This window comes from Neovison vison, chromosome 1 (assembly GCF_020171115.1).
Source record: "Neovison vison isolate M4711 chromosome 1, ASM_NN_V1, whole genome shotgun sequence".
In the NCBI taxonomy this organism is placed as follows: domain Eukaryota; kingdom Metazoa; phylum Chordata; class Mammalia; order Carnivora; family Mustelidae; genus Neogale; species Neogale vison.
Genome location: NC_058091.1, coordinates 316,059,399 through 316,337,435, shown reverse-complemented (window position 1 = coordinate 316,337,435; position 278,037 = coordinate 316,059,399). Strand labels below are relative to the sequence as shown.

Here is a 278,037-nt window from a genome sequence, read left to right as displayed (position 1 = left end):
CAACATGGGCCGGAGGGGGACAGGCTGTGGGGGCGGGAGGCACCTCCCCAGGTTCCATCAGGAATCCATTCTGTGATGTCTAGTGACACTGGGCAGCAGATGGGGACAGCCCAGCAGTCTGGGCTCCGGGGATGGGGACAGGAATAAGAGGGCAGAGTGGCGAGCAGGGTGCTGGTCGAGGTTGGCTTGGCAGAAACCGAGCCCTGCCCAGATGACCGTCTGCACGGGGAAGGGGTGTTCCAGCCGGGTAGGGTGGAAAAGGTGACCCGAGGGCCATGCTTAGAGAACCTTAATCTCATTTATTCAGCCCCGTGGGCAATGTGCGTGGCCACAGTCGTGGGAAGGAACAGTCTGCCAGGGCCACGGCTCCAGTGTTCAAGGACACAGGGAGGTCCAGGGGCTGGGCCCGTCACTCGGGAAAGCACCAGGTCCTTCCTGTGTGCGGTGCACGGGGCACGGCAGACCTTGTATGTAGCTGGGGACGGGGCCACGGAACTCAACACTTTCCACCAGGTGAGCGGCAGCCTGAGAACACCAGTGCTGTGCTGGACACCTTGGAGGGTCAGCCACCCCGCGCCGGGAAGGGAGTGGCTGGTTATGGGCACACAGGCATGCCCAGTGCGAAAGTTCTAGAAACATGCTTTGCAACGTGTCCTGTAGACTAAAGCATTCAATAGGAGGGTGGATCTCGGGCGGCCTGCTGTTTTCCCACAATTAAAACACAAAACTTACATGCCCAAGTTATTGGAAAGTTGCTCAGAGCCTCTCGGGGAACCGGAAAGGGTGTCCCCTTGGAGGCCATCACAATCCCGATCTGTGGAGACGAGTCGGGTGCACTTTAAGCCCTGCCGTGGGAGACGGAGACGGATACCCCAGGAGGTGACCCTGCTTCTGAGAGGGCTCGCCAACCTTCTCATCTAGGAGTCTCAGGTGTCTTGCGAGCTTGGGGGAGTAGATCAAATGGCAAAACCCCAGGGTCTCCCCTTGTCGCCACTCCCCACCAGGGACCGTGGTCGGTGGCTGGACCTGCATCCCCACATCTGCTCCCCGTGCGTGTCCCCAGGGCCTGCCTCAGTCCATGTAAAGCGGGCAGGAGGGGTCAGAGGTGGAGGGAGGGGCCTGGTCCTGCAGGTCGAGCAGGCACCTGCGGCCTCTGCTGCTCACCTGGGCTCCCCCGCAGCCAGGCGCAGTCCTGCACTTTCATCTTCCACATCAGCTCCTGCGGCGAGAGCTTGGCGTGCTTTCCCAGAGAGATGAACTTCTTCACGTTCCTCAAGAAGCGGCGCTGGTTGTGCCTGGAGCCCCAGAGCGCGGGGGGCACCAGCCGGCACAGGCAGGCCCGCAGGAAAGTGTACACCTGCCAGGGGCTGCTGTGCTGCCGCAGAAGCCGGACCAGGCGCCGAGGGTCCGTGTTCTCCTCGGGGGCTGCCACTGGCCTCTCCAAAGGGCAGACGCCCACTCCTCCGTGTGCCTGCTTGCTAGACGCCTCTCCAGGGGCCTGCGCCCGAAGCGGACAGTGCGTCCTGAGGAGCGCGCGGTATGGGCACCGCGCGTGGTTCCCAAGCAGCTCCTGGAACAGAGGCCTCATCCGCCAGTAGCGCGCGGGAAGGCGGCGCGTCCTGTGGGAAGCCCCTGCTCTCCAGGGTGCAGAGCCCAGAAAGACGGTCTCCACGAGTTTCCGGGCCCCGGTCAGGCTAGGCGGCAGGGCGCTGAGCAGGAAGGAGGGGCGCAGCCGCTCCCTGCCTCCCGAGCAGTAGAGGAAGTGCTTGGTTTCGGGGTGCGCTGGCTGATGGGGTACTCCCTGGGGTCCCTGAGATGGCTGTGCCGCGGTGAGACGAGTCCCAAGGGGCCCTCCCTCCCAAGAGGCGGATTCTGCAGCGACCCTGGCAGGTGTCACTGCGTGGGGTTTGCTGTCACCCCGGTGGGCCTGGGCAGGCGGCCTGTGGGTCCCCTGCTCCGGCTCCATGGTCACGCTGCGCCTGGGCCTCTTGGCTAGAGGCGGACTGCTCCCGGATTTGCCCCGCCGCCGCCGCCTTGCGCCAGACTTCCAGGCCTGGCGCGTGGGTCTGAGGTCCTTCCAGGTCCCAGGACTGTGGCCGGGGGACCCGAGGGGCCGAGCCATGGCGGCGGGGACGCAGAGGTCGTAGAGCGGAGGCCCACACACCTGGTAGGCGCAGCTCGGGGCCACCAGCACGTAGAGCGCGCAGCACGTGAGCAGGTGGGCGAGCACATCGTCGCCCACGCGGCGCAGCAGCAGCCCCCACGCGCCGCTGCCGCGCAGAGTCTCCGTCACGGTGTTGGGCAGGTAGCTGCGCACGCTGCTGGTGAAGGCCAGGGGCGGCCCGCCGCGGGCCCCGTCGAGCAGGGCGAAGCCGAAAGCCAGCACGTTCCTGGCGCCGCGCTCGCACAGCCTCTGCACCACCCGGGCCACCAGCTCCTTCAGGCAGGACACCTGCGGGGGGTGGCGGCGGGTCCTGAAGGGCTGGGACCCGGGGGCCCCGGGGCCCGAGCGCGCGGCCCTCCCCCTCCCACCCCGGCAGGCCCGAGCCGGGTTCCCGGGGCAGCCCACCTGGCGGAAGGACGGGGCGACGGGGGGTGGCCGCGCGCCCCAGGGCACGCACACCAGGCACTGGGCCACCAACGCGCGGAACGCCGCCGGGTCCCCGCGCCGCACCAGCCGCCGGCCCTGGGGCCCCAGGCGCCGCAGGAAGGAGGCCAGGGGCAGCACCTCCCGGTAACGGCTCCGCAGCAGAGCGCGCACGGCGCGGCACCGCGGCGCGCGCGGCATGGCCGGAGAGGGGCGGGTCCGCGGGAGGAAGGGGCGGGCCCGAGGGGGGAGGGGTCCGCGCGAGGAGGCGGGGCTTCGGGGAGGAAGGGGCGGGGCCTGGGCGGGGTCGCGGCGTTCTGGGGTGTTGGCGCGCAGGTGCCGCGAGACCCCTGCGGGCTTTGGCGGCGGGACCGCAGCCTCTCCACCCGCGCCCCGCGACCCCGTGCAGGGAGCCGCCGCTGCAGGAGGGGTCGCACAGCGGGGAGGGGTGGAGGCGACCGCGGCTCTGGGGTACCCGAGGGGGGACCCATCGGGGGGCACCTGGTGCGCCCTGCGCCGCCTGGGAGAGGGTCCCCTGATTTGTCCCATGGGCCGGGCCCCAGGCGCTGAGGGCTGCCGGGGAGTGCGGGTGGAAGGCGCGGGGTAGCAAATAGGCGACGAGAAGGGTCCCCTGCGCTCCGCCCACGTGGGCCTGGGGGCAACGGAGGGTCCTGGTTCTTTGTGGCCAACTGGGTCTCCTAGACCCTGGGTTGTACTTTCCACTTTCAGGTCCTTAGGCTTCTGTTGTCTGCGCCAGAAACGGAAAACCCAAATCCGTTTCCTACCAACTGGGGTCCATGAAAGACGGGGAGAAACCGGAGCCCCAGGGCCCGTGTGGCGCAGTGAGCAGGGCCCTCACACCCGCTCCAGCTCAGGGCTTACCCCCAGCCGCCCGCGGAGGGCAGGGCTGGGCAGGTGGAGGGACCTGCCTTGGCCTGGGAGCCCCTTCCAGCCCAGCCCAGCCCCAGTGTTGAGGGCGCTAGTCATGAGGCTGGAACAAGACGGTTCGGAATGGCCGTCCTAATGAGACGACACCAACGCGGCCTCCGCGGCCCGTTCAAGCTCAAATCGCTGAGCATTAAGCAAACTCATGGGTCTGGGGGGCTCCGGGGGTAACAGACCGAGCTCAGCACACTGCATGGCTGGGCGTGTGTTGACCTTGAACAATGTAAGAAACGCTTTCAGGAAATTGGTTTTATTCACAGCCTTGCATTTAAACAGGCCTCCCCATGGGCCGCGGTGTGCGGGTGGAGGGCTCTGACCGTGTCCGGCCCTGGAGGGTTCCACAGAGTCCGCGGCCTCCAGGGCTGTGTTGGAGACCCGCTGACTTCTCACTTTGCCACTAGTACGTTTGCCGCTGCAGGGGGCAATCTGTTCTTTTCCAACAAAGTTCCTCTGCTTCCCAGGGAGAAACCTGCTTAGGAGACAGATGTTTTTAGAAAAAGCAGAGTAGGAAAACCGAGGCAGAAAAGGACACGTGGGGTTGATACCTTGTTGATGGTGAGGAAGGGTGCCCCAGCCCGAATGGAGACCCTTCATCTCCGGGGTGGTGGGTGCGTTAACCTGCCCCGGAAAGCGGGTGCTGGTCTGAAATCATTGCATCGTAAATGTGAGAGTTTGTTCCAAGGAAAGCGCTGATGCTGTTGGCTTCAGGAAGAATACAACAGAAGCTTCATTCTGAGGCTTCTGGGAGGCCACGGGTGGGCTTCAACTTGACCCCCGGAAGTTTCTAAACCAAGTGCATTGGGCACCAGAAGCCAAAGAATGCCACGGTGCTGCTGGTTCAGGGCAGCAGAAGGTGTCCCCCCACTGCCCTGTGTGTGGGCCTCCATGTGGGCTGGACAGACTGACCCAAGAGATGTCTAACAGCACGTACACTGGGCGTGGGGGGCCACCCAGGCGGTTCAGGGGGCCGGATGGATGTCAACAGCCCACTTCTCCCCGGTCCACGAGGAACCACCGAAATGACAAGAGCAGATCTCAGGAAGCCCCAGCCCTGCCCGAGTGAGCTGAGCCTGGGGAGGCCATCGTTGGTGCCCAGGCAGGGCTCGCTGCCCGCGGTCACTGGGCTGCAGGCTGGCGCGGGCAGACTGCCCTGGGGGAGGGCTAGCCCTGGGTGGCATTGCGGGGAGGAGCTTGTGCGGGGATGGCATGTCCAAGGCTGGGCTGCTGGCCGGGCACCCTCCCAGGCGAACACACACCTCAGCTCCAAATAGGTGTCCCCAGCTAGGCCGCTGCCCAAACGAACACAGGGCGGTCGGCTGCACACAGGCTTCTGTCCGGGCGGAAGCTGCCCACAAAGGGAGCATGAAAAAGAAATGACATTGTCACTGTGGCCTCGCCGACAGAGGGCCCGCGCGATCCGAGCCCCCAGGGCCCCTGCTTCTGGGAAGGGCCCACCATGGGCCACCGTCCAAGCTGCGGGGACGCCAGCATCTGCCTCTGTCTGTATCTCTCTGACTCTGACCCCCTCAAATCCCAGCCACAGAGGCCCTCATGCCAGCCACGGCCGCACCCCTGGGTTCTGGGACTAGGACGTGGCCTCCTTCCCTTGATGCTCAGCATGACAGAGAATACAACTGTTGCTTTGTTCTGCCTCTGAGTGCTTCTCCTGGTGTCCCCAGCAGGTGACCTCCCGGAACGCGGGAACCCTTGGCCAGAGCCAGTCTTGTACTGAGCCTGGTCCGGGGTGTGTGCGGAGCTGGATCCCTCTCACTGCCCATGTGGATTTGTGTGACCAGCGCGGCTCTCACCATGCTGAATGGTACCACGGGCTCCAGGGTCCCCGTGCTGCCCTCCCCCTGCACTGTCCCCGGCCTCTGACCACCAGCCTCCTCAGCAGGGAAACTGTCCTTGTGAGGCTAGAAAAGGAAACACAGTATACGTGACGCACAGAGACGGGTGCTGTGCTCTGTGTCCTCCCCATGGGGCCAGCAGTCTGCTGCTTTCCATCTCAGAGCAGTGTCGGGGCTGTGGGGGCACCGGGGACGTGACCACATGCTGCTGAAGGCCGTCTGGGACTCTCCCGCTTCGGAGCTGTTACCCGTAAAGCTGTGCGGACTATTCGTAGACAGTGTTTTGTGCCTGACCACATAACTTGTCGTTATTCCTGGACAGAGGTCCAGGAGGGTGGCCGGGTCACGCTGTAAGGGGGGACGTGCCACCTCTGTTCCGCGGGCACTCTGTGGGCTCCTGCTTCCCTGGGGCCCTGCCAGCACTTGCTGGCCTCACTGGCTCTTCCTTTCGCCTCTCTGATGGTGCGGGCGGTCCGCAGGCTGCCCGGGAGAGGGCCACGATGGGGCGCCTGGGCAGCTGTGACCACAGGGTCCGCCTTGGGCCCCGTGGAAGGTTCCAGCTTAGGGAGCGTGGAAGAGTCACGGGAGGAGCCCCGTCCTTCCGACCACACATGAGGGAAGGGGGGGGTGTGGAGGGCAGGTTCAGGGACCTGGGTTTTAGGGGGTGTTTTCTGGAAGCAAAGAGGGGGCATAGGGAGACATCTGCGTCTGGCACCCCAGGGACCTGAAGGCCACCCCAGGTCCCGCTGGTAGGAGGATTGTTTTGTTTGAGGGAAACATTCTCAGAGCCCGACACCGTCTTTGCCGATAGCTGAACACAGGCTCGCTGTGGGAGTTACAACGCACAGTGACACTTCACCCGGCAAATGAGGAACGTCCTGGTGAACCAGTAAGGGCACAGCCGACCCACCAGCAGACCGGTCACTGCCGTTCCAGGCAAGGCGCGGGGCCCATGGCGTCCGACTCCCGGGGCGCACCTTCCCCTCAGGAGGCGGCAGAGCTCGCCGCGGGGCCCCCGGTGCTGGGTCGTGGGAGGAGGCTTCACGGCGGTCCTGCCGAGAGGCGCTCGGGGCAGCCCAGCCCGGCCCTGCCAGACCCAGGGCCTCACTGCGGCCCCACGGACTCTCGCTGTGAAGGGTTGACGTGGCCGCTCTTCCCCGTTCCGGCCCACACGACCCGACCATGCGGAGCGGCCGAGTGCGTGTCAGCCGCAGGCGTCAGTGGCGGCGTCCCCACGCAGCCTCCCCGGCGCAAACACTTCACCGAGCTCAGGACGCTGAAGTCCCAAACAAGCGAAATTCTAGCCGACCGCACACAGCAGGGACGGAGCAGAGGACACGGGCTGTGTCCCTGGCAGCGGGGACCATCCACGTGGACGGCAGCGGCCGGCCCATCAGGCCCTGGGACCGCCAGGCTCAGAGCCGCCGGGGTGGAGAACACCCTAGGGGTCCTCGGGGTCCGTGCCCCAGCCTCCGGGTGCTCCGGGGTCAGGGAGCTGGGGGGCCCAGCTGCCCTGCCCTCCCGGCCTGGGGGGAAAGCAGCCTCCACCTGATTTTCTGTGCCTCATTCCATTGGGCAGGTCTCGGGGGGCCGCAGGAGAGAGCGGCTGCCCGGCGCCCATGCTGCCCCCCACTGCACCCCGCAGGCTGGCTGCTGGGGCTCCGCGTGGTGATGCGACAGCGCAGTGGGAATGACGGCCCTCGTCGACGACTTTCCCCATATGAGCTCGTTGTCCCCGCGCAACCGGGAAGCAGGAGGCAGGCGTCACTCCTCTTACAGGCTCACGGGTGGGGGCTTCCTGACCGCCCCATCACCGGGGACAGAGCCGGGACACAAACCCAGGTTCTCCAGGTTCCAGGCTGGTGTCCGCGGTGAGTGGGCCTGGTGCCGGCCAGAGCAGCGCGGTCAGGAGGAAAGGCAGCAAGCCGGGGTGGGGGCCTGAGGAAACGGCCCCTCAGGTCGGGAAGGTTGGCAGGTCCGGGGAGAGTGGGTGTGCGTCCCCCTACCCCAGCGGGCGCGGCGGCCGCATTCAACCCTTCCTGCCCCGTTCCCGGCTCTCCGCGTCCTTTCCGCAGCCCAGCCACCTGTCGGAGACCGACAACCGGTGCTCAGGGTCAGAATCCCTGCGAGTGCGGGATTGGGTCCCCGCGTCGTGGCCAGCGCGGCTGGGTTCCGGTTGTGTGTGTGCCTCTGGATTCTGCGTCCTCGGACATTGTTTGACGAAATTTAAGAAAATGGTGAGATAAACTGACCCACTCGGAGGCGGAGAGGTGGAATTTACTTAGAGAATTAAGTCCTTAATCTCTCCTTCTGTGAACAGCACGTGCCCTAGGCCGATCCTGGCTCCCTGGGGCAGCAAAGGGGTGACTGGGGGTGTCTCTGGGGACGCTCAGGGCCCGGCTCCGCCGGTGGCCGTCAGCGGGAGTGGGGGCGGGGAAGGAGGTGAGGACGGCGCAGCCCGGGCGTGTGGGTCTCACAGAAGGAGCCCCTCAGCCCCAACCCCGTGCAGACACCCGGATGTGCCGGACGCTTCTCCTCTGCTGCGTGCTGGACGCTGCCCGTCACGCGCCACCTGGACCTGCTGCCCAGGCTTCCTGTCCGGCCGGCCCTGCCCCGGCGGCCCGGGGCCCACCCTGCCGACGCTCACAAAGACCGGCTCACGCCTCCAGAGTAGACTTGTCACTCTGGCCTTCATGCCTGACCGCCTCTGGCCTCTCCCAGCCCCCAGGCCGCAGACTTGTGCAGCAGGGAGGCCCCGGAAGACCAACCAGCCTCACGTCCGCAGGGACCCTGGCTCCCCACAGGTGCCGAGGGCACAAGCCCCAGGTCCTTCCGGAAGGAGGCGTCAGCACTCCGGGTTTCAGGGTTCCCGTCGTCCGCCAATTACGAACCCAAACACCTCGGAACGCAGCGCGAAGCGCCGGGACTGAGGGCAAGCAGGGAGTCAGATCCGCAACCTGCAGCTGCCGGCAAGGGTCGTGACCGAGTGCCAGTTGTGTTCCGCATCTGGGATGCACAGTGGGAGGGACGGTGTCGTCCAGAACAGACGACACAGGGGGACGCGTGAGTCCGGGGCGTGTGGCGTGGGTCTCGACGAGTCTGGAGGGCCGGCCTGCGGGGAGTCCTGCGCATCTCCCGGTGCCGACAGTAAATCCGGAGGATCAAGTTCCGGAGGGGAGAGCGATGTGCAGAGACAGACGGGGAGGCAGCGTGACTGCAGCCCAGGGACCAGGACTGAACGCGGGAGGAGGGGGAGGGGTATGGACAGACCAGACAACGCAAGGGGGATGGGGCAGCGCGGCAGACGCACTCTGGGGGAGACAGCTGCTGGACTTCCCTATTGTTGGAGGAGGACACGAGCGTCCCAGCGGGAGGGTCACAGGACCCAGCTATGGTGTGGCCACAGCGTGGCGACGCCTTACCAGCCATGTGGGGCTGGACCCCCCCAGGAAATGTGTGTCCCACAAGAATGAGGGGCACTGGGCCATTTTTATGTGGACAGGCCTGGAAGAATTTTCCAACAGCTGAATTTCTGCAGAGCAGACTCAAGAGGGAAGGTCTGTGGCCCACGAGGACCCATGGGCAGGTGCTGGAGGACAGCCCAGGAGGGGAGCTGGTGGCCCAGGGCGGAGGGTGCCTGAGGCGGGGCGGGGGGTGGCCAGAGGTGGCGTCTCTGTGGTCCTCAAGGCCGCTGTTCCCCGGCAACATCTTTGACGGCAGGGCCAGGCCGGCCGCCTGTGACCAGACGGGAGGCCCTCTGTCCTCTGCAGGGTTCTGGAAGACTCTGCGGTGTTGCTCTTTTCCCCTCCTGCAGTGTTAAGATCAGTGCACCCACCACGCCGTCCGGTCCTTCCTTCCTGGGAAGATTTTAACTATGGATTCAATGTTTTCCAGAAACAGAGGGCTGTCCGGGGCACCTGCTCCTCCGGCGTGAACGGCAGTTGGCGCATCTGTCCCGAATGCCAATGGCACTAGTGCCAAGCTGCCCGGACACGGTCATTCTGTTGGCCGTGTGGCATCTGTGCTCCTGCGTGCTCTCCTTTCTCCCACCTGGCCTGGCTACATGTTCCCTCGCTGGACCCATCTTCCCAAAGAACAGGGTTTGGTTCGTTAATTCTCTGAATCACTTCTTCCATTTCGTTGATACTTGTCACGTTCTACTTTCTCTGGGTTTAACTCGCTCTCCAGCTTACCGAAGGTGGCGGCTTCCACCTCACTCCCACAATGTCACGACCTTCGTCCTTCGTCGTCAATTGGTTCCAAATAGTCTCTAACTTCCCTCTTGCGTTCTGGAGGCCCCCCGGCCCCCAGAGTCTTTCTGCTTCTGCTGCTCACCTGGCCCCACGGAGGCTGAAGACACGGTGTGTCTGCCTAGAACCACTGCCCTTCGTTTGGGCCCATTTTGTGTCTTTCTCAGTAAACATGCTCTTTGCTCCTGGGAAGAGTGTGAGCTCTGCCGTGGGGTGGGGTGTCCCACGGGTCACCGAGGCTCACGGTGCCCGGTCTTCCATGTCCTTGCCGGTCTGCCGCTGCCATGGGGCCATCAGTCACCGGGCAAGGCAGGGGTTCCACTCCTCCTGCGCATCTGACAACGACTGCCTCACGATTAGTCTGACAACTTCAGCGTTCAGGGTTATGTCCTTTTCGTGGACTTAGTTTACCTCCATTTGGATGAAAAGACTGTATTGCCTGGTAATACCCTTCCCTGAAATCTACTTTCCCGGTACTGTCAGTCCAGCTTTCTTTTTCTGAGCATCCACATGGCGAGTCTTCGCTCAGGGCTTTCCTCTGACCCTTCCGTGTCCCACTGTTTCCAGGGGCGGCTTCTGCGCAGCGTCTGGCTGGGCCTCGCACCTGCACTCAGCCGGCGGTCCCTGCCGCTTCGTCCAGGGTCTGCCTCATTGACGTTTCGCGTGTTCGTTGCTGCGACATGAAATCCCGCTCTGCCGCTCGTTTGTTGTGCTCCTCTGCTCACGTCTTCCCGCCTTCTCTTGCATCGAATATTTCTTAATGTGTTTTGTCTCCTTCACCGCCTCAAGAGCCATAACGGTTTCCTTTGGCGGTTGCCGCAGGATGTAGAGAACCCGTGTTTGCCTCCAGCCCCCGGAGACCAACACCGGCCCCCACCCCAGCGTGAGAACCGGCGAGAGCAGCCCGCGCGCCTCCCCTCCTGATGCCGCGCTGTGGTCGCAGGTGCGCCTCACGGACCCGAAAAATATGGTCGTTATTCCAGCTTTGAGTGGCCTCTTGTCCTTTAGGATAATCTAGGATAATTCTTATGAAAACAATCTCTATCTTCACCCTCAAATTTCCCGTTTCTGGTGCTCCTCGCTCCCACGCCTAGGTCCCATTTCCACGTGCTGCAGGAACGACCCCTCCTGACCCTCGCCACAGAGCAGATGTGCTGTGACTCGCCCAGCTCAGCATGTCTGTAAAAACCCTGATCTCTAAAATATATTCTAAAATATATTTTCTTTAGAAAGGATTCACTTAGATTTTTTCTTTTTTTCCTTTATTTTTTTTTATAGGTTTAATTTGTTTATTTGAGACGGCACACAGGCAGGTGGAGGGGCAGAGGGGGAAGCAGGCTCCCTGCCGAGCAGATGAGCCCCCATTAGGGGCTCGGTCCCAAGACCCTGAGATCATGACCTGAGCCGAAGGCAGAGGCTGTAACCCACTGAGCCACCCAGGCGCCCCTTAAAGACATCTTCCAACTTGAATTGTTGCTGGTGAGAAGGCTCCTCTATCATTTTTGTTATTCGTTTGGATGTCACGCATGGTTCTTCTCTGGCTACTTTACCGATTTTTCTCTTTGCTACAAATCAGCGATATGATTCTGCACACTTTTTGGTTTTCTTCTTGTTCCTTGTGCTTGGTTCTTGTTGCACTTCTCAAATCTGTGGTTTTATATCTATTTTAAGCAAATCTGACAAGTCACCATACATTTCTTCAAAGGCCTCCCTGGCCCTGCCCCCCCACCCCCGCCAGGCTGCCCCTCCCCACCCCCCGGGCCCCTGCGGGTCCTGGATGTTTCCTTGTTTCCCTCAGTTTCAGTCACACACGCTGTCTTCCAGTCCTTACTGTTCCTCTCTCCTTCTGCAAGATCAGATCTCCCAGTGCCCCGCCCCCACGGTAGCCTCCCCTCCAACTGCTAGGACTTGGAATCCATTTGACAACTGCTTCCGCATCCTTGTCCCGTTTCTCACGGGCTCGGCCCCAGCGTGCCGGTGTCTCCGCCGCGGACTGCGTTTTCTGGCTCCCTTGTAGATCTGTAATCGGATGCAGACGCTGTGAATTTCACCTTCTTGGGGGAAGGGGATCTGTGAGCTGCTCACCGGGGAACAGAAGTCTTGGAAACTTGCTCCTTTGGGATCTTGTCTTTAAGCTTTGTTGGGGGGACCAACAGTGCTTGGTCTGTGACTGAGTTTTTCCCCAATTGTTGAGCCGGCCCCGGAACAGTGGGGCTTCCACTCTGGCTGACCGCAATGGGTATGATCACTCTTCGCGTGCAGGGTTGTCCCTTCGGATCCTTTCTGGTGGCTCCCACTTGAAAGGGTGTCGCCTCCCGACGCACAGGCACTGATCTGCAACCAGTGGGGTACTGGGGACCTGGTGCTGGTCTGCAGGCTTCTCCCTGCCCAGCTCCCTCCTCTCAGGCGCCGGCCCCTCTGCTCCCCAGAGGCCCAGCCCCATCCTGTTGCCGGGACACCGGGGGTCCAGTGTGCGCCTCCCTCTGTGCCCGGTCCTCAGCGTCTTCATGATGGACATTTCACACGTTGTGTCCAGTTGTCATCCTTTTGGACCGGAGAGCAAACCCTGCTGCGTCTCCTCGTCCAGAAGGAGAAGCTCCTAAAACAGAACTTTAAAGTCTTGTTTTTCGAGACAGGCTGAAAGTTAACGAGCCACGTAACTACCTCCAAAGTAGGAAAGAGGGTATCAAAATAGATGCACTGTGTGTAGAAAGAAACGAGCAGTGACAGACCTGAGCGGAAGTCAGTGAAGGAGAAAACAACACATAGAGAATGAGCAGAGCTGAGCAGTTTCTGAAAAGATCAAAGATGCTGAAGCTGACAAAAGCCGCTGGAGCAGGAGGAAAAGGAATTACAGGGGCCCCTGGGCGGCTCAGTCGGAGAACTGCCTGCCTTCAGCTCCAGTCTTGATCCTGGGGTCCCGGGATCGAGTCCCCACTCAGTGAGGAGCCCACTCTCCCTCTGCCTGCCGCACCCCCTGCTTGTGCGCACGCGCTTTCTCTGACAAATAAAGAAATAATATCTTTTTATTTGAAAAAAGAAGAAAGAAATTACAAGTAACTGAGCAATTGTTAGGCACTAAAAGCATTTTCCCCAGACCTCCAGGGCCGGCAGGTGGGGGCTTTTTGGAAACGGGGTCTCTGCAGAGGGTCAAGCCCAGGTGAGGTCTTTATGGGGGGTCTGGAGCCAACAGGACTGTATCCTTGTCAACGGGGGATCTGGGCATGTGAGCTCAGGGAGGAGGTCGCGTGAGGACAGCAGTGGCTGCCTCAGCCTCGGCAGGAGCCAGGCCTTGGCACCCTCAACCCCGGGACTCCGGCCTCCGGGACGGAACAAACGCTGATTTCCAGAAGACGCCCTGGCAGATCGCATTTCTGCCTAGAGGCTGCAGGCGCGCCCGCATGCTGCCCTGGGGATGCGGCCAAGAGGCCCTGAGAACCGGAGGATGCCACGGGCAGGTTTAAGCCGAATGCACCAGTTCTTTAAGCCAAACAATGGAACTTCAAGAAGCTCCATGAAAGCGACACAAATTCTGGCAGCAGCAGAAGTGAAAGTCCCGGCAATGCCCCGCTGCGCCAGAGACCACATCAGGAATGTTCTCAAGAACAGAACACAGGACAGGCTCTCCGCCCACCTTGTGTGGTTCGTCCTGTCAGCCAGGGAGCCCACACAGCTGCTACCAGAAATAGGACTACAAGGGAAATAGAGAAAAACAGGCCTGTTATCCGAATAGGAGGTCCGAATGGGCAGGAAGAACAGAAGATATCCAGGCCCGTTAGACGTCGGGGGCAAATCCAGGCCTCAGGAAGTTCCCCTGCGTGCCCACCGGATGGCAACGCAAGCATGGGGCGGGTATGACACCGGAAGGCCCTGGGGGGTCAAGGCAGGTGTGACATGGGGGCCGCGGGATGGCGCTGGACCAAGCCCGGGGACATCGGCTCCCCTGATGGCCAAGCATGCACGCGCTCCACCCGGGCGGGGCCCGAGAGCTGATCACTGCACCCACCGAAGACACACACGTGCGTGCTGGGTGACTTTATCCTGGCCCCAAACTGGACAAAACCCTGACATCTGCCCACGGTCCCCAAAGTGTGGCTGTTTCCACAGTGGGGTGCCACATAGCAGGGCAAGGGAGGGCCACGGGCGGAGAGAGAATTCTGAGCCACGGAAGCCAGACGAGTCCGGTGTGGGGCTCTGGGTGGGGAAGGACAAGCTGGGGGCCGCTGTGCATGAGGGCCACCGAGTGGTCTCTGCAGGCAGCCAGCCAGGAGGCCGAGGGGGATGCGGGAACCCGTCACTGGGAGCTGCCCACTCCGCTCCCACGGGGCTGTGTGAAAATTCCCCACGGGGGTGCTCCCCACGCGACACAAATTCGGGCTGTGGGTCGGGCTGTGTCTACACTGGCACAGAAGCCCGTCTGGACTGCAGGACGAGATAAGGTGAATGAGCAGCCTGGGGAGCTACGGAGGTACCCTGGGCCCTGGGCCTGGCAGCTGTGACTATGAGAAGGCCTCGAGAGGCGGCACGACTCTGCATCGCCCTGTGGTAGACCAGACCCCCCCCACCTCCCGCCCGGAGGCGCGCCCCCAACAGGCAGCAGGAGGCCAGAATGCGGAGCGAGAGGCAGTTATGCAGGGAGGGGCCTGGGGCCCAGGCTGCTGGCCCCCCAGCGACTGGGAGAGGCAGGGGCTCTGGCCAGGAGCATCTGGTGGGACCCACCTGCCCAGATGGAAGCTGGAGACTGGCGGAGGATGAGAAGCGTCTGTATCGTAAGCCAGTCAGCGGTGCCGGCCCGGGACCTGCAGGGGTCCCTGCCGCTGCCCCTCCCAGGGTGGAAATGAATGAGGGTTCCTTGAACAGCCCGTCCTGCTCAGCTCACACGCCCGGCTGGGAGCTGTGGGCTCCTGAGAGGCACACACATGCGGTTTCCGCTGTGAACGGACTGCGGCGACAGCGTGGTCAGCGTGCGTGGGGACAGGTTGGGGGCACGTGTGCTCCTGAGCCTGGGCGTCCTGCAGACAGCGATCGGCTTGGCCTTCTGCCCTGGGAGGAGCTCAGCATCGCCGGTGTGGACACGGCAGGACCCGAGTCCACAGCGAAAGTCGGAATTCGAAGCCAGGCCTACGGCAGATGCTGGGCACCAGCCCCGAACGGTGACAGCAGCAGTTTGCCCGTTGCCAGGGCAGAGCCTCAAGGGTAACCGCACAGAGCATGCGCCTGCCTTCGCCTCCTGCCCTGTCACAGCTCTGCTCAGCTCGCCCCGACTTGGGGCGTTCCTGAAAAACGCTACCTGTCAGGCCAGTGGCGGCCATGTGACAAATTCAACACCGGGTACATAGAAGTCTGTGATGTCAGAGCTCGAGAGGCAGCCTTCAAGTTTGCCGTGTGAACCCCACCGCACGCACGTTTCCGAGAACAGGAGTGAAGCCACTTAGATGCCCCCCACCTCCGTCATCCCAGGCCCGGCGAACGTTACAGCCAGAGAAATTTATTTTAAAGTAGAAACATACGTACATGAAGCTTTTAAAATAGTCGATTTTAAACAAAAGGAAAGCCATTTGATCCCAGTCTCTAAGGAATGGATCTGAAGAGCCACTGGAGCGCTCACAGGCCCCACGCGAGGCCCCTGGCCCCCCGGCGCTGTGCTGCCCACGGTCAGAGCCTGGTGCGGGGCGGGCGTCCCCACCGGGGCCCTTCTCCGTGACAACATGAAACGACTCGGGAGGTGACGGGAAACGTTCGGGTTTTGGCAATGCAGAAGATGGAACGTCCGGGGATTTCACCAGAAGCCTCCAAAATACTCAGCCGACAACCCAGCTCTGTCGCCCGGTGGCCGACCCCACGTGGCCTGGGCGGTGACTCATTCGGCGTGGGCCTTCCGCGAAGGCTTCTCCTCATAGGACTCCCCGAACTCGTTCACCCTGCTCTTATCCACGGGATAAAGCCTACAAGGACAAGATGCCCTCGGGCTCTGCCATCTGGAGGCGCTCAATCCCAGCAAGGAGGACCCAGTGAGCCCCGCTGCCACAGGAGGAGGATTCAGGGGTTCCCTCGCGCCCACTTGTCGTCATGTGTGCGTTTTTACAATCAGGACCAAGCTCTGTGCTCGAGGACCATCAGGGGCCCGGGGCAGCTGAGCTGAAGCAGAGACAGGTGGGGGCACTGGCCCCAGGGGAGCCGGCGCTGCCCGGCCAGGCACACAGCCCAGGGTGGCGTCCCCCTCTGTGCTCAGCCGCGCACGGCAGGCGTCCGGGAGAGGTGCCATTACGCCGTGGGACGCGCGGCCGGCCGGACCCACGTGGCGGCACGTGGACCAGCTCGTCTGAGCCCGGAAGTAAGGGTGGTCTCCGTGCGCACGCGGTCTCCTGCCCCGGGGGGCCAGCAGCACGGGCGCCCCTGCACTCACCATCGCTGGTAAAGGTACACGAGGAACACCACGTCGTCCCTGAAGCATGCCAGCCGGTGGGACGTGGGCATGGTGATGATGAAGGCAAAGACGTCGTCGATGAAGGTGTTGAAGGCCTGCAGGCCGGACGGGGAAGGAAGGAGCGCGGCCGTTGGTTGCTCCCGAAGACACCCGCCCCATGCACGGCCCCGTTCACCCCCATCAAAGACGGCAGAGCGCTGCTCTGCAGGCACCACGTGTGACCGCAGGTGTCCCAGCGACACCAAAAGGCAGAGAACGGGCAAGTGCAGGAGGACACTGGACGCCGGGGGAGCCGACCCTGTGGCCCGGGGTGCCCAGGTCTCCCCAGACGGCGAGGCCTGCAAGGGCTGCCCTGCAAACACGGGCTGGGAACGTGGCCGAGTCCCCGCTCCTCACAACTGGTTGTGGTCCTCCAGCATCTGGAGCCGCAGAGCTGAAGCCCGCCTCCCCTGAAAACCGCACGACACGCTCGGGAGGCCACATGGTTCCAAGCGCCACCGCGTGGGACGCACCCTGCCAGGACGACCCCATGGCAGCCGGATGCGTCCGGGGACAGGGCCCCTGGGGGCAGGTGGGGTCTGCACTCTGAAGCGTGTTGCCAACAGAAACGTGGCTTTGATTAGAGAAAACGGCTTCGGCTGGGTGGGCGCTCAGAGCACCACTGTCCTCGAGTCACTGCCACGGCCCACAGGCGCAAAGGACCGTCTCCCCACCCCCCCACCACTGTGAAGTGCCACCCAGCAGGACACTGACCTTGTAGGTGAAGGCCTTCCAGGGCAGGTGCGCCACTGACTTCATCTGCGGACAAGACAGACGCGGCAGGTCAGCGGCCGGCCGCACAGGAGACGCGGGGCACTCACGGGCCGCGGCTTACCTTGTAGTTCACAAACAGCTGAGGCAGCATGAACAGGAAGCCGAACGCGTACACCCCTGCGAGACAGACGCGGGCTGCGACGGCGCGGCGTCCGGGCAGGAGAGCCGATGCCCTGTGGCCCAGCCACGGTCCCCGCCCACGGGCTGTGTGCCAGCAGCCCAGCCTGCAGCCCTCCGCAGCCCGCCACAGGCCCTGCCCACAAGGCAGGAGCCCATCACAGGCTCTGTGCAGACAGGCTCCGGCCCTCAGCCGCCCACACAGAGCCCAGGCCGGGCAGGGCCGGCCCACCCACCCCTCCCAAGGTGTGGACCCAGCCCAGGCGTGGGGCTCAAGGGCCAGGCAGTGCGCTGTGCTCCGGGGCCTGGCCTCGGGCAACGGTGCACACAGGGCTGTTCCCCGCGGCCGGCAGCTGTTCTTGCGGAAGGAAACGTACGGCTTGGGGCTCTGCGGCTGGAGCAGCCCAAGTGGGGCTCCCACAAACACATCAGGGATCTGGGGGCCCCCGAACAGAGCCCGGGCGGCAGCAAAGGTCCTGCCCGCACGACCTCGAACCGCATGGGCACGTGCAGAGCCAAGAGGAGCTGCTGAAATGCCACCGGCGGGGCTGAGGCCCACGACTCACCGTTAACGAAGCTGTTGATGAGCCAAGAGTACCAGCTGGAAGGGGAGGAGCGCCATCAGTCCCCGCCCGGCCCCGCCCCGCCCCCCCTCTCGACCGAGCCCCGCCCCTGCCCCCCCCCCGCCCCTGCTCCCGCCCCCCCCTCGGCCCGAGCCCCGCCCCCACCGTGCACGCCCTGCCGGCTGGCTGCACCCGGCATGAACCGCGCAGCTAGTCCTACCCCTGGAACACAAGTACCAGGTGGCGGCCAGAGACCCGCACTGGCGGGGTTCTCTGTCAGAGCTCCCGGCAGCACGAAGACCACAGCTGGGGTCCAGCCGTCAGGCTGCGTCTGCGCTCGGGGGCCACGCTGCCTGGCCTCGCTTCCCCTTGTCCGGAGGCATCCACCCTTGTCCCAGACACCAGGGCCCCGGACACCCGGGCCCTGCACGACGGCCTCGGCGCCCTCACTGCAGACTAAGGTCCCCTGGGCGAGGCCCTGCCCACACCGCAGGGGGCGCAGGGCACAGAGGTGGCCGGGTTGGGCCAGAGGCCGAGGGGCGTCCCCAGGCAGATGTGCAGCAGCGCGGGGCTGGGCAGTGTCCTACCTCTTGTACTTGACGTTGAGCAGGGAGTAGGCGGCGCCCCCAATGCACAGAGGGTAGAGCAGGTAAGACAAGTACTTCATGGCCTGCGGGGAACAGGCCGCCCCCGTGAGCTTCCCCGTGCGACAGGGAAACACAAGCACGAAGAGCGAGCGCCCCCGGCTTCAGGCGGCGAGCGTGCACGGTGCTGGGCCGGCGGGTGCCGGGAACACACCACCAGGAGTGAGGCCGGACGGGACGCGGGCGATAGGCAGCCCACCAGCCCCCGGAGGCCAACAGAACAGCTGCCGGAGACGAAGACGCAGACCCCCCGCGAGCTGTGTAGGTGCACCCCGGGGCGCCTCCCGGGGCGTGTAAGGAGCTACACTGGGATCCCAGCAGGGCACGAGGGCAAACAGGCACCAAGGAAGCAGAGCGGGCCATGGTCCCCACGCAGGAAGCATGTTCACAGCAATGAGGGGGCCACCGGCCTCAGGACAGGGGCCCCCACGTGCAGGGCTCACCAGCGTCTCGGCGACACAACGTGGGATCACGGCCCCCACACGAACCACCGGGGACACCTCGGCACAGGTTCCCTGCCAGGCCCGGGACGCAGAGAAGCCCCAAGCCTCCCTTCCCAAGTCAGAAAGCCTAAGCCGCAGGTGTGTCCCCCTCGGGCTCCAGCGTGCCCCAGCCTCACCCTCGCTGCCTACCTGAGTGTCATACTCCTCCGTCTTCCTCTCCGACTCACTGTAAGTGCCAAACTGTCAGAAAATCCAACACGGTCCCGTCAGTCACCTGACTCCAGGCAAGCGCGAGCCGCACGGGGATGGCCGCATACAGACGGGCAGGTGCGCCCAGACGGCGACCCCCCAGCCGAACGTCTCCAGGCTCCAGTCACATGCCCCATGCCCCAGAGCCACCCAGGACCCAAAGAGGTCTCCAAGGGCCATAGCGAGTGCTATGCGTGACAGGAGCACGCCCACTGCCACGACCCTCACCAGGGGAACAGGACGGACCTCGTTCTCCTGCCTGGTTCCCCGTCCTTGATGGTTCACGCCTCAGAGAACTGGGGAGCTGTGAACCCCGAGTTCTCCTGAATGGGTCCATCATGGCAGCAAAAGCAGAGGGTGTTGAAAGACCCTCAGACCGACCCCAACCCCCAGCCCCCATCAGGCCCGTCAGGCTGTCAGTGCTGTCCGTGCTCCGTCACCAGCAGGGACGTCCACACGGGTCCAGCCCCGCCCAGGGATCTGCACGCTGCAGCCGCCCCGGCCTCCACCAGCTGCTCCACGTACTCATCTGCTGGGGGCTACCTGGAGCCACGCGCCCATAGGATCCCCGGCCCGAGGGGGGCATCTAACCGGAGCGCCGCCGGGAGACGCGGGGGAGGCGCTCTAGGCCAGGCGAGCGGCTGACCGGTGTGTGGCGGGAGGGGGCGGCCGAAGGGGTGCGGCGCGGTCCCAAAGGCAGAAGCCCCCACCTGGAATCTGGGTCTCAGGCCTCTCCAGAGCACGGTCATCTTCAAGGCCTTCTTCACCTTCCAGAGCTGACGGCGAAGAGGAGCAGACATTCAGCCTCTGGGACCAAGGAGGCCCCAGAACGTACTGCGGGAAGCTGAGGGGCCACGGTGACTGCCTGCTTGACCCCTCCAGCCCAGCCCGACGGACCTCACGGTCCGCACGCCCAACCATCAGGTCCGTCTGCCCACGCGGACACCCCCACCTCCTCTCTGCACCCAGGGAACCGGCCCTCTGCACGGCCGAGCCCCTGTCCCCGCCCACCCTGCCTGCCCCCTGCTTCCCCGGCACCTTCCTCCTGGTTAGCCCTGGGAGACCCCGAGCCTCTGCCCCAAGTCCTGCCGTTTCCGGTCTCTGGGGGACCCACCCCTTCTCACCACCTCACCGAGGGGCGACCAGCGCAGCACAGCTGCTCCTGAGCTGGGCTCCACACGGTGACAGGTGGCCACGGGAGGGTCCCCACCCTCGCTCCCTGATGGGCAGACCAAGTGCCATCTCTGAGCTGACCAGCACGTGGGCCAGCACCCGCGGGCAGGGGCACGGGAGCACAGCCGGGACAGGGCGGTACCGGAGGCCAGAGGAGGACGTCCTGGCCTGTAACGTCCCTCAGGACCACGCCCTGCTTACAACACAGGCCGTGAGAAACCACACCAGCGGGCAAGCAAGTTTCCGTAGAGCCTTAAGAAAAACAAGCGCTGGCAACAGGCCTCTGGAGGAGGGGACGGTCCGCGTCCTTGAAGCCGCCCGCCGCCTGCCGCACTGCTCCGCCGCCTCCCCTTCCCGCCAGAGCCCCGCAGGAAGGCGCGCAGCCCCGTTCAGGCTCGCTACAGGCCGCGCGCTCTGGCACACACTGCTCTTCCCTCCCAGGCGCCTACAAGACGCGTGCGTGCTCAACGCGTAACCTACTCGGGCTCCCCAGCTGGTGCTCCCCTACTTCCGACAGACACGAGACCGAGGAGCTGTCAGGGCGCTGGTCCGCTCTCCTGCCGCCCCCGCTCTCCTGTGGCGGCCGAGTCCGTGCCTCGTTCTTCTCCCGTGCGCCATCGGGAAGCGGCATGGGCCTACCACCCCCTCTGCTGACCCCATGTCCCAGCCCCATCACCGTCCTCACGGCCTGGCCCCAAGCCGCCCACCCCACAGGACCCCTCTCCTGAGCCCCACACCTCCGGGCTGCCACAGGGCGCCGCGCTCCTAGATGCCTCGTCCCACACTTGGCTTCTCCACTAGCCAGCACAGTGCAAGCCGGTGGCTCTGCACCCAACGGGGCAAACATGCCCGGCAGACGGCTGTGATGGGCAGGTGCTTTCTGGGGCCCACAGTGGCTGCTCTGCCCTGCCCCGCCCGTGGAGGGCACCCCCTCCCGCACCCCTGGGTGTCAGACTCCGTATGGAGCCGAGAGCGGGGCCAAGGCACTGCCGCACAACTCACCTCGATGGCAGCGCCGATGCCCGCGGGGACCAGCACCAGCAGGCTCGTCTGCTCGTCCAGCAGGAACAGGAAGATGACCACCGTGCTGAAGCAGCGCCAGAGCACTGCGGACGGGGGGGCAGGGCCACGCTGAGGGGCTGTCCCTGCCCCATTCACACCGCGCCTCCCAGGTTCCCGCAGTCCCCACGTCAGCCCCACGCACCCCTTACCCACACCCAACCCTGCCTACCAGCCCCCCGTGCCCTTCCCCCGCCCGAACCCAGCCGCACACCTCAAATCCCCTCCCTCCCAGGTACGACCCCCACAAGCACACAGCTGAGGCCTCACGGGACACCTCCTTCCCTCCGCTAAGCCGCAGTGGGGCGCGTGGCTGTGCAAACGTCCCGCACGCGGAACACCAGGTCCCCGCAGATACAGGAGTGTGCGCGGGGCCCTCGCAGACACCCCGACGCACAGAGCGCGCGCAGGCAGGCCGGCTCTGGGCATGGGCCCGGACTCGCTTCCTGGTGCTCTCAGGCCACCCTGCCCCACCTCTCCGCCGACTACGCGATAAACCCCTCTCTCTCGAGAACCCCGCCTTCTCCTTTTAAGACCCTGCTTTGTGCCCCACGGTGCTCACGGACAACACTCTGCAGCTTCCTCTGCGCTGCCCACCGAAGCAGCAGAGCCACGCCCGCTGGGGCGCCACCAGGGGAACGCAGGCATGACCTGGGGACCTGGGGTCCCACAGCACCTGCTGTCTGCCCCCCGCTCCCCAGGAAGGGCCAGAGGGGCAGGAGGACTCAGTGGGGGCCCCCGTCCACTGTGAGGACACCAGAGAACAGGACAGAACAATCTGAGACACGGACGACATGGGGTCCCCCAGTGGCCGAGCCCAGCCCCAGGCATGCTGTTGCTGCTGGAGAAAGGAGTTGTCTCCTGCTGGAGGCCCGTGCCCTGCCGTCACACAACAGCGCACTCTGAGACCCAGCGTCTATCACAGCCGAGGCGGGCCCAGGCGTGCAGCCTCCATCGCCCAAGGTCACAGGCCTACCAGACGCGCTGTGTGATCCCGACACGTCCCTCCCCCAGCACCGCTAGCGCGTAGGGTCCCCAGCTGGCGGCTGTCAGAGACAACCCCACACCTCACGTTCCAAGACCAGCCTTCAACGCCCGTCTTTACCAACCGCCGGACGGGCCCCGGCAGCGTCCAGAAGCCCAAGAGCACCCACCTGCTTTGGTGGACATTCCTATCATGCTCTTCTTTTTCTTCCAGAAGCTGATGTCATTTTTAAATGCCAGGAAATCAAACAGAAGCTGCAAAGAAAGGAGCACGGCAATGCGCACCTCGCCCTGCCCCCAGGCCGCCCTCTCCCAGTACTGCAGGTACGACCCAACCCGGGTCCCAAGGACACAGCCAGACGCATGCCAGGCACCACAGAAGCCCGCGGCCTCGTGTCCTGTCCAGCCTGCCAGAACTGCGGGCGTATGACCGCAATTGTGAGCCGCACGCCCGCGGGGATGTCTCCCTACTGCCCTCGCCGGGTCCCGTGGCTCTGACCTGGAGCACAGGGGTGGGCAGTGCCCACCTCGGAAGCACACGAGCGCTCCCAGACCCTGACCAGCCCAGCCGTTGGGACTGGCTGCGGTAGGGCTCCCATGCCGGCCGGCTCCGGCCTCGCCCACCCTGGCCCCGCCTGCTCTCCAGTCCAGCACTGCCGGCGCGTGGGGGTCAGCTCCCCTCCACCAGCTGGGAGGCTCCTTGCGTGAAAAGGGATTCTGTGCAAGGGTCGGCTCTCGGACGTTACAGCCACGGCCCTGGGACGATGTGACAGAGCACTCGCACCGTAGAGTCCTCCGCGAACCTCACGGACTTTGGGTTCCTTTCTGCCCAAAGTGGCTCCAAGACCAGCAGACAAAACCCAAGTCCTTCAGGGGGTCAGGGACCCGGGTCCAGACACCCGCCCCCTGGCCCCGGGCAGGGCGGCCTCAAACTCTCAGGCGCACAGGCCGCACAGAGCCTGGCCTGAGGCCGACGGCACCTGCAAAGCCACCAGCCCCGTGACCGCTCACGTGAAACGCCGCCACGAAGAAGGTCAGCGCCAGGAAGTACAAGTTGGTGTCGACGAAAATGCCTTTGACTTCATCCGCGTCTTTCTCTGAAAATCCTGAGGAAAGAGAGAACCGACGTAGGCTGAGCAAGTCGGCTGTGAAGTCAGCGACACCCCAGCCACAGGGACACGCCCCGAGCTCGAGTGCCCCGGGCAAGGCCAGTGCTCCGCCCCAGGGCCAAGCGCGCGGCGGGACGCGCCAGTGCTCTCCAAGCAGAGGGCCGCGTCGCCGGCCAGACAGAAAGGGCCCCCCCGCCCCGGGCGGCGCTCACCGAACTGCTGCAGGGAGTACACGGCGTCCTGCATGTGGATCCAGAAGCGCAGCCGCCCCAGCGAGATCTTGTCGTAGGCCACGGTGAGCGGCAGCTCCGTGCTGGAGCGGTTGATCACCTGCAGGAGCGCGGCCGTGAGGGCGCGTCCCTCCCGCCGCTGAGCCCGCCCGCCGCCGCGCACCCGTGCCATGCGGCGGAAGCCCCCGCTTCACACCCCGGCCCCCGAGCGGCAACGGTCTGCTGAGGCGGCAGCTCCCACCTCGTCCTCACTAAACGGAGCTTCTCTGAGTGACAAGCCCTCGTCCTCTGAGCTACCCAAACCCCGCGTGTGCCTCGGAACCCAGGCCTGCTCATCCCTCCGTCCCCGCCACCTCGACACAAGGGGGCATCAAGATGCACCAGGAACGCGCTCTTGCCGATGACCCGGGCACGGGCCGGCAGGGCCCCCGTGCCTCCCCACAGAGACTGGGGTGCGGGCTGCATGGCCGGGCGGGCCTGCCGGTCCAGGGGACAACAGAGCCTCAGGAAGGCGGCGCCCCGAGCCAGCAGCGTGCAGCTGTGACGAGCTGCCGGGGTGGGTGGGGCCGCCCCGGGGAGGAGAGCGCGCTCTGTCTGGAGGCGTGTGGGGTGCTCTACTGCCCCGGGGCGGGGAGGCGCCCCAGCATGCGGGGCACTGACCCCCACTCCTCCGGGGCTCTGGCGAGTATGCGAGCCCCACGAACCACAACATCAGGTGAACGCGACCCTTGCTCACTGAGCAAAGCCCTGGCGGTGAGCACGAGGTCAGCAGCCCGGGAACCAGGTGCCGGCCCACCCCACTCCGAGACAGCACCGCACGGGAGGGCAGGTGGGCACAGGCCAGGGCCAAACCCTGGGGGGCCACTGCCCAAGCCCCGGTGCGCTGGCTGTTCCGCAAAGATGGTGTTCTCTCCGGCGGGCAGCCGCGTGAGACGAAGCACTAACACCGCAGGACGGCGAAGCGAGAAGCACTGGCGTACATGTTTTCAACTCCGAGGGGCAGCTCTGCATCCCATGAGGCCACTAAGCCCCCAGGACAATGGGGATAGCGTAGATGCCCGCAAATGCTGCTGCACAGCCGCCCCCCCCTGCAACCCCGCCGCCCTCCCACCTGTCGGGATAGCACCGGGGCCTGGGCAAGCCCAGAGCACGGCAGCCCCGGAGCCAGGCAGCACCAACTGCGCGCTCCCGCGGGGCCGGCGTGGTCCCGGTTTGCACAGAGCGCACAGCACACTCCGGGAGGCACCAGGCGGGGGGGGGGGGCAATGACCGCCCGCTCTGGCCCATGGGCCCCGCAGATGCGGTCGGCCACCAGAGGGAAGTGCGGGCCCCGAGGGTCAGGGTTAACAGTGCAGAGCAAAGGCCACGTCTAAGCTCTTTGGCCAGCAAGTGGTGGTAGAGCTGGGGCAGGGGCCAGAGAGGGGGAGCCCCAGGTCAGGCGCCTCTTTTCCTGCTCCCCGCCGTGCACCCCCTGAGCACCTGAACTCTCCACGCCCCGGTCTCATCTACTAGCAAGGAGCACGGACTCCAGCGGGGCCATGCACACAGCCCCTGCTGTTGCACGTCCACAAGTAACGCTGATGTGTCCACGAGCCACAGGACAGGGTGGCCAGTCCAGCTGTGCCCATTGAGACTGGAGGCCACCTGTGACCTCAATAACCCCCAAGACACCGACAACAAACACACCTCCACAGGCCTGGGAGAAGGCGTCAGACCGTCTGTGCAGTGGTCCGCACCAAGCCTGATGCAGGTAAGTGACCTTCCATGATACCCGTCACGCGGTCACTATTGCTCCCAGTTCAGCTGTGTTTCACGGAACCCCCGATCTGCCCCGGCCGACAGGGTGTGAGTTCCCTTCTGCCCGCGAGTTCAGCCCTGCCCAGAGCTGTCCTGGGGGCCAGGGGGAGACCAAAGGCTCCACGGTGGACGGTGACAACACGTGGGCCAGCCCTGAAGGGAGCAGCTGGCTCAGGACCCACCCTAAGCCACTCTGCACCTGCGAGCTGAACAGAACCGCCACACAGAACCTTCCCAGTTCCTTTCACCGAAGGAGGGCATGGGGACCCCAGAGCAGCCCCCGCCAAGTCAGGGACACGTGGGTGAGTTCTGGCAGGGCCGGGGGGGAAGCGCTTACCATGAGGTCCTTCACCCGGTTGCTAAGCTGGTCGATGAACAGGATGGGCAGGTAGTGCACCGTCTTCCCCAGCTGGATCCTGGGGGAGCAGTTTCCAGAGTCACCGTCAGAGGAATGAGAGATAACGCAGACGCTGGATGTACCCCAGAGAAACCCCGCCACGGCTCCATGGGCCTCTGGTCACACGACCCCCAGACACAACTTCCCCATGGAAGCAGGGGGGTCTAACCAGACCTCTAACCAGAGGGAAACTGCAGGGGCCACGGAACGGGACACCACCTAGGCCGTTGGAGAGCGACAAGCCCATGTATGCCCGGACCGGGAGGGCCCAGGGATGCAGTGGGAAAATGGAAATAAAATCCAGCTGCTGTCTGCACCTGGGGGGGCAGGAGGCTTTTCATGACCCTTTTATACCTTCTACATGTCTAATAACGCAACTGTTCTGGACATTCAATAATAAAATTTAACTTTTAAAGAACAGAAAAGTCTTGTGACAACACCACAGTTACTCCTGACCCGTGAATCAGGAAAACCAGTCCCGTCACAGCTATTCCTCGGAGCCGCATGGCCATCGGTATCAGATCTTAGTTAACATGCAGAACGGTCTAAGTTGGTCAAGTGATTTCAACACTCGTGCTCACCTCGTGATGGCTCCAGAACGACCTAAAGACCGATTCTCAGTTCACAGAAACAAGTCCGGTCAAAGCAAAACACAGAGCGCTAACGAGGAGTACCAAGGACGCAGACAAAAGTCTCCAGGGGCTGTGGCGAGACCCAGCCTCATGCTCTGGTGGCCGTCTCGATCAGCAAGACTCCAAAGTGGGGGGACAGGGCCTGGGGCGCTCCAGGCAGTACTGTAGACCCCTCTGGGCTCTTATCGCGGGGTGGCTCAGGGAGGCTGGTGTGGCCCATCTGTTTCTGGGGTCTGCGGGGCCACACTCCACAGGCGTCCCCCACCCTCCGCCCCAGCCCCAGAGCGCGGCTCCCCCTCCCCGACGGGACCAGCGGCACTTACATCTTCATGTACCGATGCACATCGGCGGGCAAGGAGGCGCCGTCGAAGACGAAGTCCTCCACCATCACATTCAGGGTCAGTCTCGGTCGCCAGTGAGAAACAGGCTCGTCCAGGGCACTCGGTGGCTTCTTCTCAGCTTCCAGCTGCTGCTACGTGAAAAGAATGACTCAGCAGGAAAAACCCGGTGCTGGGGGGGTGGGGAGGGGCCATCCCTGGGCCTGGTCTGGGAGCAGGGAGCAGTGCCCGGCAGAGTGTGGGGGCCCCACAGCTGCCAGTTCCGCCAGTGACAGCCTCTCTCCCATCTCCCAACACAAGCCAAAGGGGCCCTGCTGTGCACCACCGACCCCTGCGTCAGGCCTTCAGCCTGGCCCGCTCCCCGGGGGTTCTGAGAAGGGTGAGTCCCAGGCCAGCTGCAGGAGGCACCGAGACTCTGCTCCCTGACCACGTCTGTCAAGTCGTCTGGAGGACAGATGTTGGGACTGGGCGGCAGTCCTAGACAGAGCTATATTCAGCGCAGTGGCTAGGAGTGCCAGGAGAATCTTCCAGATCTAACTGACACATTCTGTGTTCCAGGATCATCTCGTGAACCTCCCACCTCAACAGCGTGGTTCAGCTACAGTAACGTCTTTTATAAACCATTTTCAAGTAACACTAACAGCAAATGCTTATTTAGCTCTTGTACACCCCACAGACTCCTTCACACCCCTAAGATCCACCAACTCACTGATGCCCCAGGAAAGCCCTGAGAAGCCGGGCCAAACTGTCCCCCAGAGAAAGGAGCTGAAGGGGTCTTTCCAAGGGGATCCCACACGGGGCGGGCTCACAGACGCTTCCTGGAAAGCTACGTGTCCGTGTACGAATGATCCCATGTTCTGTTCCACTCAAATACCAACGTGCCTGTGCTTTACCCACAGCTTCGTAAGTCACCACCTAAGAGAATTCCAGTTTCCTCGCATGTGAACTTCTACAAAAACGAATCCCACACAAGTCCCCATTTCACGATTGTGAACAAAGTAAAGACTGAAGAGGCGTCCTGCCCTACAGCCGGGTGGGGAGCCTCCCAGCTGCAAGGGAAGCCTGTGGGTGAGCTTCACAGAAGACATGCCCCCACGCCCGGCTGGGGAGCACAGACGCTCCCCAGAGCTTGAGAGGGTCTGCGGCCTGACAAGGAACCTATCCCTCGATCACCTGAACCACATGCAACCAACTTGGGATGAAAACCGTCTGCAAAGCCATGTCGCGCCCGTTACGTCAATCTGCTTCACTTTCCAGGGGTCGCTGCAGCTCCAGATAGAAGCCACACAGGCAGCAACACATGAATGTGTGTTCCCAGGCAACAGCACAGGCTTCGGCCGGCCAGTGACGTCACGCACTCACCTGGGTAGCAGATTCCCCGGTGAGCAGATTGACCTCTTCCGGTTTGGGGACCATGTAGGTAGTCAGAGGGCTCACCAGGTGCACCTGCTTCCCGTCACGCCACGGCAGGATGCCGGCATGATGCAGGAATATGTAGGCGTACAGAGTCCCGTTGTTCCTCGTTTTCTTTGGTACAGAGACATTAACTGTCCTAAAACAAAAGATAAGACTTTTCCAACAGTGTCCACGTCAGCTTACCCACATACACGCACCGGACAGGCTACCCCAAGTGTCCTCTTAAGTTCTGCTGCTTCGAACTTCAGCTCAGAAGCACTAGAACGGAAACCCACCTGGCGCGGCTTACTGAAACCCCAAGTGCCGGCTTTCACAGGCCCGTCCCTCCAGACGCCTGCGGCTACGCAACACTGAACGCACCTGCCGTTCCTGCCTCCCTCTCCTGGCGCTCAGAGAAGTCAGTTCCTGGCCTTGGTCATGCCTAGGGCGGCCAGGCAGGCTGAGGCCGACCCCAGGCTCATCGCTTCCCCCGCCCCTTGAACGGCCTCCCAGGGCTCTTGCCCGGGCGGGCTGACCCGAGGACCTTCCCTCCAGCGCGTCCCAGAGTCCTGCTGCCCTGTCTGATGGCGCCAGACACCTCAGAAGAAGACAAGGGACTCCTGACCAGCAACTGCTTTTCAGATTACAGCTGCCCAGACCCTCACCGGAGCTGTGAGGTCAACCCGCTTCGTCACACCCCGGAGGAATGTGAACGTCCACATCACCTCACCCGCAGTTACGTTCCACTTTAATTGCCGCGAAACCGTCTTCCCCGCACAGAGGACCCCGCAGCTCGAAGGAACGCGCCGCCTGCGCTCGCCCCGCCGGCCCCACCTCAGAAGCCCCCGCTCCGGAGCCACGGCGGACTGAGGCGCAAGAGGCTTCCCTCGGGCCCGGCCGCGGCTCACCCGGGGCGCAGGCAACACCCGCCGCAGCGGGGCGCGGGGCGTCGCGGCTTCCCCGCGGCTCCGCCACGCGCGGCCCCCCCTCCGCACGCGTCCCCGCCCGCAACGGCCGCCGCGCGCCCGCGCCCACCTCTCGAACTTGGACTCCACGTCGAAGTCCTCCACGTTGAGGACCAGGTCCACGTTGTTCTCGGCCCCGAGGCTGGACCGGGTGGCGGTGTACACGCTGAGCTGCGGGGACACGCGCGGGCCGTCGGGCGGCGAAGCCCCGAAGGGAAACACGCGCCCAGCGGCGACCCCGGGGGACGCGCCCCGACCGACCCCAAACCGGGACGCTCCGCTGCCCCGCGAGCAGCCCCCACCCCCGGGTCTCCGCCCACGGCACGGGGGCTCCGGCGCCCTCCGGGGAGACGGGGACTGGGGGCGGCGCCGGCGGCGGGAGCCCCGCGCGGGCCCCCACCCGCGGGGCGCGCTGGCGGGAAGGGCCCTCCCCGCCGGGGTCGCGCCGGCCGCCCGCGCTCACCTGCAGCTTCGGCCGCCGCGCCAGGTAGGGCCGGATGCAGCCGCCGCCGCCGGCGCACGGGCGCGTGTGGACGATGCCGTACATGACCCAGCAGGTGTGCGCCACGTACACCACGAACACGCCCACCACCAGGCTGGTGAAGGAGCTGCGGCCGCTCCACATGGCGCCGCCGGCCCCCGGGCCGAGCGCGGCGCCCACCTCGGCCCCGCCCGGCCCGCCTCGCAGCCGCGGGCCCCGCCGCCCGCCCGGCGCGCTGCCGGCTGCTCCGGCCGCCGCCGCTCACGCGAGAGCCGCCGCGCGCCGCCGCCACCAGCGCCGCGGGGGAACGAACGCGCCGCGCGCCGCGGGCCGCCGGCCGCCCCGCATACTCCTGCCGCCCTCCGGCCGACCTGTCGCCCCGGGATTCGCCGTCCGGCGGCCGCTTCCGGGTCCCGTGCCGTCCGCCGGAAGCGCGCGTGCCGCGCGGCCCCCTGGGAAACGCAGTCCAGCCGACGCCAATCACGCACGCACGCACGCTCCCGTCAGGAGCGCGTCGCACGCTGCTGACGTCCCCTGCCCGCGCCGGCCTCCCGGCGTACCTCGCGGTGGTCCGGGCGCGGGGGCCTCGGCCTGTGGAGGGCGGGGTTTTCGCGAGGGGAGGGGCAAAGGGTGGGGCAGTGGCTGGTGACGCGGTCGCGAGGGGGCGGTGGGGGTCAGAGGGCGGAGCGAGGCGCGGCTTGGGGGCGGGGTGGGTCGCGGGGCGGGGCCATAGGGGGGCGGGCAGAGAGAGACACGAGTGGAGGCGGTGGAGGCCATGAGGGCGGGGACAGGAGGGGCGGTCGGGGCGGGGGGCGGGGCGAGGGCGGGGCCGTGGGGGCTGTCGGGGAGGCGCGGGGCGGGGCCGGGGGGGCGCGGGGCGGGACGAGGGCGGGGCCGTGGGGGAGCGCGGGGCGGGGCCGTGGGGCGTGGGGGCCGCTGCGGCGTTTCGGAGCGCGGCGGGAGGCGGGGCGAGGGCTGCGAGCGGCCGGGGCGCCCTCTGCTCCCCGAGCCGCGGCGGAGGGCAGGCGAAGGGGCGGGCAGCGAGCCCACGGCTGTGCGGGGCCTTCGCTGCTCGGGTGGCGGATCCGTAAACCCGCGGCGGCGAGGCTGCGGCCACAGCGTTCCCGGAATAGGGTTTCCGCGGCGGACGGGCCCGAGCTCCGCCGGTGCGCATCGCGGGGCGCGGGGCCGGCACCCAGCGTGGCGCGGCGCGGGAGCCCGCCGTGTGCTCCTCTGTGGCCGGGTCGGGAGCGCGTCCGGCGCTCACAGGAGCCGTCCACGCTGCTCCCGGCCCCGCACGCTGCGTCCGCCTCTCCGCGGGGCCGAGCCGCTTCCCGGGGCGTGGGACAGCGACTTCAGCCGGGACGGCGGAGCGTGTGCGGGAGCGAGGCTGATTGCAGGGGCCCCGCTGGGCCGCGCGCTCCCTGGGTCTGAGCCGGAGGTCTTGGGCCATTAGGGACATTCCCTGCTCCTCACACCCTTATGCGATTGGCTTTTCTGCCCCGTAGACCCCACTCCCGGCCCCGTGGGCTCAACCATTGGAAGCGTGTGTCGCAGCAGCACTGCTCCCGTTCGCCCTGTGCCTGGCAAACCTGCCTCCTGTCCCCCTGAGCGGGAACTCCAGCCTCCGCAGGGGGACCTAGAGTCACAGAGCCCTCTCTGACCCCTGAGCTGTCCTGCCTTGCGCTCCTGCCACGCCTGAGGAGCCCCCGCAGAGCCAGGCCGGCTGCGGTCTTCGCCATGCAGGGAGGAGTGCGGCAGGCCACGGGGAACGGAGACCAGCTCCCACCGCAGAACCATAAGAGGGGGTTGCAGGGTACACGGGATGGCGGTCTCCCGGAGTCCAAAGGCCAGCACACAGCCAAGCCTCGGGAAGGAGCTGCAGAGGCCTGGGAACTCTGAGGTTCACACCCCTTTCCCCCTTCTCAGACTGAGTTTCGGCCCAGCTCAAACTCTGCCCACGTGCAGAGATCTATGGGCAAGCAGGGACAAAGTCCACACCACCAAACAGGGTGTCCTGCTGCTCCTGCATCTAGAAGCTGATGCAGGCAAGTCGGGTCCAAGGATCCCGAGGGAGGCCTGCAGGACCCGCCCAGTGTGTCCCCGGGTCTGCATGGGACAGAAACGGAGCGCGGGCCAGCCGGAGATGAAAGCCGAGTTTATGGCACGAGAGAGCGCGGTTCCGGAGAGTCTGGGAGACTCAGATAGGGAAGGAGGGAGGCTCATCTTTGGGACCTGGGGTTTTTATGGGGATGGTGGTCCGGTGTAAGCTCTCTCAGACATCCAGAGGTCTTTTGTGGGTCAGTTATCCATTGGAGCCTGGGGTCATGGCATTGAGATGTTTAGTGCCCATAGCTGGGAACACACATATGATGATTTCATCTTGTCGTTCTAGAGAAATCACTAACTCCTTATCCTCTACAAGGAGGACATACACTATTTATAGTATGAGGCTTGTGTAAAGCAGGAGAGCAGGTCCTAGAAAGAGAAGAAGCAGGAAAAGGAAGGAAAACAAACAAAAATTTTTTAATGGAGTCCTTCAGTTTCCTTATCTCAAAGTTTTAGAAAGGTCTTGCATGGCATTCTGGAAGGTTGGATACAAACCCCATGCTGTGCAGGGACTTGGGACCGACCCGGCTTCTAGGCTGCTTCCGTATCTTGACCATTGTAGTGAATGCTGCTGTAAACAGAGGATGCATGCATGGATCCCTTTGCATCAGTATTTTTGTGTCCTTGGGAGTAAATACTGAGTATTGCGATTGTTGGGTTGTAGCGTAGCTCTGTTTTCAACTTCGTGAGGAGCCTCTACACTGTTCTAGAGCGGCCGCACCAGCTTGCATTCCCACCAACATGCAGAAGGGCCCCCTTTCTCCGCATCCTCGCCAGCACCTATTGCTTCCTGAGTTGCTCATTTCAACCATTCTGGCAGGTGTGGCATCTCACTGTGGTCTCCATCTGCATTTCCCTGGGGATGAGTGATGGTCAGCATCTTCTCACGTGCCTGTCGGTCATATGTATGTCTTTGCAGAAATCTCTGTTCATGTCCTCTGTCCGTTTTTTAAAAAAGATTTTGTTTATTTATTTGACAGGGAGAGGCACAACCAGAGAGGAAACACAAGCAGGGGGAGTGGGTGAGGGAGAAGCAGGCTTCCCGCTGAACAGGGAGCCCGATGCTGGGCCCGATCTCAGGCTTGGGATCGTGACCTGAGCCAAAGGCAGACGCTTAATGACTGAGCACCCAGGTGCCCCTCTTCTGCACATTTTTAATTGGATTATTTGTTTTTTGGGTGTTCAGTTTTAAGAGTTCTTTATATATTTTACATACTAACTTTTTATAGGTTACGACATTTGCAAATATCTTCTCTCCTTCATAGGTTACTTTTTAGTTTTGTTGATTATTTCCTTCCCTGTGCAGAAGTTTTTATTTTGATGAAGTCCCAACAGTTTATTTTTGCTTTGATTTCCTTTGCCTGAGGAGCTGTATCTAGGAAAAGTGCGCTATGGTAGGTTGTAACAACTGTAAACAATAAAGTTCCTTTCTGCTCTCCTATTGCTTCTTTGTAAATTGTCATATGTTTCACTTCTGTGTACGCCATCAAGTCCATGATACATAGTTACTTTTATTTTAAACAATTACATGTTGAATAAGTTAAAGGCAGGCATAAATGCACTTTGTACAGATGTTTATGCTCTTTGCTCCTCTGTACCTATCCTGGCTTCCGGCTGCAGTTTGTTCCTTTACCCTCCATTGCTTCCTTTTGTCCTTCTTATACAGATCTGGTGGTGGTGGATCCTGTCCATCACTATTTGTGCGAAAATGCTTTTAATTTGTTTTCATTTTCTTGAGAGAGATTTTTACTAATTATAGAGTCCTTGGTCGATGGGCATGTTTTCTCCAGCATGTCAAAGCACAGTGTTTTATTTTTCTTGCTTACACTGTTTCTGACGAGAAACGAGCAGTGATTCCCATTCCTGTCCCTCTGTATATGCTGTGTCTGTTTCCTCTGATTGTTTTTAGAAATTTTTTAAAAAGAAGCCATTATTTTTCAGCAATGTGTTGGTGATAGCTGGAGTGTGGTTCGTCTTGTTTGTCCTGCTAGAGGCTTAGCAAACTGATTTGTGAATTTCATCAAATTTGAAAATGTTGTAGCTAAGAAGTCTTTAAACATGGTCTGCCTTCTCTTCTGTGACTCTGGTTGTATGAGTGGCTTGCCGCTGCCCTGATGTCGGTGAGGGTCTTCTTACTTCTTCAGCTTTCCCCTGCTCCATGCTTAGGTTTGAACCCTTTCTAAGGTTGTATATTTTGGTTCACTGATTTTCTTGTTTCCCCCTGTAGTTTCCAAACTGCTGTTCAGCTCGTCTTGTGAATTTTTCATTTCAGATGTTTTAGTCTTCATTTCTAGAAGTTCCACGGGGTTTTAAAATTTTTGTGTATCCTGGAGAAAACACCATATGGTAAATGGAGATAGTCCCTCTGTCCTTGTCCAGGGGCACCTCTCTCCATGTTGTGGGTACGTCAGTGCGTTCAACTGTCTCCGTGTTTGTAGATATTTGAGTTGTTTCCAGCTTTTAGCTGTTAAATGAGGACTGTAGTGCATAACCTTGAACATATGTCTTTTCCTTCTTTCCTTTCCTTTCTTTCCTTTTCATTTTCTTTCTCCTTCTCCTCCTCCTCCCTTTCTCCCTCCCCCTCCTCCTCCTCCCCCTCCTCCTCCTCCTTTTTCTTTTTTTGCCAGCGTGTCTTTGGGATAGATCCTCAGAAGTGGAATTGTTGGCTGAAATGATAAATGCCTGTGTAGTTTTCCAGCTATCACCAAATGCCTTCCCTTGGGTGGTGTAGGGCTCACATCCAACCCGGGAAGTAGGAGGATGTCTGTTTATCCACAGGGCTGCCGTCAGAGGGCAGTGTCAGACCTCTGGGGTTTGGCCAATTTGTTAGGCGAGATGTTGTCATTTCAAGTTGTTTTCATGAAAAAGAAGGGGCCCGTGTTTGGAGCAGGAGCCGTAGATATTCTGGGCGCATTCTGAGCTGTGCCCAGGCTGTTTGATGAGCTCAAGGACTAGCCACCACCACAGTCCCTTCCTCTCAGTGCTGAGACAGGACGAGCTCTGCAGGATTCATTCAGTGAAAATAAAATCCCATTGAGTGAGTTTATGGGTTTGGGAAACTGAAAAGTACAGCTGCGGCGCAGCCAGGTCGACACACTAGAACCTGGTGGTTGCCAGAGTCAGCAGGGCTGAGCGCCCAACTCTGTGCGTCTTTTCCGCTGGAACCAAGCCAACTCCGTGTCTCAAGAGGTTGTCTCAGCAAGTGAAGGAAGCCACCACGGGCGGCCCCAGAAGCTGGACAGTGTCGTCGGATGAAGTGCGTCACCTCCTCTTTGTGCCAGCGGGATAACGTGCTGGTGGGCAGCGTGCTTGGAAGGAGGAGGGTTGGAAACCCACGGAGTGGGATTGAGAGGACCGGCTCGTGTGAGGCGTGTGAGGGCGTGTGGGCGGCCTCGGCTGGCCCCGGGCTCTGTGCAAGGCTTGCGCTTCTGTGGCCAGGTCCGTGGAGAGGCGGCTTCGCCGTCGCATGTTCTGCCCCCTTGGTTCCGGAGGCTGGAAGTCTGAGATCAGGCTCGGGCAGGCCGGTTTCTCCTGAATCTCTGTGCTTGAGATACCGACTTCTCTCTGTGTCCTCGCACAGTCGTCCCTGTGTATGTGTGTCCTGCTCCCCTCTTCCCGTGAGGACACTGGTCCTATTGGGTCAGGACGCACCTGAATGACCTCCTTTAGCTTGATCGCCTCTGTAGGGACTTCATGTCCACGCGCGGTCACGGGCCGAGGTACTGGGGGTCAGGGTTTCAGTAGATGACTTTGCAGAAGACAATTCATGCTGTAATGGTCCCTCCCTCCCCACTCGCGTTTCACTGCAAACTCTGCCAATGTGTCGCTATAATCCCTGCTGTTTCGAGGGTCGGGGGGAAGTGCCAGGGGAGCATGAGGTCCTGGGAAGGGGAGACACAGACCATTCCAGGGTATTCAGTGCTCCCCTGTGTCTCCGACACTTGGCCCACACTGGTCCCTGGAGACGTCCCCCACCTGCTGGGGAGGAAGGAGGCAGGCACCTCTTTCATTGTTTGAGGGGGCTGGTGTCGCATCAGGCGTGGGGTCACAGACAGGGAAGTTTGGCCGGTACAGGCATTGGGACTGGGTTTCTTGGGTTTCACTGCCCTCGGGAGGCGCTGATGGTCCCCCAGGGTCATGCCCTCATTGACAGCTCCATTTCCTGGGAGGAAAATCAATGAGATTACAGGTTGCAGCCTTAGAACACACAAGCCCTATTATTATCTTACAAAAAGGCAGGCTAGCCTTCCCACGGAGCTTTTATTAAGACTTGGTGTCAATACTGTGGTTTGCAGTTACCTTAGGAAACCCATTTCGAACAGATAGTAGATTCTGTCCTCTGGAACACAGGCACACACGGTTTCTGGACGCCAGCATGCGGACCGAAGCAGCTCTTCACGTGGCAGGAGGGAGTCAGCTCACGGCCACTGGGTCTGACCACGCTTCCTTGTCCTCCCCGCCAACATTTCCCCCAACTCCCAGCCCTGGGCTCTGACGGCTGACCACGAGTAGTAATGACAGCCGTGGCCCTGCCTCGTGGACGCCCGTGTGCCTAGGCCCTCCTGGGAGCACAGCCACACCGAGGTCCCCAAGCAGCCCCGACAACAGACTCCTCAGGCCCCGTCGGGCACGCGCCGACCGCGGGGGCCACGCGTGCGGCTCTGACACGAGGTGTGGCCCGTGGTGCCGACAGTCCTGTGTTGGAAAAGCACAAAGGCTGTCCATCCTGACGACAGCAGCCACCCACTCTCTCCACCATCTACCTCACACGAGCTATTTGCAGATAAGGAAACTGAGGCAGGAAGCATCTGGGGCTGGGTTCCAGGCCGCCGACCACCCCTCGGCCAGTTCTCATGCCGTGCCCAGCTGTGGGAGGGGCCGGATGGTGGACACCTGAGGGTCTGAGAGGGAGGGCCGGGGATTGGTGATGTGCGGGGCCTCCCTGGGCAGGAAAGCAGGGCTGGGGGTGCCCTGGGCCCTGCCTCTCTGGAGCCTGAGCCACCTCGATGGGGTGGATGTGCCTGTGGCTGCGGGGGCCCAGGAGCTCCAGCAGGTGGAAAGCTCCAACATGGGGCATGTTTAGACCCGGGAGCCGCAGAGGCCGGGGGAGCTGCTGGGGGGGTCAGCAGTGCCCTCCCGCACCTCCACACTCGGGATCCAGTTGGTGGGGAGGAGGGTCTCCTAGCCGTGCCCATGTGAGGGTGGCCACGCGCATGCCACAGACTGCTCACCCGGGATGAAGCCGCTGGTGCTGAGGGGAGCTTCTCCCCAGCCGACTGTGCTCACCGTGGACTGGGGGCTCTTGTTCTAGGACTGAATGCTCGTGTGCGTGAATTCCCAGGCCAAAGCCCCAGCTCCTGCTGTGATGGTGTCAGGAGGCTGGACTTTGGGGGGCCCTTAGGCTAGATGGGGTCACAGGGCTAGGGCCCACAGGGTGTGATCAACAACCTTGTAAGTAGAGATGCCAGTGCGCTTGCCCCCCCCCCGCCCCACTGTCATCTCCACGCCCCCCCTGCTGTCCCCTACTATCCCCACGCCCCCCCCGCTGCCCCTGCTGTCCCCCCACCCCCACGCCCCCTGCAATCCCCATGCCTCCTCTGCCCCTCGCCATCCCCCGCCCCACCACCTGCCGTCCCTATGCCCCTCCCTGTCTCTGTGGCTCCTTTCTCCCCAGGTGACGCCCTGCCATCCCCAGGGCCTCATGTTCGTGGGGGGCCTGCACTCAGAGCCCCCCAGCCGCCATCCTGAACGGCTTCATGAGCTTGAACAGGACTCTGGGTTCTCGTCTCGTGCCGGCCCGGCAGTCACGCAGCGGCTTTGGGCCGTCAGCAGCATGTTGGCGGCTTGCTCCGTCCTAGAATATAGACATGGTAATTTCAGGTTTGCTAACTCGCCTCTTTGGGCAAAAGAGATTTCCTAACTAGGGCACAGTGTCCAAGCACAGTTCTTTTTGTCATGTAGCAGTCACAACGCAGGCTTCCAAAGACCTGGGTCAGGCCAGGAGGGGCTGGGGGAGGCACCGAGGGACGGGGGCAGGGGAGGGACCCCCAGGCACCCAGGAGGTGGGCGGCTGCTCCCAGGGCCCTCTGGCTGCAGGGAGAGGAGCTGGCCTCAGGCGTGCCTGGGCCACGCGCGTGCGCCTGCGGACTCAGGCCGTCTGGTTTCAACTCAGCAGACCTCAGCAGACAGGCAGTGGTGGTGTGTCATCCCCGGGGAAGGAACCGCAGGGGAGGGCTGGGAGCAGGGTAAGCACAGGCTCCGCCACTCCCCACAGCACAGCAGCCTCGTCAGAGGCGGCCACCAGCCTCGGGCCAGCTTCTTGAAGAAGCCCCTCACCTCCGGGACCCGGAGCGATCCGCAGCCACTGGCCGTGGCCAGCAGCGTGGGCCAGCACGTTGCACATACATTTGCATTTCTTGTTAAAAAGTCCATTGGAGCCATAAGAAAACCCGCTTTTCTGTGCACTAGCCGTGATCAGCGACTGCCGCCATGGGGAGCCAATGAACCAGCATCCATCCCACAGCTGCCATCGGCCGCCAGATCAGCAGGTCCTGTGCCCGACCCTACCGGCTGTCAGCTCCTTCCACACTTTGGACCTTTGCTGGTCAAAGGGGGATGGGGGCGCGGTGCAGGGGAGGAGACACCCACCTCTCCACTGGGGCTTCCTCCTCCGGCCAGGACCCCCCCATGCCCAGCTGCAGGCAAATCCAGGCCCCTGAGACGGCCCCTGGCGTGGGGAAGATGGAAGCGGGCAGCATTCACGTGCCGCCTGCTGGAACAGACCTGTAAGCGACGGTCCGCTTCGCCTTCTCAGCCTTTAAAATGATCATTTGTGGTATCATAGAATGTTCTAGAATTCTAGATTTAGTTTTTCAGTGTGAAGAAGACTCAGTGGATATCACAACATTTAACAGCTGGTGGGTTGTAACCCACCTTTTAAAGTGTTTGTCACAAGGCACTCCAAATATTAGCCTGAGATCCAGATAGGGAATGAGGTCACCGTGAGGCCGTGGGAGCTTTGTGGGGCACCTGCGGCCAAGCCCGGGCTCGGCTGGGACCTTCAGCCTCTGACACAAGGAAACGTGTCTGATGGACCCTTCATCGACACAACAAATAACTTTAAGAAAGAGGAGCTTAGCTCCTGGAATAAGTGAAATGATTTTAAATTCTACATAAATACATTTGGTGCATAAGTCAATATGGGCTTGGTTTTTAAAGTTCAGCTATAGAAATGGAAGGTTTTTGCCTTCAAGCTGGAGGAGGAAGATGTCTAAGCAAATGGTGCCTTCTATTTGCGCTGTGTGCTCAGGGACCCTGGGAGGGCTGTGGCCCTCAGAGGGGCAGCCTCCCCAGAAAACACCCCCCTCCGCAAGGAGGGGGTTCTGCTGCTCGCGGTGGAATTTCCTGGTGTCACGAGGGTCTCGTGTTCATCTAAGGCCCCGGGACAGTGAGGGGGAGCTGGGCAGGGGAAGGGAAGACGGTCCTTGTCCCTTGGATGTTGGCGGAGGCCGGTAGCCAGAGTGAGTCAGCGTCTGAGCCCCTGGGGTCTCTGTATCACACCATCCTCCCAAGGGAAGACACAAGAAAGGGCCCTACCTGGGACCCTGCTTGGGACCGGGTAGGCTACAGGGCAGCCAGCTTGGGGTGGGAACGGGGGTGTTCCCGTCCCCATGTGGCTTTCTGCAGGGTGCCTGGGACCTGCATGATGGTCTCCCAGCCTCCCCTGCGGTCTCAGCTCTGGGGGTACGCAGGGGTGGTGAGGAGACCTGCCCCCAGGCCGGCTCCCCGTGTCCCCTGCACAGCCTCCCAGCCATTCCCGGGGCGTCTTGTGAGTGACCACAGGTCCTCGAGTTGGGCGGAGGTGGCCAGCAATCCTGGCACAGAGGCCTCTGCACTTGAGCGAGAGTCCGCGTTTCGGGCTCAGAGGTCCTGTCCAACACTGGGCTTCCACGTCCTTGTGACTCAGCAGTCCCATCCACAGCGGGCTGGCCTGCGCTGGTGTCTGTGACCTATGTCCCTGACCCCCGGGACACTTGATTCCTGCTGCAGAGAGGCAGACGCGTTCCAGCACTAAAGGTCGTGAGGCGTCCTGCCCTGGGACCTGCGGATAACTCAGCTCCCACCCTGTCCGCTGGGGTGCCATGGCCTCTCCCAGCCCCCTCCCAGCCCCCTCTCCTCAGGACAGGGCCCCCTCTCCCTCAGGACAGGGCCCCCTCTCAGACCTGCCTGCCCTGGGCCTCCCTTCCCCACCTGCCGGCTTAGGCAGTTGGGCAGTGCCGGCCAGCCGGAGGGACCTGCAGCCGGGGGTGACCAACCCCAGAGGGCGGGGCCCCGAGTCTGCGACCCGGCAGATGCGAGCTCCCGTCTCCCCCTCCTCTGCCTCCCCACCTCCTGCCTCCCTGCCTCCGTGGCCTCCGGGCCTCTGTCTCTCTTGCTCACACGTGCTCACGTCTGAGGCACACGTTCTACAAGATAGACCCTGCCCTTCTCAGGGGCACCTGACTCTGACATTTTCTATTTTGTTAAACTAAAAAGAAAGCAGAGCCGGCCTCACTAATGGATGTATCCTGACGTTTCCGTTCTACGTAAGGACACCAGCCAGGGCAGCGGCAGACGCGAGGGTCTCGGGTTTGGCTGAAGGGGTCTCTGGGGCCCACCCAGCAGGTGGAGGGGGAGGTCGCCACTGGCTTTTGCTTTGTTTTCCCAGCTCCGGGGTGAGACTGCCTTGAGCAGCCCGGTGAGCTGGGTTTAAGGACCGTGATCTGCTGGGCAGGGACAACGCCCCAGGCTCTGTGCTGAGTTCAGGACCTGGGACCTTTGGGAGGAGGAGGGCAGCAGGCAGTGTCTCCCGTGGGGGACAAAAGAGCATAGGACTTCACTCATAAACTCAACTCAAACAAGGCGACCTCTTGTTCTGCTGTCGGTAGTCGGGAGGCAGGTAAAGGCCATGAGGTTGCTGGTCAGATGCATCCACGAGATTAGAGGGGATTGTGGAATCAAAACAAGAAAAGCCAAGCAGGGAGAATCCACTTATCCTATAAATCACCTATTTCCCTGATGCGGAGCCTTTATTAAAATGCTTCTCTCAAAGGAAAAATCTCACGGCTTTTCTGGGCTTTAACACCCAGACTTTGCATCTAAAGGTCATTTGGCAAAGAGCGTAAATCCGATGGTAAAGTGCAGTGTGGACGGGGGACTCAGACGCGGCACATACAGAAGCAGGGGGAGAGCAGACTCTCCCCTCTCACGGACCTTGCTTTCTGCAGCGGGTTAGTGTGGAAGGAAAACAGGTCTTTAGGTGTTTCCGAAATTAGCTCCACTTGTATCAAAAGCCTGCCGTCTCTTTGGAGAATAAATATAGCACTCGTGAGTCAAGCCCCATGGGGGGATTTACCAAAACGATCGATTTCTAGGTGTAATATAGGACTTTCCGCTCATTCATGCACCATCCACTGTCTATGCTTGTCCTACTCACCCGTCTGTGTGGACATCCATCCAGATACTCCTGCACGCATCTGTGCGCATCCGTCCACCCATCCGTCCACCCATCTGTCCATCCATCCATCCATCCACATCCACATCCATCCACATCCGTCCCCCACCCATGCATCTGTCCATCCAGCGCCATCAGCCCAAGCACCATCCCTCCATGTGCCCCTCCACCCGTCCCTCTACCACCCCCCCGCCCAGCCAGCGCCCAGCCAGCACCCCGAGCGCACCAACCTTCCACCCGCGGATCCGTCCCCGTCCCTTCGCCCTCGACCACTCATCACCCGCCATCCACCCAACCACGGCCGTCCGTTCTTCTATCCTCCTTCCTTCTCCTCCTCACCTCGCCGGCTAATCACCATCTGTCCATTCACCAAACCCTCACCCGTGTTCCTGGAAACGTCCGCCCATTCACTCATTTATGTGTAAATAGATCCCAAGTGCCACGGTCAGCCATGCCGCAGGCCCACTCCAGACCCCGGCAGGAACGCAGAAGACCAGTTCAGTCTTCGCTCACAGGGGAGCCCCCAGCCCACTGAGAGGCAGACGAGGAGTATCTGCATGGGAGACATGAGACATGGGCCCCTGCTCGGGACGGCTGGAGGGGGTTCACGGAGCACTGACCAGGGCTGACCCCAGAAGCAGGGTCACAGCAAACCTCAGACGTGATGTCCAAGAGAAGCGGGGGTGGAGTAAGGAGTCAGCAGTGGGAACGTGGGGGATGGCAGCGGACAGCAGATCGCTCTGGAGAGAGGGACAGGCAGAGGGGAAGACCGCAGAGGTGTCTGGCGAGGCCGGACCCAGCGTGTGGCCTCAGGGAACCTGAATTCCCTTGCTGGGTGGACCCACCTCTGGTAGTTTCCTGGGGCCGCAGAACAAGTCCCCAAGGCTGGGTGGCCGAGCATAGCAGAAATGTGCTCTCACGTTCTGGAGTTCATGTCTGGCTTGGGGCAAGGCTGCTTCCTTCCATCCCCCCAAGACGGATGCGGTTTCCGGTGAAGTCGAGCCCAGCCTGACCCACGGGGGCCGGGGAGCGCACTTCTACCCCAGCCCGTGGTGCCCGGCGCCTGCGCGCACACATCTGTCCGCCTCTGTCAGCAGGCCGCCGCGGGCTGGGCTCGAGTCCCAGGCATCTTGGCGGGAGGCTGTCCTGGGTGTTGTCGGGGTGAGAGTCCCACCCCGGGCAGGTGGGGCACGGTCACACCCGGCGGCGGGCGGGCCTCCATGGGGGGCCCAAACCTGGGTCCGCTGCCGGACGGTCCGCTTCGCAGGCAACGCAGACCCTTTCCCAAGTGCACGCGCTAATCTCCTCTCCTACCCGAAACGTAGCCGGGTCGCGGCTCCCGTCTGCTCACTGCCGTGCGTGACGCGGCTCAGATCCGGCTGCTGGGGCAGGTGGCAGGTGGCCTCGCACCCCTCATTCCTAACGCGGCTGAGCGGCTTTTCACGCGGGCGTGCACCCCTGGGACTCGCCACTTTGCTGGGAGCCCGCCCGCTTTCCTGACGGGTTTTGTGGCGGCAGAACTCGTGATACATACACGTTTGTGTTTTGCCCACCGGGACCAGATGCGTGTCTTGTTGTTCACAAACCCCTTCACGCCACAGCCGGGTTGGTGCTCTTGGGGAGACTTTGGCAAATGCCTGAAGGAGAAGCACGGGTTGCCAAGGGAACCAGCCCTGAACTGAGGGAACTCTCGGTTCCGCCCCCTGATCTCCAGGGGAGCCCCCGGGGGAGGTTGGATGGATCAGCAGTGGCCAAGCACACCTGTGTAGAGAACCCTCCTGAAACTGCAAGGGACGGGGATCGGCGAGCGCCCAGGCCGGTGAACCAGACCGCCTCCCTGCGCCCGCACGCTGGCCCCAAACTGCAGGGGGACGGAAACTCTTTGCTACAGACCTCGCCCTGTGATCGCGTCCTCCGGAGGCTGGTCCGCACCCTTCACCGTCCTTGGGAAGAAACCAGTAATTTAGTGAGTGGACTGGTGTCCCTGAGTTCTGTGGGCCACTCCCGCAAAGTAGCCGAACCCGAGGAGGGGACTGTGGGGGCCTCTGACTCATGGCCATTTGGTCAGAAGCACAGGTGATGCCCGGACTTGTGACCGACGTCTGCAGTGGCAGCGGGGTGCTCGCATGGGACAGAGCCCTTAGCCTGTGGCATCGGACGCCGAGTCCGGGCAGACAGCGTCAGGGGTGAGTCCAAGTGCAGGACACCCTGCTGGGCTGCACAGACTTGCTTGGGGAAGGGAACCCTGTCTCGTGTCGGAACCGGATTCAGAATCAACACTGACCACAGACTGACGATGTCCCCCAGTTTTTATTGACTTGTAGGAGTTCTTTATATATTGAGATCACTTCCATATGTGGCTCAGTTCCGGGCAGTGTATGGCTGTCTGTCCGTGGGCCGCCTAGGCAGGAGCCCAGCCCAGGCCCCTGGGGCCAGGATGCCAGTGGGACTCCTGTCGCAAGCCCAGGGGTGTGGAGACAAGACCTCTCAGCCATGCAGGGTGGCCAGGCTCCACGGAAGCAGGTCTCTGGGACAGTCGGAGAAGTGCTCACACCCGAGCCGTGCCTGCCTTTCCACGAGGACCTCTACCGATTGCTGCAGACTGTGTCTGTGGGTGTCCACGTACAAGTGCCATGAGTGTCCATGTGCACATCAGTGTGTGTCCACGCGCCGTGTGTACAGGTCCACGTTCACGTACATGCGTGTCTGTGTGCACAATGTGTGTGTCAACGTGTGCATGCGTGTGCAGCCCGTGTGTCTGCGTGTTCACGTGGGGCAGATGTAGCTTGCGTGCTGTGTGCACACAAGTGTGTCCCTGTGTGTCTGGGGATATGGAGGAAGGACAACCTGACCCCCAGGAGATCGGGGGGCGTCTTTCTCAGTCCGAGATGTCTGGCCCCATGGCTCTCCCAGGTACGTGACTCCTGTGAGGCTTCCTGTGGCGCCGTGGCCACCATCAGGCTGTTGTACCAGCTTCTTCCAGGGACCGGCAGGTGCCCACGCTGCCCCTGGGGTGAGGGCACAGCTGGAACAGAGCGGGCCACGGTCCGACCTGCGCTGCAGGAGGCCACTGGCAGGAGTCTGCGTGGACCTTGTCTGCTCCTGAGGCCCCTTGGTGACTGGTGGCGGGGGGCATGAGGACGCTGTGGCCCACGTGGCTCATCCCCTTGGGGCAGGGGTCTTGTCTCCGCCCCCCTCCCCGGGTCTGTCGTGATGGCGCATCTTCCCCTTCACATCCAGGGGCGGGCAGAGGTGGAGACCCCGTGGGGACAGGGCCCTAGGGAAGCCGCGTGGGCAGCTCTGGGTGGTTGAGGCGTGGCTCACTGGCACGTGGCTGGGGATGGAGCTGACCCGAGGGCTTCGTGTGTGTCCTGTGGTCCCTGATGAAGTGACACCTGAAGGAAGCACGGCGTTCGTCGGGGGGTCCCAAAGAACAGCGATGGCGCAGGGGGCGGCACGGAGCCCTCGTGTGAGTGAGCCGTCAGGATCCTCCGAGGGGGCCAGGCTGGGGGCCAGTGTCCTAGGAGGTGGGTCATGGCCTACAGGACAGACCCGCTGCCTGAGGATTTAGGTCCTGGAGGGGCACTGGTGTCTATTCCAAACTTAGCGAGAAGCCATACACGCCTCCTATGGGCCGTGGCCAGAGCTGACTGGTATCTGGATCGACCCTTTTGGCCCCAGAGTGGACAAGAGATCCTCTGGGGGCCAAGGGTAGGGAACCATTCAGGACCCTGGTGTCCTGTCCCCAGAAGACGGGCTTGGGTGGGGTGGCGGCAGTGGTCCGAAAGGTCCGGATGCAGGGCTGGCGTGTGGCCACGTGGGGCGCCTGCGGGGGAACTGATGGCAGAGGAACGCTCGGGAGCGGAGGGCTGGGGGGCGGGGCTGGGGGGTGTGGGGGAGTCTGCAGGCTGAGGTCCCGGGCCCGGGTCAAGCCCAGCGGTGCTCCCTCCGGGTGGGGGCAGTGGGGGAACCACAGCTTGAGCCGAGAAAGGCGCCCACACAGCTACGGTCCGTTTTCCCACATGATTTATTGTTGCGGACGACTCACGCGAGGTGCCGACCACGGATACAGACAGACAGACAGACAGACAGACGCCGACACCGCTATCTACACAGAGCACTCAGGCTGCCGGCCCCCGCTGTCCACGTGCCGTCCACGAGCGGCCCCTCCTCAGCCCTGGGCACCAAGGACCCCTCACAGGCGATGGCCACACGGGGGCCACAGCACGACCTCTCGGGGCCCGGGGCACAGGCTGCATGTGGCCTCCGGGTTCTGGCGGCCAGGTCCCCTTCAGGGCGACGCCCGCGTGCAGGGAGCAGCGTGGCTGCCGTCGGTTTGTGGTGCTGCCAACGTGCGCACAAATGGCAACTGGCACGTCACGGACGGGTCTTCAGAACCAGCCCTGCCTCCTGAGGATGGGTCTCGGTTCACAGGGAGACACGATTTGAAACGGCCGTTCCCCAACATGGATGGTGCTGCTGCGGGGGGAACGCGAGCCGAGGAACGGAAGCCCCGGCGGCGGCTTCCTCCCCAGGTCCCGGGACCCCAGGCCACCCACCGCGGGCGCCTGGCAGGGTCAGGGCCTGGGGGTGAGGGGCACACACCCCTGCCTCCTGGGGCCGGGGACCTGCAGCGAGGCGGCCGTGACTGTGCGCGGCCCACGATGGGCAGGGGTGGCGGCAGCGTGCACAGGCCCCCGTTGTGTTTCTGTCCGCTAGAAGGAAGCACGGAGCGTCCCCATCACATACACTGGGACCCTGGGCAGGTTCTGCGCACACGAGGCGCATGGTGTGGGGACACGTGGTGGCCCCACTTTATTGCCTTTTGTGGTTTCCCCAGGGCACCTTCTACACAATTCGGCAACCTACGACATGTGGCTCTTCTAGCTGGAGCGAAACAAAACACCCAGAAGGTCCCGAGCCCTGGGCTGTCCGCTGCCGCGGTGGCCACTTGTCTTGTCCGCACACGGGGGACAGCAAGACCCGCACTCAGGGGCAGCCGGCGGGGGTGGCGGTGGGAGGGGGCGGGCTCGGCACAAACAGAACACGGACGGACGGCTTCTACCTGCAGGAAGGGGCACGGGTCTACGTTACGTGGTCACAGACACAAGCAGACGGCCAGTCCGCTCCTGGTGGCAAAGGAAGGGCGCACGGAGCCGGGAGGCGGAGGCTCCGTGCGGTCCTCGGAGAGCAGGAGTCCCGCGGCCGGCCGTTCTCTCCCAGCTCGGGGGGCTCTTCTCGCGGGCGTCTCTCCTGCGCTGCGGCGGCCGTCCGGGCCCCCTGCCCGCCGGCTACACCAGGAGCCAGTGGCGAAGCTAGGAAGGAAACAGGTTTCTTCAGAAGCAAAGCAGGGGGCTACCTGGCTCCAGGCGGCTCCGGCTGCCGACCCGACAAGTTCCCGGAGACGACGCGCAGCCCAGGAAGCTCAGGTCTGATGCCCTCGTGAACCTTCCAGAAACCCCCCTCACGCACACACCCTTAAGTTAAATACGTAGACGCGAACGACCTTCAGCCTGTGCAGATGCCTCGAGTAGGTCTGCGGGCCAAGAGCAGAGAGCACTGGGGCCGCGAGGGCCGGCCGGGAGCAGCAGCTACCGCGACCCGCGGGCAGGGGCACATCGGAGACGGGACAGACCGGGGGTGGGGGGGGTGGGGGTGTGGGGGGAGTGCGTGCCGGCAGACCAGGGGTGGCCCGAGGCCCCTTTCTGCCGCCTCCTGGGGGCCTCTGCTCCCACCCCAGGGCAAGGCTTGTGTCTCACTTGGCATGAGCTCCGAGGCGCGCCGGGGAGGCCAAGAGCGACCAGCGCGGGTGTGGAGGTCGCCGGCAGATGCGGCTGCCCCCATCTGCCCCCTACCGTGCGGCTCTGAGTGCGAGCCGAGCGATCACGCCAACGGCGAGAACCGAGGGTGAACGCTTCAGACCGAGCGCCACAGGCCCCGCCCCGAAACAGCTACGCCCGGGGTGGGAAGAGGCCCGACCCCCTGCGGCCGGCACACGGCTGCCCCGGTGTCCGGGAGACCCGGGGCTGGGCTCCCCAGGGGCTGCAGCGAGGCGGGCAGCCCCCGCCCAGCAGGGCCATGTAGGGCGCGCAGGTGGACGGGAGCTGTGGAGCCTTAGAGCTCCATGGGGGCGCCCCACTGCAGAACGATCGAATTTCGGGAACACAGAAGTATCTCCGGACGCAAGGAGACGAGGGGGCAGGGGGCACGCGGAAGACCCGGCCCAGAGCAGGAGACCAGAGCAGGAGAGCGTTTGCCTCGGGGGTGGGTGGGGGAGGCTCCGGCCGCTCACGGGATCAGTGTGAACTTCTGTGCGGCAGTGGGAGCGGTTTGATTTTTAGATAAAGGACTCAAAGCGGCTGTGTGTGCACTGACAAGAGGCTGCTGCACAACGGTGCCCCCGAGTCACCACATTCACCCAACTCCTGAGAGAGCGCGAGAACCCAAGGGCAGGGCAAGTGTCGCACAGCAGAGCCCGAGGGGAGCCGCGCAGGAGGCAAGGTTACGAGGCACGACTGGAACGTTCCCCAGACAGACAAAACACATGGACGTGCAGACCCCGGACACAGGCACGGTCTCCAAGCGGCAGCCAAGGAGCCAGCGAGAACGCGCGAGAACGCGGGGTCTCACGACACCGGAGACAGCGGTTGAGACCCTCCTTCCTTAGAGGGGCCAAATGAAGACGTTTCTGGAAACACAAGAGTGGGGAAGTCGATCGAGAGATCTCCTTAAAGGAAAGTCTGAAAGATGTTTGATGTTAAAGCCAGAAAATGATGCTCCAAGACGTAGATGTCAGAAAGTCGGGTGGAGAACGAAGCAGTCTCGTGCACGTTAACCCAGGGAGTGTTTCTGTACAACAGAGCATAATTGTAACAGTCCTAGTTTGTGGGTTAGAAAAGACCGAAATGGAGCACTGGGCACTAACAGCGTGATAACTAGCAGGAGGAGTCCTAAGCCCTTGTGACATTGAGGACCGGGTTGAGATACTGTGTCACTTCATGCATGCAAAGGGCGGCACGTATGTCACAATTCCAAAGATAACTGTAAAGGAGTGACGTACAGGTCTGTAAGCAAGTCTGTGAGTTCCAAACAGAGAGAAAACATTTAAAAAGGGGGGGAAGCAAATCCCCCAAAGAGCAATCCATAAAAAGGTAAAAAGAAGAAAAATACACATTAAAAATGGGGCAAACATAGTTAAAAAGCATAGAATCAAGCTGAAAATAGCAATAATCACAACAGACGTAAAGGGACTCATCTTGTCAGTACAAAGTCCCAGCTCTGCCGAAGAGGGCTGCGTTCTGAGATCGTGGCGAAGGCGAACACGGAAACACTGTAGAAGGTGCTTCTGGCAAACTCAGGGGACACCTGCTGCAAGTACCGTGTCAGACCAGAGGGCTGCCCGTGCAAAAGCAGCGCGAGGGAGAGGGGATGTGTGAGGTCCCAGGGGAGACACGGCCATCCCAGACGCGTGGTTATCCCGGAAAGCAGCCGCACCATACATAAAGCAAAAAACTGGGGGGGGTGATGGGGGGCACCTGGACAAGTTCGCGACAGCCTGCAAACCCCTCCCAGTTCTCACCGGAAGCAGAGCTGAAGTCAGTGACGCGCTGCTCCATCTGAGCGGCAAGGCCACCAGCGCAACGTGACAGGCGCAAGGAGGAGCGTGTGCCACCAACTACAGGACACACGTGCACCCACAGATGTGCATCCACAGATGTGCATCCCGTCTGCCACGGCGGGTCAGGGGCTCTGCCACTCCGAAGTCCTCATGTGCCCCCAAGAGCAGGTGACCCGATGCAATCATATCAGACACTGATCCCCCAAACATCCACGAAACATCCCCATAGATGTCGGGATTTGCAAGCAAACTTCAAGCAACTCACGGGTGGACGAAATCACATGAAAACTAAAATACCCTTAACACCAAAGCATAAGGACAAGGCTGTGCTACGTATGGCCACTGCGCCCCAGACAAGGCCTTGAGAGCTTCTACTCGGAAGAAGAGAGCTTGAGAATGAGGGACATAAGGTCTCATTGGGGCAGTTAGCGTAAGTGCAAGTGAGGAAATCCAAGGAAGGCACGGACCCAACCCTGCCACAGGCCTGGTGAGACCTCCACCCTCTCCCACTGGAGGTCCCTGGCCTCCCGGCTCTCTGCAGCCCCCACCCCAACAGTCTGCAGCAGCCTGAGTGACCCCTGGGGTCGGGGTCTGACAGAGCACCCCAGCACCCCAACCCCGTGAGGGCAAGGTGCAGAGCTGTTTCGGGCCCTTTCTCTCCTCCACTTTAAGCCTCTCCCCCCTTCTGCTTCCTCTTTCTCCCAAGCTTTCTCATTCTGCCTACTGTGTGCCCCCATCAGTTCAGGGGTCCCCGGAGGGTGGCCCCAGGCGGCCCCTGGGACAGGCGCACAAGCATTCTCCTGCCTTCCCCAGCGCAGCTCTGTGGCCCGCAGGGGCCCATGGCCTAGGGGCTTGGGTCAGGCCCGAGTCCTCCCTGCGGAGGGCGGCAGGGCGGTCCGCACTCACCCTGAACTGACGCACCTCCCCGCTGTCCACCAGCTCCCGCTCCTGCTCCGGGGTGATGGCGTAGGCCAGTTTCTGGAAGAGAAGGACAGGCCGCGGGCAGCAGTGCGCTCGCGAGGCCGGGCCCCTGCTGACTGCGGTCAGATGCTGGGGGCAGGGCTGGGCCTCCCCAGACCGTGTGGCCGAGCTCAGTGCAGGGAGGACAAGCCGCTGTCTGCGGCACGCTTGCCCCGGGCTCTGAGCAAGGGCGCCCGGCATGCAGGTCCCCGGGAGTCTCGAGGCCAGGGGACCCTGGGGCGGGGGGCTGGCTCAGACTCCGGCGCCTCGGGCTGCAGGCCGCGCCTCCCGTCCCCCCACCCCAGGGGCCTCGGCTGGGCCCTGCGGCCATGGAGAGGCGTGGGAGGGGGGTCCCCACTGCGTGGTGCGGCCTGCTTTGCGGCGGCTCCCCCCGTCCCGCCCGCCCTGGAGCCCCTGAGACCCCGCCGGCCCAGGCCCGGCCTGACCGCCGAGCACCGCGGGGTGCGCGGGGGCCGCGGGGGCCGCCCAGGACCGGGCTGCCCGCGGTCCCGGGAAACACGGGGGTGTGCGGGGCTCTCCTTCCAGGGAGGCCGGCGCGGGGGCGAGAAGCGGTGCCCTGGGGACCGGCCCCGCCGCCCCCGTCCCCGTGGCCTCGCCCGCGCCGCTGCCCGCCCGCCGCAGCCGGACGAGCGCGCGTGAGCGCAGACTCGGGACGGGCGGCCACGCACGCGCACGGCCACGCACGCGAGGACGCGCACGCACAGGAGGACGCGCACGCGCACGCAGGCCCGGGCCGGTCCTCCACCGCGGCCGCTGCCCCCGCCGGCCCTCCCCGCGGGTCCGACCCGAGTGGGCGCCCGCCCGCCCGCGCTGCGGGGTCCCGGCGGCCCGCGCACGCACCTCCCGCAGGGAGCCGGGCAGGCTGCAGAACTTGTAGGCGGCGTAGATGGGCACCATGGACATGGAGGACGTGGCGATGGCCCAGCCCAGCGCGTTGGCCCACTCGGGGAAGACGTAGGCTCCGTAGTGCGGGGGCCTGAAGGTCACGATGCTCACTACGACCACAAACTGCAACCGAGGGCGGAGGGCGGCTCTCAGCGGCGGGCAGGAGGGACCCGGCGCCCGGATCGCCCGGAGGGTCTCCCCGACGCGGCCGCTGTGGGCTCCGCGTCCTGCAGGCGGGGCCGGGGATGCCCATGGCCCACGCCCAGCCCCGTGTACGGTGCCTCGGGGGGGCTCATCCCGGGGAGACCCCGCCTGGCTTCTCCGACGTCCACACCGGCCCCTCAGCCCTCCGAGCACAGCGGGCCTGGACGTGCTGGAAGCAGGCCCCAGGCGTGGGGTGGGGCCTCGGGAGCACCGGAGTGTCCGGGCTCAGCTCGGGGAGACACTGCGGGTCATGGCAGCCGCCGGACTCCGGCTCCCCCCCTCCATGCCTGCCTGCCTCTCTGTCTCTGTGTCTGCTTCTCCGTCTGTCGCTGTCTGTCTCTCCGTCTCTCCCTGTCGTCGGTCTCCATCTCTGTCTGTCTCCACCTCTGTTTCTGTCTCTATCTCTGCCTCTCACTAGCTGGTGGGCGCAGGACAGCAAACTCCTCATCTGTTGCTGGTCCCAGACATGCTGGGGGTCAGGGAGATGTGCATCTTTGTGAGTAGCTCCTGCAGCTCTCTGCTCAGAGCAGCACAGTCCTTGAACGGCCCCTGGGGTCACCAGTCCAGACTGGGCAGGACACATCAGGCTCTATGAGCCACACAAGGACAGTGTCAGCTGACGTCGGCGGGAAGCACCTGTGGGCCATGGTAAGGGGGTCCGAGTGGCCCTGTTTTAATGAGGCCGGTGGCCAGCAGCCTTGGCCCAGGGGAGAAGCCCATAGCCCCAAGGAGAAGCGCCAGGCGGCTAGCAGACGTGCTCTCAGTAGCTGTGCTGTGACAGCATCTGAGTCACTCCTGTTTTTGTCATTCGAGTCCTCAAGCCCCCCTCCCCCCAGAAGTCTCAATTCCATGACTGTCCTCAGGGGAGGAGCCAGCCACTGGCCACTGGCCAAGCTCAGCTCTGGCCTCCCTCCGTGGCAGAGCTGTGAGCCATGGGGTAGAATCCCCGTGGGTCCCCTGTGAGGTTTCTCAGCAGGTCCAGAGGGTGGGGGCCACCTTCCCGGGACCACGGAGGATTGTAAGGGACAGCCCCCTCCCCAGCCGCACAGGAGCAGAGAGCCCGGTGTGTGTGGCCTCGGGGGACCTGGGTGGTCGGGGGGTACTTACCAGGAGGAAGCAGGGGCTGACAAACTTCCAGCACAGCCTCCAGTACAGGCTGGGCCGCTGCCCGGTCATCTGCTTGATGTCCTCGCTGAACTGCCTCACGCCTGCGGTGCACGAGCCGCGTGGCCAGTCAGGACGGTGCCCAGCCTGCCCCGGGTCCTCCCCCCACTTCCTGTAGCTCCTCCCCGCTAGACCTCCCCGGGGGCCTGCTGGCCGGGTCCCCACGCGTGTTCACTGCGGCGACACCTCAACTGTCATGTGCCCCCAGAGCCCTGCCCTCTCTTCCTCCTCCTCCTCCCACAGCCCCTCCTCTCATGCCCTGGGCTGTCCTGTCTCCCCTTGGCCGGAACTACTGCTTTTTCTCTTTAAAAAAATTCTGGTGAAATGCACGTGACATACCAAGTTACCATTTGAGCCGTTTTTACGTGTGGCGCTCAGAGGCGCCGACTCACACTGCTGTGCGACCGTCACCACCGTGGGGTGGTCCTGGCTGGAAGCGTCCCATCTCTCCGCGCAGCGCTGACTCTCCCTCCCCCGCCCCGCTGCGGCCCGGTCACACTAGCCCACCGCGCTGTCACGCTGCCACATTCTGTCTCCTGGGCGTGCAGTCCTACGGGGCTTGTCCTGCTACGACTGGCTTATCTCACTCAGTGTGCTGTTCTCAAGACTCCCCTGTGTCCTGGCAGGTGTCAGAACGTCCTTCCTTTCAAGACTGGACAATGTTCCAGGCTGTACTTGCCACTGTTACTTCTGAAGGAGAGCTACTTCTAGAAGCTCAGTGTACCGGCACTTTCTCTAGGACATCTCACCGGTGATTTCTCCCACCGCGCGTCTGGCCTGGCTTCTGCTCAGACGACCACAGCTGGTCCACTGAGCCCTGGGTGAGTCTTGCGGGTGTCACACTGGGGACCCGTCAGGAAGACCCCTCTATTCAGGATTCCCTCTGTGCACACCAACCCCATCATCGGAACCCCGGACATGGAGATGGACCAGGGCCGCACTAGAAGGGAGAAGGGTGAGCCCAAGGCCAGCCCCTGGACCCCTCTGGACTCGGCCCCACGAGCAGTCAGGGCAGTCCACGGCCCCTCTCAGTGCTGGGCTGTTGGCTCGAAGACCATCAGGGACCCTTGGTGCACAGAGAGCCTGACACACTCTGATGCATTGTGCAAGAAACACAGACTGCGTTTGGGTCAGGGATGGGAATGGCCATTTGGGGAAACAATGTGGACTCCGTCTCCCGAGGGTCTGGGGAGCGGCGGTCGCCAGCGTCTCCCACCAGTGCCAGGCTCATGACCGAGGGACACATTTGGGGCACTTCCTCTCTTTCACTGGGGGGTTTCCTTTGGGGACAGGGGAGAGAGCCCCATTCTAAAGGATCAAGTATTAATTCCAGGTGCTAATAAAAGCACAGAATGCAGTATCTCCCTTTCCTGTACAAAAGAAACTAGAATTGAAAATCTGTTCCAAAAACACGAGCTGCATATCAGGGCAGTCTCTCGAAGCTGACATGCTTCTTCAGGCCACGCTGCCCATGGCCCCGAGGCAGAGGCCGTGCATCCTGCGTGACACTAGGGTTCCCACGGGGTGGGGGACCCGGCACAGCACAGCAGGCCGTGAGCTCTGGGCCGGGGCTCCCAGCCAGGGAGGGGTGCGCCCGTTCCCAGAGCTGTCCCTGCCGACTGTCCGGAGGGGCCGGGTCGGGTGCTCTGTCCTTGCGGCGCAGCGGGTCAGCACGTGGGGAAGGAACAGGGCCTTCTCCGGCTCGGGGGCCCACGGCAGTCACAGTGACCAGGATGACTTGGGGGCCTGGCAGGGGCGGGACAGCCGTGGCGGTAGGCGGCCCCGTCTAGCCTGGGAGCCAGCCACCTGCCAGAGGAGTTCCGCGTTCTACCTCAGGAGCCAGCGGCCGGCAGGCCAGCCGTGGCGGAGATGGCAAAGGCTCTGCCCCTGTGTGGAGCTGGCGTGTGAGCCGCGGTGCCGCGCAGTGTGCCAATCCGCCCCCACCTTGTGAACTGCGTTGCTGGTCCTGGTCCCCAGTGAGGAACAGGCCTGTTTCCGGGTGGGCGGCAGGGACCGCCCCTCCACTGGCCCCCATGAGCCATTCTCCCACAGCGACCACGAGGCCGTGGGCCCGGCACCGTCGGTGGCTACATGGAGCAGTGCTGACCACGGTAAGCATCTTGGCGTGCCCTGGCTAACTGTGCTCGTCGACACGGTGAAGCAGACCCTTGCCAGCCTCCTGTCCTCGCGGGGCCGTGGCAGCCACCGCTCGGAGCTTCCCGGAGCTGACGCGGCAGGATGGAGGCAGCACAGGGACCGCGCAAGGACGCCACCGACTGGTCACAGCCACGGCACGGTGGCTGGGTCTGCTGCCTGCGGATGCACCCCGGCCCCAGAGGGGCTTCGCCCTTACCGTAGAACCAGGCTACCCCGATGGCCTCGACGAGCACGCCGAAGAGGATGGATGTGCCGGCCGCAAAGTGGTCCAGCAGCGTGAAGACGTAGATGCCGCCCTGGAAGAGGGGTGCCCGCTGGACTCGGGGTGCCGGGCACAGCACGCCTCCCTGGGACACCCAGAGAGATGCTCTCCCCAAGGAGACGCCAGGCCCAGTTGAAACTGGACCCAGTTCACAGACATAGTCTACTCACTCCCCACAGAGTCCGACAGGAGCGGCTGGAATTCGGTCCACGCACAGCCTCTCACAGATGTGCCTTCTGCACGGGAATGGGAAGGGCCTCTCCTGTCCCCCACCCACCCCGCACTCCGGCTGCAACCAGAGGTGAAAGCAATAAAAATTGGAGCGGCCAAACTTGGGAGTGACTCTGTGGGAGGGAAGGTGGCCCAGCCCCTCTCCTCATGGTCAGGGGCTGGCCCCGCAGATCCAACAGGGAGGTGCTCAGCCCAGGCTGCTTCCAAGGGGGCCGTCGGGGAGCAAGAGGTCCACGGACCACGGCTATGCCACATGTGGCCACAGCGGCTCCTGGTGACCACGGCCACCCTGTGCGACCACACAGTCCCACACGTGACCATGGCGACCCACATAGCATTAGCGTAGCATTAGCATATCATTAGCATATCATTAGCATATCACGACAGGTCACGGTCAGCCGCTCTCAGAGCTGGCCGGGCTGCCCGACCCCAAACGCTGCTGCGACCTCGCCCGGCGCAGCGAGAGCTGGTACGTACGTTGGTGACGCAGAAGAGCGAGAGGAGGAAGGTGGCCAGGACGACGAAGAGGGTGAAGAGCTCCCGGTGCCGGTGCAGCAGCTGGAACTCGTCCACCAGCCCGGTGATCACCGACTCCATCCCGCCCATCTGCAGCCAACAGAGCAGGGGCGCTGCGGGGCGGGGCGCGCTTTGTGTCCAGCCCAGGGCCCTGACAGCCTGGGCATGGGCGCGAGTGGGGGCCGCACAGCGTCTGGGGCACAGGGGCCCTGCGTGCAAGCCCTCGGCCATCGGAGCAGGGACCCGGGGTGGACACTGTCCCCGACAGGATGTGCTCAGCAGCCCACGTCGGTCGCGTGGCTCCATCCGCCGATGGCGCCACAAAACCCCGGCCCGTCCCCCCCAAACACAGCAGGGCCTTTGTCTGCTCTTGGGGAGGACCTGGCAGGGCCCTGGGCGCAGCCTTCCTGACTCTGAGTGTTGCCGTGAGGGGGTCCTCCAAGCCTCCTGCCCTGCGTGGTGACCCTCCTTGCCCTCCTCCTCTAGGACGTGCTATTCGTGAGACTCATCCCAGGCAGATGTGTGGTCCAGGGCCGTGGCCCCCCAGCAGCCGTTGACCAGGCTGCCTGGGAGATGAGAGCCAAGGACCAGGGCGTGGGATATGTGGTTCTCTACACTTTCCGGGAAGCTCCGGGGGACAGGGTACCCATGGCCACTCACGGGGACCCTGAGGTCTCAGCTGTTGGTCCTGAGCAGGCGGTGGGGACCCAGGAGTCCAAGGAAGCCCGCATTCTGCTTCCCCAGCTCACTGCCCCACAGTCAGGCAGATGCGCCGGGAGCACACGCACACCCAGAGGGCCGCACCCGGGATACTCAGTGGGCGGGGCTTGGGCTGCGGCCGGAGCCCTTGCTGGCCCGCTGTGGGTGCAGCCGTCCCTCCTGGGGGGTCTGGGGTCAAGGAAAGCCGGAGGGACTGGCCCTGGCTCTGGGTGGTCCTCACCACGTTCCCTGGGCTGCCCTCCCACGACTGGCCTGTGGCATGTCAGGGTCTGTGGTGACCTGGGCAGAGGGCACGGTGGCTGCCCCGAGGGAAGAAAGAGGGTTTGGTCCAACACCCCACCCAGGGAGGGCCCCGAGCACTCGTGGGGCCCCTCCTCCCACCATGCGGGCCCCCCCCCTTGGGGTCGCCTGCGTTTGCCTGCCCCGTGAGGGTTGTGGGGAGGGGCGAGGCCGTCCCGCGCAGGGCCCCCTGGCGTGCGAGGTGCCAAGGTCACTCACGGCGCTGTCGATCCCCAGGGTGAGCAGCATGATGAAGAAAATGACGGCCCAGGCCGAGGACAGCGGGAGCGTGGCCAGCGCCTCTGGGTAGATGATGAAGATCAGCCCGGGCCCTGCAGACGGGTCATCCTGTTACCGCCGCCCACAGCCTCCACTCCCCGCGGGGAGATGACCAGCCGCTGCCGGCGCCTGCCCCCCCGCCCTCCCGGAGGAGTCCTCTCTCCGGGGAACGCAGGGGACACCGGGCCCGGGACTCCAGTAGTGGAAAGCTGACGTCAGCTGGAGGCCCGCACCTTGTTTCTCTGGGCCCTTCTGGTCTGTGTAGGGCTGTGGGGGCCGGAGGTGGCGGGGGTGGAACCAACCCAGAGGAGGGCGGTGGGGGGGGCACCTGCCCACCGCCCTGGACAACCTCCCGCAGGCCTCCTGGTCTGTTCTCCGCACGTGATAGACACACGTGTGCGCCCACACACGTACACACGTGCACACACGCACACATCTGTGCGGACACAGGTGCGCACACGCGCACTGCGGTGCACTTAGCAATCTGTGAATAATTTTCCGTGCCAGTAATTACTCTGCGTCTGATCTCTAAGAACCATGTGAAGAACATGGACATGCTCGGCTCCGTGAGTGCGGGAAAGGGGCAGGTTTCTGGGCACGCGGCCGCTCCCTGGGACCATTCCCTGCCGGGACACGGGGAGCAGGGCCGCTGTGTGGAAGACAGGCACGCTGGAAGGTGCACCGCCCCTCGCCCTGCCGTGGGGTCTGGGTGGGCTCGGGGGCCGTGGGCCGGAGGGGGCGAGGGGGCGGGGGTGAAGGCCGTGCGGGCCTCCGCCGGACTCGCGGCCATTTGGCTGTGATGACCCCAAAGCAAAAACATTCCCATCAGAAGCTGGAATCCGTCTCAGGGTGACTTTTAAAAGATGGACCTGCGTAAGTCACTCGCACGGCCTCCCCGCACCCGTTACGCATGAGGACGGAGCTTCCCCAACCTCTCCGCCCTCAGTGGGGCCGCGGCGGGAGCCAGCCAGTGGGATCGGGCTCTGAGGGATCTTTGCAGAGAGCAGAGCAGAGCCCCAGGGCCGAGCTCAGGCCTGCGCTCTCCGCGGTTCCCGCCCACAGGCGAGGGGCACCGTCCCCGCATGGGGCGGAGGGAGGCTCTTCCAGACGGTCCGAAGCCTCCCTGCCACGAGCCGCAGACCCGGGAAGAGGCGGGTCGGCTCCCTGGAACGTGAGGTCAGTGTCCTCACCCTTCAGTTCCGTACCTGAGCTAACATTTCACCCTGTTTTCTTGAGAATTAGAGCCGTAAATGACATTTACTTTACGGGTCGCGGAAACGCACAGAAGACGCTCTCACTCCACTTCCAGGGCTAATAGAGGTTCCGTAAGCCGCTGCTATTTATCGTAAAAAAGGGCAGAAGCACGGGAAATGCATAAATGCAGCAGCGAGTAAATTTCACTGCTCTGTATTTATTTGCTTTATGTTCCCATTCTCCCGCTTTTATTGGATTTTTTTCCTGGAGGCAAGAATGCGGACTTAGGAAGCCTACGCGCCCAGCCCCTGCTTTCCCCACCAGTCCCGGGGGGCGGGACCTCTGCTTCCTACTTCCAGAGTGGGGTCCAAAGGCTCAGCGCGCAAGAGCCAAGAGTCACATGGAGGCTACGGGCAGCGCGCACGGGCGGGACGGCCCGCTCCTCCCCTCGGCCCCTCACTGAGCAGCCGGCCGGCCCCCACTTGGAAGTAAAAAGACTCAGGAGGAGATGAGTCAGTGACACCCACGTGGGCCCTCCTGAGCCTGAGGCAGCCCCAGGAGACGAGGGGCCTTTTCAGTGAGAGTGGGGGGGGGCGAGGACAGACTCCAGGGGAAGAGCCCTCCCTGCCCACCCCAGAAGGATCTGACGCAGGCCAGGGCTTGCGGTGATCCCAGGAGACCCCGGGGTCCCGGACTGACCCAGTGCCACAGCTTTCCTCCCATGCACGAGGACCGAGCAGCCCCACGAGCGCCCAGGGGGCCCCTTCCGCAGCCCACGCCTACACCTGGCCTCCTCCCGGGGCCCAGCCTTCTCGCTGGGTCTCCTGTGCCCACCACCCCCTGCCCGCTTCTGCACGCAGACAGCTGGTGTGTGCGGCTGGCTGGGCGAGCGGGCTGGGAACAAGGTCTCTGTTGTCCGCGTGCCCAAGATGCCGTGATTCCTCTGGTTATTACCCAAAGCCCACCTGCGTATGTTGGGATCACTGGGGGGTTTGGAGGGAAAAGCTTTGGCGCTGATGAAGGGCTTGGGTGCGAATCCACCGGGTTTCTCCCCGGCCTTGCTCTCCCGCCCTGCCGGCTGCGCAGCTCGGAAGTGGTCAGGGCTCCCACCCCCCGAGCCGTGTGGGCCCCCTTCCCCAGTGTAAACAAGGACAAGGCCTACCCTGAGGCCGCGAACCACAGCCTGTTCCGCAGTCCCAGGGCCTCTGCACGGAGCTGGTGGCTAGCGGGGGCAGGGGTGTGGTGTGATGGGTGTGTCGCTGCCCTGGGGGCTGAGTCCTTCTACGCACCCCCCCGCCCCGAACATGTGTGACCTGGACTCAGGGCCTGCACGTCTCCCTCCTACTGTGGGGGGAAAACACTTGGGGGGAGTAGGTGGACATGGCTGTGGGGACAGCGGCCTGCCCTGGGGGGACTCACCGTCCTTGGCCACGTCCCCGATGGGCACGCTGTGCTTCTGGGCCATGTACCCCAGGAAGGAGAAGACCACGAAGCCGGAGGAGAAGCTTGTCAGGGAGTTGACAGATGTGGTGATGACCGCGTCTCTGGGAAACAAGACACACGTCCCAGCCCCGTGCTGCAGGAGGGGTCACTCCCTCCCTTTGTCCTCGATGCACCCTGCCGGGGTCCGGCGGGCTTTGGAGGGTGCTCTTCCGGGGGCTCCCTGGCCCCTCCCGTGGGCGGCACCGCAGACAGGCCGGTGCCCAGGGTGGCCCCCATCGGAATGGCTCTAGGCTCCGGGTGTGTCCAGGCTTTGGCCCAGGCGGACCCCATGGTGGCCAGCCATGCGCGTCTGCCCAGGAGCCAAAGAGCTTCTGACATCAGGACTCGGTGCAAAGGTGAGATGGTCCGCAGCGGCAGTGTGAGGGCCCTGGGCGGGCAAACAGAAACCAACGGGGTCCCCACCCACGCTCAGCAGGGGATGTCTGGCAGGGTGTCTAGATGGCTTGTGCGGACCTGGGAGAAATGAGGTTTTGGGGATGTCTGGTGGGGCCCCGATGCTATGCGTCTGTGTGTTCCCGGCCTGGGGGACCCCGTGCGGAAGGCTGAGAACTCAGAGGGCCAGAGGGAAGTAGAGGTGGGGAGCAGGGCTGCCGGAGTGGAAGGACGTCCGCCGAGCGCCCAACCCTGGGGGTCTCAGGCAGAGGCTGCCCCCCCGTGGGGTGCCCACTCTGCTACGCATGCTTTGTATTTTTACTGCATTTTCTGTCCTCATGATGTGAAGGAAATAAACACAAGACCATAAAGGTCAGAGAAAGCGGGTCCCAGATGGACTCACTTTTGTTTTTAGATGGACTTTGGCTGCAGGTCAGCCTGCCCTGGAGCCCAGTGCTCTAGGCACCAGGACGCAGCGGCAGCTGGGGCCTGGCAGCGGATGGAGGAGGGGGCAGAGGCCGGGGCCCCTGGTGGTGACTCTGAGAGCTGGTGAACACCTTTATCTGTTCTAGTACTTTCCTTAGGGCACGTCACCTGTAGCTTCCACGGTCCGGCTCAGAGGCCCCACGAGCACAGCGCGTCCCCCCTCCCTGTCTCTGGGGACATGTCATGTCAAGTCAGTGGCCTGGCAGACCCTGCGATGGGACTTACCGGTAGCAGTTGTTGGTGAATTTATTGTAGCTGGAGAAGGCGATGAGCACCCCGAACCCAACGCCCAGCGAGAAGCACACCTGGGTGGCGGCGTCTATCCACACCTGTGTGGAGCCAGACAAGAGAGGTGACCGCGGGGTGCGCGGGGCCTGGGACACCAGCTGTCGCAGGGCCGCCGAGGGCTCCACGGGACGGAGGGGAGCTGACACACAAGATCGTCATCGACGAGCCACGCGATCGGGGCAAATGCCGTCTCGGGGATGCGCCCGCCGCGTCCCCGGCCCGAGAAAGGCTCACGGAGGGGCGCGGTCTGGGTGCCGCATGGGGACTTCTCCTGAACGGCAGCACCACTCTGCACACGGCCAGACCTGCAGGTCACGTATGATGATGCTACGGACGTGGCCGCCTTGGCCAGAGGTGCCCACAGATGTCTGCATCTTTCCCACGGCGTTTAAAGCCACGGGCTCACGGTACGCACACGGCGACACCCACGGTGGCCGTGAAGCCCAGACAGCGTGTGTGCTCGCCCGGGGCAGCGCAGCTGGGGCGCACGCCTGCTGCGTGTAAGCCGGAGGCTCCTAGTGGCACCAATGTAGTATTTTTCAAAAGCAACAACTGTTCCCGTCAGGGTGATGCAGAGACCACCCGGGGATGGGGGCACTGCCTCGCCCCTACACAGCCCCGGGTCGGGGTGGAAAGCAGCCGAACCCCCCCTCACCACCGGCATCACCCCAGGAGGACCACACCTGCTATCTGAGGGCTCTGGGAGCCAGCTGGCCCTGGGGACTGCCCCCGAGCGTCCAGACAGCCCACGGTGCAGGCCTGTGGGTGAGAACCCTCAGGCCGTGACAGCAGAGCTCGGCTGGGAAAGCCCCAGGGCGACTGGCCTCAGTAGGACCTCACGAGGGAGCCCGACAGGATGCAGCAGAGGAGGCCAGAGCCCAGGGCTGCCGGCGGTGCCACCTGCCCGCGCACCAGGGCCAGCCGAGCCTCTGTCCTTCAGGCAGCCTGCCCGGGGTCTCGGGATCACCCCGCTGTCAGGGACAGTGTGTTCCAGGCAGCGGGCTAGGACTCGGCGTGCAGCCTCGAGTCGCTGAGGGGCGAGCGGGCCAAGGGGCCTCGGCTCTGCCGTCCTGCTTGCGCTGGCCATCAGTCGGCTCGCTTGGCCACCGCAGGCAGGGGCCGTAGTCCTGGGAGAGCCCTGCCCCTGCTTTGCGCCTGGCCCTCGCCAGGTCAGTGCCCACCCCTGAGACTTTGCACATGTGACGCCCCCTCTGAGATGTGCCTCCCAGACAAGTGTCTGGGCCGTTGCTCACTGCCGCCCTGAGGACCCAGCTCTGGACCCGGTCTGGGGCCCATCCTGGAACCCACCTGGTAGCCTCTCTGGGCCCACCTGGAACCGCCTTCCTCCACCCTTGCACCCATCCTCTCCTGCTGGAACGGGAGCTCTCCAGGATGGGACTGTGTCCCACCCTGTGCGACTGCCCCAGGGGCTGCAGACGAGCGAACGAGGGTCTGGATGCCATCTAAGGAGGCTGACCCCTAGGGGGAACCCTTGTCCATACAGGGGTCCAGAAATGGATCCCCAGGATGCAGGGCAGCCTCTGTGTCAGAGCAGAGCAAGGTCCGGAGTGCCAGGAATGTGGGAAGAGACGCAGCAGATGTCCCTTCTGTCCTGTCTGCTCTGGAAGGGCCCCTGTGTGGCACCTCTGCTCCTGACCTGTCCTAGACCAGTGGGGACGCAGGCCAGGCATCCTGCCTGCGGCAGGCTCCATCAAGTCACTCCGGACTGAACCCCAAGGGATGGGTGAGGGTCAGGCCTGGGATAGGGCTGGGGAGCCCTTGATTTGATCAGGGCCAGCTCCTGCAGCTGTGTCCCTGGGGGCATCTGGGGCGCCTTCCTCCAACAGTTAAGCCCCAGAGAAGGATGCCTAGGTCCACTTGATCTCTGAATGGGGCCACCAAGAGTCTGGGGGGTGGAAGTATGGGCAGCACCTGGGCCAGGAGGAACCCCGGGAGGACACCCCAGGATGACCACCAAGCCAGTGAGGCCCCACCCCTGCCCTATCCAAAGGTCAGCCAGGACCCTGCAGCAGGACAAGGAATGGCTCCACCCTCTGGACGGGGGATCACATGGGCCTGTCCCTTTGGGACCTCAGGCTCCCTGGAGCCCAGGAGTTGTAGGCTTGCTCTGTGCTGGTCTATGCCCCGTCCTAGCCCCGAGCTGACAGGCGGTGGGAGAGGACGGGACACACTGGTTTGTCCGTCACCTGCCGCCCTTCGGCCGCGGGTTCATCAATCACCAACTGTGCACACAGTTAGCCGGCCATCTGTCGTCTGTCCATCTTCTGTCCATCTGTCGTCCACCCACCCATCCATCCATCATCTGTGTATGCAGCCATCTCTCCATCCGTCCATCAAACATCTGTCCATCCACCCATCATCCGTCTATCCATCATAATCTATGTATTCACCCATCTATCGTCCATCTGTCCATCTGTCTGTCCGTCCATCCACTATCTATCTCTGTGTACCTGTTGTCTTCCACCTTCTACCTACCCTCCATCGTCGGTCTAATTTCCAACGACCTCTCGTCTGTCATTGACTCTTCTCTGCTTCACACGTGAGCCTCTTTGCACACGCACGGGCACCGGCCTAGCTTCCTCCTGTGCGCTAGTGGTTTTCCTGCCCAAGCACTAGCTTCCTTATGTTGCCCTCCTGTTATTTTCTTTGATTTCCTCACCACGGCCTCTGGCCACTGACCCCAGAGCCACTCCCCCTGCAAGCATATCTGCGGCAGCCCTTGGCTTCCTGGTGCATGGACACTGTCTTCCCTTGCCCGTGCAGAGCATGTATCTGCTGTTCTCTTGGCCTCATTGCCTGTCCTTGCATGGACTTCCCAGTGGCTTACCCAGTGCCATTTTCCCTGCCTTTTTCCATGGGTGCCTACTTCTGCTGCTCCCCGACTCCTGGGGACTTCCTGGGGGCTACAAGCCACACCTGCCTCCCCTTCTATCTGTTCCAACTCATTTCCACTTCAGGGCGGTGCCTTCCTGCGTCCTGGTGGGTGCCACACCTGACTCCCCAACACCTAGTGGCACTGGGTAATGATCCTCCAAACACCCCCCTGACCCCAGCTTTGTGCCCCCCACACCCCAGCTACCCTTCCCCATTATGTCCCATGGCCCTGCCACAGTGAGTCCCCTGGGTAGCCCCTGGAGTCCCCACCATCCGCCAAAATCGAGGGCACCTGCGTTTTCCGTGACCTCCTGAGAATGCTTTTTCCATCATTCCTGCTGCCTCCGGCCAATGGTCACTCACAGTTCTGGGCCTGTTTCCCTAAAATGCTGTTGCCCCTTCTCTCCCCCTCTCTTGGGAGACCTCTGTCTGTCCCATGGCCTGGCCAAGCCCCCTCTCTTTCGTAGGCTGTCTCTGAGTATTGTGGTACAGAGTGATTGTTCTTTGTCGAAGCAGCGTGCGGCCCCCTGCAGACTATTTGCTGTGAGTGAGTTAACTCCCTCCCTCATGCCATGGGCGCCATGAGCGTCTCCCCAGCGAGCTTTGGCTTCCTGGGGAGGGAGCCCTGGTTCACGCAACCCCGACGAACCAGACCTGTGCTCAGACCTGCGCTCCGGGTGAGCGGCCACGCTTCCTGGCACAGGCCGGGCAGCCCAATGGCGCTCATCAGAGGAAGCTGAGAGGTTTCTCCGGGAAGAGGGATGGGTGGAGGGAAAGACGCCCACTGGAAGCAGCCTTCCAGTCTGCTCTCCTGGGAACAGAGCAAGGCCCTCCTCCCTTAACTTTCTCATTTGGTCCACTCAGCTCCTGGCTATGCCCACGTCACCCGACGGTGAGCCCTGCTCGGTGGGGTCCCGCGTGCAGCTGGTCTGGCCGGGCCACCTACATGGGCCACATCTACAGGCTGAGTCCGAAATTCCGGCCCAGCTGCTGCCTCCAGGATCTCCTGAGCCTGCCCCAGAACACAGCAGTACCCTGGCGTGGAGCCTGCCCGTGCGTGTGGGCCTGCGGGCCGCGGGCGGAGGGCACACTCACAGCAGACTCGCAGAGCCGACGGAAGTCTACGCTCAGGTACGCTCTGATGCCATCGATGGCCCCAGGGAGAGTGATTCCTCGCAGAAGCAGGGCGAAGAGGACCACGTACGGCATGGTGGCCGTGACCCACACAACCTGGGAGAGCACAGAGTCATCAGACGGCACCAGCCACCTGCTGGCAGGGCGGCGTCACGGTCACCCTGGTGGGTGGCCTTTTGCCGGGAAGCCCATCATCCCAAACATGTGCAGGGAGCTGGCTCAGCAAAGGCCCTGCAGAGGGTGTTGCTGCTCTCCATCCCCACACTTTCCCAGGGAGTGAAATGGGACAGATAATCTGGCAAAGAAGGGACATTCTTCTGCATTTGGTCTGCAGCAGTGGGCGGGGAGGGGGGGTGCTGAGCTCCTGAGGAGTGAGACGCACTGAATTTCACGGGTTGTGCAAATACACACCCATGCGGTGTGTAAACGGTGGGCCCTGGGCTGGGGCAGGGAGTAGCCTGTCCTTACCGAGGCTCTGGGTGTTGGCCCTTCACTATATAGCAAGCAAGGGGCGCATTTTGGTCAGAATTGCTTTGGGTGCCCAGATAAAAACCAAAATATTTTCATCAGTAAAACACAATTTATGTTGTGCTTGTGCTCATGCTGGAAACACCCTGCTGTGAGCGCCTTCGCTTGACACCATCATTAACCACGGCCAATGGCCGCTCCCCAGCCTACCACGGCCCAACTCTCCACTCCCAACCTACCAGGGCCCCGGTCCGCTCCGCAGCTGGCACGGCCCACAGCCTCACCTTCCCAGAAGTCTTCACTCCCTTCCACAAGCTGAAGTAGAGCAGGATGATGACCAGCACCAGGCAGGACGTGAGCTGCCACCGGGGGGGGCCCAGGTCATCGATGCCACGGCTCTCGTGGAGGTGCAGCACGCCGCGCCTGCGGAGGAGAGGGAGGGGGAGGCGGGTCTGTCAGGAGTGGCCCCCGCCCCCGCCCAGAACTGGAACCGGAGAGCTGAGTTTGCCCAGCCGCCCCCCGCCCCTGGCCAAGACACAAAGAAGTGTGTCCCAGCCTGATGGGACTGGACTGGAGACCCCCACTGCGGAGGGTCAGGCCCACCAGCCCCAGCTGACAGGCGGGGTCTGTGCACTCGAGGGGGCCCACAGCAGCCCTCACCTCCCACCCTTAGCACCCCGAACTCTGGAGCTGGCAGAGGAAGGGGTGCTTCCGATCCGAAGGAAAGGAGCTTCAGGGACCGGATGCAAGGTGCCCAGGGATGCGGGCACCGTGGGGCGGGCCGGGGTCCCATGTGCAGGGCCGAGGCTGAGCAGACTCGGAGCAATAACGCGGGACATGCAGGTGCCTCTGAGGCGAAGAGCTGACAGCGCCGGCTCCCGGCCCCCGCTGCCTCGAGGAGGGTCCGCGGGAAACAGACCCGGAGTCTGCTCTGGGCTCGCTCGAGACCCGCCGCCCAGAGGGGATCCGTCACGAAGACGAACACGAGGCCATGAAGACGGGGCGGGGCGGCGGGCTGGTGGGGCGCGGCCTGTGCACCCGTATCCCCGGAATCCCTGCGGCCCCCTGGGGGGGCCTGGGCGCCTCCCCCCACGGCGTCCCCTCGGACCCCCGACCACCTGCGGGACCATCACCTGCTGCCTCGCCTCCACAGCTGGGTTCGGAGTCGAAGCGGACGCCGCTTGTGCTGCGGCTCCAGGAGGTGGACGGGCCCCGTTATGATAGGAGCCGTCACGGCCCAGATTCGTGAGGTAAAGAAAATAATCCTGACACCCAGGTCAGGAAGCTCCAGATCCCAGAGCTCCCCACTGGCTCTAGGCGTCACGGGACCATGTTGGAGGGATTCGGGTTTTCAGACTCCAGAATCAGGTTTGTGGCAGGGGAGGCGGAGACGGGCGTGAACAGAGCCCACGGCTCTCCCAACTGCCCAGCACTGTCCGAACTGTCACATCAACCTCTCTCCTCTCTAGAGTGTGGGTCACCCCCCGAGGCGACGAGAGGCCCCGCCCCCACTAGACACGCACATGCGGTGTGAGGTCAGGGACCTGGAGCCCCCGGGGCAGGAGGACGAGGAGGCTCCTGCTGGGGCAACACTCAGGTGGCTGTGCCTTGACCGTCCTGTCCGGGGCTTCACCGCCCCGGTCCTGTCCTCCCTGGGCCTGTCCTGCCCAGATCTGTCCTGCCCGGGGGGTGTCCGCCCCACGCCTGTCCTCCCTGGGCCCTCCTCTGGCAGCAGACTTCCCAGAGCCTCTGAGCCCCGTCTCTGTGTGGGGGTCCTCCCCCTTCTACGTCCTGGTTCCCCAGCCAGACCTCGTCCCCAGCCTCCTGTCACTGACAGAAATCTCCTCAGGACGCCTGTGCTGGGTGAGGCCACATGCCCAAAGGCCCCGCCACACCTCGGCCTCCTTGCAAGGCCTCACACTCCGTGTGGGTCACACACCTCAGCCTGGGGGCAGGTGGCCATTTACTCATTTGTCCAGGAAAGGAGCCCAGTGGCCCGTGTGGCCTCCTAGCCGGGGGCTTTGCTCGGGTTCCACAACCCCACGCACCCTGGGTTCACTTGTAAACATTTCAGATCGACTCTGGAATCAACGTGTCTGTACAGGTTCAATTCCCTCCCGAAGACGAAAACTCATCTGGCTCTGAACTTACTTGAGCCTCCTCAGACAGTTTAGGGGACAGGCCCCGCAGAGGGCCACTGCTGGGGCACAGGAGCCAGCATATACCGACCCTGCCTGGGGACCGCCCCCAGGGACTACAGCCAGCCACCAGCACAGAGCGGGAACAACCCAAATTAACTCAGAATGGGCAGAGGACTTAAACTTAAAAACAGGTTCTTGGAAGAAACAGTAGGGGTAAACCTTTGTGACCTTGGGTTTCTCAATGGATTTTCTGATATGACAAAACAGGTAAATTGATTTCATCAAAATAAAAACCTTTTGTGCATCAAAGACACTATCAGCAGAGTAAAGAGGAAACTCACAGAATGAGAGAAAATATTTGCATATCGTATCTCAGACATGAGACGAATATCCAGGATAGATAAAGAGTTAAGACTCTCGAACAGAAAACCCCTCCAGAAAGCTCAGCTTGAAGACAGACAAAGCGGGTGCATCTGACCGGGAAGCTTCTGCACAGGGAGGGGAGCCACCACCCAGATGAAGTCGGCCTGCCGATGGAAGGAAACACCGGCAAGGCGCGTATTTCGTACGAGGTTAGTATATACGAGAAACACATACAACTCAACAGCAGAAAACAAACAATCTGATTAAAAAAAAGGGGGGTGGGCAGATCTGAACAGACATTTCTCCAGAGAAGACATCCAGCTGGCCAACAGACACAGGGAGAGAGGCCCAACGCCCCTCACTGCCCAGGAAACACAGCTCAAACCGCAGTGGGTTAGCATCTCACACCTGTCAGGACAGTTCTTACAAGAAAGTCAAGCAATGACACGTGTTAGCAACAAGGTGGAGACAAGAGGCCTCCATGCACAGTGGCTGGGAACGCACACTGCTGCAGCCACCCTGGAAAACAGTATGAAGTTTCCTCTAAAAATTAAAAATACAACTGCCCCATGATCCAGCAATCCCACTTCTAGGTATTTATCTGAAGAAAATGAAAACACTAATTTGGACACACATTTGTACCCCGTGCTCACTGCGGCACTGTTTACCACACCAAGATCCGAAACAGCCTGTGTCCAGGGATGGATGAACAAAATGTCCGTCCGTCCGTGGAATGTTGTTCAGCCTTAAAAGGAAGAAAACAGACCTGCTACAGCGTGGATGGGCCTGGAGGACATCAGGCTCAGTGACATAAGAAGACACAGAGGACAAAGGCTGGATGACTGCTCTTATACGAAGTCCCTAGAATTATCAAACTCATCGAGTCAGATAGTAGGACACTGGGTGCCAGGGGCCAGGCTTGGAAGGGGGGGAGAGGGAGTCAGTGCTGTACGGGAGCAGAGTTTCCATCTGGGAGCAAGAGAAAGTCCTGGAGACGGATAGTGCTGATGGCTGCAAGCACCGGGAGTGTGCTTAGTGCTGCTGAACACACGTAAAAACGGTCCAAATGATACGTTTCATGTTGTGTATAGTTTATCACAATTTAAAGAAATTCCCCCAAATGAAAGCAAAATATGTTTCAGGAAAACTAAAGCAGAGAAAATTCGTTGCCAGCAAGCCTACGCTGTAAGGCGTGTTAAAGGAAATTCTTCAGATGGAAGGAAATGAAGCCAAAATGGAAATCTGGGTCCATGTAAGGATGGGAGATCACCAGAAATAGCAACCATGCAGGTAAATACACAAGTTATTCTTGTATTTCAAATTTATTTAAAATGTACCTATTTAAAGCAAGAAGAGGAGCAACATAGCACAGAGTTTATAACATCCTGGAGGAAGAAAACCCAGCCAGGGGCGGGCTGGGAAAACGGAAGTGTGTTGCAAGGCTCTAAATTACATGAGAAGTGGGATGATGTCATCTGACAGTGGACGATGAGAAATTAAAGATGTGTGTTGTAAACCCTATAAATAACCACAAAAGTTACAATAAAGCTTATTAGCTAATAGCATAGTTAAAATGGGGGCATAAAAATTACTTAATTCAAAAGAGGGGGATACATAGAGGGATAAGAAACAAAGAGATGGGAAAAATAGAAAAAAAAATAAGGATGAAAGACTTAAACCCAACCATTGGGTTAATTATTGACTGGGAACCCCAAGAACTAGACAGACATTGTTCTGCTGAATGAAAAAGCAGGGGACAGCTCTACATGGTCTACAGGAAATGCACTCATGATACAAGCCTCATGGGTTAAAAGCACAAAGACGGGAAAGGTACCAATGCAAACACGATCCATTGGGAGACAAGGGTGATCACTCTGCTGCCAGGCAGAGCAGTTTCAGGGTGAGGAATGTGACCAGGAGTGACATTTGGAACTGTAAAGGGGTCCGTTCAAAGACGTGATATCCGTAAACACACACACACTCTGTAACACCACCCCAACATGCATGAACGAAGTCAACACTGATAGAATCGGGAAGACAGAGAGGCAGATGCACAATCACAGTTGAGAGTCAATACTCCTTCTCAGCAGTGGGGGGGACAGTGGACAGTAAGGTGCGCCCACCATCTTGCACACAGGGCAGCTGCTTCCCCTGTGTGCAGCAGAACACCTGTTCTTTGTAAGTGCGCCTGCCGTACTCCCCAGGATTAAACACAGGCCGGGCACCAAAGGTCTCAGGATGTTTTTGGGATAATGAAGCTTTACAAGTAGAGTATGTCACTCAGTCTGAATTAAATCAGAAATCAATAATAGAAAACCTCCAAAGATTTCAAAATTAAATGGGAAGCTCCCCAAGTGTCCCATGAGTCAAAGAGGGAATCACAAGGCAGATCAGAGAGTACCTTGAATTGAATGGAAGTGGAAACAGCACATGGAGCTTTGTGGAGGCAGCTAAAGCTGTCTCTTGGAGGCAAACGTGTAGCTTTCTAGTTTACCGTAGAAAGTAGGTGAAGGTGTGCTAAATGACTATAGAACTGGGGGACATTTGAATTGGTTGGCGTGACATGGCCTGTTTTGGGGTTTCCAAGCCCACAGGCCTGTCCTGACTCAGCTTCACATCCGTCCAGCAAGTTCCCTGCACCATCTCTCAGCCCTGGAGCTACAGCCACGAGGCTCTGGTTTCGGCTCTGAGCCTGCCGTGTCTCCTTGTGCATGCCCACTAGGGACTGAAGTTGGTGGTGTGGGCAGGAACTGGGGCTGAGGACAGCGCTTCTGGGGCAAACACCAAAGGCCCCACTTTCTCGGGAAAGACGTAAGGGAAGTAGCAGTGACATTGTGCTTCTCCCTGCAGTCTCGGTGGAACCCTTTCCGGACCTCCAAACAAAGACAGGTGGTCCCAGGGGTGTCACAAGGTGCCTTTCGACCTCTCTGCGATTTTCATCTCAGAATTGTGAGACGTCCTCGCTGGAAACCTGAGTCCTCATTTTGTTGGTGTAATGACGGACGGAACCCAAGCCAGCCCTGAGCACCTCTGAGTTCCCCTTGGTGCGGGGGCCCTGAGCACGGACCCCCAGGCGCTTATCTGCCACTGCGTCTGCCTCTCCACTTTCTGGGACGGAGGGTCCCCGCAGACCCCTTCCCTCTGATCACAGCCAGGCTGAGTGCAGCCGGGCACGGTCCGGCAAGGAGACGCTGTTACACCTGGTCAACAGCAGAGCAGTGTTTTCCACCAAGAAGAGCATCCGGCGTTCTCTTCTCTTCCTCCTTTCTCACCTGCTCTGCACAGCAATTCCCATCCACACCCTTGAGAGCTTCCCTGCATCTCCATTTCTCGCAGCTGCTGTCTTTCGGGCAAACCAAGAGGGACAGATGGCAGGCGGGCTCTGCTGGCCTCTGAAACCAGCCTGTCCCTCCCGAGCGCTCCGTCTGGCTCGCGGCCCCTCCTTTTCCCTTCCCTGTCCCTCGCACACGCACTCTCCTCCAGTCCCAAACCAACAACCACATCTTCCTAAACACCGCAGCACGTCCGGTGGCATGTGACCATCACCCTGCCCTGGCCACACTCTTTCTGACCACGACTCAAGGAAACCACCCGTGCTCCCGGCTGCACCTCCAGACCCGGCAAACCTGCCTCCCACGTTCCTGCCCCTTGATGCCACTTTCCACCATGGAGATACGGTGCCCACACAGGGCACAGAAACAAAGCATCGGATTCTCAGAGTCTGAAACATAGTGTCATTCCAGGTGCTGAGTGTCTACCGGTCCCGTGAACACCCACCACCCAACACCGAACCCCCTGCCGGCAGCGCATTGCCGGACGCTGTGACAGCCGGGTTCGGCATCATTTCAGGAGGGCTCCTGGGCAAGTGTCCGGATTCTGAGGGGAAACTACGCACCCAGAGGGGCATCGACAGCCCTTCTAGCCTCAGTCACCCAGATGGGGACAAGGGGAGGGGGGCAGGAGCCAGTTGTGAGAGGACCCAGAGAAGAATGGACTTGGGGAGAGCCATGCACCCGCAGGTCATGGAGGCCACGTGGTGTGGAGCGCGGGGGACAGGAGGGCACCGGGAAGGCCCCTGGATGTGGGGGCCGAGGAGGACTCGGGCAAGAACTGATGCTGGTTTGTAAAGAAAGAGGAAAAGCAATAGTGGGGGCCCCTGTAGGGCCGGTCTGTTTGGCAAGGCTGGAGGGTGTTTTCTGTGCGCAGGGCCCGGGTAGGAGGACAGGCGGCTGAGCCGGGCGCACGCGGGAGGCGGCCCTGTGGACGCCGGGCGGGCTTGTCTTCCCGCCCCGGGCAGCGCCAACAGCAGCTGGGGCTGTTCCACGTGTTGTTACAGTGGACCCACGGCAGGTCCACGGAGAAGGACGGTCCCGGTGGGACTGAGCTGCCGTGGCCTGTTCTGCCGTCCCCCGGCACTGAGACGTCCCCCTCCAAGGGCGCCTCCGGGCTGCTGGAAGCGGACTTGGGAACGCGCCTCCAAGAGCCCAGAGGACCACAGTGCGGGCGCGGGACAGGGGGACGGGGGGAGTGGGGGGACAGGGGGACGGGGGTCCTCACCGCACCCTCGTGGGGCAGCAGGGGGAGCGCGGCGCCGCCCCGTGTCCCTCCCTTCCTGGGGCCGCCGAACACGGTGAGTACCGTGGCCCCGGTCCCCCACTCACTCGAAATACTCGGTGGCGGGCGTGGTCCTGAAGGTGTCGTTGGGGCCGGAGCTGGAGTTGCCGGCGCGGGCGTCCGAGCAGCTGGGGCTGTTCCACGTGTTGTTACAGTGGACCCACGGCAGGTCCACGGAGAAGGACGAGAAGAAGTAGTGCAGCGCCCAGGCGATGATGACGTTGTAAAAGAAGCCGACGTACAGCGAGATGAGGATGACCGTGAAGCCCACGCCTGGGGCGGGAGAGCAGAGCCGTCAGCCACGTGCCCGCCCGCCCTCCTTCAGCCGGGCTGGCTGTGCTCCCGCACCAGAAACTGAGCCATGTCTCTGCACACCCAGAGGCAGCTCGCAAGAGCAAGGGTGCCAGGCTTCATGCTGTGATCCCAGACAAGGGGCTGCACCCCAATCCCCACACCTACCGTGGCCATCTGTGTGCACACAGATCATCTAGGGTCACCCTGGTAGAACCAGGTCACCCACAGACATCCAGGGCAACTAATGGCCACATGTGGCCGTCCACCACCACTCACAGCCACTCGGCATCAACCAACGTCATCCAGGGCGACCAGGCCATGCAAAACCATCAGAATCATCTATGGCCACCAAGAGTCAGCAAAGATCACCCCAAACCATTCAGGGTCACTCAGGGACATCCAGAGCCACCAAGGAAGACCCAGATCTCCCAGAGCCATCCGGGGCCACCAACGGTCCTTAGAAATGCAGGTCCTCAATGGCTACCGACAGCTACCCAGAGCCATTCAGAGACATTTATGAACACTCATGGCTGCTCATACCCCCTCGAGACTACCCAGGGCAAACAGTCACCAGGGTTCATTTCACAGCTACCCAGAGCCACCTGGAGTCACACAAAACCATCCCTGACCACTAGGGGCCACCCAGAGGCATGCATGACCGGCCAGGGTCACACAGGGCCAAGCATGACTGTCCAGGGTCAGCCAGAGCCATGCATGACCAGGACCATACATGACTGTCCAGAGTCACCCAAAGCATGCATGACTGTTCAGGGTCAGCCAGGGCCATGCATGTACGTCCAGGGTCAGCCAGAGCCATATGTGACTGTCCAGGGTCACCTGGGGACATCCCTGACCATTCAGTCTCCTAAAGCAAGCCAGGGTCTTGCATGGCGACCTTTCTAGGATCACGAAACCTGGGATTTGGGATCAGTCATCGAGGGGCTCCTGGCTCCCGGGGAACTAGGGCAGAGTGGCAAGCACTCTTCGGGGCTGTGCCATCCCGCCTGGTGGCAGGTGGGTCTGGCCCCCCCCACTGGCCAGGAGCCCTCTTGCTCAGTGCTTGGTAAGCTCCACTCCGTTCCCCGCTCCGGGCTCCACGCGCGGCTCTTTCCATTTCAGCTTCCTTCACGGCTTTGCGGACACGACTCGATTGGCCTGGAGCTTTGATTTGCTCTTTTAAAGCCTGGTGAGGTGCTCTGCCCGGTCTTGCTCGCTCCTGGCTGAGGCCGTGGCTAGGGGAGGAGCACGCCTTCAAGGCGATGTTTATAGGAAGTGGTTCAGGTGTCTTTCCTGGATGTCCCCCCGAGGAGAAGCAATCCTCGTGCTCAGGACATCACTACAGATCTCTCCCTGCTCTGCAGTCAAAAACAGAAGCCTGACGTTTACTCGTGCGCATCCATCAGACAGATCCTGCGTCAGGAACGTGCTAGAAATGAGAGAGTTCTGGTACGTAAACCCTCTTGGAAAACACGTGTCGTAAGCCGCGATGAGGCAAACAGCAGTTTTCTTTGCAAGGGCCTCTCCGGAGTCGCAGTGGTCAGCTCTGAATAACGTGACGTTGCCGTTCTGCTCCCTGAGTTCCTGAGGACAGAGGCTCGGTTGCGATTCACAGCAAACCCACCCAGGCAGCCGTGTCCCTGGGAGGCGTGCTGTCGGGGAGCCGTGTTGTCAGACAGCTGTGTTCCTGGGAACCGTGTCGTTGGGGAGCCGTGCCATTGGGGAGCTGCGTCGTTGGGGAACCGTGATCCCGGGAGCCATGTTGTCGGGAAGAGCATCACGTAAGGTCTTCTTGGGCAGTGCCCGACCGTGCCTGCCTGACTTGAAACCGTTTTAAGGTTTAAACTTTGTGTGCAAGACCTCAGCTTGAACACGGGAAACTCACAGCAGCCTGTGAACCAACAGCAAAGCCGATCGGAGTCCACCGCGTGACCCAAGAGCTAAGCCCCGCGCTGAGCGCACAGCCCTCCGTCTGCACTGGGCAGGTTTCGTGACCTTCACTCCAGGGAGACAAGGTCGCCCCCAAGAACACATGGGCTCGCTCCCTGGCTGCCTGGCACCAGAGGCTCCTGCACACTAGCTGCTGCCCCCAGGGGCCCATGCCTCAGGGGGAAGGGCATGGCTGCCCAGGACAGCGGCCATGAGTGGGGTGGACAGAGCCTCACGAGCTCCCCTGACGTGTCATTCATCACAGGCCGGCTCGGGACAGTGACCCGCCACCCCAGAGTAGCGGGCTCAGCCCTCTCCTGCGTTCCCGTGGGGCCTGCTCCTGCCGGACGCCAGCGGAGCCCGGGCCCACGCGTGAGCTCCGGTCGTAGGTCCCGTCACCAGTTTCCCAGTTTCTCTTCTCCTTAGTATTTCTTTAGATTAACTTTAGAACGTTTAACCTTTACGTTAATCTGGGTGTATTTTGTCTTATTTTAAGCCACTTTAAATTCTTTTTAGAAAGAGAAGCTTGATATTTCACACTAAAATACCATTGAGTACAAAATATCATCCTTATTTTATATTCATAAAACAGGGTGGTGGGGCGCCTGGGTGGCTCAGTGGCTTAAGCGTCTGCCTTCGGCTCAGGTCATGATCTCAGGGTCCTGGGATCGAGTCCCGCATCGGGCTCTCTGCTCAGCAGGGAGCCTGCTTCCCCTCCACCCTGAGTCTGCCTCTCTGCCTACTTGTGATCTCTCTCTCTGTCAAATAAGTAAATAAAATCTTAAACAAACAAACAGGGTGGCAGGGTTTCCATGGCACACGTTAGGGTCGGCATGGGGCACAGAAAGGGGGCACCCTGGGGAAGCAGGCACTCGGGCTTTGCAGGTGTGGCCACCCTGTCCCTCCCCACCACCCGCCAGAGCCGGGTCACACCGGCAGCAGCATGGACACCGGCTTCAGGAGCACGTCAGGGACGCCCGCCACGGAAGATGGTCCTCACGGAGCAGCCCGGCCTTCCCGACAAGGGTCACGGCGTGTCACCGTGAGGAACGCACAGACTCCTCTGTCGGGCTGGGCGTCCTTAGCCTCTGCTGGGTCTGCATGCGCCCGTGCGGGAGGAGAGGGGCAGAGACAGGGAGACAGGGAGAGAGACAGATAGGGAGAGACAGAGGGAGAGAGAGCGAGAGACAGGGAGAGAGAGCGAGCCCACCCACAGGGGCCGCGCGGGCTGGGGCACCGCCCTCCATGCGGACGGGTTTCCACAACCGGGCAAACTGTCGGGCCGTGTGGAACGTGGTCGTGGCCCTGTGGCACGGGGTCGGTTTCTGAAGGGGCCAGTGCTGGCCGCGGGAGCTCAGGAAAGAGGATTCGCTCCAGGTGGGGGTGCAGGCTCGGTCCCGGAGAAGCCTGGAAGGCCACGAAGCGGACGCCACGGCCCGCAGTCCGCGCGGCAACAGGGGCCAGCGTCCCCCCACGCATCCCCGGGGGTCACCCGAGGATGGCGCACTTCCTCTCGGTGTGGACGGAAATGCCTCCGCGGGGAAGGCGCCGAGCCCCCTGCAGGCTCGGGGCGGCCGGGGCGGGGGTCCCCCGCGTGCCGTTTCCTGTCGCGTCCCTCCGGCGGGCGTTTGCGGAGGACGAGGCCGGCATCGCGCACCTCATTTAAGCTTCGAGTTCCGCGAGCGACCCCGTGCGAGGGACTCCGGCCCCCGGCACGCAGATGGGGTCGGCCGGTCCCGCTCCGGAGACGCGAGCGGCACGGGGTTGCGGAGGCCGCGCCTGGCTCCGACTCGGGGCCGCAAGCGGAGGGAAAGGCGGCCGGGGTCGGCGAGCGGCCGCTCGGAGGAGGCGCGGGGCCCGGGAGGGGCCTCACGGCCCGTCTCGGCGTCTGCTGCGGGGGAGCCCCCGGGCCCTAGCCCGGGCACAGCCTCCGTGAGCGACGGCTGCCCTCTCTGACCTCAACACCCCCCACCCCCTCGCCCACTGGGCGTCCTGGGAGACCAGGAGGGCTTCCGCCCGCTGCAAACCCACCGACCTTCCGGCTTCGGAGGAACTGCCACGACAGATCTTACAGGAAGTTTCCTCAGGAAGCCGGGGGGTGCAGACCACGCCATCCCCCGGCCTCCCCCACGAGGCCTCCCTGAGCCACGGGCTCCTGCGACGCGGCGTGGCCTGGTGGGCGGGTGCACCCCGGAGGTGGATGTGGGGCTCGAGCCGGGTCTGGAGCCCGTGCCCTCTGCCCCTGACGAGGGACAGGGTGAGCCCCTCAAGCCCACTAACCCTCGGTGCCCAGACGTCCAGAATGGGGACAATGCGGTGTGGGTCCTCCCCAGGGGGCCCCCACAAGGGTGGGGTGAGGTGACCACGGAACGGCCGGCCATGGGGCGGCCCCTCGGCTCAACACGACGTGTGTCTGCTTCCTGGTGCCGCGGCTTTGCGGCCGCAGACGGCGGGCTCGGTGAGTACCCAGAGAGCTGGCCGCCGCTAGGAAGCCCCGAGAGAGCAGAGGCCTAGTCTCTATGGCAGACAGACAGATGACCGCGGGTACAGACAGACAGACGTGGTGGACGGAGGGACGGACGACAGGCGGACACCCGATGCACGGACATGCTACGACCACTGCGGTAACAGACAGCTGATGCCCCGCACGTGACGGGGGCCGGATGGATCCGGGGAGGACAGACAGACAGACAGAGAGCACCACGGCTTGCCCCGTGTCCCTCCAAAGCTCGTCTGCTGAAGCCGAAGCCCGGGACTGTCTGGTGCGACCTCGCTGGGAGGCAGGTCTCCGCACAGCTAGGCAAACTAAGGCGCGGGTGTCGGGACGTGCCCTTGTCCAGGGTGACGGGTGTCCTTAGAGGACAGGGACATCTGGTTCCGGAGACGCGTGCAGAGGAAAGGTCCGGATCGGAGCCTGTGCCCCAGCCCTCTGACGGAATCCGTCTCACCAGCACACCTGGATTTTGCATCTCTAGCCTCTGGTCACGCGAGACAACAAATGTCCCCTGGTTAGACCACCCAGCCTGCGGCGGTCCTGCGGCAGCCGGACAGGCAGCGACAGATGCGCGGGGGAGCGCAGAGGACAGACTAACAGACGGACGGAGGGTTGGCCTATCTGCCTCGTGGACAACGACACCACTGGCGACTAGCACACCGGCCTCACCGGACAGCAGCGGCTCCCGAGGCCTCCGTCAGGCGGCCTCCTACAGCAGGACCCAAATGGAAATGGGTCTGAGCTCATGCCCTTGTATGGGGAGCAGAGGGACAGAGACAGGGAGACAGGGAGAGACACAGACACAGAGACGGAGACAGAGAGACAGAGAGAAAGACACACACAGAGAGACAGAGACAGAGTCAGGGACGTGGACATCGAAGGGCATAGAGACCTAGTGGAGCAGGACCGAGCACACACAGTAGGTGGGGGCTCGCTCTGGGACCCCTGAGCCGACGCAGCCTGTGCCACAGGAGGGTGTGAGGAGGGTCCGGGCCGTTACCTTTCAGGACGGGGCAGATCTTCCAGACGCCGGCAGCCCCCTCCCTGTTGAACTGCCCCAGTGCCAGCTCCATGTAGAAAAGGGGCATTCCGGCGATGACCATGAAGAGCAGATAGGGGACCAGGAAGGCACCTGTGGGTAGGACAGCTGGCTCAGCCCGGGGGCTGGGGAGGCCACCTGTGATCACCAGAGTGATCGCCACATCTTGGGCACGACCGTCTGCTTCTCCGGAAGCTCCCTGCATGGTCGCCCTCCAAAGGGAAGTCCCAGGCTGTGTGGGGCAGCCTCGGACCACCACGCCTGGGGACCCAACATCAGTGCCCTGACACGTCCCTGCTGAACCCCAACCACCCCCTGTGCCAAGTCATGAGATCAACCTCGGAGCAGGGCAGGCCCCCACGACAGCTCGGCTCCTGGGGCTGCCCACCCTGCCTGGCCCGCACACCTTGGCCTCTGCCCCTCTCGAGCTGTCGGTCCTCTGGGCTCTGAGGTCCACGTCTGACCCTATGGGGGTTGTGCCACCCATCCCCAGTTCCCATCTTCAGCGTCCACCTCGGTCCGGGGCTGCAGTGGACAGGGGCGCTGGAGCAGCCGGAGTCCCCCCAGCATGCCGCCCCGTCCTCCTGGAGCTGCACTAGCCCCAAGCATGAATCCAGGGCCCCACGGCTCTGCGTCGGGTGAGGGATCTTTGTTGTGCCTCCCTTCCTGGGACGGGGAGGGGGAGGCAGGGAGGCCCCGCTGTTCTGCTCAGGCCTCGTGCTACCCCCTCAGGGGGCGTGTGCTGGAAGGCCCTCCCCGGGGGGCTCCTCCAGACCCTCCTCGCACAGCCTCGAGGGACTGACAGGCCACAAGAGCCCACGGGGGAGCGAGCACCCGCTGAACTGGCTTCAACTTGTGGGTGACGCTGTCCCTTGTTTTCCTCCTCTGCCTGGAGCCTGGAGCCAGCTGGTGTGGTTCTCGGGCTGGGCGCGTCGGGGAGCGAGATGAGGGCTCTGCTCCAAAGTCGAGGGCCTCCGTGCACGCTCATAACACGGACTGAAGTCGGCCCAAGACTAAGGGTGTTCGAGGACTTTCTTTCCAGAGCAAAAGTCATCTTTGGAAACGGAAGGCAGAGCCCTGGTGCCTGCCACCACCTCCTCCTGGGCTCAGCGTCCCGGCTGGGGAGGGCAGGTCCCGCAGGAGGCTGCGGGGCCCTCTGCTCCTACCGTCTGCGCGTCCCCCTACCCCAAATGCGGGCCCTGCCCAGGCGCAGTCAGGAGCCGCGGCCCCCCAGTGGGCCCGGGACTCACCGCCGCCGTTTTTGTAGCACAGGTAGGGAAACCGCCAGACGTTGGCCAGGTCCACCGCGAAGCCGATCACAGACAGGAGGAAGTCGATTTTCTTGCTCCAGGTCTCCCGCTCCTGGGTCCCCAGGGGCGTCTGCGTGGGGTTGGCGAGGGTGGAGTTCGTGAGCTGCACCCCGTTTTGCTCCTTGACCAGGACGAGTTCCACTGCCTTGGGGCCCATGGCGTTGGGTTCCTTAGCAGGGGCCGCGACGGACGACATCGGTGCCGCCGGCGGCTTGTTTTCACTCATGGGTGGACGGAGCCTCGGGCTCCACGCTCGGGGCCTGCAGTGGGAAAAGAAGCACACACAGAACCGCGATGGTTTAGGAGCCTGAACCACTGCGGCAAAAGCAGAGCTCAGAGGCAACTCTCTCCATGTCTTGGGGCAGAATCCATTCCAAGCAGCTAGAGTGACAGAGCCAAGGTTGAGGACAGCAGGAGACGGGCTAGATCTCATGGGGGCTGGGGCGGGGGGTGGGTCCTGGAAACCTCACGACAGATACCACCTTGCTCCCTCTTTCCCTGGCAGCCCTCTCTGTGCCAATTACAGTGCAAAGCTGTAGACCCTGCGGTTCTGCTTCAAGTAATGATGCCGAACGTCACCTCCCCCCTCCCCACATGGCCAGGGATTCGTTTCGCAATCTTCACCTAGCGCCCAAATGTAAGTCTTTTGGGGCACCTGGGTGCCTCAGTCGGTTCAGTGTCTGCCTTCGGCTCAGGTCCTATCTCAGGGTCCTGGCACTGACACCCACGTTGAGTCCGGCTCCCTGCTCAGTGGGGAGACTGCTTCTGCCCCTGCCCCCACCGCACTCCACCCCACCTGCAGTGCTCTCTGTTCTGTCTCTGAAATAAATAAATAAAATCTTTAAAAAAATAGTCTTTACAACAGTGCATATGTATTCTTTACACACAGCAGTAAAAGCAGAGAGCAAATCCTTATAACCAAAATCAGCCGCAATGATGCAAGTTTAAAGACAGCGATTCCAACAGCTTCTTCCAGGAACGCCCACAGGGTGCACTCCTGTGGCCCAGGGATGCCGTGCCTGCCTGGAGGAGGCGGGCACAGCAGAGCACTGGCCCGCTTTACCTGGGGGCAGACGAGTTCCTGTAGGTAGTAACTCTACCAAGGAATTGCTTCTGGGCACCTTCATAAAGCCGCGTGTAACACAGTCCAGGAGAGCAGTTACATGTGGACACGGCCCAGAGAGCTTCAAATAGCGCTTCTGGTATTCGGACCCATCAGCACTGCCTCAGCTGCAAACACACGCACGTGCGCAAGCGCACACACAGACACACACAGACACACACACAGAAATGCATGACCCCCCCCCCCAGCCCGGCTGAAGGAAAGGAATAATGGGACGGCCGCTCTCCTGGGGTCATTTTCTTCCGCATCCGAATTTGAACGACTCACCATAGAAGTGATTTTACGCACTGCTTCTCTGCGGCCCCTTCGCCTCCAGAGTGGGCTGGAGCTGCGGGCATGGGGAGACTTTCACTGGGATGGGATCCCAGTCATCCCCTGCCACGGAGGGGACACTGGGATTGGCAGTGAGCCAACCCAACTCCTGAAACCACGGCCGCCGGGGCCAGGTTTGGGTACAGAAAGCAAAAGGTCTCAGAAAGCTTCCTTCTGTGCCCAGAAGGACAAACAGAGCCGGCTGATGAACTAGCCAGCTCTGCTCCTTCCCTGCAACCAGCGCCGGCGCCCACACGCAGCGTCTCCCAGCCCCAACCACAAACACCTGCGGGATGAAATTCACCCCCACGGTCCGCCTCACCGTGCCGCATGGCTCAGCAGGGAGGAATCCGCCACAAAGGCCAATCGACCCCCGGAGCTGGCGCCCTGGGGACCCCAGCCACGACCGCCCCTTCCCGCGCCGCCCAGCGCGCAGGGCGGCCACGGGACCAGGGGACCAGGCGCTCGGCCCGCAGGACCGGGCCAGGGCTCACCGGGGCGCAATCAGTCCCTCACCCCTTCCCGTGCACACCCCTCTCGGCCACCGGCCTCCCTAAGACCGTGAGTGGCATTGTCGGGGCGCGCTGCCCCTGTCAGCGACTTTTGGAGACGCGGTGCCCCCGACGGTGCCCGCCCCAGCCTGGCGCCTCTGGGCCACCGACTTCGGGGTCCGCGGAGGGAGCGCAGCGCCCCGAGGATGCGCGGGCGCGGCTCGCCTGGCTCTCGCTCACCTGCCCGCCCTGGCCTCACCTCTGCGCTGGGGTCCCGGCGCCAGCGGCCGCAATACCTCCGGCCCGCTCCCTTCCCGCTGCGCTGGGCGGTCGCGGCCTCCGGGCTCTTATGGTGTCTCGCGCCCGCCCCGCCCCTCCCGCCGTCGGGGGCGCCCGCCCGCCCTGGCTCCGCCCCCGCACCGCCCCGGGTGGGCGGAGGACCAGCCCCGGCCGCGCCCCCGGGCCCCGCTCGCGGACCCGACAGCCTGGCGGTGGCCAGCGGCCGGCGGCGGGTGCCAAGTTCCGCAGCATCCCAGGTCCTCCGACGCGTGGGAGCGGGGACACCTCCCGGGCCCAGGAGTCGCAGGACTGAGACGGCGGGTTCGCGGCGGAACCAGCTTCGGTGTCCCTGCTACCCTCGCCCGCACCCCCGGGGCTGCCCGCTCCTTGAGGCGTCTGCCTTGGGGCGCCCGGGAGCGCTCGACGCTGGACCACAGAGATGCCCCGAGGAGCAGCTGGCGGCGGAGGGGGCAGCGTGGCGCGCGCGCTGGGAACGACGCTGGGGCGCGCGGTCTGAGCGGGGCCCGCCGATTTCTCCCCTCTCTCCAGCAGTCCAGCTGCACCGACCCCTCCCCCTCCCACCGCCCTTCCCTCGTCTGGCGCCCTGGGTCTTCTCCCCGCCGAGTCTAGCCCGGAGCAGGGGCGGCTGGTGACGAACCTCAACTCAAAGCCGGCCCCGCGGGGGCAACCCTGGTTCCTGCTCTACCTCTCGGGCCAGCACCCCTGTGCAGAGCACCCCCCTCCCCCCCGCCCACCAGGCACCTGATGGTCGCCTGGGTCCTTCTGCGGCCCCGGGCTCAGCCACCATCGCGGTGCCATTGCCGTGTTGTGCCCCTAGTACTGGAGCTCTGATCGGAGCCACAGGGACGAACGATGTGCCGAGGAAAACGATTTCTCTGACAAGCCTGGAAAGCCACCGGCGGTGGATAAACACTCGGGGAGGGAACAGACTGGAATCTTTGCCAAAATGCCTCCTACAAGATTTTACATTCACGGAGTCCACAGGCCACCAACCAAGGCCCAGGAGGTGTGCAGAATGGTGTCAAGGTGAGTGACCGTGCATGGCTTTACCCTCCGGGTGGCCCAGTCTCTGGGCGTTAACCTTCCTCCTGAGTCTCCTTTGGTTTTGCCGCTGTGTGTTTGCTGTGGTGGGGCAAGCGCACAGGGCCCCCGCTCCGCAGCCTGTCTAGGCCACTCCCTGTGGCTCAGCACATCACAGAAGCTGTGTCCCTTTGTCAGGGGACCTCAGAGTGCCCTTGCTCCTCAGTGGCCTTTCCCCTACTCACTCCAGCCTCACCATCTTTCTCCCAGCCTCCTGCCAGCCGGGCTGTTGCCTTAGACAGGACCCCTGCCCGGGGAGGCCCCAGGAAGCGCTCCAGGCTGAATTAGAATCGAGCAGAAAGAACCCTTGACTCAGTGTCTCCGTCTGCTTTCACTGCAGTAATAAAAATCCGAGAGAACTGGAGGTTCAGAAACAAAGGAGGTTGTCACAGTTCTGCAGGTGGTAAATGCAGGATCAAGACACCCAGTGCATTGACAATCTGGTGAGGCCTCCTTCCTGGTTGGCGGGGCCTTGTCTGTGTCCTCACCTGGTGCAAGTGGGAGGGACTTGTCTGGGTCTCCAGTCCCATTCCGGAAGGCTCTACCCTCGGGACCTAACCACTTCCCAAAGGCCCCACCTCCGGTACCCCTGCACGGATGGTAGGGTGTCAACATGTGAACTTGGGGGGAGATGTAGTTCAGTCCCTAGAGCTGAGGGAAGCGACAGGGATTTCAGAAGATGATGACGTACACCTTGACTCTCTCACAGCAATGGCCATCGTTCAGGGGCTGTGTCTTCCCACACTGGCTCAGTAATTCAGGTGGTAAGAAAATAGGGTAATCTAATGGCAGCGCTTTAATCCACGACGCCGAGGAAATAAATGGCCACCACAGAAAGATTTTCTTTTAAATAAGGGAGCCCGGGTGAGAACTGATGAGGTCTGGTCTGTATATTAAAAACACTTCCACACATTTATTTTTCTTAGTTCTGGAGGCTGGAAGTTGGAGATCTGGGTGCCGTCGTGGTCTGGGTCTAAGTGAGCCTCTCCGGACTTCTCTTCGCAGGGTGGGGGAGTGGTTCTGGGCAGAGGGGAGACAGCTGCGGGGTGGGGAGGTAGAGAAAGCCGGCGCGCTGGTCTGTCTTTTGAAGGGCACTGATCCTAACACGGCCCACCCACACGCGTTCCTCTACACCAAATCCCCTCCCCAAAGCCCACCTTCCAATACACGTGGGAGGGGGTGAAGGCTTCCACACGGGAACTGTGGAGGGGCACATCCGGTGTATGTGATGCTTGCTGCTTCTTGTGTTTGTGTCGTTTGAACTGAGCTGTGGTGTTCTAGGATTTCATTTCCTTTCTTGGGATTTTTTTGGTGTTCCTTGAGTTAATTATTGCCTATTTTTTTGTTGTTTAATTTTCCACATTCCTTTCATTAATTCAACTCCAAACTCTCCAACAATTATATCAATCTCCTCCAGATTTGTTAAAACCCGGGAGGCAGTGCTGACTAGAGTCTTCGGCCTCTGCTCCCTTATGGACACTGGCCCTCCCGTCTCGCCGCCCAGGCTTTGTCCTGGCATTTCCCATGACCATGACTCCAGGAACCCTTGCGAATGCTTTCCTGCGTTGAACCCTTGTTTCTAGGATCCCATGCGTGCTGCGTTTTGGCCTCACCAGCACCTGCTTCTCAGATCTCCTCTGCACCATAGAGGAGAAGCTAGGAAGTCTGCCTCCTAGAATCCCTGCCCCATATAGTCCTCGGTTAGAATTTAGCAGTAAGACACACTCCTACCAGATCAGGTAGCTGGAGGAGAAGTGGAAGCCATTATTGCACTGTTCCCAGAGGCGTGTTGTTGGCTCTGATGGGAGATGTGAAATTCTTGGCAGCCCCCTGGAGAGCTTCTCAGCTCCAACTTCAGCCTCTGATCTCTTAACCCGAATAACTCAACTCAAATCCTGGTCTATGCAGCTATTGGTGCTGTGAATGCCTCCCCCAGCCCTCGCCCCAGTGATTATTGGGAAAGACCATAAGACCAGTTTCCCTCCACAGGGCAGGGACAGCAGCACCGCCCCCCATCTTATGTCGGTGCTATGTCCACTCTCCAGCTCACTGTCATGCCCAGTGCAGACACTTTTATTGTCTGCCTCCCCGCGGCACCCAGCGTTGGTCTGCGACACCGGGACGTCATGCCGAATCTACCTGGTGAGCAAGAAATAAACAACACCAAGACACTGTGGTAAGACACATGCGTGCTAGAGATCGGGGAAAACGTTATGTTTGAATGTAAATACACATGTAGATACATATTCCGAAGTCGCCATCTTGGTGAAGTCTCTGTGGGTCCGTAGAGATTCGGGACTGGTCAGGGTCCACAGCGAAAGATAGCTTGCTGCCTCTGGCTGTCCTGCTCTTAAGGAAGCATCACCATACCTGTGAGATTCTTTGGGTTTGGAGGCTTCTAACTGGGAATGCTTCTATGACCCATTCACTGAGTTATCCATAATGTGTTCAGTTTTTCCCCAGAGCAAGAAAGGTTCTGGAACACTTTGGCTTATTCTAAACTTAAGCATGCATGTAAATCACTTAAATATAAGCCTTAATGTGTATGAAACACAGACGTCACCCTGTCTCTGCTGGTGGCCCATAGTGAGGAGTCTTAGAGTTTTGGAGAATAGTCTAATATTGTTCTGGAAATACTTATTCTCCTTTTGAATAAGCATGCCCCTGAGCCACAGTAGAAAGTTATGGGACTCCAAGTTACACAGAACCAGAGCAATCCATCATAAACTAACCCACAAACCCAAAAAAGTTTGGTATTGACAGCAACTTGCCATCATGAGATGGAAGCAATCTCTACAAAATCAGGCTCGAGCAGGGGCTGAAGACACACCAGGCTGCACGAACAAGTGTCCACTCTTGTTGCACAATCACCACCCCTTAACCCCTACCTCCAGCGTCATGGCTGCCCGAGGAAGCATATGCATCCCATATGTCGTACCCTCTCTGCTGAGCCCAACAGTGTGTAGCGGGCTACAGGATCACAGGGGGCACCCGGAAGGGGCAAGCAGGGAGATGTTCTCAGTGGGTCGGGAACCAAGCAGTGTGTCAGGCTATATTTTGCCGAGAGCAAGTGAGCGAGCGAGCGAGAGAGAAAAAATCTCAACTTGCTCGCAGGCATTGGCTAATGGTGTGGCTTGTATAGTAACAGACTTCAAAGAAAATTAAGAAATTGGTGACAGAATCTTAATTGGCAGACTTCACAATTATGGAGAAAATCTTAAGGAATCCTCAAAATAACTACTAGAATTTGACTTTAGTAAGGTCATGGGATATAACAGAAGTCAGTTATATACCAGCAGCAATTAACTGTAAAATGCAATTTAAAATAATTTCTTTTATGGTACCCACTAAAAAAAATGCTTAGGCATAAAATATCTACCAGACGTGTGTTGAAAACTAGAATACATTGCTGAGAAACTACAAAGACCTAAGTAAGTGGTGAGGTATACCATGTTCATGGTTGAAAGTCTCACCACTAAGATGTTATTTCTTCTCAAACTGATACACAGATTCAGCTCAATCCTAACCAGAATTCTAACTTGCTTTTTTTTTTTTTAAATATTTTATTTATTTATTTGACAGGCAGAGATCACAAGTAGGCAGAGAGGCAGGCAGGGAGAGAGGAGGAAGCAGGCTCCCCGCCGAGCAGAGAGCCCGACGCGGGGCTTGATCCCAGGACCCCGAGATCACAACCCTAGCCGAAGGCAGAGGATTCAACCACTGAGCCACCCAGGTGCCCCCTAACTTGCTTTTTTAAAATTTATTTTTATTTTTTATTTTGAGAGGGAGAGAATGCACGTGAGAGCATGCATGCGTGAGTGGGTGGGGCAGAAGGCAAGGGAGAGAGACTCTCAAGCAGGCTCCATGTCCAGCGTGGAGCCTGATGCAGGCTCGATCTCACAACCTTGAGATCATGATCTGAGCTGAAATCAAGAGTCAGACCATAGCCAACTGAGTCACCCACGTGCCCCGATGTGTCCTCTTTTCAAAACCAGCTTTGTCGAGCTAAAAATTACACACAATGGACACAAGTTCCAGTTTGGTAAGTCATTTGTGTGGCTGTGGAAGGAGGAGCACATGCAGGATAGTGAATGTATTCATCCTTCTCCAACCGCCCCTGCCCCTGGCGACCCATCTTTACCCCACCCCATCCCCAGGCAACCACCCATGTGCTAACGGTAGGTGAGTCTATTTTTCTTAGAATCTTACACACATGGGACTATACAGTAGGTGCTGTTTCTTTGTATCTGTTCTCTGCCACTCAGCGTCTTTGAGGTGACTGCGTCATGGTGTGAATCAGGCATGCGCTCCTTCGATGGCTGAGTGGTGTGCGCCGTACACTTAGAACGCCGTCCATCTGTCCTTCGCCTGTTGAGGGCTATTCCAAATGCAACTACTATGAACATTTGTGGACAACTCTTTGTATGGACACGCGCTTTCATTTCTCTTGGGTAAGTACTTAGTTGTGGGATGGCCGAGCCATCCGGTAGATGCTGTGTAACTGTTTTTAAAAGCTGCCAGGCTGTTCGGCAAAGTACTTATACAATCTTACACTTCTGTGAACAGTGTATGGAAGTTTCAGTTGCTCCACATCCTTGCGGCATCTAGGATGGTCAGTGCTTTTGATTTTAGCCATTCTGATAGCTGCGCAATAGGGTCTCCTGTCACTTCTCTAGTGAAGGTGGTGTTTCAGCAATCTCCCCGAGTGTGGCTGCCACCAAAGTTCTTGTCCGTGTCTGTTCAGATATTTTGCACTTTGGATTGTTATGTTGTTCCGGAGTTCTGAGAGTTCTGGGCGTGCTGTGAGTCCTTGTTCAGATGGTGCTTTGCACGTACTTTCCCCATCTTGGATTGTGTTTTCATTCTCTTCGTAGCCTTCCAAAGGAACCAGTCATTAGTTTTGATGAACCCTAAGTCACCATTTTCTTTTTTTCTTTTTGGATCTTGCTCTTTATGCTGTATTTGAGAAATCTTTACCTAACCCAAGACCACAACAAATTTTACCAAGTTTTCCTTTAAAATGTTTGAAATTTCAGGCTGTACATTTATGTACCTGACCCACTTTAAATTAACATGGTCTGAGATATGGACCAAAGTTCATCGTTTTACGGGTGGCCATCCAGCTGTGAGACTTATTTTTTCCACGAATTTGCTTTTGCACCTTTGTTGAAAAATCAGTTGGCCTACATGTGTGGGTTTATTTCTGGGCTGTTTCCTTGATCTATTCCTCTGTTTTGATGTCGGTTCCACTTTTGCTATGGATGAATTGTACCACCCCCCAAAATGCCCTAACCCTAGGGTGACTTTGTTGGAGATGGGGTCTCTAGGAGGCAAAGCTAAATGAGCTCATCAGGGTGGGGCCCTAATCCAGCAGGACTGTGGCTTCACAGGAAGGGCATGACCCCTCTCCCTGCCTGCCCTGGGGTGACATAGCCAGACAGCCACCCTCTGCAAGCCAGGAAGAAAGCTTCCTGGGGAATGAATTGCACAGCACCTTGGCCTTGCATGTTCCAGCCTCCAGAGCCGTGAGAAAATAAATTGCTTTGTTTTGACCCACGCAGTCTATGGTGTTTTTGTCACGGCAGCTGAGCCGACTGGTACACACTATCTTCATCACTATGGTTTTGTAATGCAAGTCACCTAACTTTGTTGTTTTTCAAAGTTGTTTTGACTATTCTAGGTTTATCTGAATTTTAGAACCAACTTTCCAATTTCCATAAAAAGCCTGTTGGGACTGCTATGGTGGAGGCTGTCATCGATTTGTGACCTTTATTCTTTTCAAATTTAGGCATTCAGTGCTATAAATTCCCTTCTAAGGTCTACATTAGTTCAATTTCCTAAGGTTTGGTATGTTTTTGTTTATATTCAGTTCAAAATATTTCCCAATTTCCCTTTTGATTTCTTTTTTGAACTATTATGTATATATAATATCAATTAGTTTTCCAGATATTTGAGGATTTTCTGTATATTTTACTCTTTTCTGAGTATATGTCTTGTATTGGTACCTCGCTGACTTGCTTTCTTCATTGGAGAACACACTCTCAGTGGCCTGTGGGAACTTGTATGTTTATTGTGGCTCCTTTTGTATCCCAGAATATGGTGGATCTTGGTAGGTGTTTCACATGCATTTGAAAAGAATGGGTATTGTGCTGTCACTGGGTGCTACATCAGCATCAAACAGGTCAAGTTAGTTGTACTGTTTACAGGTCGTCTGTGCCCTTACACACTTCGGTGCGTACCTTTGGTGTAACCGTGTGCAGTCATGGCTGGGAGACAGGTGCTGAGCTCTCCAGGTGGGATTGTGTGGACTGGCCCACGTGCCCTGTGGCAGCGTGTGTCTCTGCCACACTGATTGCGAAGCTCTGAGATGGTGCTCACACCTAGGGCCGTGCCGCCTTCCCGGGACGCCGGCTCCTGATAACCTCTACTCTGAAACTGGCGTGGCTGTTCGAGCCGCCCCTGCGCTGCTCCTCCCTGCAAGTCCAGTTGGAATTCGTCCTTGCCCCCGTGGCCCCTTAGTTCAACAGTGTTTCTTATGGGCATTGTATTGGGTCTCGCTTTTATACCTGATCTGGTGCTTTTCTGCTGTTGCTGGGTTGGAGGGGGTGTTTAGATCATTTACATTTAATGTGAATGTTGCTATGGTTGGGTTTAAATCTACCATCTGCTATTTGTTTTCTGTCTTCCCAATGTGTTCTCTGTTCCCATTTCCTCTTTTCCTGCCACCGTTTGGATGGAGTCATGTTGTACAGTTCAGCTTCCCCTCTTCGGCTGGGTCATTCGCTGCATCTCTCTGTCGTGTTCCTGACGTGCTCGCTTCAGTGCTTGCGGCACGTGTCCTCCACTGACCCCGTCTGCTCTCAAGTGACTTGAGGCCACCGGCCACATCCTGGGACGTCTTCCGTTCACCCCTCCTCCTGTCGTGATGTTATTGTCAACGTTTTGCTTCTGCGTGCTGTGAACCCTAGAATATGGAATTGAATTTGCTTTAGACCCTCAGTCATCTTTTTAAAAGAATTACATAACAGGAACATAAATGTAATTCCCATTTCTGGTCCTCATCCTCTGTGTAGGTCAGGTTTCAAGATGGTGCCATGTTCCTTCTGCTTTGAATATTTATTTTAATAAGTTAGGGTCTGCCAGTCATGAATTCTTTCAGCTTTTGCAAATCTAAAAACATCTTTATTTCTGTTTTGAGGGATATTTTTGCTGAATAAAGAATTGCGGGCTGGCGGTCTTCTGCTTCTTTCCTACTTTAAGCGTGTTGCTCCACCGTCTTCACAAAGTGTGTTGTCTCTAACGAGGTATCTCCGCTTTTGCATGTCTCCGCTGCTTTGTATGAAATGTGTCTCCTTCTCTTCGGGCTGCTGACTTTCTCTTTAGGTTGGTCTTTAGTGTTTGATTATGACGTGTCCGGTAGACGTGCCGTCACGGTGCCTGTGCTTGGGGCTCATCGAGCACATTGGATCCGTAGCTTTATGGTTTGTATCAAATTTAGGAAGTTATTTATTTGAATATTTTTTCTTTGCCCTTTTCTTTTGGGGACCCTATCAGGCAACTGAGGTCCCACTGCTCATTGATGCAAAGTTCAATCTTGTCTTTTTTTCTATTTCATTTTGAATAGTTGGCGTGGCTTTATCTTCAAGATCACTTGCCGTGTCTTCTGCCATGTCAAATCCACCCTTAAACCCAACCTGTGCGTTTGTAATTCTAACACTGTAGTTTTCATCTCTAGCATTCAGACTTGTGTCTTTTAAAAGATATTTCCCACTTCTCTACTGAACACCTTGCACACGGGCCCTGCTGGCAGGTGAGAGAGTTGAGTTGTGGACTACGCTGTCCGCGTCTGGCCTGTGATGGCCTCACCCTGGTCCTGGCGGGGCTGGCTCTGCTGAGTAGACGGTTTTCTGCTTTCTTGCATCCCGGCGATTTCCGGTTGGATGCCAGGCATTGTGCATTTTACTCTGTGGGGTGCTGGATAATGTGACATTCCTGAGAATGAATATTCTGGAACTTTGTTTGGGGCTACAGGTAAGTAACTTGTAAACCATCTGGTCATTCTTCCAGGTCTTGCTTTTAAGCTTCGTTTGGTTGGATCGGAGCAGTGTTTTGGGCAGGGCGAGGATTTCTCATTGCTGAGGCAAATCCCATTGGAGTTTTCCACCTAATGGCCGGTCCTGGGGGGGAGGGTCAACCCAGTCTCGGTTTCTCCTGCCTGACTAGAAACAAAATTGTGGACTCATTAACTTCCATTAAGTTGAAAGAATTAATCAGAACCTAACCAGCTCTGGCTGTGCTCCGGGTGGACACCTGGTCCCTGGTGCGGTCTGCTGGGCCGCGGCGCTCAGCCCTGCTCCTGCAACGCGGGCAGAATTCACGTTGTGCAGCTCCATTTTGATGAGGACATGCACTCCGTATGATTTCAATATTTTGAAGTTTACAGAGATGTACTCTCTAGCCGAGGGTGTAGTCTGTTTTGTTAACTGCTTTGTGTGCCCTTGAAAGAGCAATTAAGTCAATTTGGTAAATGGGGTTGTTCAAATTTTCTACATAATTATGTTTCTCCCCCTGCTGCTTCTATCGATTACCGAGAGAGCTGTGTTAGGATCCCCACTTGTATTTGCCGATTTGTTTATCTCTCCTTTTAATGCTGTCTGCGCTGGCTACATCTGTTTGAGCCGTGTCATTAGGTACACGTGCACGTACCTTTGGGGCTGTGGTATCTTCCGGCTGAACGGAGCCCTGGGTGGTCGTGCAGGGGAATCCCCTCGTCTCCATGTTCACTTGGTGGCTGGTGGACATCCGTGTCAGTCCGCTGACCTTACGGTCCTGTCGGCCTGGTCTGGATCACTCCCATTTAAAACACTTCCAGTGTGCCTTTAAATCCCTCGGAGGTAGTTGTCTAAAGAGAATTGGACTGCCAGCTGATTGAGGGGTTTTTAGGCTCCATCTGATGTAATTACTAGTATGGTTGGACGGAAACTTACCACGTGCTCTTTGTTTTCTGTGTTGTGTGTCCTTTGTTCTTTTTCTCAGTTTCCTGCCTAGTTAGGATAAATTATTATTTAAAAAAAATCTTGTTTCCTTTCTCCCACTGGCTTCTTAGTTGCATGTCTTTCTTTTCTTTGGGGGGCTTACAGTATCCCCGTACCGTGGTCTGTCTTCACACCTCACGACCCTCGCGTGCAGCCCGTTTCCGTGTGCACCATTCTCCTCTTTGCTCGGGGATAATCTTCCCTTTTCCTCTGGCTGCTTGTAAGGCGGCTCTTTATAAGCGGCTTTCAGAGTCTATGTTTTTAAAATAACGCGCCTTGGTGTATTTTTCTTACCGTTATTTTGCCTGTGGCTTACTGAGTTTCTTGGATGTCTGAGTACAGATTTGGAAACATTCTGGCCGGTATTTTGTCGAGTCACTGTTTTTGCCCTGACTTGGGTTTTCTGGGACTCAGTCGCATGTGGGCGGACACGGAGGGTCTCTCTTGGTCGGCTCTCCTGCTGCTTCACCGGGAGCGCCCACCGCGGGGCACGGTCCCCGTGTGTCTGGTCTCTGGGACCCGGTCCGGGGCGTGGTGTAGGGCTCGAGGGCAGCCTCCCGCTCTCCCAGCCAGCGCGCCGTGGACAGTGCCCAGAGCGGGGCTGGCAGGGGGCTGGGCTGTAGCATGGGTCAACGACCCAGGAACTTGGCAGCCTGAGGCAGTTGCACCGGCTTCCCCCTTGACAGAGGCAGGTCCGGGATGGAGCCCACCCGCGTGGTGCTGTCCCTGGGCCTGGGGACGCTGCCGCTGGAGCCTCCCTCACTGAAGGGGGATGCGTCCTCGTTTTAATGTGCTTATTCCGGAGACGGATCTGCCTTCTCTGCCCGCAGCGGCTCTGCCGGCACCATCTGCGGACTTAATGAGGGCCTTTCTTCCCCGCTGCCCATCGGGAGTGACACCACTACGGGCTGCACTTGGCTGGAGGAGGCCGGCACGTGAACCCACCGCTCTGGCCAGGCTCCCCGCCCGCCCCAAGCAGCTGGCCGCGCCGGAGGAACAACCCGGGAAGCTGCCGCCTGGGACGGCACCTGGAACGTGGGGCGTGGCCTAGGCGGTGGTGCCCACGACAGGCTGTGCTCTGGGCCGTGGGCCAACATGGGGGCTGTCCACAGCGCAGCCCACGCCTGTGACACGGGCAGGGACGGCCCATCTGACAGCTGGTAGTTACTGGGGGGCGGCGGGTGCTGCTTTCTCTCGAGGACCTTCCTCGGCTTCCTGGCAGTCCCTCCTCCGTGGGACTGAGCTCTGGTTGCCGTGTGGGTCTGGCCGGTGAGCCCGCGGCAGGGCCGAAGTGCTTCGTGTCTGGGGAGCTGTAGCCCCACACGGGGGTCACTGTTCCCTCCCTGTGCTGTCTGCCTGGCAGAGTCGCCGGAGGGGAGGCCCTGCGCTCAGGCCGGTGAGCGGCGCGTGTCCCTGCTGTCCCTGTGTCTGGCAGCTCACCGTCCTCACCAAGCGCATTCTCGGCAACTTGGGGCTGTTTCGCTTTAAGATCGTGGTTCCCAGGGATGGACCCTTGGGCTCTGCCCCCTGCTCTGAAGCTCAGATAGTCACAGCTGTTTGGGGCCGCCCCTGCTGCAGACCCTCCAGGACGTGGGGAGTTGACAGGTGCAGGACATGTTGCTCTTCTCTCTCCGGAGCCCCGAGGGTCCTCTGGGCACTTTCATCGCTAAGATCGCGGCTAATAAAGACTCCGCATTCTCTGGAGGGAAAACCCTCCACCAGGTGGAGAACCTTCACTTTCCGAGGAACCGGCGGCCGCCGAGGACACGTGCCGCTGAAGACATGTGCCGTGGGGCGGGGAGGGAGATTGTAAGCGGTGGTCCCCACCCTGTAAGCAGGTACAAGGCCAGGCTGGTGCCAAGCGCAGGGACGACTTCCTGGCCTGCTGTGTGCGTGTGTGCGTGCATGTGTGTGCATGTGCGTGTGCATGCGTGTGCGTGTGCGCGTGCGTGCATGTGCGTGTGCACGCGTGTGTGTGTGCGTGCATGTGCGTGCATGTGCGTGTGCACGCGTGTGTGTGTGCGTGTGTGTGCGCGTGCATGTGCGTGCATGTGCGTGTGCATGCGTGTGTGTGTGCGTGTGTGTGCGCACGAGAGAGCGCGCACTGGTGGCCGACCGCGCACGCACCTGCCCCCGCCTCGGCCTCCCCCGTATTTTGTGCAGGAATATTAGCGGCGTTGACTGGTAAACCCCGGACTCTCCCCGGGCTACGTGACGGCAGCGTGACCGCTGCCCAAGGACGGCCGTGAGGACCGTGAGACGGTACGTTTTTGGGGAGCAGGTAAAAGTGCCCGCTCGTGTAGTAAGCACTGCCTTGCATTAGGAGAAGCACCCACTGGACGTCAGTCACACGTCCTCAGAGGGCGGGAGTCCCAGAGAGGACGGGCAGTGCCCACCCCCACGTTCAAAGCCCTGCTCCGCGAGCCAAGGCCTGGGGTCAGACGCGCTCCTACCGGTGGCCCCCAGGGCCCAGGCTGGACCAGCGTGGTCGGGCGGCCCCCCGGCTGGGGCCTGGCAGGGGGGAGGCAGTGGTGCCTCTTCTGCTTCCTGTCTCTGAAGGAATCCCCAGGAGCCCCCTCCTCCCGCAGCACACATCCCGCTCAAGCCTGTTCCCACGGGGTGCGGCACGCCGAGTGTGTGCAGAAGTCGCTGGGGGCGCGCACGGGCCACGTCACCCGCGGTGCGCTGTGCCTGGAGCCCGTGGCGGTTGCCCCCATCCCCGCTGGGGAGCGGGTCCAGCCCAGAACGTCCCTGCCATCGTGGGGGCGATGCCCCTTTATATTAAACAGGGCAAATACGAGCACAGAGAAGTACAACCCGCTGAGTCCCAGCGCCCTCCTCGGACCAGCGGGGGCAGAACAGCGCGGCCCCTGGTGCACGTGGGGCTGAGCAGACCGGCATGTGGCCGTGGAGTCCTGGAGCCAGCGGCTCCCTAACCCCCCCTTCCTTTAGTTTCGGAGGCCGTAATGCTTGGGCCCTATTTCCTCTAATTCTAAGCCCTTCACTGCCTGAAGCAGAGAACCGGATGCGAGATCCCGTCTTGTTCTGGCTTCACAAAGCGCGTTTACGGCTTTCGCTCGAGGGACTCTGGAGAGCAGCCCAGCGCTGTGGCAGACGGCCACCGCACCGCAGCCTCCCAGTGCCGGCCACCGACCCGATGAGGCTGCCCCGCTCCGGGCCTGCCTCTGGGATCAAGGAAGACTTTCCTACCGAAGTTCAATTCTTGTGTTTTCCAAACACGCTGCGTGACTTGCAGAGAAACCCCACCTTTTTTTTTTTTTTTTTTTAAATATTTTATTTATTTATTTGACAGAGAGAGAGAAAGCCCAGGGAGGGAGAAAGGCTGAGTGAGGAGAAGCAGGCTCCCCGCAGAGCAGAGGAAGCCCCATGTGGGACTCGATCCCAGGACTCTGGGACCATGACCCGAGCCAAAGGCAGTGGCTTAACCAGCTGAGCCCCCCAGGTGCCCCCGAGAAACCCCACCTTGACTGGTTTTCTGCCACGGCCCAAGACCCGTCTGCTGTTGTCTTTCTTTTCTTTTTGATTTTCTAAGTAGGCGCCCCACTCGGTAGGGAGCCCAGCGTGGGGCTGAGCTCATGACCCTGCGGTCAAAACGGGCTGAGGTCGAGCCGTGGCGCTTCCTGGACTGAGCCGCCCAGGCGCCCCTGCTGTTGTCTCGCGAATTAAAAGCCACACACATGACAAACTACGTCGTCGGGTGGGTGAGACTACATTTTATTCATTCCATGGATAATCCGGAGGACCCCAGTCCTCCTAGGGCCTCTTCCGTCCGCACCTCCCACCGAAGGGACAGACTCCCAAGCCATGCACACGCACGGTCCGGGACGCCGCGGACGCCCAGCAGCGGTGGGGAAGGGGATCGGGAGGAACAAACGTCCGTCCTGGATCTGCTCTCAGAGACTCTTCCTGAACGCTCGGCGGCGCCTCATTCAAAAAGCCCTTCATGTGCAGACCCGGGGTGCGGGGGCTGCGTGGGGGTCCCCACCTGCGGAGTATCTTCATTTGTTTGCCTCCTTCATGGGTCCCTTGGACATTCCTCTTCTAAGAACGAATTTCTGTGCCTCCTGCAGCTACGAGCGAGCGACTGTGCGTCGGGGGCCGCGTGTGCGGGGTGGGAGTGTGCGTCGGGGAGGCCGCGTGTGCGGGGTAGGAGTGTGCGCCCGCACGTGTGCCCAGGGAAGCCCGCGAGCGTGTTTTCGGGTGGCCCTGGTGGTCACGTTCTATGGAGACACCCAAATACAAAATCCAATTCGTTTAGAAATTCAAAAGGACTTTTTCCCCCAAGCAAACCTGGAGGCTTTGCTTCAGACCCTGCTAGAGGCCGTGGTCTCGTGTGCTTGAAGGGGGGGGTGTCTGTGGCGGGAGCTGCGAGGCCGGGCGGGGCCGGGGTGGGGGAGGCCCCCAACCCTGCGTGCGGGGACCCTGCTCCTCGCCCCGACTCAGGCGCAGGCCGTGGCACCTTCCCGGACACCAGGCGGGGACCGCAGGATGGGACGCGGTTAGGATGCAGGAGGGGCACAGGTGGGCGGCCGGGCTGGTGTCTCAGGGAGTCCCCTGCCAGGACCCGCCTCCCACCAGGACCCGCCGGTCGCCCCAGCCAGGCCGGGGGCCGCGACCTGCGACGCCCCCACCTCAGCGACCCCCCGTGCTTCGGCCGGAGCCGGGCCGCAGGGACGCGGACGTTAAACAAACACAAGCTGGTGATGTCTATAAAAAAGAGGGGGTTTGAACGGGATTAAAGAAGCAGAAAAGGCGTCCGGGCCGGGGGCGTGCGGCGGAGCCAGACGCTGGAATGTACCTGGTCGAGAGAGGCCACGGAGTGATTTAAGTCAAAGCCCCAGACAGCCTCGGGTTCTATCAAAAAAGGGCCCACAAATAAATATCTTCTGGCCCTCAAAGGAAAAATGAAGTAGAAAACAACTTTTTCTTCTTTTTTTAAAAATGCTGAATGCTTCCTGAAGTATCTAAATGAAGTTTAGAAAATACTCATGAGTTCTCACAAATATAGAAATGTTTAAAAATCAGACAGGGCCCTGCCTCGCTGCGACCCCACAGAGGCTGGCGTTGGATTTGTGCTAGAATCAAAATGCACGTGACACGACTTGGTCTCTCGCGTGTCGCGTGTGCGTGTGGAGGCCCGTCCACCCGTGTGAGCCTCCGGTGCAGACTCCGACAGGGATGTGAGGAAAGACCACGGTGGCAAGTGACCCGGGGCAGTGCAGGGGACTCAGCCACAGCCGGCGCCGCGGGAGGGACAGCGCCCCGGGGCCCACAGCCCCGTCCCGACGCGGCTCTTCGCGGAGGACCAGGGTCAGAACGACCCGGCTGTCATGGAACTCGGGCTGAGGCCGGCACACGCATGGAGCCGCATCCTTCCAGAACCTTCTGTCCTAGTCCAGTTTCTCACGGACAGGTTTCCTTCCAAAGTCCGCGTTTTCGGGGCTGAAGTCCGCGCAGAAGCCATTGGGGGTTGGAGCGAGCGGCGTCTGTGCGCTGCCGTCTGAGTGTGGCTGCTTGGGGTACAGGTACTCCTCTGCGAAGCTGGGGAACATTTCTGCAAAACTGCAGAAATCCGCTGGAAAAAGAGGTACTGGGTGAGCTGGGGGCAAACACCTGGACTCGGGGGCTCCCGTCCCTGGGCCTGCAGGCACCCCCACCTCACACCCTTCTGTCCGGGCAGGAACCCACGCCCTCCGAGGGGAGGGGGTGGCGGAGGGAAGAGGAGAGGAAGTGGGGGAGAGGGGACGGGGGCAGGGGACAGGAGGGTCCTCCCATTTTCTCGGCTGCTCATCAGAGCGCGGCCGGCTCAGGGCTCTCGGCTATGCCCGTTCAGGGAAAATCTACAGAAAGCAGGATTTGGAACCCCGCAGTGTGCTCTGGATCTGTGTGCAAGGAAGGCGCTGCTCATCAGAGGATCTGGTTTGGGGACAGGACAAAGTGTCCACGTGAGGATCTGATCTCGGCATGGCAAGAGCTGTCGAGGGACACGGCCGTGCTCCGGAGAGACAGGTGCGCCCGGAGGGACGGGGCCACCGTCTGAGCCGGGCACAGGGCTGAGCAGGTCTGAGGCCGTGCCTCTCCCAACAGCCCTGGGACCCAGTCCTGGGTGAACGGTGCCCTCCAAGAGCACGGGGACACTCACAGGCCTGGGTGTGGGAGACTATGGACTCCAGGGAAAACCACCCGCACTCCTCTGGGGGACACTGCAGAACTTACTGGGACACGTCTGAGCTGGTCAGCGCTCACTGTGAGCAGCCCCTCCCCAGCCCACCGCCAGAGATGCACAGTCTACCCCTCGAGCAGGTGGACACACACACACACACACACACACACGCTCTAAATCAACACACACCCGTGTCTGACATTTGGTTGCAATTTTAAAAACACGTCCAAACAAGACATGAACCATGACCTTTCCTGAGCAAATGTCTCCTCTTTTTCAGCGAGAATACATTCATTTCCAAACGTGCGCACGGGCGGGCCCGCTGAGCGGGGCAGCCTTCCGGGCACCCAACCGCCCAGATCCCTTTCCCTCAGCCTACAAGTGGGTTTCAGGTCCGAGTCCCCGAGGACCTTAGCTGTCCACATTTGCGCGGCTAACAGTGACGAGCCCCCTGCCCCGCAACCCACGAGGACACGCCAGCAGCGGTCGGCCTTGAGGGACGGGCTCTTGCTTCCATGGGGGACTGAGACCACGGACCCCTGTGGGCTGTCACGGCCCAGCCTCAGCCCACACCGCCTGCAGCCCCCGGGGAGGGCATGGATCTGGGGCTCCCAGCGTGGGCATTGGCTCTGGCTCTATCCATCCCCTGTACAACTCAGACTCCAGACCCCCTAACCTGCCCCTGCCAGGCCTGGGGACGACCCCTCCTTCTGGGAATTCCACGTTGCATAGGAGAGCACGGCCCTGGTGAGCACGCATGGGCGTCGCTCCCACTGCGTCCCTGTGCCCCACCTCCAGGCACACCCCTGCACAATGGGCCCCTCCTCCCCCTGGCCCCGGGGCCACTCACCAAATGTGATCTGCCCCGTCCCCTCCTGGTCAATGGCCTGGAAGAGGTTGGTCACGCTGAGCTCTGCCACCCCTAGGGCAGTCTTGAGGATGCTGGACAGGGCGTCCTCGTCGATGTGGCCGTCCGGTGACCCGTACATCTGCCGGCAGAGGCTGGCGTCACCCCATAACCCCCAACCATGCAGGCATCCCGCTGCTTCTGCTCAGGGGGTTCCCAGCGCTCGTGTAGGCCCATCCCCGCTGGCTGGGAAGAGCCGGGGCTCCGCAGACTCCCAGATCCCCACGGGGCACCGAGCTCTGAGCACACGCCCCGCGCTCCCACTAGAGGGCACCCCAGGCAGCGGCGTGTTTCCTGGGGTCAGAGACGGAGCCCGCACCCTGGGCTCGCTGCCACATGTGGGCACTGGTGGGCTTTTGCTCAATGACACGAACGAGCCACCACCTTCCTTGGCTGGCCCATGGACCCAGCGAGGAGTGACCGAGATCGAGGGTTGGTGTGTGTGAGCCTCAGTGTGGGTCCTGCAGGGAGAGGCTGTCCGCCCCGTCAGGCAGGCCCAGCAACGTGGGTTGGGGAGGGGTCACCCTCTCCCCGGCCCCCTCCTCCTTCTGCAGCCCAGTACGCCTGCCCCTCCAGCGGGAGCTTTGGCGGACACTGCCCGGAAAACGGTCTGCTCCGAGTTGGGAGAGATGAGGGGAGCCTGGCCTCTGTTCCCAGACCAGACTCTACAAGCCGACGGCAGAGAAGCTGCCGGGTAGGGTCCGGCAGAACGGGCTGTGCTGAAGGCAGGAGCCGCAGAGCGGCCATTAGCCGGGTGCAGGCCCAGGGCCCTCAGAGCCAGCCTGCTCGGGCTGGAGGAGGCAGGTCATGTCTTTCTAGACAGGAGCCACCAAATATCAGTGTCACCCAGTTAATTCTCACGATGTGATCCACAGAAGGCACCGTGCACCAAGGGGGTTTCCCAGCAATGCCCTGGGGAGGGTCTGCTGGGGTCTTGGATTCTCTAAGCAGCGAGAGATAAGCAGCTGCCTGGCTTATACATCAGGTTCTCATAAATCTGGCTACTGGGAGTTGCACCTGTAAGAGCCACCCATTCTGAGACCCTGACAGAACGGTGTTCTGGGTGAGTAAAGCCAGCTCGGCACTATCCTAGCTGACTGTCCTCGTGAACCAGGAGAATCTGTAGGTGAGCAGGGACCCCCATATGAGGGTCCTGAGACTCCCACACCCCCTGCAGCAGGGGTGAATGGCTGGGCTCTAGACAGGCAGCTCCTTTGCACCCTAAGTCAGTGGGCTGAAGAAGAGGTCGTGTTGGGGGACCTGAGAGGTGGGGGCCTGCCCAGGATGGCTGCGTTACCGCACTGGGGGTGGGGCACCCGCCGGCCCTGTCCAGGCCTGCTGGAACTCACGAGGACCAGACCCTGTGCCCTTCTTAACAGCGTGGGGTACAGACCGCAGGCAGAACGGTTTTTGCAGAGGTTTGGGGGCATTTGTGCGAACGACGGCAGATACGAGCTTCCGCGGAAACGGCGGTCAGGCAGGGGCGAGTCCGCCCACGCAGGACGGGGCTGTAAGAATGCAGCACAGGCCTGATGTGACCTGCGTCTCACTGTCCCTACAAGCTGAACTCCCGTAGACTTACCTTGAATGCCAGCTGGATGGTGTCCAGAGTCCGGGCAGGCCGGCAGACGACAGACAGAGCGACCACGTACTCCCGAGGGTCCATCCTGCCTTCTCCGCTCTGGGGATGAGACGTGCCCTCAGGGGGGAGCCGGGCCCCTCCCACGGGTCAGGGAGCCGGGCTTGAACACGGATGCCAGAACTTATCTGCCTCCACCGAACAAGTATTTTCGGAAGAACATTCATAGCCCACTGGCTTCGCGAGGGCCACACCACACACCTCCTTTAGGCCACTGTGATCAAGTTTCGCAGCCCGCGAGTCTGGCACACGAAGCTTACGAAAGCTCAAGCCACACGATGGCCGTCACTTGCTGAGGTTTTCCTCGAGGAAAACACACGCAGAGCAAGCAGCACACTCGTGTTCTGAGGACCCAGTGGCCTGTGGCAGAGCGGTGAGCCCGCAGAACGGCGGGCCCCAGCCGCGGCGTGAGGACACCCAGCGCCTGGCCCACGGGACACTCACTGAGTGCCACGGAGCAGGTCCTCGGTGACCCTGGGGTCACCATGGGCCAGGCTGCTGCTTCGAACAAGCGGGCCACTGCAGGGCGTGGGCCAAGCCAGGGGCCGGCGCTGGGGCAGACGGAGGCTCCCGGCGCAGGTCCCACCACCCAGGCCCTGCAAGGCCGCCCACGTCCGGGGCTGTACCGGGAAACATGGACGCCCGGTCCAGACACGACGGGGGACTGGATGGAGCGCTGCATGGGGAGAGTCCTCACGCACCATGGGGAAGGCAGAGGGTCACCCTGTGTGCTCATCGTCGGGAGAGAGGTCCCCCATCCAGAAATCCTGGATTTCTGGAGGAGGGAACATGGTTTGATATTTTTAGACTTTTTAGAGATCCCATTTAAAACCCCAAAATACAGGTTTATCAGCAAATGTTAACTTAAGTGACGAACTTCTACGTGCATTTCAAACCACGGGAGAAAACATCCAAGCGACAGGGTGTGCCGGTCAGGGCAAGGTGTGCCGGTCAGGGCAAGGAGGGGCCGTTCCCCCTCTACTTCCAAACCCCAGGCAACGCTTCTAACTAAAACAGTACATGTTGGGAAGCTGGAGGTTTTGCCAGGAGACCCCTCCCAGGGCCATGGCCCCCACCTCATCAAACAGGGAGAACATGTCCTCCAGCGTGTCCGAGACCGGGACGCCCAGGTACTCCGCGAACTCGGGGAGGCCCATCCGTCCTCCCCTGTGTGTCCTGGCGCTTTCAGAATATCTGGACAGATCTTTTTCAAGCGCTTCTGGCTTTAACCTACATACAAAAAAAAGGAAAAAATTTTTTCATTAAAATTACAGAATGCCGCAAAACAGGACATTTACTGTAATAAGACTCAACAAAACATGAAAATTACGGCTACAATGGGCAGCGGGGTCATTTTCGGCAGAAGGTGTTCTAATAGTTTGAAGGCTCAGCGTCTCCGCGGGAGGGACGGACGCCTCTCGGGTAGGGTGGGCGGGACCATCCACGGGGAGCCCCGTGCTGAGCCCTGAGGGTTTCCAGACACCTCGAGGTGGACTGACGCGGACACTGGGAAAGCGCCCGCAAACCCTGAGCACAGGCGCTTCTATCTGCTTGAAGGCCCAGCCGGCCCTCAGCGCCCTCGGCGACCTCCAGCTTGGTCACCAACAACGGCAGGGGAGGGAGGGCCTGCTAGAAGTTTCCGGAAGCCTCCTGTCTTAGAAAAAGGATCTCAGCAGTGCTCCTCAGAACTTCCCTGTTCCTGAGCGAGCCCCACTAGTGCCGCCAGAGGAGCCACCGCGTGCGAGGGGGGGGGCTCGGGGGAGAAAAGGCGCCTCACTCACCCCAGGCGCCTCACCAGCCTGGCGAATTCGAGAAGGCAGGTGTCCGCGGGAAGCCGGAGCTGTCCTTCTGCCAGGGCCAGCTGGCAGTCCTCGAATGTGTAGTCGGTCACGGAGATGCCCAGGGCCCTGCGAAGAGGGGAGGGCACCACGGTCAAGCAGCCCCAGGGCAGCAGAGTGAGGACGGCGGCCCAGGGTGAGCAAAGGACAGCGAGCCCATCGAAGGACCCGGGCCCCCCTTCCCCGGCCCCGCGCCTCAGGGCTCCCACCCAGGCCCCCGCGCCCGAGGCACGCTGTGGCTGCCGTGTGAGGACCGCGGCTGGGCTCCACCGCCCCGCCCCGCCCTCTGGGGCCCGCGAGGCTTGTTGGCAAGTCACACTTTTGCTGAGGTATCTGCGCACTAATTTGGTGTCTCTGCAAAACTTGTTCTAGTTAAACAAGACAAAACTGCTAGGAACGCAGGTGGTGCCCGGGGCAGACGTGCGACCGCGGGAAGAGCAGGCTTCCCCAGAGCGCGCGAGGCCCGTGTGGGCCCGCAGCTGGAGTGCGGCAGCTCCACTCCGGAAAGCCCCGGTGAGTCGGCTGCGCTCAGGGCGCGGAAGGCTCCGGGGAACGGGCGGAGCCGTGCAGCATCGGAAAGAAGCGGACATTGGCAACTCCGAAAAACCAGACTAAAGCACGCGAGCGTGAAGACGTCTGCCGAGCCGGTGACCCGTTCTCGAGCCGGGCTGGGGGCTTGCCGTGCAGCCGTGAGCAGCGCTCTGTCCCTTCGGATCCTGCGGACACAGCAAGGCCGTCTGCAGCCACTCCGGCAGCGCAAGCCCCAGGAGATGGCAGGAGCCCTGGCCACAGCTTGTGTCCCGCAAGATAAAGCTGCGAAGGCATGTGGGAGGGGTACCCTGAAACTTCCCCTGGGTCGGGACGTGTGAAGGACAGCCTTGACCTCCGCAAGCCATCCGCAGGCAGGAAAAGCCGTCTCCCCTGTCCCCTGCCACGTGTCCCTCCCCAAGAGGGCACATCTGGGCGGGGCCTGTGCAGGACAGAAAGACGGCAAGGAACCTGGGGCCGGTGGTGGGGGGAGGGGACAGGGGCCCGAGCAGGGCCTCCAGCCCAGGCACTTGCCCCAGAGCCCTGTGGGACCAGAGTTCTCGCGCATGCCCACAAAAGCCCCCGCCCCACAGACGCCTGCGCCAGCAGCACTGGGCAGTGAGTACCCTGAATGCTGACGCGCACAGAAAGACGGCGTTTCAAGTTCACATCTGGCACTAAACATGACCCCAAAGTCCACTTATGTAGAGCCTGAGGCGCCCCAAGAGGTTAGCCATCACTGCGGTTTCCACCCCGCTAGGAAGCAGGTGTGCGGCAGGTGTCTTCGAGGGCACCACGCCACCCGCTGTCTCATGCGGAAGCGCAACTCGTCTTACAGGGGACGGGGGTCACCTTCATAAGGGCTGGCCGTGTCCCCAAGTCAGAGCTCAGCCCTTCTAAAGAACAGCATCAGATTTCAGGGAAAATGACCTTCTATTACAGGAAACACAATGGTAGAACATTTGCCAAGTATTTAAAACTAAGCGCCGTCCCCCAAAACTGAATGGGCTTTTAATCATGACCATCTACGACGACACCGTGCCATTGGGGCTAGCAGACGGGCTTTGAAGTCCTTCCCCGGCTAGTCCAGTCCCACTCGGCAAACTGAGGTATCATCGTGCGGGGACAGAAGCCAGGATGACCAGGAGCGCCTCGGGTCATCCCGTGAGGAGGTCGGGGGAGGTGTGCTCGGGGCCGGCGACGCTCAGCCGGTCCCAGGCTGTTCTCGGTAGGTCTCAGGGCCAGGAAGGCGACAACCCACTTCCCTGCTTCTGGGTTCTCCCGTGGCTATGGGGCAGGGGGCTGCCCTGTGGCCAATGTGCCCTTTTCCATTCGATGTGGGGCACTTTCCCTCCACGAGGAGAGCGTCTGTGATGTAATTACTGTTAAACGTTATTAGCTAGTTTATCTGAAGGACTAAAGAAGTTTACCCCCAACCCGTCAAGGCTTTGACTCTGTGGAGACGATATCCTTGTCGAGGGGTTGAACACCTTGGCTTCCCCCGAACTGAGAGTCGAATGCATCCTGATGGCCGACCGCCCCCCACGCATCCCGGTGTGGGGTTCGGAGAGCGAGCGGGCAGTGAAGTCCAGCGAGTGGGCACCTGAGGAGGCTGGGGTGTCCCGCGGGCTTGTGTCCCCAGCACCGGCCTTCCTGAAGGGCATGCGGGCCGCGTGTGCCTACCCCGCGGAGCTTTAACGCCCGCACGCTGAGCCTGTGACTTGGTCTGGTACGGCCACACAGAACACGGGAGCGCGGGGGTTTGGATGCGCACACAGTGGGGCAGGGGGCTTACCTCCTACCTCGGTCACAACTGCTCAGCCACGGCGCTGGGAAAACCCCTCCAGAGCCAAAAGAGCCTGCCACGGGGGACACCCACGGAGCCGCTGAGACCCCCTCCCAGAACCGCGGTGGCCCAACACAGAGGCGCCCTGCTGCCCGGGAGCAGGAGAGAGAGAGGCCGGGACACGGCGGGCAAGGCCGCGCGGGCCGCAGGCTGACGTCCCCTCATCCAAGACAGCTGGGCACGGTGCGGACTGCGGAAGCGAGAGACTTGTGGAGCGAGCGCACCTCGCTCGGGAGATGCGGCGTCTAGTTCCCGCGCCGCACGTGGCAAGCCCGACGGAGGCCCCGCAGGCCCCGCAGGCCCCACCCGGGCACTCGAAGCCGGGAAGGAGAGCCTGCGGGCCGCCCGCTGTGGCTGCCTGCCTCCCCGGGGCGCACACACCCGGCGCCGGGGCGGCTGGTTCCGACCCATGCAGGTGAAACTGAGCGAGTTTAGCCAGGAAGACGCAGACCCAGTGTGCGACACAGCAGGGACCGGGGAACCTGGTGGCCGACACAGCCTCCGGCCCGCGTGCAGTAGGCACTTACTCGCTTCCGCCGAGACCCGCTCTCCGAGGGCTACTGAGCGCGTCTGGGCCAGGCTAAGGAGGGACAGGCCGGTGAACGGCTCCCTAACACTCCGAGGGTTCCCAGGGGACGCCGCGGACTCGGGCTCTGACCCAGCGGGAAGGGGCACACTCACTCGGCCATGACGCGCCGCACGTTGCTGGCGTACAGCGCGGGGTCCTTCTTCTCCTCCTCCGATGGGCTGTACACAGGCAGGAACTGAGCACAGAGAAGGCTGCGTTACTCCAGTGCGCATCACAAGCCCGCCACGGTGCACTCACGGGTCGGACGCAAGGAAGGTCTGTCAAAGCAGCTTCCGTGAGAACCACCCTCAAAGTGGTCACGGTGCACGGGCGAACGCATCCAGACGCACACGTCCACATACGCAAACACGACCACGATGCCACGGGGGCGTCTGGCCCCCCGGGGACAGAAGCTCGTGTGCGCACTCGGTTCTAATGTCACATCCCGGTGTGGGGAAGCTTCCTTCAGATGCTCCCCTTTCCAGAAGTCTCTGCTTGTGCTGGGGGATAACACAACACACTGCGTCCACGTGGAAGAGACGATGAGATCTGGTGTCCCCTGCCTCTGGAGAGGATCACAAACTGCCCGGGGAACGTGGCATCTTGCACGAATGACCCTGCCCCGTCAGTAAGTGCCCCGCTCCGTGCGGACTCTGCTGGGCAGGGAGGAGACATCCCAAACGCTGCGTCCCTCCTGCAGACACTCAGCCCATCCCCCCGCACACGCTCTCCAAACGTCTAACCCCGCGGGGGCGTCTGGAAGCCTCATCGGCTCCCGCCACCTGGTTTCAGGCATTCACCCCATTCACCCACTCAGGCCCCTGTGAGCAGAGCACGAGGGGAGACACTTAGCGCAAGTTCAAAAATTCAGAGCTGCCTTTAAACTCTGAAAACTGTGGAGACGCCTGGGCGGCTCAGTCGTTAAGCGTCCGCCGTCGGCTCAGGTCATGGTCCCAGGATCCTGGGATCGAGCCCCGCATCGGGCTCCCTGCTCAGCAGACAGCCTGTTTCTCCCTCTGCTGCTCACCCTGCTTGTGTTCTCTCTCTCACAAGTAAGTACATAAAATCTTTAGGAAAAATAAAGAGCTCTGAGAACTGGAAACGAGGCCTGAAATAGAGAAGCACACACGGAGGCCAGGAAGCAGCCACACGTCATGTCCTGGCAGACGGCCAGCCCCCCTTGGACTCGGGCCAGGGACCTTTCTGCTCAGTGTGTTGTAATTAAGTAGCTTCTGCTATACTGAAAAAACCTGGAAGCTGGCTGAAATCCAGACTCACTTGTAAATTCAGTGCAATTCTGCAACTTTTATCAGAAGGTAGCAAAATGCCTCATTAAACCCTTTCTGTTGCATTTGGACTCCCCTATCAGGGGCAGGGTAGCCACTGATTCCCCTTTTAAGGAAAGAAACTCTGCTCCTCACGCACTTGGATCAAACGTACAGGCTGCACGCAGGTGGCTACTGAACAGAGCTGAGAGAAGGGGGTCGTGACCTCGGCCTCCGGGCTGAAAGCCGCAGGCAGGCTGCGGGATCTGACCACGGATCACACAGGACGACAGGACGACACATCTGTATGATCTCTGTGATCCAGCAGTAAGAGTAGCAAGTAAAAATGCCACAAATATCACCCATTGCACGTGTGCCAATGTTAAACACCGTTAAGCTCCGTTAACCATGATAAAAGAAGGGTCTAACTTCTTTGTCAATGTTTAAGAAACTATCTGATTCGTGCAAAATCCTGCAGGAGACACGATGTGACTGAGGCCAGGGAAGTATGTCTGAGGAGCAAAGAGAAGTGGGAAGACCTCGGAGCGGGCCAGATGACGTACAGTACCGGACCTGTGCAGACCGCAACGTGACGCTGCCAAAGGCGTGTCTGTGCGGACACTGACGCCCTTATCTCTAGAGATGCCAACATGATGCAGAATCTGCAGACGCTGGTCAAACCTCACGTCTGCACAGGGAACAAAGGTCACAGTTGTCTTTGTCCAATGCAACACTGTATCCGCAGGGACAACGCAACACTGTATCCTCAGGGACAAGGCCATAGTAGCCAAGGAGGAAGGGCTGAGTAACACTGTATCTGTTCTGACCACATGCCATGTTCCCTGCAGACACCAGCTAACCCTGGATCCGCCAGAGCCGGCGGTGGATCAGTGTATCACCTGGCTCAGTCTCCGACCCGCTCTGCGCAGACCACATCAGAGGCCGCCTCGCGCTGGCTGTGCACAGACTGTGACCTCACACTACGTGACACTCCAGTTACAGACACCCCGAAGCAACACTGCATCACGCCGCATCTGGACTCGGATACTGAGCCTTTGCGAGCCCGCGCGTTAGGCTGTTGAACGCGTGTCTGTACAAACCTCGATTTCCACGCGATTGTGGAACTGACACAGTGTGAGCCACAGGGTCTCCAACCTTAAAAATGAACAAACAGATTTACAGCTTTGGTTAAAAGATTCGCAATGTCTTTTAATTAAATGACTTCAATTCTGGGGTTGCCTGGGTGGCTCAGTGGGTTAAAACCTCTGCCTTTGGTTCAGGTCATGATCTCAGGGTCCTGGGATCGAGCCCCACGTCGGGCTCTCTGCTCAGCGGGGAGCCTGCTTCCCCTGCCCCCCCGCCTGCCTTTCTGCCCACTTGTGATCTCTGTCAAAAAAAAAAAAAAAAAATCTTAAAAAAAAAAATGACTTCAATTCTGGGGCGAACTCTGCCAATGCCCAGCCCCTGCAGGGCAGCTGCCTTGTTCAGGGCACACCATGCCCCCCTCAGGCCAAGGCCAAGCCTCACAACACTGTGATGAGAACGGGGCTACCCTTCTCAAACGGGGTTCCTCACTGGCCCCGCCAGATGCACCCACTCCTGCGGCTGTCCTTTGCCCTATAGGTGCCCATTCCCCACGCGTGTCCTCCGGCTCAGGAAACCTCGTCTACGTGACACTGTCCCAGACCTGGCTGTCCCCAGGCCACGCACTCAACAGGTCCTAAGTCGTGCCATCTGCAAGGTCAGCCCCTGAGCTCCGGACCCCAGAACAAGCATCACCACCCTTTTCTCTATAGAAGTGAGAAACGGGGAGCCCTCTGGAGCCTCTTGTCCTTGCACACGACTCCTCTCCACAGCGGGCAACTGGGACCCAAACTCTCTCTCTATACACCTGACCTCTGACCATCACCAGCCCCAAGCCTGGCCACCAGGGCCCGAAGAAGCCCCTTCACACCTTTCTCCCAGATGCCCCCTTGCTTCTCACCATCCAGCAATGCTAACGCTACGGGCCGCAAATGCGGCCTCTCAGGGCACCCCCCGCCCCCCACCCCCAGCACCCCACCCCTGCCTCAGCCGGGGGCCCTGGGAGGGCTCTGCTTGGCCCCACCACTCACCCTTCTGCTGTGCCAGGTCAAATACTGGTACCATGGAGGCCTGCTGTCCTAGAACCCCGTGCCTCCCCTGCGCAGCCGTTCAAGAGAAGGGCTGTCCCCGCAGCTCTTTTGTTTTTTCTAGGAGCTGCGGCCCGCGGGTGGGCTGGTGGCCACTGAGCCAACAGACACACGTGGGAAGGAAAGAACGCTCACAGTCGCCTTCCCCTGGAGTGGGAGACCATTAACTTAGGTCCTGGAATCCAGGAGTGTGCGAGCAGGCCAGGTTTGCACACTTAGTTTTCGCAGCAGCAGAATCTAACGGCTGCCATCAAGCACCTGTGTTCAGAGCTTCCACATTTGCAAAAGTAACCAGAATGCAGGGCAGCGACTTGAGTGGCCCCTGTGCTTTCCCGCAGGATAGGACACACAATGTGACGGCACAGGGTCTGACTTACGCGCCGGGTCCTTGCCATGTCCACGTGATGGTGTCCTGGGGGCAAGAAAGAAGCAAAACACATCACACTGGCCGCCAGGGACCGGGAGTCCCGACACAAGCCCTTCCTTCTGTGCCATGCCCGCCGTCTGTCCTGGCCCTCGACCTGGCCCACCTCTGACCCCAGAGAACGCCGGTACCCTTCTCCTTCCCAAGTCCGCTATGGAACCGGGGAGCAGGCGGGTGCCGCCCAGATACACTCCTCTCCCCCCACGGCTCCAAGGTCAGCAGCTCTGACGTCTGCCTGAGCTGCCGCCCCAGTTCCGCTCTCCAGCCTCCCCTGTGCTCAAGGCGTCCTGCCAACATCAGTTCACAGCCCAGGACCTGCTTTGGGCGAGCTGTCCCAGTGACCACTGTCCGCCACCACCATCGCCCACCACGTGAGGCTCACTCCAACCCACATGCCCGCGGACCCCCAAGGCCTGGCCTCCACTCGGGGCCAGAGATGAGCCCAGGCCTGCGGGGGAGCAGGAGAAACCACTGTGAGGCACTAAGGGCGCCCAAAGCGCCCCCCCCACCCCAGTCTCAGCCCCATCAGACACTGAGGTGGGGATGCTAGAGGACACAGACCCTGCTTCTGCCCTGACTCTGGTCCCAAGTGAGCTTCTTTCTTCGAAAGTCCTGACACCCCCTGCCGGCTTCCCATGGGCTCCGGAAAAGCTGCCCGCCGCAGGGGACACCCCGGCCCCCTCCCTGCCCGTGGCCGCTGCTCCTCCGCACGGGTCCGTGCGCCAAGCTGGGAGCGGAGGCCCTTCCTGAAACTGGGCAGCTGAGGTCCACGACAGACCGACGGGCTGAGGGCTCACAGTGGCCATGCTGCTTCTCTGACAACTAAGCTGAACGCTTCCGGAAGAACCCAGTAAAGGCAATTTGCTGAAAATAAGCCTATGAAATAGGCTTAAAAAAAAAATAGAAAATCTAGAATTCCACCCGCCGATGACTCTCTCCTCGTCAGACACTGGCGAACCGGCGCGGCTGTTCTGTTTCAGGGACGCACCGTCAGAAGCCCCGTCTCCGTCAGTTCGTGCGGCGGCGGGTTCTGGCCGACACGGACTGACCGACCGCTCTCCCCTTGGAGAACCTCTTGTGCCGTCAGCACCTGGAGGCATAGGGTCTGCTGTGCAAATCTGGGAGCCTCCGGGTCTGGGCCAGAAGCAGGCGGCCAGCCCCTCGCGCCCACTGGTGTCACACGGAAGCTGCCGTCTGGACGAGCAGCTCGGGGCCCCACGGTTCTGGGGCTGCTGAATTTCCTTTTTGTCGTCATAAAGACACATGGTGACCGGGAGAAAGCTCGCTGCACCGGGCAAACCCGCCACCGTGTCCTCCGTCGACAATCCAGGGCAGCCGACACCCAGGCAGGGCCCAGGGACACGAGCCGTGGCGGGGAGAGCCTGATGCCCGAGCGGGTGCGAAACACACACCTGGAGGGGCCGTGGCCGAGTGAGACGCAACGGGTGCCGAGCGGCACCCGCAGGGGCTTGGGGCCCGCGCCGGGAGTGCGGCCGACTGAGCTGGACACATGTGGCATGGCCACAGGGCCCCCGGGGGAGGGGACAGCTGCGGCTGCCTTGACAGATGTGGAAGCGGATGCCATGGCGAGGCTCTGGCCACAACCCGTGGCCTTCCTGCCTCCCCCGAGCCAGGGCCCCGTCGAGATCACCAGGCGCTCGGGGCCCAGACGCCCCCTCCTGCGCTTTGCTCAGACAGAACAGGTGACGCCCTCCCCACGGACTCAGATGCACCAGCAGAGGCTCATTTGGTACAGACTCACTCACTTCCCTTCCCTCCCGCTGCCTCCAGCCTTTCAGGGTGTAGACTCTCTTAATGTCACAGTTTCCCAGGTGACCCGGGAGCAAAGGCTGCCGTGGACGCGGGGGAACGGCTCACGTCAACTCGACAGGACACATTGGCAGGGAGGACGGGCCACCGCTTGGTGACCCGTGACTACAGGCACCTCACCACAGTCTGAGGAAAACACACTCACCAGTTCGTTTGGGTACCGCAGAACCACGGGCTGCACGGGGACCCCCGGGATGAAGGCGCCTGCAGGAAAAAGGGGCGTCATCTTACTTCGACGGCTGGGTGCCTCTCCCTGCACGTCTCATGCCGGGCCCGGAGAAATGAGGTTTTCTGCTACCCCTTCTTGGTGGATGGTCATTGGGTACCTGGAAGGTTTCCTCAATGGGGGTGTGGGCTGAGTCACATCAGGGAAAACCACAGGCTCGCAGGGACCCAGGAGTGTCTCCCTGACTCGCTCAAGGAGGAAAAACAGAGAATTTAAGAAAATTACATACCGGGCTTGAAGGTAATGAGGCAGGTCCTGTTGGTACACGTTCCTTCTGGAAAAATCATTATCTTGGAATGAGAAGAGAAAAGGTCAGCTTTAAAGGAACGTAATCCAGAAATAGTCTGCCTTCTGCACTCCATACACGTTGAGATAGTTTCGTCATTCTCAGCGTGGTTTAGGCACACAATGGGAGCACGCCTGGCCGTGCTCCCCGGGCAGGAGTTCTCTACAACAAATCTGGGGGCCGGCACCAGCCTCCCAAGCGTGTGCGCGGGGCTGATCACGGTCGCCGTGAGGCCCAGCTGCCACCGCCCGGACATACCACCAGCACGCAGTGGGGTCCCCCCAGGGGCAAAGCGGGACAAAGATACACAAAGGGGGGCTCAGCAGCCAGCCCTGGGCTGAAGGCGTCGGGGCCAGGGCCAGAGCCGAGGCACAGCTGGGCCAGCAACCAGAAATGCCGCAGAACCAGTGGTTAAACACATCCCACTGGGACTCCTGAATTCCTCTGGCTCCTGCTGACCTCCAGCCACAGGACAGAAACTCAACCCTCCCCTCAGCACGGGGACTACAGCCCACCTGGCTGCTTCGGACGTGGGGCAGCAGCCGAGCAGCCCGGACGTCACGACCCCTGGGGGCTGCCCGCGGGTGAGGGTGCCTGGCAGCCGGGCCTTCCATTCTCCAAGCACCCAGGACCCAGACAGCCCCAGGGCACTCCAGCTTCCGAGGCTCGGCTGGAAGAAATACAGCCGACATCGGCCGAGGCCGCAGCCCGGCCGCCTGCAGAAGTCCATCCTGATGCTCCCGAGGGAGCCGGGCTCACACGGACAAGCTCGGCCCGGGGTTCTTAGGGCCAAACAGCCATGCCTCGTGGACTGGCGCGCACCAGAGGCCGTGCCTGCCGCAGGTCCAGGGATCACCAAGCAGTCATTTTAGGAAAGATGCTTCGGGCACGTCAGACACACGTACCTGCCTCGTTTGCCCCCATTTTACAATTTCAGGACTAATAGTATCTGACACTCAGCACGATCCTGAACTCACACCCTCATCAAACAAATGAAATGAAATGAATCCGGCCCCCCCCGAGGCTCACTGCATTACCTGTGGCCACTTTCCATTGGACTGTGCGCGCCTCCTGATCTCCTCCACGGTCTTCCTGCGGGAGTCCTGGTCGGACCGAGACACGAACACCGGCCGGATGTACTTTATCAGAGCTGCCAGGGGAGGAGAGGCACTGGTGTGGGAACACACGGCTTCTGCCGCGTTCAGAGGGATACAGGGGGCTGCCCACGGCACAGGGCAGAGGCGAGCCCCCTGGGACACCCCAAGGGCAGCAGTGTCCCTGAGGGTAGGTGGCAGGTCAATGCCCAATCATGGGGGATCAGGGAAATCACTGCGGCTCCCAAGGTCGAAAGTAGCACCACTGGTGTCTGCAGCCTGGAAAGCAGGAGAAAGCAAGGGCAGTAAGGCTGATCCCCGCTCTGCGCGGACAGAGGAGGGAGCTGGGGGAGGTCAACAGCTCCAGAGTTGGAAGGACCCAAGGTGCGTGGCTTAAACCCCACCAGCCCGTCACGGGCAAAGCCGTCTCCCTCAAAGACACGAGCTAATGCGCTGACCCCAGGCACTGAGGACTGTGACTTTCTTTGGAAATTGGGCGCCTGCAGATGGCAGTCATGTTAAGATGACATGGTATCAGAGCAGGGTGAGCCCGGCCTCACGCCTGGTGTCCTCACATGGAGGAGATACGGACGTGGATGCAGAAGGCCCTGGGGCGGCAGAGCCCAGGACCGGAGTGACGTGACCACAGCCACAGGATGCCGAGGACGATGGGGAGCCGCCAACGGTGACGAAGGCCGGACAAGGCCTCCCCCCAGAAGCCGCCCTGCTCACACCCGGCTCGGGACTTCCGGCCCCCAGGACAGCAAGAGAATCAGCACCTGCTGTCTCCGGGCGCCCAGCGTGCAGCCCTGCCGGGGGCGCCCCACGGCACTCACACGGCGGCGGTCCGGACCACCTTGGCACTGCTGGTGCGGCAGGTCGCTGCTCCTGGGACCAGGCCTGACGGCAGCGCCCAGCACACGGTTTTTGTGCCCGAGGCTCTGAAGGCAGGGACACACTTCTTAAAGAGAAACCCTCAAGCTGACATGACAGCTGTCCTTAGCGAGGCGTCCTCTCCTGGGAAGGACAAGTGGGCGGCCGTAGTGGCCAGGCACCCCCGTGGCGGTGACACATCCCCGCTGGGCCCAACATCAGCTTCGGACTTCTGAGCGTTCTAACCACACGTGAGGAATCGTGTGTCGTGACTCTTCTTCCTGGGAGGTCTTCCAAAAGGCAAAGACCTTTTAAAATTCATTTAAAAAAAAAAAAAAAAAAGAATCTATCTGGTCACGCCCTCGGGACTCAAAGTCCAGGCTGCACATGGGGCTCAGTGATGTTTTCTTCTGGCACCTGGAATCTTCTTTCCTGTTCGTTCTCGCGGACTCCTGCGGACGGCGCTGGGAGCAGCACGTGGGGAAAGGGCCGAGGGGACCCCCCAGGACAGGACGACGGGGAAGCCCCCAGCTTCCTCCTGTCCGCGCCAGCTCCGCGCTGTCTTCCAGGGAGGGGGAGGAGGGGGCAGGCTGGCGGGTCTTACTGAAGAGGGTCGGGCGTCACGAGTGCCCCGTCCTGCGGACGCGAAGAGGCTGTCTCTTCACGATGCGTGGACGTGCCGGAAGCTCCAGGCAGAGGAGGGGAGAGGCTCTCTGGGCTCCGAGGATGACGGGGTTTCATCCTCTGACTGGTCTGACTGGTATCTCAGACTCCCCTTCTTTTTGGGGACCCCCAGGTGAATCCCACCGGAGACCTCGTAACTGAACAGCTTGCTTCTGAGGACAGACGGGAAATATGGCCGCACGTCCGGTGAGCCCCACGCACTGTTGGCAACAAGGGCCTGGGGCGCTGTCCTGCCCGAAGACCATGAGACGCGGTCACCTCTGACACCGCCCCGCGTCTGTGAACGCCCAGGGGCCCACAGAAAGGACACTGGAAGTAAACCGATGATGTAAAAATGAGAAAAATCCTTGGGCTGATCACTCTAACTGGTGGTCACAAATCCTTCTGAAGGGGACAAGATTTTGAATATTTTTAACATTCATCCCTCCACCAAAGCGGTGGGCTGTCGAAGGGTCCAGGAGCACCGAGTTAAACAACAAGGATGAGAAGAACCAGGAGGACGGGCCACTGGGAACGCCCCAGGCCGAGTGCTGCATGGGGGTGGGAAGCTGGGGGGGTGGGGCAGGGGCTTGTTCCATCCCCCACGGTGGGAGGAGCCTCAGCCGCATTCCTGGGGGCTCGAGGGCATATTTACCTTCAAGACCCGGATACAGGGAATGCGAGCTGGACTTGGGATGCGCCGTGCGTGACTTCTGACTGAACCCGTAACAAACGGCCCGGCACCCCCACACTTTTCTTTCTCCGTCAACCGTGACGCGTCTGGGACGCACGGTGAGGGACCCCGCACGCGGAGGACAGGCTGGTGGCCCTCCCGAGGTTCGGTCCACGGTGGGGGGCGCGGAGCTCTGCTCTGACCTCGCAGCCCCCAGGACATGCAGCCAGTGGAGTCGGCTTTCGAACCCTGACCTTGGGATGTGGAGGACAAAGTGCAGCCGTGAGTCTCCATGACGCTAACTTGGGACTTGAGCCGTCACTGAAGGCAAGGCTTCGAGAAGGGTTTGTGTGATTTGTACATGAAGGAGGGGGAGATGGCCCCCAAATCCCAGAACTTCCCCCAGAATGCTGACATTCCACAGCCTGAAGCTTAAAACCGAAAAGAGGGAATCGCAATGAAATTACAGAACGAAGTGGCTTCCCGCACCCTCGGTCGGGGCCCGCACTGCCTCACACTCGGGAGCCTACGACACCCTCTCAGCGCTTCCTAGAAAGAACCTAAAACGTACACCATGTTCCCTCGCAAGCAGCCCCCGAACACCATCACAAGCAGGGAACTCAGGAGAGTTCCGCGGAGGCGGTCAGGGCGTGGACCGTATGCCCCTGGCGCCGGGGCACCAGCAGCACGTGCCTCCCGCCGGACCAGAATCCTCGGCGGATGCACTCGTGGTCTGAACGGTGAGAGGCAGGCAGAGGAGAGGGACGGCGGTGTGGCCTCCCCTCCCCCAGGAGCAGCCTAGAGGAAGCAGGGCTGGGTGGCAAGCCCAGGAACAGAAGCCAGGGGGGCAGGAATCAGGAGTAAGCCCTAGGACCTGTGCGTGAAACCTCGTTCAGGAAAGCAGTCTTTGCAGATGTAATTAGTCATGTACCTGGAGATGAGAGTACCCTAGGTTACCAAAGACAAGTGTCCTTGTGCGAGACGCACAGGGACAGACGCAGGGGAGGCCTGGGGGGAGGGGGCAGGGGCAGGGGGGACTCCGCCATAGCCCCGGGGCTGCCCGGGGGCCAGGGGCTGGAAGAGGCAGGAAGGACCGTCCCTGAAAACCTCTGGAGGAGAGAGGCTTTGGACACTTGACCTTGACTTCTGGCTCCAGGACTGCCAGTGTAAGCTTCTCCTCTCGTGCCAGGAGCGGGGCGATCTCTCACGGGGCCGAGGGACACCTGCACACCTGGGCTTTCGGTCCCTGTAACCAGCGCCCGACACTTCTATGTAACCAGACACTTCTATGGCCACGGGGTACAGGCCCTGCACTTGCCACGGACCAAACCTGAGCAGCCACTTGGACACATGACGCTGGAGGACGTGTGTGTGTGCGTGCGTGTGCATGTGTGTGCACGTGTGTGTGAACCCACTGAAACCCACGAGAACGAACATTACAGAGAAGCCGCAGCAGAGGGACAAGAAGAGACTCAAGGGCAACTGCCTATTTCATGTGGGTGTGACCGGCACTGACCGGCAGGGTGGGGGCCCGGCCACTCCCGGGGCGGGGGGGAGGATGGGGGAACACGGCACTCACCCCCAGCAGGATGGGGGGTCTCACTCACCCCCAGCAGGATGGGAGGTCTCACTCACCCCCAGCAGGATGGGGGGTCTCACTCACCCCCAGCAGGTTGGGAGGTCTCACTCACCCCCAGCAGGATGGGGGGTCTCACTCACCCCCAGCAGGATGGGAGGTCTCACTCACCCCCAGCAGGATGGGGGGTCTCACTCACTTCCAGCAGATTGGGGGGTCTCACTCACCCCCAGCAGGATAGGGGGTCTCACTCACCCCCAGTAGGTTGGGGGATCTCACTCACCCCCGCAGGATGGGGGGGGTCTCACTCACTCCCAGCAGGATGGGGGGGTCTCACTCACCCTCAGCAGGATGGGGGGTCTCACTCACTCCCAGCAGGATGGGGGGGTCTCACTCACCCTCAGCAGGATGGGGGGTCTCACTCACCCCCAGCAGGTTGGGGGGTCTCATTCACCCCCAGCAGGATGGGGGGTCTCACTCACCCCCAGCAGGTTGGGGGGGTCTCACTCACCCCCAGCAGGTTGGGGGGTCTCACTCACTCCCGGGGGGCGGGCTCACTCACTTCCCCATATTGGGATGTCTCTGCTCTCCGCCTTCATCACGATGGACGACATCGTCAGGGTGACGGCAATGGCATCGAAGTAGGAGGAGTGAGGAGCCAGCGTGAGGATGGCGGCCTCTGACGGAGAGGCCCGCTGACCCTTCATGACCACCCAGTGGAAGCCTCCGGAAAACCACATGGTGCGCATGATGGCCTTGAGCAGGAAATCCACTACCCTGCAAGAGACAGTGCTGCGGTCACGCCGGGCCGGAGCTGGGGGTCAAGGGCGCCGCGCTCAGCTCGCCAGTGCAAGGCCGACCGGGGGGACACGGACGCTGGGAGCTCAGTGCCAACCTCTGGCGGTCAGCCAGGGCGCTCCAGGCCCCTCCAAATCCCCAACAGCGGCTACTGAGGTGTCCGGAGGAGAGAAGACAAGAGATGCTGGGCCTCCCCCCTCTACTAGACGGGACGCGGGATGCCTTTTTATCAATTTGTCCAAGAAAACGGAAGTGCTGACCGCGGCGCGACACAGCAGCATGAGGACGACGCGGGGGCCGGAGCTGTGCAGCGGAGCAAGGACACGGCACGTGGGGGCCACTGGGGCTGCCGGCGCCGGACGGTGATTCGTCCTGAAACAAACCCATTACACTCTCTAGAACGTAATTAAAATTGGGGTTGATGCTGGGGCCTTGACCGAGCCACTCCTGTCCCTGCCCTGGAGGGTCCTGAGGTCTGGGAATCGATGCCCCGATGCCCCGTTGCTAAAGCAACCCTCTTCCGGATGAAACTCGATGGACGATAATGCGGGAAGTTAAAAAGCCACCAGCCCAGATTAACCGAACAGCTTCCTACTTGTTTTCACACGTGCGAGCGCGCAGACCCGTAAACCCCACCACCACCTGCGCCGGCTGCAGAGGGTCGAGGACCCACATCCCCGACGGCGCACAGAGGCGCCCGCGAGCGGCCCCGGGCCGCAAGCTCCGCAGCCCAGGGAGAAGGGGGGCCGCCGTGTCACGCAGACAACTGGACTGCCTGACAGAAGCACGAGCCCGAAACCTCTCTGGATTGACCCCCATGGGGCTTAAAACTGTCCCAAGAGAATTCCGGAAGAGGAGGCCCAACGGCACCGAGCCCAGAGGAGCCGTGAGCCCCTCGTGGAGCTCCTGCAGGAGGCCCCCACGTGCACGGCGACCAGTCGCCGCGCGGCGCATGCCGAGATGCTGGGCCGGGCTCCGATGGCGGCTCCGGAACCGGGCGTGACCACAGCCTCGCTCTTCTTACCCGTCCAGCCGCGTATGCTTAACTACGCTCCTCTGCACACAAGCTACCTTGCATAAGAACACGTTTCTACAAAAGCCACGAGACCGCCACCGGCACGCAAGGAGAAACGAGGCCTGGGGGAGGCTGCCGTGGGACGGAGAGCCGCCCGGGGGAGTCAGAGTCCGGGGCACACGGAGGGAGCCACTCGTAAGTGTGGACCAAATCCTGGTGTGCCCGTGAGAGGCACCCCCATCCCAGGTCAAAGGCCAAACCGCATGAAACAGAAATGGGAGCAGAGGGTGGGCCCAGGACGCCTAAGGACACTCTCGGGGGCTCGGAGGAGCCCCAGCCCCGGGGAGGCCGTGTAGCCTGCGGACGTGGACACGGACCTCAGAACCACGCCTGCGTGGACCGCAGCCCGCCTGACGCCTCCGCCTCCGTCGGCCCATCCGCGGCCGAGGTGGCCAGTGACAAGCCCGAGGGGCTCACGGAGTGATTCCCGGGAGTGGTGACGCGGGAGACGATCCACACGCACCTGCAGGGACTGCCGGCCCTTGCTGCCTCCCTGCTCGTCACCCGGTGGGCACCCTGGAACCCGAGACGCCAGCACGACCGGCCACGCGGCAGAGAAGAGACTCTGGCGTGAGGACACGAAGTGGCAGGCACCAGAAGGGAGGCTGGGCGTCCACGCTCTCCTCAGGCTGTTCCGGAACCCGGGCCGGGGCGCCATGAAGAGCGGCAGAGAACAAGAACACACGCTGAGCGATCCAGTATCCAGGCCCCCAAGAGCCTGTTCCCGGGGAGGCTGGAGGTCTCCGGAACATGCCGCAGGAAAAGGACAGCAGTGCAGACAGGAAGAGAACAGTTTCTTACGGCTGAAGACAGACAGACCTTCAGCACCACGTCAGGGAGCAGAACAAAGTGAAGACAAGACGACAGACTCCCATGATTTCCTTGGAAAACTTGTCAAATTCTGGGGGGAAGAGAGAAGGGTCCCAAACTCGCAGCGAGTAACAAGCCGACTCCCTGAGCAGCACAGCCGAAGCTGCCGGCAGCTTTGTGACTCTGGGGCCAAAGATCTGGAATCCGTGGTTCTCTGCCCAGACCAACTCCCCATCAGCATTGAGGGGAGAACGAAGACACACTCAGAGATGCACCCGAGTTCCTCCTGCTTGTCCTCTTTCTGAGACAAAACCTACAATCCAGGAAATCTTGGGAGGGAAAAATGAGAAAAAAAGAAAGAAAAACCCCAAACCAGGCCCAGGAGATAGATCATGCCCAAAAAGCGTGCAGGAAAGCATTGCACCTGGCAGAAAAGGGACACGTGGGGAGCCGGGGGCTCTAGGACCCTCTGGGAGGGCAGCGTGACCCCAGCAAGCTGGCGAGACCACGAGGGGGTCAGAGCTGGGAGGCTCAGGGCTCACTATTCTGTACTAATACAGGCAAAGCAAGAGTCTGACTGTAGCTGGAAAGAAGGTTAAATGAGGTCACGGCGCGGGGGAACTGGTTTCCTGGCAGGAGGGGGACCAGAGCTCTCCTTGGGAGCCAGGGAAGCCCAGCGAGGGGGCACCCTCTGCGGGCACGTGCATTCCCGACTGCCAGCCTCTGGAACCTTCTGTCGTTTACGCCCCCAGCCTGTGGCACGTGGTTCCAGTGGCCAGAGCTGCGACACCCTCTAAGCACGTGAGCCGAGGGGCAGCAGCCAGAGGACACTGCCGGCCGCGGGTCAGGTTTGCAGGACGCTCTGGGTTTTACAGTCATTTGTCATCTGGAAGTAACTCCAAGTCAACGTCTCTGTGGATTGTCTCATTCTACCTTTCATGGCGAACCGGAGGCGTTTATCTTAAGACGTCCGAATGACGCTAACGCCTCCAGCACAAATCCTCCCCGTCGGGACATCACCGACTCGCCCCGCGCCTCCCACCGGACCCCACGAGGGCTCTTCCGTCCCAGCCTGCGGACGCCGAGACCTGTTGTTCCGAAGCCCCCTTCCTCCCACCTCGCCGGTCCCCCCATCAGGCACGTCACCCTGCTCTCCCTGAAGGCACTCTGTGTTCACTGTCCTTTGTTGACCCAGGGCAGGGCAGTGCGTGGAGTTCCTGAAAAATACTGCTGCACGGAGACCTCGAGGGCGTATGGCTTGCACCCCAGCAGCAGCCTGTCTATCCGTGTGCGCACACACACGTCCCTGGCGCACATACATGGTTGCATACACGGTGCACTTTTGCATGCACGTAATGCTCACACATGTGCACATACGCACACACCCACACTTGCCCACACGCACAGACACACGTGCTCACGGAAGGCACTGCACACAGGCCCGCACACACGCACAGGCATGTACACAAGCTTGCACAACATAAACACGCGAACACAGCGCTGTGCGGCCCCCTCACACGCAGACACCCAGAGCCCTCATGAACCCTGAGACGCGTCCATGTCTTACCCTGAAGGCTGCCGCTCGGCACGCGCTACAGGCACACGCGGCACCTGGGGAGCCGGCTGTGGGCGCCAGTCGGTGGGCCTGTATCATCCACCGAGCCCAGGAGAGCTGCACGGAGCCGGCCTGGGGGCAACGGAGTCCAGCCCGGAGTCCGCACTTGGGAAAGAGAATCCGCAGGGGGCGCGTGAACAGGCAGGAGGAAGCCCAGCCGGGGGGAGCAGGAGGGGAGAAGACAGGTGCCGGAGGGAAGGCCGCCCTATCTCCAGACCCCAACTCTTAGACCCCGTCATCGGTCAAAAATTCTCCAGCTACAGATCCGTAACCTAGCAAGACCGAAATTCTGATTCCTGTCTGGTCCAGGTTTATTTTGCTGGATTATATATTTGATACTAAACTCATATTTGAGGGTTAAAACATTTAAGAAAATCCTCAAGGTAAAGCATGTCCGTCACAGAGAATTAAGGAATCTGAACAAGCCAGAAAGAGCACTGGAAGCCAGTGATGTCCCCAGCGCCCGGGAGGGCCACAGCCGACAGGACCTCCCTCCCCCCTCCCCTCCCCCCGCCTCCGGCCCCCAACTCACTCTCTCCTCCCTTGACCCACACCCGCTCTCTCCCCCCATACTCAGTCCCTCCCCTCCTCCTCCCAATACTCAGTCCCTCTCCCCCTCACCCCTACACTCATTCCCTCACTCCCTTCCCCCCTCACTCAGGACCCACGTGCTAGCACCCCCAGGCCCGGTGCCACACTGGAGCTGCCACGGGATGGGCCACAGCCCGCCGTCGAGGCTCCCGGGGAGGAAGACCGTGGTGCGCCGGACTCTGATGTGGTCTAAGCACGTGAACACAGGGAGGGCTGCACACCAAGACCCCCCGTGCGGGCTCCCGGTCAGGGCCACGCACACTCCTCGCGGGCTGGAGCTCACGGGCAAACCCATGACTCGAATTTCCGTCTCTGCTGCGCGTGGGACGGTCGCGTGTGCCCACGGCAGGTGCATGTCTGCGGAACCAACCGCAAGGGCGAGCGCCAGGTCCCTCCTGCCTCTGCAGGGCACCAGGTTCCTGCTGGCCAGACGCTTCCTAGGCCGAGGCGGACTGAGCCCGTCCGCTAAGCCCGTGAAGGGCCAGGAGCCAACGTTTGGAGCTCTGAGGGCCACACAGCGTCTGCGTCCGTGAGGGGCTCAGCGCCAGCGAAACTGTTGTAAACCGGGCAGCGGCCGGGGATGGCCTGGGGAGAGGGAGCCCCATGCGAGGCTGCCGTTTCTGCTCCTGCGCCAACTGTTCCTGGACCCCAAGAGGGTGACGACGGGTGCGGACAGCGGGCGGCTTTCAACACAACGACAACTTCTGGGACGCCAGAGCTACTTCCCAGGGTCCTTGCCTCCCAGCGCTTTCTTCAGCGACGGCGGATGCGCTGCTTCACGAGCAGCTTCACGGAGGAGCGAGAGGACAGTCTGAGCAGCTTCTGAGGCCCGCGCTGCGTCTCCAGCTACGGTGTGCTCAGAATGTGGGCGCCCGGGGGCCTGGTCCGCTGGGCGTCGGACGCAGGGCTCTGCCTCAGTCATGGTCTCAGGGTCCTGGGACGGAGCCCCGCACCCGGCTCTGTGCTCGGCGGGGAGCCTGCTCGGGGTTCTTCCTGCTCCTCTGCCCCTCCCTGTTTGTGCGCACACGTACGTGCACACGCGCTCTCAAATGAGCCGTAAGAAAAGACCCGTTCAGAACGTGGCCTTCCTGCTACTCAACGCGTAGCCACAAGGGAACTTCTAGGTCCACGGGGGGACCAGGGGACACCTGAGCCCATAGAGACCAGACCGGCACACGGGACACATGTTGGCTGACATGCAGCCTTCGGGGGCTGGGGACGTGGGAACACAGTGGGGAGCTTCGGTGCCGAGGGCACGGCGGCAGCAGCCACGTAGCCTGCGGGACCCTGGAGGACCCCTCAGAGCGGGATGGGGGCCGCGGGTGCCAGCGAACGGGACCGGCCACCGCGACCCGCCACAGCGTCCCGGATGGGAGACGTGGTGGGAGGGGGGAGGGGCACGTCCAAGCGGCTGTACACGAGGGACTCACTTGCGCCAGGCGGCCGGGGGCTGCTCGGGGTCCCCGTCCACGCAGCGCAGCGACGCGAAGAAGGTGAAGGGCCACGCCAGCAGCATCATGGCCACGACGAGCAGCAGCCGCAGGGGGAACAGCGTCAGCGACATGAGCACAACCTGCAAAGACAGAGGCGGGTCACTGCGGAGGCCGTCAGCACGGAGCCAGGCCTCTCGCTCTGCGTGGGGAGCCGGCCCCGGCCCACGCGGAAACGCCGCACCTGCCCCAGCCCAGGGCGTGGCCCTCGCTCACCCGGGGTGGTGGGGGGGGCGCGGGCAGGGTGTCCTGCAAGGGTCTCCGACCGTGGTGCCGCGCCCCTTCCCCCTTCAGCCTCAAGGCCCTAGGCTGAGAGCGGCAGGTGGACAGCGGGGCCCCCGACCCCGGCCCCTCTCCGGCCCAGCCCGGCACACGTGCCCTGCTCTGCTGAGCCTTCCCGAGTCCCTCCCAGCGTGGGGCGCAGCAGGTGCAGAGCCGCTCAGACAGACTGTGGACCACAAGGAAGACCCCGCGCCCCGCGTGACTCTCCAGCCCCAGGATGTTGCGGGCAGACGCCCGGCAGAGCACAGGACGCAGCCAGCCCGTCTCAAACAAGCAGCCCCCTCGGTCTGCTTGGGGAGATGCCGTGGGAGGGGCTCCGTGGGCCCGGGCAGGCCCTACCGTGACGGGGACAGTGGCCACCAAGCGGTGGTGAGGATGGACTCGGGGCTCACCAGAGGGGCCTCGTCAGGGACCGTCACGGTGGGGGACACTCCCACGCACAGGGCCACGGTCTGGTTCTCACCAGGGCCACGTGCTCGGGAACGCTGCTTTCTGGGATGAATGAGTCTCAGGCAGTCGGTCAGAAAACAGGGCTGGGGCAGGGATGACAAGACTTAAAACTTGGAAGGGATTTACGATCAACAGACACAATTTATATATTTGCAAAAATACACACTTCAGACATGTGGGTTTTGCTGCAGGGAGGACAGAAAAGGCCAAGAGAAGGTGCGCGGTGATGTCTCCCGGCTGCCTGGCTGGCCCAGGCCCAGGAGCCGCACGGCCGCTTGCCGGCCAGGCTGCTGTCACCTGCTCCTGCGTCGCCGACGGGCCACGGACCCTCCGCGGACTCTGCCGGGTCCTTTGTTGAGACCCACACACGGCGCGAGCCGGTGTGAAATTGAGACGGTCTAGTACTGCGTGTGGACAGGAGAAGGGATTAATGTGCGCCGACGCACTGGAAGGACCGTGGTCTCGGCACAGACTCAGCACAAGAATTACAAATGAGGTATTTCGCACTTTTTCACACCGTCTTGAAAGCCCAGCGTTCATCTGACACTCCGGGTCATGTGGGGTCCAGGCCGCCCCATGTGGCACCTCCCCGTGACCGGTACGTCCCCATGACCGGCAGGGGACGGCAAGCTGGGTGGCCACCCCCTCCCCTCCCCGTCCAGTCCCGGTCACCACCCGGGGCCACAGCCTCCGGGCCGGGCAGCAGCAGCGACAGCAGATCTGTCTCAGGGGGGGACGTTGGGGACGTTTCCTGTCAACTGAGCGCTTCCTCTGGGCTGTAGCACACGTTCTTGGAGGACGAGAACATCTTCCACCCCCCGGCTTCGGGAGTGGCGTTTGCTGTAGCCGTGAGCGAGCGGAGCCGCCGTCCCTCCTGCGTCGAGTGGGGACAATACGGCTCCCACTCACTCAGCACACGCGCGACACGCCACACCCAAAGGGCTCCTCCGTGAGGCCTCGGTGACGTGCCGGCAGGCCCCCCACTGGGGAATCTTTTCTCTCCGGAGCTGCGGAGCTCGCCTGTGAGCGCGCGTCCGGGGGCACGTCTGGGGCAGGCCTGGCCACGGCTTCCCTCTGGGCGGACGCAGCGGGGACGTCCGTGCACCGGGGAGCCGGCTTCTCCAGGCACTTGCTCCCAAGATACACTATCTAAGGGCTGGTTTTTCCTTTTTCTTTCTTTTTTTTTTTTTAACTATTTATCTAGATTTTCTATTTCTGCCTGAATTCATTTCAGGGGTTTTCTCAGGGAAAATCCTCCGTAAAAGTCCCAAATCTTTTTCTGCCCGTTACTTCCCCGCTGTGTGTTTTCAAGGGAACGGAGCGAAGCCGCCCGTTGCCTCCTCCTGGCGTTTAGCACGACCCGGCCCCGACGCGCCGCGTCCTTGCGGTCACCTGTGTCCCGGCGACTCTCCAGTTTGTTCATCTGCTTACGGAGCCGCTGGGGGACGTCCTGTGCTCTGGGGGACGGGTCTCTACTGTGAGCCGCCTCTCTACAGTCGACTCCAACCCCTCCTAACTTCTTGAGGCAAAGGCCCTCGCGCGATCCTCTGACGTGCTTCCCTGCACAGGCGCGCTGAGAACACACGCCTTCTCGGAGCCGCACGCAGCCGCACGGTCCCGTCACCGGCCCGACGGCTGGTGGCCGCCGCGGCTGGATCCCTGTGCCGGCGGAGAAGGCGCACGGACGGAAGGTCTCAGGTTGTCCCGCGCGGCAGGGGCAGCAGGGAGCCCGGCGCTTCTACCAGCCACACCCAGCCGCCTGCCTTTCCCGTCGCTGTGTGCCCCAGAACGGCACCGCACCGGGCGCCGGGAGAGCTCGCGACCACCGTCCTACCCCGTGCGTCTCCGAACCACGGACCGGGTCAGGGCTCCGAGGGGCCCCGGGAAGGCAGTGCCAGGGAAGCGCGACCTGGACCTGCCCAGTGCTCTTCACGTGGCTTAGTTAATGACATACGTCCCCGCAGGCAGGCCGGCAGCCACAGGGCTCACTCGGCCATCCCCTGGGACACAGAACGTGGCCACCTTCAGCCCTCGATGAAACACTCACGTGCCTGCTCTTACGTGCACCCAGGAGAACAGTCGGGTTTCCAAGCTTCACAGCCAGCAGGGAAAGGACACGTGAGCGACCATCGCAGGCCACAACCCTCTGCAGACACGCCCCCCATGAGGGCAGGTGGACACGCAACGTGGTCTGAGAGTCACAGACCTCCAGTGAACTGCTGTGGCTCGGCCTGAGGGTTGGGGCAGGAAGCGGCTCTACAGACACATACTCGCCGAGTGCCGGGTGAACTGCCTGGGGGAGGCGAAGGCCCTCGGGAGCACACGGGGTGCAGGAGGGCCTGCCCGGGCTGCTTCCCGGGACCCCAGGGCTCTGCCTCCGCCTCTGGGCAAAGAGAAGGCCTATGCGTTTACGCTGGGCTCAGCCTGGCCCTGGAGGAAAGGAAACTGTCCCCAGGAGAGGCAGGACATGGAAGGCTTCATGCAACCCCTTCTAGAATCTTCTGTGGGCTCTGACCACTTGTTCTGAGCTCTAAGCTGCCCCTGGGGTGGACGTTCCTGTTCTCCTGCTTGCACCTCCTGGTCCACTTGTCTTCACGGGCTCTGTGGCCTGGCCGCTGGCCTCCTGGCACTCCCACCGTCCAGCACACCCTGCCCACACCGGCCCTGCACCTCAGCCTGTCTGAGCAGACTCAGCACTTCCAGCCACGGGACAACAGCCAGGGATGCTGTGTCAGCCACGTGGACATTCTCAAGTGTGCTGGGGCTGCAGAAAGACCACAGTCACCGCAAAGACGTTGGGAGAAAGTCCTGTTGGGCTGGAAAACATAGGGCACGGAGCAGAGCACAGGGAGCGGCCCGGCTGCCTCTAGGCAGTCCTGCTGAGAGCTCACGGGCACCGTGATTAGAGCCCGGTGGACACAGTGCCGCCGTCCCTGAGGCAGCCGCGGGCACCTCTGCTCCTTGGCCAGCCTGGAGGGCAAGCCTGCGGAATCACAGAGCTCCAGTATCACGGTCCCCGGGAGGGAACCTGTAGGGAGGCAGGGGATCCCCTTGGGAGAGGGCAGGGATCCGTTTCCCACAACCCAAAGACCCAGCTCTTCTGGGTCTGGGGGTTGACTCGGACAACCCCCCGGCTTGGGGGGGGCAGAGACAGCCCCCAACATCCACTCCCACAGAAGCCCCTCGTGGAGCCGCGAGGTGGTCAGCAGCCACAGGTAATCCGTACTGGCAGGGACGGGTGGACGGCAGTCCCTGGAGACGCAGGCACGGGCGGGGGAGCAGGGGCCTCGGGGAGGGAGAATGCGGGCCGTGCTCCCGGTGACGGCCCTGGGCAGGGCCGGAGCAGAGCACGGCATGCATGCGGGAGGGGTGCCCGCTGCAGACCAAGCAGGAGAGGCTGGGGGTGTGGGACCCGCGCCCTCCACAGAGCTCCGAAGGCTGTGGCCTCACTGCCCCTCAGCAGCCCGGCCACCCTCAAGGGCACCAGGTCACGTAAACTCCTGTGAGCTGAGGGTTTACAAGCCCCTTCTAGGAGGCCCTGCATGCAGGCTCCCCGGCTGAGTGAGGTCACGCTCCGTGGAAGCTGGCTGCGACACGTGGTCCGTCAGGAGGGGTTTACCCAGACACGGACACGCAAGCTGACGGTTCCTGTGTCCCGAGGCAGCATCTCCCGTGGCATGCTCCGCCAGGAGGCCCTGTGGGGGCCCCGCTGCAGGGGGCCTGTCCCGGCAGCCTGTGGGCTCTCAACACCATTTCCTGCCCAAAGGAGCCAGGCCTCCTGGAAGAAGCTGTTCCGAGCTGGGGCAGGAAACGTGGAGGGTGACCGGGGACAGCAGGAAGGAGGCAAAGGTCCCCAGACTCGGGAGCCCCCCGGCAGACAACAGTCTGAGCACCGGTAAGATCGTCACACTGATGGGAACCTCACGTGTGCGCACACCCTGCGTCCAACGCCCTGGGCACACGCACACGTCTGCACACACCCCGCCTCACTGGTCACCTCTGGAGGGACGTGGGCTCCTGAGTGTGACGCTGGCCCATGTGGTCATGAGACCACCCCACAGGGCAGCCGAGGGGGGACCCAGGAGTGTCCCGCACAGCCTCCACCCCATGTGGAGGAGACACAGCACACGCCAACAGAAACGGGTGCATCTGAAAGACAGGGCCTTTAAGAGGGGATTAAGGTAAAGTGAGGTCACTAGAGTGGACCCTAATTCCACACGGCAAGTGTCCTTCTGAGAAGACATTAGGTCACAGACACACGCAGACGGCTCCTAGAAGAGATGGCGTCTATACGCCCAGGAGCGAGGCCTCTGGAGGAGGCTGGAGATGGGGCGTCCAGTCTCTAGGACCGGGGGACAGAGCGTCTGTTGCTGAAGCCCGCGTGTCTCCGATCTTCCTGTTCCGATGTCACACATTCACCGAGTGCAGTGAGTTCACCAACGGGCCGTCTGGAACTCTCTACCGAAGGCCCCTCTGGTCACAGTGCCCAGCTCAGACGTACCTGGTGGTCACGCCCTCCTCTGCCAAGCCCCCTAACCTCGTCTTTGTGCCAGCTGTCCCAGTGTCTTGGGTCTCACAACACGCAGCTGCTGATGCACTGTGTAGGAGACAGAGGACGCTGGAGCGCACTCGGGTCCCCAGCGTCTCACCCACGCCATCAAGGGTCACTGGGTCACTGCGGCAACACGGTCCTTGCCGGGAGTGGACGGTCCAGCCACGACCCCAGATGCTGTGCACCCCCAGAGCATACACGGGCCTGGTGCCATCAAGGGGCCCCCAAGCTGTGCAAGATGCTGACTCAGCACCTGCTGGTAGGAGGTACTTGTGGGAGCGTGGCGAAGGGGGGCTGTCACTGTGACGGCCCTGCCAGGAATGGGATCAGCGGCCTGAAGGCCCGGGGGGCCGAGTCAGAGCACACGGCGAGCACCGGGCCATGTGGCATGGCTGCCCTCGCGGCACTCGGCACGGCGGTGGGCAGGCCACGGGGAGGGGGTGTTCTGGGGCCGGATGCTTTCCCATGGATGAGAATAATTATCGCCGTTCCAAAGGCTGTGGAGACACAGACAAGCACGTCCCAGAGAACTGCGTTCCCGTGGGGTCAGAGACAACGGGGGGCCCGCGGGCTGCGGAGGACGGAGCCCAGGCAGCGGCTGAAAACTGCGCGCGCGGCCGCGCTCCGACCGCCCTGTCACCGCAGACCCCGCTGGGTTCCCTCCCCCAGCGACGGCACGGGCACCAGCCCCACGTGTTTCACGGCCGGAGCTCAGCGGTGTCGCCACGAGGAGGCTGATGCCAAGCCCTGGGCCCCCGGTTCCGGCAGAGGTCAGGGAACAACTGTAGCTCCGCCCAGTCCAGTCCCACAAAGCCGCGTGCCGCGCGCTGGGCCCTCTGCCCTGCAGGGCACGGCTGGAGCGGCCCACGTGGGCGCACCTGGCTGGCCGGCAGCCCCAGTCCAGCTCCCCGCGGAGCCGCTTGCGTGGGCGTTGCCGGTAGCAGCAGGGCAGGATGTCCCCTGGGACACCAGCAGGGGACAGTGAGCCAAAGGTCGCCTGTGGGACAGGTGCCAGCCGCACCAGAGGGAAGGGCTTCCAGCTCCTCCGGGTACAAGGGCAGGTCCCGAGGTGACTCAGAGACAGAAGACAGAACAGGACTCCTATCTTCCCGTCACCTGGATTACAACATCTGAAAGGCACGAGTTTCCAGGACGGCCACGGGCCATGCACTGAGTGAGCGTGTGGAAGGTGGACAGTCACTAACAGGTGTGGGGGTGCATGGGGCCTGACCAGCGGGGGTGCTACCCACGCCGTGAGCACGGGGCCCCGGAGGGACCAGCACGGAGGGTGCTCAGATCCAAAGTGGACAGGACCCATGGTGTTCTGACCGCGGGTCCGCCCGCACCCACGAGGATGGGCTCCTGAGGCCGAGGAGGGGAAGTGCCAGCCTTCTGGGCACTCGGTGGGATTCCCGGCCCAGATGCCCGCGGCACGATGGAGTGGACCCATGGCCCTGCAGCCGGAGGGACGTCCCCGCAGGGCTGTGGCTCTGGGGACGATACGACAGAGAGAATCCACTAGCCCCAATCAGTCGGCCCGCCCCGTCCCGTGTGTGCCCCGAGGCAGAGCGAGGCACAGACGGTGGCGCGCAGCCCAGCTGGGGTCTGGGTCTGGGGGGCAGGAACAAGCCCGCGCTGGGCCTCCGGGGTTGGAGGGGCACCCTGCTCTCTGGGGCTGGGTCTTGGGACGGCCTCAAACGGCTCCCTGGGAGGCCGGGCTGGTCCCCCCGGCTCTGCCCACGAGACGACAGATAAGCCTCACGGATTCTGCAAAGACTCCCGCGTGAGAGAAACAGAAGGACACCGTACCTGCGGAATCCGTCTTTCTCTCTGGCTGTTACATATTTAAAAAATTTAAAGCAAGTTGTTTTAAAAATCCTGACTTAGAACAGAGAACCTTCTGAAACCGGGAAGCCACGGCCTGAAGGCCCTCAGCCCAGCGTGGGTGGCGCGCGGCTCGGTAGACGTGGCCCTGGTTCCTGCCGACTGGGCCCCTCCCTCCGCACACAGCGACAAGACAGACACGTCCACACGTCTTCTTTCTCAAGAGCGTGGGCAACGACAGCAGCTGTCCCCGAGTGCCCCTGCCTGGGACGTTCCGGCACAAACTCCGTCCTCACAGCCTGGGGCGTCCAAGAGCATCAGGTCTGGACCCAGCACTTCACAGGCGCAGCCCGGCTGGTGTGCTGGGACCCCCACGGCTCCCCTCCAGCAGCAAAACACCTTTTCTGAACGTGCTGGGACGCAAACCGTCTCCGAGTCGGAAAGGAAACACGGAGGACGACGTTCCCAATGGCGGCCGCGAGGGTCACCCTCTCGTCACACGCGTCTGCTTGCGGGAAAGGCTTTCTACGGCGAGACAGCGCGGCTCGGCGCCGGGAGGTGGGGACGGCGGCCAGGAGCCGGCCCGTCTGCGGGGCCTCCTGTTTCTGGAGCAGCTGGCCTTCGGCGGTGTGATTCGTCACTATTGAATCCTGTGTCCGGCTCACGTCGGGACTCCCTCGCCTTCTTCTCGCGGACTTGTGAATGTTGGTCTTCCCGCCCCCGGTCCTGGACGCTGTGAGTCCACCTGCATGGCTGAAGACCGCCTCATGCCAGGACCACGCTCCCGGCTGCGTGCGAGCCCTCTCCCACCGAGATCCAGAAGTCCCCAGAGTGTTGCTGGAACAGCTCTTGTCTCCTCCAATCTCTAAGCAGCGCTGCCGCCCCGGCACGCGGGCCTCTCCACACCGGAGCCCTAGGACCCCGTCCGGGCGCACACGGCCAGCCTGGAGCTTCGCGCAGGAGAGGGCCTCCCGGGAAACTGCACGTGCGAACCTGCGGCCGGCGCTAGCACGGCCATCTCCAGGGCAGGCGCGTCTCCTGTTCCTGTCGGGGCCGACGCGAAGCCACAGGAGCCCCTGCAGCTCCGCACCGGAGCGGAACCACCCTGCTCTGGGGCGACCCTCCACACACACCCTACAACCAAGGGCACCGCCCTAGGAGCCCCCCCCCAACTCCGCACGGTCCTTCCACTCCGGCCTCCTCGCCAGCGTCCGAGGGCCCAGCGCGGTGGAGGTCAGAGCCTCGGGCCCAAGGCCAGCTCTGTTCCCCAGCGCCAAGGGTCTCACAGACCCTGGCACAGGAGCAGCGGGACCCACAGCCACAGGGTTACAGCCACACAGTCGGCGGTCAGCACGGAGGGCAGCTCATGGCCCCCAGGTGAACGCAGCAGAGATCTCCGGGCTTGGGGGCTGAGCGGGCTGCACAGGGCACTCGGTCCATGCATAAGGGCGTCAGCATACAAGCTAAGGAGCCGTGGCATGCGGGCCACGGCAGTGCGGCCTTGGGGACATCGAGAGACACCTGCCACGTAGTCAGCCTCACAGTCTCCAGGAAGAAGCACCGGAGAGGCTGGCCAGCTGAGGCTGGGCCCCAAGGCAGGAAGAGACAGGGTGGGAGGCAGCGGGAAGGTGCACAGAAGGCCCAGGGAAGCGGGTGCCCTGCCGGGCGCTGCGTCACTGCTGGGCGGACAAGGGAGCACTGGAGCAGACCGGCTTGGGGGCCGAGGGGAGGACTCCCGGTGCCTGCTGCCCTCCTCACGGTCACCACGGCTACCACCGCAGCCGCCGGGGGCCTTCCCCGCAGGAGCTCAGCCCTTGGAGCCCACGCCTGGCGCGGGGGAGGGTGGGGCACGACACGCCCTGCGCCGGTGACCCTGCTCCCTCAGAGCACGGAGAGCCCTTGAGCTCTGGACACGACACCCTGCCCTCGCCGCAGGAGGCTTACGGGCTCTCTGCCCGGGGCCGGATGGCGGATGGCCCGGGGCGCGCACGCAGGGCTGTCTGTAAGCCGCGGGAGGAAACGCGTAGGAGAGGAAACAAGTTCACTGGGTCAGTGAACACGTGCCGAGTGCAGGTCACCAGCCAGCGCTGCTCCCAGGGACCCGCGGAGGCCTGCAGCGCTGCCTGGCCTGGAGCCCCGTGGGCGGGACAGCGGGCCCAGCAGCCGGCTGGCCGGGGGGCAGAGCTGGGGGCAGCTCCTCTCCTGCAGGAAGTTGAGAAAGATCCTGACCCTGCAAGGACTGAGCAGAAGCAGGGGGGCCCCGGAGCACGCGCCCTCCCCTGCCGCCAGCCTCTGGGCTCCCCTCGCCCCTCCTCCCCACGCGTTTCCTACAAAATCGCGTCTCCTCAGGGTTCTCAGGACCCTTCAGCGGAGACCCTGTGGTCTCTGCCATTCTAAGCGGCCGCCCCAGCAGGCTCCGGGTGTGAAATCCCACAGGAAACCCAAGTGCAGGCCCGAGGCCCCTCCGTCACCGTCCTCACCCGAGAGCTCAGCACGCGGCAGGCCCGCCTCTCTGGGCAGTCGCCGAGGAGAAGAGCGGACGGGACAGAAGCAGAGACGCGCCAAGAGCCCAAGTCCGGGGCCGACGGCTCCACTCCAGAGATGAGGCTCGGGTCCGGCCCAGCCACGGGGGCTCCAAATCCCCACCTGGGGACTGCAGGGGCGCGGCGGTCCCTGACGCGCTCCCACAGGCCTCTCACCTGGGGGGCCAGGACGCCTGGCAAGAACAGCTGCTTGGGGGCTTTCCAGGCACAGCCCCCCCTGCCCCCCGCCCCCCGCCGTGGAGTCCCACAGACGGGCCGAGCAGCTCGGGCTCTGAGCACACGGGAGGGCATTCTGGGGCGCCGGGTGCAAGCTGGTGGGCGGCAGGGGCAGGAGGGCCAGCCCAGGGGCACTGGCTTTTTTCTCGAGAACACCCCTCCCCGAAGGGAACACGAAACGAGGAAGTGGGAGCCGCGAGAGACAGGGACAGACCACGCACAGAGAAGCACCTGTGCTGGTCCCCGAGCAGATGACGCCCAGAAGCCACATACAGGGTCAGAACAGGCAGGTGGTACCTGGTGCCTGGAGGGACCCCTCGAGTTCCTGCGCCCAGGAGAGCTCCAGGGGGCCGTGAGCTCATCTGTTTACTAACAGTCTGTGCGTCTCACCCGCTGCTAGGAGCCCCTGGCTGAGGGCCAGGAGAGAGCAGTCCCTGCCCTGGGCTGCGGGCTCACAGTCCCGAGAAAGAGAGCACCGCCCCCCCCCCCCCAGCTCGGGGAGTTCCCTGCCTGGAGCAGGCTGCACGGGAGCGGGCAGCGGTTCACCTTTGCTGGCCCCGCACGCAGTCCGCGAGGACAGTCAGCAGGGGCAGGGAAGGGGGATGCCCGGTGCATTGGGGCCAGGATGGAGGAGACGAGAGAACCCTACCAAGGACTCCGTCCCCTCCGCCTCGGGCTGGCAGACACGGCTGGGCTGGCAGACACGGCCAGGCTGTGCGGCCTGAGGAAATCCCTTATCTCCAGCGCCTTTGGCACGGCCTGAAAAGCATCTTGGAATTCCAGGCCGTGGCGTCTGCGGCTGCTCGCCTTCGCTCAGCAGGTCCCGGCAGAGCACCTGCAGGCCCGGGACACAGCACACCTTGAGGCCCTTGCCAAGGGGGCCCCTCCAGCCGCAGTCCTGGGCTGTCCTGACGGGCCGCCGACGCTGCCGGCTGGGCACCTCCTGCCCGCTCAGCTCTCCGACAAAGCACGCCGAGGACATCCCGGCTCAGCCTCACTCCCAACCACAGGCTCTACCCAAATGCTGGCTCTGGGCCCCCCTCTGAGGGAAGCTCCTAGGGAACAACCAGGGCTGCCCCCCAACTGTAGAGAGCCCCTAGCTCCCAGCTGTAAGGAGACCCAAGGGCACATTCTGTGCTTCCCCAGCTGCTGGGAGCTCCCCGGAGTGCCCTGGCTATCCTGCCGGCCGCAGGGAACTCTTGGCCCAGCAGTACCATCTGTAGGGGAGATGGCCTGACAGCCAGCCTGTGGGAGGGGCCTGGGTAGCCAGTCCCCGCCAGGGTGGTCACTCTTCCAAAGACACGGGTGAACGTGGGAGCAGACTGGTCCGAGTGCTCCTCGGTGCGACAGGGGCACTCGGTGGAGGGAGGGTGCGGGCGGCCGCTGCCAGCCAGTGCACCTGTTAGGGGAGAGGGTCTCAACGGCCCTGAGCGCTCGAGGGTAAGTTGGGCTCCGGCTTGGAGGTGCGGAGCTCCAGCGGCCCGGGGCCCCCACGAGGATATGGAGCTAATGAGTCCCACCGGACAGAAGTGACTGATGACTCTTTCCTACCAGTGAAAAGACCTACTGCTTCAGAGGGGGGCTTCTGCTCGGCTGTTGGGCCCGGTCCCAACCAGCCCCTTGGCCTGGGAGTCCTGGCGGTCTGGGGCCTCAGGCTCACTGCTGGGGGTGCCGTGCATGGAGCAGAGGGCCCCACTGGGTGGCCACACCAGTCCCCACCCTCCAGACCTCAGCGACCCTGTGAGAGCCAGCTCTGCACCCCAGCCTAGCGGTTTGGAATATCAAAATTGTGAAAAATGTTTAAAAAAAAAAATGCAGCCAGCAAGTAGCTTTTTAGAGAAAAAAAGTCCGTCCTCTGGCTCTCAGATGGACACATGACTTCTGGGAGTAAAGAGGCCGCCGTCCCTGGGCTCCTGTGGCAGGTCCCGCCCACGGGCTGGGAGCATGTCAAGGGCTCGGGCAGGGCCATCTGCGGAGCCGCTGCGAATGCATGAGAACGGAGCTGGCGTCGTGCCTGAGACGTTGGGAGCCGCGGGCATGTGCGTGCTTAGGGACAGCGTTTAACAAGCTTGGAGACACCTCCGCTTGTGCGGCTGGAACGTGGGCAAAACCAGGAACGTGCCAATTAGTCATAATACCGCAAAGTGTGGCTCGGAGGGCTGCTCGGCGGCCGGGCTTGAGGTGAGCACGGCGACCCCATGCAGACACACGCTTTCCTCTGGGCACATTTTCACAATAACTCATAACCTCAGTCTGGGTTTAAGGAGCATGAGAAACGGGAGAAGCTCAGGAGAGGTCAAGGTCACCCGGACACCTCACGGCAAACGCAGGAGGGCCGGACGAGGGGTGAGCCCTGGGGACCACGGCATCGTGTCCTGGCTGTGCTGGGTGAGGCCCCGGGGGCAAAGTGGTTGGCGAGGCACGGTCTCTGGCCGGGCGGCACGGGGGGAGGCTTAGCGAAACACGATCCGTGGGAGTCTCGCTCAGACTCCCAGGAGCAGAGGAGCCCGGAGCCCCTCCTCGGACCTTCTCCAGCATCTGGCGTGCCCTCTGTGCTCAGATGCCCGTGGGGACAAGAGCAGGGCAAGCGCCCTCCTCCCGCACCAGGCCTCAACGGCCACTTTCAGGGGCAAAATCCTGATTTTCTAAAATGAGAGATAAGACTGACCGTGCTTTACTCAGTACTAATAAATTTTTAAAATGTTAAACACGAGTGTGTGTCTACACTTGCGTGTGCGTACACATACACAAGACCTGTCCAGAGACACACGTGTCAAGCACCCGATTCCAGGACCAAAGAGCAGATCGTGAAAAGTCAAGTCTCCTCAAGCCCCACCCCATCCGCCAGCGTGGCCACGGTCAGGTCACGTGGGACCCTTCGAGAACAGCAGACCTGGACGACAGGAGGCTCCTGCCCTGAACCTGCGGGGTCGAAGCCCGCAGAGTCCCTGGGTCTAAGTCTCCTTACCTGGAACTCAGGGACGTGACACACGACCCCACACCCGCCTGTCTCCAGGGCTGCACTGAGTGACCAGAGGCAAGGACCCGGGAGAAATGCCCCGACGTGCCGGTGGGCTACAGACACACAACAGAGGGGTACTGGCAGGCCTCCAGGTTGTCCAAGGTCATGGGGCCGGAGCCTGGCACCGGCGCTGCTGCAGCCAGCCCTCTCTGCCTCCCCCTGGGACACACGTACTCCTGGAAGCCCTCCGGCCCTGGGCCCCGCCGCCCCGGTTTCTGTGGCCACCAGCCCCTTCAGAGCACGGGCTCCGAGTCGCATCAAGTCCCCACGCGCCCCTCCCTCCACGCCCCTCGGCAGACCGCTGGGGTGGATGAAGAGCCGTCATCACGCACGGACGTGAGGGGCAGCAGGAGGGCTGGGCTGGGTGCCCAAGACTCCCTGCCCCAGAAGGGCCACGCCTGACTCAGGCTCTAGGGTGAGACCAAGGGCATCTGCTCTTGCATTCTTCCCATTAACCAAAACTCAAACATCTGGACAGGAACTCAGAGAAAACGATCATCTGGTTCTGGGGACTTACACTGCGACAGGCCACCCCCCAGGGCTGCTGGGCTGGAGTCCATCCCTGCATCCGACCTTCACGGTAATCCTCTCTGTGGGTTTAACGTGGAAAGGGGAGCACGCGGCAGCGCCCTCCCACAGACCACTCACTTCCAGGGTGAACAGGAAGCCAGATTGCCTTCCGGGAAGTGAGTCGTCTGTGGGAGTTCAGAGGTGGGGAAGCATCGGGGCTGGAGGCGGGATGCACTCGCGCCCGAGGGCTCCAACAGAGGCGACCCCCAAACCCTGGCAATAGAAACCCCTGTATGACCCCCCACCGCAAATCGCCAGCTGACTCCATATGATGTGGTTTAGCTTTTCTATCTTGACAAGTTACTTCCCGTCCGAAGAGGTGGTTAAGCTCCTCACTAAATGGGCAGTTAAATGACAGGCCGACTGGCCGTTGACCCGCAGACAGTGGCGGCCCATCCCCAGCAGCAAGCCTAACAGGTGCACACAAGCTTCCTCCCGGACCTATCCTGACTCAAAATGCCAGTGGGTTCCCGAGCGCCCTTGGGTGTCTGCCGCGGCTGGGCTCGTTTACTGACTGATTTAGGGAGTCCGACTTTCTTTGCTTGGACAGGCCAGATCCCCCCCGTGGAAACCCCGGCCCACTGTATTACTTAAAGGAGAAAAGCTCGCAGAGCACTGCTTGCAGAAAACAAATCCTCTCTGTAGGACAGAACCTGGAGCTTAGGAGTCACAGACTCTGTGCCCCGGATCACGGGCGGCTGACTGGAGCAGTGACCGCAGCTCCGTGACGCACACAGGAAACACATCAGTTATCCTGAAGAGCAGGGACACCGTGTCTGCAACATCGCAACAAGGTGTGTGCAAAGTATCCTCCCCATCCTGGGGGACTAGGGCGGTCCACCCACCCGCTCCTTTCTGAACATCTTCCAGAAGCTGCCCGCCACATCTAAGACCACACCCCCCGTCAGGAGCTGCTCCAAACCCCCCAGTTTACAGCCCTGTGTCCCCCGCCCGAGGGGTACCGGGGAGTTCAGGCTCTGCTGGGGCGTCCGTCTGTCCTTTCTGCGTGTTTACTCACCGACTAGCGAGCCTCTGCAGCACACCCCACCCGGACAAAAAGCACCAGGTTGTGGCAGGACAGACCCGGCCCCTGTCCCTCCACACTACTGAGGGAGGGGCTGCAAGTGTGACAAGGACACAGAGGCGGCCCTCCAGGGACCTCCAGGGAGGAGGGGGCTTCCTCCTGCAGGTGCCATCACCTGAGCAGAGAGGCCATCAGTCGGCCGGCCCGAGCAGAGAGGCCAGGAGAGAGCAGGCAAAGTCAGGAAGACGCAGATGCAGCGGGACCTTGGAAGCCACCTGGAGTCAGGGCTCATTCCCAGGGTCACCCTCCGAAGGTTCCGAACAGTGGGTGGAAGAAGGCCTGTGGACCACAGGAGTGATGGGGTAGGCTCTGGTGGGGGCACCATTCAGGAGCCCTGAGGAAGTGGCTGTGCTCTAACCCCCTCACAGCTGGGTACAGCAGCTGGAAGGTGATGAGTTCAAGTTTGTAAGCAAAAGGACACAGAAGGGGTTGCCGGCACACCCCAGGGGCGGGCAGATGATGGTGTCTGTCTCCAGACACACAGACACAGGGGACAAGGCCCAGGAGCTGACTGGTACAACCCTGCTTTATGTCACTAGAAGGGATGCCAACCTCTCCTCTCTCCCCTGTCCTCAGTCTAGTGCCTACCCTTTCCTCTCCCACGATGATAATCAAGCCCACCTAGAGGAGGCTTCAAGAAAAGCGTGCAACCCAGGACAACATCAAACTTCAAGAACTTTCCACTTCAATATTATTTCCAAAGACTAACTTCATGCATTAAAGAAGAATCTCAATGTCACCCCAAAATGTTTGGTCACAGCTGGAAATACACTCTCCACCAACTGCACAACTGTTAAAATCCTACACTTGTGCCTGGTTCCATTACGGTTTTGGAGTTAAAAGAAATGCCCTGTCATGCCCAATCTTACAGAAATCAACTGCACAACCGGAGAGCAGGAATGTACCCAGGGAAGCCCAGCCCTGCGGGGGATGACCCCACCAGGTCAGGGAATTACCCCACCAGGTCAGGGAATTACCCCACCGGTCAGGGAATTACCCCACCGGTCAGGGAATTACCCCACCAGGTCAGGAATGACCTCACCAGGTCTGGGATTGCTTCCCACCAGGTCCGGGTATGACCCCACCGTGTCGCGGAACGGGTCCCCCATAGAAGCCGGCGAGGACCGGGACGCGCGGGGCCCCGCCGCTTGCAGCAGGAATCCATCTCTCGGCGGGACCAGAGGGCTCCGCGCATCGCAAGCGCTGAAAGCGGACGCCGCTGCTCGCTCGCGGGAACCGGGGACGCACAAAACCGTCACGGCCGAGCCCCCAGAGCAGCGCCCCCGGCACCCGCACAACTTGCAGGCGCAGAGGCGGAAATCCTGCCGCTCCCGCCGGCCGGCTCGCACCGCGGGCTCCGGCCCGCACTCAAAGGACCGACGAGGTCCCCACACGAAGCTCATCAAGTGACCAAGTCACATCCAGGACAGCCGCGCGGTTCCCTCCAGGGGCCTGCGCGCGGCCGGACCGGACGCGGGGCCCGGGGACCGCGGGTGCGGCGACCCGGGGATCCGGGAAAGGGGGTGTGGGGCCGGGCGCCAGGGCGCGGGCCCCGGATGGGGGTGAGGCCGCCCGCCGCGGGGCTGTTGGGGGGGGTCGCGGGCCGCGGGGGGGCGGCGGGGCCGGCGGGGCCGGGCCCGGCCCGGGGCGCGCACCCACCTGGGCCTTCCGCAGGGCGCTGAGGCGCAGCTCGTGCACGAAGGGGTTCCGCCCCGGGGGCGCCAGCCGCCGCACGTCGCCGGCCCCCACGCTGGAGGCGGCGCTGGAGCCGGGGGCGGCCCGGGGACCGCGCGCCCGCAGCCTCATGGCCGCCGCCCGCCGCAGGGAGCCGGGCGCGGGGCGCGGAGCCGGTGCGGAGCCGCAGCGGAGCGGGCGCGGGGCGCGGGCCGAGGATGCGCGGCGGCCGGGGCGGGCGCGCAGGCGCAGGCGGTCGGGCGGCGTGACGCGAGGGGCGGGGGGCGCCGGCGGGGCGAGGCCTGGGCGGGCGGGGGCGGTGCGTCCCGAGAGCCCCGCCCCCGGGCCCGCGAGGCCGCCCCGCCCCGCCCCGCGCCCGCCCTCAGCGGCTTGGCGGCGCGCAGGGTAGGCGGGGGTCCCGGGATCCCGCGTCCCAAGCGGCGCCTGGGCCCGTGGCGGCGCCTCGCGTAGCGGCCGGACCGCGGGGACCCTCGGTCCGGGCCTGTTCCCCGCGCGGAGAGGCCCGGCAAGTCGCTCTCTCCAGCGGCGCAGGACAGCTCCGCGCCAGGCGCCCCCCTGCCCGAGCGCGGGCGCCGTGGCGAGCCAGGCTGCACCTGCGCGAGGCCCGCGCGCACTCTGTCGAGGCTCCGCTAGGGACGGACCCGGTCCCGCCTCCGGCTGCCTTTCCTCCTTGCCTGTCCTCGAAGTCCGCCTTAGGGGAAGCAGGTTCTCCCGGTGCGCCTCCCGGGTCCAGTCTGGGCCAGCGCTGGCCGCGGTCCGTCCCGGGAGGCCCTGAGCGCAGCCTCTTCCCCACGCAGCGACCGCTCGTCTCAGGTCCACGCGGAAGGGGGCTGCACAGACGCGTTTGCTGGCCGGGACCCAGGGTTGTCAGTGGGTGTGATTCAAATGATTCTTTCTCGTGGCCTCATTACTCTAGTTCACGGAATCACTCCCTTGCAGGAAGGGAGACATGTGGGGGTCTCTAAATTGTGGCATAGTATTACTAACTAGGGCAAAAGTGAAATAGTTCATCAAAATTTATCAGTTTCAGGGGCGCCTGGGTGGCTCAGTGGGTTAAAGCCTCTGCTTTCTGCTCAGGTCATGATCCCAGGGTCCTGGGATCGAGCCTCGAATTGGGCTTTCTGCTCAGCAGGGAGCCTGCTTCTCCCTCTCTCTCTGCCTGCCTCTCTGCCTACTTGTGATCTCTGTCAAATAAATAAATAAAATCTTAAAAAAAATTTTTTTTATCAATTTCAAGCATTTACCACAAACTGCAGTGTAGTGACAGCTACATTTCTGTGCCTGCCTCTCCCCGAGCCCCTGGCCGGAAGGGGGTGGAGCCCCAGACAGGCAGCGGGCATGGGGGGGCATGGGTGAGGAAGGACAACTTGGACACAACCCAACAGCTGAAATCATGAGGAAGTAGTCGGAACACTTCTTGCATTGCTCTAGGGCCCCTGCTGCAGGACTGCCTGGGGTCTTAGGACCTCCGTGCCTTGTGAGGGTCCCCAGCCGTGTCCCTGCATGAGCCTCTGATAACCTGGCTGATCCCCTTGCCCGCTTATATACTGAAGTGTCACCTTGCTGAGGGTCCTTCTGTGTTTTGATGGACAGAGAAAAACTGGGGAGCCAGAAGACAGTCCCGCGGGTTCTCAGTGGTCCAGGTCCTCTGACACAGCCTTGTCCATACAGACAGGGAAAGAGCAAGGCTACATCCCAGCGCCCTTTCTAAGCCTCACGCCGGACCAGGGCAGGTGACCTCTCCTCTGAGGCTCAGTTGTCAAATCCGTAAAAGGCAACTAACACAGTACCTACCTTCTCTGCTGTGTGTGATGACAAGATGGCCCTTGGGACTGCAGTGGGTCTTACTTGCCGGTGGACTGTGGCGGGGACTGCCTCCATCGCCCAGTGGCCATCAACACAGGGTGGATCTCTGAGCATTCAGCTGACAGTTGCTCTGATCACAGGCACGAGAACGTAGCTGGGAGCTGCTGGGACAGGATAAAGAGCTATTCAGAGAGAGCCAAGAAGGATGGCCAGCAAGGATGGGGTTCTCAAATCCTTCTCAACAAGCAGAGCCCTGGAGAAGGCTGGAAGGTTGACAAAGGCAGAAAGCAGCCAGGACAGCCGGGGTGGGGAGTGCAGGGCCCAGAAGGGTGAGTCCAGGAAAGTTGGCTGGCTTGCACTGCTTTATACTTTCTTTTCTTCAATTTCAATTCTGTGATGGAATTTTCTAGAAGTCATAAGAGTGCTCTGGAAACTTGACGAGGAGAAGTTGGTATTGGGCAAGGGGTTGTGAGAAATTGTCTTTCTTGTTTTGAAGAAACTACCAGCGGGGACCTTGAACGTCGAAGGCAAATCCCCGGAGGTTCTCTAGGAATCTTCTGGAATACAGACCCTGGTGCACGGAGCAGGTGGCCGGGCTCAGGCCCTAGCCCTGTCCCTGTGGCTCCTTCTTCTTGCTTTGCCTCTGTCTTAGGAAGATGGAGCATCCTGTTCTCCAGGGGGACTGACCACACAGGAGGGGTGCTGCTTGCTGGTGTGGGCCTGTGTGTTGTGGCCTGTTTGTTGAGTTTTAGAGTTCTGTACAGATTCTCCGAGAAGATGAGTTCTCCGTTTTCTTCTGATAGTTTTCATTCTGCCTTTCGTGGTGTTTTTATTCCACTGATGCATTTTTCTCCTCTGCACTGGGACTCTGCGTTCTCGACGCCACCCAGGAGCCTGCTTCCCCCCGTGGCTCCCACAGGCACAAGCACAAGGATTGATGGAGCTTTTCTGGACGCTCTGTTTCCTTCCACTGGTCTGCTGGTCCCCGCGGCCCCACACTGGTCTAACGGCTGTACCTCCGGAATCACGTGCCTTAGTCACCAGTAGGGTGGATTCCATTGCTGCCTCTTTTCAAGAATTGTCCTAGTGGGTCATAGAAGTTCATGGGTCTGTATTATAGCGCAAGTTTGTCCTGTTGCGAGGACTTCCCCAGGGGGTTTTGTTCTGGAGCACGCAGAGTGTGCACGTTCACAGGAACGCGTCGGAAGGGCACCTGGGATTTGTTTTAGCGCGCTGTGCTGAGACGCACAGATGTGCACAAGGCACAAAGGATGAAATTTTTCTCACAGTTTCCTGGGACCAGGGAGCATGGGTGCCATGGGGTTTGGGAAGCGCCAGGTCTGTCAGGAAGTCACAGGAGCGGGTAGAAAATGTGGCAAGACCCTTTACTGTGGTTTCCACAGGGGGAGCAGCGGAAGCGGGGGAACCAAGCTAGTGTGAGTACTTTAGTGGCTGACGGTCTGTACCCAGTTGTCTGGCACCTGCCATGGGGTGGCCACGGAGGGGAGGGGTGGGAGTGGTCTCTGGCTGGGCTGGTCTGTGCAGGGGGGGAGGTGAGTCAGCCGGCTCTGGGAACAGCCATGCCTCCAGGGTCAGCAGGTCCCAGGAGTCAAAGCTCAGAATAAAAAGCCTTCCTTAGGGCAGACCTTCAGGGCCCTGCCGCCAGAGCGACCCTCCCGCAGGCCGGCAGACTCCTGGCTTGCTGGCAGCACGTCCTCATTGGGGAGAAAGCTGGAGGCCTCCCTTCTCACCCCCTTAGCTTGTCCCTTCCCAGGTGGCGTCCCAACCCTGTGGGCAGGGGGCCTCAGGTCTCTACCGCCTGCTGTTCCTTCTGCCTGGACACTTGCATTCCTGCCTCCTCCCTGTCTTTACGTATGAGCCAAAATTCAGGCTGGTAAGACCCAGGGGTCCTTACCCTCTCCCCCGGGGTGTGTATGGCTCTCAGGGCGCCAGTGCGTTCCATGTGCGTTTGACCTGACGTGTAACTTGTTTGGAACAGAACCGTTTCCAAGACACCTTCTGTGAGAGAATTGGGGCCATTTTGCAGATTGGGAAATGGAGGCACAAGAAACCTACCGACCCACCAGCTCACCACCAGGCTACTGATGGCCTCACGTCCAGGGGCCTTTCCTTCTGCTCTCCGGCCCGGACTTCCGGGTGGACGCTGCCTCCGTCCGCCGTTTCTGCAGGCTGCCCTCCCCAGAGAGGTCATGTTTGTGCTTCTCCGGGCTCCGGTAAAACCACTTCCCTCCCATGTGCGGACGCTTGACATCAGATAAGGCTCGAAGTACTGGGCGGCATGTCATACCCCGTGTGTAGATGTCCGGCCTCGGGGTCTGCATGTGGGAAAGCCCGTCCGCCCGGTTCTCTGGTCGCAGGCGCCGCCCGTAGCTGTGTTCTCTGCTCCGCTTCCCTTGCCGTGGAAGACGGGGTCCTCAGTATAAACCGTGATCCGGAATGACGACCTGTCTGTGGCCCTCGTCAACGTTTCAGCGAGTTTTGCAGTTCAGAGGCATAGGAGCAGTTTTTCGCGCTTGAACACGTCTTTCTTCACACCTTCGGTTTGCAGAACAAATGTTTCCGTGTGCCTGTGCTTCCTGAAATGTCAAAAATCCCACAAGTATGAAAACAGTTATTCTCAAAGGAGGGGTCTTTGGCGAAGGACAGTTGCTCACCGTGACTCTGGCTTTGCGAAGGGCTGTGCCAAGTTCCATCCACCGCGTGCGAAGACAGAGATCTTGGTTAGCGAGGTGGAGGCCAAGTCCCCAAAGGGAGAGTCACTGTGAGGAGGGCACCCCGGCCGGGCCTGTGAGCCTGCACTGTCACGTCCTCGTCGGTGGAGAAGCACGTGACCCCGTGGGGTGAAAACAGCCTTCCCCGGCCGGCCTGGCAGCTAGTTACAGCCATGGGGCCGCGTCGGTCCGGAGAGCTGCAGGCAGAGCCAAACAGCTCCTGTGGGAGGACCCGGAGGGTCCCGGGGCAGGAGGGCGGGAGGTCTGGAAAGAGGCCTGGGAGGAAATTAATTCCCTAGAGACGAAAACATCCTCCCTGCAGCGGGGCCGTGTCCCCCCGAACCCAGAGCCGCAGCCAGCTGGGTTAGCAGGACGTGGTGCCTCGTGTGGAGACGGCCGACGGACGAGGATGCTCGCTGCCCCTTCCCTCCCTCTCCCCTCCCCGGCTCCTCCCTGTCCTGCTGGCTGCAGGCTCCTGGGCAGAGCCTCTCACATGGCCGGGTGGGTTCCCATGTCTCATTCGGCCTCCGAGGTGAGTGGCACAGCAGGTGTGGATGGCGTGGGCGGACCTGCGCCTGCCCGTGGACCCGTCCCCGCCATTGCACCTGGACCCACGCACGCGACCTGCGGCTACAGGCGCACCCGCCCCTCTTCCCACCACGCCCCGCGTGCACGGACGCCCCAGCTGCGGGGCCGGGACCCGGGGCCGCTCTGCTTTGCACCCGCCGTTCTTGCTTTATTTAGCAAACAGGGAAGCTGTTTGGGGCGAGAGCTCTTGGTCTCTCGTAATAGACGCTGGAGATCACTTGATCTGGCTTCCTCACTTCAGGGTAGCGGTCGTAAGAGGACCCTTATACGTATTTTCAACCTTGAGTTGATGAGGCCAGGAACTCGTACTGGATCCGGGGCCTTTTATGAGCTACTTGACTTTAAAGCCTCCGTGGCAAGGGTGTGTCCCATAGAACACGGAGTGGAGGCTGGGATTTGTGTCCGGGAAGGTCATACAGGGCGTGCAGTCCTTGACCCTGGGCATGTTTGTGTAGTTAAAACTGAAACGGCGTGTATTTCACTCACTGTGTCTTTTTAGGGTGCTCCCCACCGATCACCCAGAACGAGCCCAGAGGCAGGGATGCAGCCAGACCTCAACGGGCAGCCTTACCCGAAATGTGTGTCCAGATGTCTCTCCTCTTAGAATCATCTTCCACCTTAGGATGAGAAACTCTCGCTGAAGCCTGCGGACAAACAGGCTGGCCCAGCTCTGTCTATCTGTCGCATTTCACAGCTGCGCCCCCTCGCCAGCCCCAAGCCACATGAGGCAGCTTCCTTATGAAACCCGATTCCCCGAACCCTTGTGTTTACTTCTACTCCAGCTCAGTAGTGAAGACGGTTTCTGGTAGTAGGAGACATTATTGTTTGATCGACGTCGCAAGTTCTTACCTGATTGTCCCCCCCCCCCCCACGGTTTCTCCGGACCTGATGGCTGCACAAGGCGCCCCGGGGGACCAGCCTGCCTCCACCACTGGCCGTGGGGACATTGCCCCGATGGCTTTTCCACCAAGGTCTGAGGCGGCTTGCCGCTGGGAGAGAGCGTAGTGGGGGTGATGACGACGGCACCTTGGGAAACCTGGGTCAGGACACTCTGGGCATGGTCCAGGGCCAGCCTGTGAGGAGCACGTGGGGATACGGGGGGCCCGTCCTGTCTTGGCTCAGCCGGGGCAGGACCAGGGCTGGCCCTGCCACTGGCCTTTTCTCTGGTTCCACGAGTTAGCCTGAGACCTCCCACTGGGGGCTGTCACTTACGGCCGCCAGCCCTGGCCCGTCCCACTTGTCCCTCAGTGTGTGGTCTGAACCGGGCTCTCCCCCTGCAAACCGTGGGGGCATCCGCCTGTACCTGGCCACACCTGGGCAGAGTCTGCCGGGAAACCTGCCCCTTGGGGCCCCAATGGGACCAAGGCCGGGGCCGTCCTCAAAGCCACCGTCCTGCTGCCCGTCCCCATCCACACCTCCAGAAGCATGTCCCTGCTGACCTGTCTCCCTTCCACGTGCACAGACGCCCCCATCTACAACCCTGGAATTTGCTTTTGTCACCAGGTGCCCTTCTTTGAGAAAATGGCTTTGAGTCACAGCAGTGTCCACTCCGAATCGGGGCTGACGTGCGGCTGGTGTGGAGACCTCGCGTGCCGCACCGCAGGCTGCTGGTGGGCTGTGGCCAGAAGGGACAGCTCCTGGCTCCAGTTTCCAGATAGGCTCCCCGCCGTGTGATGCTGTGTGGCTGCCAGCCTCCTCTGCGGGGTCAGCCCCCCGGGACAGGGGCTTCCTCTATTCCATTTGCCCGCGCGTTCCCGCGCCTCACAGCAGCATCTCGGAGATGCTCAGTCAGCATTTGGGGAGTAAAAGAATTAAAAAATGAATGACTTGGTCTGGGGAGAGGACAGAGCTTTGGTGCTGGTCACACCGTCTTACGAATATTTTACCCCACGAATGAAGGAGGGGTTAAATCTAGAAAGTGTCCTCTTCAAGCTAAAAAAATAGGGTTTATCGTAATGACTTTGGGATAGAGAAGGATAGGGAACTAAGCCCAGTAAAAGACCGGCTGTACAGAAAAATACTGATGCGCGTCAGCAAGACCTCGCTGTAGACGTCTTAGTAAGCCACGGGGAGTACAAGGTAATCGTGGACAAAGAACGTCAGGACGTGTACGATGTGAAGAGGTTCGCAGAGCTTGCAGGAAAGCGAACAACAAAATGACGGGCAGAGGACGGGACAGGCCGTGGCCGGAGGACGCACCCTGCATGGGGAACACACGGAGAGAAGATGCTCGTGTGGCTGCAGCTCGGGAAATGCAGAGGCGACCCCCAGGGGGGTAATTTCATTTAGGAATTGAGAACATCGGAAGCTGCCCATCAGGGGGAAGGCATCGCCTGTTTGTGCGGCCGCCTGTGGCCTTCCCAATGTTGTCGCACTCGTAACCAGGAGCGGAAGACCCCACGGCCGGTGGCGCCAAGACACGGCCCCAGAGCCCCGTTGAATGCGGGTTTGCTTTACAAGCACGAGATGCTCCAGCGGGAGACCCGGGCGGCGGGGTGGACCGGCTTTGCCGGGCGGAGACGGTGGCTCAGCGGGAAGTTTCGGCGGGGCTGGCGGACAAGGCCCCGTGGCCGGGCGCGGGCAGGGGCCAAGCAGGGTCTGCTTGGGAAAGCTGGGGGCGCGGTGAGGAGGCCGCTCGCGAGGCCTCGCCCACGAACTCGAAGTTCAGTTTTATTTTGTTTGATAAGGAAACTGGTTTTTACACATTTAATTTCAGCTTTCCAGTTTTATTTTACTTTTGCTGTTGGAAGTGTTTCTCTAAATGGAAGTTGTTTTACCGCTCACGGGACTGCCACGGATCTGGCCCCAGACGCAGCTCCGCGGGCGAGTCCCCGGGCTCGGGGCAGAGCCGAAGAGAACGGGCACCGCGCCCGCCCCGCCGTGCTCTGGCAGCGTCGGGTCTCTGGGGGAGACGCTCTGCCACGGGCTGACGGGGTCAGCAAGGGGGACCGTTCCAGGCCGACACTTGGCACAGGCCGTCCTCAGCCCAGTGCGGTTCTGAAAGGATTGGATCTGTCGTTGCACTCGGCTCCGTTACCGGAGGGAAAGAGAAAACCGTTTATCTCGCTTCTGATTCTGTGATCATTTCAGTTTCAATCTAAATGCCGTGACCCTGGCAGGTCGCGGGCTTCCGGCACGGAGCGACGTTTCGGCGACTTTGGAAAAAGAAACCCCATTCACACGAGTCAGAGTTTTATGAACGGCTGTCCCCCTTTCCCGCCGTGGCTGTGCTGTGATGTTGACCCAACACGACACACAGATCCCTCTGTCCCCTGCTGGACGGTGGCCCGGCGTCTTCGGTCTGTGGAGCGAGATCACTCAGCGCCGGAGAGCTCAGGGCAACAAGAAGCCTCTGTTCCGACGATGACGGGCTCTGAGCAGAAAGGGTCCCTGCGCGCGGGCTGGGTGATGAATCACAGGCGGGCGCCCAGACAGAGAAGGGTCTTTAATAAGGCCATCCCGGCAGGCGGGGCGGAGCCAAGAGCCGGTTCTTCTTCAGTGGGTGAACCTGGAGGGAACCCCGTCCCACGACCGCCTCTGGCACCCGGAGCCCAGCCGTCCCTCACAGCCACCTCTTCCCGGCTTCCTGGACCCCGGCACCGGGCTTTGGGTTCGGGGCCGTGGGGGCCGGTCGGCACTCTTCCGCTGCTCTTGGAGGACGCCCCCTCCTCCACACACTCGGAACCGAGAGCGTGGTTCCACCAAGGAGACATCCTCTGAGGCCACCTGTGGCACTGGGTTTCGTCCTCAGTCCTGGCTTTTTTTGGCTTTGAACCCCGAGCTGCTTGGATGGCTCCCCGGAAGGAAGGGGAAGGATCCCTGATGTCCAGCACCCCAGGGGAAAGTGTGTCCATGGACAGCCTCTGCGAGGCCGGGGCCCTGGAGCTGCTCTGATCACCTCCAGTGGGGAAGATGGGGATCCCCCTAAGTAGTGTGATCTCTGACCCCAGCCCCCAACCCAGGACAGGCAAGGTGGGCAGCAGGTACCAAGTCACAGGTACGGCCTGGGAAGGTGGACCCTGCCCGCCTCGCAGGGGCACACAGGCTGTCCCGGGGCCCACATGACATGGCTGGGGCCGCGGGACAAGTCTTGGTAGTTACAGGATCATAGGTCACCCTGGCAGATGGGGGGTGCAGCTAGGGGGCTAGTTTGAACATTCTAGGTCCCGGGAGCAACCCAGAAGCCATGAGCCTCCACCTCAGGGAGCCAGCCCCGAGCAGCCTTTCCCGCCGAGGGCAGGGACTCTCAGTCCGGCCCTGGGGACCGGCGTTTCGGTGTGCCTTTAGACGTTTGTTTTGCCGGCCATGGTGAGATCTTCTGAAGGTGGCCTGTTGTTCACGTCCGTGCACGAAGTCTCCGTCTCAGAACGTCAGCAGAGCAGAAGCAAAGAGGGACCCCCTTCCTCCTTCTCTTCTCAGGCACATTCCGCGAAGTGACGCTTGGCCCAGACCCCCGGCGGCAGAAGCAGGGCTGGGATCACGCTGCTGGTGGTCCCAGGGCTCTCCCCGTCTGGGCCTCCTGTCTCCAGCCGCTGCCCCCGTGGTCTCCCACTGCAGCCCGCCCCGCTTCCTCCCTCCAGCCAGTGTCTCCGGGCCTGTCTCCAGAGTTCCATGCGTCTGGCCTGGGACATGTGGGCGTCCGGAGGCTCGTGCAATGAGACCCCTCCCTTCTATGTGCGGGTCCCCACGCCCACATCTGTGTCCTGACGAGCCCCTCCCACCGCTGTGTAAAGTGGGACGCAGTGTGGGCCGGTCTGGCCGGTGGCTGTGTGGCGGGGATCGGGGTCCCGGTCCAGAGGGCGGCCGGCCTGGGCTTTCGTGAGGACAGGGCCTTTCCCACGGGTGAGGGCCACACGGCACCGAAGCTCGCCAGGGCAGCCGAGTGCTGCGCGGCCTGGTTCTGCCGGGCATGTCTGTAAGCGGGGCTGTAGCGGGCCGAGCTCCGCAGCATGGGGTAGGGAAGGGGCGGCAGAGTTCGGAAGCGGGTGACGAGGCACGATCCGGGTGCAGACCCGGGTGCAGACACAGGGCGGGCTGGTGGGGCCCGGGGTCCGGGTCACTTTGTGTCCTTGACGGAGGTGCGGGCCGTGGCTTGTCAGCTTCCCTGTCTGTGGGGTGACCAGTTTGGTTCCGCGGCCCCGACGCGCGTGCGGTTTTAACCTGCTTGTTGACGGCCCAGCCCAGAGGCCGGCCAGGGCCGGTGGTAGCGCCTGTCCCCACCTTTCTTGCCGTGTCCTGGAGGCGCTTGGGTCCTGCTGTTCGGCATACGCAGGTTCGGACCGTAGTAGAGATCGGTGGGAAATGACTCTTCTATCCAAACTAGCGTTATCTGAGCTCGCAGAGATCCATTTTAGTTTCCCGTTCCAGGCCGCGCGCTCCCCCACAACCGCGTGTGGAGAGCGAGGCCCTGCCCTCGGCGCGTCTCTCCAGGCCGCTCACGTGGCACTCGAGGAGGCAGGGTGGGTGGCGCAGGCTCTCGGCCCACGGGCAGGGACGAGACCCAGAGTCGCCCAGCACCGCCCCGTCCCCCATGCCTGTGTGGACCTGTGTCCAGGGGCTTCCCGGGGTGGTGAGGCCAAGAGGCTGTGAGGTGCTGTGGGGGCCCCACTGGGCAGGCGCCCCGCCCGAGCCAGGACCCGGTCCGCCCGCAGCCGGCTGCCTGGGGTGTGACACACTGTGCTAATATTTACCGGGCTGTCGATTCTTACTTAGATCCTTCCTGAAAACGTCTCTCGAGTGCTCCCCTGCACACAGCGCGTCAGGTTTCCCCGGATGCCCGGCTCGCCTGTGGTTTTCCACACACTCCACCTGCCTCTTGTCACTCGTTGCTCCGTGGGGCCCGCAGGGCGCGGCCTACGTGACACGTCACATGCGGAAAAGAGAAGCGTCAGTGAGCCGACCCGCGGCCTCCACGAGCTACGCACGTCCGCGCCCGCCCTTGCCCGGACTTCCTGTGAGCGAGTCAAGTAAGTCTCATGAGGGTCAGGTCACGCCAAGGACACGGTCAGGGTCTGGGTGATTTAGGACCGGAGGGATTCACTGGGGGAGAGTCTGGGTGGTGGCCGGACCAGCTGGGCACCGAGCTCGTGGGACAGGGTCATTTTACTGCCGGTGGCGACCGTGGGGGCGTGGCTTCAGGCTGGTCGTGGGGGCCGGATGCCTGCCAGAGGCGGAGCAGACTAGGATTCTGTCCCGCCCCCTGGGAACCCCAGCACAGCCTCGACACTGATCCGGGGAGGGCACGAGCTTGCCGTCGGCGGCCCGATACGCTTCTCGTTCACAGAACCACCCTGGGGGTGCAGAGGCACGTGTTCCAGAGAACTTGGAGGCTCAGGACGGTAGGGTCCCTAGACTCCGAGGGGTCACCTCACAGACTACAGCTCACGTCCAGTCCTGCCTCACTCCCGGGACCCCCTGCCCCAGATCGAGGACGGCGCGGACCGAGAAAGTGGCGATAAGCTCACGACCAAAATGTGACGCCGGTAGGATGTGTTTCCGCGCTGCCCGATGGGGGACGGAGGTGTGACCGCCCGGCTCCCGGTACACGGGGCCTCATCCTGCCTCCGGGGCTGCGCTACCCTGACCCTGCTCGCCGCGAGCGGCTGGGGAACATCCTCCTCACGTGCACGGAGAGCTGAGCCCACGCCGGACGTGGGTCCCTTGGTGTCCACGGGGCTCGTGAAAGATGGCGCTATGTCCATCCGATCCCCTGTGCCCGGCCCACGTGCACTGCCACACGGAGCGGACCACGTATCTCTGGAGATGCCCAGGATTGAGTGTATTGGGATACAAAGGCCTGGCCACCGGGCCTCAGCCAGGGTCACCTCTGGGGTACGGCTCTCACGCAGAGCTCCCGTGGGATTAGGGGACACTGGACTCCTCCTAGCCCCGTCCCTGCCCTCTGCCTCCCCTCACTGCCCTCAGGCTGCTCCGGACTTCTCTCCCTCAGTAACCGTAAGAATCTCCCGCTCAGAAGGGAGGGTCTGATACAGGTGTGACGGGTCAGGGTGGGCTTCCCTGAGGGGAGGTCACTGCTGTGAGGCCGGGACAACGAGGAGGAATTCACATGACTCAGGGATGGACACCGAGGGAAGAGCCTGTGCAAAGGCCCTGCACGGGGAAGCAGCCAGTGGACGGAGGACGAGGAAGGGAACAGAAAACGGAATCACAAAATCCTGTGGAGCCCTTCCAAATGAAGCTTCTGTGGAACATCTATGACAGACAGTTCTTTCTTTTTAAGATTTTATTTATTTATTTGAAAGAGAGAGCGAGCAGGGCAGTGGCAGAGGCAGAGGCAGAGGCAGAGGGAGCGGCCTGTCCTTCGAGCAGGGAACCTGATGCGGGGCTCGATCCCAGGACCCGGAATCATGATCTGAACCACAGGCAGACGCCTCCCAGACGGAGCCCCCAGGCGCCCCGATGCAGACAATTCTTAAGAAAATGTTCTGTGGAAATGACAAGACACAGCAGGTATGGCTTCAAGCCTGAGTATTGTGTCTTTGCGGAGAGAAAGCCACGGGGAACGTCGCAGCCGTGGCTCCAACTTCCTCGCCCTCTGCCTCTGCCGGTGTATGAGGCTCTCACACATCGGGACAAGTCAGTGTGCTGGGACACAGCTCAGAGCGTTAGAACTTTTCCTTCTGGGTATTTGCTGGACGACGAACGTCTTTTGGAAGCTGTTTTCCTAAGGCTTCTTCATGAACCCACCGAGGAGACGAGGCCAGGTCACTCGGGATTCACGCACACGAGCCGTGCGGTGCGGAGCTCCGTGCTCAGCTCACGGCGACGCGAGAGTCTTCTGACGTGTGCGTGGCCACCGCGCAGGGGGGACAGCGGAGCTTTCTGGGGTCCTGACTGCCTGAGCCTCAGGCGGCCGTCACCATGCGCGGGCGGCCAGCGTCTGAGGCTGGGGAGTCATGCTGCGTGGGGGGCACGTCCGGTGGGGGCCCTGACCTTGGCCACAGCCACTGACCCCAGGCCGGAGGTAACAGCTCAGAGCTGCAGACATTTGTTCTGTCAGAGGTCAGAGGTCAGAAGGCAGGAAGTCAAAGGTCAGAGTGCCGGCGTGTGGGCTCCTTCGGAATTCTCTGAGAAGGGATGTGGTCCAGGCCTGTCTCCAGCTGCTGGGGCTGCTGGTGTCCTCCGTGTGCGTGGCTTGTGGGTGCCTCTGGCCACTGCCAGCTCCACGTGTCTGTGTCGGGGGGACACGGGTCCTGGTGGGTCAGGCCCCGCCCTAGTGACCACTGTAACCGGTCGGCTCCGTAGAAACCCGTCTCCGTTAAAGCCACACTCTGGCACTGGGGCTAGACTCTAACACACCTTTTAGGGGGATGCAGCTCAGCTGCTAACACCCAGGAGGGGATGCCCCAGCCCTCTCAACCCCCGCTCTTCGGGAGGACGCGGCCCCGGGGCACCGTGTGGGCTCCTGCGCTGTTGCTTCCCAGCCGCTGGGGCCGGTTTGCTTAGGGAGAGTCTGACCTGAAGCTCGCACACGCTCAAGGGCACTCCCATGAGCCCAAAGCAGCAGCACTCGGAGTCTTGGCTCGGCCCTTGTGATCGGCACCAACCTGAGCCTGCTGGCCAGCTTTCACGCCTGGCAGGGTGCTGGGCAGGGCCGTGCAGGTCTCCGTCACACAAGGGACAGGCTGGCAACTGTTGGCTGACCCCAGCAGAAACCCCAGGAGCGAGGGCACAACAGCCCTTGAAATGGGGTCCGCCTGCAAGGGAGCGCAGGTCCAGGCTGGGAGGGCTCCTCCTGGCATCCTGAGCAGGCCAGTGGGGGCAGCTGGCAGCACCCAGCACCAGAGAGGGTCCCCCCAGCCAGCTGCGTGGGTGAACGGCCCCTCCCAGGGCAGGGTCTCTGGAGAGAGGCGCAGCTGGCTCCCTGCCCCCCGCTCCCCGCCCCCCAAGGCCAGGCCGTGGGACAAGCTTCAGCTGCAGGCACGGGTGCTTGTGTAGCTGATGCTCTCTGGGCGCGTGCTGCATCCCCTCCAGCATGACACGGTCCTGTGGGCTGGGGGGGACACGCGGGCGCTCTCGTCCGTGCCGCACCGGAGTGGGCGAGGTCTGGGTTCAAGTCTGGCCGTTTCCCTCCGTGGCTGAGGGGCCTGGGCTGTGGCCCGTCCCTCCACCTCAGGCGGGAGTGTCCAGAAGCACGAGCGGGAGGGGCTGGCGTGGGCGATCCCTGGTCAGTCCACGGCAGGCAGAGAGACTCACCTCCCGCGTTTCTCCCTCTGCCGCAGCTCGGGGAGCCGCTCACGGGCCTTAGCTCGGGGAGCCTCAGCACGTCAGGCCCCCACGGAGCCCCACCTGCTGTCCAAGCCCGCGTGAGCGCACGTGCCGCCCCACACTCGGGAGAACGAAACGTCCTCCTCTTCGTGGGGCCCCCCGGGGGGCCTGTGCCTCGAGCTGCGGCGCTTGAGGGGACGCTTGAGGGGACGGGCTCCTTCGGGACGGAGCCCCAGGGGCCAGCGCTTTCAAAGACAGCTCCTTTCCTGGGGGGCTCATCGTACGCGCTGCCTCCACATAGGGGGACCCCAGCCAGCCACGGGGGCGTACGCCGGCCCTGCTTGTGCGGGTCTGTGGGCCGAGGGAGGTCGGGTGCCACACGGGCCCGCGAGCGTCTGCGGGCAGTGAGCGCTGGTGGCTGCTGCAAACAGGAGCTTCTCTCTGGCTGACACTTCAGAATCAGCAGGTCAGGGGCATGGTGCCAGGTACTAGAGCCCAGGCCTGGCGGCTTTGGCTCCCAGAACCAGGACGTGGGTGCATCCACACAGGGCGTGCTGGGGCGTGGAGGCAGGAGGCTGTCTCATGGCTGCGCCCCTCCTTGGGCTCTCCTGTCCTGCCTGCGGGGTGGGAACATCGCCCCTTTCTTCCGCTTGGAGCACAGGCTCCGGGACTCCTGGCCCCGAGGGGTCTGGGAGGGCACCCGAGCGCGCATAGCTGTCCCTCGTAGTGGAGACTCTGGGCTTCCCGATGAGGCTTCACTTCGGGGGTGTTTGGAGGAACTAGAGGACCCCTGAACAGAGAAAAGTGTGGGGCTGAGTCTGGGGGTCCTGCTGGGGGCTGAAGAGGCGTGTGGAGGAGGTGCACAGAGATTTGCCCGAAATTTCCACTCCTGACCCAGTAGTAGTACTATCTTGCTGCGGAAGTGAGCGCAAGAGAAAAGTCTGGAACATGATCTTTCTGTGTGTTGGGTCCAGGGGCTTCTGGATCTCCAGCATGGCCACCGGCGCGGGCGCTGGCCGTCAGTCATGATGAAAAGCCAGTTTCTTCCTTCGACGGAGATTACTGCAGCCTCGGCACTTGGCCAGACGCCTTCCTTGTCTGAGGTCCTTCCGTCCTCTTCAGGTGCCAGGCTTGGTGGGAACGTCAGGTCTCAGTGTCCTTGAGGACACACGGGACCCCGCGCTGCAGCGCCTACTGCTTGCCGTCTGTCCGCCATGGGCCCGGGGTGAATGGCACCCATGCCAGCGTGTCGGGGTGTCCCCCGCGTGGAGACCACCACCCTTGCCATCCCAGGGCCCCCTCCCTCTGACTTCTCCCATCCCGTGGAGCCTCTGGGGACAAGGGGAGCTCAGAGACCGAGTTCCCGCCGGACCTGGAGCCGCCAGCCCCCTCCCTTCTTGTGCACGCAGACGGCCGGGAGCGAGTGCCAGCGTTTCACTCCTTCTCCGGGCCGCCGTCAGTCACACGCTGCGTCATGGTGCAGCCCGGCCTGCCTGGGGGTGACTCACTGCCCGCCAGATGTCTGCGGTTGGGACTTCCCTGCGGCCACTTCTACTCAAATGAACGGGCAGGACGGGGGGCGGCAAACAGACCCAGTCCCTCCACCGCACGTGTCTGCCCGGCCAAGCAGGGGTGGGCACCGGGGTGATCCTCCTGTCCCCGCAGCCCCGTCCTCGGGCAGTCCCTGAAGCCCACGCCCACAGCCGGGTGCAGTGACTCCCAGCTGAGCCTGAGCGTGAAGTACAGTGAAGTGATTTCTGAGACAAAGCTGATTTTTGAAGGACTGTAATTTGGGAAACTCTGGTCCATCTGTTAGGCGACCCGAATGAGAGCTCGGCATGTTGCTTCCGCACGTAAGACGCCCACGGGCTCTGCACTTTGTTTTGTTTTCAACCAGGGACTTTATCATCACGTGGTTCTCGTGACCAGAGCAGGGTTGGAGTTTGCAAACCGTTTTATAGAATTACCTTGTGGGGACCCCGGCAGTGCAGGGGAGGGGTTATCCTGAACTTCCGGGCGAGGGGGCGAAGGAAGACAGAGATTCTGAAGCAAACAGCCCTGCCTGGGGCGCCCCTCGGCAGGCCCGCTGGCTGCCGTCCTCCAGGAGACACGGCAAGTCCCCACTGGGCCCCTCCCGCAGGAGCCCTGTTAGGTCCTCTGCGTTTTCCCTTCTGGTTCTTTGGAGGCGAGGGCACGGCTCCGAACGCGGGCGGTGGGCCCGGCATTCCCCAGCACCTGCGAGCCAGCCGGGGCCACACCTGCGTTGCTGTGGGATGTTGGTCGCAACCTGTGAGCCAAGAAGAGCCCCATCGCTCTTTATTCCGATTTCCTCGGTTTTTACCCAGGGTCTGCCCTGCGCCCCAGCAGCCCGCCCCGGCTCCCACGTGACGTTCAGCCTCCTCCGGGCTATGGCGGTTTCTCAGACTTGCCTTGTCCTTGGTGACCTGGACCCTTTTAAGGAGGACTGGGCAGGTGTTTTGGAGAATGTCCCTCAGCTGGGACCAGCCTGGCGGGCTGTGGGTTTTGGGAGGAAAACTGTGGAGAACAAGCCGTCGTGGATGTCGGGCTTGACCTCTGGCTGAGGGTGTTTGGGGCTTCTCCGTTCTCGGTCCCTGTGCACAGCCCACACGTGGGCGAGGGAGCTGCGTGGCCCCGAGCACGGAGCGGCCTCTCCGCTCACTGGGAGTCCTCTGTCCTGGAAGCAGCTTTCGCCTCCTGGGCGTTGATCGACCCGACCGCTGACATCTGTGTGGACACAAGGAGAGCTCCTGTGGGTTTGGGGTTAGGACCTGGGCCCCGTGGGCATCGCTGCCCACGCTGTTCCCGAGGCAGGCACGGTGCACGGAGGTGTGGCTGCTGGGCCGCCGCAGAGACGCTTGGACCCTGCGTGCTGTGGCCGGACCTGGCTCTGTCTTGGTCTGTCCTTGGTCTGCAGCGTCTCTGTCGTCTCTCTCTTCTGATCTGGGTTATCTCGTGTTGTATGAGCCCCTCTCCACAGCGCACACGTTCTCTGCAGGAGCAGGCCTCCTGCCCCCGCCCCGCCTGCCCTCCCGCGCTGTGAGCTGACCATAGCCATGTCTGTGGGGAACCAGGGGCCCACGGCTAGGACACAGGCCAGACACAGGCCTGCAGATCCTGCCAGGAGAAGGATGGGCCCCACCTGGCTCCACGTCTGTGGTCTGTCACTTGCAGTGCCACGGAGGCTGGAGTGAGGGTCAGCGAGTGGCTAGTGCCCCCCGGGGCCCCCGGCGCTGGACTGCGGCCTGCTGCCATCTTGTTTGCTGGCTCTGGAGGGACGAGCTCCTGGCTGTCTCAGGGCAGCCCGGAGAGGGGGGTCTGCTCCGTCCCGCCTGTGGGCCCCGCTGAGCCCTGGCCCCGCTTGTACTTTGTGCTAGATGACATGTCCACCCCAGCTGAACGCATTTCCCAGGAGAAGCCGTCCTATCACAGGGGGAGCCTGCCAGGTCAGGTTAGGTCCCGGGTGGGGAGGAATGGGGACAGTTAGAGTCGGCGCCCCTCTGCACCCTGTCCTGCTTGCAAACCCTCCCACTTGCCAAAACCTCGTGACCTGCAAACCAACACTTTGTAGCACTTTCATGGACGTTCCCGGGTGGCTAGAGCGATGGAAATTGGGGTTTGGCCTTCCTGTCTTAGCCCCTTCTATGACATGAGGCCATTTCAGCCAACCGACAGCCTTGGTTTCTGCATTTTTGTGTTTTTGGATGGTCACTTCGCTGTTTAAATTGCTTTAATGCAGTGTTTGGGGGGCGTCGGGGGGCTGCGTGCTGCGGTTCACGAGAACGGGCTGCCTTGCTCTCACTAGAGTCAAGCCGCAGGGATTTAAACAGATCAGTGTTTCCTTCGACTACAAAACCGCTCAAACGATTAAGTTGACCCCAGTTTCCAAAGAAGACAAAACACCGTGTTAGCTGGCTACTCCTGGGTCTGACCTTCACCCGGAGGTATCCGGCACCCTCCCCTCATCTACAAGCAGACCCCCCCACCCCCCACGACAGGGACCTGCGTTTTAGACACTCCTTCAACGACACAGGACACATTCGTGGCCGCTCCTTTATCCTGAGAGCCCCGAGGAGCGGATGTGGGGCAGCAGGGCCCAGACGACCGGGGAGCACCCCCCAGGAGAAGGCTAGGCCCTCCCGGGCAGACGGGGAGTGCCCAGGCCACCTGCTCAGAAACCCTGCTTCAGATTCCGGAATCAGGACCATGGTGGGAGGCACTGAGCCGGGGAGCCCGCTGCCCACGAGACCGTCTGAAGACTTAGACGTAGGAGCAGATTTGCTCCTGCCTGGTTCCTACCTCTGCTCCCTGGGGATTCACGGCCGGCTCCTACCACTGTGAAAACACATGCTAGCGTGGTGGTTAATTTAAGGGTCAGCTTGACTGGATCATGGGGCGGCCAGAGACGGGGTCCTCCCGATCGGTACCGCAGCGTCCAGTCGGTGCAGGGCCCGCGCTCCCTTGCTCGCTGCGTGGGCCCTGGATGGCTCGGCTCCGGTTCCGTGGCTGGCACAGCCCGGCCTGCAGTAAGCAAAGCGAAGCTGCTGAATGAGTTTTACCGGAGAGAAGGGACCCTTCAGATGTGCTCCACGTACGGCTGACGATGGCTGTGAGTCACACGGAAACTCTGCTGCTGGGGGACTCCTGGGGACCTGGTTTTAGTTCAGGAGGCGTGTGACTTACAGATTCTGTTGAAAAAGACACGGGCTGGTTTCATCACGTTGTTGGGCAACAACAAAATCGGTAACTACAGGCTTCCAAGAAGGATTCCTGCCAGGTCGCTTCTAACGAATGAAGACATGATCATTTATATTACCGTAGAAATTACTCACTCACAAACAGAAGCTTTAAAAATCCGAACGGTTTGCTCTCTCCGCATTGATTCCGACACTTACTTGACGGGGCGTTTTCAGTCTGTCGGCCTCACGGGCAGGCTGGGAGCCCCAGTGTTTGAGAAATGGAGAGTCCCAGGTTCCTGACTGTGCTCTGTGGCCAGTGGTGTCGGGGCTCTACCTCTTAGACAGTCACCCCAGCCGTTCTTACGGCCCCGACGCCCGGGAGCCACCGCGTGGGCCCGCCTGCTGGTGCCGCTATGCGCGCTGGAGCACCAGGCTTGGCTGAAGCCGCTCGGCGGGTGACAGCGACCACCCTGGGAGGGGCTGCCCGGCGGGGAGCACGGCTGAGCACACCCGGGGGTCTGGGTGACCCGCTTGAGGACGCATCAGCCCTCAGAACCAACAGACTCCACGACTTCGTCTCTGGCCTCAGCAGAGGCCGTGTGTCCCCGACTCCGCGGCGGGAGCGCGGACAGGTGCAAGACCGCCCCCTCCTCCGCGACGGGCTGTGAAGGGAAACGTACCACGTCCTCGTGGCTCGGCCCCTCCAGGCCTTGTGGCGCTGCTGGGGTCCCCTCTGCCCGATCGGACCCGCTGCGCGCTGGACACGGCTCTCATGGCCGCCGGCCTTCTGGAGCAGCACTTCCCAGATCCTGCGGCCGCCTAGGGCTCGCCCCGTCCTCTCCCAGTTTACAGACCTCTGCTGGGCCCTGGAGAGCCTGGCTGGGCTGGCCAGCGCCGGCTCCCGGCCCCGCGTGTCCCACCCCCCCCCCCCGGTGGGGAAGCTTTCCTCCCTCTCGTTCACGTTCATTTAGGAGCACTTTAGGGTGAAGACGCTGTTAGCCAACAACGCCGAGATAGTGAGGGGCTCTCGTGATACCGATGGGCCGGACCCATGGAAAGGCACCACGAGCTCTGAAACCCACCTGACTTTTCAAGAGCGCTTACGGGCCGCTTGGCACCGAGCTGCCTCGCGCGGGCAGTTCACACAACCACAGGCCAACGGAAGTGACACGGGACGACGAAGTGTTTGCTGAACCCGGCGCAAGGGAAGTGAGAGAAAACAGCAGCAAAGAGGCAGTGGCGTGGCGACCGAACTGAGGCAGAAGAGCCGCTGAAACTGGGTTTTATCAGAAATCCTAGTTTACGTTAATGCAAACTACATTAGTGCTAGGAGGACCAGGCTTGAAAAGGTTGTAAGAGAATAGAAGTAAGTGGTGCCCCGCAAACTTTAACCACGGACAGCAGGTTAGCGGAGATAGTACCCGGTTCCGTGGGCATTGCTGTGAGGACGCGTGCCAGGGACAGAGGGTCGACCCGCCAAGACGGACATGCGATCCAGGCCCGACCGGACAGTTCTAAACTGGATGCATCTGATAAAGGGACCTCACAGATGTGTGTAGCAAAAATCAGCAAAATGAAACCAAGTAGTCGAACCCACGTCATAGTTGGCTGTTTGAATATAGCTTTCCCCGTAACTGCACAATCAGAACAAGTCAGTTCCCCAGACTCGTCTAGCTGACCCCTGTGGGGCGTCGCCGGCCAGCCCGGGGGACACGTGCTCTCGCTAAGTACGCTTGCTAACATGGATCATACGCTGGCCCAGAAAACGAGCTTCAGTATCTTTAAAGAAATTAAAATAATAAAACATTTTCTGACTACAAGAGAGTAAAGCTAAAAATCAATAGCAAAAACTCCCCTCAGAAAGCAGCCCTCCAGTATTATGCCGAGTGAAGGAAGTCAGAGAAAGACAACTATCATATGATCTCTCTGATATGAGGAAGTTGAGAGGCAACGTGGGGGGCTTGGAGGGTAGGGAAGGAATAAATGAAACAAGATGGGATCGGGAGGGAGACAAACCATCAGAGACTCTTATATCTCACAAAACAAATTGAGGGTTGCTTGGGGGAGGGGGGTTGGGGGGGTGGGGTTATGGACATTGGGGCGGGTGTGTGCTACGGTGAGGGCTGTGAAGCCTGTTCACAGACCTGAACCCCTGGGGCTAATAATACATTATATGTTAATTAAACTATTTTTTATAATATATTATAATATTCCAGATATTTGGAAAATCAACCTATACTGTTCTAAATAACGTATATGTCAGAGAAGAAATCAAAGTTTAAAATGATTGAAATTTGAAACTATTTGGAATTGAATGATACAGAACATAACAAAATGGCGGGATTCACCTAATGCCGTACTTACAGGAGAATTTACAGCCTTAAGTGCATAGAAAACAAGAGTGTTTGGAAATCAATAATCTGAGTGTCTTCTTGGGAAAGTTAGAAAACTGAAAATAAATTCAAAGTAAGCAGGAGCAAGTAAACAATAAAATGAGACAGAAATCAATGAAGTAAAAGCACGGGCCGCGTCCAACAGTGAGAAACCGATTCACCAAACCGACGTAAGAAGAAAAAGAAAACGGGAATGAGGTGCGTCTGTGGAGGAAGCCGGGTCTGTATTTAGAAGGCAATCGCGCGCCACGTGAACTCACTGGTGCACCCCACCCAACGCTTGAGAAAGCGCAAATATTAAACAAATTCTCTCAGAGAATAGGAAAGGAGAAGATCTTCCCAGATTTTTTTCGCCGCTCACAGGGCCTTGCTAACAAAACCTCATGAAAATATAAGAGGAGAATTACCAGTTTTTCTCATGAAGGAAAATGTAACGAAAACTCAGGAACCGTGGAAGAGTTGCAAATGCATGTTACTAAGTGAGAGAACCTGAGAAGGCTGCGTACTGCGGGATTCCAAGTCTGGGACATTCTGGAAAAGCAAAACTAGGGACACAGCAGAAAGATCAGCGGAGGCCGGGGGTCGGGGGGGAAGCATGAAAGGGCAGAAAATGCAGGATTTTTAGGACAGTGAAAATACTCTCTGTGGTAGCCCAGGGGCCCGGAGACGTGTCATCCCAGGTTTGTCCCAACCCCACGTGCAACACCGGCTCGTGGATTGCAACAATGTATCGCGCTGATGCAAGATGCCGGCCACAAGGGAAATGGGCTGGCAGAGGTGGCGGGGATCAGGGTGTATTCCGGAACTCTGTGCACTTTCTGCTCAATTTTTCTGTCGACCTAAGCATGTTTTAAAGAATAAAATCTATAAATTATTTTAAAATCTGTTGTATTTTTATGTATTAGCAACAATTAGAAAACCAGTTTTGAATACTTACACCTGCACCAAAAAATAATAAAATAACTGAGAACATAATCAAACCAAAGATGTATGAAGTGTTTTTCACAAACGTACACAGTATTATTCAGGGAAAATTGAGAAGTCCGGAAGGTGAGACATACCACAGTCCTGGACGCGACGGCTCGTGTGTGAGGACGCTCGTTCTCTCCGAGGTGTGACCCAGATGAGAGGCTCGGCAGGTTGCGCGTGTGTGTGCACGTTGGGAACCCGGTTCTAGAATGTGTGGAAATGCGCAGAGTCCGTGATAGACAGTACAGCCTTGAGGAAGGACAGAGCTGGAGCAGTACCCATGCGGGGCGTGGGACTCATTTTAAAGTTGCAGCAGGGACCGGTGTGGCTCTTGAAGGAAGACGGGAAGAAGCAAGGGCTCTGGAGACACATTTGCACCTGGAGATACTTGACTTACACCCACACGGCGCTCAGCTCCCAGGTGTGCACTGAGCACGAGCGTGTGCGTGTGCTCACCAAAAGGCACGAGTTGGAACGTTCCCAGCCTCCACCTGGAGGCCCCCAGTGCCATTAACAAGTGGCTGAGCAAGCGAAGGCCGTGGCGCCTGCGCAGCACGACCCGATCAACGTGCAGGATAAGCACCGCGCAAGCACACCGGGCGACAGACACGACTCCCCGCCGGGGCGGCATCCGGAGCAGCGAGGGTGCGTCCGGACTCCGTGGGGGGCTTGGCCCAGCTCAGTGGTGGCGTCCGGGTGGCGACGGGGCCCCCGCAGGGGTTCTGATTTTGACCTCAGTCCTGCTTATGTTGGTAAAGACACAAATGGCCACTGCATGTCACATGTCATCTTAAAGCTCTCTTAAAAATACAGTATTTTAACAACATTTGCACTTCCTGCTCTCATACCACCTAAATAATCATTTCAAAACCTATCATTACTTTAAAATCACTGCGGTTTCAAACCACTCTGGGTGAAAGCAAATCTGTTTCTGTCGATGGCGTTGTTTGCTCAGCTCTGAGTCAATATTGTCCCTGTGCCTGGACCAGCGCCCGCGTGCCGGGGGCCGACGGGTTGGTGACGTTGCACATGGCCAACACCTGCTCCCAAGTGACACACAGGACCACTGTGCCCGGACAGCAGCCCCTCATGAGGGGGAGGGGCATGAGGGGGAGACCCGTCCGTGGCACCTGAACTGTACCAAACTTTGTGAATTTTTGGCAACTTTGCCTTCATTTTCTAGAGGATACAACCCAGACTTTCTGAAAATGCGGCCAAGTTGCTTTATTCCAACCGCCCGGCCGAGTGCTGTCGCATGGGCTCAGCTGCGAGGCGGGTCGGCAACCACGCCGGACCAGCGTTGAGGAGTGTCCCTGGGTCCCTGGGGGTCCCACGGCACAACCACGGGATGGGTGGGCAAAATATGCAAGTTGTATTTTCCCCCAGTTTTTAGTTTTTCAGTTGTAATAAGACACGCGCCTTGGAGAGCACAGGACAAAACTGTGCACGTGAGTCCTGTCCCGATGACAGCACTAGCTGCTCATCCTGGGACAGGTGCAGGAGGGCGCAGGACATTAACCCTTTGATAACCCGGCCAGGGAGAAAGGATGGGCCGCGCTTTCAATGTGTGCTGGTGTGGGATTGTTGCTTCAGAGTGAAACCGGGAGTCCGCTCTCTGCGGTTACTCCGGAAAGGGAAACATGTTTCCGGAAACCCTCAGAAGGTTGTCCTGTAGTGGGTCAGCGTGGACAGCCTTGACCTGCACCTGTGCAGGCTCCAGGGGCCGTCCGACCCCCACCTGAGTGTCACCACCGCCGGCTCCCACCCGGAGCGCTGCCCCTGCCGCCTGTGGCTTCTGCTGACAACACTCCAGGACTCGCATCATTAGGCCTGCGTGGTTCCCAAGACCGGTCCCATCCCTGTGTCGCCAACCTCATCACGCACACTTCCCTTGTCCAGGAGGGAGCTGGTAGAGCCACACCTACTGAAAGCCGGTCCCTCAGAGTCCCCCGGTGTCCCGTGCGGGCAGAGCTTCCCCCGCCCCAGCTCCCTCGGGCCCCAGGCGCTGTCCTCTCTCTGGAACCATCAGCACCGTCTATACTCCCTCTCCTCTGGCCTCCGTCGCCCGTGTCACCTCATTCGTGGACAAGTCATCCTTGGCCACGGGGCCATGAGCTCCATGAAGACAGAGCTCTGGCCAGGGTGGGGGCCCAGGAGGTGACAGATGGAAGGTATGGAGGAAGGGGACAAAGGGAGACTCTGTCCCAGGAGGGGTCCTGTGGGAATTTCTGGTCGCACGGCATGTTTCATTTAGACCTGGCTGATCTTTGCACAGAAGGGGCCAGAACATGGGTCAGCGCCGCGAGCACGTGCTGCGGCTGCCCAGCGAGGGTGTTCTGCCACCTGTGGGCGCCTCGAGCTGCCTTTACCAGCCAGGACCATAGTCCCGGCCAAGCCTCAGCGCCGGCTCTGTTCTCCCACTGGCTGTGGTCCCAGGTCCAGGCTTTGGCCACTGGGTCTGGCCTGCTCCTGCCAAAACCCCGAGGGCATGGGCGCCGCTGGCCATGGTGTTGGGAGCAGGCCCAGCGCTGGCCCTGGTCCCAAGGTTAGGTCCGCCCCGGGCCTCCGGGTTCTGTCTCCGTACGTGATTTGCTCTGTTTAGGAGAAGAGATCATTTGACTTCGTGGACCTTTTCAAGTCAGTTTAGGGGGAGATTATCAAGCTGTTCTGCCTGAAGAGCACACGGCAGCCCGGAACGGGGCCAGCCTCCCGCAGCTCTAAGAGACGGCTGGGCACCCACGTCCAGTGTCCACGTGAGAGTGCGTGCGGAGACCCATGTGTCTGCCTGGTTCCTCATGGAAGGAGGCTGCGGGGATGCCAGGAGGTGCCCAATTCCGAGGCTTGTGTGCCTGAGCGGGGGAGGGGCCCCACCCGGCGTGGCTGCTCCATGCGGTCCCGGGGGGACCCCACTGATGGGACCAGCCCTCCTTGCTGTCCCTCCGTGTCCACATTGCCACTATTAGCCCATCCATGGGCCACGTGTGGGCGCTGCTTTGGAGGCACCATCGCATGCCCCCGTGACCACTTACTGTGAAAGCCATCCTGATGCCCGCTGCTGCCCCACCCGTGGCCAAACCTAGATCTGAACTCGGACACCTCCCATCCATGGACAGCGTGAGTTCACAAGTCGGCCACGCCACACATGGCCACGTCTGCCGTTTGCACTGACGGTTCCGCAAGGACATTTCTAGCATGACAAAGGGCAGGAAAGTGGGGATGCTGAAGACCAGGAGGCTGCTATCTCCATTTTAAATTTAATTCCAAGTGCCCCCCAAATGTTCACTCCTGGCAATGTTGAGAGCAGAGCCTGTAGCCGTGGCTGTGAGGACTGGCCTCAGCTGCAGTGGACAAAACCAGAAAGAACAAGAACTTACAGAACCAGGATCTGGTGGATGGTCCTGCCCTGGCTGCTGGGGCGGTGCACGGTCGGGCAAGGACCTGCCCCTCCATTAGTGCCTCTGTCTTCTACAGCTGGAGGGTTGGCTCTAAGTTCAAGATGCAGCCCCCATGTCCTTCCAGAAACAAGCCCCTAAAGGAAAGAATGTGCGTCTCTCTTCCCTAAGGACACTTGCCTGGAGACACACATCCTTCCTTCCCATCTCGAGCCTCTGCCTGGGACCCTGCCCTGGGGCCAAGCAGATGCAGGGCGGCCAGGACACGAACTCGTCCGGCTAAACACTGGGGACACTCTTGTATGGAACAAGGAGGGACGCACATTGCTGCTCAGCTGGGGGTTTGCCACGGACCCGTTCTCCCCTGCCTCCGAGAAAAGACCCAATGATTGCAATCTGAGCTATGTGATTTTAACTTTAATTTTGTTGCTTCATAGATCGCTTGAGTACTTCCTCACCTGCCATCGGCCGTCAGAAGGCCCTCCTCTGGGAACTGTTTGCTTGTGACTTGTTTTCCTATTGCATGTCTGTTCTGCTTGTCGGGTTTTCAGAGTTCTTTACATATGCTGGATAACATGTATGTTGCAAATTTCCTAGTCTGTTTACTTACTGTCTTTTAGCAGTTTCTGATTTCCGGATGGTCAACTTGACCTGTTGTTTTATTTGTTAAGCCTTTTCTCTGGTATCCCATTTAAGAAGGACCTAATTCCCAAAGATCATAAGCCGACTGTCTTCTACTTGCTTCTAATACATCTGTAGTTGTCTAAGTGTTTAGGCCTTAAAGTTATCTTTGGGATGTACTTTTCTCCTCCCAAATCTATAGTCATTTGTCAAATATAATTTATTAAGCAATTTATCTTTCCGCCATGGCTTCAGAAGTCATGAAAATCAAGAAATACATTCATACACGTACATAGACCTGCCTCACTGATTTGCTTGACCGTGCTTCTTCTAACATTTTACAAACTTCTGAGTTCTAGGTGGGGTACCTCTCATCCCTTCCTATTTGCTCTTGTCAAGTATTTCTTGGTTACTTTGTAGTTTATTCTTCCATGTGAATTTTGGAGATCTGATTCTGTTGAGGTTTTGATGAGGGTAACATTGAAATTATAGAATTGACACTTCACACAAGAGAGCCTTTCCATTCATGAACATTGTATACCTGTCCAGTTATTTAAGGGCTCATGTCTTGGAACTTAGTTTTTCTGTCATGTTTCAGTAATACACAGAAAAAAGTGTGTGAATTGAAACCAAAGGGACCAAAGGTTCCCCCTGTTCTACAGATGAGGGAGAAGGTGGCTGCTTCCTTCTGAGACGTAGTCATCCACACTACCCATGCTGCTGATTGTCACCTGTCCTCGGTGCCTTGGAGCTGTCCAGGGTCTTGTCTTCCTAGCTCACACTTGTCACATACAGTGTGTTTCTACTTCCAAGGACTCGAGGTGGCCATTCTGGAAATGCCCAGAGACATGCATCAGTAGGGACATGAGCTTTATGAATTTCATAGTAAAAGAAAAGCCAACACTAGAAACATGTGACACAGGAACCACAGATGAGAGCACATCATTCGAAGATCAGCTCTTGCCATCTGTGGATTACTTCCCACCTCTGCGGGGAGCCTGCTGGTGAGACCTCGACATCTGTAGCAGTCCTTTGTCATTTTGTCTTTCTTGCATCCAATCCCCTTTCTGCTTTTGCATAGCTCAGCCCTGAGGGCCCATGGCACAGGCACCCCCAAGTGGAAACCAGGAAAGCAGAGGTTTTCTTCCCATATCCTGGTGGCCTGGGTGTTCCTGGACCCACCACTCAGGTTCCTGTGGGTCAGTGGTCAGTGGGCGTGAGACATGCAGACATGAGCTCCAGTAAAGGTGACACCTGGCCAGTGGGGTAAAGGACCCAGTGGCGGCTAGGATGTGTCAGCTCCCTGGAGACACTTCCCTTGCTGACTTCCTCCCTGCTGCATGGCTGGGGTCCCACAGGTTAGGGGTCCTGGAGTCTTCATATTTTTGTGGATTTTATTTCTTCCATTCACGACGTACCCCTACCTGTGCCCTGCCAAATCACCTGGCGTCTGGACCCCACGTGCCTCTGGTCCTAAAAGCTCCCACTCAGGCCACGAAGGGTCCCGAGTGGGCCAGGGCTTCCCAGGATTCAGACATGGACCCCAGCTCTCCAAGATCTGGATGCAGAGCAGAATCCATTTCAGGGAGGGTGACCAGGTCCCTGGGGGCCCTCAGGGTCCAGTGACTGAGGCAGGACCTGCTTCTGGACCCAGTCCTTGGCTGGCCCCTGCCTCCAGCATCCTTGTGTGCATCTAAACCTCACTTTCCAGGCTTCCCGAAAGCTGGTGACTCCCTGATGTCCTTCCAGTGGTCCCAGTGCTTCTGATCTGGGCAGAGGCGGCTTTCTGTGGCTCACAGCGGGCAGCGGACAGGCACCCTCGCTGGGGCGGGCTGTCAATGGCGGCCACATCCACGTCCTGATCCCCAGAAACTGTGAAGGTGACCTTTCTTTAAATAGGAGCAATGTGGTTCAGCAGATGTGATTAAGTTAGGGATCTTGAGAGAGGGGATTATCCTGGATTACTGCGTCGGTCCCCGGTGTCCTCGTGAGAGGGAGGCAGAGGAGATCAGGTGCGCCCACGGGTGAGGCCACGTGACGATGGAGGCAGGGGCTGGAGGGACGCAGTCACAGCCCAGGGATGCCTGGAGCACCAGGAGCTGGAAGAGGCAGGAAGGCCCCCCAACCCCCCAGAGCTTCCAGGGGGAGCGGGGTCTCCGTGTCAGAACTCCGGCCTCCAGGCTGGGGGAAGGCGACTCCCTGTGGCGCAGGGTGTCTGTGGTAGAGGCCGGTGTCAGCCGGGCTAGAGGAGGGGTGCGGGTGGCAGCAGCCGAGGGCTCCCCAAATGCCCTCCAGGCTTCGCCCTTCCTGGCGGGGCTGGCTGTTTCGGTGCCCCGGTCTCAGGGTCTGCCCCGCTCTGTGCTTCCATGTTTAGCTTACACCGAAGTGCGCTGCCGTCCCGATCAAGGGCATCCTCAGGGTTTGGCTCATTTCCCGTGAGCATGGGGGTCTGCCCCCCAGGTTGCCCCAGGTAAACACGCCCCCCCGAGCAGCCGTTCTTGCACACGGGTTCACACTGGATCAGCCTGCCTGCTGGCAGACTCCCGCGGGCGGACCCGCACGGCACGCACCTGCGGTCAGCATCCTGGGGTCCCAGGTCCCTGCCTCTGCTGTTTGTGCCCTGCAGCTCCCTCCCACAGGGAGCAAGGTGCATCTCGGCGGCCAGTGTGGGAATGGCGTGGCTGCCCCCGGGGGGTGGGACCCCCACAGCGGGGAACCAAAGCCGCGGGGCCTGCAGGTGCACCGTCCGGTAGCAGGTCCGCCGGCCCCGTCGGGACGTGGGCTGTGACCACAGCTCTGATCAGCACGGCCCTGCAGCCTTGCGAAGGACACCCGGCCAGAACCCACGAGGCGTGCCCTCCCAATTCCTGACCCACAGAAACCATGTGGTTCATGTTCACTGCTGTTTTGAGGCACTTTGGGGGCAAGTTCCCTCACAGTCAGGAGCACGGTGTCAACGGGCTGTGGGGCCACACGGGCGCCTGTCTCTCCGTCTGCGCACCCTCCGTGGTGCTGCGTTCCTCGGACCTCCTGGCTTGCATCCGGCGTTGGGCTGCCGCTGGGAAAGCTGCTATGAACCTTCTGTGTGGGTGAGTCCCCAGGAGTGGGCTTGATGGGGTCCCGGAGGGGCACCCTTGGTTTTATAAGAAACAACCAGATCACGTCCCCAGGTGGATGCACCACGTGACGTCCCCGCCACCGGAGAGCGTTCTGGCCGGTGGGGCTCATCCACACGTGGTATTGTCGGGCTTGAGTTGTGGGGTGTGTGTGGCAAGACCGTGTGTGGAGGAGGCCGAGGGCGGCAGGTTCTAGAGCCTGCAGGAGCCGCCCTCCAGGACCCGCGATGCCCCTCCAGTGCCCCCCATTGGTCTCCTGCTTCATGTGACCCTGACATTCCCCACTGGACCCTCATTTGGGGGATGGCCCTAATTTCTGCCAGGTCGGTGCCTTGGGGGGTTCGGTACAGCAAAACGGTACAGGGCCTGTGACAGCGGCTCAGGGGGCGCCTATGCGGCAGGCAAGGTGTGACATTGGCTCTCGCCACAGGCTGAACGGGGTGGGGACGGGTCCTGAGAGTCCCCGAGGGCACAGCAAGAACTCAGTGCCATGGTCACAGCGGGTCCTCCGCGAGGCAGGGGCGGGGGCCGCATGGAGAACACAGCCCGGGTCCTGGGGCGTCCTTAATTCCCAGCGGCCCTGGGAACGCTGTGCGGCAGGATAACCCACGTGGACAGGCCTGTGGAAGACGGAGCTGTCTCCGAGGAAGGGAGGAGAACAAAACATCGCACTTTGGTGAGACTACTACTAGCAACAAAGTCCTGTTCTAAGTCATGGGGCTGTTTCCCTGATTACTGGGACTCATCCGACGATCATCGCAAACACAAAACCAGAGGAAGCCTCCGACTAGGTGTCCCCGGAGCATCGCGGATGCCCGTGGCGTCTCCCGGGGCTGCGTGCAGCTCCGTGACATTTCATCGCGAGCATTTTGCTGCCCTGTCGCCGTGAGGCTCCGCGGCGCGTCCCTGAGGTTCCCGGTCAGAGCGGGTCTGGCGGTGGACAGCCTCCTCTACAAACCCAGCGGGCGTTTGCGATCATTTCTGAAAGGGAGCGGAAGAAGCAATAATGAGTCCGAGTCCACGAAAAGTCTGGGCTTCTGAAACCAAGCTGAGTTTTACAAACTACAGTGTATTTTAAACAAACAGAGACCGTTGGACCTGGAAGGTTCTTCACTACAGAATTCCCGTCACCGTGAGCTGAGGCCTGTGTGTGCGGGGCCGCGGACGTCCCAGTCTGGGGACTGGTCTTTAATGGAGCAAACGGACCACAACGAGGCTGGGAACCTCCGAAGCCTCGTTTGCAGAGGACGCTGTGTGATTGTCCAGGGGACCCGCGTCCGGGGCAGAGAACTGTCGTGTCTGCGGCCCGAGGCGTCCGGGCCGCGCTCGTGGTCTTCACCTTCCCTCCCGTTTGCTCGCCCTCAGCACCGAGGAAGGGTCAACTGCGTTTTGCCTGGAACTACTCAGGGCATCGGAAATTTATCAGGCGTTTTAACGTGTGTTCAGAAGCTGCCAGCATTCTCTCTGCTAGACGAGCGAAGACCGCTGTCCCCTGACGCTCTGACCCTACGCCTCTGGTCCCTGCCTCTTGCTGTGCTTCACAAATACCTGATTTGTCTAAGAAACAAGCATTCACAGTAATTTGGAGCCAAACGGTGGCTTTTGGAAGCTCTCGTCAGCAGACCTAATCGATGGTGATATGATACTTCCCTGTAGAACGGGCTGGTTTTTAGGGAGAGAAAGTCACCAGGCAGGCAGCAGGTGACAGAAAGCAGCCTGGACAGGATGTGGGGGTCATAGCCCCCCACCATTCCTGGAGGTCAAGGCCTGAGCCGGGGCCCTGATGATGACCCCACAGGCCCCAAATGTCCCTCTGAGAGACAGGCTGTCCTTCTGCCTGGGGCTGTCTTGGTTCTCGCTTGGAAGTCCCGTGTCCCGTCCGTCGGGTGCCGTGGGATGGTGGGTCCTGAGCCCGGAGCCAGCCCTGGTCTCAGGGGAAAAAAGCATCACTTTCTCGATGTTGGGACTGCTGCACGATGAGATGAAGGGTTATCTCCAAGAAGCCTTAGAAGGAAGAATTCTGGAAGCAGAGTTGAGTGGCTTTTAATGAGCCTGAAACCGAGAGGGAACCACTCACAGTGTCCAACGCTCTGTAACCCGAGCGGCCTCATTTCGGGACGGCCCCAACTTCTTCTGAGGGCAGGTGCTCACCTCGCCTGGAGCGGCCACGCTGGTGACGGGCTGGGTCTTTTTTAGGGCAAGACCCCACATCTGCCTGTTCTATCCCCCAGGACTTTGTTAAGGGGAGAAACACAGCCTTCCTCGATTCCACTGGTGTGTGGATGCCCACGTTCCCCCAGCTCCACTGTCCGCGGGACGTGCCCCCCCTCCACGACCCAGAACGGCAGGGGTCAAGGCTCCCCTGACGGGCGATTCCGGACACACTTCTCAGCCCAGAGCTCTGTGTTGCAGGGACATCCGTGCCGATATCATGGCTACGGACTCAGTCAATGTGTGACCCTGAACTGTCCGCGGACACACCTGTCCCCCGCCCCCCGAGAAGTCACACCTGCGGTGTTGTCTCTTAGTGGGTCGAGTAAGGAGCGAGAAGTCGATGAGAACCGCAGCAGACCCTCGGCGGCTGCCCGCCCCAGAAGGACCGACGCCGTCCTGGCCTTGAATTCTCTCTAAAACCGTGTATAGAAGGTCAAGAGCAAGACAGGCTCACGGGGGACGAGCACGTGTGAGGGGAAAACTCAGCCAAGGGTCTACAACCCACGCTTGGAACACGGCAGTCCCCGCACTGAGATGTCCAAGTGACGTCTGTGCCGTTGCTCAAGGACACAGAAGACAAACAAGGATTAAGAATCGCAGCAGAGAAACAAAACTTACAGTGAAGGAAATTCCGAAACAAAACATCACAATAAGCAAAATGTATGAGCTCAGTGGGTGCATTCGGCGCAGTTGGACACCGCCGGGGAAACCGTAACGGACTGGATGCAGCCGGACGGGGTCCCAGGAAGGAACAGAAGAGCCTCGGGGGTCGGGGGTCGGGGGTCGGGGAGAGAGGGGACACGAGTCACCGGGGCTCCAGAAAGCAAGGGAGAGTGCAGGACCAGCGGCCGTGGAGGGAGGAGGGCGGGGGCTGCCAGGTGAAGAAGGAGCTGGTGCTTCAGTCCTGGCACTTCCAGTGCCATCTGCCGTCCGTGCAGACGTGTCCCCACGCTCCCGGCTCCCCGGTGGGAAGCGGAAAGGCTGGGGGGCCACGGGGGTCTGTGAGCTCTGAATGCGTGGGGGGTTCTCCTTGAAACGCAGAGTTTGAGACCTACCCCCCCCCACCGGGGATGGTTTCGGGACTTGGGGCTTTGGCGGGTGAGGGCGAGTCCTCGTGAGTGGGACGGGTGACGGGAGTCCTTGCAGGGGAGTCCCCACAGCGCCCGTTGGCTCCTCTGCCCCAAGGGTCACAGCGAGACCCTCGCCCAGCGTGCGGGGCTCACCTGGCAGGGAGTCTGGAAAGGGTGCTCTGTGCTCTCTGCTCCTGGAGGCGACCTCTCTCCGAGGACAGAGAGCCCCTGACCCCTCTCCGGGGAGGGCTGTGGGGTCCGCACAAGTGTCCCCGGAAGGTAAGCGGCTCTCGCTCTAAGCCACACCCTTCAAGCCGGCCTCTATCAGGGACGCATGTGTGCCGTGTGCTCCCCCTGCCACTGTCCCGTCTGGTCTCTGATTGTCAGGACTGTGTGCGGGAGGGATGCACTGAAAGATTCACTGAAGAAAGTGTCGAGTGTCAAGTATTTGTTGAACTCCTTGACTGCCCGAGGGCCAATAGGGATTAAAGCCTGGTCCAAAGAACACCCAGGAACACTGAAACAAGTCCGTTAAGCGACGACACAGGCTCAGCGTGCCGGGGGCCGGGGGTGGTCGCCAAGGTCATCTTCACCAGAGAAAACCCACTGGCAACCACACGGATGAGAATTGCTTGTGTCGCTTTCAGTTTCCCGTAACTGGAGACCCGTGAAACAGCTCAAATACAAAGAAAGGTGCAGATGACCCAGGACGATACCGGACAGGGGTCCAGTGGGCTGTGTTTTCTGTCCCGAGTTCTCTCATGACTTTTCCAGACACGTGACCGGATTGGCCTCTTCCGCAGGGCGTCCTGCGGGGCCCAGGCTCTCGTGCAGAGGGTCCCGCACCCCGCCCTAGCCCCGCGGAAACCAGCCTCCTGCCGCCCCCACCTTCCTCTGCTGCCCCCGTGCCCATCTCCCTGCGTTGACCCCATCCCCCTGGGCCTCGCGGGAGCTGGCTGGCCGGCTCGGCTATTCTGCCACGGGATTTCCCTCCTGGACCCTCCCAGCGTCTGGCCTTTTGCTGGCAAAACCGTCACCGCGGAGACCAGCCCCGCATCTATGCAGCAGAACCCCCGCCCCGGGAGCACCGTCCCAGGCGTATTCCTGTACGCACCTTCAGGCGGTAAGACACCCGGGGCCCACGGTTTGTTCTGGGAATGACGACGACGTTGCTCCCACGCTGGTCAGTGATGCCGGCTCTATCCACGTGTGGGGACACCCGCCGTGTGGACGGACTCCAGCGGCTCCGCGGCCACAGTTAGCAGGGACGTGGGCACCCCCGGTGACAGTTCCCCCAGGAGACGAGGGTGGGGGGCCCGTGAGGCCACGTCTTAGGGCCGCGTGTGCCTTTGGTGACCGGCCCCGGACCGGCTGCCGGAATCCAGAACCCGTGGAAACGTGACTTTGCTGGCAGTTAATTGTGCCCTCCGAAGCCGAGTCTGCGGGCCAGCCTCCGACCTAGCCCGACGTGTCCCTCGGGTCCGGTTTGTTCCAGAGCAAGCGCACTGTTCGCCTGCTTTCCGGGGACAGCGTGTCAGATCCTTGGGTGGACACGGTTCTGCGGAGCCGAGGTCCGTCCTTCCTCGTGGCCGACCGTGCTCTACCGGGCTCTACGCTGACGGGTCGCTCTGGCTCGGCGACCTGGCTGCCCGCCCGGTGCCACCATTCCATCTGTCAGGACGGGCGCAGTGTGCGGCCCGGGGAGGCCCGAGTCAGGAGGCGGCTTCTGAGCGGACGCTGCGCCGTTGGCAGTTTACGGACGATCGCCCCGGCCTGCCTTGCAAACGAGCACACGCCCACGGAGCCCGGACAGACGCGAGGATCTGCGGCCCCGAGACCGGGAAGCCACCGGCTGCGGGCAGACCCGAGGGGGCGGGATGTGGAGTTGGCCCCGCAGTCCTCAGTGCAGGTGTTCCCAGATGGAAGGAAGGCGCGGCAGGTGTCCAGGAGTCCCTGCCGGGGTCCGCCGACCCCCTGTCCACCTGCCCTCACTCCCTCTCGGTCTCTGGCAGGGGCCCGCAGCCAGCCCCTCTGTCTGCCCGTCTCCCTGTGAAGCTGGGGCAATGGCACCCACCCATGCAGGTGGCTGCAGGGTCCCCCACGGTTCTCACGCCCTGTAAGCCCCCCGACTTCTCCTGGATCCGGAGACCCCGGGAAGCTCAGGGCCTCCAGCTCGTCCTGACCCCCGGCCCCTATCTCCACCTCCGTCAGTTCTGGTCACAAAGGCCAGGCCCCCAAATTGGCCCCCACGATTTCTCCCGCACCGGAGCCAACCCTCACTTTGTGAGGGTCCGTGACCCCCGAGGGGGTGGCGGGCAGGGAGAGGTGCTGACCGCAGAGGAGCAGGACCCTGCGGCTGAGTGAAGGGCACGCACGCCTGTGCCTACCGAGCTGCCCCTGGCCGGGCCTTCAGCACGTCCCCCTGCGGGAGAGGCCCTGCTCCCCGGGTCTCCTACGGGACAGAGGCCTCTGGGTCCTGGGGCAGATGCTGTGAGCGCACATGGCACACAGCCCTTTTGGCGGGTTCGCGGTAATAAGCACTTTTGTTTTCTATTTTTTGCCCGAAACACTTAAAAAACGAAGAAACCAGAATGCGAGACAAACAAGGCTTGCACACAGAACTATAAACATTACAAGGTTTCACTCCTCGCTCTCGTGCTGGGAAGGGGCACAGAGAACCTCGCAGCCACCTGCCTGAGGTCAGACAATGGCTGGCTGTTAATTCCACCTGCTTTCCAGGGACCCCAAGGCTGGATCCCCTGGGGCGGCTCCTGGAACCCCCGCCAGAAGGGACTGCCAAGGCCTCAGCCTCCTGGCCAGTTCTCGCAGCTTTTTCCATTCCCGTCGGGGCAAAGCCCTCTAGCCCTGGTCTGTCGGCATTCCCGGCTGCCCCATCTTTGCCCCACTGGACCCCCAGGAAGTGCCTGGGGAGGAGGTTCTTGGAGTCATGGGGCCGCTGGGCACGAACCTCCACATCGAGGGAGATCGGGCAAGTTTCACAGCTTTATTGTCTGAGCCTTAGTCCCCGCTTGTCTCCTGCTTCCAAGCCCAGGGGCGCTTGGGCTGCCAGGGCCTGGGGCGTGTCCGAGCCGGGGTCGCAGGCTCCCGAAAGCCCTCCAGCGACCCCGGGCAGCAGGAGGCCGGCCTCGTGTTCTCAGTCCAGCAGCAGCCCTGCCCCCTCGGCACGTGTGGGTTTTCACCGTCTGTGGGTCCTCTGGGGTTGGTCGCGTTGATCTGCAACCAGGGGTCACTGCGCCACACTCCCATTTAGGATTTTGTTGGGACAGAAGCTCTGGCCGGGAGGGCTGGCGAGGGCGGGAGCCTCTGCCGCCTGCAGGTTTACTCCAGCTACTGGACTCCGGCCGTTTTTCCTTGAAGCCAACTCCGTGGGGTCTGCTCGAAGCCAGCGTTCAAGGCAGCACCAGAAGGGAGCAGAATGGGCCGGGCGGGCACCGCGCTGTGACTGTCCCCCAGCCTGACTCCCGCAGGCCTGGCCTGTCCTCTGTCCCTGAGTGTGCACCGAACGGCCTTGTGTGCAAGGACAGTTAGTGGTAATGGTAGGGCACCTGGGGGGCTCTGATGGTGAAGCGTCTGTCCTCGGCTCAGCCCATGATCTTGGGGTCCTGGGGTCGAGCCCCGCGTGGAGGGTCCCTGCTCACCAGGGAGCTTCTCCCTCTGCCTCTGTCCCTCCTCCCTGGGTCCTGAGCACACTCGTTCTCTCTCTCAAGTAGATACAATCTTTTAAATATGCTAATTACAAATATTACTATTAGGTTTAATCGTCCTCACACGCTTTTCCTTTCCTCATTTATTACGTAAACAGGCCCTAAAGAATAGCCCTGGTCTTGCGCAGCAGGACAGCCCACGGCCGGGCAGCAAGCGAGCAGGCAGAGCGGGCTGGGACGCGTCTTAACCTGCTGACGCCGCCGCGCACAGAGGCCGTGGCTGATGAGAGCGTCTCTCCGCACCTGCTGCCTCGACGGGCTCCTGCTCTCGGTTCCGCGGCTGCGAGCCCTCTCGGTGGGCGTCCTGACCGGCAGCCTCGGGTGTCCACCAGCGGCCGCCAGCGAGGACGAGCCCTCCTGTCCCAGCGAGAACCTGCCATGCTTCCTGCTCAGGTTCGCGCTTCCCGGGGGACTGGAACACGGACTCTGCGCAGGGCAGGGCCGCGGACTCTCGCCTCTCACGCGGTGCCCCCGGGATCAGAAATGACTCCAGTCAGGAGGACGACTTCTAAATCCATAGTCAAAAGAAGCTTTTTGCTTTGGGAAAGCCATTGAGGAATCTATACCCCAAAAAAGGAAAGAAGGAGGGAGGAAGGAGGAAGGGCCACTGCGAAGGTGCGTCTGTGTCAGCCCGGCTGAGTCACGGGGCACCCAGACGTCTGGCTGAGCGTTAATACCTGGACGTGTCCATGAGGGTGTTTTGGATGAGGTCAGCATTTGATCGGGGGACTGAATAAAGCAGATTATCCTTCTGGGAGTGGGTGGGCCCCATCCAATCAGTTGAAGGCTTGGCTAGTAAAAAAAGACCCTGAGCTCGGGGATCCTCCTGTCTGACGGCCTCGACCGGGGACACTGGTCCTTTCTGGCCTTTGGACTTGAGCTGATGCGTCAGGTGTTCTGGACCTGTCGGCTTTCAGACTGGAGCGCCTCATGGGGTCTCTGGGCTCTCCAGCTGCCCCTGCTGATCCTGGGACCCGTCAGCGTGCAGCAGCGTGAGCCGACTCCTTGGGAGAACTCAAGTTCTGGGGTGGACACCGCACTGCGTCCGCTCTGCTGGGGACTCTGACAAACACACGTGCTCTGCCGCGCTGCGCGGCACGTCAGAGAAAACGTCCGAGTCTGCCTCTGTGGACGCAGGAGGACTACGAGCCGTTCGGACACACCTGCTTCAGGTCCTGGTTCTGGGAGGCCACTTGACCTCTTGGATGGGGTCCCTCACCTGGACCGCAGGTGACAGTGGTGCCCACTACTGCTCCTGTGAGGATCACTGTCGGAAGGCAAGGGGCAGATCACCTGGCAATGTGCGCAGAATGTTCTGAGACCCTGAAGGCTGGGGCGTCTCCCCACTTGGGGGTGGAGAGGGTGGGAGGTCTCACTCTCTCTCTGGGTCCCCAGAGTGGCTCTTCTGGGGGCCCTTTTCCTTCCTGCTTTCCCTCGTTGCCTGCCTGGGTCTGCCAGCAGGTAGCCCTGGGGAAGGTCTGCCAGCCCGTTGTCCCAGAGCCGTGCCCCCGTGCCGTCCGCGCAGCTGGTGGAAGAAAGCAGGAAGAGCGGCTTTGGACGTTTCCACCCGAGGCTGTATCTGTGGCCCAGATTCAGGCGTTACCAGCACCCAGATGAGCTCGCGCACGTAGAGGTCATGTTACTGATGTCAGGCTGTGGCCATGGAGTCCCGCTGCCCTTCTACCACCTTCTTGGAGGCAGAGAGCCAGTGTCTCTGCCTGTACTTCCGCCTGTGCTTGCACCTGTGCCTGCCCCTGTTACTGCCCCTGGGCCTGCACTTGTGCCTGCGTCTGTGCCTGCACCTGGGCCTGCACTTGCACCTGGGCCTGCACCTGCACTTGTGCCTACACCTGTTCCTGTACCCGCACCTGCACCCGCACCCGTGTAGGCACCTGCACCTGTACAGCTTCTGTGTCCTAGTGCGTCTGTCCCCTCTACGCTCCCAAGATGCCTGCATGCAGCCCCTGCCTGGCCCGCGGGGTACTACCCAGCTCTCTTTCCAGAATAAAGTTCCTGGTCTTTCCCCCGTCAGGTTGGCTCTGGGGGTGGGCACTTGTCCTGCCCAGTCCTGGGGACCTGGTGGGGTCGTGCAGGGGCTTTGGATGCCCCGACGGGAGTTTCGTCTGGAGCTGCAGCCCCGACCCTGACCCGACCCGACTCTGCCGGCGGCTCACCTTGCTTCCAGGAAGTGGTCGACACTGGCGTCCAGGACGGGGGCGTTCCCTGGGTCCTGAGACCACCTGCGGCAGCGTGTGCTCTGCCGGCCGTGGCGCCTCCGTCTCTCGTGTGCATTTCCCAGTGGCTCGTGCCCTCGAGCAGGCTTCCGCGAGCTTGTTGGCCTTCCCTCCCTGAGCTACCGATTCACGCCTTCTGCTGAGGTGTTCTCTGTGTCTGATTGATCTGTGGGAGTTTGGAGGACTGATTATCACTGAAATTCTCTAATGATCATTTTCTAGCCTCGGGCTTGTGCGTTGTTCTGATTTCTGCCGAACTGTGCGCGTTCCTCAGATGTCGTTAAATCTGGTCGCCTTCCACGGAATTTCTCGTTCTTCTCATGGTTCCTCAATCTGTTAGCGAACGGTTCTGCTTTTGCTCGGGGAGATTCCGGACTTAAGGAAACCACATGGGGAAGCCAGAGAGGAGGGGGAGCAGCGGCCGGGAAGGTCACCTCAAGGCCAGATCCGGGCCCCGGCCGATAAGGAGCAAGGACTGTCCTGGTCCCCTGAGTCGGCCCGGGCCTGTGGACGATCGCTACCCCTGCCGCGGCTGAGCCGACTCCTGCTGCCTCTGCAGCCCCAAACCTCCTTCCATCTGAAGCCTGCCAGTGGGCGGGGGGAGGCACCCGTCCCCAGGGTGGCCCTCCCTCTGCTGTGACCCCCTCAGGCCAGCAGGGACTCGGGGCTGGCTCCGGGGCCCCTCAGTGTCTGTGGGAGGGGTGCGTGCTTGTCCTGCTTGGAGGCTCTTAGCAATGGCGGCAGGAGTGTGAGGGAGGGGCTGCCGGCCCCGGAACCCTGCATGACTGCGGCCCGCTCTGCTTCCCAGACCCTGGGCCCCTAGACCTCTGAGCCTAGGGGTCCCTAGACCTGGGCCCCTAGACCTGGAAGGGTGGGCGGCCCGAGGCAGCCCCGTGGCCCCCAGCACTGGAGACCCGGCCAGCTCGGGGGATGGAGCCCTGACACACTGATTAAATTCGTCAGCTCCACAGGGAGGTGATGGGACGCTGTGCCCCAGGGACTTGGTCCTACCTGGACCCTGGGTCCCCTGGGAGGTGTCTCCCCTGTGAGCCCCTGGGTGGACCTGAGCCCTGGCCGGTGTGCTCTGCGCATTCTTTGTGAGGCAGCTTCTGGGGGCAGTGGACCTAAGACATGGGGCCACTGCATGGGGACTGGCCCCAGCCGCTGGTCTCCTGAGCGTAAGACCCAGAGCTGCCAGTCGTTGTCTCAAAGTCCATGAGACCCTCACCGAAGCCCAGGGTCCTGTTGAACGGTGGCTGGGGCCAGTACCGGGAGCAGGTAGGGGAGGGGCGGGGAGAGCTCCCGTGGGCCGGGTCTGCTGTCCCTGCTGTGGCCCACAGCCCTGTGGCAGCTCCTGGCCCCCGCACCCTGCCCAGGCAGGTCTTGGAAGCCCTCTTGATGCCAGCACCCCCCACCCCGACTGCCGTTTCTGGAACTTCCAGCTGTTTTGTCTGGGTTCTTCCTCCCTCGTGGAGCTTCTGGGCAGGAGGCTGTGACTTCCTGCCTCCTGGCTTGGCGGGGATCCTGGGACTCACTGACCACTCCCCTCACCCTGCTCCTACCTTGGGTCAGTGAGGTGACCCGGGAGCCCCCCTGCCTCTGGCTGCCGGGATGGGCTGTTCAGTGACCCTTGAGGGGCCCCACCAGAGCTGTTCCGGATGTTTGGGTCCTGGTGCGTCTGAGGTCAGAGGTCGCTTCTGAGTAGCCTTTACATGAATCAGAGTGGCGGGGGGACACCGTCCCGTAGGCCGCGAGAGGTCAGCTCGGCTGTAGGCCAGGCTGGGGCCCCGCCGCTGCCCTCTGTGTCCCAGGCCCCATCAGTGAATGGGGGCTCAGCCCGCCACAGCGATGTCCTGATGGAGGGAAAGATGTCGTCCCTCTCCCCAGGGCCTCCGGCGCCTGCAGCGGCTCAGCGGGCAGTGGGAGCATGCCGAAGCTGGTGGGGTGACGGGAAGGCCCAGCGCACCCCAGGCTCCACGTGGCCACTCTCGGGATGGCTTGGTTCCTGGCTCTGTCCTCTGGCGGCAGGGCCGGGAAGGGCCCATGTGGGCGGAGGGACACAGGCCTCAGGCCTGATGCAGGCCTTGTCAGTTGGTGTGGCCACTGGTGAGCCTCGGTTCCTTGCTCTGAAACTGTCCCCGGCTCCCTGATGGCCCTTTGAGCCACGGCCGCCCCGGGCACGAGGGGCGGGGCCCAGGCGTCCCTTGGCATCAGCTGGGAGCAGGGCGCCCTCTCTGTTTCCCTCGGGCCACGTCCCAGGCCCTTGGTGCTCGTCCTCCTCAGTGGACTTGGCCCCCCACTGGGTCCCCACGGCCGGCCGGTCCCCAGCAAGGCTGAGGAGACTGTATGTGTGTGCAAGTAGGCGTCTCCCCAGTGACCCGTCCGGCGCCTCGGTGCAGCCGCAGGAGAGGGTGCGGCCCGACTGCTGCCTGCGGAACAGGCTCGGCCGAGTGAAACGCGCCACGGAGACAGGAGGCAGGTGGACCCGCCCTGTGCCGGGAGACCGACCCCCCCACCCCGACCCTGTGCCTGGCGCCAGGTGGGCCGTCCCAGGTGGGCAGGCGGCAGGTGGGCCCGTGAGGGCGCTGAGGCGGCGCCAGAGCGAGGCGGGAAGGGAGCTCTTGGAGTCTCTCCACGCCCGGGTCGGCGCTGGGGACAGGTGCGGGGGGCTGGGCAGGCACGGCCCCGTCGCCGTCAGGGAGGGTGGCTCTGGCCGGGCAGCAGGAGAGTGATCACCGGGGTCGTCCTTCGTGTGCCCCCGCGGCCGACGCAGCAACTTGGACCGTGTGCCCCCAGTGCCAGACATCTCCCCAGCCCCGGTCCTGGAGGCGGGAGGTCCGAGGTCTGGGCGTAGGGAGGGCCGGCCCGGGCCCCCTCGTCGGCGTGTTGATGCCGGGCTCCGCCCAGGGTCTTCTGGTCGTCCTGCCTCTGGGCGTTCTCGTCCGCGCCCCATGTTCTTTCCGTCAGGACCCTCCCTCCCTCCCACATCTGCACCCGCGTCCTGTATCCACAGAAAGTTCCCTTCCTGGGCACTGGGAGCTCGGACTTCTGCGTTCCGGGGGACGCAGTCTAACCCGTAACAGGGTCGTGAGAAACTGAGTAGGAGGCTTTCAGGGGAGTCCCGGAGCGTTCTGGAGGGTCAGCCGCGGGCAGGCCCCGGGGAAGCTGGCCTGCGGGTGCCCCTTCGAGGAGGTGCTGAGGCTGGGAGGGCTTCCGGCTCCGAGGCCCCTGCCCCGGTGGCTGAGGACCGCCCCCCTCGCCGGGCGCGCCCCTCCCTGACCCCAGTATCCTCACGGGTAAGTTTCCCTGGGACGGTGGGTTCTCCACGCCCCTCCTCGTGCCCCCGGGAGCCTTTGGCACCAGGAACCCGACTCGTCCAGGGAGCGCGGGAGGGAGGAAGGTGAGCAAAGGGGACACCACGTCTCCCGCCGGCTGTCGGCCCCCCTCGGCTGAAAGGGCTGCGGGGAAGCCCAGGCCGCACACACAGGCCGCCGGTCACCGCGGCGCCGCCTTCCCGACTCAGCGTTCCCCTCGTGTTCACACTGGCCCGGGGCCCCTCCCGGCGTCCATGCGGACCTGAGTCAGCGCGGGTCACACGGATTCCGGCTCTGACTCAGCAGCTGGCGGACGTGGCACTTGTCCAGGCTGCTGGGGGCAAAGCTGACTCGTCCGTAGTCACAAACGGGCCCGTCAACATCACGCTGCTCCTTGGGGGTCTGGGGTCTTACGGGCGTGGAGCAGCCCAGGAAAGTCATCCCAGACTGGGGAGGCGACCTCCAGTGAGGTCCCTGCGGCGGGGACCCCGGGGGTGCCCAGGGCCTCCCCAACTGGGCCGCTTTGGGACACTTGGCCCTCGCAGGGACGGCTTCTCCAAGAAGACCCTCCCGGCCCACGGTGCTGTGGGGCACGCAGCCGCGATCTGGAGAAAACTCCCTGTATGCAGCCGCCGGGGAAGCACGGGCATGTGTACAGGAACAGCCGAATCCGACTCCCCCAGCCAGAGAGCGCGGCCGGGTACCGGGTTTACTGGTTAAAAAACGGTTTTAAATAAAATCTGTCCACGGGATCACACTGTTCGTCCTGTTGAGTAACTTGTGGTTTTCTCTCCAGAAGCGTCTGTGCGTCTTTCTCTGTCATTTCACGCGGACGTCCCGACCTCCGGGGGCTGGAAAGGACGGCCCAGGTTGACCCAGAGTTGAAACAGTCACTCCTGGCTCTCACTCCGCAACGCTGAATTTTCCCTCAGTTGTGGGGCTTCATGGGTCCTAATTGATTTCAACTTGAAATCAAGTATAAAAAAGGAAACGCTGCCCCAGGAACTCACCTTCCTGGAAATTTGGGGAAACTTGGCTCGAGCGCCACCGTGCGGCCAGGGCCTCGGGGATGGAAAGCGGCCTCCTCCGCTCCTCTCCGGGAAGCGCCCACAGTCCCTCCCGGGGCAGCCGCCATCCCTCCGGGGGTCCCAGGAGCCTGGGGCTGGTGCTCAGGATCCCGGCTGCCCACAGGTGTTCCTCCAGGCGGGCCTCTCCCTGAGTGCTGCCACACCCTCCAGAGGGCCGCAGGGTGACCAGAGTGTGTGGGCTGTCCCCAGGGACAGGAGCCCAGGCTGGCCGGGACTTGGATTGGAGAGCGGTGAGTAGGGCTTCTTCAGGAACGGCTGGGTGGTTGGGAGCGAGGGGCAGCAGCAGCAGGACCTGCCGCCCCTAGATAAAACTCCTCCGTCTGCGGGGTCGGGGACACAGAGGTGGACAGGGGCTGCGGTCGCGTTTCTCCCCCGGGAGGCTGGCTATGTTCAGCACTAGGATGAAGCCCGGGGTAGGGGTTCGTGCACATCAGAACCCCCTCCCCGTCCATCTCGCTTTATTTAATTTGCCGTCTAAGTTTGGCCGAAAGTGAACTTTATGAGACGCCATCGGGTCCACGGAAGGGGCTGCTGCAGGCGGCCGTGTGAGGCCTTCACCAGGCTGCCGCTCGCCTGCCCACGGCCGGAAGGACCCTGCGCGTTCACGGGTGGGCTCGGCCCGCTGGGCTCGGTCCCGGCAGAGCCTCCCCTGCCGGAACCACGTCCAGCTCTGCGTGTCTCTCCTCGTGCCGGGGCCCGGAGTTGGCGTGGGAGGGCGTGCCGGGCCTGCACACTCTGCCGTCCCAGGCTGCCCGCGCGGAGCCCGGGGCGCGGGTGAGCGCACGTGTACGAGTATACACGGTGGGGGCCGGTCACGGCACAAAGTGCAGCCCAGCGAACGCACACGTGCTTAACGTGCTTCAGATCTGGAGGCTTCTGCCGCGGTTTGGTTCTCACCCTGGGCCCGTGCTCTCCGGCAGGTGGGACTTTGGTTCTGGCGGAGCTTTGGGGGCTCGGGCTGGAGCGTCTGCGCTTCTAACGCCTCGGCCTGAGGCCTGAAGTTGAACAGAAGCATGAGGATGAAAGTGCTTGGGTTTAACGACGGACCCTAAAACTGGACAATTCCAGAAACACTGGAACAGAACGGAGGTGGCGCAGAGAGGACCCCGGCCGAGGGGCCGGCAGCCGGAACATGCGGACGCGGGACCGTGAGCTGAGGCCCACGCACCTGACCCTTCAGGCCTGACCTGCCCGTGGAGTCGCGGCCGCCTACGGACACACAGGATGGGGCCCGGCTTCCGCCTCGGGAATGAGAAACCGTCAGCAGAGCGGACCCCTCCCGCGGCCATGGGGCCGTGTCCACGCAGCTGTGCTTTCTCCAGGAGGAACTCTGCAGAAGGACCGGAAACCTCGAGAGTGCCTCCTTTGTCCTGCCGGGTCCTCCTGTCCTTGGGGTGGGGACCCGCGGGGCAGGAGGGTGTGGCACCTAAGGAGCGTGTGGCTTCAGAGGTTTGCAAAAGGCGCAGGCGTGGGAGACAAGAGCCGGCTCTCTGGCACTCAAGAGGGAGCCTGCCCGCCCCAGTGCACGTGCTGCGAGGTCGGGGCCCTGCGAACACCCCGCGGACCAGGCACGAGACCACCTGGGCGCTCCCGTCCCAAACGCAGTGTGAGGACCCCCCCCACACCTTCCCGCGGGTCCAAATGCTGTCACGCCCAACTAACGGGGCTGGTGAGGACATTGCGGTCACTCGGGTGAGCCCCGCGCCCAGAGCTGAGTGTGAACGTATGCTAGTGGGGCGGCCACGCGGCTTCGCTCCGCACGAAGGCGCCGTGTAGACAGAAAGTGAGGAAGGAAGTACATGAAGGTCTGAATCGTGCTCTTTGCTGAGACATTTGGTCCTGGTCCCACTTTCCTGGTGATTTCTTGGGGAGGGGCTCTCTGACCGAGTCCATCCCCGAGGCCCGCGCGCTGTCGGGGAACGCGCCGTGCGTGCATGGCCAGGCCGGTGGGTCCTCCGCTGGCGGCCGAGGTGTGCAAGGCAAGACGGCCGCCCAGCCCCCGTCTGCCCGAGCCCCTGCCCCTCGTGAGAGCGGCCCCGGGGCCCCGGGAGGGGGCAGCGCCCACCTCCCCTCCACCTCGCCCGTTCCCACGTCTCTGCGGAAGGGACACGTTTCACCGGGCAGACACCCTCAAGAGCTTGTCTCACTCAAGAAGTGGTTTCACGGAGAGAAGAGAAAGCCCCAAAGAAAGGGCTAAAGTCGGTGGACTTTGTGTCTCGTGGACAAAGGAGGATGCGTTTCAAGAGAAGTGACAGAGCCAAGGAGGGAGCAGAGGCAGGCCTGGGGAGTCCCAGTGCAGGGACTGGGGGAGGGGCGGGGTCTCGGGGACACAGGGAAGCTCAGCCCCGGTCCCACCATCCCTCTTCACAGCCCCTGTGGTCTGTGCGGCCGGTCGGATCGCCTGTCCCGGAGCAGAGGCCCTGCAGGTGGGATGTGCCGGGGGCTGGGGGCTGGGAAGGGAAGGGACCCTTTCCACCGGCGCCTCCTGACCCCTCCCGCTCCCTGCGGTCACGGTGGCTTCATAGGTGCATCCATAAGCTGGCCCCACAGTCACAAGTTGGTCAGCTGTGTCCACTGCGATGCGCAGAGTGCACTAGAAGGCCACAGGGGGCAGGACTCGGCTCTGGGTAACAGTGACATGCGGTGGGGGGCTCCCCACCTTTCCAGGAGGGAAAGGCAGGTCCTGTTTCCTCACGGAGGCCGGCGCAGGCCCCGTGCCGTGGCCGACACTCCCCTCTAGTGGACAGCGGCCGTGCTGCATGGGGCTAGGACGCTCAGGAGGGGCACCTGGCCCCGTCGTCCTCCCTTGGCTGCAGACAATGCCAGTGCCAAGGGGACCAGGGACAGAGCACAGGTGCGGGCTGCCCCCTCTGGCCCCCCTCCCCCTCCCCGCGGGAGTCTCAGCTGCCGGCGTGGGGTATCTGTGCCTGGAGCCTGTGTGTGAACAAGTGCCCACGAGCCTGAGTGTGCACGTGTGCACGCAGGCGTGTGTGTCGGGGTCGTGTGTGCACATGTGCAACCGTGTGCCCGTGCATGCCCCTGTGTGCAGGAGCGTGTGCACAGGTGTGTGCATCTGTGTGTGCGTGTTGGGGGCAGGAGCACGCGCGAGTGGGTGTGCAGGGGCCCCCACTCACATTCCATGGGTGGAGGGGGGCAGGGCTCTGGAAGGCCAGCCTCTGGGGTGGGGCCGGGCGACCAAAGCCGGCTTCGTGTTCTGGGGAGGCTGTTGCTGAACCCCGGTGGCAGGGGACCTCCCGGGTGGAGCCCTGGGGTGCACAGGGCTGGCAGCGGGCAGTCCCCGTGCAGGCCAGATGCTGCCTGGCAAGGCTGGGGCCAGCGTGGTTTCTGGAATTCTGGGGTACCTCTGCAGGGCTCTGCAGCCTCTGGCCGAGACCCAGCAGCCGGCGGGCCGGCAGCGCCCCCTGGTGCCACCTCGTGTCCGTGCACGAGCCCCACGTGCGGCGGGGGGCTGGAGGAGCAGGGCAGGTGCCCCTTGACCAGCGCTGGGGCCCAGACAGATCCGCAGAAGGACAGAGGGACAAACAGACCCCCGATACGGTCATAGGCAGGCCGGGGCTGGAAGTTTCCGTAAAATGTTCCTTTATGTCCTGAAAGACTTTCCAGCCTCAGGGCTCACCAGTGGGGACTGGCCAGCTCTGCCCCAGACCAGCGAATCCCACGGAGGCCAAGGTGGGGGCCCGGCCATCCGGCCCCCAGGAGCCATCAGACCTGCTTCAGGGTAATGCACGGGGCAGTGGGGCTCAGTGGCAGACCGGGATCCGGCAGGGCCCAGCGAGGGGGGCACCCGGTGCCCGCGGACGAAGGCCAGGGCCACCCTTGTGACGGCAGGACGTGGCTGACGACTTTTTGGGTTTACTTTATAAATAAGCACTCATATTTGTGCGCTCAGGAGGCTGGTAGCCAGGGGAGGACACGGAATGTTGCTTGCAACCCGGGAGTCGGCATGCTGCCTCCCAAGCCGGCGAGGGACAGCTCTCGTCCTGAGGTCTGTCATCCAGGGCAAGCTCCCCCTTCGCGGAGTGTGACACACACGGAGTCGGACGGCACACACGTGCTGCTCCTTTGCACCGGCTTGCGTGTGACATTCCGTCCCCGAGTTTCTTCCTTCTAGCCGCATGGCCCTAGGTGGTCCACACCATCTGAGGGAACCAGTGCTGGGGGTGAACGCCTGAGAGGTTCTGCTCGGGGTTGAAGAACAGTTTCCAGCATGTCTGCTCCTGGGTGTGTACGGCCCGGACGTCTGAATCCTGCCCCAAAGATGTCCGTGTCCTAAAGCCGGAAGCCTGCGTGTCCCCTCACGTGGTGAGGGCTTTGCCGCTGGGGTTTCGTTGAGGCTCTTGCGGTGGGCTGGTTGCCCCAGGTTATTAACCGTCCCCCCAAATGCGCATCCTTTCCCGAACCTTAGAATGTGACCTTATTTGGAAATAAGTACACCCTCACAGATGTCAGTCTTGAGGACCTGGTCATCGGGCAGTGAGGGGGCCCTCCTCCACAGGACTGGTGCCCTTACAAGAAGGGGCCGCGTGAAGACACACCCACAGAACCAGAGGCAGACACGGGGATTTTCATCTCCAAGCCAAGCGGTGCCAAGGACAGCCAGCAGCCTTCAGAGCTGGGGAGGTGCCCGGAGCAGGTGCCCGCTCGGAGCTCAGGAGGACCGAGACTCTGACACCCCCAGACTTCCCACGCTGGCCTCAAAGCTTGTGCTATCGGGGCTTCCCGGTGTGGCGGCCTCATTAGCACAATGCCAGCGAGCAACAGGCTGTCCCCAGCACCGGGACCGTCACTGACGGGGGTGTCGGCCAACCAGCCCTGAGGGGGACATCGCGTGCTCCCGCGCTCCCCAAAGGCTGCGAGGGTGAGCGGTTGTCGGCCATCAGCTAGCTCTTTCCAGGATCTGTTCAAGTTCTTGCTCATTTTTGTGACGTTCTACCCCCCCGGAACATCTACTTCAGTGACTTCTGCGAAAGTGTTTTAGAATTTGGCATTTGGAACCACCAGGTTTTTAGGGACCGTCACGTAAGCTGACTTTCATGCGACGGGTAATGTGACTCCGAACAGGAAGCAAACGCCGTCGCAGGGTCCAGGGTCTGTGCCGGCTGCCACTGTGGACCCCAGACTGTCATCTCCGGCCTGGCCTGTAGGTCTGGGGCGCTCAGGCGCTCGCTCCCCTCTCAAGCCCTGGCTTGTCCCCACCCTGGGCCCCTCTGTGGGCTTGTCCTCTCTCCAAACACACTGGCCCCTGCTGTGTGTCAGCCAGTGGCGGCCGGACTGGCTCATCTGCTAGATGTCGTGGACGCAGGGCTGGGCCCCGCGACACCTCTGGGGTTCCTCTAAAACGTTTCAATTTCTTTTAGAGTAGGAAAAAAGTAAGAGCTATTGGGTCAACACAATGCTATAATACGTAATCCTGACGCATCTGTCTTGCTACTAAAGGCTGCTGTGAAAGGCGGGTTTGTGCGGGAAGGGAGCCCGGAGGTCCTGGCCCTTCACCTGGGGTCCCCAGCCGTCCTCATGTCCCTGCTCCCGTGCCGAGCTCTGGCAGAGGCTCTCTTGCTCACTGCCCTAGCTTAGGTCTCTCGATTAAATTACGTGTGTTTTCCTGGGACAGCACAGCCCTGCTGCCTGTGGGCTCAGAGCAGCTGGAATTCGCCCTCGGAGAGCTCCGGCAGCCCAAGTCCGGGACCAGGATGTGTCCAGGCTGAGCTCCCTCCCAAGGCGCCTTCCTGCCTCTCCCCACTCCCCGTGTCTGCAGCCATCCCTGGCGTCCCTGGGTCTGTAGGTGCTCTGTCCACCCTGTCCTCTGTCACCACGGGCTAGTCCCCCGTCCTGTCTCCATGTGGCCTCAGATGGACATCGGTCCTATTGGGTTAGGGTTCCTCCTGCTCTGGGAGGACCCAGCCTGGATCAGTTGCACCGGAAAGGACCCTATTTCCAGATGAGACCACGTCCGCAGGATCCGGGTGGACTGGCCCTTGGGACACTGTCCAGCCCAGTGGGGTCTCCCTGGTATGCTGGTCCCTGGGCAGCGCCTGCCATGGCCAGGAGCTCCAGCTTGTGTGGGGGTCCCTGTGCGTGAGAGCCACCCCCACCCCCAGAGTCCATGGGGAGCTGGGTGTCCCCCACATCTGTTTGCTAAGAGAGCGGCGCCAGTCCTTACCCGGGAGTTGGCACGCTTTGGGCCCTCAGTCAGGAGCTGCTTGCGCAAGTAAGCGGGGCTGGGGGCCTCCCACCCCTGGACCAAATCCCCTCCACATGGGCAACCCAGGTACCTGAGCCCCTAGGAGGATGCCTCCCTGTGGAACCTGCTGACTTGGGGTATCTGCCTCCCTCCTTGTGGGCTGCAACGACTTGGCTCATGTCTGCAAAGTATTGGACGGAAGCTCATCCCCTTCATTCACCCTTGGGAGTCCTGGGATGTGCTGTTCCCATGGACTGCACAGTTCCTGGGATATGCTGTTCCCGCGGGCCGTGCTGCTCCCGCGGGCCTCACCAGGTGAGTGGGTCTGTTACCACTTGTGTTCCCGTGTTCATGAACAGAGACTTGAGCGGCCACACAGCCAAAACAAATGTCACCAAATGGAAATCAAACCCTATTTTCCTTTAGTTTCAGAGCTGCCTGTGACGAGACATTGAAGGGCACTGGGAAGGGTAGGTAATTAATTCACACGCACCTACGAGAGAAGAAAGAACGCGCAAATTATTGTAACATTCTGTAACCACTGAAATTAATGTAGTGTGAGTTTGTCATTTCTACCCAAAGTTACAGATTTTCTATATTATAATTTAATCTTTTTAATGTAAAAAGAATAGGAATTTTGCCCTTTCTGGCCTCTCGGGAAGCAAGAACTAGTGTACGTAATTATCTGAACACATAAGAACATAAAGGCATAGCGAGCAGTGAAATTATAAATCGGCCGGAACAACTCCATGTTTTCTGATTAAACTCTCTTTCTGGAGCCTCAGCAATCATGTTGCTCCTATGTTCACCGTAATTGCATGTGTCAAAGCAGAGGCTTTGTGTAAATGGGACTGAGCGGCTACAATTTTAATTTAGAGGGAGATAACGGCGCGCGGGTCCTGGCGGGGCGGCGAGGGGAGGCCGGCAGGAGCCGGGGGCAGAGGCCCCGGGGCGGAGGGTTAATGGCGCGCTGGGGCTCATCAGGCCGCAGCACAACAGAGGAATTTCTAAAGGAGAGAAATGCAATTTCCCAGCACAAAGCCAGCCACCTGCTCTCCCCAGTTCCGCACGGGACAGACCCCGAGTTTTGTTCGTAGCTCGCGGCGATGAATTCCGACGACGATACAGCGTTGATCATCAAAACGGTGACGCACTTAAATGAGATCTTTCGACACATGTGAATCTGAGAAACAAAACAAAATTCTGTTTTTAACTTCTTAAAATGCTCCCCAAGGCCGGGGACTGGGCGTTTCTCCCCCCTCCCCATTCCCTCCGGAATGCCAGCTTGCTGCCGTCTCCCAGCACGCGGCCATCTGTGTCTTTGAGGCGTCTTCCTGAAGGACACGTCTGATGGCTTCTGAGCAGGGGACGTCCCTTCAGTCGTCAGAGGGAAAGGCCAGCCAGAGGGCTTCTCTCTCTGGCGGGGCGGGGGATTTGTGGCGAAGCCAGCCGGGGAGTACAGGCGTGCCCAGACCCTCAGGGATGACCCTGGGGGTGACCCTCGGGGACCCGGTGGCTCCCGCATCTGCCTCTAGAGCCCGGGGGCTCTGCTGCTTCACGGCCTTATGCGGGCCCAGTGACCCCGCCACCCGGCGGCCCTCCAGGTCTGCGGTCCTGCTGCCTCCCCTCCAGCCCCGTCAGAGGCCGGGGTTTAGCGACCCTCCGGTCTAGTTGGCCGCGATGAGCGTGGTGGTCGGATGTGGTGGGTTTTACGCGTGACCTCCACCTCCATCTGCCTGGGTTGCCAGAGCAGAGCCCACGGAGCAGGGAGATCGCGCTATGCCTCAGGGCCCTGGAAGCCGGACGCCCAGGATCCCGGGGTCCGCAGGGCCGGGCTCAGCGGGGGGGGGGGCTCTTCTGGTCATGGATGGCACCAGCTTGCTGTGTCCTTGCCTGGCAGAGAGAGAGAGAGACAGACAGACAGACAGACGGAGGGGAGAGACAGGCAGAGAGGAAGGGAGAGACAGAGACAGAGAGAGACAGAGAAAGAGAGACAGAGAGAGAGAGAGAGACAGAGGGAGAGGCAGGGAGAGATGGAGAGACAGAGACAGAGAGGGAGGGAGCGGGAGATGCAGACAGAGATGGAGGGAGGGGAGAGAGCGTCCTGACACCATTCTTGCGAGGGCAGCGATCCCCTCACATCGGGGTCCCACTCTAGGGCCTCACTGGACCCCGAGGACCCCCGTCTCCAAACAGTCACACTGGGTATCGGGTCTGCCGCATGAGTTCTGGAGGTGCCCGGGTCAGTGCACGGTGGCGACTTAGCGCAGTTACGGGAACCCGGAGGCGTATCTGTGGCCTGGACGCCTCAGTAACAAGCTCGCTTGTCCCCGCTTGGGCCAGGGCTGCATGGAGGATGTCGCCACCCAGGTCCTGCCCGCTCCCTGGCCAAGCTCCTGGCCCAGCCGGGGCCGCACGGGCGGAGGCTGGTTCTGCCGTCCGTGCTGAGATGGGGGCAGCGAGGACACGGGTCCGCATGGCCAGGAGAGAGCCGCAGTGGATGAGGGCAGTGGATCTCCGTGCCCAGGGCCACGTGGCCTTGCGGCCGGGCACAGACCCAGCGCTCAGCCAGTGTGCTGGGTGACCGGAGCCCACCGCGGGCTGGGAGGCCTTCCCTCCGGTCCGTCCGCCCTGTGGGGACCAACAACGATGCGTCTACTCATTTCCCATGAGGGGCTTCCCACGGGCTCGGAGACGGCTATTTTGGGCAGTAGCAGTGCGGGAGGGCGTCGGTAAGGGATGACCCCAGGCCGACACCGGCTCCCCCCGTGTCCCCACTCAGGCGTCCCTCTGCGTCCTGAGCCGCTCTTCTCATAGGACATAGTCCTGTGGGATCGGGGCCTCCCTAGCGACCTCATTTTCCTTAATCACCTCTTTAAAGACAATCTCCCCAAGGGGGCCCATTCTGAGGTGCCGGGAGTGAGAGTTGGTGTATGAGCTCGGAGGAGACACAGGAGAGCCGATGCTGTCTCCCTGAGTCTTGTCATCTTTCAGTGAAGCGATCGGTGCCCGCTCCGTGGGTCCAGCTCAGAAACACGGCCCCCACGGCAAGGCGCCTGCCTCACATGGGCTCTCTAGGGCATCAAGTGGGCAGCACAAGGGGCAGACAGGGGAGGGGAAGGACGGGGCGTGGGGGATGGTCACTGGGCAGCTGTGGAGGGAGGGGGCGGGGTCTGGGAGCCCAGCTGTGGCCTGCAGGTGGGAAGTCCTGGCCCTGGCCTCAGCGGCAGGGAGGGTCCCAGAGGCAGGGTGACTTTGACCTCCTGTCGCTTCTTTAGTTTTGGTGGGCGGTCCTGCAGAGAAGGTGGGGCAGACATGGCCTTTTGGGGCCCCCCATATGGTGTCGCTCTGCACTGGCTGTCCCTGTGCCCCCTCCTGCCCGGCATCGCTGGTCTGCCTTCTCCTGTCTAATTCTGGTCCACGCAGCTTGCTGGTCGGGCTCCGTGGGTGCAGCCCTGCTCCGCACCAGGGCCGCATGCTGACCCCATGTTCCTGTGCTGTGGGCTCCCGTCACCACGAGGCCGTCGGCTCAACGCCAGGGCACACTCTGTGGGTCAGGAGGAGCACCGAATGCCCCTCAGGTCACATCGATGGCCCTCAGCCAGGCCATCCCACGCCGGGGGCTCGTCCCCTCGGCCCCATGGTTTTCCCGTGCGGCCGGCAAGCCCCCGGCCGGGCAGTCGCGGTGACTTCAGACCCCGAGGCCAGCAGGGGCCTGTCAGCTCCGCGCCTACCCGCACCCCAGGGCTGCGGGCACAGCACAGCGATGCTTTCCCGATAACCTGCAAACGTCCTTCCCAAACCACAGACGTGATGCACGCGCTGGGAAAACAGTCGGTCGGTAAAGAAGCCCACACGTGAGGGCAGCAATGCCCCTGCGGCCGGTCCGGCAGGGATGAGCGGGGAGGCTGGGGTCCGCTGTCATCGCCCTGACTCCCAGGAGCTCTCCCTGTCCTCGTGCCCCTCCTTTCAAGGGCCTCCAGCCCTCACAGAGGAGAGATGGCCAAGAAGCCCGCCCGAGAGCCCATTTCCCTGGGGTCCGCTTCCTCACACCCATGCAGGCCCACGGCGTCCCTGCGCACGTGGACCCGAGCCGCGGCGGGGCCTCGCGCCCGGATGGTGGAAGCGCGGCTCTCCCTCCATGCCCACACGTGGTCTCGAGACCCGCATCCCCCGCCCTCTGCCTCGTGTCATCCTGGGGGACGGCCACCCTCTGCCCCCACTCGGCCCCATGGGCAGCTCCGTGACCTCCAGGGACCAGCCCAGAGTCCGGGCCCTGGGCAACGGGCCAGGCCCAGCACGGGGAGTCTTTACCTTCAAGTTTCCCCAAAGACTCAGGACGGAGACCGTGCGGTGACTTCAGGGGCTCTGGCAGAATCGTAGCCTCCCATCCCCGCCTCCATCCGCACTGGGATGATGGAGAAAGTCAGACTTGAACCTCGCGGGCAGCCGTGGACGGGGCGGAAGCCCTCCTGCTAACAATGAGGCCTACAAAACCTGCAGAGTACAACCTAAGAAGGTGTTAGCTCGAAGTGCAAATGTTAGAAAGAAAGAAAAGAAGGTATCGACCAGAGCAAGCTTCATCTCAGGAAACTAGAAGAGGAACGAGGCCATAAATCCATGGAGAACGAAAGAAAGGTTACAGCAAAGACCAGAGGAAAATCGACGAAAATTTAAATACGGACACAGCAGGAAACCGTAACAAATCTGAAAATTACCCCTTCACGCATATTAACAAAAGTAATAACACTAACAAGTCCTTAAGAACAACAACAAAAAGAGGGGACAGAGTCTTAATTGTTAAAAAGATAGTATTACCCACAATTTTATGTCGGTGCGTCTGCTAGAGCAGAGGTGACGCGGTCACGTTTCCTGAAAATCACGACGGATGCGCGTGTGCGAGGACACCTGGGGGTCTGAACCGCCGCTCTGTCACGACCGTAAGATAAAACACAAGAAATGGCTCCAGCGATTTCTTCGGACACGTAAAGAAAGCCTTGACCGGGCTGAGGATGAGGGACACTTGTGCCGCCGTCTTATGAAGACGTCCCGATACCCAGCTTACTAAGAACACCGTCAGAAGGGAGGGTTAGACACCAGCTCCCGCACGGACCCAGGCTCCGAGATCTGAGCGGTCGCGGCAGATCCGGCGCCGCCACGTACGGAAGCATGTTGTCACCAAAGTAGGGCGCACTCCGGGGAGCGGGTCACCAGGACCTGCCAGCTGGGCCACAGGACGAGATCGTTGGAATAGATACAGAAAGTTTTTAAACAAAATCATTTATAAAAATTCAATTTTTGTTCATGAAAAACAATAAAACCCTGTCATCAAACAAGCCCCTTTCCCGTCCCCCTCTTTCCTGCACCGTCCCTCCCCGCCATGGGTACAGGTGTGCATCCCTGCTGAGGTGAGGGGGTCTGGGGGGGGTCCCGGGAGTCTGCCCCTCCCCCCATGGGTACAGGTGTGCGTCCCTGCTGAGGCGAGGGGGACGACATGGAAAGCTCCATTCCAAGCACCTGTCTCCTTTCACTGTTTTATTGTCACACACTGTTACAAGACACGGGTCACCAGCCCTCCTTCCTGGTGAGGAATTATGAGTTGGACAACTTGGCCCATGGTGCTGAGCCATGGGCCAAGGCCGCAGACTCCATGGACCACGGTGGAGAGCTGGACAAGAGCTTCAGGCCAACATCCCCTTGGTGGGTGGGAACCGAACTTGCCCTAACCATTCTGAACACAGTGCCTGGGGTCCGTTGCCTGCCACGGTGTTCCGTTGAGGTCTGGGCCAGGCGGCCGGCGCGTCAGGGCTGGGCTTGCCCGGAGAGCAAGCGTGGTGGCCGCGGTGACGAGGACAGCTCGCCTGCCTGCACGGCTTCCCGCGCCGGAACATGCCACGTCCGGCCACCGCCGGAGCGGTCTGACAAGGTGATTTACGGTGTGAATGCTTGACAAGGGTGGTCACCATCGGCCCCCGTCTTGCCCCTGACGGATGTGGCTGGAGACAGATATCGCAGCCACTTCGCGTGTTATGGTGTTGATTTAGAAGTCACTGGCTGACTGATAGTTCGCGTCGGGGAAGTAGAGATCACAGTCTAATTGATAGATCATCCGATTCCGCTCTCTGTTGGCTAGTTTCTTTTCATTTTGAGATGCAATTTTGCTTATTATCTGTAAAAAAGAAAAATCCGAGTCAAGGAGATGACATCCCCCGTCCCAAGGCTCTTCGGGATCTCTGTGAAAATGCCGGCGGCGTGTTTCCGAGGCGTCACAGCGATGCATTACCGCCTCACACAGCGCTAACACGTCTGGATTTCTGTGGCGTGGGTGGCCCCGTCGCTGCACGCCGTGTGGTGCACCCAGAATGGGGTGTCTCAGCCAAAGGGTGCGCTGGGCCCTTCGGCTTCCTTCCTAGGAGCCCGAACCTGCGGTGCTGGTGGGAAATGGACTCCGGCCCCGCGTCCCACAGCTCCCGCAGCGGCGCGGTAAGAAAGGGCGCCAGGGTCCCCGCCGCTGCGTGCCCGGAGCTAGGTCTCGCTCACGAGCGGCTGCGACTCTCCAGCACGTATGGGCACAGGCAGATGGCTGCAGGGTTTCGCAGGCAAACTTCTAAACACAGCAAGCCTGTGTTCCCATCGTCCGCATGCAACTGCGCGGTCGCGTGATTCGGAAAGACGGTTTCCACGGGCTCCTGCTTCCACACTTGTAATGGGAGGACAGTCTTTCTCAGGACGGCTGCGAGGGTCAGGAACCACGGGCATGAACTAGCTGCACATGGCGGCGTCCAAAGGAACAGTAGCCATAGTTATCGGTAGCGTGTACAGACCTTCTAAAGGTTTTCGAGATGTGGTTGTGAACGCCCAGGTGCTTGAAGTCTCACAACATGAGTTACGCGGGAAACCAAGTGCCCCCCTGCAACCCCACAGCAGGGGAAGGCTTGCAGACAGGTGTAGGGTCTCCAAGAGGGTGGCCCGGGGAAGGGATGGGGGATAGGACGGAGCAGGTGCAGGGGCTGAAGGACCAGGGAGACGTCGGCGGTGGGCACCTTTCCCTTGTCGGAGGGGCTCACACACTCTTTCCTGCTCCACTGAGGCTGCTCCTGGCCTGCAGGGGGGCTGCCCCACAGGGCAAGGGCACCGGGGGCCGCACTTCCATCTGAGGACCGAGGAGGACATCGTAGCTGGCTGCCCGCGGGAGTCCGAGGAGGGGCCCGAGTGACCAGACACCTGTGGCGTGGCTCCTGGGGGGCCTGAGGCTCTGACCAAGGGGGGAGCCCTTCTCTGTCCTCAGAAACGCTGGGGTGGGCTCTGGAAACCTCGCTGTTCTGTCTCCTTCCTGTTGGACTCCGAGCTCATTCCAGAAGCTGGTGCTCTGTGGGGGGGAGGGGTGGCAGACCCGGGAAACGCACTCATGCGTGGGTTTTTGGACACCTTTGTGACGATGACTTCCACGGGCTCCTCGAAACACGTTCCTTGAAAGACACACACCTGAAGCTCATGCAGAGTAAAGTCGGTAGTTCTATCTACGGCAGGGAAACTGAATTTGTGGTTAAAAATGTTCCCATTAGGGACACTCTAGGCCCTGAAGGCTTCCCTGGCGAATTCAACCACATGTTTGGGGAAGGAACGGCAGCCCCGCACCTGCACGAACTTCTGCCGCAACCAAACAAGAGACAACACTTCCCAGCTGTCTGCAGAGCCGGGACCACCTGGATGCCCGAACCAGAAAGAGGCACCTGAGGTTAAAAAGAACCAGGGGCGCCCGGCTGGCTCCGGCGGGAAAGCGCGGATCTTAATCCAGGGTCCCGCGTTCAAGCCCCGTGTTGGGCGAGCGGCCCGTTGAGAAAACCAGTATTTATTCCTCGCAGAGACAGGTGAGAAAATCGTTAACTAATTTTAGAAAGTCGAGGCCAACCATATTTTAAAAGAGCCCCATGATACGCACAAAAAACCCAGTACGTGGTCCTAGAGAGAACTCTGGGGAAACCGGGCCGGAGGAGGACGTCGCCAACCTCCTTCCGCGCGTCTGCGAGAAGCCAGCAAGTCACGCGGCGCTTAGCGAAACAGGGGACGTCGCTTCTTCCTAAGGATCAGCAGGAAGGCGGTCAGCGGAGGCGCTGGCGGGTCAAACGGGGCACGACACACAGAGGCGGGAAAGCAAGAAGCAGATCTGTCTCTCCTCTTGGGCAACGCGACCGACCGTCCCCACAGAAAAACCCCAAAGGGGCTGGACACGTGAGGGGCGCAGTCCTGCCCCAGCTCCTGGCTTCTGCGCAGGTGCGACCTCGGGGTCGTGAGGTCCAACCCCGCGTCCCTCTCTGCACTCCGTCTGGGTCCGCTGGAGAGTCCCCAACTGCTCGTGCGCTCTCTCTCTCAAATATACAAATAAATCCTTAAAAAAGAAAACTCCAAAGGCTCTACAAAAAGAGTCAGCCGGACGAGTTCATGGCCCACGTCGACGTACAAGTCAAATTTAGTTCGGGAGAAGAGTAAACAAAAGTCAGAAATTAAAATGAAACAAACACTGTTTCCAAGCAGGGCTCCTACGTACCTCTACTGTGCTCTGGGATGCCGGGAACTCAGGAAACGTGTGTTACATGAGCAGCCGGGTTCAAGCACAAAGTTTCACTCCTAACCAGGGAGTCGGGGAGGGGGCCGGGAAGCGGAGGGCGTGGGGGGAGGGCAGAGGCTGCTTCCTGTCTGGGGGCTTCGTCACAGAGCTTGGAGACAGGCAGAAAGACTGGGGAGGAGTCGGTGGGAAGGGGCAGGGAGAGTGGGGTCCCCAGGTGAGGTCCTGCAGACCATCCAGCCTGGACACGGCCCCGAGATGCTTCTGCCCTGGCGAGGCCTGGGAGTGGCCAGCCCCAGTCACCCCAGCACCAGCCTGAGTCCACGGGGGCTGGAAACGTGCCGCCCCCCACCCCAGCTCTGTGCTGACTTAGTGTGCTCTCCGCACGGAAAGAGGAGGACCGTCCCCGAGGTCCCGTGGGAAGGAAGATGCCCAGGAGCGGTGAGGGCCGCTGGGGAGCTCCGCGAGGACAACAAAAGCCAACTTTGTGCAGACGGCACGCAGCCCCGACGTGACCAGGGTCCACGCCAGGGCCCGTGTTCCACTCTTCCTCCGGTCTGGCTTCTCCGAGGCCCCCTTCCGCTCCGACACCTGAGGCTCTTACTGAGGGACCCCCCGGCTGCTTCTGGACAGCGGCTCCAGTGACCGGGATGACCGCCTGTCGTGGTCCGCTTGCCTCCCTCTGCGCGGCCTCCGCTCCGCTCTGCTCCAAGGGCTGACCTGCCTGCTGTGCTGAGGGCCGCGGCCGGCAGGCTCTGGGCTGCTGCCGCCCCTGATGCCTCATTTGACCTCTGGGCTAAAAATGCAGTTTTCTGTCCTGGAGTTCTGCAGGGCCGGGGGGTGGGGGTGGTTTGAGCGGAGCCCACACCCCCCCACCCTCCCGCCTTCGGAAGCCCCTGTTGCTGTGTTTCTTGGGGACACTCAGGGACAGCACCCCCCACCCCCGACGGGGAGGTTTCTTCCTCCTCCTCCACCCCCTGGGTGGCCAGTCTGCAGGATTCCCGGACCCCAGGTCATTGTCCCCCCCAGCCCCCCTCCTGTGGTTACTGACCCATCGCCTGGTTAGCACGGAGTCCAGGGGCTCTCCAGAGCCGGCCTTACATGTGGAGCGGACGGAGGACCCCAGGACTGACCCAGGGCCAGGTGCTCAGAGGGTGACACTTGGGGGAGGGCGCAGGGTCTGGCCAAGGGGAGAGCTGCCAGGGGAGGGAAGGAGCCAGCATCCAGGGCCAGGGGCTGTCCTGGGGACCCAGGGCTACAAATGCCTTGTGCTGGGGTTCCTTCCCAAGGGGCTTCGGTCCGAGCAGGCTCTGACGCTGACCCCCACGGCCGTAGGTCAGGCCTTGCCCAGCCAGCTCCCTGCCTTTGCTTTGACTTCAGAGCTTCCCCCCACTCCCCGCCCCGCGCAGGTGGTGACCACTGCTCCTCCGAGCACCTGCCAGACCCGGGGAGGGTTCACGTGAGGGGGACATGTCCCTGGGCAGCTCACCTTTGGGAAGACACTAGGAGACCCCACCCCCCACGGCACCTGCGCCCCCTCACCCTGAGGCTCCCGCTCTCAGCGCACCCCTCCCTGTGCTCCCCCTGCCCGTGCTCCCCCCCACGTGTTCCCAGCGTCAGCCCAGCGAGGGCGCCCTTGCCCTTGGAACCGTCGGGGTGTCGTTTCCAGCTGAGACAGGACCCCAGGGTGGGAGACACAGAACAGAGAATGCTTTCAGGGAGCCTGCAGACCCGCCCCACCGCCCCCGACCATCCTTGGGCGGGTGGGGGGGAGAGTGGCTTGGGGCTGTGGGTCCGGGGTCTCCAGGAGCTCAGGGGTGGGGGGCCAATCCCAGAGGCATGGGGAGCGGGGCCCCCGGGGTCTGGGGTCGGGGTCAGGGTTGGGCACCCTGGGCTGGATCAGGGCACATGGCTTGTCCTCCTGGTCTCCGAAGGGGAGTGCGGGTCCCAGTGAGCCTCACAGTCCCGGGCTGGTGTCTGTCAGCCCTCTGGGCAGTCCGACCCTGGGGACCCTGTGTCCAAAAGCGGCCCCTGCGTCCTGCGGACTGTCCTTTGCACCGTGTGCCGGGTGATAGGGCTGACCGGCTGCCCAAGACAGGAGTGACAGCCGCTGCGGAGGAGAGGTGACCTGCCCAGAGGCCCTGGGGCCACAGTCTTCACTCCAGCTAAAACCGAGAGCCGGAGACCCAGCCAGGCCCAGGCTCCAGGACGGGGCTGCAGAGGCCAGTGGCCGAGGAGCCTCCTTCAAACCGAGTCTGCAGTCTTCGAAAAAGAGTATTTGAGGAAATCTTTCTTGGATGACGGTTTTCAGTACGTACTCTGCTCTTTGCATCTGCGAGCCTCCTCCGCCCGTGCTGACGGAGCAGTCCGTGACATGCAGCGTGAAGCCGGTGTAAGCTCAAGGTGCACAGTGATGGTCGGGTAGAGGTTTGTATTGCAGATCGGTGACAAGGGGACGTGAGTTGCGCCCCCCACCCCATAGCGCCTGCTCCGTGCGTGGCGAGGACTTCAAAACCCACTCTCTGGACAACGTTCAAATGCACAAGGCCGTACGCTAACGGTCGCCCGGGCTCTGGTCCCGGGACCCCCGGAGCGCCCCGCCCTGCACCCCCATCCTCTGACCTGCCCTCCCTTGGTTTCTGCACCGCCGTCTCCACGAGGGGGATCGTCGCCCGCCTTCCGTGCTTCTCCGTCTTTTCTATTTCGTCCCACGCCTCCCGACGTCTTTCTTGGAGTATTTTATTATTGTGCGCTCCCTTGAGTGTCTGTGTCCCCCTGCGTTTCAGTCCATTCTTCGGTGGAAGAAGGTTTTCCTCTTCTTTCTCGCTGCGTGTTAGGCGACAGGGGCTCATGTCTGAGTCTTCTAACTCTGAGCGACCTTGCGTTTCGTGTGAAGCTTCTGGAAGGAGGCTCGCTCAGCACCGCTGAGTCCTCAGTCTCTTGTTTTGCGGCAGCTCCAGACGTTGCGGGGGCCTGAGACCGCCGGGCGGTTCTGCTCCCTCCACCTTTCATCCAGACCTCACCTCCCGTGGCTTCTGCTGTCCCCCGCACGGGGCTTGGCCCTGCGAGACAGCTCTGGGCGTGTCTCCTAGTTTGCTTCCTTAAAACGTGTAAAGGGCCGATGCTGTCAAAACCGGCCTCGATTCTCAGAGCATTGTCTTCCCCAAGTCGGTTCTGATTCTGCATCGCGAGTACCACATTCCGCTTGCCGCGTTGCAGAATCCTGAGCCTCCGGGTGTTACTGGAAGAGCCGCTCACCCCAGCGCACACCAATTTGTTCATCTCCACCTTCGGGAGACAGTAAAGGGAGCTGTTTCTTTCCTGTCTTCCCTCTGGAGGAGGCTGTGAGCTCTCCGTTCCTGTCTGAGTTCGGGCTGGACGAGAACCGTGCACGGCCAGCCAGCGGCGGGAGCGGAGGCCCCAGGCTCTGCTGTGCGCGGGCCGGCGCTCCTGGCCAGCCCCGGGAGCAGTGCGCCTGTTGCCCCCTTCCTCTCTGGAGCTGTCCTCTCGCTCGGCGCCGCAGCCCCCCGCGCTGTCCCCACCTCTGTGCTCGGCTGTTTCCAGGCTGCTCACCTGTGCCCGACGGCCCCTCACCTGTCCTCCGGTCCTGCCCCCGTTCTCACGGCAGCAAGATTCTGGAAAGTGCTAACCATTTCCTTGACTCTGGTCAACTTAAACACCAAATCCTGGGTACCATCTCCTAGTTTTCCTCGTTGGATTTTTCCGTGCGTGTGCGTTTATGATTTTATTTTCAGTTCGTAAGCGGTGGTGATTAGGTTCCTATATTCAAGTAGGCAATTAGCTGACAAGTTGGTTTGTATTACTTTATTTAAAATATGTTCTGTATTGTAATTAATTGTGTGAAATTTAAGGGAATTCACACAAAGCTGAGAGAAGCCAGTAGACTTCCTACATCTTTGCCCTGAGGGAAAGTCCCGTGTTGACATTGAGATCATTTTCTGAAATAATAAAATAATTCCACTTACTTGCGGGTTGACTTTTTTAAAAAGTAAATTTTTATTTTGGAATACTTTTAGATGTATGGAAAAGCTTCGGCGAGTACCTGCAGAGAGGGTCGGCCCCTCGTCACACGCCCTGGTCCCTTTGTCACAGGAAGGAGCCCACCTGGTCACGCTGCTGTTCCCCGAACTCCTGCGTGTTCTGACTTGGCTGGTTTTCCCATAATTTTTTTTGTTTTGTTTTGTTTTGTTTTCCCTTTTTGGGCTGCACGATCCAATCTGGAATACAGGTCGTTAAAATGTCAATCATTCCTGACATAGCACTCTGTGAAACGCGCGGGCACTTGGGGAAGAGTTTGTGGAAGAGGAAAAGGCTGCCTGGGTGCGGCCACACACCCGTGATGTCGCTCTGCTGGTCCCCTTGTGAGTCCCCGCGCTCCTGGAATGTCGCGGTGACTTTCCTTCTCAGGAGAAGAGCAGATACCCGCGGGGCAGCGGTGATCCGGAGGGAGAGTGCCCGAGGGTGCTTCTCTTCTTTCGGGTTTGCCCTGAGACAAATGAGTCCCATGGGCCGTCGCCTCGCAGAGGGGTCTTTGCGGCGGCCTCTGTGGGCCCCTCCCGTCCATGTAGGATGCAGCTCTGCGCCTCTGCCTTCAGGGTTGAGTTGAGGGTCTGACTCCTGTGGAGGCTTTGGCCAGCAGCCCCTCAGCCCGGGGAGGTGAGGAGACGGGGCTCACCCTCCCTTCCCCCGCTTCCCAGGTGTCTGCCTTCACCCCGAGGGAGCTTGGGCGGGGGCTGAGAGCCTGGGGGCCTGGGCGGGGACAGCGCAGGAAACCTTCCTTCTGTTTCTGTTGATCTCAAAACAAAGACGGCTTTGACTCAGGGCACAGTCCCGAGCGACTCCACCAGGCCAGAAGGCAGGCGCTTCCGTGACTCCGTCTGATCTCCGGTGGCGGCGACAGGAAGGGGCGCCCGCCGCAGGCACAGAGCACGTCACGGGGAGCCGGCGATGGGAACGAGGGCAACCACGGTCCATTTTTAATGCTTTTACTGAAAGAAAAGAGATGCAGACACGCCTGTTCTCCCAGAAGCGAGCGGCTCCACGCAGGTGCTGCCCCCGCCCTGGCCCGCCTGACGTCGGGCGCCTCGTCCGTGACGGGACGGGTCCCAGACACGGTGACCATCGGCTTAGAGATGATGGGGTCTGGACGAGGCGGCGGCTGAAGCGTCCATGACACGCTTTTCCCTACTTTCGAACCCACTGTGGTCGGTCGCACAGTTACCTGCGACCCGGCAAGTGCCGGCGGGGGTGGGGTTTCCGTGATCGTGCGGGAGGAAGAGACGTCCTCTGGGGAGCCCTCGCGTGCCCGAGGGTGTCTCCGACACAACACCTCTCCGCCCCAAATGTGGGAGAACAAAGCGCATTCTCTTCTAAGTTGAAACAGACTCGGACTCAAGCCTGCGGAACGGGACCAGGGGAATGACCCCAGCGGTCACAGGGAGGTTTTCTGGGGTGGGGGGGCCTCCCTGGCCCCGAGAGGTGGGGAGCCGACGGGAATGGGGGCCCAGCGTGCGGGCACGCGTGGGGCGGGTCACTGGGCCTCCCGCGTCCCTCTGGGGCCCCCTTGGCAGGATTTGGCTCCACGGCAGCCTTGTACTGGGGCCAAGAGAGCCTGTGTTTGGTGCGGAGAGACGAGACCGAGGCGTGCGGTCGCCGTGTCAGTCCGTGACTCGCCCAAGCGTGGCCGCGGTGGGAAGATAGGGAAGCTCTGGGCTCTTCTCGGACGTCCGCCCGCCGTGGTGCCACGGACCAGCTGAACGATCTTCTGGATTTCATGCCGGGAGTACCGGGCACAGCCTTTGGCACGGGCACCAAAAGCACCAGCTCCCACCCAGACAGGCGCCAGGGCTTCCCAGGTCGGACTGGAAGGAGCGGCTGTTTCCGGGAGCCAAGGGCAAGCAGGGCGGACGCTCGGCGGAGCTTCTCCCCGAGCCGCAGCGCGGGAGGCTGGCGGCTCCTGCCCGTGCCGGACACCCGCCTGCCTTGTCCCAAGGGTGCAGCGCCGCGTGCCCCCGGCCAGCGGTGTGGGCGACCCGGCTGCAGAAGCTTCGGCCCCAGCACTGAGGCACCGAGAGCGTCCTGCTGGGGAGGGCACCGTCCTGCCGCTCGGGGAGTCCCCGCGCTACGCGGCCGCGCCCTTGCCCTTCTCTTCCTTCCGTCCATCACCTTTTCTCCGATGCGCGCCCTCCGCTTGTCTGTCTGTTTTCCCAGGCTGTGAGGAGCGCATGGAGGCCCGTTTTCTTGGTCTCCTCAGTGCCACGTCTGTAACCGCTCAGCAATGGCTGAGAAAGGAGCCTTGGCTGGAGTTTTGCTGACGGCCGTGGTGCACATGCCCCCATGACGGCGGACTTCGAGCTCCGTGCGCGAGCCGCTGACAAGGACGGGCTCGGCGCCTCTCCCAGACCAGCCGCTGCTTCGCTGCCCGCTCAGCCGAGGGACAGGCGACCCGCCGGTTTTGCGGTGATGTTTCAGGCTTCGTCTTCCGCGCGAGCCCTGACCCTGGGAAGAGTGGCTGCGCGGGCGGGTGGGAGTCATCCCAGGCTGGAGGGCTGCTCCCGGTGGCGAATCCTGACCACTGAGTGGCAAGAGACACTGCAGTCTTCCCGAGCTCACCCCCTTCATCAATCATGCTTTCTAGGACCACAGGCTGGGACGCGGTGGGTCCGCGAGGGGCCGTGCTCTCCAGGGTTCAAATCCTCGCCGCTCTGGACCTGGATGGCATCACACGGAGGGAGTTCTGAGCTGAACGTGCCTCCTTCTTTTGGTGCTTGGGGACTTCATAAGGTGACACGGGCAGAGCTCCGAGCGTGGGCCTGTCCCACACTCCACACCCAGGAGCAGCTTCCTTGGGCCTCTAATCTGCTTTCTTCACAGGGACGCGGGGAACTGCAGAAACCCTTCAGAACGCCTCCAAAGCGAAGGGGACTCACCCTCCAGGTGCTGACGGCCCCGCGGACCGCGGTGGTCGCTGGGGTGTCTGGGCGAGCGCCGCCGTGGGGCGGGCTGAGTGGCTCCGTCAGGCAGCCACCGAGCTCGCGGCTGCGCGCAGGGACAGGGTCCCCGTGGAGGGCAGGCGGGGTCAGAGCTGCGGAGGAGGTGGCGTGTGCAGCCTGTCGCGAAGAGGGGGTGACGCTCCCACACGCCGGGGGAGGGGGTCTCGGCCATGATCAAGATCTCGAGCTTTATTTTCCAGAGAAATGTTTGAGGTTCGGGTACATCTCGTGAATCTATTTCCATTTATTTCACATTCGAGTGGGCCATAAAGAGAAGTTTAGTATGACTTCCTCAGATTCTAAACGCTTTACTGTTTCTCTTGTGACAATGAGATGAGAAAGAGTATTTTACTTTTCTCAGATGTATTTTTTTGTCACTTCAGTGAGAGAAATTGAGGTCAGCGGTAGATGGCAGCCCAGCCCAAGCGTGGGGAGCTGCGAGGGAGAGCGGAGCTCAGTGTGCTCCGCCTGGTCCCGGGGACGCTGCCTCTGTGCCCGCGGGGGACGCTTGGCTTGTCCGTGCCGCCTCCCTCTGGGTACAGAAGCACATCGGGACGGGCAGACGGGCAGGCTGGCCCGTGGCCTCGGCAGTGCTGGGACGGCTGGGCCGCGCCTCTGTCCCGTCTTCGGCCCCTCCGTGGACAGCGTGGGGACCCTCGGAACAGCCGAGAGTCCTGCTCTGCCACGGCCCCGGAGGAATTCAGCGAGACAGCATCGTACCCGAGTCTCGGTTTCCTTGTCCGAGAGAGAGCGACAGTAGAATCTAATGGATGGGGAGATTTTGTGGAAATTGAAATTTTGTGGAAATTGTAAAACATTTAAGTACAATGTGAAAGGAGGGAAAAATAAAAACAAGATGGAACCAGACAGGGAGACGAAGCGCGAGCCACCCTCAATCACGGGAAACAGACAAAGGTTGCTGGAGGGGAGGCCGGCGGAGGGGGCCCTGGGGGAGGGGCGAGAAGGAGGGCAGGGATGGGACGAGCCCCGGGTGCTCCATGCCAGGGATGAAACCCTGACCTCTGCCCCTGAAACCAATAAAAGAAAAGAAAACCTGTGAATTACTGCTGCATTCGAGGCGCACAAACAGCCGGGATGCCCCCTTCCTTTTAATGACGTTCTTCCGAGTTAGCCGGGGACGAAGCCGCTCCTCCGTCCCACAGCCACCGCCATCTTACTAACCTGCCCGCGGCAGGGGCGGTCGGAGGCGCGCGATCCACCTGCCGCTCACCGGGCGCCCCGCTCCCCCCCAGCATACCCCGGCGTGCCGGGTAGGGTAGGCGGACGCCTGGCAACAGGTGCCCACGCGCCGGAACGCATCGCGCTGGCACAGTGCGTGTCCTCTGACCCCGAGCGAAGGGAGTTAGACTCCAACAAGGAGGCGCTGGAAAATCTTCAAAGATCTGAAAGTCAAGTGACGTGTTTCGAAGTCACCATTATCTCAATGAAGAGACCACAAGAGGAATTAAAACTATTTCATGAGCGCGATCAGGAGAAATCCATGGTTTGCCACAAAGCGCTGCTTAGGTGGAAATTTGTAGCCTTCAATCCCTGTATTAGGGAAAAGAAGGGGTGAAGTCAAAGTTAAGCTCCCGCCCGAAGAATCAGCTGGGAAGGAAAGGAAAATGGAATCGAAGGCAAGTGGGAGGAAGGAATTATCCGGCACTGTGAGAAATCGAGAACGCAGAACCTGGGGAAAGCCCACGGCAGTGCGGGCAGGTTGTTCAAGGTGAACCGAGGCAACGGAGGCTCTGGATAAGCGGTGGAGACAGTGGGGGGCGAGCTGGCAGTCTCAGGAACAGACGAGGGCCACCACGGGTCTCTCATAAACTCTGTCGACACAAAGGACATGTTGGGGGAAATTGCAGTCAATTAAGCCGCTTGGGGCGGTGACAAGTGCACAGCAAGGCAGGAAACCCAGAGCCGACACAGAGGGTCGCTGGAACACCAGCGAAGGAGAAGAGCACAGCGTCCTCTGTGCTCCCCGTGGCCCCTGTCCCTGACAGCAGGAGCCACGGGCCTGGCCACGGAGCCTTCTGCGATCACTCAGGATCACAGCCGACCTGCCCTGCTTCAGATTTTCCCAGTTGTCTGGATCCTGACTCACATCGAAGCCAAGTTTATCAGAGGGTGTCGTGCACTTGGTGAAGACGGACGGTCTCAAAGAGCGTCACAGCACACAGAGACGTCGTCCTCCTTCCCGGCACCAGTGGTCAGAGAGCCCGAGAATCAACTTCCAGGGTGACCTCCAGGAAGAGAGCCGACGTGGCATCTGGGCTGCCAGCTTGGGGCTGGCGGTGGCAGGGGACCCCAGCAGTGCCCGACGGGGCGCTTGCCCGTTTAGCACCGTCTCTTCAAGCCTGGCAAGGACCAAGGGGCGGAGCTGGGGCTCCGGAGGGGCAGGCTCCCGTCCGCGGGCGATTAGCGCAGCCCGTGGCGCCGACCGGCCCGTTGCCGACCGGCCCCTTTGACCCGGCTTCACAACGTTTACAGCAAAGTGACGGACCCGCTCGGCCCTGATATTTTACTTCACTCTTTGCTCTTTTTTTGGACCATGTGCAAAGGTGTTTTCAGTTAATTTTGCGAGTCTCTGTAGAGCAAGGGCAGAGCAGTGACGGCCGCTCGCTTGTGGACGGTGGCCGGGCTGTGGCTTTCCTTAGGGGGACCCCTGGGCGTTCCACAGGAGGGGGAAACTGTCCAACTTAATTAGCGACGCCTCGTCTGAATTCTGAACGCTTCCAGGACCGCGCCGACAAGCTTTGCTGAAGCAGGCTCTTTGCCGGGACCCTTTACACCCTAAAACATTCTGTTTTCCATACGCACGGCGTGCAAGTGACTGAGATTAGGAGGAAGGAACGTGGGCTTCAGGAAGCAGAGCACCGTAGCAAACGTGCGGACCTGTCAGCCTCTGCGTCCTTGCGTGTGTGTGTACGTGTGTGCACGTACGTGTGTGCGTGTGTGTGCGTGTGCACAGGCACGGGTGTGTGGTGTGGGGTCCACGCAAGCCTCCATGAATAACTAGAAATAAGCGATTCAATTAAGTGAATTATTTTCCCCACCAGGAAAGTTAGGGATTGAGACCCACATGCCACCTTGGATGCCATGACTGTCACACAGTGTCTCTCCACGTCCCCGTGGCCACGGGCTGTTTGTGGGGAGGCGTGGTTAGCCTCCACACTGCGATTCTGGGGGTGTTGCTGTGCACAACCCATGTTTGCTGACGGCCTGCACGGCTCAGCCCTCGCTGAGGTGGGAGCAGGCGATGGTACAGCAGGGAGTCGGGGGACAGCAGAGTCCCTGGTCAGGAAAGCTCACCGGGGCAGCAGGTGGTGAGCAGTGAGGCCCCGGGACTGCCCGCCGTGCTGGGATGACCTTGGGCGGCGGCTTTCGTGGTCTCCAGGGACTGGCGAGTGAGCAGGAAGAGGCCGGGGGCGCAGCCTCCCTAAGGAAGCAGGGTCTGCAGGGAGAGAGCTCTGTGGGCGTCCCCAGCCTGGTGGCAGGGCGGTGCAGGGGGGCTGTTGGGGACATGGTCACCAAGGGTGTGAGAGGCCATTGTCACGGCACTCCGGCTGGTGGGGCGGGGCTGCCCTGGCCGCGAGCCCACAGGGGGAAGAGGGTCTCTACAGCCCGTCACGGCCCGCGTCTGCTCTGAGCATCCCGGCTGGAACGCAGGGCCGGCAGCTGCCAGGACAGGGCAGGGGAGCGGCAGGGCTAGGGTGGGGGGCGCAGCACAAGGACCCTCAGTGGACGGGTAAGCTGCCGGACCCCAGACTCTAAACTCTGGGTGGAAACTATGGCCCTGCTGGCTTCTCTTCCCCCCAACCCCCCGGGCCTGAAGCACGGGGTTGGGTCAATACACGTGGCTGGGGGCCGGGGCGGGGGGGCGGAGTGCCGCGGGGGCCGCGGGAACAGTGTGCCATTTCCAGACCCGGCCTGCTCTCCGGGGAGCCCGCCTCGTGCGATGTTATTCTCTTAGCCTTGAGGTGAAGCTGGCGTCTTATAAATAATCCACCGCCCGTCTCTTCTGCTTCATCACCCCGGCCACAAGCCGAGGGGGGACGTTCCTCAGAGGAGAGCAGTCGGATCCGATGCAGACGACCCTCTGGGCGCCGTGCAGGAAGCTTTTAGTGGTCCCACTTCCCAGGGTCACCCCGAGAGCCGGGCCGGGGGCTGGGGCCTGTGTCCCTGCGGGTTCTCCAGATGACAGCCGGGGCCCCATTTGCAGCCCCTAAGTCACAACACTTTGTTGGGGGCAGTGATTTTGCCCGGCACACATACGGGAAAGTGTCCCTTCAGTTAGCCCCTCAGTGGGGGACCAGGGCAGCCCTGGAAAATGCTGGAAGTCCCCCAATGCCCCTTGCTATCTGTTGCCACATGCCCACAGCTCACAGTGTGGGGCCGGCCACTCGGACCTGCCCCGAGGGAGCACGTCCAAGGCCACGTGTAGATGTGTCGCCCAGAGAGCAGAACACGGCTCTGCAAGGGCTCGGGGCCTTCACCTCGGGGGTTGCTGGGCACCGGCCACCCGCTGATTCTGATGACGTGAAAGCCTGGGAGCAGACCCCACGCCCCCACGCCGCATGTGGCGTCTTTGCATTCGGGGAGGACGAGTGAAGCTCAGGGACCCGCGGGCTCAGTGAAGGACGCGCGCCAGCTCCCCCCACCCTGCGCTCTTCCTCTGTGAGTTCTGTGTCCTTTCTGTCTCACACGGAGGAAACTCTCGTCGGAACGAAGCCTCCTTTCCCTCTTTCTCTCTTCCAGGGTGAAGCCTTGAAGGACTTGAGGAAGACCAGTCAGCCCCTCCTACGGCTCCCGGGGGCGAGCTTCCTCCCACGTGTCCTTCTTCTGACCACTTTCCACCGAGCCGTAGAGAAGCCCTCCGGCACCTGGCCGAGGACCCCGGGATGGGAAGAGTGCGTGAGCGGAGTGTCGGTTTGATGGGTCGCATGTCCCGGGAGAGGTTGGAGCCTTGCATCTGTGTTCTTCTCGGGGCTGCGTGAAGCGTGCCGCTGTCCCCAGACGCTGGCGTAGGACTGTTGCTCTGCCACGAATGTGGAGGCGGGGAGGCAAGCTTTCTCACACTCTAACACGGTGAGGCCAGGTATGGCCCCTCCCCAAATGTCGGTGAGTGCTTACGTGCGCTGCGGCGATGAGGGAGGGGCCGCCTGGCTCTCCCTGTGGATGGAGCTACTGGGAAGCAGGTCCCGTTCAAGCTTCAGGACCCCCCACTCGCAGGGCCTGTTCTGAGGCCATCCCTAATTTTCCATTCATAATTTTCAATGCTTCATCTTAAAGAGGGCCCCAAAATGTATAAGTTTCAGGCCCTGAGAAACTTGAGCCCTCCCTGGCTCCAAGTCAAGAGATGTAAGCTGAGATGGCGGCCCCACGCCCCTGGGAGCTGTGCTGTCCCAGTTTTGGAGTCCGTGCTTCGCAAGCGACATGAGCTGGGTCCTCACGCTGCCCTCACGGCCCCAGCTCTCAGCCCGCTGGGAGGCTGACACCTCTACTTTGTCACCAGGTGGAGCCAGCTCGTCATGGTCCCAGCTTCTCTCCCTGTCCTCCACAGTCCCCCTCAGGCTCATATCTTGATAATGAGTACTTGGACACCTATCTAACTGCCTATTTGACCCCTGCGGGACACCTGAACACAGCATATCCTGAGCCCACTGAGAAGAGTGCCGACCTCTGAAGACCCTGGGTTTTCTCTTGAAATCTTCAGGTGCCCAGAAAAGAGATTGCTCATTTTTATCAATTTATTAGTCACTTTATAGGTCAGCCGACTGTCAGCCCACTGAGATGATCCGTGAAAAGAGCAAGGACCAGGACTGACTGGAAGGCACAGGGCGAAGACATGGACGACCCACATCAGGAAGGAGACAGGTGGCATCACTACAGAGCCTACAGACACTAATGGAAGAATCAGGGACTATTATGAACAGCTCTCATGCCCACATTCTCTCTGCGGTTCCACCGGATTGTTTACCCCTCTTCCTGCCAGTGCCACAGTCAGCTAACTATGGTAGCTTTGTAGTAATTTTCCAAATCAAACAGCTCAAGACCTCCAGCTTTGTGCATTTTCTTTAAGATGGACATGGTTTTCCAGGTCCTTTGCATTTCCACATAAATTATAGAATCGGTTTGTCAGTTTCTATAAGAGAATTCTTTGGATTTTGATGGAAATCCCATTCAATCCATAGAGAAATGTAGAGAGAAGTGGACATCTCTTTTCTTTTCATTTTCCAATCCATAACTGTGTACACTATTCCCTGTATTTAGGTCACCTTTAATGCCCCTCAGCAGCGTCTTGTTTTAAAGACTAGGTTTTGCACATATGGCATGTATTTTGATGCTATTGGTATTGTTTTAATTTCATCTTCCAGTGACTTTGTTGGTAGCACACAGGAATACTGTTAATGGAATTTTGTATATTGGTCTTGTATCTGTGGCCTTGCAAAATTAATTCTAATATTTTGTAGACTACTTGTAAATTTTGAAGTACATAAACATTTGTGAACAATGTCAATTTTGCTACTTTCCAACTTTACATTTATGCATGCATTTCTTTATTTAAATCTGTGCTTTCTCTTATTGTTCTGGGTAGGACCCATAGAGCAATTGTTTAATGGAAGTGGTGAGAGCACATTCTTGTCTGTTCCTGACCTCAGGGGGAAACTGTTCAATATTTCACCATTAAGGTTGATGTAGCAGCTGTGGGGTATGTGTGCATGTGTGCATGTGCGTAAGGTGCTCTTTAATTAATGACGTGCTTTCTAGTTCTAGTTTGCTATGGGTTTGAAATGGGAACTAGTATTGAGTTTTATCTTTCTGCATCTATTGGCAAAGTTTTCTTTATTTTATAAAGTTTTCTTTATTTTATTAATGTGAGCAATTTTTGTTTATCTTACTAACATTTTATTGTAAAGATTTTCAAACATAAAAAAATGGAAAGAATTGTACAATGAACACTCACTGCCTGATTAGTTTTCTGTATTTGGTGTATCACCTCTCTATCTCGTCAATCAGTTTATTATAAATTTTGGCATATTCCAAAGGAAGTTGACAGCAGTACACTGGATTCTTAAATATCGCAGTGTCTATGTTACTAGGTAGAGTTGAATACTTACGTCTACTTTTGTTTTGAACTAAATGCACAGCTTTTGAGAGCACCATCTAGTTATTTCTGACAATGCATGTGCGGAATGTGAACCTGGATTGAGAGACAGGATTCTCTCACTGCCTCAGAGAACTCTTTCCTGCCCCTTCCAGTCAATGCCACCTCACACTGCTCCCCCCGTACTGTGTTTGGATTTTTTCCCTCTATATAGAATGGTTTAATTTGTTCTATGGTTTTACTTAAATAGCATGAAATAGCATGTCCTTTTTATGTTTGGCTGCTCTCATTTGAGATCAAGTCTTTGAGATCTGCCTGGGTGGTTGTGTGTGTTCGTGATTCAGTCCTCTTGTTGCCCAGCAGTGGCCCTGACATATTTCTCTGTCCATCCATTCTCCCGTTGGTGGACGCCAAGGCTCTCTCTGTTTGCTGTCATGAGTGAAGCCACCATGAACATTCGTGGACGCATCCCTGGGTGGGTACACACTGTCGTCGTTCTCTGGTGCATAACCCGAGTGGGCTCCTGGGTCATCAGAGTGGGCTCCCGGGTCGTAGGGTAGTTGTCCATTTATTTTTATAAGTTGTGTTCTGACATTCCCAAAATGGTTGTATCAGTTCACATTCCTGACAATTCCCTCGGCTCCTCATCCTCACGAATGTTTGGTGCTGTCAGTCGTTTTCACTTTAGCCATCGTGAAGGGTGACAGGATGCGGTTTGAATTCACACATCCTTAACGAGTAGCAAGACCAGGATTCGGGCGTGCTTGTTACCCATTCATGTACTCTTTACTGAAGTAGATGTTCAACCGAATGCCCGTGTTTACTGTGGTCTTTGTTTCTACGAAATTGCAGAAGTTGTTTGTTCTTCAAATATTCTGAGTACCAACTCATTGCCACGTACATAGAGAGGGTGTTTTCTCCCAAAACATGGTTTGAATATTCAACTGAAAGTTTAAGTTTTGAGGATTTCTATAAGTTTTTAATGGTTATTTCTTCTTGTACTTGGCCTACCAGGAGGATGTGAAGGTACTCTGCTGTACTGACTTCTAGAAGTTTCATGGATTTCATGGTTGCATTTAGGTCTGTGATCCATCTTGAGTTAATTTTCATGTGTTCTGTGTGGTCAGGCTCAGGTTCCTTTTGTTTGTTAGGACTACCCCTTTATTCTGGAGCCGTGTGTTGAAAAGACTCAAATCCCTGCATGAGACTGTGTGAGTCCTCTGTGAAAAACCAGCCATGCCAGGGTGTGTGGGTCTGTTGAGTACTTGTTAGTGTGTCTGGCACCATGCCCTGCAGTTCCCGAAGGCCTTCCTGAGTCCTGACATTAGGCAGGGCTGCTCTTCAATGTTGTTCCTTCCCAGTACCCTGGCTATGCTAGATTTTCTGCCTTTTTAATAAAAATTTTCTAATTAGCCAATCAATTCCTACAGCGAAGACTGCTGGAAGTTTGAAAGTGTTACTTAGAATATAGATATATTTGGGGAGAATAGATATCTTATTTATGTTGCATTTTATAATCTAGAACATTCTACATCTCTCCCTTTACTTGAGTCTTCTTGACTTTGTCTCAGAAATGTTAACACTGTACAGTGTGGAAGTTCTACATGTTAAAAAAACACATTGTTAATGTTTTGGGGTGTTTTTTTTGATGCTATTGTAAATGGAAATTTTAAAATTCTATTTTCTAATTGTTTGCTGCCAGCAAATAAAAACACACTTGATTCTCAATTTTGACCTTATATCCTAAATTCACCTATAGTGTCTAATGGTTGTTTGAACAATGTTGACTAGAAGTGGTGGGCTTGAACACCGTTGCCTTGTTTCTGAACTTGTTGGGACGATTCGTCAAATGCTTTTTATTTTACTACCAAAATGATAACTTCTTTTCTTCTCTAGTGTGCTAAGATGGTAAACCAAGTTAGTTGAATCTTTAATGTTGAATGTCTTGCATTTCTAGAATAAAACCTCTTGAGCATGATGTGTTAACATTGAGTGTTGCTGTTGAACTAACCCTACTTGGTATATCCTTTATACTTTGCTGAATTTGGTTTGCTAATAAGTCGTTCATGAGAGATACTGGTCTATAGTTTTTCTTCTTGGTAATATTCTTTGTCAGGTTATGGTATTTGGGTTTATCTGGCTTCATAAAATTAGCTGAGAGTGTTTTTCCTTTCTACATCTTCTGAGGGAATTTGTATATTATGGTTATTATTTCTGTCTTGATTGTTGGAAGAATTTTCCAGTGAGGTTATCTGGGTCTGGGGTAATTTTGTTAAAAAAAAATTAAATTCTTAGTACCTTTAATAGATACAAGTCTTTGGGATTCTCTATTTTGTGTATCTCTTTTGGCAAGTGTTTTTAAGCCATCTCTCTACTTTTAAGCTGCAAAATTAGTGGTATAAACTTGTTCATAGTATCTTTTTACTAACTTCTTAAAGTCTGTAGGGTCTACAGTGATACACCTTTTTCCTTTTCAAGTTTTCTAATTTGTGATTTCTTTTGGGGGGGTCCATTCTAAATGTGTTTTATTATTTTTATAAATCTTTTTATAGGATCAACTTTTGACCTTTTATTTTTTCCTGCTGCATCTGTTTTCTGTATTATTGATTTATATTACTAATTTTATTATTTGCTTTCTCCTATTATTTTCTTACTGTTAATTTGCAGGATTTTTTTTCTATTTTTATTAGGGAAATCTTAGATAATTGATTCTTATTCTTTCTTACTTTTTTAATACATGCATTTATACCACTTAATATCTTTTTTTAAAGATTTTATTTATTTATTTGACACAGAGAGAGAGATCACAAGTAGGCAGAGAGGCAGGCGGAGGGGAAGCAGGCTCCCCGCCGAGCAGAGAGCCCGATGTGGGTCTCGATCCCAGTACCCTAAGATCATGACCTGAGCTGAAGGCAGAGGCTTCACCCACTGAGCCACCAGGTGCCCCTGTACCACTTAACTCTGCCTCTATGTAGTACTTTCAGTGCATTTCACAAATGCCAAGTTATCTTATTTAAATTATCTTTTAATTGAAAAGATATTCTAATTTTCATTGTGATTTCTCATGTTTCTCTTTTGATTCCTGGTTTACTTATACCAAGCAGAGAACATACTGTGTATGAATTCAATTTTTAAATATAGCTTGAGATGTAATGGCCACAGTGTGGTCAGTTTGGGCAACTGTCTAACTTACACATCTTAAAGAAAACGTGTGTGTGTCGTCATTGAATGAAGTGTTGGATCAATATCTACTCTGTTCTTGACTGCTGTGTGCTTATAATCTGTATTTGTTTTACTGATTTCTTTTCCAATCTGTTATTGAAAATATGCTTTGAAATCTCTACCTATGGTTGTAGATTGGCCCATTTCTTTATCTATATCTTTTGTTTTTATATTTTCAAGCTATGCATACAAAGTTTTTTTATATCTTCATTTATTATTATGAAATCTCTCCCTTTACTTCTATAGTAACTTTTATTTCAGATTATTTTTTGTCCTGTATGAATATAGCCTCCATGCCTTTATTACTTTTAGTGTTTGTGTTTCTTATTCCCAAAAGTTGTTCTTCAACCCATCTATGTTATTGCGCTTGCAGTATGCCCCTTATAAGCAGCACAGTTGGGATTTTTTTTTTCCTTTTTTAAAAAACCAGTCTGACAAGCTTTGTCATAATTGGAGTGCTTAGTGCATTAACATTTAATTTAGCTGTATTCATGGTCAGGTGGCCAGTCTCAGACTTTGTGATCTGCTTTCTGGCTGTTATTCTCTTATTCCTCCTTTACTTCTTTGGGATTAAGGAAGTATTTTTATACTTATATAATGTCTACTGACATTATAGTTACATATTTTTTATAGTTATACAACTATATTTTTATAGTTATATAATGTCTAATATAATAGTTAGAATATAATAATAGTTATATAGTTATATATATAATAATAGTTATATAATATATAATAATAGTTATATTATATATAATAATAGTTATAATATAATTATTATATAATAGTTATATATAATAGTTATATAATAGTCTAATATATAGTTATATAATGACATTATATTTATATATTTTTCATTTCCTTCTAGCTTAAAATATGTATACTTGATTTATAAAGGTTTATATTAAACTTTTGCCACTTCCTGGGCAATGGATGAATCTTACAAAAGATTTTTATCATGTTTCCACTCTTGCTTTTTGTGTCATTTGTGTTAGTTTTTACTTCCTCCTTTGTCAGAAACATTGCAAGATGTCTTTCCTGAGGTTGCTTTAAAAGATTAATATCTTCCCTGAAATTTATCCTTTCTGGTGCTCTTCCTTGCTTCATGTATTTTTTATAATACTTTTCCTTTCCTTTGGTCTCCAGTGTTGCTTTATTTTGCCTTGTAATACAAGTTATCAGAGCTGATTTTTCTCAATTATTTTGTATGAAGACATATTTATTTGCCTCCATGACTTAAAGAATATTTTGTTAGGTATGGAATCCTAGGTTAGTAGGTTTTCCTACTTCCTTTCAGCCCTTAAAGATAGCATTCCATTGTTTCATGACTTCCATAGTTTCTGGTGAAAAGTCACTCATTTGTCTTATTTTTATTTGAAAGTACCATGTAAGTTTTCCTTTTTGATTTTTAGATTTTTCTTTGTATTTGGTTTTCAAGTTTGACTGTAATGTGTCCAGACTTGGTTTCCTTTTTCTTTTTTTTTAAGGGTTTTATTTTAAAGTAATCTCTACACCCATCAGGGGGCTCAAACTTAAACCCCAGGATCAAGACAGATGCTTCACCAACTGAATTAGCCAGGTGCCCTACTTTTCTTTTTATTTATGTTCATGGAATTTCTTGTATCTGCATGTTGATATCATTCATTTTGAGAAAATATCAGTCACATACCTTTAAATATAATTTTGTTCTGTCCCTTTCTCTGTGTAAAATGGGATTACTTGACAATTAGCCTTTTTGAAAACACTTTATTATCCTTTATTCTCTATAGTGTAACATACTCTGCTCTGTTCTTTTTATTCTTCCTTGTCTTTGAGCTTGAGATGGGGTATTTTTATTGACCTTTCAATTAATTAATCATTTTAAAACTATATTTAGTCTATTATCAAAGCTTCCTAATTAATTCTTAAATTCAAATTTTGAAGTTTTCATTTGTAGAATGACAACTAGATCCTTTTGTATGGATTCCTAATGTCTATTGAAATTTCCTATATTTAATTCATATTACCTTTCTAGTTATTTTCTTTATTTTATTTATTAGAGTTACCTTAAAGTTTTTGTTTGATAATTTCAAAATCAGAATCATCTGTAAATGTTTCTATTTTCTGTTGTTTTCCTATTAACTACTTACCCATTGTTTCCTGCCTCTTTATGTTTCTTACAGAATTGGATTGTGTGTGGGACCCTATGATGAAAAGAACTCCCAAGCCTAAACTTGATGTAATTTCCCCCTGGAGGTGGCTAGCCACTCTTCTCTCGGGTAAATAGAGTAAAGGCTAATTGCATCAACCTAACTAGGAATGAACTGGGATTGCACTTGGGTTGTCATCTCAGCTAGACCTCAATGCACCTTCGGTTGTGCTTATTCCTTGGATCTCAAAATCCAGCATTTGGCGAGCCACCATGTTAGTTGCAGTCCGGTCACTCTGGTGGGACTTTACTCGTAAGTACTGTGCTTTGTCCTTCTAGGCCAGCACTGAATTTTGTCTGGTTCTTAGTGCTTCTGTTGCTCTCCAACATCCTTAAAAGTATGATTTTTGTCATTTAGTCCAGATTTTCTCCCTATATTTACAGTGATATGTGCCCTGTTGATATTTACTACATCTTACTTGGGAGTAAAGCTTTCAGTGATTTCTTAAAATATACTTAAAAAAATATTTTATTTATGTATTTATTTGACAGACAGATCACAAGTAGGCAGAGAAGCAGGCAGAGAGAGGGGGAAGCAGGCTCCCCGCTGAGCAGAGAGCCCAATACGGGGCTCGATCTCAGGACCCTGAGATCATGACCTGAGCCGAAGGCAGAGGCTTCTCCCACTGAGCCACCCAGGCGCCCCTCAAATGTACTTTATTATATATATTAACTTCCACTGATGAAGAAAGTTAACTGAAGCCAGTTATTTGACGAAACCCTGCGCTCATGGAGAGGCACTGGAATTTGATGGGGGCTGCATGGGAAAGGCACAGGGAGGCAGAAAAATGTCCTGGTGGGGCTCCACTTTGCCCCATGCCAGCCCTGACTGGCTCTCTTGCACAGTGTGTAGCTGTGGGTGGGGAGAAAATCTGGGAACAGTGGAGGGAGATGCAAACGGAAAGAGGAAAATGCACTGATGGGGAGCAAGAAGGAAGGGTGGTGGACGGCTGTTCCGGATGATTCCCACCACCAGGACCAAGCTCAGAATTAATGTTTCTGGAGAGAACCCAGAAAGTCCCTCTGGGTCCTCTGTCTGAGGTCCTGGGAGCCACCCCACTGTAACAGGGGCCATGGTCGCCCCTCCCGTGCTGTTGGTGCCTGTCTGGAAAGGGGAGGCAGCCGCTGATCTGCACATTCTGGCAGGGTGCCGCCGGAGATGGAAAGGCAGGATTCTCAGGAACACCGTGTTTGTCTCCTTGCTAATCTGGCGTGGAGTGGGAGGTCCCTGCCTGGCACTTGTTAACTGACTGTGTCTTGGGAAGACAAAGGGAAGCTCCACACTGAGGAGTCTGTCTGCTTGTGGACTGTGACGGAGACACGGAGAAGCATTTCCCTGTAGTCATCAGCCCAGGCTGGAAATGCTAACCATCAATCTCCCCGTGCACGCAGTGTCTCTGTTTAAAAGCTGATAGAGTGTCTCCAAAGGGCTTTTTTTGCTCTTTGTTTAAAATGACATATAATGGGCCTGGACTTATCAGTGTCTCTGAATGCGTTTTCTGTGCTCTGTCCCCGCTGGGGGATTCAATCCATTCTAATGGATACGTGCGGGATGGATTTTGAGCTTGGTATAATTTAATCAATTTAACATCAAATGAATATGCAAAGGGAGTCTCTTTGTGGATGAAAAACAGAAGAGGGACATTCTTATTAATTTGCCATGGGCTTGAGGGATGGGAGCCCTCTGCTGTTATTAGTACCTGCCACCCGGCCCTGCGACGGGCCGTTCGGTGGGTGGTCTGCCTCTGCAGCCGCCACAGCCCGTCCACGGGCAGCGACAGATCTCCGGGCAGCGGAGCAAGCTCATGGCCCTTGGCAGGGGGACGGCAGTTACGCCGCAAGCCGTGCTCCGGGCGTTCCCGGGCGACATAGGCTGGCATCGCGGCTCTGAGCCCTGCGGTGTGGAGCCAGACGAGGGGCCCCGGCCCAGAGGCCGTTGCCTCATCCACCATCCCATCCAGTGCTCAGGACTCGGTGGCAGGGCTAACTGACGCCAGGCTTCTTTGACCCCATAGGTGTGAAGGAGGCTTTTGGAGAGTGAAACACAGGACAAGACTGGGGGAAATCAAAGCCCTCTCCAGTCCCCAGGGCAGCGGGAGAAGCAGAGAGCCCCAGCTGTGCTCGGATGCAGGGAGGTGGGGCTGGGCCCGCAGCCTGGGACCCACCGTGGTGCGGGACCTGGCTCCGTCCTTCCCCAGCGTGGTTACGAGGCAATCCCCATCTGGGAAGCCCCGTGGCGTCGTTTCAGTGCGATTCCCCGACTCCACCTCCGCAGGGGCAGCCCGCTCCCCTTTCAGGGGCTGTTTCCGTCCCGCAGGCTGGACCCCTTGAATGCCTCCCGCCCTCTTGCTGTGAGTTCGTGGACCAAAGAGTGGCAGCCTGGTTCCCTGCAAACTGGCAAGTGTTTCTGACCTGGGTAATTCTCCCTGTGGACCTCATTCCATCTCATGGCACATTCTGGAAGAGCCCAGTGCTGGCTGTCCCCAGCAGTGTGTGGGTTTGCCACAGAGGCCTCACCATCTCCGGGGGCCTTTGTGAGCATCTTGTAAGGACTGCGGCTCCGCACGGACTGCGTCCTGAGCTCGCAGAGGGGAACAGAGTGCGCATGAACCCAGGGCTTCTAGAAGCCACTACTGCACGGATCTGAATAAACCCGTGCCTCCCCAGAGGTACAAGCCATACACAACGAGGTCCCATCACTTGGTGCAAAAATCCTCTGTGTCCATCACAAACGACCCGCACGCTGTATCTGACAGCCGTCTTCAGTCAACGGACTAGTGTCGACACCAAGTTGGACGTGTGCCGTCCTCTCTCGGTCCAAGTGTGGGAGGGGAGGACCTTCCCGGAAGGGGGTCGGGGGCAAAGGGAGACCCAGTCGTTACAGGAGACTCCGTCTAAGTTACGGAAGGAGAATTTTGGGGGGCAGGTGACCTCAGGACCCAGGGACATGTATTCTAATGACATCTGTAGGCTACATATTGGGTGTAGAAAGAGCCATAAAACTGTCCAAGTTCCTAATTACCGCTAAAGGACCTTCGTGGTTGCTACCATTTCAATCAGAAAGCCTCGTTCTCCACAGGCACTGGCGGAGGCTGCCTCTCGCTGGAGGCCACATCGTGACTGGCCCCGGGGTCTGTTCTGCTCTGTGTTGTCATCCCCTGTGCGAGCTCTCTGTACTCCCCCCAGCATTGTGCCCTGCAGTTGCCGCATCCCCCAGGGGCAGCGTGTACAGCTTCCCTCTCATCGGGGGTCTGCGGCCGCCCCCAGACCCAGCATGGGCACCAAACTCTGAGAGCTTGCAGGAGCGCGCTCCCCGGGGGTCCAGCCTGGCAGACACGGGCTCTGCACAACTTGAGGGACAAGGTGCTGCCGAGTGTGGCTGGAGTCCACATCTGATGGGATGGGCACGTCCTGGCTCGAGGGTGTGGCCTGGACATAGGGACAGGCAGCAGGCAGTGTGGGCAGCAAGGGGGTCTCTCCATCCCAGCTGCCAGCTCAGGCCAGGCTGAGGCCCGTCCAGGAGGCTCAGAGTGTGTGCTCAGAGGCGATAACATCGACAGCAAACCCTGACCTCGGGGGAGCGCCCGTGGCCGGCATAGGGTGTGTGTGGTCCGCCCCTGTGACAGCAGGGGACAGTGTGTCGTGGCACCTGACACAGGCCCCGGGACTCTGGCGAGGACACCCCACTTCCAGAGTCCCTTTGGTTGGGCTGAGCCAGACCTCTGGAGCGTCGGCCTTGCCAAGCGTGAGCTCACTGGCCTGCTGACCAGGGGCCCAAGTTGGACACGCAGAGGAAGGACCGCCGAGCCTGGGGCTGTGCTCCCTGGAGGGCGCTGCTGGGGAGTGAGTCTGAGGGAGGCCCTGGAGGCCAGGCGCCTGCTCACGGCTCCCCCGGGCAGGCTGTGCTTCAGCGTCACCCGCTCAGAGGAAATGTTGCAATGCCCCTCCCCCCTAGTGCAGGGGGCGGGTGGAGAGGGCCTTTGGGACGCTGCACAGGTGCAGAGGGCAGAGCAGGTGTGCAGGGCGTGGCGCGTGGGAGGGGGGCCCTGCCGACCTTCCAGATGCCCCTCCCCAGCGCCCCCCTGCGTCTGGGGCCAGGGATGCTGGGCAGACCCGCAAGGCCCCCGGCATCTCCTGGCCCTCCGCAGAGGGAGAGGCCCCTGAGGTGTGGGCAGCCCCCCGCCCCAGGCGCAGTGCCTCCGCCCCGAGTTCTGCGAGGGCCTCCATGGTGGAGTAGGACGGGCAGGGAGAGTCACCCCCACGTTTGCTCTGAGCACCACAAGGGCTCGGGGCAGCAAAAACAAACCAGGCGCTGGGAGGCTCCCTGCCCGCCCTGTGCCCTCCAGTCCCCTGCCCTGAGGTGCTCTGAAGTGCTGCGGGCTTCTTGGAGTCCCCTCAGCTGCAGGTCCCCGCCCTGGCTGGCCCTCTGCTGGCCGGCAGCCCCCCTCCCCGAGGATAGCCGCCTCCTTCCCCAGCACGTGGGGGTCAGCTGCTCTCTGGGGGGCTGTGGAGACGCCTCTGCCGCCACCCCACCGGCCAGGAGGCCCTCTGCTAAAGGGCCCGTGGAGGGCGCCTGCCTGCACACCCGCACACCCAGGGAGCTGGGGCCTCAGGCTCACTGGGGCCGTTGGCGGTGGTGGCTTCTGGTTGTCACGGGGCCTACACGTGGTCGCAAAGGAGTGTTGGCTGCAGCTGAACTAGGAAGAGCAGCCTTTTGGGTCCAAATCAGCCACCAGAGCAGCACACAGATTCCGGATCTCCGGGGCGGTTTAGTTGCCAGAGATATGAATTTCAACATCACAACGATGGTCTTGGTCACCTGCCCAAGAGATCTGAGTTGTCTCTACGTTGTCCTCACGGCTGGTCTTCCGGAAAGCCAGCCTCTGGCCCTCCAGCCCCAGGCTCGAGGATCCCTGACGTCACCTTTGGAAAAGTGACGGTGGCTTTCGGGTTTCAGGAGCAGGTTGAACGGGTGTGTCTAACCTCAGCCCATCGGAGGCCCCACGAAAAACTGCAGTAAAGTTAGTTCTTATGAAAAGACCGAAACCTGTTTTGGCAGAGAGAACAGGAGAGCAGACACCAGCGCGACCGAGAAGCTGTTGAGGAAAGAACACGCAGGGTTTCCTCGCTTACAGTCAAGGTGCTGGAATCTGTGGGTGGGGGTGGGAAAGGGGAGAACCAGCCAGGTTTTGCCCCGGAATCCATCTGGGGCTGGGCGACCGGCCACCCAGCTACAGGGGGTGGGATCCTCATAGGCACAGGCAGTAGGAGCCAGGACTGAGGGTGGGGGTTGTCTTGAGCACAGGCACGCGCATCTGCTCCCCTGAGGACGCGTCCCCCCCGGCCTGGGAGATGTAGTTCCCTCTGTGTGGTGGGTGCGCGGCTGGGACTCTGCTCCACAGGGGGAGCCCAGCCCCAGGAGCAGGCCGCCCCCAGCCGCCCCCAGCCGCCCTCGGAGGGCTCCCCCGGGCTGCATGGCACAGTGAGGGTGCAGGTCCGGGTCCCGAGGCGGCTGTAACAAAGCTCCATAAAGCGGGTGTTTTAAAGGGCAGAAATGGATCTTCTCCTTGTTCTGGGGCCAGAAGTCCACATTCACGGTGTGGCAAGGCTGTGCTCCCTCTGAGAATCCGTTCTTGGCTTCTTCCAGCTTCTGTTGTCCTGTGGCATTCGCTGGTGCTCCCTGGTGCTCCCTGGCACACGGCCGCATCTCCCTGCTCCATTTTCACACAGCCTTCCTTCCCTCTCTCTCTCTCTGTGTCTGTGTGTGAGTGTGGATGGGGCGTGTTTCCCTATGTCTCTGCGTGCATAGTGTGTACGCGTGTCCCACATGGGTTCCGTGTGATGTGTACCCATGCTACGTGGTGTGTGTGCCCTGCGTGTGCGGAATGTCTGCATGGGTCACGCGTGTGGACCAGAAGGGCCGGGCTAGGCTGCTCTCATGACTGCGTTCGTGCAGCGACAAAGGAAATTCCGCCACTTGGAGAAGACGAGCTGTTCGCGCCTGCCTGTGCTTTGCCCAGGTCTCCCCTGGGCCAGCCGAAGCCCAGCGCGTGACGGACGGACGCGGCACGGGTGGTTTCTGCCGAGTCCTTCAGGCATGAAATCCACACTCGGCAAAAGACTCCAACCCTTTTGCAAGCTCCTCTTCTGTTGTTCGAACATAATCACTGTCCCCGGTTCTCAGAAGCCCGCGCTCGAGGAGGTTATCGGAACAGGCTGATTCCCGTCGGAAGCCGCGGAAGGCTGAGTCCCTGGGGCTGCTCTCATCCCTCGGAGCTCGTCAGACCCAGCCCTGCCGTCACCGACCCACACCCCTCCCCGGGGGGCTGCATGCCAGGCCGGCTGGGGACCAGCATGCTTGAGGATGGCCAGAGGACAGCGGGGCCCCTGGCTGACCACGCACCTGGCTCAGAACTGCTTCTGCCAAAAGCCAGGCGGGGACTCACCAGTCACGGCCCTTTGTCCTCTGCAGTGAGTGTGGCAGGACCCACAGACGCGGGGAGGGAAGGGCCTCTCCCCCACCACTCTGCACACTCAGAGGCAGCGCAGATCGGAACTTCCACCTACAGAAAATGCCCCCTGGAACATCAAACGAGTAACAGGGGGACGTGTTTGAGGCCGATGTGCCCCAGTGGTCTCTCCTTGGACCGTGCTGTGGGAACAGCACTGATGTGCCCCGAGAGTCACACTTGGGGCCCAGCTGGAGGACCTTCCAGTGTCCTGGGGAACCAGTGAGAACTCAGGTGCGTTCGGGGGCATGAGAGTCACCTGTCTTGGGGAGGCGAACCCGATCCTCCAGAGCCTTCATGGAGCGCCTCCTCTACTGGAAGGTGGTCTGTCCCGTCTGCATCTGGCCGTCCTGGTTCCCCTGCTCAGACGCGGGAGGGCAGCGCTTGCCGTGTCTCTGTTGTTGCAGGATCAACTTTGGAACGGAATTCCTTGTCATCGGTCTCCAGGTAGGACGAAGGAATTCCAGAGATAACCACGGAGCCTGGCACCGCATCTCACACCAGAGTCCAAAGGGACAACAGGTCTCACAGGAGGGTGCATCTCGTCTTTGCCTGCCTCTAGCTACTTTCATCCACTTCTTGGTCTACTTCCAGACATACCGGACAGAATTTCAAAAAGAAGGTTAACAGTAGAATAAACACAATAATAACTTAGTTACAAAAAACCTGAAAAATGAATGGTTTTGCATCAACGTATACCACATACAACTAAAAACTCACTTCTCTCTTCCTTTGACTGGGTACTTGTAGACCATGCCCTTTTTGGGTAATAGGTACCGCCCTGCTGAACAAATAGATTTTGAAATGATTCTGAGAAAGCTGCAAATTGAGGTTTACCGAGGGTGATACAGGGAGCTGTAGCCATTGCTGTGAACATGACCTCCGATGGCTGAGTGACCACAGCAGTTAATCTTCTGATAAAAGCTGGAGATTGAAATGCATTTATGCTTGTGTGTTTCTCCTGAAGAAGGAGCAAGAGAAGGACAGACCCAGGATTTCCAAGGCTGTCTTGGCCTCCCATGAAGGGAACTAGTAGGGATTCTCCTTGGAGCAGTTTGAAAATGACAAATTTATGTAGTCTCTTACTCTCCACCAGCTAATCCACAAACAGCCGCCTAACTAGACTGACAAGAAAATAAGGACAATCCTCAAAAGCCAAATGTGGGATGAATCAGTCCGCTGAGAAGTAAGCTGGTCTGATTTAGCCCCTGTCCCGAGGCATCTGTGTGTCTCGGATGGTCTTGAACTTCCATTTTGATAACCATGTGAAGTGAGGGTCAGGAGTTAGGACCAGGAAGGGTGACATCCCAGTGAGAAGGAGGAAAAGATGAAAAAGTTGTCCCATAAGGCAGTTTGCCAGACTTGACCTTGATGTTGGGAAAGCAAGACATCCCTGGAATTTTAAACCAGGGGCGAATTCTCCGGTGAGTTTGTGACTTGAATTCTTATGTGTGTGTGTGTGTGTTCTAAGAACTGCAAGCTTGAAACTTACAGTGGTCGTGGGCTGTTAGTACCCTCAGGAGTCCCAGAAACAAAGGAAGTACCCTCAAGGAAGGCACCTCCAGCTCATGTCTCAGAGGATTTCCACAGGAAAGTTCTATCCATCATGGGCCCATGGCAAAAAGAAAGCACGACATAAAATGAGGCACTGCTGGTGAGGGGCAGCAGAACCAGAAAAGGAGATAGTGCAGATTTGGGGATTTTTGACAAAATACAAAAGTTTGATGTGTTTAACTAAGTAAAAGATGATTCACAGATATGAAAAACAACAAGTGACTACAAAAATGATTTTTAAAATAACCAAATAGAGACTATGAATTCTGGGTAAAACAGAGTAGCGAGAATGAGGTTAAATGGAAACCACAAAACCTGACAGCAGCATGGGTGTGATCTTTACAAGACACTAGACATGGGACCGTGAAGGTCAGTGATGCCTGGGAGACAAGGAGCAGATCAGGGGAGTCCTAAAATGCCCCCAGCTAACCCCCCTGCAACTGTTTCCAAGCTGTGGTGTGGGGAGGGGGGAGCCCACGCCTAGCCAGCGGGAGGGACAGAGCGGGACATTGGTGCAGGTGAAGTCCTGAATATGCATGAGAGAGTCTGGAGGGAAGGGCGTTGGGAACAGAGAACTCCTGAGGTCTCCAGTCTCCAGTGGTACCAGTGGAGTGTGGATGAGCTCGTGGATGTGACATGAGGAAACCCCGTGAGGCCCGAGAAGAATCTCCGAGAGCATCAGAGGGAAACTGTCGGATGGGCTGCAGGGCTGGGGAGACTTCCTGTTCCCACCAGGCAAAGTAGGAAATCCTGATTTTGGGGACATGGAGCAAAACTCATGGAAGGGTGTTCCCTCAGTAGTGGGAATACTTGGTGGTCAGAGCACGGCACGGGGCCTCTCTCACTTGTTCTAAAAGCAAGACCCAAAGGGATCAGTCTGTTTCCAAGAAACTTGATTTTTCCTTGAGCAAAGCTAAAGAATATTTACAGAAATACAAAAATACCTGGCATCCAAGAAAGTAAACTTCTTAATTACTTGATCCGATTATGTATTGGATCCGATTATGTATTGAATTGTGTCCCTGAAAACTGCGATGTTGAAGTCCCAAGGTTTCTTTGTTACTCTGGTGACTTTGCTGCATCTCTGATGTGAAACCAAACTTGCAATACTGACATGAGCTTCATCGTGATAATTTATCTCTTTTATGCATGATTGCTAAAATTGTGTTTAGAGTTTTTACATCCATGTTAATGAGAGATTTTTTTTTTCTGTGGTTTTCTTGTAAGACCTTGTATGGTTTTGGAATCCGGGTCATGTTGAGCCTACGAAATGAGCTGGGGAAATGGTCTCTCCTCTTCAATTTTCTGAAAGAACTTGTGACAGAATCTTCCTCAAAGATCTGGTGGAGAGCACTGGACGTGGTATGGAAGTGATGTAATTCTACTAAGTAATTCTACTCCTGAAACCAATATTGTACTATTGTTAATTAATTAGAATTTAAATAAAAATTTTTAGCACCTGGGGGGCTCAGTCGGTTAAGCATCTGCCTTCGGCTCAGGTCATGATCCTGGGGTCCTGGGATCGAGCCCCCCCACCGGGCTCCCTGCTGGGTGGAGAGTTGGCTTCTCCCTCTCCCACTCCCCTTGCTTGTACTTCTGCACTTACTGTCTGTCTCTGCCAAATAAATAAATACAATCTTTTAAATAAATAAATATTTGGAAGGAAAAAAATATTTGGTAGAATTCTCCGATGAAGGCAGTCTGGAAGACAGCGTGGAGTTTATTAAAACTTTAAACATACACCTACCAACTGACCTAGTCATTTAATTCTAGGTGTTTATCCAAGAGAAATGAGAGCACAGGTCCAAAAAACACTTCCATGTAAATATTCTTTTTTTAAAAAATATTTATTTATTTTTTAAATTTCTTTTCAGTGTTCCAGAATTCATTGTTTATGCATCACACCCAGTGCTCCATGCAATCCGTGCCCTCCTTAGTACCCACCACCAGGCTCACCCAATCCCCACCCCCCTCCCCTCCAAAACCCTCAGTTTGTTTCTCAGAGTCCACAGTCTCTCATGGTTTGTCTCCCCCTCCAATTTCCCTCAATACCCTTCTCCTCTCCATCTCCCTATGTCCTCCATGTTATTCCTTATGCTCCACAAGTAAATAAAACCATATGATCATTGACTTTCTCTGCGTGACTTATTTCACTCAGTATAATCTCCTCCAGTCCCATCCATGTTGAAATAATAGCTGGGTATTCATCCTTTCTGATGGAGGCATCATACTCCATAGTGTATATGGACCACATCTTCCTTATTCATTCGTTCATTTGCATGTAAATATTCTGAGCAACTTTATTTGTATAGCCCAGATTGGAAACAAAGCAAATGTCCATCAATAAATGAAGGCACAGACACACTGAGGATATGTTCATTATCTTGATTGCAATAATGGGTTCATGACTGCACTCATCTGTCAAACAGTGCAAATCGTACACTTAAATATGTAGTTTATCATAGGTCGATTATTTCAATAAAGCTGTTAGAAGATAAATCATAATATGAAGCTTATTTTTATGGATAAAAACTAGAATCACTTGTGGACACCTGGGTGGCTCAGTCAGTTAAGCATGTGCCTTCAGCTCAGGTCATGATCCCAGGGTCCGAGTGGAGCCCAGCATCCAGCTCCCTTCTCAGTAGGCGGCCTGCTTCCCTCCCTCCCACTGTCCCTCCCCCTCCCTGCTCATGCATGCTCTCTTTTGGTCTCTCAAATAATTAAATAAAATCTTTAAAAAACCCGGAAGCAACCATACATACTGGAAACAAAATAGTCATATATACTTCTATAGATGGATATATGTAACAGTAGAAATAAAACCTCAACAGATGAGCTAAGTAGCAGAGAAGACTCAAATAAAACAAGAATAGTAGAGGGGAAGATAGGTCTGAAAAAATTACCTAGAATGCAGCCAAGTCGAATAAATTAAGATTTATTGATGTTGAAGCTGGAGTACGAGGGCCTAATATGTTACCTAGTTGGACCTCACAAAGGGAAAGTTGAGAAGATAAGGGAGACTCAGTATGCATAGTTAATAGCTGAGAATTGTCTAAAATTGCTGAAAACACGAATCGTTAGAACCGGAAGCACAAATTTAAAGTAAGACATATAAAAAGAAAAAAAAAGACATATAAAAAGAAACCAGTACCTAAATGCAGTCTAGTGAACTGTAAAGACAATTAGGTCTTAAAAGTGTCTGGAGAGAAAGTATCTGAAGAGCGCCGTGTCGCCTGACTTCTCCATGGTGACTATGGAAGCCAGGAAACAATGGAACCACGTCTACAAAGTGGTGAGACTGAAGACTTGTCAGCCTTTCTTGCATACCCAGAAAAATGGTCTGTTGAGATGTTTCCACCTTAAGGGTAAAAAAATTTTTCAGACAAATGTAAGTAAGGAGATAAAAGCCAACGTTTTCTTCTTTAGAGTGATTTCCTCAGTTTCTCAACATTCACCAGGGCTGTACTGTCCTTCACTCTACCAGTGTTGTTTGGGATATCTTTTTTCTTCTTAATACAGTGAATCCCAGAGAACTTATCATTTTAACTCATTGATGTATCTCACTTGCATCATTTGTGGGTAAAGAATAAGAAAGAGATCTTTGGTTCAAGAATGTGCCAGTGTATTTTGAATGTTCCTCCTGGACCCTCTCTACCTCAGTACTTCTATGTCTTAGGGACACATTTCTTTTCCAGAGAAAGTTAAGGGTATAGAAATGGGACTCCCTAATCCCCCCGATGTGCTAGATATACCTACATTGGTTGCCATCTGCTTCCTCTCCATCCTTTCTTCTGGGTTCAGAGAAAGAACGGCAACACGGATTTAAGGCTGGTGGCTCCTTTCCATAGCACTTGCTACTCCTTATCTCCTATACTTCTAACCTCTTTTTTAGGACAGAAGTCCCACCTCTCCCTCTCCTGGTAAAGACGTTCCTGCTCCTGTCTTCTCTGTCGAGCCTTATACATCAGGACTACATCTCCGGGTCTATTTCCTTAGCATGGCTTTTGGAGCATCTTCCCTTATGCTGGAATGGTGTCTACACTGTGGGTCCGCTGCCCTGTGCAAACCTGGGTCATGGCTTGTATGCTTCTTTTTTTTTTTAAGGTTTAATTTTATTTATTTGAGAGAGAGAGACAGTGAGAGAGAGAATGAGCGAGGAGAAGGTCAGAGAGCGAAGCAGACTCCCCATGGAGCTGGGAGCCTGATGTGGGACTCGATCCTGGGACTCCAGGATCACGCCCTGAGCCGGAGGCAGTCGTTTAACCAACTGTGCCACCCAGGCGTCCCGCTTGTATGCTTCTTTTTGCATGCATATCCTCACTTGTCTGTCTCCATTCATCCAACCGGGGCTTCCTTTGGGCAAGGACCAGGTGTTCTCCTCTGCACCCTCTACACTTCACACACCTGGCCCTGATCAGTTACTAAACAGATGTCTGGGGAATGTGGCAATAAATTAATGTGAACTTCCCCTTCGATTCGATCTAAATTTATGGACTGATGTATGATGAGACACCTGGATCAGGCGGTGGCAGAATACGGAAGGACCAGGGGACTCCGTCAAGGCAGGATCTGATGCTGGGGCTGTGTAGGTGAGCTCACATTCTGGAATGACATCACTGTGGGTCTGAGCACTCACATGGTCTCACGGCAGGAGTTTTACCCAGAGCTGTTAGCCTGTGACAGTGGGTTAGATGGTTTCTGAGGTCTCCATCCAACACAAGAGTGAATGAATGTTACTAAAATGCTTCCAGTACCCTTTGCCTCCACTGCTGACAAACATCCAGAAAGGCTGTGGTGCCTTCCTAAGTCAGCCTCCTTTTACATATGCCCTCCACCGGGTTGCCCTTCCTCCCATTTACCTACGCATAAACAGGTCCTGCCTGGGCTCCTCGTTCCTTGTGCTCACAGGTCCTGGCTGCTCAGACTCTGCCCGGATGTGCCCCCAGCCCTTGCCTCGGGTCTTAAGAAGCTTCTCTTAGAAGTCATCCAGAGAGTTCCGGGGGAAGCATACAAATTGGAGACATAATTTTCAGGCTGTTTTGCTGGCAGGAGACTTGAACCTGTCCCCACATGAAAGGGGATGTTTTACTAAGTGGCAAATTCCCCACATTTAGGGGCGTCCAAGCAGAGAACCGGCAATCATCTTCCATAAGTGCTGGAGAAAAGGGTGTATTGTACTTGATGGAAATCCCTCCTGAGGCCAAGATTCTGAATTCCAGCTGGGTTCCACATCTGCTGGTATAGTTGATCGGTCTGATCACCATCTCCTGCGTGTATCCCGGAGTATGCTGATCTCGAGTTATCTCAGGGAACGGCAGTGTCTTACTCATCTTTGTAGGTCCACCGCCTTCCTCTGAGTGATGCACAGCACAGAGCCTCAATAAACCCCGGGCTGGGTGGGGAGCGGAGCTAGGGGAGGGGAAAGAAATATGCTGTCCCAGGGTCCAACAGCAAACTCTGATATGGCCAGGAGGCAGTAGCTTCCCCGGCATCCCCTTTGCCATCACTTCTTGGAGGGACAGGCTTTTGGGGACAATTACGTAAAACCTTACTTCCTTCTGTATTACTCTCCTGCCATTCCTAATAAGCTATATTTTAATTTAAAATGGCAATTTACAGTGAAATTCATTTACAACAACACAATCCATTGTGATCACAACGCCATAAATTTTATGTTTTAAGTAATTTTTAATGCTTGTAGCAGCTGGCTCTCTGAAGTGTGGAAATAGCTAACATTTTTCACCTTGTGCAGCCAAGGGAAAAACATCTCTTGCTCTTTAATTATATAACCACCCAAGACAGCGCGCAGTGAGCAGAGCGGACATAATTGCAAAATACAAAATGATTGGCCTAAGAACATAGTCAAGACTTTAAATGTAAACATGTAAATGCCAGGATAGAGCAGGTAAAGCCCGGAGCAGAAATATGTACTCTCCAAATTCACAAGCTGCTGTAATTTCGTCAAATTGATTAAAAAGGAAGTGTTATTAGGAAGATGGAATTATAGCAGGAGTGGCCTCTAAGCAAACAGAGCTGTATCCGAGGACAAGTACAGAAGGGTTTTTCCGTCTGTAGATGCGGAGAGAGCTCACACATTCTGTGCGTGGCCTTGAGTGAGCTCCTGGATGCATCACGTCCCAGACCTGACTATAGCGACGGAGACCACCTGTGCCCTCCCCCCATCCCCTGACCTGGGTAGGGTGCGGGGAGATCACCTGTGCCCTCCAGCTGCCCCCAGGCCTCTTAGAGAATTATGCTAAGAGGAAGTTGCATAAACCTGAGCTCCCTGCCCCACTGGCATCCTCTTCTAGGGGCACAGACTAAAGGGAAGGAAATAAGGACTCTGAGAAGTCAGCCTTGGTGACGACCCACAGACGCTCTGTTCCGCCTCTCGACCTTTGTCTCGGTCTGCTCTGCTTCTCTTGTCCTCCCTCCTTCCCTCCCCCCTCATTTTGGACGCCGTCCTGGAAAATACGCAGCCTGCTGGGGTTGTCGCGGAGTCCTGGGCTGGGTTCCCCACCGTAGGTTCCCTCCGCGACTGGGCCCGGGTCTCCTCACTGAGTGGAAGGCACCCCACGTCCCAGGCCGTGTGGGCCTCTGCGGTCCAGGGAAACATGGGGTGAGCCCACGGGCACTTTGAGCAGAAACCAGGAGCACCGGTCACGTGGGATCTACCGCAGTTAGTGGGCTCTACTGGGTTACGTGGGATCCACCGCTTCCAGGCGCCGCAGCCCGCCCAGCAGGTGCGCGAAGGGAATTACCATCGTGTCTCCCGCCTGCTTCTTGGTCTTGCCCGCGGGAGCTGCAGATGCGGCCGCGTGGGTTGGGGCAGGCGCGTCCATGGTCACGGGCGGGCGCGCGGGCTCCCGCTGCCCCCGGACGCGGCGGGCGTGGACACGGAATCCCGAGGTGCCCCCGACGGAAGCGAACCCAAGCCGGGTCCCCCGCGGCCTCAGAGCGTGGGCTGCGCGGGGCCTCCGCAGTCCTGCGTGGGCGGGCTGGGGCGGGTCCGTGCGGGCGGGGCGGGCGGGTCTGTTTCCACCTGCTGGAGACCCCAGGCTCCTCACGAGCACGACCAGCCGGGCGGGGTCTGCACCTGCTTCTCTCTGAGACGGAACCCCTCGGGCTCGCCTTGGCCGGCAGGTCCCGTGGAGGGAGAGGGGAGGGGCGGGTGCGGGCGTGGGGTGAGGCCTGCAGCCCAGCCCCTCTCTCCAAGCTGCTTTCCTGTGTCGCTTCCTCCCAACCCCCATCCTCCCCACTGTTGGGCTTGGGGTGCCTCGGTGTCCGCCCGGCTCCCTCCTCCCCAGGTCCCAGGGCTTCTCTCGCGGGCAGCCGGAATTAGTGCTCCTGGCCTCCTCCTGCCCCCCTTGAGCCCAGCCCTGCCGCCCAGAGACCCTCAGGGAGGGCTGGAGGTGCAAGTCTCTGGCTGGATCAGCAAGAGGGGGCCCAGAAAGCTGGGGCGAGGGGAGCTCTCTGCCGGGGGCTCTGAGCCCCGCTTTCCTTTCAAATTCCTGATGCCAAGTGTTTGCTCAGTGGGTGGTGGAGGGAGAAATGGGCAGAGGGGGTCCTGCTGGCGATCAGAGCAGTAGAACCTCCAGGCTCCTCAGGGAGGAAGGTCCCACTGCAAATAAGCAAAACAGGTCTGCAATGATCCCCACGCTCCAGGAGGCCCTGGCCCCCCAAAGCCCTCTCTTAGTTTGCGGGGATGGGAGCCTGAGGTTTCGCATGAAGATGTCTAGACGTAACTGCTGCGTTTGCAGCCACAGAGCGGGGTGCTGACTCCTGGGTCTGGACCCCCAGCCCCCAGAACATGGAGAAGCAGGCTTCTGTCACCGAGGCGGCCGAGCGGATGGCCTGAGTCAGGAAGTGTGAGGTGCGTGTGAGGGTCTGTTCAGGCTTGAGCTGGGTAGGGGCTGGGCTTCAGCATCAAGGAGAGAAAAATGAAATCCTATGGACCCCCAGCTGAGTTTTTTCTTCAAACACGGGAAGGGGACTTCACATCTGGAGAGCGGACCCCTGCACCCCCCCATCCCTTGTGGGACAGGGACCCCCCCCCGGGGCCGGATGTGCCGAGAGGAACCAGACCCAGGCTCCAGGCTTCGGTTCGGGGTGCGGGTCCCCCTCCCTGCTCTGCAGGGCTCTCAGGGCAGGGTGCTGCGGCCGGATGCCCAGGCCCAACGGGCCATCAAGGGGCTGCGGGGCTCAGCCTGAAGAGGTCTGAGGGCTTCGGATCCCGAGATCCAGGGAGATCCAACCCCCTCTTGAGGCCAGCCACTGTTCCCTGTTGGGGCCTTCATGGTAGAAAGAATTAGCTATGGGGGGCGCCTGGGGGGCTCAGTGGGTTAAGCCTCTGCCTTCCGCTCAGGTCATGATCTCACAGTCCTGGGATCGAGCCCCACATCGGGCTCTCTGCTCAAGCAGGGAGCCTGCTTCCTCCTCTCTCTCTCTGCCTGCCTCTCTGCCTACTTGTGATCTCTCTCTGTCAAATAAGTAAATAAAAATCTTAAAAAAAAAAAGAATTAACTATGGGAAGTAGTCTGGGTTTCGCAGAGATGAAACAGATGCACGTGGTTCTTCGATGTGCCCAGTGACTCTCTGTCATTTGCTGACTGAACCTTTTTGGTCCGGGGACAATTATTTGGGCCGTTTACAGCCTGAGCGCCAAGGGGCTGGATGGATCCTGAGGGCCGAGTTCCCAGCAGCCCTCAGCCTGGAGAAGAGGCCCGCGTCCCCATGCCCGCTCTCACCACCTCGACCTTCCGATGTGACAAGCCGTCCCCCGAGGCCCCCGAGCCTCCCCCTGCTGGGGGTAACCTTTTTCTAACCATTTGAGGCACCTGGTCTTTGCCTCTCGAGCTATGGTCCGGGTGCTGGACAGGCCACGGGTTTGGTAAAGTCTTTGCACGTGGCCCCGGAAGTGGGGTCAACTCCCGGTGGCCGCAGAGGGAAGCTCGGATCAGCGTGTGACGCGGGCGCCGGATTCCTGCTTGCCCGCCGGCCCGGGCTGTGGGTGTCCTGTCCCGGGTACTGCCCATCGGAGCGCAAGCCCAGGCCGCATTCCCGACGCGCTTCTGTGTGGAATAATGCACACGGTTCAGTCACGAAGTCCCCTCTAGACGGACCTGACTGTACTGGACATGCAATAAGAAAAGACTTGAAAGCATTCTTTTTTCAAATGAGAGAACACTGTCTAGATACTGCACCTTCGGAAGGAGGACCATGAGGCCCGTTCCACGTTACACCGACGTTCAGTTCTTCCGTCTGTCATTGATCTATGCGGCGCGGAAACAGGGAGCGTGCGCATGACATAGAGGCTGCGGAACTGTGCGCGAGGGGGAAGCAGCCGCTCGGCGGTTCCCCTTATCTGCATTTGCAGGTCGGCCAGATCCATCAAGACGGGGGGCAGCCCAGCTCCAGGGTCCCCCGTCCCGGGGACCGGTGGGCAGATGGGACACCGTGCACCGTGTAGTCAAATGCAGCCCGGTTCCATTTAGAAATTCCTATTGTGGGGCAGGGGCAAAGTATCTATAATAATTTTAAGGACATTTCCCAAATGTTTATTTAGATAAAAGATGGGTAACAGTAAAGCTCCAGAACCTGCGGCCTGATAACTAGGTTTTATTAATGGCCTGCCACGCGCGAGGGCTGGATAATTAAAGTTTCTCCCCCCAAAGGAAGAAAGTGGACAAATTTATTTGATGGTTTGATAACCAGGGACACTGGTTGAAAACTATTGATATAATCGGGGCTCATTCGATTTGCTGCAGACAGCCGCTCCTATCAGCTAATTTCACCTGTGCATACTTAATTATCCCCTGAATGCATATGGGCCAGCCATTAATAAAATTTGACTATGTCATAGTCCCTTTGTCGGGCACGCGAGCCTTCTATCTCCTGCATCTCCTTCGCCCCTCCTCCCCCCGTTTTTTCTTTTAAAAAATTCCTTTCCAGTCTCTCAACACACACACACACACACACACACACACACACACACCCAGCGCTGGGAAGACAGATGTGGGCCATGCTTCCGCAGCACCACGCGGGCGGGCAGGTGGGCACCGGCAGGGGCCCGGGCTGACGGTCTGGGACGCAGGAGGGGAACTTCCGAGAGTCCAGTGGGGCGGCGGGGGCCCCTCACTGCCCAGCTTGGGGCCAGGCTGCTTCCTGCCGCCACAGGGCTCCCCGCAAGAAGCAAAGGGGTGCCGTCACCCCGGATGCACCTGAACATGGAGAGGTCCAGTGGTATCTTCGTCGGGTCACGGCCTTGAGCAAGTCAATTAATATCTCTGGTTTCCCATTTTCTCAGACGTAACATGAGGTGGATAGTCCCGACTCCAGGGAACGTGTGGGCTTTAAATGCCACAGCTGCGGCAGGCGCCTTGCAAGACACCCCCAGAGAAGGGCGGGCCCGAGGCCAGGCAAGGGCAGCAGGCCCCCTCCCGGAGCCCCCGGGTCCAAGCTCCATCCTGTGCGGACCTGGTCGCCTGTCCTCCCACGCACCAGACGTTCCTGAGCCCCCAGCCCTGGGCAAGTGGCGGCGCTGGCTCCCCGGCCAGCTGGACGGCACCGCCCCAGGGTCAGCACTGACGCTGCCTTGCTTGCCCTTTGCCTGGGCACTGCACGGCTGCCGCTGGGACTCCTTCCTGCCCAAGCCCTGCAGCAGCCCTGCATTCGTGTGTCCCCTCTGTGTCCTCCGACCCAGGCAGAGTCCCTTCCCCGGCCCCTGACCCTCCTTCTGCCAGTCCCTACCCAGCCGCTGTGGAGATGTCGGTAAAGCAACCCCAGAGCCATTGCTCACTTGCTGAACACTCCAGGGGCTCCCACAGCACCTGAGGCAAAATCCACGCTCCTGGCCCCGGCCCACCGGGTCTTCCAGACCCGCAACCCTGCTGCCCCACCCCCCAACCCACGGCTTCATCTGTGGCCCTTGACAGTACCGGGGCCTTTGCTTGGCTACTGCCTGGTGTGTATCCTGCCCGGCCCAGTGTCCCTGACTTCCACGCGCGCAGGTCCCCTGCTCTCCACGAGGAGGGACCCTCGAACGCCCCTCACCACTGCCCACCACACTTTAGTTTCCTCACACGCTTCTTACTCCCGACGCTTTCTCGCCGCGTCCTGCAGTGTCTGTGTGTGTATGCACCCTGGGGCGAGCAGGAGCCTGTGAGCCCAGCTCACTGCTGTCCCCACGTGGAGTTGGGCCCCCACAGGCCCACAGGGACATCTTACTCCTGACCCCAGGGGTGGAGTCTGCACAGCCTGCCCGGCTGACCTGAGTGAAATGATCCTAGATGCCCAGATCTGTCTGCAACAGAGCACCGGGCTTGCTGCCCCCGACGTGGGCCTGCGTGGGGGTCCCGCACACGCGCTTCCACGGGGGTCCTGGCGGCCTTGGCAGGTCCACGAAAGGCAGTGGTTGTGGGGGGTGGGGGGGATGGGTTGGCCCATTTTGAGGTTCCCGACCATGGGCTAAGCGCCTGAGGCTCCCTGAAGCACACGTTCCTAAAGGGTGATGTTCTCCGTGTGACCCTGGGGCGCCCACCACCATCTGGGGTCCTAGTGCTAGAGGTGAGGGGCTGTGGGCTCTGGGGTCGCAGACTTGCGGGCAAGGGCCCTGGAAACGGCAGCAGTGGTTCTGGGGACGTTGGGGCTGGGGACTCGGGGGGGGGGCGGCACGGGAGGCTGCCTGGGGAGAAAGTTGAAGGCACCCCCGGTGCTGCAGGCTTGGGGGGAGTCATGCCACTGGCCACGACGAGCCCTCTGCTGGGGGTGGGGCCCGGGAGCAGGAGGGTCTGGAGCCCTTGTGATCAGGCCCGTGGTGGAATTGTACGTCTGGGGGACTGACCCAGAACTGATCCAGAACTGACCCAGAACTGACCCAGAATGAGGCATTTCAGCGCCTCACACAAAGGGCCGGAGTCAACCATGGACCTATCCCCGGGGGACCTGGGGCAGGGCTGTGACCAGAACTCAGGGGGTCTCTATAGGTATATCCCCTGGTCAAGAAGGCTGTGAAGGCCATGCCTGGTCTTAACTCATGGGGGCTGCGCTGGCTGGGCCATCACGGAAGGCTGCGTGGTGCCCCAGCCGGGCAGGGGGCAGCGCTGGGCACGGCTGTGTTTGCTGCTGAGCCCCGTATTCACGGAGATGTGGTGGGGGCCCCCTTTAGTCGGGGCTGTGCCAGACCGTCCCTGGACTGGGTACAAGCCCACTGCTCTGTCAGACACCTGCTGGCCCTGCCCTGGTTGGCCCTTGGTTCACAAACTTCATGTAATGAGAAAGGGGGTAAAATCCAGCCGAGGGAGGGGCCAGGTCTGGAGACCAAGAAGGCTCGTTGCTGTGATGGAGGCTATGGTGGCAGGAACACGGGTGCGGGCCCGAGTCCTCAGGCCATCGACGAGCCCAGCAGGGTACTGGCGTCCAGGGCCGCTCTGAGTGGACAGTGGAGGCGTCCCATGCCACGCACCGGTGGCCGCAAGGCCCCTGCCGGAAGCTTACAGGACATGTGGAGACAAGCCGGCGCCCTCAGCCCCACACTGGCCATGCGAGGTGTTTATGGTCGCCTCTTCAAGGGGGGGTTTTGTTCTCTGTGTGAAGAACAGAGCCTCGGTCGCCTGTGGTCCGGGGTCTCACGTCCACGCCGGGCCCGTGCGCGGCACTCCCGGCTCATCTCCGCCACGCCGCCCCTGCTGCGTGTCAGGCGCATTTCCAGGCCCTGGGGCCTCGGAGGTAAGCAGAGCACCGCACCTCTCCTCAGCGTGGAACACAATAAATCACAGCAGGGCAGTGTCTGAAGCGATCACTGTGTAGCAAACCGCCCACGTTCAGTGGTTCCAAACGACCACCACAGTTACTCAGATGCCAGCAGGACGGTGGGACAGGGGGTCCCGCGTGCAGACCCCCCTCAGCAACAAGGTGGCAGCTGTCTGTGGACAGAAGTGCCTTTGAGGGCGGGGAACCCCAGCTCCAGACTGAGGAGGGCCGTTTTGAGAAGGGATGTGTTCAGATGGCGCTCCCAGGCACAACTTTGAAACGGCCCCAAGCGCGCTGGAGACCAGCTACAGCCCCACCGACCAGCCCTGATGCCGTCCTCCATCAGGACTCTGGGGGCAGCCGCGCTGTCCGCCTCGCGGGCTGGCCTGCAGGGCTGTCCGGATGCTGAGTCGTGAAGCAGTGGTGAGCCTGGCTCCAGACCCCACTGGTGACAGCCCAGGGGCCGTCCTGCTCGCCAGGGACCTGTCAGGGGCCGTTCCCATCCGTGGCCCCCGCGGCAGTCCTGCAGACCTCAGCTTCGCCGCAGGTGTTCTCCGCTGGGGTCCGAAAGCCTGCCGGGGCCATGGCAGGAGCCATGATCCACCCTTGTCCCAGCAACAGCTCTGATGCCCAAGGACCAGAGGGCAGTTTGGTTCATCCTCAGACAAGACCGTATCCCTAGTCCCTGGGAACAGACACGGAAGAGGAGTTGTTACAAGTGACGCCAAAGACACACGAAGGAGCAGAAGAGAACAATTATATGCAACGATCGAATGACCTAAAGGAAATGAATAAATTCTCGGAAACACAGAACCTACCGAGACCGGACCAGAAAGGAACAGAAAATCTGGGAGAATGACGGCCGCGGCGAGGACAGCAGTGATCAAAAACCCGGGCCTGGATGTCTTCTGGGTGCGTTCCACAGAACAACTAAAGAGGAATTAGTGCCAGTCACCCCCGAATTCTTGGAAATAATCGAAGAGGAGCGACACTTCAGACTCCTTTCTGAGACCAACCTTCCCCTCATCCCAAAGCCAGAAAAGGACACAACACGAAAAGAGGCTTACAGGGCAGCGCCCCCAACAGATGCAGCCGTCCTCAGTGGGATGCCAGCCCGAGTCCCGCAGCGCCGAGTCCCGCAGCGCCGAGTCCGCAGCGCCGAGTCCGCAGCGCCGAGTCCGCAGCGCCCGAGTCCCGCAGCGCCGGGTCCCGCAGCGCCGGGTCCCGCAGCGCCGAGTCCGCAGCGCCGAGTTCGCAGCGCCGGGTCCCGCAGCGCCCGAGACCGCAGCGCCGGGTCCCGCAGCGCCGAGTCCGCAGCACCGGGTCCCGCAGCGCCCGAGTCCGCAGCGCCCGAGTCCGCAGCGCCCGAGACCGCAGCGCCCGAGACCGCAGCGCCGGGTCCCGCAGCGCCGAGTCCGCAGCGCCGAGTCCGCAGCGCCCGAGACCGCAGCGCCGAGTCCCGCAGCGCCAAGTCCCGCAGTGCCGAGGCCGCAGCGCCGAGTCCGCAGCGCCGAGTCCGCAGCGCCCGAGACCGCAGCGCCGAGTCCGCAGCGCCCGAGACCGCAGCGCCGAGTCCGCAGCGCCCGAGACCGCAGCGCCGAGTCCCGCAGTGCCGAGGCCGCAGCGCCGGGTCCCGCAGCGCCGGGTCCCGCAGCGCCGAGTCCCGCAGCGCCGAGTCCCGCAGCGCCGAGTCCCGCAGCGCCGGGTCCCGCAGCGCCCGAGACCGCAGCGCCCGAGACCGCAGCGCCCGAGGAAGACCATCCACTGCCCCAGCGGGCTCAGCCCTGCGTGTGAAGATGGTTCAACGTGCGTAAACCGATCCGTGTGAAAGAAGACACTGGCAGGATGAAATGTTTAAAAAGAGATTTGACAAAATTAAACATTCTTTCATGATAAGAACTCAACACATCAGGTATAGAAAGAATGAATTTCAATACAATAAATGCCAAACGTGACAGCCTCAACTACCATTATTTCAAATGATGGAAAGTTGAGAGCTTTTCTGGGCGTCTGGGGGGCTCAGTGGGTTAAAGCCTCCGCTTTCGGCTCAGGTCGTGATCCCAGGGTCCTGGGATCCGCCCGTGTTAGACTCTCTGCTCGGCGGGGAGCCTGCTTCCCCTCTGCAGCTCCCCCTGCTTGTGCACTCTCTCTTTCTCTCAACTAACTAAATAAAATCTTAAAAAAAAAAAAAAAAAGACATGGAGGGTTTTCCTCTAGAATCAGGAACAAGACAAGGACACCCGCTCTCACCACTTGTATTCACCATAGCACTGGAAGTCCTAGCAATTAGACAAAAAAGAAAAAAATCAGGAAGGAAAAAGGGAAACTGTCACAATTTGTAAAGTACGGAGACTTATATATAGAAAAATCCTGTAATAAACCAATCCTGTGGGGCACCTGGGTGGCTCAGTGGGTTAAAGCCTCTGCCTTCGGCTCAGGTCATGATCTCAGGGTCCTGGGATCGAGCCCCGCATCGGCCTCTCTGCTCCATGGGGAGCCTGCTTCCCCCCCCCCCCCGCCTGCTTGTGATCTCTGTCAAAGAAATAAAAAACTAGTTTTAAAAAAATAAACCAATCGTGTAAGTTGCAGGACACAAAATGAACACAAAATTGGTTGTTTCTATATCATGACAACAAAGTACCTGAACAAGAAATTAAGAAAATGATCCCATTTGCAATAGCGTCAAAACGAATGAAATATTTAGGAAAACGTTTAGCCAAGGATGTGAAAGATCTGAACACTGGAGACTGGACGGCACGGATGGAAACAGCTGAGGACAGGGAGGGAGGGCGACCCCACGTTCGTGCCCTGGAAGGATTAAGGATTTGTCCGTACCGGCCAAAAGCAACACACCGGTCCCTTCAACCCCTATCAAAATCCCCGTGGCATTCTTCACAGGAACAGAAGACAGTCCTAAAGTTTGTACTGAACCTCAGCAGAACCCACATAGCCAAAGCCGTCTTGACAAAGAACAGTTGGAGACTCCACGTTCTTCGTTTCAAACTGGCCCACGGCGGGGCTGTGAGCCACGGCCCTCACGGGGCAGGGCTGCCGGACCCCAGAATTGCTGGGGAGCAGTGACTTCCTTCGTGTCCCTCCGTCTCCCGGGGGCATCTCCTCTGGGGGTGCTGGGCGGGATATACAGAGTTTCAGTCAGTGAGTTTTTCCAGTGCGAGTGTGTCCCGTGCAGTCCTGGGCACAGCCTCATACTGGGAAGCCCTTTGCGGACTCTGCGAGGTCTGTGTCTTGCTGTTGCTGGGGCTGTTTTGGCTGCGCCTGGCAGGCCTCTCTGGGTCACGAGTGGAGACGCCTGTGAGCTTTCCGGGAGCTCCGGGGAGCCGTGCCGAGGGAAGTTCAGCAGAGAGGGGCTGAATTTCCCCGAGAGAGTTTGCAGGACGGGCTGTGAGGCACTGGGGTCCTCCCGGTAGGTGGGGGTCTCCCCACGGGCTGGGACTCAGTCAGCCGCCTGAGGGAGCCGTCCTTGCCGGAGACAGTGGGTCTCAGGGGACCACTGCCGTCATCTTTTCTGGAGGACAATGAAGCTGGGGACCCACCCACGCTGGCCCCTTCGTCTCCCTCTGGGCCCGAGCGGCCGTCAGCCTGGGCAGACCCCACACGCCTGCTCCCTGTGGAGAAGCAGGGCGGCCGACAAGGTTTCCTGGGAGCCCCCAGAGGGGTTTGGTGACTGCGTCCAGCCTTGGGCCCTCCTGGACTGCGGGCACAGAGAAGGTCCTCACCCCCACGCCCAGAATGAGCACACCTGCTGTGCAGCCAGGGGCAGGCTGCCCTCGGCGCCGTGGGCCCCTCCCCACGTCTGTCCTGGACAGGACTTGGGCACAACGCTGCGTCTCTCCTGGTTCTGGGTCCCTCCTGGGCTGACGCTGGGCGGCCGGGCCCACTGTATCCTCCTGTGCTCAGCTCCGGGACTCTGTCCTCAGCCTGGGGCCCGAGACGCCGTGGAGTGGCTTCCCCCCGACCATCTGGGCCCCGCGATCGGGCTCTTCTGGGCAGCTCATGTGTTTCTCTAGTCAAGACCTCTGCTGTTCTCAGAACGCTTCCATGTACACGTTCGCTGTGTCCTTGCTGGCCGGGCGCTTTCTCTGATCGTCACGGAGAGATTCGACAAACAAGCTTCTGAACTAGTCGTTGGCTGGCTACTTCGTCCACCAAGTGTAGTCTGCCAACGCAGCCACGGGGACTTGTCCACACGGCGGGGAGGGCTCGGGGTGAAGGAAGCCGGGAAGGCCCGTCCCTGCGGGGTTAAGGGCCTGAATTTGTCCAAGGGGCAAGGGGGCAGGCAGACAAGACAGAGGCCCCAGGCCCATAGCAGGACTCCTGCCCACAGGACAGTTCCTGGGTGCCCCAAAGTTCCCTGGGGACACTCTCCCGGGAACAGTGCAGGAAGCAGAACCAGTGGAAATGGGACCGGCTCAGGCTGTTGGCCATAACCTCCTTCCAGGGGCAACGGGAGGGTGAGACCCACCGCCTGGAGAGAGCCAACTGTTTTGAGTGTTGGGGTCTGAACTGGGTCCCCGACGTGCAGTGATGGAGTCTGTCACTGTTCTGGACGTGGGCTGTTCGCAGGAGCGACCAGGGGAGACACAGTCATGTAGAGCCGGCGGGTCCCAATCCAGCGGGTCTGGGGACAGCGTAAGATGGGGAATTTGGGGACAGGATCCCCGGGAGGTGCCTCGCGACGTGGAGGCAGAGGTGGGGTGATGCGTCCCCAAGCCAAGGGACACCAAGGACACGGTCGGCGCTGGGAGCCGGACAGACACCGGGACCCCGCCTGTCCCTGCGTGCCGGCGGCCGTCCGGGTGTGGGAATAGGAGACAGCCTCATGCAAGGAGGGTCTCCTGGGCCTGCAGAAGAGTCAGATGTGAAGACTGCACACTGGCTCCTGAATTCGGGCCGATTTCTTGTTGCCATTCTTTGGGAAACCCAGAAAGCCCCCGCCAGCCCCTGTGGTTCCAGGCTGGGTCTGTGTTCCCCCAGGGATCTTGCGGACCCCATCCTGGGGAGAGCCCTGCGAGGTGAAGCCCCCTGGGCTGTTCATTAGTCAGTTTGGTGACTCAGGAGACAAAGTCCCCAGCAGGGACCCCCGGCAGGAGGCCTGCGGAGCCTCCCCTCGAGTCGGACACAGGTGGGAACGGGGTTTTCCCCAGGAGCAGAGCCTGGTCAGACGAGGTCCTCAGGCCGCTCCTGTGCCGTCCCCCCCCTGCAGGGTCCGACAGCCGTGGACCCTCTCTCAGAGGCTCTGGAGACCCTGTGCCGCCATCACTCGCCCAGGAGGCGCCCGCGGGGAGAGCCACTCAGCGAAGGGTCCGGAGCTGGGGCTCAGGCTGTCCTTGAAATAACAGCCCCGGGAGAGGAACGTCGGGCGTGCTTGGGGAAGGGGCTCTGGCCTCCTGCGCCCTGCGTCTCCGCGGAGCAGAGCCCAGGGAGGCCGGCGGCTGCCTTCCCGGTGGGGGAGGGCGGCAAGACGGATGTGCGGAGCGGGCGGCCGGAGATTGGGATCTCGGCTCCTCGTAAGATGTATGAGCCGGCGGCGCTCCCAGCTGCAGCACGATTCCTCTTGTGGCCCATTAGTGCCGCGTCCGTCCCGGAGCCCTATCTCGCTCAGGGGGTCGGGGAGCATCCATCCCGGCCCGTGGCCCTCGCGCTGTCATGTCGTGTGATCCGTCCCTGCAGCCCGGGGTGCCGCTGCGACCGCGCGTGAGGGCACGGGGCGCGTGGGGACAGCCTGCGGGGACAGGCCGCCCCCTCCAGCTCCCCGCAGCCCCAGGTCCTGGGCGCAGGGAAGGAGCCGGGCATCCGGGCAGGTGGGGGCAGGGGCCTTGAAGGGGAAGCGTGGCGGAGCCCCACGGCCAGGGAGGACAGTCACTCCCACACCGTGGCTCCTCGGGGCTGTGGGCAGAACGCAGCGTTTTCTGTCCGTGTGAGGAAGCGGGCAGCCTCCCCCGCCGCCCTGCTTCCGACCCCTCCGACCCCACCATCATTGGCTCTAGGGCCCTCCCTAGAGCAGGATAATCTCATTTCTAAATCATAACCTTAGTGACACCTGGAAAGACCCTATTTCCCAATGCCGCTGGGGGTTAGCCCTCGAACATGTTTCTGGGGACATGATCAGGCACTGCGGTGCCTCAGGGGCCTCAGCGGGGGTTCCTGTGGGCGTGGGCGGGCACCTCTGGGAGGAAGGCGACAGGTTGCACCCCGACAAAACCTTGCAAGTGCAGGGCTGAAGCCGGGCGCGCCCCGGGGAGGCTCCTGCACCTCACTCTTGCCCGTCAGCCCCTCTGGCACCGCGGACCCTTCTCGTCCCCGACACGGGACCACACCAGTGCTGCCCCTCCCAGGCCCGGACGTGGGTGTCCTCTCTGGGGGGGCACCCAGAGACCTCTGGACCCCCAGTGTTTCCAGTCAGCCGCCCGCTCAGGCGCCCTGGCCGGGGAGCCCCTCCTGGTCCCACCGCTCCACCCGCTGCGGGGCTACCGTCCCGGCCACTCGGTCCCCGGCCGTCAGGTTTGCCGCTCTGGGTGTCCAAGCTAATGCTGCTCATTTGTCTCGCTGTCCACTGTCTGTCCGGAGACACGTGGGCTCCCCAGAGCGCCGGCCGTGGGGCGCGGGAGCCTCTGCCTCCGTGGGGGGACCTGGAGGCCCCACGGACACCGTGGGCGACCGCTCATTTTCTGCAGCACACCTGTAGCTCTACGTCGGAGCTTGGCGTCCTGTGACGTCCCTGCTAAGTGGCGTCTGCTTGTCTGCAGGGAAGAACAGGGACGGTCCCCTGCTCGGCCGTTTCCTCCCGCGGAGGGACGGGGACGTGACGGGGAGCCTGCCCAGCACGTGGCCACGCTGAGCTGTAGCCTCTGCCTCGGGGAGGGGGAGGTGCGGGTCTGAGCGCGGACAGGCCACATGCAGGGAGGCGGCGAGGGGCTGCCGCGGGGTCTGCACCAGGATGCCCTGCAGTCTCCGTCACCCTGGAGACGCCGGCCTCGCGTGTCCACTTCCGCGGCTCTGTGCTTCCTGCCGCCGAGCTCAGCTAAGCGCACGCGTCCTCGCTGTCAGAGTCAGCCTGACCTTCGGAGGCAGCGGTCACTTGAGCGGGGGCCCCTCATGTGGGTCCTGCGCTCCGTGATTGGGACATCTGTGCAGATTTCTGCTTCTGGAAGGTTTTGTGCAGAGGCGGCGAGGGGAGGTGGGGGCCTCTGAGAAGCCACGGGAGACCACCATGGGGTCTGCTGGCTCTCTCCCTGTGCCACCTGCCGCCCTTGGACAGGCCACGTGTCAGGGACAAGAGGGCAGCCCCAGGCTACAGTCGTGAGGCACCGAGGCCGCAGTCTATCCGGTGTGTGTATGTGGACCCCTCCGGCCGCCGTGGCCCCCTCTGGCCGCCATGGACCCCTCCGGCAACCACGGACCCCTCCGGCCGCCATGGCCCCAGCCTGGAAGCGGGTCCTGCCTGCAGAAACCTTCCGACCGTGCCTCCTGCGGCTGGTGGGGACTGTGGGCTGTGGGACCCGGCGAGGCCACGCTGCTTCCCGAGCCACAGAAGATGCAGCCTGTTGAAAGCTCATCGTGCAGCCACGGGGAGCAGCAGGCCTGGGGGCTCCATCCTGTTCGAGGGGTCCTGAGGGTCACAACACTGTGTGTGTGGACGTCCAGCCCAGCTCACACGCAGGACACTCCCAGCCCCACAGGGGAGCGTGCTGGGCACTCCACGAGGTCTCGCAGGCTGGATACAGATCGTGGCCCCGTGGCCTGTGTGCTCGAGGGCCCGGGACCAGTGGGAGCCACCTCGGTGGGCACGGCGGGCCTTTCGGAGCCCTGCTTCCCGTTGTCCACCCAGCGGGCGGCCTGGCCGCTCCCCGAGCGTGAGAAGCCTGTCCTCACTCCCTTTGCTGGTCTCTGCGGTGAGGACCCCGTCCCAGACGGGGAGCATGCGTGAGGCCGTCCCCACACACGCATGCACAGTCGGTCCCGGTCCTCGGGAGAGCGCAGATAGCCACTGTCAGATAAGGAGGGACGGACGGTGTGACCGGACAGAGGTCACAGCTCCCAGCAGGCCGGCTGTGACCACACGCATGGTTCACACACACGTACATGCGTCACACACGCACGCACACACCTCACTGACTCATGTGCTTCTCGCGTGCACCGTTCACGCATGGTCCACACGTGTGACGCTCACCTCCATGCCGCAGCCCGACGGCCCTTCTGCACACCCCTGTTCCTCTTTCCTGTCCCTACGGTCCTGGCGTCCGGAGGTCTCACAAATCTGGGCTATTTCTCTCGTCTGGAGAAAATCTGGGCCGTTTTGTGACACTCTGCCTGGCCTCTTCCTGCCGGCGGCTGACTGGGGACCTGCGGACAGCCCCGTGGCTGGGAGGGGGCGGGCGGGCGTGGGGGCCGGGCAGCGTCTGAGCCAGGCGTCCGAGTGAGGGCGGACAGGGGCCTGGCGTCTTTCCGACCGAATCTTTGCGTCCGTCAGTGTCCCTGACCCCAGGTTCCAGGGAGCCACGACCTTAGGGGCAGGGTGCCGCCCCGGCTGCCTGCCTTCTGCTTGGCTCCAGTGTCCGCACCCTCTGTCCACAGGCTCCCAGGGCAGGGCCCCGGGGCCCCCTCCTTGGCCACCGGCTTCCCGGCCGCAGGCAGCACGCGCACCCTCGTGGGCGGGGTGCTCGGCTCCACATCGCCCGTGGGTGGCTTGGCCAGCGCAGCTGTGCGTGGGGAGGCGTGCAAGTGGCCTGCGGACAGCTTCAGGGCCCCACAAGGCGCAGGTGACACAGAGTCAGCCGTGGGCTGGGACCTTCAGGTCCGCCCTTACCCCGTGTGTGTGTGCTGGTGACTGCGGGGACGGCCCCCCGCGGGGCTCCCGCTTCTCCTGGAAGCTCACCCCTCACCCCCGACCTGGCGTGTCCGTGCGAGGACGCTCAGCCGGGCACGGCTGGGACGGGCAGAACTCACTCTGTGTTCAATAAAAGACGACACGAGCGATCGTTAGAGTAGCCACGTCAGATTCAATGTGTTTCCGTGAGCAGGAGCTGGGCCCTTAGGAACGCCTGCAATTTGCTTTGTCTTACTGGAAACAATATTTTCCCCAAAGACCCCGAAGCGAAGGCCGTCACAAACGTCATTCATATTGCATGGGTCTGGGAGTGTTTGAACGCGGGCTTGAGTGCCGTCCTTCTCTGCCGCGACGCGGCATGTATTAGTCACGCGGGTCCCCAGGCCCCCGGCCCGACGCTCGCTCGGGACGGCGAGGCTCCGCGGTTGCAGCCAGGAGAGCCGCTTTCACAGCCTGCCCTCGCGGCCGGTCGGCACCCTGCGCCCATTCTTGTCCGGGGCCTGCGGGAGGGACGGCCAGCAGGCGGCCAGAGCCATGCCCGCGCCTCGGCAGTGTGGGGATGACTTGGGCTTGGAACCTGCAGGAGAAGGTGGACGTGACCCCAGACTGACGGGCACTTCACAGTGAGGGAGATTTGGGGGAAAACAGGCCCACAGCAGCGGGAACACCCCGGACAGGCAGGGAGCCGCCACAGACGCTCCGCGGCCCGGCCAGCCGGACAAGGAAGGGGGGGTGCGCTGCTGGGCGTGGTCCTGGGCCGACACGGGAGCAGGAGAGGCAGCTGTGCAACCCACTGGGCGTCGAGCCCTCTGGGCGTGAAGCGGGGAGCTGGGGCTTGGGAACGAGCCCATGCCCTGCACCAGAACCCCCTTCTGGCAGCTGAGTTCTTGGTGCCCCCAGCACCCCCACCAGCAGCTGAGCTCTAGGTCCCGCCCTGCCCTTTGCCTCCCCTGGCCCCTGCCTGGGCAGGAGTGACTGCCACCGAAGCTGGGGACAAAGCCTCCCCCAGCAGAGGCCGGCAGCCCCACGGGCCTTGTTCCAGGGCGCAGGGCGCACGCTCCCAAGCCCCACAAAACACGGTCACTTCCTGTGCTGTGTTCCCAAGGGATCCAGGCCCGAGGGGCGGTTGTGCCCGCTGGCGGGCAGTGACGAGGAGCACAGAGACCCGGAGCAGCCTGGGGAGGGGCCACACGTCCTGCTCGACCGCAGGCTCCGGAATCATTCGTGCTTTGTACAGAGAGTAAAATTAAAGCAAAGAGAGGAAAATGCAATCTGAAAATTGAAAACAAGCTAAAACGAAAGAACCTAATTATGTATCAAGTTGGTGACCAGACCCCAGGGAGAAAAGCCTTATTTCAAGTGACTTGAGAACACAGCGTTCTGACGGCTTCTTCTCTGTGGGAAACACTGTAAGGAAGGATCTTAGGGGAAGAGCCAGAAAGGCCAGGCGGACCCTTCAGAAGTGAGGGTGGGGTTGTGAGAGGAGCTGGGTCGGGGAGGGGACAATGGAGGGAGTAGAGGGGAGGGAGGGGGGAGGCTGACTGGACGGAAGGAGAGGGAAGGGGAAGGAGGGAGAGGGAGGGGAGGAGGGGAAGGAAATGAGGAAGGGAAGGGAGGAGGGGGGAGGGGGAGGGGAAGGGAAAGGAGAGGAGAGTAAGGCGGGATAAGGAGGGAAGGGAGGGAGGGAAGTGGAGCTGGAGAGAAGCAGGAGACGGGGGTGAGCCTCCAGGAGGCTCCAGGTTTCAGCTTGTTGTGGCCCCGTGGTGCTTGGTTCTGCCTCTCCACACCCTCCCCTCCCTGGAGCTGCCGCCTTCCTCCCCTGCCTGGGTGGCTGGAGAGCAGCGGGCCAGAGGGAGGAAGGGCAGGAGCTCCCAGGGAGGGCGTCCAGGGCCAGGTTCCTTCAGGGGCCTCTTCAAGGGCCTGGCACGCTGCGGTCAGTGGGGGCTCCGGCTGTCCCGTAGGCCATGGCGCGGTGGGGCCGTTCCTACTTCAGAACCCAGCGGGACGCCAGTGCCCGTGGAGGCTGGGCCGGGGCAGTGTCAGGCCCAGACCCCTCAGTGTGAGCTTGGGGCTTACAAAGAGGGGGAGCTGTAAGCCTGAGAGGGGGGCAGGGGCAGGGGCAGCGGGGAGAAGGCAGGGGCGGGGCGGCGGGGGGGTGAGAAGGCAGGGGCGGGGTGGGGGGGTGAGAAGGCAGGGCCCGGAGCTTTCCCTGTTTCGATGCAACGTGGGCATCTTACACACATTTACCGGAACTCTGCCGAAGCGGTCACCATCCAGCCGCTACCGTGTCGAGGCCTGGGCACGGCCAGCCCAGAGCCTGTCTCAGGCGAGCGCTGCACGCTGACCGGGACCAGACTCGGATGGATGAAAGCCGGGAAATGCAGGAACAATGCCGGGTGTCCTGCCCCCAGCGAGCGGCCCGTGGCACAGTCCAGAGGCTCCGGCGTGGACGCTCATTCTGTCCCCGGGGAGAGCTCAGGGGTCGCGGGCTCTGAGGGGCCCTCCTGCCGGGCCGGCTTCACCCCTCAGGTGTCAGCGCACGCCGCTTCCTCGGAGGTCCAGACCCTCGTCCACATCAAACGGGCAGATGCGCACCTGCCATCCCGGCCCCGCAGCTCGCAGACGCCAGCCCTCAGAAAGCAGCACGGCCTCGGCAGTGCCGGACCCTCACAGGAGCCAAGGGAAGGGACGGCTGCTCAGAGCAGCGTGGACGTGGGGCCTCCTTGAGCGGCCACCGGGAGGAGCGGCGAGGAAGGAGGTGCGGCGTCTCCAAACCTTCGCTAGACACTCGGCAACCGGACAAGAACGTCCACAGGGGCAGGGTGGCCACTCCAGGGGAGGCAGAGCCCAGTGCTGGGACAGAGCGGCCGCCCGGCCTTATCTCAGCGGCCCCGGGATGGAGCCCGCGAGCACCCTGTCCCATCGGCCTGCTTCGGCCCCACAGCCCTCAGTGTAGACAGATCCTGGTAGCACCGTGTACCCCAGTCTGCTGCTGTTGCTAATGGATGCGGTGCCCTCCGACGCGCAGACACGGTGTGAGGACCTTGGCCCTCGCTCGTGATTACAGAACAGCCAGACCCATTTACACTCAGAAAGGCATTTGGCTCACGGTGCTGCACACGCGTTCACACACGCTCCGTGCAGTGTGACATGGACACACACAAGTACACAGGTGGACACGCACACACAGCACACACGCATTCACACGTACACTCCGTGTACACGCACGCACACACACAGGCACACAGTGGACACACAGGGACACAGAACCGGAGGAACGGGCAGAGCCGTCAGCAGCTCACTTCTGAGGAGTCCCGCGATTCTCTGAAAGCGTTAAGACGTCTCTCACTTGTGATGGGATAAACTTTTATGTCATCTGAGTTTCGTGCTGTGAGATCAGAGAAGCAGGAGTCATTTTAAACCGAGAACGCCCTTCCTCCTGCCGGAGCTGGCGGAGGCACATAAACGCCTGCCCGTGTTTCCCGACCTGCCTGCTCGTGCCCCACGTCCGGAGGGCAACCACGGAAGCGGGATCCTCCCCCGGAACCCTGGAGGTCAGCGGCTGCCCGAGGGTCCACGCATCCCCCCATGTTAGAATCTGGAGGCGCTTCTTTCCTACGTGTAGGCCTGGGGACCCCCCGGTGCCAGGGAGTGTCCCAGCTCCCATGTGTGGTGCCACAGCTGTGGGGACTCCAAGCCCTGCCTCCCTGTGCCCGCGGAGCGCGTCCTTCAGCCACGTGCAGAGCAACGTGGCCGCCCGTGGCTGCGGAAGGAGGGATTGCGAACACGTCCTGTCCTCCAGTCTGGGTTCTCAAGGACTCCTGGGTCGGCTGGAGTGTGTGTGTGCGCATGAGTGTCGGCACGTGTGTGGGTGAGTGTGTACCTGTAGGGCTGAGCGTGGGCGAGCGGGCGTGAGCACGTGTGTGCTGACACACGTTCCCTCTCACGAGGGGTCTCCTCCCGGTTCTCAGCAAAGTCTGCCGGGAGAGCTTGGAAAGCCCCGCGAGGGCTGTTTTCTGGGTGCAGGACCCGACCTCGATGGCCGTGACCAGGAGAGGCCCGAGGCTGGCACTGCCGGTGCCCCAGGGCACGTGGGGTGCGGGCTGTGGGCTCAACAGGCTTCACCCTCACGGCCTGTGGGGCTCAGGTGGGCCCTGCGACAAGGGCCTCGAGCGCCGGGGTTGGGGGATCCCAGCCTGATGCTGTAGACGCTGTTTCCCGGAGCTCGGCGTGGGCTCGCAGGCCCCTGGGAGGGCTTGCTGACCCCTCGGGGCTCCCGGCCTGGCCTTCTGCCCTCACCCTGACCTTGACCAAGGCCTGGCGTGGAGATCAGGAAGCGTCTGCAAAGAAAAGTGGTTTGACGCTGGTCTGGATAAGGAGAGCTACAGAATACAGATTTAATGATTCTAAGACAGCGGAAAAGCCCCCCTTCTTGACGCTCTGACAGCACCGGTACGCCGTTCTAATGATGCTGTGTTTATTTTGCGAAGCGCAACATCTTACTGAAAAGTATTAAAAATTAATACCAAGTTCAAGTCTGCAAATGTGGTCCAGAAATCCGCCTTACGAGAGCTCATGAGAGTGTCGGTCGTCTCCAAATACAGTGCTCGCCCCGGAGATGAACAGAGGGCTAACTCTTTACAAGTGTTCTTCCAGTTAAAAAAAAAGTCCCGGGACGCCGGGGTGGCTCAGTTGGTTAAGCGTCTGCCTTCAGCTCAGGTCGTGATCCCGGCATCCTGGGCTCCAGCCCCGCATCGGGCTCCTTGCTCGGCGGAGAGCCTGCTTCTCCCTCTGCCTCTGCCTGCCTCTCTGCTGCCTGTGCTCGCTCGCTCTGACAAATAAATAAATAAAATCTTAAAAAAAAAAAAAAGTCCCTTCTCGTACGGGCTTTGGCAACAGAGCAAAGTGAGATCCCATCCAAAGGCAGCGTTTGCTCGGTTCCAGAGTGAGAAGCCTGCGGAGCCCACGGGACCGCGTACCTGAGCGAAAGCCACACTGGGTCTAGCTTAGGAGGCGAGAAGCCTGATCCGCTGTGTTTGACCCTCCGTGACCCCGCGCAGGTGCATGTGACCCGGCTCCACTCCGAAGGGGGCCACAGACGGCCCTCAGACTCCGCCCACCCCAAATCCCGCCACCGGGGACCACGCCGGCGGTTAGGGAGAGCACGGATTCTTGGTGAACGTGACTTCGTGTGGGAACGTTCCGGACTGCAGTCGCCTGCAGGGTGGCTGATGGGTGACAGGGTCTGGAGCAGGGTCCCGCTGCGGCCTGGGAGGGCCCGTTCCCGTGCTGTCGGGAGGACCCCGGGCCCCTCCGGGAGCAGGCCCGGAGCTCGCAAAGTCATTTCCCCGGTTCTGTTGGTGGTTTGGTCCTTTTGCCAAGTGTGGGAAAGCTGGCCTTTCCCCAGGGGGCCCAGCCCGTCCTTTGTGGAGGAAGCCCTTGGCCTAGCAGGAGCAGGGGCCTTCTCACCGCCGGGGGCTCTGTTCTGGCTCCTCAGAAGAGTGAACAGAGAACAGAACAGCTCCTCAGTACAGCGGGGTCCCCGTTTGCCGTTTGCAAGTCACAGAGGCTTTGGATGTGCCCTTGGGCCCCGTCCTCGAAGCCTCCTCTGGACAGCTCTCGAGGCGTGGGATTCACGCAGCACCGTTGTCCCCCCCGGCCTCCCCCCAGCCAGTGGCTGACCACTCCGGTTCCCCTGCTTGGACCTCAGGCAGGCAACCCCGGTGGGGGGGGTGCCACTTGATCACCAGGCCCGCTGCAAAGGATGCGTCCGGGGGCACTGCTGCATGTCACCGTAGGGTCGGCCCAGGCCGCCAGCAAGCTCTGCCCAAGGGCACCGGGGAAGGCCCACCCCGGGGCACTGCTGGCCTTGAAGACCTTGACAGGATCCCAGCCTCCCAGGGCTGGGCTGGCGGCAAAGGGAAGGCCCAGCTCTGTTGTCCCTGCGGAGGCCTGATGCAAGGCCCCGGACTGGACGCCTCACTCTCAGTCCATTAGGGACGGGGCAGGGACAGGAAGGGCCCCTCTCAGCTTGGCACCCAGGGCGCTGTCTGCCACGCTCGTGTGCTGGGCCTGGCGCAGGCTTCCAATCACCAGCCACGGAGATCCGGCAAGGGCTCTGCTCGGCGCTGGGGGCTGGGGTCCCGGGGCGGGAGATCCGAGCACGCTGAGCCGGCCGGGCTCCCTCACTGACGGGCAGCTGTGCCCCGGGTGTGGACGGGGAGCCCGGGGCTGCAGTCCGGCTGTGGCCTCTTGTGTTGTCTCTGAGACCGTCCCCTGGTGGGCACTGGGGTGGCAGTAGGTCTGTGGGGATAGATCACCCGCGACCTGTCCGTCCCGTCCCGGGCTCGCGGCCCCAGTGTGGGTGCACGGCAGCTCGAGGCCCTCTCCCGTCGGCCTGGGCGGTGTCCCTGACCGTGGCGACCTTCTCTCTGGGCGCGCGGCTGCTGAGGCCAGCTGTTCCCGGCACGCGCAGGGAGCCCACAAACAGCGCTCTCGGCGGCCGTGGGCGCTTCCGAACTCGGGTGCTTCTCGAGAGCCCCGAGCACTGCAGGAGCGTCCAAGGGCTACGAGACCCGGGGCCAGAGGAGGCCAAACCCTGGAGGCATCTCTCCTGGCCGTGGGCGGAGCGCGCCCCAGAGCCGCGGTGAGAGCCGCGGGAGAGATGGGGTGGGGGAGCGCTGACCGGTCCGGGCGGAGGAGCTGAGCCGCGCGGGCCGCGACAGCCGGTGTCCGCAGAGGGCAGTCTTGGTGTGCTGCCGGGAAGCTGGACCCAGAATCGCATTTCTCCTCACTTAGCAGAAAAATATGCTATAAATTTGCCACTACAACAAAATCAACGTGTCTTTTTTACTAAGAATGTCACAGAGCCGATTGTGCCTGCGCCACAGCTGTGTGCGCCGTTCCTCGCAGAACAAACAACGCCCCCTTCGCCGCAGGAAGACCAAGTGACGGGTGAGGCCCAGGGGCGCGAAGGCTCGGCCTCCCTGCCGGCGGGGAGTCGCTGCAAAGCAGACGGAGCGGAAGGAAGAGGAGGGGCCTCCCGGGGCACACGGTCCCTGCTGTGGTGTGCAGGAGGGGCTTGTCCGTGCCCCCGATGCCCCGTGGCCGCTGGGGTCAGCAAGCCCGAGCGAGGACCCTGGGCCACGGGCAGCATGTCTGCAGGGCACGTGTGTTTGCGTGGGGCCCCGACCACAGCCTCCGCCGTGTGGGAGTAGATGGCTGTGGGGGCCGTGGGGCAGCCCTTTGACGAAAGCCAGCGGGGCCCACTGCGAGCTGCGTCTTGTAGAGGAAGTGGATGTGCAAGAAAAAATCGTGGGTGACGGGAACAGTGGGGATCTGGGAGGCAGTGGGGCTGCCTCTCTGGGGTCCCGGGGCCACCGCCGGAGCCCGCAGGGACAGGCGACCCCGGTGCCCCCTCCCTGCCCTGCACTTGTGGCTGGGACGAGATGCTCTGGGCGCCACTCGAGGCGCAGGTGTCTTCCCCAGGTCGCTCCCTTCCCAGCCCCCTTCCTGCCACGCCCCCAGGTCACTGCCACAAATGCATTCACAGGCCAGTCCCGCTCTGCCCCGAGGAAGGAGGGCAGGTGCGGTGGGTCGTGGGCTGCTGGGGCTGGGCCAGGCGGAGCCCGCCCGCCGGCAGGACTTGCCGCGTCTCAGCCTCCGGAGAGGCTCCCTGCAGCCCCTCCCCCCGGCACGACCCGACGGAACGGCGCGTCCACATGTCCTTCCTACCCTGCAGGCCTGGACTCACGTGGTCTTCGCGTCCGACCAGAAGTGGGAACCTGGCCGGTTTACAGAACGAAGAAGAAGTCACCCACGGGGCGACCCCCGTATGCGCGCTCGGCGCTGCTGTTTGCTCTGCACAACGGAGGAGGCCACGCAGGGCAGCTCGGTCGGGCTCGGCCCCTGCCCAAGTGTGGGAGACCGGCTCTCTGTGGCCCCAGCCAGGACGGCCCGGGGACACGCTGCGGGTCAGGGGCGCTGCGGCCGGCGGCCGGCTGAAGGAGGACCGCCACACTGCACCACCGCGCCTCGCTCTGGCTCTCCCTTCCCCATCGCACCACAGTTGGGAAGGTCAACCTGGACCCTCTTCCTCCGGCCTCGGTGGTCTGGAAGCGTCCCACAGCTAAGCGAGCGGAGTGTCCTGGACACAGAGGGGCTGCTTCTCCCCAGCCTGCAGGCCGGTCCGTGTGCTCGCTGCTCTCCGTTTCTCAGTCTTGCCCTTGTCCTGGGTTCTTCATGGTTTCAACACGGCCGCCCGAGCTCTGGTGCAGCCCCGTGGCCACACGATAGTCGGTTCTATGTGTTGACTTGGGTAGGGTATGGTGCCCATTTGCTGGTCTAACGTCAGTCTGGGTGTTGCTGTGAAGATCAGTTTTCAGATGTAATTAGCATCTAAGCCAGTAGACTTTGAGCAAAACAGATTAGTCTTCGTATTGTGGGTGGGCCTCATCCAATCAGTTGAAGGCCTTGAGAGCAAGACGGGTTTCTCCTGCCTGAGCTTCTCCTGGCAGCCGGCCCTTCACCTTTCAGACTCAAGACGGTCACAGCAACAGCTTCTTCTGCAGATTTCACGCCTGAGCCAACTCCTTCCAATCTGTCTCTCTGTGGGCACGTATACAAACACGCTGTCGGTTCCGGGTCTCTGCAGGTGTCTAACCAACTCAGCCCAGCGGCCAGCACTGGGCCACGTGGTGTCGCGGCCGGCGCGACACCACGACCAGGGTCGAGAGGGTAAGAGGACGGCGAGACGAAGACGGGACGTAAGGAGCTGGGGACAGGGGGACGCAGTGGATGGTGTCCAGGCAGTGCCAACTTCATTACGAACTGAGCACGATTATACAGAAACACGTAGGGGAGACTAACCGTCCACCACGTGCCAAAAAGAGTTTCTCCAGGCTCTTGTTCACCAGTTCCCTTAGGTTAAACACGCAGGCATCTGCCACAGCGTGTTGCTTACTCATAGATAAGCTCCCTATCGATGAAGGGACTGAAGAAGGGCGCCAGGTGCATTTTATGGCCCGTGCAAGAACAGCAAGGTCCAGTCGTGGATTTAGGACTTAGCCTGCATTGTCCTGCTCCTGATAAACCCCAGTGGGGAGTCACGTAGGCGATCATGGGACTCACAGCACAGACCCTTGCTCAGCCGACTCAACCTTTCCATTGCTGAGGTTGCTCAGCCACTTAATGTCAGGGAGGCGCGAGTCGGGGCCTGGTTCGGCTCATATCTCAAGCTTCTGCGTGGCTTCCCACAATGTGGCCACGGCCTCTCCACACAGCTGGTCCAGAAATGGGACGTCTTCCCTCTCCTGCTTCTGAGGGGCAGGAACTAGGGCCGGAGGGCCTGCCACGTCCTCTGCCAGTGTCTGCAGACCCCGCACCGTGGGACCACAGCCGACCAGCGTCCCCGTCGTCCCCGGCCCTGCGGGGACGCATGTCCAGGAGCAGCCAGCTTGTCATTGTGTCCCGAGAGATGAACAGCTGATGGCCAGAGCCCAGGGTGCTGACCTGCGGGTCCGCCCAGCCTGTGGTCAGTCGTCTGGGCTCAGAGAACTCGGGAAAAACCAACCTCTTCTGTTATTTATTAGTCCCTAAAATTCAATTTCTGTTCAATTGCACATGACCGCACAAGGATGAGGTCGACACCATTTGACAATCTTTGTGCTCTCAGAGCTGACTTCCTCCAGGCAGCTGAGTTAGAACAATTTAAAGAAAAAAGAGAAAAATTCTCTATTGAATTAGAGACTAATAGCTAATTAAATCTGTTACGTTTCTAGGTGCGTAGTAATTTACTTGTGTGGATTAAAATAAAATGTATAGGTAAGTAGAATATGCAGGGAGAATCCAGCGTGGGATCGCTGGTAACAGGAAATCCTGGATCTGAACAAGGAGAAAATACGGCTTTTTCCAGGTAGACTCTGCATTCCACATGCAGAACTTGGTAATTAAAACGGTGAAGAATCAGATGGCCTTGTTCATTTATTTCTTCTGAAACAGAAACACGGGCATCTCCGTTTCTCAAAGATGTTATTTCAGGTAGGAGTGAGCAGAAACGATGGGAAAAATCCCTCTCGAGCAGTAGCAGAACCGGTGGAAATGAAGTCTTGAGCGGACGGGAGCCACGTCCAGGCTCGCGGCTCGGGGGCTGCGGGCTGCCCCCCTCTGCGGGCGTGCACGCCGCGGCCCTCACTGAGGCTCATTCACTGGGGACTGTGCAGAAGCAGAGGTGTCCACCGGAAGCTGGTAGGCCACGGCGGTCCTCGGCTGTCAGCGACAGGGACTCCCTGCACCCTTGTGAGGGCCTCGGGGATGCGAGTCAGGACACGGGGAGGACTGTGGACAGGCGGAGACACGCGTGCGTTTTCAGGCATTGGCGTGGATCTCGTGGGTGTCTCGCAGGTGCTTCCAGCCGCAGCAGGGCCTGGCCTGGCAGGGGATGGGCAGGGGTGGCCGACTTGGGAACGTGGCGTCAGGGTTCCCATGGCCCACCCAGGTGGAGGTAGACAGGGCGAGGCGGGCCGGTGAGAAGTCAGATGGGGTGACAGGCGTGTGTGCAACTCGGGGAGCAGTGCCCTCGTTTCCAGCTGGGGGCGTGGAGGTGAATCTGGAGCCTGCCTGTCTGTTGTCCAGCGTCTGCTCAGACGCTCTGGGGGGGACCGGGAAGCCGGAAGCCACAGAAAGCCCCTCGCCCCGTGTGGCGCCGTGTCCAGGCTGGAGCTGGGCTCTGGGCCCTGGACTGCCGTGCCCACTGTCCCAAGGCGAAGCTGAGCTCTGGAGGGCTCCTGTGAGGACGGGGACGAGTGTGCAGCGGGGCTGGCGCGGAGGCCGCGGGCGGGTGCCACCCTGGGTGGGGCGCGGGAAACCCGCGGCCTTCTCGTTCCTGACGCGTGGGCAAGGGGGCTCCGTGCTGCCTTTGCCCTCCGTGACGGCGCCCGACTTCCCGCAAGAGGCCCGACACGCTCTGCTGGGGAGAAGGACCCAGCGCTGTGACGGTGCAAAGCCCGGGTCCGGCAGGAGCCGCACTGGCCTCCCTGCGCGAACACGCTTCTCGGGCTCCTGCAGCTGAGCCTGCAGGGAGGCGGGGACGCAGCTGGAGGGTCTGGGGCCAACCCTGCTGCAGTGGGGCTGGAGGGTCTGGGGCCAACCCTGCTGCAGTGGGGCTGGAGGGTCTGGGGCCAACCCTGCTGCAGTGGGGTGCAGACCTCACAGCCACGGAGGGCCCCGCCAGGCCTCAGTCCTCCTCCCTGCCTCCCGACTTGTCCCGCTGGAGCCCCCAGCACGCATGGCTCGCTCGAAGCCAGAAGACCCCTGTCTGAGGACACGAGTCCTCGGAGCCCCTGTGAGCCCCGGGCAGGAATGTGGGAGCACAGTCTGGGGTCAGAGACGCTAAGCACAGGGAGCACCACGTGGCCTGCAGCACTCAGTCCCGCTCCACACCACGGGGGCTGGGGAGGGGAGTGGGGGAGGACGGTGAGGGGGGGTGGGGAGGACGGTGGGGGGTGGGGAGGACGGTGGGGGATGGGGAGGACCGGGGGGTGGGGGTGCAGGGGGACGGGGAGGCTGCGGGAGGCACAGACCCGGGCAGGCGGGGCGGCAACCTGGCCCCTGGTCGTCTGCAAGCTCCTCCGCGTCCTGGACACATGCAAGTGATTCCCGTTTGGTTTCACAGGAGATACTCAGTGGTATGAACAGAGCTGTGGACTGAGACACTTCTCGCTTGTTCATCTTTCTTTAGTTCTGAGGCAAGTGGTGTGATTTTCTAGGAAGCGTTCAGAGGGTCGGACGCTCACTCAAGCCAGTGTCGGTAGCTGCAGGGAGAGGGCGGGGTTCCGAGTGCCTGGGGCGGAGGCCAGAGTCCCGTCCCATCCTGGAGGGGAGCCGCTGGCCCTTCCCTTCCATCCCCCACTTTCCTCCGTGCCTCTGTGTTTCCGCAGTCCTCTCGGTCCTTCTGGCCACAGGGCCTCCAGGATTTCCCAGGCCCCCAGGAGCTCGCAGTCTGGTGGCTCGGGCACGGGACCTGGGGCTGCGGTCTCCCCTAGCCGCCGCGTTCACTCGTCCTTCCTGCTGCGCTGCTCACGGACCGGGCCCTGGCTGGGGAGCGTCTCTGCCTCTGATGCCATGGGGGGGGCCCTGTTCTTCTCCTGGGAGGTGACATCTGCTCAGCACGCCTCCCTCCCCACCCCTGCTGGCACCTTCTCCCCTCCGGCCCTGCATGTGGATGCGTGTGGACCAGGGGTTGGAGGGACCTCGCCCCTGCAGCAGTGCACAGAGGCATCTCGCCCAGGGCTGGTCCAGAAAGCCTGGGACATGGCGCCAGTGGTGCCCACGGGTAACACAGACCTCATGGAGCGGGAGACAGAGGGTGCCGTGAGCCCTGGCTGACTGTTCTGGTGGACGGGCCACTCTCTTTGCGGAAATAGGATGATGTTATGGGATTAATCATGTGTCCCCTTAAATTCACAGGCTGATGCCCTATCCCCAGTGTGACTTACTGGGGACAGAGCTGTTCAGGGGGCGCCCGAGGTGAGACGAAGTGACTAGGGTGTCCATGTCAGAAAAGGAGATGAGGACACAGACAGGCACGGAGGGACGTCCGTCCGAGTACACAGAAGACAGCCGAGCTGCCCAGTGCTGTCTGTCCAGGAGAACATGCGTGTGCGTGTACATGGTGTGCGCGTGTGCCTGACACGGTGTCGACTGTGTGCGTTTTCCCAGGAGGAAGTGAGGGGTCCAGCCCTCGTGCCCCCGCCGGGGGGCCATGCTCTGGGGTCTCGGCGTGGATGGGATGCTGCCTCCCCTCCTGCGAGCCCCGGGGCTCCTGCACCCCCAGCCCCGCGGGGATCAGGCTGGGGATCAGGTTCATTGTGCTGGCGGGAGCCGATTCCCTGCGCCTGCTCCTTCCTCCAAGCAAGCTTGGTTCTAATGAGTAGCTTTTCCTAAAGAGAAACAGTAACAACAGCAGGAACGCAAGTGGGTTCTGTACACTTGTAATCGCGCGTGTCAAACAGCGGCAGCGTTTTCCGTCCGAAACAGACACGGTGGGAAATAACACGGTGCGGCGCCGGGAACGGTGTTTCCTCTGACAGAAGTTAATTCTAAACTAAGTATTCCTGGGAAGAAAAGCGGGGAGAACATTTTTACATGTCGATCATTTGTCCTCGGAGGACACAAAACAAATATGTTTTTTGAACGCGCGACACCTGCATTATGCCGTGGCCTCGGGCTATGTGCTCTTTCCAGTTTGCAGAATCGGAGAAGCCAACAGCTCTGCATTAGGAGAAACAGACATACAGGCTAATCACAGCCGCGCAGAAACCAGAGGCCGCCGGCGGAGGAAGGGCTCGGGCACCCGGAGCCAGGGAGGGAGAGGCTGGGGGCGGTGAGCACTGGGCACCTATGATGGCCCACATGCATGGACCTCCGTGGGCCGGAAGCTCATTTCAAGCTGCTCGAGATTTCTCAGAGCGGTTTGTATTTTGACAGGGAGCCCCTTGGAAAGGCAGGAGCCGTTTCTCAGTGGGTGCTCCTTGGCAAAGACTCTGCTGGAGAACGTTCTGTGCCCTGAGGTCCCGAGAAGCCCACGGCACTCTCAGAAAAGAACCCCTGAGTGGGTCCCAGTGCAGGGCACAGGCTAGGGGACTAGAGACTGCTGGGCTGCAGCCCCTGGGCTGATCTGGTGGACACTGTCGAGCCCCCGTGCGAAGCGAGCACCACAGCCAGCGCGGCCTGGACATTCCAGGGCAACAGGCTCTGGAAGGTCCTTTCCAGGAAAGCACAGTGCTGACCCTCCTGGAGTCACCTGTCCTGACTCGCACCTCACCTCCGCCATCCCCACCTTCCTCAGCTCCACCTCGGGCCTCAGGCGTCCCCACGCAGGGTCTGGCCCAAAGGCTCGCCCACACCTACATTCCCCAGGGGAAGCCGCGAGGCCCAGGGGGTGTGGAGCTGTGGCCGTGGCAGGCGGGCACCTCCAGTTCTCCCAATCAAACGGGAGGTGTCTCTTTCTCCAGGAAACAGCCCCATCACTAGCCCTGGGGCCTCGCACCTGGATCTCTAAGCCCAGAGCCCCCGGTGTCATCTTGGGGGACTCTGGGGACCTTCCTGCTGCGAGTCCAAGAGAGGTCCCTTGGCCTGTCCTCACGGGCCTCCGGACCCACTCCCCCAGCCCACTCTGGGTGGGAGGGGCCTGTACTTTCCTGGAGGGGGGCACCCGCTCACGGGGTATGGATAGCCCCTCTGGGCTCATCACTGAGGAGCCGGCGAGTGCACCAGTCCCACAGACGGCTTGGGGCTGAGGGGCATCCAGGCCAGAGGCTCCCCTCCCCACTGTTCCATCCCATCTTCTCCGGAGGTTCAGCAGCCTTCCTAGACTGTCCACGGCGGCCCCTGGGTCACTGGGGTTTATCATGGTTGGGAGCCCAGAACTCCAGCCCAAACTGTGCTCAGCCCACTCAGGCAGGAGGAGTGCACACTGTGGCCTGGGAGCTCCCCGCTGGAGAGTTCTAGACTCTGTCTCCCCCCATCTGCTTCCTCGGGCCTTTCAACGAGCCCTTGCCCTGAACCCAGGAAGTGACCCTAGACGCCCTGACCCTCATGTGTCCCACGCAGGTTCCACGGGTTCCCACAGGGATGGCGTCACTCGCCGTCTCCCTGTCTCTCCAGTGCACACTCACACAGCGTGACAATGGGTCCAGCCACAAGCTGGCTCGGCTACCGCCCCCCTGCAGGCCATGGCCCCAGTACCACCCAGCTTCCTGGCCTGGAGGGGAGAGGATGTGCTGCTCCATCCTCGGCTCTGTCCAAATGGGGCACGGGATCCCAGCTTCGGAAACGCCCGCGGCGGACGGGGCGGGCTGCCCAACCGGGGCGCAGTGCAGGACAGGGGGAACCTGGGGCCGGTGCATGGAGGGTCTCAGAGCTTCCTGCTCTCTGCTGAACCCTGCAGAAGCCTTCAGATGGGCACCTGCAGACGCCCCACAGGTGTGCACGCACGTCGCACTGTGCAACCCACACGCGTGTGCGCCCCGCATACAGGCTCTGCGCTCTGCGTCCCCAGAGTTTCCTGGAAAGGCTGGGACTCTCAGCAGCTCTGCTCCTACGAACACAGCTCACGACGAGGCTTTTAAAACAGAGTCATCTCGCTGCCTGTAGGGCACGGTGAGCAGAGTCCCTCAGGCCGGCCCTTGCCCAGTGTGGATGGGTGAGGGGGCAGGAGACCAGATCACTTAGGAACAGGGGAATGTGGGGCCTTTGAAACAGTCTTTTATGAGTCTGGAGGCTCCCAGTTTGGCCCAGTGCGCCTGCTCCGCGGGTTAACGCACTCACCTATAAATAACGGCGGTGACAGGTCCCCTGTCAGCAGCACTGATGGACGGTCCCTTCTCCTGCCATTACAGCCTTGTGACTATGGGAAAATTAATTTACGTGGTAGTTAATTTCTAATGAATTCCACTCAAGCGGTTAATGTGGTCCTGGGTGTTACGGTACCCTTCACGGATCATTGCGTTATGTAAATACATTCTACTTTATGCTGGTTTATTAAAAACAGTGAGGCTGGGGAGTCGGGTTAAATCCCGTCTGCACACACACAGCGCACTCTCGGCAGGGGGACCGTAAAAGGGGAAGAAATGAAAAATCCATCATGAGCTTTCCGGAAGGCTGAGCTCACCCGCTTTCAGCTGCCCCACGGACGGCAGTGGCCGCGGTCACGGGCGTGGACGATACCTGAGTCACGCTGTTGTTGTGGCACAGGGAGCAAGGGGGGGCTTTCGCCTCACAGTCCGTGGGAAATTCAGAACCGTCCGTCACTGTGTTCTCCGGAAGCGCGTCTGAGGACAAGGCGGGGGGTGGGGGCGCGGCTCTCGCACTGGCGGACAGAGAGGGGGGGCGGCCCGCGGGTGAGCAGCTCAGCGGGGCTCAGGGCGGGCGGGCAGGGGTGCGTCCTCACTGTTGGGGGCCCTGAGGCTGGACTCCACGGCCTACCCCCAAGGCCGGTGTGTGCAGGGACGCTCTGGATGACTGACAGGGCTCAGGGTTCCCCGTGTGGGCTCCTGAGCTCAGCCCCCGCGTGGGACAGCACAAGTCGGGCGGCTGGGACAGCACTCAGGGTCTCTCCCGGCTCCGGCGGCCGGAGGTCGGGGGTTGGCGGTCGGTGTTGCGTCAGCAGCAGCTCCCCTTCCTGGCCCACAGACACTCGGGCTCCTCGTCCTTCCCAGGGAGTGGGCACCTTCTCGGGGGGTCTATCCGGGGGAGGGCGCGAATCAGTCCACGCCCCGCCCCCCAATCTCGCCTACGGGGAACCACCTCCCCGGGCTCCACCTCCATGTGCGTCGCACTGGCCAGGGCTCCATCACGCACATCTGCGGGACACAGACGCTCCTGCCAGCACCGTGGGCCCAGCACATGCTGTGGCCGGTCACGCGGCCTGGGCTGGCTGGGCTCAGCTTCCTCCACGTGCGTCCGGTGGAGAGACCCGCACCCGGGCTCTTTGGGCACCTCGCCCTGTAAGTGGGTTCTCCGTGAGGACACCTTCAAGGCCCCGGGTGAGGGCCCCGGGAGGCCCTGCAGGCACGAGGGCCCTGCCTGCCTGGAGGGGCTCCCTCGTGTCCGACTGGCCTGCAGAACTGCCGGGGGTGATCTGCGGTGCAGGAGCCAGACTCCAGGCCCGGCCACAGCCAGCTCAGACCCCATTCTCCAAAGAAGAGCCAAAAGCAGATGGGTTAGGGAGTGGGCTCTCAGGATTTCGGGGCCCGGTGGGTCTGGCTGTACTGAGCCGACAGTCAGGCTGGACGTTCAGGTGGGAGTTGGCGTTGCAGGCCTGAGTCTGGTTCACGCAGCAGCAGCTGGAACCTCAGCCCGGGTGACTCCGCCACCATCATAAGGCTGAATTCTGCCTCAGACCAATGGGTCTTTGCACTGATGACCTTCGACTGATTGGGTGAGGCCCACCCACACCATGCAGGCTCAGCCAGGTTCCTCGAAGTCTACGGATTTACATGCTGATCACAGGTACCAAGGGTCTGCAGAGCAGCGTCCAGCCTCCAGGGGCCGTCACCTGACGCTGATGCGTTCGCTGCTGCAACGAACCATCCGTGCTCATCACTGTGTTGGTGGCCCCCCCACGCAGGGCCGGCTGCAGGCGCCACCGCGGGCCCTTCCCTGCCATGACTCTTCCTGAAGAGAACCTCAGGCATGACTCCCCAGGGCCTGCAGAGCCATGGGGCCCCTGGCACGGCCGGCTGCGCCCACATGCTGGGAGCCACGGTCCTGCCAAGGACGGCCTCCGGCCTCTGCCTGCGGGCGCCGGGCCCTTGCCAGCCTCATTGCATTCGACGGGGTGCTCTGTGTCTGCGTCCTCCCCGGCAGCCTGCACACCGTGAGGGCCACCCCAGGGATGGGCAGGACGGACGTCCCCCGCACCACACAGCCGGACGGCTTCTCTGACGGCCTGCACTCTGCTTACAATCCTCCGAGATGCCGGGCTTCGTCCCCCACGGCACCCCTGGAGCCTCCCACAGCGTGGACTGGGAATCAGGCCCTGTGTCTGCCCTGCCGTGGCCTGGACAGCGTCCTACAGCAGGGGGCCCGAATGGCACCCAGCCGGGCCTTCACCCGACTTGCGGGGATGCCCCAGGGCAGGTGCGACCCCGCTCAGAGAGCCCCTGCTGGGCACTGACACCGCCAGCTCTCCGATGGCCACACATGTCAGGCCCAGGAATGGGGACGGCCATGGTTTTAGTGGCTGCCGTAGTGAGGATATTGTCAGAACGCCAGGGTTTGGGTCAGCTTCCCTGTGGCCCGGCAGCCGGGAGTGGGCTCGCTGCACACTCCCACTCGGGAGCCAACAGCCTGCCCACCCCAATATCCAGCGCAGGATATGGTGGGAGAGAGGGCCCTTGGGTCTTTCGGTAGAGCGTGTGACTCTGGGTCCCACAGTCGTGGGTTCAAGCCCCACACTGGCCACGGAGCCAACTGAGAAAAGCCACAGCATCTGCCGGTGAGAGAGGGCGGGTGGGCACCGAGCGGCGGAGAGAGCCAGCCGCGCCGAAGCCTCCGCCCAGCTTCCCGCCCCCGCACCTGTCGTGGGACGTGGGAACCACGGCTCCTGCGTCTGCCTCTTCAGACCTGGCTCTGTCACCACCCCAGGTCCCAATTCACAGGGAACCCAGCAAAGGAGACAGTTAGGAGGGACGGAGTGTGGAGGGGGAAGGGGAAGGCCAACAGTGGGGTCGTAAGGCCCTTGCCCACCGCAGCTTACAGGGGAACTTAGCACTGTCACCCGGCAGGGGCCATGTGGAGACTAGAGTAGATCTGGGGAACCAGTCCAGAAAGAGAGCAGAGAAGAAGCCCAGAAAGCAGGTTTGGGCAGAGGAAGGGGTGGAGAGGGCAAGGGAGGGGGAGAGAGAGAAAGAGAGGAGGAAGGAGGGTGAGGGACCCAGAGGGAGGGGGAGGGAGGCCGGGGGAGGGAGACACAGGGGCCGGGGGAATAGCTTCCGCCTTCCATGGACCCTGACCCCAGGCCTGGGGCCCCGTGAATCTGGAACTTTGTAAGGTCCGTGTTCAGAGGGCCCGGGTGGCCCCACAGCAGAGCCGGGGTGGAAGTGAGCTGGCGAGCGGCGCACCCCCCTAGCCCCGCGTCTGTGAGCCGCCCGCCAGGCTGAGGCGCCTGAGAGACCCGTCGCTCGGCTCAGGGGAACCACGGCAGCTCTGATGTGGAGAGGGAAGAAGCTTACTTCGGAGGGTCCAGAGTGATACTCTCGAGCGCCGACGGTAACTGCACTAAATGCCCAAGCAAGCAAAAGAGCCTGCGATTCAAAACGGTAACGGGAGAGAAGCACAAGTTCTGAATTACCGGGCACTGAGAAGCCGTGTGAGCTCTTCCAGGAGCACGACTGGGACAGGAAACCAGCAGAAACTGCAGGAGTCCCACCACTGGTGGTTCGGAAGAAGCAGGTTTCCCTGGAAGTTCTGGGAGCGGGGTGAAGCCTTCCCTCTCCTTACACAGAGAGGGGCGCACCCCCAAGATTTTCACCTGGAGGCACAGAAGGTTCCGGACACAGATGGGAGCAGCCACGGTTGGGCATCAGTTCCCTTCTTTCCTTCCACAGCAGCAGTCCCTAGCCAGCCCCATGCAGCTGGAAGACTGGTTTTCTGCCTTTGGAGCTGGGGCTAGCTGCTGGCAAGTTAGCAAATCCATGGGTGGGTCTCAGAGAGCTGCTTACCAGAAGGATGAGAGGGATGTGAGGAGGGGTGGGTGTTGGGTTTGTCCTCCAGCCCTTCCCTGCCTGTCTGCCTGGAATGTTGGATGCAATAGCTGGAGCTCTAGCCACCATCTTGTGCCATGAGGTTTCCTGTGAGCACGGAAACCAAGCACCAAGACTTGTTGGTGAGGCACAGGAATGAAAGAGACCAGACCCGGCAGTGGCTCTAACAGCCCCAAGTGCCTTCACGGGGCCCTCCTCCACGGACGAGGGCAAGACATTACATATTCTGTGTAAACACTGTGATTTCCAGCCCGTCTCCCGCAGTGGACAGAATATATAGCTGATGGCACATTTCAGCAGACCGAGCAGGACTCTTCTCATACATGTGTCCATCACCGTGAATGTGATGCAAAACAAAAACTTAAATATTTGGGTGAGCGGTTAATAAAGGAAGAGTCACAACTTTCGATTCACCAGTCAGAAAAGACTCCATCTGCTCCTCTATCTCAAGTGGCACATGAGATAATTAAACTGATAGCAGTTTCGCAGTTGATGACCCATGGCATTAATCACTGAGGAAACGGCTGTACGTGAGACAGGAGCCTTAGGACAAGCCACCCTCCAGACTTCCTGAGACGGCGCAGGGGACCAGCTAGGATTTCTGCACGGGGGTCCGTGCTCGTGTCCTGTACTGGCCTCGCATGGACGTGAACACGTGCCTCACTTTCTGGGAGAGGCCGCACTCTAGGTCCTCTTTCTTCCAAGGCGCCCTTCGGCCCTTCCAGGTGGGAGCTCCCTGGAGACCTCTCCCCGGATGTCCTCAGTCCTGCTGCGCACACACGCCCCATGTGAACTGTTCGACCTTCTCAGCGTGTTTTCACGTCTGCAAGTGAACCTCCCCTCACGTTCGCGATAGGACAGGCGCCCTGGCTCTCTGTTCACGATTCTCCTTCCCGAGGCGGAAGCCACTGGGAGACGGTCCCGTCCATCAGCGTTCCCGCGGGGACCCGGCTGGCTTTGCATGAGAGACGAGTTGGCCAGCGGTCCCCGGGAGCAGAGCCCGAGATGGGCAGAGGTGAGCATGTGATCTGGGATGCGATTCCAGCACGCAGAAGGGAGGGGAGGGGAGCAGGGGAGAGGCGCCCGAAAATGTGGCTGCATGCCAGTCATCCCGCTTGTCAGCTCCTGCCGCTACCAGACATTAAATTCCGGACCTTCTGGGGGGCCTGGGGGCTCAGTCAGTGAAGGGTCCAACTCTTGATTTCAGCTCAGGTCATGATCTCAGGGTCATGGGATCGAGCCCCTTGTCGGATTCTGTACTCAGCACGGAGTCTGCTTGTCCCTCTCCCTCTGCTCCTGCCCCTGCTCTCTCGCAAAGAAAGAAAGAAAGAAAACCTTAAAAAAAGATTCCTGGTCTGTCTCGTTGCTCCTTCCAAAGCAGCAGCCTTTACATTCTTTCATTTTTCCTATTGCTACTCTGTTTTTTATAATTTGGATTTTGCTCTCCACTTTCTAGTTTCTTTGGGTAGAAGTAAAGAGCATTCTTTCCTTTTGCCTTTTCTAATAAAGCGTTCAGTGTTATAAATTTCCGTATATCGCTTTTTTTTTCAAAGATTTTATGTATTTATTTGACAGAGAGAGATCACAAGTAGGCAGAGAGGCAGGCAGAGAGGCAGAGAGAGAGGAGGAAGCAGGCTCCCCGCTGAGCAGAGAGCCCGATGCAGGGCTTGATCCCAGGACCCTGAGACCATGACCTGAGCCGAAGGCAGAGGCTTAACCCACTGAGTCACCCAGGTGTCCCTAAGTATTGTTTTTTAATGCTTTCCACGCAAGTGGATATGTTATTTCCCACCTTGCTAAGTTATCTTCCACTCTTCCTTTTGAATTCATTGACGGATGGTTTATCTAGAATTGTGTTGTTTAATTTCCAATTACTTGAGTGACTTCTCAGTTGTCTCTGTTGTTAAATCTTAGATTAATACCACTATGGTCAGAACATATTTTCTATGACTGAAGTCCTTTGCAATACATGAAACTCATCTTACGGCCCAGAATATGGTCAGTTTTGGTACATCCTCTATGAGCCTAAGAAGGATGCTTCTGCAGCAGATGTGCGGGGGAAGGTTTCATAAATATCGATTAGATTAAATTGGTTGATGGTGTCGTTCAAACCTTTTGCACCCTTAATATTTTCTGCTTTTCCTCCCAATTATTGAAAGAGAAGTGTTGATATCACCAATCATGATTTTTATTTGTTTCTCCTGGTAGTTCTATAGATTTTTGCTTTCTGTATTTTGAAGCTCTGTTTTAAACGCATAGAGATTTAATATTATCTGTTCTTGATTAATTAACCCACCTATCGTTATACCTGGTGAGGTGATTACATCTACTTTGACCGACATTAGTACAGACCCTCAGCTTTCTTTTGATTATTGTCTGAAACTTCTTCTGTCATTTATCCTCTCTGTCACTTACATTTAAAACGGGTTTCTTCTAGACTGCATATACTTGGGTCTTGCTTTTTCTAAGATTTATTTATTTTAGAGAGAGAGGGAGAGAGCACGAGAGAGTGGGGGAGGGGCTGAAAGAGGAAAGAGAGAGAATCTTTTTTTAAAATCTTTTTATTTTTATTTATTATAATTTTTTAAATTTCTTTTCAGCATAACAGTATTCATTATTTTTTCACCACACCCAGTGCTCCATGCAATCCGTGCCCTCTACCTGGTACCCCAACCTCCCACCCCCCGCCCCTTCAAACCCTCAGGTTGTTTTTCAGAGTCCATAGTCTCTCATGGTTCACCTCCCCTTCCAATTTCCCCCAACTCCCTTCTCCTCTCTAACTCCCCATGTCCTCCATGATATTTGTTATGCTCCACAAATAAGTGAAACCATATGATAATTGACTCTCTCTGCTTGACTTATTTCACTCAGCAGAATCTCTTCCAGTCCCGTCCATGTTGCTACAAAAGTTGGGTATTCATCCTTTCTGATGGAGGCATCATACTCCATAGTGTATATGGACCACATCTTCCTTACCCATTTGTCCGTTGAAGGGCATCTTGGCTCTTTCCACAGTTTGGCGACCGTGGCCATTGCTGCTATAAACATTGGGGTACAGATGGCCCTTCTTTTCACTACATCTGTATCTTTGGGGTAAATACCCAGGAGTGCAATTGCAGGGTCATAGGGAAGCTCTGTTTTTAATTTCTTGAGGAATCTCCACACTGTTCTCCAAAGAGGCTGCACCAACTTGCATTCCCACCAACAGTGGAAGAGGGTTCCCCTTACCCCACATGTTGGGAGAGAGAGAATCTTAAGCAGACTCTCTGTTGGGCATGGAGCCCGATATGGGGTTTGATCCCAGGACCCTGAGATCCTGATCCTCGCTGAAATCAAGAGTTGGGTGCTCAACCGACCAAGCCCCCGGTGCCCCAAGTCTTGCTTTTCACACTGTCTGACGAGGTCACTTGCCCATGTCCATGTGCTGTGAGTACCAAAAAGGCTGAATTTAAATCTATGGTTTTACTTTCATTTCCTGTTTACCATATCAATATGTTGTTCCTTTTTCCTCTTTTGGTGTTCTTATTTTAAATTAATAACTTTAACATTGCATAATTTCTCCGTAATTGGCTTCCTGCACTTACCTTTTTGTTTGCTTATGTGCATAGGGCACACAGTGACGCCACAGTTCGCCTTTACGTAACACTCGCGAGAACCTTGGGAATGTCTGCTGCCGGCCGCCTGCCCTCCCCCCGCAGCCCTGCAGATGCTGTGAGCACCGGGACACTTTGCCATTATTGTTTCTTTAGAGCGTTCTTTCAAAAGGATAGTTAAAGGAAGGAAGGATGTCTTTTGTATCCAGCCAAGGAGCTCCCGAGCCGATCTCTGCTTCCTTGAGTGCTCCCAGATCTCGCCTTTCAGCCTCAGTCCTGAGGTCCTCGTGGGACACAGGTTTCTGGACGGCCGCTCTCCCAGCACCTTGAAGACGTTTTATTGTTCTGGGCCGCATGGCCTCTGATAAGCGTGCGCTGTTTCTGTCTCTCCGTGAGGAATCAGCCTTGCTTCTCTCCCCAGGTTTTAGAGGTTTCCTCTTTAGCTGATATTTAGCAATCTGATAACGCTATTATTATTGTATGGTTTTCTTTATAATTCTCCTGATTAAGCTTGTTGGATTTGTGGATTTATCGTTTTCGTCAAATATGAGAACACTTCCCCTGTTATTTCTTCAACTGTTGTTTTTCTCCCCCGGGAAGAATGCTGGACCTGGTCCCACAGCTCACTGACTTCCTTTTTTTTTTTTTTTTTTTTTTAAAGATTTATCTGATCCTTATTTGCTATCTAGCCATTCCATTGGGAATCTTTTTGCAAGGTCTATTGAAGCGAGGTTCTGTGGGTTTACAAGCGTGTGTTGTCACGAAGCGGCCGCCCCAGTCCGTGCGTGTTCGAGTCCCACCACCCGAAATCACTTCTTCCTGTCCCTTCGCAGCCGGCCTGTCCCGCCCCCAGCTCCGAGCCACACGTCTTCCCTGTCCGCAGCACCCGGCTCGTGGCGTCTGGAGCCTTCTGAGGGCAGGCTTCTGTCCGTCGGAGCGGCGGATCTGGGGTTCATCCGTGTTTGCGTTCGGGTCCGTTCTCCGTCATCAGCTGCCGAGCACTGCACTGCGGGAGCGCTGCACCTGCCGCACCTGCTCCCCAGCTGAGGGACACGCGGGCTGCTCCCAGCTGGTGGTTCTGTCTTGATTGTAAGTAAAACCATTGCGGCCACATAAAGGTCTCACTGTGAACATCAGTTTTCACTGTCCTTGGGCAAGTACTCCAGGCGGGGCCACCAGGCCACGAGTCGCTTATCTGGATGGCCCGGTCCCGCAAGGCCGCGCCACCCCGGCGAGTTACCTTGGCTGCAGCGTCTTGCGCTTTCCATTCTGCAACCATTGTGTTAAGTATGTGATTTTGTAGTGATGTTCATGTGCATTTCACTCACGTCCAGCGTTAAACACTTTTATCTGCTTATGTTCCATCAGCGGGTGCTCCTTTGTGAAACGTCTTTTGCCACTTTCAGCGGGGTTTGTGGTCTACCTAACACGGAGTTCTGAGATCTCAGCATATAATCCAGACCCACTCTTTGATCAGATAGGTGTTCTGCAAACATCTTCTCCAGTTTTTGGCTTATTTTCATTTACTTAACATCTTTTGAAGAGATGTGAACTTTGATGAAAATATCTCGAGGATAGAACTTTGGTGCAATCCAATTTATGGTGGTTTTCTTTCATCTTTTTGCTATTATAGCCAATAAATCTGCAGATCCCAGGACACATGTATTTTCTACACTTTCTTGTGAAGATTTCATAGTATTAGATTTCACATTTAGCTCTATGATTTGCTTAATAGACATTTTATTTATTTATTTGACACAGAGAGAGAGATCACAAGTAGGCAGAGAGGCAGACAGAGGGAGAGGGGGAAGCAGGCTCCCCACTGAGCAGAGCCTGATGCAGGGCTCGATCCCAGAACCCTGGGATCATGACCTGAGCTGAAGGCAGAGGCTTAACCCACTGAGCCACCCAGGTGCCCTTATTTTTAATATTGGCATATGTTGAGAATTATTTTGTGTATTTGGAAATTCAATTTCCAAGCACTCTGTGTACAAAACTCTGCCCTTAATCCTGTTTTGAAAATCACCTGAGCAGGGATGTGCGGGTCCATCTCCGACCCCTCCACACTCTTCCCTGCTGTGTGCTTTATTGCATGTGGACTAGTGTCTTGGCTACTGTGGCTTCATTGTAAGCTCTGATATCAGGGGGCAGGCTTCCTTCAACATTTCTATTTTAAAAACTTCGGCTCATTTGCATACTTAGCCTCTCCATACAAAATTTTGAATAACCATGACATTTGTACAATTTTGCTGGGATTTTTATTGGAATTACATCGAGTTTGTAGATCAGTTTGGAGAGACTTAACCATATCAAGTATTCTAACCCACAAACATGGTATAGTTTAATCTGTAGATCTTACTCAAATTCTTTCAACAGTGTTGTGTAATTTTAAGTGTATGGAATGCGTATAAATTTTGTTAGATTGTATCTAAACATTCCTGATTTCGGTGCTATTACAAACAGCACCTTTTATTTCAGTTTCTGTCTGCTCACCGGTAGCATTTACAAAGCTCCTTCTCATGTGTAGATAATAGAAAACCCATGAAGTCCTTTTGGCAGGTTGTGGTCATTGTGAAGTCAAATCCCAGGGTGAGATGGGGAACTACTATAAAGACCCAAACCAGGAGCTGGCACACTTTCTCTGCAAATGTAACTCTAGCTGTAAGGATTTTCAGGCCATACAGTATTTAAGCAACTCCTTGGCTAGTGGAAGGCACAGGCAACAGATACGTAGTCGAGCACAGGGGGATGGGTGGGCCTGCTGCCTCCTGACCCCAACGAGGTTTGCTGTTCACTGCTGCATCTGGCTAGACGCGTGGGCTCATCTGGACACTGGAAAGCAACTGAGCCATAAGGATGGTTTGGTCAGCAAACAGGCGGTCCCCTGAGATCGAAGAGAGACTAATAACCCCAGGAGGGATGAATGCTTTAAAACCCATCAACATCCTCTTCAAATCCCAGCCTGTCAATTACGACCCCAGGTTCCTGTGGATTTGCCACCCCGCCCCCCCGGCTTCCGTACATTGGTTACTGCCTGTCCTCAGATACCTCGAGAGTCACTTCCCCGCGTACAGGACACCACCAAATATTTGCAGAGCCAGGCAGCCACAGGGCAAGTAAAGACCTCACACTTACCTGTCGAGGAGAAAACAACTGAAAAGAAGTAAGGTGTGTGCGGTGTGTGTTTGTGTGCGTGTCCTGGACCAGTGCAGTTTCCAAATTCTCCCCCACGCAGGACGGGGCTGCATTCCCATGGACAGGACCTGTCGGCCAACTCTTCAGAACGAAGCCATGGCCTTCGCCGGACAGAAGCCTGCTGCAGCCAGGTGGAGAGGACGAAAGGTCTTGTCCTGTCGCTACCACGTGAGTGCACATGCATTTGCTCAGTGCCTACTACGGACCAGCCCTCGTAGCAGACTGAGAGCAAAGCAGGACAGAAACAGGGTCCCCCGCCTGGGGCTTCAGTTCTTGATGAACTCTGTGTGCGGGTGGGAAGTATCAGCTCCTGTGGGGGAGCATGCCCTGGGAGCCCTTGGCCACGTCTGGAGATCTGGTTGTCACGCCCAGGACGAGGGTGCTCCTGGCACCCTGGGGGAGGGGCCAAGGATGCGGCACCCTCCAGTGCCCTGGGCAGCCGGGCACAGAGAAAGTCTGTCCCGAGGGCCAGCAGTAGCGAGCAGGAAAACCCGCCCGTGTCACAGCCGTGCGCTGGTGTGTCGGGAATGATCACCTGTGAGCATCTGCACTCAACACAGTTCAACTCGAATGAAACCTGTCACGCTACAAACGTTCGTCTCTGCGAGGCCCAGCTGCATGTAACCCCGAGGCCCAGCTGCATGTAACCCCGACAGGGTCCCTGAAGCACTTGATGAGGGAGAAAGATGGTCCCCACTCCTGCAGAACCCACAGAATCCCCCTGTCCCGCGGGATGAAGTGCTACTTCCTTCTTTTCCTTCTGGGCCCTGTGCTGGGGACCTGGGTACCAGAGTCAGGGCCCGAGAGGCCGGGTCCACAGGCGCAGCGCCGGAGCAGGGCTCAGAGCTGCCTGCGTGCTGGGGGGTCATCGAGCTTTCCCGTGCAGGACGCTGCTCTGCCCCCAGCCCGCCAGGGCCCCTTGTTGGGACACCCCTGCGTTTCACCCTCGCGGGGCCTGCGGGACTCAGCCCGCACCCACCTCCAGGGACACTATGGCTGGGGAAGGCCTTCCCCGACCTCTGCACACGCTGCTCACGGACACTCCCCGCCCTGTACCGCCGTCCCACCCAGTGGAACCCGCTGCAGCCGCGCCGGGACAGGAAGGCCACCGGAGGCCGCGGGCGGGGCTCGGACCATGCGGCGAGGCTGGCAGACCGGAGACAAAGGCCGGTGAACACCCGCGCCACGGGTTCAGGCCACACGCGGGCAGAGGGTCGCCGAGCCGCACGGCTCCGCGCAGCACCGCGCACACGCACCACACACGCGCGTTCGCGGGTCCTCACGGCGGCAACCGCGCTCAGCGGAAGCCTGGACTCCGTCTGCGGTCGGGGAGCCGCGTCGGCCTGGACTCCCGAGCTGCTGTCCAGGCTGCCGCGCCGGTCGTCGGGACAGGACCGGGCGGTGCCGTGGGAGCGCGGCGGCCGCACGCAGACCCGGCCGAGCCGGGGACCCTCCGTCCCGAGGGATCTGGGTTGTGAGCCGGGGCAGCCGCGCTCTCCCCGGTCCGCACGACGCACTCCCCACCCCCCACCCCGGGCCCTGCCGGACGCAGGGGCGGCGCTGGGCGGCGACACGACGCGCAGAGGCAGGAGGACGCGAGGCTGGACACGGTCCACGCGGTTCACGTTTTATTGTCGGTCCCCAGCTGGGGCCCTGCCCGGCTACATCTGCCTCTGCTTGTGCTTCGGGTTCGCGCGGCAGTAGATGAACCAGCGGCCGCGCCTCTTCACCCGGTAGCAGTCCCGGCAGCGCTCCCGGACGACGCCCTTGGTCTTGAACCCCAGCGCGGGCGGCAGGCCGGGCGGCCCCAGGGCGGGCAGCAGGCGGACGGGCAGCAGGCGGGCGGGCAGCCCCGCGGCCCCCGCAGCGCCAGGGCGTCCGGGCAGGAGCGTGGAGAGCGCGCGGGGCACGGCCGGGGCGGGCGGCGGCCGGAGCAGGGGGCCCAGGGCGGACACCAGCCTCTTCGCCGCCAGCATCTTCGCCGCCAGCGCGGCCGGACCTGAGCGGGAGCAGAACGCGGTCCTGCGGGGCCTCGCGCACCCCGGCAGCGGCGCCCCCGCCCCCCTCCGCGGCCCCTGACCCCAACCCCGCGCCCCCGCCCCCCCGGCCGCCGGCGGTCCGCGAGGTCCCGGACATGCCCGCGGGAGACACCAGGCGGCCCTTCTCGGCCGCGGCGTCCGGGGAGCGCAGGGCGTGCGGCTGTGGCCCACGCAGGGTCCCCCGAGCCCCCGCAGCAGCCACCGCCCCGGCCCCTCGCGACTCCCGGCGCCCCTCACCTGAGAAGAACCCGACCGGGACGACGGGCCGCGCGCCTCGCAAGCGCCTGCGCAATGGGGCGCCGACGCCGCCGCCCGGACTCTGCGCCAGGAAGAAAGATGGCGGCGGGGGTCACGTGGTCATCCGCCCGGGGCCGGGCGCAGAGGCGGAGTCGCCGACGACTCCCGGGACGGCCTCCCGCCCCCGGCGCCGACGGGTTCGGACCGCGCCCCGGGGAGCGGAAGCGAGGCCCGGGACGCACGGGAAACCCCAACCCGCCGGCAGGTGTAGGGCACGGACGCACCCGGAGCCCACGCAAAACCGGGGAGCACCCTCGGCGCGCAGTCGGGGATTCCCGGGGAAGGCGGTGGGCTCCGGGGGCGGCTCCTCGCCGGCCGCCCTCGGACCACCGCCCGCTACGGCCCGGCCCAGCCGAAGCCGAGTCTGGCGCGCGCGCCTCCCGCCGCGGCCACGGGAGCCCCGCGCCCGCCCTGCCCCCTGCCGCTGTCTAAGGGCGCCGGGGCTGCGAGCCGCGGGCCCCCCGGGTGCGCGAGGGGCGGGTCCGCCGGGGCTGACGGTCCCGCGGGGCCGCCTCGAGCTCGCCGGCCGCTCCCTGCAGCCGCGCTGTCCCCGCGGTGCTCGCCGCTCGCTCCAGCGGGGCCCCCGCGGGGGACACCCCCGTCGTCATCAGTGACCGGCCAGTGTGCGCCGCGCCCCTGCACCTCCCGTCCTCCCCGTCCCACCCCGGCGGGAAGCTCCCGGCGGCCGCCGGCGCTCAAGCCGCGAGCACAGTTTCCCGCCTTTTCCCGGCCGGGCCGCGGCCCCCGCCTGGATGCTCCCGCCGGAGCGCAGTGCGCGTGCGCGACTCCCCGAAGCGCGCGAAGTCGGGCCGCCGGGGCCCTGCGACACGGTGCGCATGCGTCAGCGTGTCGGTGCGCCGGGTCAAGGGTCAGCCCACAAGATGGCGGCGGCAGTGACCTTCTGCCGGCTGCTGGGCCGCACCGGCCCGGCGGCGCTGAGCCTGCCCCGGGGCGCCCGGTGCTTTGGGGTGCGCACGTCGCCGACCGGGGAGAAGATTACGCACACCGGCCAGGTAAGCGCTGCGGCGTGGAGGCCGCCCTCCGTCTCGGCGCGGTGCCCGCGGTGCCCGCGGCTGGGGGACGCGCTGGCCGGAGCGCCCGGTTCCCGGAGGAGCGGCGGCCGCGCGCGGGGTCCCGCGGGCCCGGGGACTGTGTGGGTCTCACGCTCTGACGCGCGGGGCGCTGAGGGCGCGGGGGTCCTGGGCGAGCCGCCGTCGGGCTCGCGTCTGCGCCGCGCTGCGCAGGGGCCGCCGGAGCGCAGGCACGGCCGGAGGCGACTCCGGGACCCCGTCACCGCGCTGCCCCGGGAACGCTGGCCTGCGCCGCCGCCGGCTGGGAAGGAAACGGGGGCCCCTCCGGTGCCCGCGTCCGTCCGCTCCTTCAGCCCCGCCTCGCCGTCCCCGGCGTCGTCGCCTCCTCTCTCCTTCGGGCTCTCGCCGAGCTGCGCCCCCGCCCGCGCAGCCGCCCTCGGTCCCCCTGTCCTCGGTCCCCGCGGCCCTCGGTGACAACGGCCGAACCTTCCGCGCACGCTTTTCCGTAATGCAGGCTGTTGGCACCCAGCGGCTGTAAAAGTCTCGCACGGTCTCTCCCCAGGTCTACGACGACGCGGACTACAGGAGGGTCCGGTTCGTGGGTCGCCAGAAAGAGGTAAGCGGACGTGAGGGACAGACAGTGCGTCTCCGTGAAGCCTTCACGGCACAGCGAGGCACGAAAGAGACCGGAGTTCTCAGACGAGCCCCGGCGGCTCTGGAAGTCTGCGGTTCTGTCTCGTTCTGTTTCCCTCCGGGTCCGCGCCGCAGCGTAAGCGCGGTCTGGGGGTGAGTGTGAGCCAGGCGGCCCTTTGTTTTCCTTTCCTTTCTCTGCCTCATACTGCCCAGACCCTCAGATTAAAGCAGGTCACATCACCAACTTTTAAAAATCACTCTTTCCACCCCCGTGCTGGGGTTTGCTTGTCATCCTTGCTGCCGGACAGAGGGGGCCTTGCTCTTACAGGGACGGACACTCCCGAGCTGAAGCTGGCAGGAGGACCGTCCTGCCCTGAGTGGCTGTGACTGGTCCCGTGCGGGGACGGCAGGAGAGAGGATGCGGTGGTGGTGTTTCCAGGAACCTGAGCTCCTCCTAATTCCTCTCTGACCTGCGCTGCGGGATCCGCAGTCTGCGTGCCGTGCCGTGGTCTGGGCGGTCTTCTCTTCCGAGTCCTTTTGTCCTCCGCAGTCACCTCGTGCCCCTCCTTCCCTCGGTCAGCCTTCTTGCTAGTTCTTGTTTCTTCTCAGCTGTCCGTAAGTTGTGTTTCCCGCCCCTCTGATCTTGGTTACAGTGTCTGTTCTTAAGTTCTTTTTCTACTTCCTTTCCTGCCTTGCGGGGGACAGGGTGGCGGAGACAGAGTTCAGTGCCTCGGGTGGAGCCATGGGTCCTGACGCTTTGGGTGGCCCCTGCGGTCCGGCCCCCGCTCCCCAGCCCAGCAGTTCTGATGCGTGAGCAACACCTGGTTCTGTCCCGGGCTCCTCCCTGCTAGAGACTGTGGCCTCTGGTTTCTGATCGTCTTAGCAGGGGGCAACCGGAGCAGCTGAAAACCAAAACCAGCCCAACAAAACCAGAATTTGCAAAGCCAGTGGAGTGTGAACAGAGGAGGCAGAGCTGAAGGTGTTCCCTCACCCAGGTCCGGAGCCCCTGTCCTCTCTGCGGCCTTTAGCTGTGGGACATCTCGTGTGTTCGGGGAGCTCCCGTTGTGCGGGTGCGCGTGTTTGTGAACGAGGAGCGCTGCTCTGGCCACAGACATTTGGCGCTTAGTAGCATGGTGAGAGTGTTAGCGTTTCCCAGAGGCGTTGTTTTGGAAGAGTTTCTCGTGTACTGGGAGCTGGGACAGGACGTGTGACGATTCCCCCGGACCCGCCTCCTGCCAGGCGGCCTGTTGCAAGTAGCACCTTCTGTCCGGGTGCTGCGGTCGCTACAGCGGATGCTTTGAACACTTGGTGGTGTTGACACGTGAGCTCAAGCCCGCGGTTTGTGCCGGGCTTCACTGTCGGTGCTGTACAGTCTGTGGATTGTGACAGACACGTGTCCTGCGTCCGTTTTACAGCATCGGAGGGTAGTTTGCCTGCCCTGACAATGTCTCACGTTCCCCCGTTCATCCTTCCTCCCCCCAGCCTCCGACAACCACGGATCTTGCTAGTTCTCTAGTTTTGGGGAGTTGTATTTTAAGAAACCCACCGAATCTGAGCTTAATCTGATGAACGAGGAGCGCGGAAAGCTGGATAGCTGAGCTGGCCTTTGCAGAGAGCAACGGAAAGTGTCTGTGCGTGGCTCATGGCTACTCCTGGCCAGAGGCACCCGGTGCAGTTTGCGGCGTGTCTGCAAAGGAATCCGTGCGGGCCTGTGACGGGATCTTCCTAAGACGAGGCACTCCCGTGCTGAAGAACGGCCGCGCAGGAAGGGGCAGAAGCCAGGCCTGCCATGGTCCTGGGCCACCTCTGCGAGGCAGGGGGCTGGAACCGAGCAGAGGCTTGTCTGCAGCTACAGAAAGCGTTTCGTTGACTTGGTGGTCACGCACATCAGACGAAAGGCACACGTGTCCTGTCCTCCAGCAGAAGAGCCCGTGCGGACGGGAGACGGCGTGCGGCATGGCGGTCACAGTGACAGCAGCAGCAGCTGTCTCTGTCCCCTTGCGGCTCAGAGGACTTGTCCGGTCTCGAATGTGGCTCCAGGCCGCTCTGTCCGACCGCATCCGGATCTGTGCAGCCCCCTAAGCGCTGCCTGCCCCCCTCGCTGACCTCACTGGGCTGAGGGTGCTGGGTCCGAGGGGACGAGCCGCTAGGGAACCCCCACCCCGGGAGGCCTTCAGCGAGCGTGTGTCCTATTCCGTTGCTGCTGGTTATTGCGACGGGGCTGGCGTCATTCATGGGTATTAAAGATGCTCAACAAGGCGGAGAGCGCAGAGCACTGGGAGGCCGAGTCCGTTGAGTACAGCCCCCCGTGCTCTCCACTTGCTGCAGTGATGACGGGGCGGCTCAGCCCAGGCGGGTCGCCCTTGCCGGCTGGGGGGCAGCGGGGAGCCTCGCTGCCCAGGTGCTCTGGACATGTCC

General features: G+C 60.4%; 6 protein-coding genes and 1 long non-coding RNA gene across 13 annotated transcripts in view; 1 reads left to right on the top strand and 6 right to left on the bottom strand.

Annotated features, from left to right (window-relative positions):
* The window catches only part of TERT (telomerase reverse transcriptase), a 20,318-nt gene extending 17,530 nt beyond the window's left edge, over window positions 1–2,788 (bottom strand). For 3 of the 4 annotated variants that reach the window (XM_044234254.1, XM_044234255.1, XM_044234257.1), the window contains exon 1: window positions 1,165–2,788. In XM_044234254.1, the coding sequence (XP_044090189.1) occupies window positions 1,165–2,788 (1,624 nt within the window). The remainder of the gene's footprint in view (window positions 1–1,164) is intronic. The other variant, XM_044234256.1, reaches the window with a different exon arrangement.
* A 978-nt stretch (window positions 2,789–3,766) lies between these two features.
* On the bottom strand, window positions 3,767–4,859 carry LOC122902431. The gene is made up of 2 exons (XR_006383805.1): window positions 4,789–4,859; window positions 3,767–4,001 (listed from the first exon to the last, which is right to left on the bottom strand). It is a non-coding gene; the product is annotated as an uncharacterized LOC122902431 (long non-coding RNA).
* A 10,241-nt stretch (window positions 4,860–15,100) lies between these two features.
* CLPTM1L (CLPTM1 like) lies at window positions 15,101–29,632 on the bottom strand. Of its 2 annotated transcripts, none has more exons than XM_044234243.1 (17): window positions 29,431–29,632; window positions 29,038–29,138; window positions 27,970–28,159; window positions 26,593–26,741; window positions 25,578–25,656; window positions 23,426–23,543; window positions 23,116–23,210; window positions 22,275–22,359; window positions 21,064–21,167; window positions 19,599–19,664; window positions 18,829–18,879; window positions 18,140–18,222; window positions 17,556–17,590; window positions 16,934–16,989; window positions 16,813–16,857; window positions 16,039–16,154; window positions 15,101–15,577 (listed from the first exon to the last, which is right to left on the bottom strand). In XM_044234243.1, exons 1-17 carry the CDS (start codon window positions 29,590–29,592, stop codon window positions 15,493–15,495), a joined length of 1,620 nt encoding a protein of 539 aa, XP_044090178.1. In that variant the 5' UTR covers window positions 29,593–29,632; the 3' UTR covers window positions 15,101–15,492. The 2 variants fall into 2 exon arrangements, with proteins under 2 accessions (XP_044090178.1, XP_044090186.1); XM_044234251.1 differs by having other exon boundaries at window positions 26,593–26,738.
* A 16,709-nt stretch (window positions 29,633–46,341) lies between these two features.
* SLC6A3 (solute carrier family 6 member 3) lies at window positions 46,342–79,093 on the bottom strand. The gene is made up of 14 exons (XM_044241869.1): window positions 78,808–79,093; window positions 77,519–77,650; window positions 71,852–72,077; window positions 64,971–65,109; window positions 64,180–64,314; window positions 60,127–60,230; window positions 58,960–59,084; window positions 56,287–56,399; window positions 55,030–55,158; window positions 54,256–54,355; window positions 51,846–51,946; window positions 50,490–50,657; window positions 49,575–49,646; window positions 46,342–46,365 (listed from the first exon to the last, which is right to left on the bottom strand). The coding sequence occupies exons 1-14, from the start codon at window positions 79,091–79,093 to the stop codon at window positions 46,342–46,344; spliced, it is 1,854 nt and encodes a 617-aa protein (XP_044097804.1).
* Window positions 79,094–94,922: 15,829 nt separating this feature from the next.
* Window positions 94,923–140,312, bottom strand: LPCAT1 (lysophosphatidylcholine acyltransferase 1). Of its 2 annotated transcripts, none has more exons than XM_044234230.1 (14): window positions 140,211–140,312; window positions 122,119–122,261; window positions 116,362–116,576; window positions 111,958–112,070; window positions 110,864–110,924; window positions 110,554–110,612; window positions 108,532–108,566; window positions 107,084–107,138; window positions 104,832–104,914; window positions 101,720–101,845; window positions 101,015–101,168; window positions 99,882–99,980; window positions 98,243–98,381; window positions 94,923–96,804 (listed from the first exon to the last, which is right to left on the bottom strand). In XM_044234230.1, exons 1-14 carry the CDS (start codon window positions 140,295–140,297, stop codon window positions 96,620–96,622), a joined length of 1,554 nt encoding a protein of 517 aa, XP_044090165.1. In that variant the 5' UTR covers window positions 140,298–140,312; the 3' UTR covers window positions 94,923–96,619. The 2 variants fall into 2 exon arrangements, with proteins under 2 accessions (XP_044090165.1, XP_044090157.1); XM_044234222.1 differs by lacking the exon at window positions 140,211–140,312 and adding an exon at window positions 138,381–138,559.
* Window positions 140,313–273,225: 132,913 nt separating this feature from the next.
* Window positions 273,226–274,304, bottom strand: MRPL36 (mitochondrial ribosomal protein L36). Its single transcript, XM_044234210.1, has 2 exons — window positions 273,896–274,304; window positions 273,226–273,618 (listed from the first exon to the last, which is right to left on the bottom strand). The coding sequence occupies exon 2, from the start codon at window positions 273,593–273,595 to the stop codon at window positions 273,281–273,283; it is 315 nt and encodes a 104-aa protein (XP_044090145.1). The 5' UTR covers window positions 273,596–273,618; window positions 273,896–274,304; the 3' UTR covers window positions 273,226–273,280.
* A 345-nt stretch (window positions 274,305–274,649) lies between these two features.
* Window positions 274,650–278,037, top strand: part of NDUFS6 (NADH:ubiquinone oxidoreductase subunit S6) — an 8,613-nt gene continuing 5,225 nt past the window's right edge. Inside the window, exons 1-2 of one of the 2 annotated variants that reach the window (XM_044234187.1) lie at window positions 274,650–274,968; window positions 275,549–275,602. In XM_044234187.1, the coding sequence (XP_044090122.1) occupies window positions 274,708–274,968; window positions 275,549–275,602 (315 nt within the window). In that variant the 5' untranslated portion in view covers window positions 274,650–274,707. The remainder of the gene's footprint in view (window positions 274,969–275,548; window positions 275,603–278,037) is intronic. The other variant, XM_044234197.1, reaches the window with a different exon arrangement.

Bases quoted from the DNA above. Each gene is read 5' to 3' on its own strand.
- CLPTM1L (XM_044234243.1), bottom strand. From the start codon at position 29,592: ATGTGGAGCGGCCGCAGCTCCTTCACCAGCCTGGTGGTGGGCGTGTTC. The intron at 25,657-26,592 runs GTAAGTGCCGCT...CTGCTCCCCCAG, and splicing joins GTGCATCGGTACATGAAGAT to GATCCAGCTGGGGAAGACGG. The intron at 16,990-17,555 runs GTGAGTCGTGGG...TCTGTCTCGCAG, and splicing joins CATCAACAGCTTCGTTAACG to GGGTGTACGCGTTCGGCTTC.
- LPCAT1 (XM_044234222.1), bottom strand. From the start codon at position 138,527: ATGAGGCTGCGGGCGCGCGGTCCCCGGGCCGCCCCCGGCTCCAGCGCC. The intron at 108,567-110,553 runs GTGAGTGTGTTT...TCTTGCCCCCAG, and splicing joins TGCGGTACCCAAACGAACTG to GACACCATCACGTGGACATG. The intron at 96,805-98,242 runs GTGAGTGGCCCC...CTCTTTTTCCAG, and splicing joins GACGGGGCAGATCACATTTG to CGGATTTCTGCAGTTTTGCA.
- SLC6A3 (XM_044241869.1), bottom strand. From the start codon at position 79,093: ATGAGTGAAAACAAGCCGCCGGCGGCACCGATGTCGTCCGTCGCGGCC. The intron at 60,231-64,179 runs GTGAGTGTGCCC...GGCTCCACACAG, and splicing joins GTCGGCTCTGCGAGTCTGCT to GTGTGGATAGACGCCGCCAC. The intron at 56,400-58,959 runs GTGAGTCCCCCC...ACCCGTCTGCAG, and splicing joins CGGGGACGTGGCCAAGGACG to GGCCCGGGCTGATCTTCATC.
- MRPL36 (XM_044234210.1), bottom strand. From the start codon at position 273,595: ATGCTGGCGGCGAAGAGGCTGGTGTCCGCCCTGGGCCCCCTGCTCCGG.